At 37.9% G+C, this 288,358-nt stretch overlaps 33 protein-coding genes and 1 long non-coding RNA gene across 47 annotated transcripts; 14 read left to right on the top strand and 20 right to left on the bottom strand.

The window, feature by feature from the left end:
• The first annotated feature begins 65 nt into the window (after positions 1-65).
• On the top strand, positions 66-2,262 carry LOC141379462 (uncharacterized). Its single transcript, XR_012396118.1, has 3 exons — positions 66-930; positions 1,080-1,549; positions 1,781-2,262. It is a non-coding gene; the product is annotated as an uncharacterized lncRNA (long non-coding RNA).
• On the bottom strand, positions 122-37,812 carry flvcr2b (FLVCR choline and putative heme transporter 2b). 4 transcript variants are annotated; one of them, XM_021473380.3, is made up of 11 exons: positions 37,003-37,812; positions 32,684-32,825; positions 27,184-27,324; positions 24,479-24,546; positions 19,604-19,707; positions 18,205-18,315; positions 17,052-17,157; positions 12,010-12,121; positions 9,518-9,573; positions 3,993-4,103; positions 122-664 (listed from the first exon to the last, which is right to left on the bottom strand). In XM_021473380.3, the coding sequence occupies exons 1-10, from the start codon at positions 37,579-37,581 to the stop codon at positions 4,035-4,037; spliced, it is 1,488 nt and encodes a 495-aa protein (XP_021329055.2). In that variant the 5' UTR covers positions 37,582-37,812; the 3' UTR covers positions 122-664; positions 3,993-4,034. The 4 variants fall into 4 exon arrangements, 2 of the variants coding, with proteins under 2 accessions (XP_021329055.2, XP_021329056.2); XM_021473381.3 differs by lacking the exon at positions 3,993-4,103; XR_012396099.1 differs by lacking the exons at positions 122-664; positions 3,993-4,103 and adding an exon at positions 7,116-7,631 and having other exon boundaries at positions 7,709-9,573.
• Positions 37,813-44,193: 6,381 nt separating this feature from the next.
• taar14b (trace amine associated receptor 14b) lies at positions 44,194-45,180 on the bottom strand. The gene has a single exon (NM_001082884.1). The coding sequence runs from the start codon at positions 45,178-45,180 to the stop codon at positions 44,194-44,196; it is 987 nt and encodes a 328-aa protein (NP_001076353.1).
• Positions 45,181-57,091: 11,911 nt separating this feature from the next.
• Positions 57,092-58,078, bottom strand: taar14d (trace amine associated receptor 14d). The gene has a single exon (NM_001082912.1). The coding sequence runs from the start codon at positions 58,076-58,078 to the stop codon at positions 57,092-57,094; it is 987 nt and encodes a 328-aa protein (NP_001076381.1).
• Positions 58,079-62,057: 3,979 nt separating this feature from the next.
• Positions 62,058-63,044, bottom strand: taar14f (trace amine associated receptor 14f). The gene has a single exon (NM_001082913.1). It carries the CDS (start codon positions 63,042-63,044, stop codon positions 62,058-62,060), a length of 987 nt encoding a protein of 328 aa, NP_001076382.1.
• A 4,719-nt stretch (positions 63,045-67,763) lies between these two features.
• taar14g (trace amine associated receptor 14g) lies at positions 67,764-75,143 on the bottom strand. The gene is made up of 2 exons (NM_001083055.1): positions 74,385-75,143; positions 67,764-68,000 (listed from the first exon to the last, which is right to left on the bottom strand). The coding sequence occupies exons 1-2, from the start codon at positions 75,141-75,143 to the stop codon at positions 67,764-67,766; spliced, it is 996 nt and encodes a 331-aa protein (NP_001076524.1).
• A 4,075-nt stretch (positions 75,144-79,218) lies between these two features.
• Positions 79,219-80,205, bottom strand: taar14e (trace amine associated receptor 14e). Its single transcript, NM_001082914.1, has one exon. It carries the CDS (start codon positions 80,203-80,205, stop codon positions 79,219-79,221), a length of 987 nt encoding a protein of 328 aa, NP_001076383.1.
• Positions 80,206-84,378: 4,173 nt separating this feature from the next.
• On the top strand, positions 84,379-92,182 carry LOC141379490 (uncharacterized). Of its 2 annotated transcripts, none has more exons than XM_073933893.1 (2): positions 84,379-84,513; positions 85,249-92,182. In XM_073933893.1, the coding sequence occupies exon 2, from the start codon at positions 85,352-85,354 to the stop codon at positions 91,202-91,204; it is 5,853 nt and encodes a 1,950-aa protein (XP_073789994.1). In that variant the 5' UTR covers positions 84,379-84,513; positions 85,249-85,351; the 3' UTR covers positions 91,205-92,182. The 2 variants fall into 2 exon arrangements, with proteins under 2 accessions (XP_073789994.1, XP_073789995.1); XM_073933894.1 differs by having other exon boundaries at positions 84,844-92,182.
• Positions 92,183-94,567: 2,385 nt separating this feature from the next.
• Positions 94,568-95,532, bottom strand: taar14j (trace amine associated receptor 14j). Its single transcript, NM_001083076.1, has one exon. It carries the CDS (start codon positions 95,528-95,530, stop codon positions 94,568-94,570), a length of 963 nt encoding a protein of 320 aa, NP_001076545.1. The 5' UTR covers positions 95,531-95,532.
• A 4,672-nt stretch (positions 95,533-100,204) lies between these two features.
• Positions 100,205-101,165, bottom strand: taar14i (trace amine associated receptor 14i). Its single transcript, NM_001083037.1, has one exon. It carries the CDS (start codon positions 101,162-101,164, stop codon positions 100,205-100,207), a length of 960 nt encoding a protein of 319 aa, NP_001076506.1. The 5' UTR covers position 101,165.
• A 2,975-nt stretch (positions 101,166-104,140) lies between these two features.
• On the bottom strand, positions 104,141-105,105 carry taar14h (trace amine associated receptor 14h). Its single transcript, NM_001083093.1, has one exon. The coding sequence runs from the start codon at positions 105,101-105,103 to the stop codon at positions 104,141-104,143; it is 963 nt and encodes a 320-aa protein (NP_001076562.1). The 5' UTR covers positions 105,104-105,105.
• Positions 105,106-107,035: 1,930 nt separating this feature from the next.
• taar10a (trace amine-associated receptor 10a) lies at positions 107,036-199,716 on the top strand. 3 transcript variants are annotated; one of them, XM_073933244.1, is made up of 5 exons: positions 107,036-107,144; positions 128,085-128,244; positions 168,401-168,482; positions 197,355-197,477; positions 197,628-199,716. In XM_073933244.1, exon 5 carries the CDS (start codon positions 197,646-197,648, stop codon positions 198,654-198,656), a length of 1,011 nt encoding a protein of 336 aa, XP_073789345.1. In that variant the 5' UTR covers positions 107,036-107,144; positions 128,085-128,244; positions 168,401-168,482; positions 197,355-197,477; positions 197,628-197,645; the 3' UTR covers positions 198,657-199,716. The 3 variants fall into 3 exon arrangements, with proteins under 3 accessions (XP_073789345.1, XP_073789346.1, NP_001076367.1); XM_073933245.1 differs by lacking the exon at positions 168,401-168,482; NM_001082898.1 differs by lacking the exons at positions 107,036-107,144; positions 128,085-128,244; positions 168,401-168,482; positions 197,355-197,477 and having other exon boundaries at positions 197,645-198,656.
• Positions 109,814-110,771, bottom strand: taar14l (trace amine associated receptor 14l). Its single transcript, NM_001083103.1, has one exon. It carries the CDS (start codon positions 110,768-110,770, stop codon positions 109,814-109,816), a length of 957 nt encoding a protein of 318 aa, NP_001076572.1. The 5' UTR covers position 110,771.
• si:dkey-246e3.4 lies at positions 114,514-115,646 on the bottom strand. Its single transcript, XM_073933714.1, has one exon. It carries the CDS (start codon positions 115,574-115,576, stop codon positions 114,590-114,592), a length of 987 nt encoding a protein of 328 aa, XP_073789815.1. The 5' UTR covers positions 115,577-115,646; the 3' UTR covers positions 114,514-114,589.
• Positions 115,884-119,361, bottom strand: taar14a (trace amine associated receptor 14a). Of its 2 annotated transcripts, XM_073932030.1 has the most exons (2): positions 117,297-119,361; positions 115,884-117,129 (listed from the first exon to the last, which is right to left on the bottom strand). In XM_073932030.1, the coding sequence occupies exon 1, from the start codon at positions 119,248-119,250 to the stop codon at positions 118,258-118,260; it is 993 nt and encodes a 330-aa protein (XP_073788131.1). In that variant the 5' UTR covers positions 119,251-119,361; the 3' UTR covers positions 115,884-117,129; positions 117,297-118,257. The 2 variants fall into 2 exon arrangements, with proteins under 2 accessions (XP_073788131.1, NP_001076505.1); NM_001083036.1 differs by lacking the exon at positions 115,884-117,129 and having other exon boundaries at positions 118,258-119,221.
• On the bottom strand, positions 120,770-142,653 carry stx7l (syntaxin 7-like). Its single transcript, XM_073933715.1, has 10 exons — positions 142,605-142,653; positions 139,709-139,796; positions 139,268-139,337; positions 138,886-138,976; positions 137,660-137,797; positions 135,090-135,139; positions 134,775-134,871; positions 130,653-130,725; positions 128,140-128,222; positions 120,770-125,018 (listed from the first exon to the last, which is right to left on the bottom strand). Exons 2-10 carry the CDS (start codon positions 139,785-139,787, stop codon positions 124,923-124,925), a joined length of 777 nt encoding a protein of 258 aa, XP_073789816.1. The 5' UTR covers positions 139,788-139,796; positions 142,605-142,653; the 3' UTR covers positions 120,770-124,922.
• Positions 148,232-149,218, bottom strand: taar15 (trace amine associated receptor 15). The gene has a single exon (NM_001083039.1). The coding sequence runs from the start codon at positions 149,216-149,218 to the stop codon at positions 148,232-148,234; it is 987 nt and encodes a 328-aa protein (NP_001076508.1).
• taar13c (trace amine associated receptor 13c) lies at positions 153,255-154,282 on the bottom strand. Its single transcript, NM_001083040.1, has one exon. It carries the CDS (start codon positions 154,278-154,280, stop codon positions 153,255-153,257), a length of 1,026 nt encoding a protein of 341 aa, NP_001076509.1. The 5' UTR covers positions 154,281-154,282.
• taar13d (trace amine associated receptor 13d) lies at positions 163,810-168,969 on the bottom strand. Of its 2 annotated transcripts, XM_073932031.1 has the most exons (2): positions 167,455-168,969; positions 163,810-165,731 (listed from the first exon to the last, which is right to left on the bottom strand). In XM_073932031.1, exon 2 carries the CDS (start codon positions 164,838-164,840, stop codon positions 163,815-163,817), a length of 1,026 nt encoding a protein of 341 aa, XP_073788132.1. In that variant the 5' UTR covers positions 164,841-165,731; positions 167,455-168,969; the 3' UTR covers positions 163,810-163,814. The 2 variants fall into 2 exon arrangements, with proteins under 2 accessions (XP_073788132.1, NP_001076510.1); NM_001083041.1 differs by lacking the exon at positions 167,455-168,969 and having other exon boundaries at positions 163,815-164,840.
• On the bottom strand, positions 171,994-173,019 carry taar13b (trace amine associated receptor 13b). Its single transcript, NM_001083042.1, has one exon. It carries the CDS (start codon positions 173,017-173,019, stop codon positions 171,994-171,996), a length of 1,026 nt encoding a protein of 341 aa, NP_001076511.1.
• On the bottom strand, positions 178,932-179,959 carry taar13a (trace amine associated receptor 13a). Its single transcript, NM_001083102.1, has one exon. The coding sequence runs from the start codon at positions 179,955-179,957 to the stop codon at positions 178,932-178,934; it is 1,026 nt and encodes a 341-aa protein (NP_001076571.1). The 5' UTR covers positions 179,958-179,959.
• Positions 182,850-183,875, bottom strand: taar13e (trace amine associated receptor 13e). Its single transcript, NM_001083043.1, has one exon. The coding sequence runs from the start codon at positions 183,873-183,875 to the stop codon at positions 182,850-182,852; it is 1,026 nt and encodes a 341-aa protein (NP_001076512.1).
• Positions 190,364-192,186, top strand: taar10 (trace amine-associated receptor 10). The gene is made up of 2 exons (NM_001431135.1): positions 190,364-190,397; positions 191,086-192,186. The coding sequence occupies exon 2, from the start codon at positions 191,103-191,105 to the stop codon at positions 192,129-192,131; it is 1,029 nt and encodes a 342-aa protein (NP_001418064.1). The 5' UTR covers positions 190,364-190,397; positions 191,086-191,102; the 3' UTR covers positions 192,132-192,186.
• Positions 199,717-201,478: 1,762 nt separating the features above from the next.
• On the top strand, positions 201,479-202,490 carry taar10c (trace amine-associated receptor 10c). The gene has a single exon (NM_001082900.1). The coding sequence runs from the start codon at positions 201,480-201,482 to the stop codon at positions 202,488-202,490; it is 1,011 nt and encodes a 336-aa protein (NP_001076369.1). The 5' UTR covers position 201,479.
• A 6,899-nt stretch (positions 202,491-209,389) lies between these two features.
• On the top strand, positions 209,390-210,935 carry taar10d (trace amine-associated receptor 10d). 2 transcript variants are annotated; one of them, XM_073933246.1, is made up of 3 exons: positions 209,390-209,513; positions 209,622-209,747; positions 209,878-210,935. In XM_073933246.1, the coding sequence occupies exon 3, from the start codon at positions 209,904-209,906 to the stop codon at positions 210,912-210,914; it is 1,011 nt and encodes a 336-aa protein (XP_073789347.1). In that variant the 5' UTR covers positions 209,390-209,513; positions 209,622-209,747; positions 209,878-209,903; the 3' UTR covers positions 210,915-210,935. The 2 variants fall into 2 exon arrangements, with proteins under 2 accessions (XP_073789347.1, NP_001076371.1); NM_001082902.1 differs by lacking the exons at positions 209,390-209,513; positions 209,622-209,747 and having other exon boundaries at positions 209,903-210,914.
• Positions 210,936-217,573: 6,638 nt separating this feature from the next.
• Positions 217,574-219,690, top strand: taar10b (trace amine-associated receptor 10b). Of its 2 annotated transcripts, XM_073933248.1 has the most exons (3): positions 217,574-217,647; positions 218,185-218,310; positions 218,498-219,690. In XM_073933248.1, exon 3 carries the CDS (start codon positions 218,522-218,524, stop codon positions 219,530-219,532), a length of 1,011 nt encoding a protein of 336 aa, XP_073789349.1. In that variant the 5' UTR covers positions 217,574-217,647; positions 218,185-218,310; positions 218,498-218,521; the 3' UTR covers positions 219,533-219,690. The 2 variants fall into 2 exon arrangements, with proteins under 2 accessions (XP_073789349.1, NP_001076372.1); NM_001082903.1 differs by lacking the exons at positions 217,574-217,647; positions 218,185-218,310 and having other exon boundaries at positions 218,522-219,532.
• A 4,059-nt stretch (positions 219,691-223,749) lies between these two features.
• On the bottom strand, positions 223,750-224,734 carry taar11 (trace amine-associated receptor 11). The gene has a single exon (NM_001083077.1). It carries the CDS (start codon positions 224,731-224,733, stop codon positions 223,750-223,752), a length of 984 nt encoding a protein of 327 aa, NP_001076546.1. The 5' UTR covers position 224,734.
• A 195-nt stretch (positions 224,735-224,929) lies between these two features.
• Positions 224,930-229,201, top strand: taar1b (trace amine associated receptor 1b). Of its 2 annotated transcripts, XM_073933249.1 has the most exons (2): positions 224,930-225,045; positions 227,712-229,201. In XM_073933249.1, the coding sequence occupies exon 2, from the start codon at positions 228,031-228,033 to the stop codon at positions 229,039-229,041; it is 1,011 nt and encodes a 336-aa protein (XP_073789350.1). In that variant the 5' UTR covers positions 224,930-225,045; positions 227,712-228,030; the 3' UTR covers positions 229,042-229,201. The 2 variants fall into 2 exon arrangements, with proteins under 2 accessions (XP_073789350.1, NP_001076373.1); NM_001082904.1 differs by lacking the exon at positions 224,930-225,045 and having other exon boundaries at positions 228,042-229,041.
• Positions 229,202-229,561: 360 nt separating this feature from the next.
• taar12i (trace amine associated receptor 12i) lies at positions 229,562-243,188 on the top strand. Of its 2 annotated transcripts, XM_068215360.1 has the most exons (3): positions 229,562-229,637; positions 229,785-229,800; positions 242,084-243,188. In XM_068215360.1, exons 1-3 carry the CDS (start codon positions 229,562-229,564, stop codon positions 243,186-243,188), a joined length of 1,197 nt encoding a protein of 398 aa, XP_068071461.1. The 2 variants fall into 2 exon arrangements, with proteins under 2 accessions (XP_068071461.1, NP_001076554.1); NM_001083085.1 differs by lacking the exons at positions 229,562-229,637; positions 229,785-229,800 and having other exon boundaries at positions 242,166-243,188.
• An 8,407-nt stretch (positions 243,189-251,595) lies between these two features.
• Positions 251,596-252,613, top strand: taar12c (trace amine associated receptor 12c). Its single transcript, NM_001083095.1, has one exon. It carries the CDS (start codon positions 251,597-251,599, stop codon positions 252,611-252,613), a length of 1,017 nt encoding a protein of 338 aa, NP_001076564.1. The 5' UTR covers position 251,596.
• A 2,453-nt stretch (positions 252,614-255,066) lies between these two features.
• On the top strand, positions 255,067-256,081 carry taar12b (trace amine associated receptor 12b). Its single transcript, NM_001083104.1, has one exon. It carries the CDS (start codon positions 255,068-255,070, stop codon positions 256,079-256,081), a length of 1,014 nt encoding a protein of 337 aa, NP_001076573.1. The 5' UTR covers position 255,067.
• Positions 256,082-270,874: 14,793 nt separating this feature from the next.
• Positions 270,875-271,907, top strand: taar12a (trace amine associated receptor 12a). The gene has a single exon (NM_001083109.1). It carries the CDS (start codon positions 270,876-270,878, stop codon positions 271,905-271,907), a length of 1,032 nt encoding a protein of 343 aa, NP_001076578.1. The 5' UTR covers position 270,875.
• A 10,037-nt stretch (positions 271,908-281,944) lies between these two features.
• taar12f (trace amine associated receptor 12f) lies at positions 281,945-283,132 on the top strand. 2 transcript variants are annotated; one of them, NM_001130671.1, is given in 1 exon segment: positions 281,945-283,132. In NM_001130671.1, a coding segment is annotated over 1 exon segment (1,014 nt). In that variant the 5' UTR covers positions 281,945-282,020; the 3' UTR covers positions 283,035-283,132.
• A 3,972-nt stretch (positions 283,133-287,104) lies between these two features.
• Positions 287,105-288,116, top strand: taar12g (trace amine associated receptor 12g). Its single transcript, NM_001082908.1, has one exon. The coding sequence runs from the start codon at positions 287,106-287,108 to the stop codon at positions 288,114-288,116; it is 1,011 nt and encodes a 336-aa protein (NP_001076377.1). The 5' UTR covers position 287,105.
• Positions 288,117-288,358: the final 242 nt, after the last annotated feature.

Genomic DNA, 288,358 nt, shown 5'->3' with positions numbered 1-288,358 from the left:
TACTACGTACAAATAGTAACATTAAAAATAGCCTTAAAGTACTCAGTAATTTAATTTTCCACATAGACAGATTGTTTGAGAATATATTCATATATACACACAAAATATAAACAGAAAATGCTTTAAATAATAAATGTGGAGTTTTAGTTTTATTGATTGGAGTTGGTTTAGATGGACTAACATGACTTTAAATGAACTACAACACAGCTGTATCAAACAAAACAATGTTATCATATATCTACTGCATAATACTGATGAATCTCACATACTTAAGGGCTTCATCTTATTATTTTCTTATCTTTTATATAAACGTCTATACAAATTGTGAGAAGAAAAATGTTAAGATGAATAATTTAAATCACCAATTTATAAAAGTTAAAAATTAGAATATATCCTAAAATCTGAGATGATTATTGATCAAGTAAACACAAATGCTCACACAAACAAATACTCAATCAGTCCATGGCAGTTAAAAACGTACAAAACAAAACAAAAACAATCACATATATAGCACAAAGAAAATGTCCAAATCGATTGAAATTCAAGGCCGGTTACAAACTAAAAAAGAAAATGTCACAAGTAATGCTACATGATCCGTTCCATGATCACTGCTTTTTGTTTGGCTTCAAAATCTTGTTTGTGTTGGCGATGTGTCCAAATGGTCCTACAAACACAAAACACAGCATTAGTTGTAATAGATAAGACAGTTAAACAGCGCCCTCTGTTGGCCAACCCGTTTCATGCACACACCGCTGAGTTAGTGGGTTAAAATGAAGGTTAATGTTAATACAACCAAACTACAATGAACACACACACTCAACAAACACACACATGTTGGTATTGGTAGTTTACAGGGGCTCTCCATAGGGTCAAAGTTTTTTTTTTTTAATACAGTAAAAACAGCTTATTATATGGCCTTACCTTAAATATGTTCCTTTAATTACCTTTAGGCCCTCTTTAAGTATGATTTTGAAGTGTTTTGAATTTCCAGTACACAATTTTCTGTTAAATAGACATCTAAAGGCAGACAGCTTGGCTAAGGCAAGACTAAACTTGTTCTGTCAGTAAAAATCTAATAGACGTCTGTCTAATGGACATCTTAATGTTGACAGCTTGGCTAAAACAAGGCCAAACTTAGGCTGTCAGTGCAAATCTAACTTGCGTCTAATAGACATCTAAATGTAGACAGCTTGGTTAAAACAAGACTAAACTTGGTCCGACAGTGAAAATCTAATAGACATCTAATAGAAATCTAAATGTGGACAGCTTGGCTAAAACAAGACTAAACTTGGGCTGACAGTGAAAATCCAATAGACGTCTAATAGATATCTAAACGTAGACAGCTTGGCTAAAACAAGACTATACTTGGTCTGTCAGTGAAAATTTAATAGACGTCTAATAGATATCTAAATGTAGACAGCTTGGCTAAAGCAAAACTAATGTTGAGCTGTCAGTGAAAATCTAATAGACGTCTGTCTAATGGACATCTAAATGTAGACAGCTTGGCTAAAACAAGGCCAAACTTAGGCTGTCAGTTCAAATCTAACTTGCGTCTAATAGACATCTAAATGTGGACAGCTTGGTTAAAACAACACTAAACTTGGTCCGACAGTGAAAATCTAATAGACATCTAATAGAAATCTAAATGTGGACAGCTTGGCTAAAACAAGACTAAACTTGGGCTGACAGTGAAAATCCAATAGACGTCTAATAGATATCTAAACGTAGACAGCTTGGCTAAAACAAGACTATACTTGGTCTGTCAGTGAAAATCTAATAGACGTCTAATAGATATCTAAACGTAGACAGCTTGGCTAAAACAAGACTATACTTGGTCTGTCAGTGAAAATCTAATAGACGTCTAATAGATATCTAAATGTAGACAGCTTGGCTAAAACAAGACTATACTTGGTCTGTCAGTGAAAAGCTAATAGACGTCTAATAGATATCTAAATGTGGACAGCTTGGCTAAAACAAGACTATACTTGGTCTGTCAGTGAAAAGCTAATAGACGTCTAATAGATATCTAAATGTGGACAGCTTGGCTAAAACAAGACTATACTTGGTCTGTCAGTGAAAATCTAATAGACGTCTAATAGACATCTAAACGTGGACAGCTTGGCTAAAACAAGACTATACTTGGTCTGTCAGTGAAAATCTAATAGACGTCTAATAGACATCTAAACGTGGACAGCTTGGCTAAAACAAGACTATACTTGGTGCTTCAGTGAAAATCTAATAGACGTCTAATAGATATCTAAATGTAGACAGCTTGGCTAAAGCAAAACTAATGTTGAGCTGTCAGTGAAAATCTAATAGACGTCTGTCTAATGGACATCTAAATGTGGACAGCTTGGCTAAAACAAGGCCAAACTTAGGCTGTCAGTGCATATCTAACTTGCGTCTAATAGACATCTAAATGTGGACAGCTTGGCTAAAACAAGACTAAACTTGGTCTGACAGTGAAAATCTAATAGACATCTAATAGAAATCTAAATGTGGACAGCTTGGCTAAAACAAGACTAAACTTGGTCTGTCAGTGGAAATCTAATAGACGTTTATTATATATCTAAACATAGACAGCTTGGCTAAAACAAGGCTAAACTTGGTCTGTCAGTGAAAAGCTAATAGACGTCTAATAGAAATCTAAATGTGGACAGCTTGGCTAAAACAAGACTATACTTGGTGTGTCAGTGAAAATCTAATAGACGTCTAATAGATATCTAAATGTAGACAGCTTGGCTAAAGCAAAACTAATGTTGAGCTGTCAGTGAAAATCTAATAGACGTCTGTCTAATGGACATCTAAATGTAGACAGCTTGGCTAAAACAAGGCCAAACTTAGGCTGTCAGTGCATATCTAACTTGCGTCTAATAGACATCTAAATGTGGACAGCTTGGCTAAAACAAGACTAAACTTGGTCTGTCAGTGGAAATCTAATAGACGTTTATTATATATCTAAACATAGACAGCTTGGCTAAAACAAGGCTAAACTTGGGGTGTCAGTGAAAATCTAATAGACATCTAATAGAAATCTAAATGTGGACAGCTTGGCTAAAACAAGACTATACTTGGTCTGTCAGTGAAAAGCTAATAGACGTCTAATAGACATCTAAATGCAGACAGCTTGGCTAAAACAAGACTAAACTTCGGCTGACAGTGAAAATCAAATAGACATCTAATAGAAATCTAAACGTAGACAGCTTGGCTAAAACAAGACTATACTTGGTCTGTCAGTGAAAAGCTAATAGACGTCTAATAGACATCTAAATGCAGACAGCTTGGCTAAAGCAAAACTAATGTTGAGCTGTCAGTGAAAATCTAATAGACGTCTGTCTAATGGACATCTAAATGTGGACAGCTTGGCTAAAACAAGGCCAAACTTAGGCTGTCAGTGCAAATCTAACTTGCGTCTAATAGACATCTAAATGTGGACAGCTTGGCTAAAACAAGACTAAACTTGGTCTGACAGTGAAAATCTAATAGACATCTAATAGAAATCTAAATGTGGACAGCTTGGCTAAAACAAGACTAAACTTGGGGTGTCAGTGAAAATCTAATAGACGTCTAATAGACATCTAAATGCAGACAGCTTGGCTAAAACGAGACTAAACATGGGTTGTCAGTGAAAATCTAACTGTGTTTAGACATCTATTGGACATCTATTAGACATCTATTAAAACAAAAAAATGCTTGCCGGGTAATGAGGACACAAGGCATGTCCTCACAAACCATTGTAATAGAGTACAACTAGGTCATACTCATGTCAGTATACAAAAAAGTCCTTGAAAACAACCAAAACCTTTATGTGGGTGCACACACACACACACACACAGACACGAACACAAAGCTCAAAGGTGAAGCGTTCAGACAGAGCAGATGGAGATCATGAACATTAGACTCTGATGGGAGAGAAAGCGCATCTGAATCAGTGCATAAGCGATTGTGACGTGACGGTGAATCAGAAGGGCTGATCTGTGTGTCGCCAATACCTGAACCTCAGTGAGCAATAAAAGCAGGCAGTGATTGATTGATCACATGTGTGTGGAGGGAAGGAGAGTCGTCCCGCTGTGATCCTGAACGTATGACCTGCCCAGAGCAGCCTGTGGATACACACACATACAACATACGCACAAACATACATATGCACACATATGCACAAATACATACACACACACACACACACACACACACACACATGCACACAGAAAACGAACACATGCAGACATACAAACATGAAACACACACACACACGCGTGCACGCACACGCAAGCACGCACACACACACGCATGCAAACACACAAAGGGATATGTGCACACATGCACAGACACACACCAACAGAGAGACATGCACACAGAAACACGTGCACACACACCAACAGGAAACACAGAAACACATGCGCACAGACAAAGACACACAAACATACACAGTGACACACATACATGCACATAGACGCACATACACAGGCCCACAAAGACACACACATACACACAGAAAACCAAAACATACACATGCACACACACATAAACAGAAAACAGAGAAACACGTGCACGCAAAGACACACGCACACATGGACAGACACAAGCACACAGAGACAAACACACATACATGGACAAAGATGTACACAAAAACACAAACATTCACAGAGACACACAAACACACACAGACACATAAACGTGCACACACATGCACAGTGACACACACATACGTGCATACAAACACACAAACATGCACATACACAGACCCGCACACACAGACAAACACACACACACACACAAACACATGCACAGAGATGCACACGGAAACACACAAACAGAGACACACACACACACACACATAAGCACAAACACACACACACATGCATGCACAAAGAGACACACAGACACGTGCACGCACAAACGCACACATACAGGTTTGTGAACATGAATGGATTTGGATAGATAAGCCAAAACTGAGAATGACATGAGCAGAAACGTGGAAACAAAGAAAAACAGAGTGGGAAAAGTGGCAATATGGAAAGATAACTTTTACTACTGTTCGATGTTTTTGGGTCAGTTGGATTAAAGAAAACTGTATTCAGAAAGAGTGCGTTAAAATGATCGAAAGAGACAGAAAAGAATTAAAGACATTGTGCAATAGATGTGTCTTGTCTCTTTCATTCAGCTTAGTCCCTTTATTAACCTGGAGTCGCCACAGCGGAATGAACCGTCAACTTATCCAGCACATGTTTTTAGGCAGCGGATGCCCTTCCAGCTGCAACCCATCAGTGGGAAACACTCATACACACTCATACACACAACGGACATTTTAGCTTACCCAATTCACCTATAGTGCATGTCGTTGGACTTGTGGGGGAAACCGGAGCACCCGGAGGAAACCCACACGATCATGGGGAGAACATGCAAACTCCACTCAGAAATGCCAACTGACCCAGCCTGTGTCTTGTCTATTTACATGTATTAATTTTTGTATTATGGTGAAAATAAAATTACCTTTACTATGATTTACAGACACTTAAGATTTTGATTCTTTAATTTAAGTTATTCATTTATTAAATTATTATTTAATTTGAATTTTTCCATTATTTTTGATCAAATAAATGCTCCTTCTACACTGCCTGACAAAAGTCTTGTTGTCGATCCCAGTTGTAAGAGCAACAAATAATAACTTCACTTCGAGTTGATCATTTGGAAAAGTGGCAGAAGGTCGATTTTTCTGATAAATCATCTGTTGAACTGGATCTCAATCATCACAAATACTGCAGAAGACCAACTGGAACCAGCATGGACCCAAGATTCTCATAGAAATCAGTCAAGTTTGGTGAAGGAATAATCATGGTTTGGGGTTCTATTCAGTATGGGAGCATGCGAGAGATCTGCAGAATGGACGGCAACATCAACAGCCTGAGGTGTCAAGACATTTGTGCTGCCCATTACATTACAAACCACAGGAGAGGCCAAATTCTCCAGCAGGATAGCGCTTCTCCTCATACTTCAGCCTCCACCTCAAAATTCCTAAAAGCAAAGAAGGTCAAGGTGCTCCAGGATTGGCTAGCCCAGTCACCAGACATAAACATTATTGAGCATGTCTGGGGGAAGATGAAGGAGGAGGCATTGAAGATGAATCCAAAGAATCTTGATGAACTCGCAGCATGATCTTTATATTGTATACTGTAAAATATTTCTGTTGAGTGACAAGACTTTTGTCTAAGCAGAGTCAGTTTTTACTGTGCTAATTAAATCAATAAAAATCAAGGCATGATCATACTTTATTTTGGTAAAATAAGCGTAATCTAGAGGCCTTTCCCTTTCTTATAAGCCACTTCTGATGCCAAATGATCAACTAGAAGTCCAGTTATTATTTGTTGTTCCTAAAACTTGGATAGGCAATCAAGTTTGTCAGGTAGTGTATGAGCATTAGATTTTTGATTAACTACTAAGCACAAGATAGTGTGTGTGTACATGACAGGAAAGAGGGAAATTAGAACAGGATAATGAGACGACGGAAAAAAGGGTGTGGATAGGATGGGATGTATGGAATCAGAAACAAGATACAGCTTTAAATGTAAAGATGAGTGGGTCAGTGGGTGCAGAACAGGATGAAATGTGTTTCTAAAGCTGGAATTTCATCCAATCACAGCACCGGAGTGTCAACATAAAGCTTCAAAGCACCGCAGGGCCAAAACCCCCTGAAGATAATGCAAGATCATGGACACGATAATCCTGCTGCTGAAACAACAGCTCACAAACTAGAACAACATGCTCATGTACAGTATACATTAAACACTGCGCTGAACCACATGACCAGAGTTCAGGCTCAAACACCAAAGTACACTCATTTTTAGCCATTTACAGTATGTAGTGTCTGCAGTACATGTTAGAGGCAGTAAAAAAACTACAGCATCAAGCGAGCAGGGCTGCACAATATATTGTTTCAGCGTCAATATCATGAACGTAATTTGCGCATCAGCAATAGTCACACCGCAGGATCTGCAAAGTTGGGATTATAGTTTTATGCAATTTAGAGCACATTAGATTGGTGGACTCACTGAGATTTAAACCGAAATGGAGTGAAAGTTTATCATTTGCATGTGTTTTGTTTTTTAATTTTTTTTAAATAATAAGTTTTTTTCATGTTTTCTTCTGGTCAAGACAAAATAATACAAACAAATATTACAAACTATTACTGGCAGACTACTAAATGTAAAGCCAGGATGTTTACAGTTTAAATGTATACAGTGACAAAAATACAATAATATAAAGAAAACCTGGGGAGTAATTTTTATTTGCATACATTTTTAAGGCCTCTGACTGTGTATGCATGCAGGCACAAGAAATTGTAGCAATTGTATCTTTGAGAAATATTTATTTTATCATGTTATTTTTACAATAAAGACCCCATTTTGTGTCGTTTTTTACATTTAAATTTTTCAGTGTCTGTGTCAGAATACTGCTAGACTAAATTAACCAGATCAAGTGACAATTAAGGGATGAAAAGAGCAACAAAGCAATAAAAACAACCCAGGTTCATTCTGAAAATGTACCCTCATATACATTTCTGGTGAGCGCCAAATATGTCCAGGAGCTACGTTTTTTTTTTTGCAGCTTTGCTTTCGCGAATCCACCAGAGGCTGCCGTATACGCTTTTGAAGATCTCAAATTTCTTACGCGAGTGCCGTTCATGCCTGTTCTTCTTGCTTAAATCTACCAGAGGCAGCAGATGCCCTTCCAGCCACAACCTAGTACTGAGAAACACGTGTCCTTTTTATTTATAAATAATATTGTTTATTTATTTTTGTCCAGTTATCTCGTTGTGTACTTTGGCGGACTTGAGACACAGAGAGAAGTTGACGACGACGACGACGACGACGACGACGACGACTGGGTTCGATTTCGGGGAAGAGCGGTTCCAGAAATGAGGTAAGACAAAAACAAAATCCAAAAATAAAACGAACAAGTGAATAACAGTGTAAGAATGGGGTATAACATGGTATGAATCAGAGAAGGACTTTTCTTTTTCTGGATGGCTTTTGTAAACCGTCGGTTGGGTTTAGGGAAAAAAGCGGGCGGGCAGGTCAATCAGTAAAATTGGTTGGGTTTAGGGAAGGACGAGGGTATGCCAGTCAATTGGCCGGTCACTGAGTCAATCATTTAGTCATTCAGTCAGTCGACAGCGGCCTCTGGTGGGTTTACGCGAGAACAGCGGGGGTGCTAACGGCACTCGTGAGAGACATTTGAGATGCAAAAAAGTGCACAAGGCGGCCTCTTGCGGATTTGCGAAAACAAAAACTGTAAAAAAACATACCTCCCAGGACATATTTCGTGGTCTCCAGAAATGTCCATGGGACTACGTTTTCAGAATGAGCCTGGGTGGATGCAATCTCAGACTTCTAATGCTTGGAATTTTTTCTAATGGCACGATTAGGCCAATGAAAAAGATTTTTTCTTAGCTCATCAATTACTTCTTAGCCACATATTTTGAAGAATGACAATTGACTCTCCAGAAAACAATAAAGTACTGTTTATTCCACTTATCTTTGCTCTATTGTATTTATCTATGCTTTTATTTTGTTTATTTTATTGCACGTATAATTTACTTCCATACAGAATCATCCCAATTAATCTAACTTCTTTCCAAATCTGGTGAAATCGTATTAATATTGCGGTATGTTGCAGAAAAAATAAATATCGCAATGTCAGATTTTTCCAATATCGTGCAGCCCTACAAGTGAGTTTAATATTCTCAGGGTTTTTCCTGCATAGAAAATGATGAAAGTGGTCACCTACATCAAATATTGCACCACTTCCAACTTTTAACAATCATTATGAAGGCAGGAATCGCGATCGACAGATCTCAAGTGATGCTCAAGCACTGGTCATGTGTTAAATTACATTTTATAATAATTTTTAAAAATAAGATAATACTTACGATTAGAATAATGCCAAATGTGTTTGTTTATTGTTATAGTAGCAAAAATATCATGATCGCCTTATTTTAATCCAGGAAAACCCTTTTTATTTTGCACTTTTTTTTGTCACTGAAGTTATTTGAAATAATCAATTCAATCCCTCTCTGCCTTTTAACAAAAATGAGAAAGGCAGTAATGGCTATTGATAGATCCCAAACTCAAGCACTGGTCATGTATTTGATTAAATTTAATTAATAATACATTTTTTGAATTAGATAATATTTTACATAATAAGATTATGAGAAAAATGCTAAATGTTTTTGTCTCTAGTCGCAAAAATGTCTTGATCGCCTCATTTTGAGGCAGGAAAAAGCCTTTTTATTTGAAACATTCAAGTCAAAACTTGTTTATTTTCTATTCAAAACAAATAATTTTTGCCAATTTTATTTGATGCACAATCCAAAATGCTTTGTCTCATCATTGACCCGAACAATATCATTGACAAACAATATATAGTGCGTATATCAGGGCCTTTAATCTGCCATCACGCCTTTATCTGATAAGTATAAAGTCTTCATGACCTTCTGGTTGGATACTTTGATACTTACAGCAGTTTGTGCTTGCTGGTTTGCCAGCTGTCTGCGCAGATCTGACTTTATACAGCCTGAGATAAAGAAAAGAAACACAATGAGACACGTAAAAATATACTCTTGAAACTAAGAGGACTAATGTGACCTGCGGGCTGTGCTTCATCTGATTAATCATTAAATAACGAATATTAAACAAATGAATCCCTCAAAGAGCATGCTCAGGTCAGATAACATCCCAAAAGACTAAATAATATTAAATAAATATATTTTATATTATATATCTAAAATATGTATAGTCTATTTTATGCATTGTAAAATAACTTTTATTACATCACAGTTTGGTTGAGTTTTTTTTAATTATCAAATACAATTTCTGTATATTAAACAATTGTATTTTATTACATATTAAATTATATTATATACTATATATGCCCTATCATAAAATCAATGTTTTATGTTTAAATTAAATATTTACTTAGTTAAAAATGCATAATATAATATAATATAATATAATATAATATAATATAATATAATATAATATAATATAATATAATATAATATAATATAATATAATATAATAATTGATGACATTCAAGATCACCCATTAATGGGTTTGGTCAAAATAAAAAAATTAATAAATAAATAAAAAAAATAAATAAATAAATAAAAATAAAAATAATTATTGATGACATTCATGAAGACTCATTAGTGGGTCTGGCTATAATAATATAATTTAATAAAATATAATAATTTAATCATTGATGATACATTTATGATGATCCATTAATAGGTTTGGTCATAATAAAAAAAAAAAAAAAAACAACATTAAAATAAATGGCTGTATACTGGCACTGGTGGAAGGGGTGCGTTGGTGCCTAAAGCAGGTCGCACACCAGAAGCGCTGCTCGGTGCCACGACACGGCGCGCACATGACAGTTTAAAGTATCGCACACCAGACGCGCACATTCGAATGATATTTAACATGAAACTAATTAGATGGCGCTCTGTGGCGTGGCTGTAAAATGAACTGCGTCCTGAGCCGTGGACGGGCGCCGCCGACAGCCGCCGACTTGCGGCGCCGGTGTGTGTATCCTTATAGAAATCTATGTTTACAATTCTAAAATGCATGGCGCTGCGTGGCACGGCGCTTCTGGTGTGCGACCTGCTTTAGTGTCCCACCAGTTATGATATACAGCCATTTCGCACTGCTACAAGTATGGTATTGCATTCATACAACAGTTCAACGGCATAATCGTGTATATAAAGAATAAAATCAAACACAGAGAGTCTCAAAAATCCTTTTGTACGAGGAACTACTTCTAGTATCGCATGGCTGTCAGCCAATTAGAATAAAGAACAAGACGGCACTGCTTTTTTTAAATAACATAATAATAAAAATTTATAAATAAATAATATTAAAAATAAAATATAATAAACATTGATGACACATTTATGATGACCAAACAATGGGTTGCAATATAATATAATATAATATAATATAATATAATATAATATAATATAATGTAATATAATATAATATAATATAATATAATATAATATAAATATAATATAATGGTGAAATAATAACAATAAAATAACTAATAAAATAAAATAAAATATTGATGACACATTCATGTTGGCCTAACAATGCGTTTGGCTTTGATTTGATTAAATGAAATTAAATTTTAATAAAATGTAATTTAATTTAATCATTGATGACACATTCATTATGACCCATTAGTGGGTTTGGTCAAAATAAAATAATAAAATAATAATAATAATAATAATAAAATAAAATAATCATTGATGACATGGGTTTGAATATAATATAATATAATATAATATAATATAATATAATATAATATAATATAATATAATATAATATAATATAATATAATATAATATAATATAATACCACTGATGACGCATGGTTTGCCCAGTTTTACGTGGAGGATCAATCTCATTGGACTTATGACATTTAAATTAACTATGATTGGAAGTTTAAAAGTATGCAATTCATCTTTGCACCTCCACACATCAATGTTATATGAAAGACTATATCCTTTCTCCACATGAACTCTTACAGAATGGAAAATGAGTTGAACATTAACCAGGAAGCCTTTACATAATAAATGAAATAACTCAAGTCAACATTATCTCTGTGATTAACAAATTGCATAAGTTTATAACATTTAAAACGTGTGGCAAGAGAGATCTCATTTGGCTAATTAAACCCTGAAGGATTTTAACCATAACTATCCCAATGTAGTTTGTTCCCTATTTACACAATCAAATGGTGTGTTTAATGGCTCATGCATTAACTAAAACACCAAACACTGTCTTTCATAATGTAATTCATGCAGCATGAATTTTAATTCACAGCTTTCCAGGAATCATTATCATAGAGGAAAATGTTGAAAGCAACTATAGTTCACTTGACTAAAACGCAGAGGTTATAAAGTTTACCGGATTACAGTGAAACAAAAAGATGAGGGTTGAGTGTTTGGCACCTGTTATAATGGTTCCTATCAGCAAAAAGGCACACAGGAACAGATTTCCAGCCAGTGTACCGAAGGAGTCCATGATTTTCCCCTGACAGATTGTAAATATGATCCCAAACACCTGCGGTAAGAAGCACAATTCAACAGGATTATAGGAAACTCCACATACAGATTTTGAGAGTTTAAAACTATAATCCCAGCATTGCAGATCCTGCGGTGTGACTATTGCGGATGCGCACATTACGTTTAGAGTGTGCCTTTTTTAATGGTCCTGTGAAATTTAAATAAAACATTGTATATCTATTAGCGAGTGTGCTTCAAAACAGTGTCAAAAATTCACATTTAGAGAATATATAACTGCTATAAACATCCAAAGCTTGCAGTTTGTCACTTTCGCCTAAATGAATAAAGTTTTTCCACATCACCTCAAACTTCAATTTCTCGTCAAATCTTCTGACCAATCAAATGCTCTCGAGCATCTGAAATGCCCCGCCCCCTTCTTATTTGCCTCTCATTTGATTTGATTGAGCTCAATCACTCTCACTGGCAGAGCAGGAATAAAACAAAATGCTATTGACTGCTTTTTTTGAAAGGGGAGGAGCTACTCTATGTCCCGCCCTCTTCATTTTTCAGTTGAGATTACATTAAACATCGAATAGAAAATGCACATTACAAAGCACTTCACAGGACCTTTAAGGCTTCTGCTGAACCACAACTTTAAAGCAATATCTAATTTTCATCAGTGTGTTTCAGTTTATTATTATTGTATTATTGTATTTTTTTCAGTTTCAAGTCGTTTTAGTGTTGCTGTCAATTCATCTATAAAGCAGAAATACAGAAGACAACTAGATATTAAAGTTTGAGGACAAACTTTATGGTGGCTTGAAAAGCCGAATCTGAAAGTTTGAAGTGGTTTTAAAGTGTAAATAGAATGTTAGTATGATTTTAGCTTGAATTAACATATTACTAGCATGAATTAGCATGTTAGTAGCATGATTCTAGCATGAATTAGCATGTTACTAGCATGATTCTAGCATGAATTAGCATGTTGTTAGCGTGATTCTAGCATGAATTAGCATGTTACTAGCATGATTCTAGCATGAATTAGCATGCTACTAGGATAATTCTAGCATGAATTAGCATGTTACTAGCATGATTCTAGCATGAATTAGCATGTTGTTAGCATAATTCTAGCATAAATTAGCATGTTACTAGCATGATTCTAGCATGAATTAGCATGTTGTTAGCATGATTCTAGCATGAATTAGCATTTTACTAGGCGGTTGCTAGGGTGTTTTAAGTGGTTGCTAGGTGGTTGCTAAGGTGGTGCAAGGCAGTTGCTTAGGTGGTCTGACTAGTTGCTAGGTGGTTGCTAAGGTGTTGCTAGACGGTTGCTAGGGTGTTTTGAGTGGTTGCTAGGTGGTTGCTAAGGTGGTGCTAGGCAGTTGCTAAGGTGTTCTGACTAGTTGCTAAGTGGTTACTAAGGTGATGCAAGGTGGTTGCTAGGGTATTCTGAGTGGTTGCTAGGTGGTTGCTAAGGTGTTGCTAGGTGGTTGCTAGGGTGTTCTGAGTGGTTGCTAAGGTGCTGCTAGGTGGTTGCTAAGGTGTCCTAAGTGGTTGCTAGGTGGTTGCTAGGGTATTCTGAGTGGTTGTTAAGGTGTTGCTAGGTGGTTGCTAGGGTGTCCTGTATGGTTGCTAGGTGGTTGCTAAGGTGTTGCTAGGTGGTTGCTAGGGTGTCCTGAGTGGTTGCTAGGTGGTTGCTAAGGTGTTGCTAGGGTGTTCTGAGTGGTTGCTAGGTGGTTGCTAAGGTGTCCTAAGTGGTTGCTAGGTGGTTGCTAAGGTGTTGCTAGGTGGTTGCTAAGGTGTTGCTAGGCGGTTGCTAAGGTGTCCCAAGTGGTTGCTAGGTGGTTGCTAAGGTGTTGCTAGGTGGTTGCTAAGGTATTCTGAGTGGTTGCTAAGGCGTTGCTAGGCGGTTGCTAGGGTGTCCTGAGTGGTCGCTAGGCCCTTACTAAGGCATTAATAGGCCGTTGCTAGGTGGTTGCTAGGCAGTTGCTAGGGTAATTTGGGTGGTTGCTAGGCAGTTACTAGGGTACCCTGGTTGGTTACTAGGCAAGCCTCACATACATGCTTGATAAAACATTTATACTTAGTAAGCATTTCTAGCAGGTTACAGTACTTGGCTAGTCAATATTAGCATGTAGCTAGTCACTGCTAGCATGTGTAGCATATAGAAAGTTCCGTTTGCTAGCATGAGTCAAACGAGCCAATCTCCAAGTCTCTATGATGTTCTGATGCTGAGATATAGCTGTTGATGAATGGTTGCTAGGGTACTCTGTTTTGTTGCTATGGGCGAGGTTACAGAGTGAACTTGAATGTGGTTGGTTGTCTTAGTCAAATGAACCAACCCCCATGTCTCTATGACACTGCTATGCAAAGATATGCATCTTCGCCTATTTTAATGGAAGTCTATGGAATCAATTTGGGGGCGTGGCTTGTGAGCTTTATTATCATATTGAGAAGCTCATTGGTTGTCTGAGTCAGATGAGCCATCCCCCAAGTCAATAGGACACTGCTATGCAAAGATATGCATGTAGGCCAGTTATTAACATGAGTCTAGTATGAATTAGCATGTTACTAGCATGATTCTAGTACAAATTAGCATGTCATTAGCATGTTTCCAGTATGAGTTAGCATGTCATTAGCATGATTAGCATATGAGTAGCATGTTGCTAGCATGATTGGCATGTCATTAGCATGTTAGAATTATAAGCATTTGATAGCACAGCTAATTACATTCTATAGGACAGTTGCTAGGGTGCAGTATGTGGTAGTTAAGGGTGTGGCTAGAAAGTTAAAAGGCCATCAGTGATTGGCTGCTGGCTAGACTGAGTTAAATGAGCTCAGCCATTAGTCTCTATGACAGTCTGATGCAGAGTTATGAGCTCACAAAGTTTGATCCCATGTTAAGTCAATGAGAGTCTTTTGTAATGGAAGTCTACGGGACAGTTGCTAGGGTGCAGTATGTGGTAGTTAGGGGTGTGGCTAGAAAGTTAAAAGCTCATCAGTTATTGGCAGTTTGGTAGTCTGAGTTAAATGAGCTCAGCCATTAGTCTATGACAGTCTGATGCAGAGTTATGAGCTCACAAAGTTTGATCCCATGTTAAGTAAATGAGAGTCTTTTGAATGGAAGTCTACGGGACAGTTGCTAGGGTGCCATAAGTGGTTGATAGGGAGTGGCTAGTAAGTCTAAAGGTCATCAGTGATTGGCTGCTGGCTAGACTGAGTTGAATGAGGCCTGACTCTAGTCTGTAGGACAGTCTGATGCAGAGTTATGAGCTCACAAAGGTTGACTCAATCTTAAGTCAATGGCTGTATTTTACAATGGAAGTCTATGGGACAGTTGCTAGGGTGCCAAAAGTGGTTGCTAGGGAGTGGCTAGTAAGTTTAAAGGTCATCAGTTATTGGCTGCTGGCTAGACTGAGTTAAATGAGCCCAGTTAGAAGTCTGTAGGACAGTCTGATGCAGAGTTATGAGGTCACAAAGTTTGACCCAATGTTAAGTCAATGGGAATTTGGGGAATTTTCCGGGTCGTTTTTCGGAAAACCGAAAGTCGGATCAGTCGGAAAAGATATAGCAACCCGAGTCAGACCAGTTTGAAGGTTTGACGAAAGTTTGAGGTATGAAGCTTGAAAGGGTTAGGAGGAGATAGACTTTAAAATTAGTCTCAGAAGAAAGAAGAAGAAGAAGCAGAATAATAATAAGTTTAAGTGAGATAACAGTATGTTGGCTTTTCAAGCCACCATAATAATATCATCATTCAGTTCAAGTTTTGCATTTGTCAGTACTGTTTTGATACTTAAATATCTTCTTCATAAAGGCTCTGGTATAAGAAGTTCTATTTCTATTCTTCATTTGAGGGTAAAAAGAATTTAGAAAAGGCTGAGTGACGATACACTGTTTTACAAACCCCCAAAACCCCTTCTGGATTTTCTTTTCTTTCGTTTTTTTTCTTTTCTTTTTTTTCTGTTGAACCCAAAGGAAGATATTTTGAAGAATGCTGGAACAAAATCAGCCATTGACTTCCATAGTATTTTTTGTTCCTACTGCTAATGTCATTAGCTATGTTTCCATCCACCCGTTTATATGCATACTTTACACAACTGCATAAAAATGGCTAATGGAAATGCAAAGATTTGCATACTTTTAGAAAATATGCATAAAAAAATACAAGTGGGATTTTTTTTTATCCGATAAGAAAAAAAGCAACAATGGAAACACATTGGGGGGGAAGCAGTGGCGCAGTAGGTAGTGGTGTCGCCTCACAGCAAGAAGGTTGCTGGTTCGAGCCTCGGCTCATTTGGCGTTTTTGTGTGGAGTTTGCATGTTCTCCCTGCATTAGCGTCGGTTTCCTTCGGGTGCTCCGGTTTCCCCCACAGTCCAAAGACATGCGGTACAGGTGAATTGGGTAGGCTAAATTGTCTGTAGTGTATGAGTGTGTGTGAATGTGTGTGTGGATGTTTCCCAGAGATGGGTTGCAGCTGGAAGGGCATCCGCTGAGTAAAAACTTGCTGGATAAGTTGGTTTGAAAGAGATGAGAACAAAACTTGAACTGAATAGTCACATTATTGTCTTCTGTATATAAAGTCATGATGTGGCCAGGAATGGTGACCCATACTTAAAATTTGTGCTCTGCATTTAACCCATCCAAGTGCACATACACAGCAGTGAACACTCACTCGCCATGGTATTGAGGCTTATTAAGTGAACTTGAATGATATTTTTGCTGTAGATCTATAGAACAATCAAGACAACTGTTTTGAGATGAATATTGAAACTAATTGTCTTTTACTTGGTTCCTTTACATCAAAATCTAAATTTCTCGGTTTAATATAAAGAGCTGTTTAATTGGCTTGACTTGCATATAAAACTCTTGACAATATTTTACAAACTAGAAATAACGCAATCTACATGGATGATTATCTTTTTTTATTTTATTTATTTATTTTTTTCAACTGTGTCACTTTTATTAAACCTCACAGTCCCACACAAACCTGTGCTGAGCAGTTCAGTAGCCCTGAAGACGTGCCTTCAGACTCTGGGTACGTCAATTCAACAGCAAACTCAAAGCCGAGAGGAAGATAACCCGTCATGAAGAACCTGCAGAACACAATATTAAAACATTTATGTCATGACAATAAAAAACTAAATAAACACCCAGGCATTCACATCTATTCTTTCCATATTTTTATACAGAGTTTCTCTGGATTTGCTGGGTTAATTAGGTACAGTTTTCAGTACACCTTTTCAAATTAGTTTTTATTCAATAACCTTATGATTTCTTCCAAATTACTAATAAATATATATTCATTTAGAGAAAATGACACTTTGTTACGCCTGAAAATCTGGGTTATCCAACCAAATATTGATTTCTTAACTCTTCTGAAGTAAAAACAAAAGGTATTGTGCTGTCTAAAAACTAATATAAACATATCTGAAAACATGACAATTTTCCTTAATTTGGAGACACTTAAGCTCCAGTGAGGGGAAGCTTGAGCTCCAATTCCTCCTTCTATAAGCTGGTTTAATGCGTACACCAACCCCACCCCTAACCCCACCCCCCAGTGACATCACTTGTAGAAGAAGTGAAAGGAAGGAGGAGCTGGAGCTCAAGCTCCCCCTTGCTGGAGCTCAGCTCTGCCCAAGTGGCTCTGCAGTAAGCACCACTTGTTAACTGTAAAAAAAAAAATCTATATATGCGACTTTGTTTTTTAAAAATCTGGAATAAATGTCATAATTACTTTAGAGAACTTGCACTATATAATTGCACAACTATCTACATAAAACCTATTATCATAATATATTATCATTCAAGACGATTCCATATTTACCTACATAGCAAATTAATAGTAATTAGGATTTTGTATTTTGTACTTCATAAAACATGACAAAAATTTTATGAAAATAATGATTTGCATAAAAAAAATAATAATAATAATGATAAGATTAATAATAATAATAATAATTATACCAGCATTCTATTTACTGAGCTTTTTGTTATAAATTAGACAAAACAAAGTACAACCAACAAAAACTTCTACAATGGAAGAAAAATGAATGAATGAATGAATGAATGAATGAATGAATGAATGAATGAATGAATGAATGAATGAATGAATGAATGAATGAATGAATTCATTGTCATACCCGAGGGCTCCTGCTGTGATGAAAACCACCCACAGGTGATGCAAATCCAGAGTAAAAGCATAAATCACCAAACCCACGAGGGACATCAGATACACCGCTAGAGTGGTTTGTCTGTGGAGATATTACATAATCCAAAGATAAGAAGATCTTTTATCATGATCAAACCCGCAGATCTGGGTATGATGAACGAGTTTCATCACATTATACTAATGCAGATTCAGAAATACATTTCAGCTGCATTTATAAAATCTGAATCAAACATACAGTATTGGAGTATTTCTTTAATTACTGACACTTCTTTAAAAAATATTGTGTGAAAAATGTGTGGGTTGTGGTGAAAATGGCTGCACAGTTGTGGGAAAACTGCAAGTTTAGTGAGAAAATACATACATTTTCACATAATGAAAGTGAAGGAATTTATGATTGCTACATCTTTTAATTGTGAGGATTGGTTTTTAAATCCCAAGTTATTAATAATAAACATGCAATTATATAATTATATACTATTAACTTCTAATATAAATTAAATTACCAATATAAAAATTATAACAACCTACAAATAAATAAATGCATTTACAAAATGATACATTTTCTTGTTACTAAGTGTCACAATCACAAGCGATATAAAATCCTTGCAGATTGCTGGTAAAAACAACGACAAATCCGCTGTTACATGGACTACAGATCCAGTCATGCACCACACACACACCTGTTCCGGATCACGATTGATAGCATGCATCAGCATGAGCAGCTCCCAGCTGTTTGAGTGTAATCCATCAGGATCTGAAACAGGTGTGTTTGTGTGGTGCATGACTAGATATGTAGACCATGTAACAGTGGATTTGTAGTTCTTTAGCAAGACACACACACACACACACACACACACACACACACACACACACACACACACACACACACACACACACACACACACACACACACACATACACAAAGACATACATACATACACACATAAGTGCGCATAAGCATACACATAAACACACATAAATACAGACACACACACACACACACACGCACACACACGCACACACACGCACACACACACGCACACACACGCACACACACGCACACACGCACACACACACGCACACACACGCACACACACACACGCACACATTGTCACTCATTCAGCTAAAAAACAGAAACATCCAAATGTCCAGGAGGGGAAGACATGCAGTGACAGGCCAAACACACTTAAACAAAAGGTCACAGAGCTTGTTGGGTCAAAGAGGCAAACACCTGGGCAAACACACTAAACCAAAGCACATGAGCAGACCCACAGGGGGGAAAGTCTGATAGCACAGAGGAAATGAAGACAAGCGTTAATGGAGCGATGTTGATGACTGAAGGACAATATGTCGGGATTAAAGACTCTTACTTGTAGGTTTTCGATCGGTCTAGCCAGATGCCACAGATTAGGGAACCCACCATGCCAGCGATCACGATGGTGAGGCCTATCCTGCCGGCATTCACCTCCTCGCCCTGTTAAAACCAGAGAGACTTTTCAATGCTTTTTTATGTCCTGTAAAGTGCTTTGAACTGTGCTTTTTTTATTCGATGTTTGATATAATCTCAAATGAAAAATTAAGGGGGCGGGACAAAGTAGCTCCTCCCCTTTTAAAAAACAGCCAATAGTGTTTTGTTTTTATCACCGCTCTGCCAGTGAGAGTGGTTGAGCTCAAGCACATTAAATGAAAAGCAAATGATAAGGGGTGGAGCATGTCAGATACAAGAGAGCATTTAATTGGTCAGAATATTTGATGAGAAACTAAAGTAGGAGGTGATGTGAAAAAATGTCGTTTGATTTTGGCAGCAAGCTTTGAATGTTTATATCAGTTTTATATTTTCTAAACACAAATTTTATCACCGTTTTGGATTACGCTACCTATCAGATATGTTAAAGCTAACAAACTGAAACATTTAAATGTCAGCTATTTATTTTTGTTACTTTTAAACTAAATACATTCTATGTGTTCAGGGCTGCACAATATACCACTTCATTGTAGATTTGGCAACGTGCAAATCTGCATGGGTCACATCGCAAGATCTGCAATGTCAAGTTGGGATTATAAAAACCAGCCACCACGCTTCCTGACATGTGATTTTTGGTGTCTGCGCAAAGTTGAACCCTTTTTACAAGATTGTTATGACAAATTTAACGGTCATCATACTATTAAATTCTTGAAAGTTTTTAAATATTTCGATAAAAACAAAACGTATGAACATTTATATTCATCTATATATGTATTATATCATCTTTGCATTAAATTACAATAAACTATTTTCCGCTTCTGCGAGGTGTTTCTAATGCAGCATGTATAAGGCTAAGAGTGAATTTGACATTATTCTCTCCTCTGGCTGCCGTCATCAGTCTCTCAAATATTTTTTCCTTTTAGAAACGTCCTGATAACACCATCATGGAATGGAGTTTTTCTTTTATCATTTCAGCAAAATAGGATTGTTACAAATCATTTGTTGTATTCTCCCATTAACTGCACTCTAAGTTTACCCAACTATGATGACTTCTGCTGCTTAGAAACCTGGAACTGTGAAAAGTGTCTATTGAGTGTATATTGAGAGGTTTTCACTTGGAAGGGTTTCAAGCCAATTTAAACCAAATTGAAACTTTAACAAAGATTAATTGTATTTATTTATACAATGAAGTCTATACAGTGTTATTTTAAATATGATTGAATTTCTGTGCCTTAGATTACACAAAAAAAACATGAAATATGATCTAATTGATTTTTATCTTATTGTAATATGCTTTGAATTCGTTTAATATCTTTTATGCGGATCCTCTGCAAAATAAACTCAATCTAGTAAGTAAAGTTTAACCATAACGCACATTCTAAAACAGTAAAATAACAATAAAAGTAATAATAAGAATAATAGTATTACAGCAACAATGCACAATAAAGATTAAAAGCCAGGGAAGGCAATAAAATAAAAATGTGTTTTAAGTCTGGACTTGAAAAATAAAGAGAGAAGAAGTACTGGTAACGTCTAGTAGCAGCTGGTTCCACAAATGTGTCTAATCAAAAATTAAGATTTTTTTTCCAAAAAGTATTAGAAGTCATCTTTTGAAATTATATTTAAAATCGCAATATATAACCACAGACAAACAATATTGCAATGTCAGTTTTTTTAATACCGTGCAGCCCATATTTTTATCTAAAACTCTTTTTATTACTCTTTTTACTCGTTTATTCACCTGACAAAGCCTGAGAGAGAAAGAGTTTTGAATTCATTGCCATATCAGCTTCTCTGGCTATCAAGATCAAATGTAAAGCATTTTATAAACATCACTTTTCGAAACCAATAAAACAATTATAACAATGAAAAGATGTAAACAGTAATAAATAAAGCATAAGATAAAAATCTAAAAAAGTTTGTTAAGGTTAGTATTGATAAAGATTCTGCGCATTTTTAAAGGGTTCAGATTTAAAAATATTTCCTTTAAAGTCTCTTCAGATAGAAATCATTGTCTAATAACATTAAAAATAGGCCATTCCAACAGTGTTTAACACTTTTGCTTTTGTTGCAATATTGACATTCCGAGGAAACTTCTCCTTTTCAGTAAATGTCCATGAGTGAGTCTCGTGTGTCTAGATTTTCTTCCTCCTACTGGTTGGTTTTCGACAAAGCCTGAAAATGCTAAAAGTCTTGTGTAATCAAAACAGTCAAACCAGCACATATTACTATACTGTAAAAAATGTCTGTGATTTTACTATAAAAAAATTAAAAAAACTGCTACGGTAAAAATCTATAACCTGTTAAACAGCAAGATTCCATTATGTAAACAGTGAATAACTGTAAATCCACATTTTCCACATAATTTCCCGCATGAGGAACTGCAGTTTGTTGACATTACTTTAGTTCTTTTTCATTTTTTCTCATGAATTATGCACATAGGACTTTTCTGTTACATCTAATGTTGTTAAATAATGTTTATTGCATTTGTGCCATGTGTTACCATGATGGTGTTTAGTGGTTTGTGTAAATGACACTGAACATGTACACACACCGCCCACTTTATAAGTAACACCTTACTAGTATCAGATTGGACCCACTTTTGCCTTCAAAACTGCCCTAATCCTCCTTGGCATAGATTCAACAAGGTACTGGAAATATTCCTCAGAGATTTGTCGGCTGCACATCCATGATGCGGATCTCCTGTTCCATCACATCCCAAAGGTGCTCTATTGAATTGAGTGGAGACCATTTGAGTACAGTGAACTCATTGTAATGTTCAAGAAACCAGTCTGAGATGATTCACGCTTTATGACATGGTGTGTTATCCTGCTGGAAGTAGCTGTTGTAACTGTTGATGCACGGCAGGATGGATCCATGCTTTCATGTTGTTGACAACAAATTCTGACCCTACCATCCGAATATCGCAGCAGAAATCGAGACTCAGGCAACGTTTTTTCCAATCTTCTATTAACCAATTTTGGTGAGCCTGTGTGAATTGTAGCCTCAGTTTCCTGTTCTTAGCTGACAGGAGTGGCACCAAGTGTGATCTTCTGCTGCTGTAGCCCATCTGCCTCGAGGTTGGACGTGTTGTGCGTTCAGAGATGCTTTTCTGCAGACCTCGGCTGTAACAAGTGTTTATTTGAGTTACTGTTGATAATCAATCAGCCTGGACCAGTCGTCTGGCCATTCTCCTCTGACCTCTGGCATCAACAATGCATTTACACCAACAGAACTGCCGCTCACTGGATATTTTCTCTGTTTTGGACAATTTTCTGTAAACCCTAGAGATGGTTGTCCGTGAAAATCCAAGTAGATCAGCAGTTTCTAAAATATTCAGACCAGCCTGTCCTGCACCAACAATCATGCCAGGTTCAAAGTGACTTAAATCACCTTTCTTCCCCATTCTGATGCTCAGTTTGAACTGCAGCAGATCGTCTTGACCATGTCTACATGCCTAAATACACTGAGTTGCTGCCATGTGATTGGCTGAACAGAAATTTGCGTGAACAAGCAGTTGGACAGGTGTAGCTAATAAAGTGGCCGGTGAGAGTATATTAGTATGCTGCTTCTCTGCTTGTGGAAACAGTCGTTTGGGCTTTGGTGCTTTGGTTCATCATATGGCTTTCTCATTACCACCTGCTCATGCTTGTTTTAGTCTGTGTAATAAAGTTAAGTTGTGCAGATTTTAGTACTTCAAAGCATTCTTGTATGACAAAAAAAGATGAATTACAGCATTTTTTTTACCATAAATTGTATGTTTTTAATACAGTGTAGGTAATGATCAGCGTTGGTTAATATATTTCTGAAAGGTTATTGATTACATCATTATAATATTTAAATTAGTCTCCTAATTACTGTTTAAAAAGTACGAAATACTTCATACGTTTAATAATTTTCCTTCGGCTTAGTCTCTATTTCAGAGGTCGCCACAGCAGAATGAACCGCCAACTATTTCGGCATATGTTTTATGCAGCGGATGTCCTTCCAGCCACAACCCAGTAATGGGGAAACCCTCAAACACACTCACATTCAAACACACTCATTCACTACAACCAGTTTTAGTTTATTATTAGTGCATGTCTTTGGACTGTGGGGGAAACCGAAGCACCTGGAGGAAACCCACGCCAGCACAGGAAGAAATTACAAACTCCCCTAAATTCAGAGAAACCAGAGGAAAACCATGGGTTTACTGTAGTACCAGTAACTGCACCATGGTATAGTTGCAGGAATGGGAGACTGCACTTTCAGCTGTTTATTTTTGCAGACATATTAAGTCTTTTTCAAGAAGTAACGGAGTGTGATGACAACTGTTATTAAGCAATTTGCTGTGTATATTTAGGCTAGTGTTTTATTGTTTGTAAATATTTATTTTTGGCCTTAGTGCCTTTATTAGATAGATTAGACAGTAATTAGTAATTAGACAGAAATCGAAATGGGATAGAGAGGGGAGTGGGGTTGGGAAACGTCCTCGAGCCGAGATTCAAACTCGGGGAGCCCTGAAATGCTACCGCACCATATGTTAGTGTGCTAACCACTAGGCTATTGCGCTGACCAGGTTAGTGTTTTTATAGTTACATTTCAACATGCTTATGAGGTTGTAAACGCATGGCATTACCTAAGATTTTAATGATCTTTAGGTGTATTGTTTAAAAAACAAACACCATTATTCCTAATCACAGTCATAAATCACTGAAATCCCTTCAGTTATTGTGTAAATTCGGTGCAGGTCAAGAGCTCTCATAATTGGCCGGATAGCTGATGAGTGGGAGGGACTTACAGGATAGTGTTCAATGATCATCCGGTTGAGAAGTGTACTGACAGCATAGAAACAGCCAACATTCAGCCCTGAGGAAACACAGAAGAGTTCAGAACTATTGAAAGTGTTTAAAATAAAAGACTTGATCTGATGTACATCTGCTAAGCACTGAGCGTCGTGATATTTCTGAAGCAGCTGTAAATATATAAAGAGCTTTGAATTCCAGCAGCATTATTTCTGTCAATGTTCAGCCAGGTTATATGCAGCTACAGGCTTGCCATGCCAGTTTTACACAGGTGTCTGTGTGTGCAGAGATGGACCATAAAGTTAGGTAATATAGTTCATGCTGGCTGTGAAAAAAAGCAATCGAGCAGTTTTTCTGTTTAAAATAGACTTTAACTTTTTTTGGAGGTGATATATGGTAATTGTTTATTGACATTGGCGCCTGCATCTATAACTAAAATGCATGTCATATATATAGTACCATGCATATATATAGTACCATGCAAAACTTGAAATGTTCTTTTTAAAGTCTATTTTTGTCTATGAACAGAAAAGATATTTTATTAGAAACAAAAACAGATGGGTTGTTATCGTAGACTCTTATTGCACGGTTAAAAAAAAAAATGCCGTTAATCTATTTTCAAAGTTGGGTTGGGAGCTGGGTCTATTCTACGCAAGTTATGATGACTTTCACCTTGACATTTTAGCGCGGATGTATACCTGGCCGGTGAGCCGTCTGACAAAAAAGTGCCCATCTGAATCATATCAGCAGGATAACGTCACCTGAGTGTAACTGCAGTTTGGCAGTTTTACTTTAACACATGAACATTTCATTCATCGGCCGCGACAAACTGGGATATTAGTCAAATAAGGAGTAAGGATTGGTGAGAGTGTTATGGAATTTAATAACGCACGCCAACTGGAAAGAAAAAAAAACTTCTGCGTTTCGCGATGTGAGTGTGTGTGTGTGTATGTGTGTGTGTGTGTGTGCAGTCTTTTACTGACGGCCGCGTGTGTGGATCTTGTTGAAAAAACATGGCGAAAAGTCCTACATGACGGTGTTTACTAATCGCGGTGTTTACATCAATATTGGCACTAATATCCATACTCCACATGTCTTAATTCCATTTCTGTTTTGTTCAGTCATGACTTTAGTCGGATTAAGATAATCAAAAAATTGCTGTTTCGAGCTTATCAAGGCTTACAGTTCAAAATCATGTTGAACTGAATTAACAGTGAGTAGACACAAGTACATCTTATTGGACATCATTTATTTTCATCACCAATTATCATAGTAGAACAGTTTCTCAAGCAGTTTGTGATGCATTTTGGAAACAGGAGATCAGCCCCTGGTCTAATGCGCCACCTGGCTTGAGAAACCCGTTCTCAAAGATTTATTATTTGGGTAGCACACATATTCTGAATGCCTTCGGCAGAATTAAAATGAGCCATTTTAATCTGGATTAATCTAGATTGATTCCGAGATGAAAAAAATTTATGTATGCACACCTATTATATATATATATATATATATATATATATATATATATATATATATATATATATATATATATATATATATATATATATATATAATAGGTGTGCATACATAAATTTTTTTCATCTCGGAATCAGATATATATATTCACTTTTAATACAGTTAAAGCATGCTATTATAAATTCAAATGTCCTAATTGCAAATGTGTAGTATAGTATGTGTATGAAAAACCTAAACATATACACATATATTTAAATATTTAACAGATCAAATGCACAGCAATTTATTTAATTATATTGCCCAGTAAATATTGCACCTCATGACAATAACTGTAATAAACAGCTTATTTCAGTAGCAGGAAAATTGTGTTTAATAAGCTAGTTTTAGTAGCTTGTTCAAAACACAACATCCAAGTATGAGCAAGATTAAAACACTGATGCTTACATTAGCAAAAACCACTATTGAAATGTGCTGAGGTACAATAGTCAGCATTAGGAGCTGCTGTGGCTCTTCATGTAAAAATAAATATACAGTTGAAGTCAGAATAATTTGCCCTCCTGTGAATATTTTTTCCCAATTGATGTTTAACAGAGCAAGGATTTTTAAAAAGCATTTCCTATAATATTTTTCCTTCTGGAGAAAGTCTTATTTGTTTTATTTCGGCAAGAATGAAAGCAGTTTTTAGTATTTTTCAAACCATTTTAAGGTCAATAGTATTAGCCCATTTAAGCTATATATTTTTCCATTGTTCACAAAACAAACCATCATTATACAATAACTTGCCTAATTACCCTAACTTGCCTACTTAACCTAATGTCACTTTAATACTTTAACACTAGTATCTTAAAGAATATCTAGAAAAATATTATTTACTGTCATCATGGCAAAGATATAAGAAATTAGTTATCAGAAATGACTTATTAAAACTATTCTGATTAGAAATGTGTTGGAAAAAATCTACTTTCCGTTACACAGAAATTAGGGAAAAATACACAGGGGGCTAATAATCTACCACACAGGGCCGTTTCTAGACTTTTTGGTCACCGTAGGCGAGATTACCCAACCCAACTGAAGCTTACATTAGCAAAAACCCACTGACTACTGAACTATTCATGCTCATGTTCTCAGTAACAAACTAAGACTGTGTGTTTAAACGGGAGCAAGCATAATGAAGCCCAGTTTGTGGTGCTGAATGGCTCTGTTGTGTTGAGGGAGAGACGTTCACCGTAAGTGATGACGAGGAGGATAAAGGCTTTGTTGCGTAGCAGTCTGAGGATGGAGGCCGTGTACGAGTAGCTCTCTGGAGAAATGCGTCGAGCAGCAGCCTGAGCGAGAGTGGGAGGAATCTCCGGACGCTCCTGAAACACTGAAATAAATAGACAAACATAAGGAAGTCAAAAACCTCACATGGAAATCTTCATTTAAATACAGAAGATCAGCTTCATTTTGTAAATGGACACTTAACTATTATCAATTATTATCATTAAGCATTAATAACCTTTATAATTTCTAGATAAATTGTTGTATTTATATTCTACAAATAGTTAACTATGAATAATTATAAACTGCTGATATTAAAAAGTATGAAATATTATATGACATTTTTACATGTTAACTGTAAATAAAAAATATATATATTATATTTAAAACTACTCATATTTATATTTTATATGTACATTTGGCAAACAGTGAAAAACAAAGAAGCAAATAACAAAAATATTAAATCTTAAAGTTAAAATAAAGCCTAAAAATATAAGCAAATACATGATATGAAATAAAAACGAATATCTATATATGAGATATATGCACATACACACAACAGTTCTGTCTGATTGGCTGATAGCCATGGGATATTCTACAATAACAGCACTCATATAGCCTCTTCACCCTTGTGGATTACTACGCCCACATAGAGTGACAGCAGATCAAAAAACTCACAACAGTTTGACAAATATTGCAGCTGTTGGACAACAAAATGTATTATTTAGGCTTTTTTTAAGTCAAGAATGTAGTTGTTTAGATTGCAACTATGAGGTTTATTTGTAAGGGTAGTGCCTATTTTAAATATTTATCACTTCAGAGATTCAGCATTTCGGCGGCCATCAGCCTATCATTGAGCAGAGCAAAGAGGGTTGACGTTCCGCCACAAGATAGCGACAGACACTGTATGATAAGTGCTTAGGGGAGGAAAAACTCAGCGTAAATTTCTAACCACAGCTGAACAGATCATTATAAAACAGGTAAGTGACATTCTAAGTCGATCTCTCTCTTTTGTATGTTGTAGTGCTGTATTTATAACACAGTAATCTGGTAGTGTTTGCTTTGCTTTGGCTTTTTTGGGGTTAATTATTGTGATCTCCTGATTGCAACAAAGAAATACTGGGAAATCTCTGTAGACTGATGGCATTTTATGCAGTTCAGCTTTATAATCTTAAAATGTGAGCAAAATCACCTGTTTTGTCATCACTTTAGACATTATGCTAGAGAATCATTCAGATACTAGCTACGAGATATGAGACTCTTTGTTTATTTTATTCTTTATATACTCGATTATGTCGTCGAATTGTTGTAAAAACGCAATATCACACTCGTAGCAGTGTGACATGGCTGTATATTGTCACTAGTGGGAGCGCCTCCTGCCAGTGCCGATATACAGCCATATCACACAGCTACTCGAGCAATATTGCATTGCTCACACACACACACACACACACACACACACACACACATATATACACACACACACACATATATATATATATATATATATATACACACACACACACACACACACACACACATACATACACACACACACACATATATATATATATATATATATATATATAAATTAAATAATAAAAATAAATACATAAAAAATACATAAAGAACAGACAATATTATATGACAAGACTGATTAATAAAAAAAGACAAAAAGGTGCTACAAAAAATAGTTAGCAAAATTATGACAAAATGCATGATTGACTTACATGTACATTTACATCCCAGAATGCACAGGAGGAAAAGCATTAAAGATAATAAGGTTTCGACACATATATATTAGGTTTAATAATTTAAATATCTGAAATTCAAGAAAAACATTTGAAAAAAATTAACTCATTTATTCAATCATTTTACTTCAGCTTAGTTCTTTTATTCATCAGAGGTCACCACAGCGCAATGAACCACCAACTTATCCATCATATTTTACACAATGGATGCCCTTCCAGCTGCACCCCAGTACTAGGAAACATCCATACACACCTATTTACACATATACACTACAGTCAATTTAGTTTATTCAATTCACCTATAGCGCATGTCATTGGACTGTGGGGGAAACTGGAGCAAAATAAATTCAAGTGAACCTTTTTTTGGTTTTTAAAACAATTTCCAGTTTGTCAGTGTGTTGAAGTCCCAGTATTTGGTGCATATGGGTGGAAGTGTGCATGAATTCACCTTGTTATTACATCTGGAGATGTTTGTGTTTGAGTAAAAAATTAGCGGTTGTCCTCAAAACTGCAGGTTACTGAACTCTGTGTTATTTGCTTGATCAAACGTACACTAGATATTAAAAACTCCACAGCAGGATTGGAGCTTAAAAAACACCACAGTCTGCTGTTCTTGTCCTTTACTAAAAAAAAAAAAAAAGTGTACAACATACCAGCAAAACAAGTCATTTTTAAAGAAATTAAGAGAACCGTTCAATCAAAAATGCATTCATGAATCATAATTTAACTTATCATCCTATTTCTGGATGGAGTTATAACTTATAGGGAACACAAAAACCAATATTTAGCCAAAATAAATTGTGTTACACCTCACAAAATTATATACAGATAGGTTAAAATATTACAAAAAAGCATCACAAAAGTACAATTTATTACAATTTAAAAGACAAGGCATATAGCACAATTCATTAATTAAATTTCCTTCGGCTTACTCTCTAATTTATCAGGGCCAATTACTGCCAATTATTCCAGCATATGTTTTATGCAGCATATGCCCTTCCAGCCGCAACCCAGTACTGGGAAACACCCATATACATACATTCTCACACACACACACACACCAATTCACCTATAGCGAATGTCTTTGGACTGTGGGGGAAACTTGAGCACTTGTAGGAAACCCACACCAACACGGGGAGAACATGCAAACTCATACAGAAACTCAAACTCAATAGAAACTTCAACTGACTCAGCTGGGGCTCGAATTAGCGACCTTCTTGCTGTGAGGTGACTGGGCTTACCACTAAGCCATCATGCCGCTCCTTATAGCACAATTATTTGTTTATTTATTTATTTGTTTTAAAAAGGTAGTTTTTTGTACAAATTTTCTTTAGAGAAATTAAAATGGCTCACGATTGTCATCATTTCTCCTATCATCTATACATAGTTGTTCAACTTTAGACAGACATCTTTTATTGTAAGAAGTTGAGAACAGAACTGAATGCACGTGAGTGTTGCTCAAAATCTGGGTTTTGAGATCATATCAGACGTCGGTTGAAAGTGAAAGTAGAAAAAACATGTCATTTCCCCTTCTGTCATTTGTGCTAAAGGTCAGATAATCATCAGATGATCATCAGCACTTCCATGTCTACAAACTTAGTCTTATTTCTTGTTCATACTGGAAGAATAACTGATTAAGACACATTCAAAAAATCTTGTAGCAGAACAATAACATGTACTAATATGACAAAGATCACCTGGGGTGAGTTTGAGCTTCTGCTATAGTAGCATCACACACGTGTCTGGCATGAACTCAGTTACATACAGTGCCTCCAGAAAGTATTCATATCGGTTCACTTTTTCCACATTATTTTTGTGTTACAGCCTTATTAAAAATGGATTCAATTAATTTTTTTCCTCAAAATTCTACACACAACACCCCATAATGACAATGTGAAAAAAAAAAAAAATCTGATGTACAAAAGTATTCACAGTCGTTGCTCAATACTTTGTTGATGCACCTTTGCCAGCAATTACAGCCTCAAGTCTTTTTGAATATGATGCCACAAGCTTGGCACATCTGTTTTCAGGAATTTTTGCCCATTCCTCTTTGCAGGACCTCTCAAGCTCTATCAGGTGGGATGGGAAGAGACAATGTACAGTCATTTTCAGATCTCTCCAGAGATGTTCAATAGGATTTAGATCTGGGCTCCGACTGGGCCACTCACCAAGTTGCTGTGAAGCCACTCCATTGATATTTTGGCGGTGTGCTTTGGGTCATTGTCCTGCTGGAAGATAAACCATCGCCCCAGTCTGAGGTCAAGAGCACTCTAAAGCAGGTTTTCATTCAGGATTTCTCTGTACATTGCTGCATTCATCTTTCCCTCCATCCTAACTAGTCTTCCATATCCTGCTGCTGAAAAACATCCCCACAGCATGATGCTGTCACCACCATGCTTTACTATGAGGATGGTGTTAGCCTGGTGATGAGTGGTGCCTGGTTTTCTACAAACTTAACGCCTGGCATTCACTCTAAAGAGTTCAATTTTAGTCTCATCAGACCAGAAAATTTGGTTTCTTATGGTCTGAGAGTCCTTCAGATGCCTTTTGGTAAATTACAGGCGGGGAGTGGCTTCTTTCTGAACACTCTACCATACAGGCCTGATTGGTGAATTGCTGCACAGATGGTTGTACTTCTGTAAGGTTCTCCTCTCTTCACAGAAGAACGCTGGAACTTAGACAGAGTGACCATCCACTTATTAATCACCTCACTGACTAAGGCTCTTCTCCCCCCGATCACTCAGCTTAGATGGCCGGCCAGCTCTAGGAAGAGTCCTGGTAGTTCCAAACATCTTCCACTCACGGATGATGGAGGCCACTGTGCTCATTGGAACTTTCAGAGCAGCAGAAATGTTTCTGTAACCTTCCCCAGCCTTGTGCCTCGAGACAATCCTGTCTCGGAGGTCCACAGACAGCTCCTTTGTCTTCATGCTTGGTGGGCCTTTTCAAATCAGGTCCAATCAATTTAATTTACCACAGGTGAACTCCAACTAAGCTGCTGAAACATTTTCAGAATGATCAGTGGAAACAGAATGTAGCTGAGCTTAGTTTAGAGCTTCACAGCAAAGGCTGTCAATACTTCTGTACATGTGATTTTTCAGGTTTTTTCATTTTTAATAAATTTGCAACATTTTCAAAAACTCTTTTTTCACATTGTCATTATGTTGTATTGTGTGTAGAATTTTGAGGAAACAAATTAATTTAATCCATTTTGAAATAAGGCTGAAACAAAAAAAAATGTGGAAAAGGCGAAGAGCCATTAATACTTTCCAGATTTTAGTGTTATACTCAGAGCAAACAAGTATAATTGCTCACAATGGTGTTGGCTACTTGCAACGTATGTGCCATGGGGTATTGCAATCAGTTGATGCAGAACTTAAAATTGGACTTTAGACATAAGAATGTGGCTAGCAAAGTAAACATTGTAAATGTTGATTTTACACAGACTTTGTTTGATCAAAGCACGTTCATGCTTATTTACAATAAACATTTCTTGTGTCTTATTTGTCACATTTATTCTACACTGACATATTTTAAAATAATTTGGGATTGTCTTCTCTATAAAGAGCAAACATGATAGTTTAGCTTAAATTAAAACATCTTATAAGACAAAATAAGTAAGTTGTATGTGTTGGAGGAGCCTTCATTTCTGAAACATGGATCCATATGTTTTGGAATAGATCATTAACATGACATCATAAACAATGCACTTACCAATGACAACCAGCACGAACAGGAATGTGGCCACACCTGCGGTGATGTAGAACATGACTCTGATATGAGCCGCCAGCTCATCCAGATCGTCCACATTGGGAACAAGTATGGGTGGAACGAGGAAGCCAATGGCGATGCCCAACTGAAAGCAAAACAAACATCTATAATGAGAAAGTACAGTACAATACCTGACAAAAGTCTTGTCGCCTATCCAAGTTTTAGAAACAGCAAATAATGACTTGACTTCTAGTTGATCATTTGGTATCAGAAGTGGCCTATATGAAAGGCAAAGGCCTCTAGATTACGCTAATTTCACCAAAATAAAATATGATCATGCCTTGATTTTTAATTCTTTCATCAGGACAGTAAGGTCTGACTTTGCTTAGGCAAAAGTCTTGTAACGTAACAGAAATAATGTCCAGTATAGAATATAAAGTCATGCTGCAGTGGAAAAATAATAATATTGTGTGACTCCCATGAGCTTGGAGGACTACATCCATACATCTCTGCAATGACTCAAATCCCTTATTAATCAAGCCATCTGGAATGGCAAAGAAAGCGTTCTTGCAGGACTCCTAGAGTTCATTAGGATTCTTTGGATTCATCTTCAATGCCTCTTTCATCTTACCCCAGACATGCTCAATAATGTTCATATCTGGTGACTGGGCTGGCCAATTCTGAAGCACCTTGACCTTCTTTGCTTTCAGGAACTTTGATGTGGAGGCTGAAGTATGAGAAGGAGCGCTATCCTGCTGAAGAATTTGCCATCTTTTGTGGTTTGTAATGTAATGGGCAGCACAAATGTCTTAATACCTCAGGCTGTTGATGTTGCCGTCCACTCTGCAGATCACTCGCACACCCCCATACTGAATGCAACCCCAAACCATGATTATTCCTTCACTAACTTCACAGATTTCTGTGAAATTCTTGGGTCCGTGCGGGTTCTAGTAGGTCTTCTGCAGTATTTGTGATGATTGCCACTTCTGACACTTTTCCAAATGATCAACTAGAAGTCAAGTTATTATTTGTTGCTCTTACAACTGAGATCGATGACAAGATTTTGTCAGGTTGTGTATATGGCATTCAGTCAAAGCTAAAATGAATCAGACACCATCAACATTTCTCACATTATAACAGTTTATTCATAATAATTAACGAAATGTTAACATTATCTAGTTAATGTCAGACTTTCTGATTGAAACTATGCTGAATGAAACAAATTACAATAAACCAGGTTTGCATGAACCTGTTAACCAGGTTCATGCAAACCTGAACTATTTTCCCAGACTTGCTGCACCTGTTGGTTTTTAGCCGACTCGATGAATCATTTTTGGGTATAATATGTCACTGTTTACTTTTTATTGCTATCTTCACTTTTATAGTGTCCTACACCCACTAGTACAAATATAAACCATATATTTGAATAACTGAATTACCTTTTGTTTTTACTGTACACACTCAACACGCAAATAAAACACTCCTAACAACGCAGATTTTTTTTAAACACAGTTTAAGCACAGGTACCAGTGCTTTTAAAATTGCATTTGCTTTGTCTCAATCCACTACCTGCTTTGTCTGATATTATTTGGTTTGTGTGAATACAAATTGGGAAACAAGCATGGGTTGTGTTCCACTTAACAACGGGACAACTGCAAAGCATTTGGGTGGCTCCACATTAAAACATCCCTACTATTTAGTTATCAACAACACTGTTTTGGTTAAAAACAGGGGTTTATAAATGAACCCATAGAATAGATCTCGTTCTGTAAGAATCGATCTGTGAAATCTGTAAACAAACATTCTCAAAATTCACCAATAACTTCAAGATTTAAGACTTTTTTTTTTTGGCTTAGCCCTTTTATTAATCATGGGCCACCACAGCGGAATGAACCGCCAACTTACCCAGCATATGTTTTATGCAGGGAATGTTCTTCCAGCCGCAACCCAGCACTGAGAAACACACATACACTCTTGCATTCACACTCATACACTACGCCAATTTAGCTTGATCAATTCACCTACATCGCATGAACTGTGGGGGAAACCGGAGCACCCAGAGTTATTATTAATTCAAAATATTATTTAATAATAAATAGAAAAAAGCTGGGATATGAGTTGATATACCAATACAACGATAAGCGTATGTAGGGCTGGGCTGATAAACAATATTATATCAAATCGCAATAAAATTTATATCAATAACAATCATAAGCATTGGACTTTTTGGTCTATATTGAACTAAGAGCCAATCACACAGCAGAAATGTGCAACAATGGGGATCTAAACATGTGTTGATATTCGAGATGTACCAAATGTTGGCCACTGAAAATAGGTTATGCTCTCTTTAATGGACTCTATAATTTGTGGCTTCAGTTATTGTTGGGATACTCGTTTAAATCTGGAGGAATTAACAACAGATATTGAAATATATACTATTGTCCAATATTGACGAGACCACATTTTTGCCATATCATTCAGCCCTAAGTGTATGTATAAACAGGTAGATTTTTCCTCTGTGTGTACAAATATGAAATAATCTGTGCAATTATTAATTACATCTTGCTATGGTTCAATCATATTTCAAAATTGAGCATTTTTACGTTTATAAAAATATCCTAATCAGCAAAATACATAACTCTAAAGTGTTCTAAAGCTTTTTTTCGATATTTAAATGAAAGACAACTTTTACTTGAACTCTCAATTTAACGCAAACATGAGCTCATCCAATGAGGATAGAGTGGGGGTGGGGCTATCTGTTTGCTGACCAATAGCATTCTGTACAAGGTGTGTCAGCCTTCATATCTGTGTGATAAGTGTCATTTTGTTTCCCTAATTGCCATTAGTGTCGCATAAATTGTAGTATAATTGTTCAGTACAGTTAAATATTCCGTGAAGTGCTTTAAAATGTGCATTTTTATTCAATGTTTGGCATAACCTCATCTGAAAATTAGAGAAGGCCCTCCCCTTTAAAAAAAAACAGCCAATAGTGTTTGGTTTCATTACAGCTCTGTCAGTAGCTACATTTCCATCCACTACGCATTTTGGATACACGCATAAAAAAAAATTGTGTGATTTAATCCCAATATGCACATAAATGAAAATGCGCATTAAAAAACGATGTGATTAACTGAGTAGGATAAACTTTTTATTTGATAAGAAAAAATGCAATGAACTTTGATGGAAACACTTTTAACGAACAAATTCCAGTATGCGCATTAAAAAAGGTCATGTGGCTTCGTTACAATAGATTATTTGATGATAAAAATGTGTGTGAATAGACAAACCAGGGGGCTGACCACATTGTAAAACATCTGAAATGTTGTTTTGGTCTTTCTAAAACGTCATAACCATTTCAGTATTAGGCTGTGGTCACACTAAAGTTTGTGCGTGCGAAATTCTGTTGTACGGTGCTGCGAAAAGGGGCGAGATTAAATAAGATGATTAGACATTTTAAAAAGCGAGTGACTGCTCCATATTTTAAAATTCCTCCCAGAGAGGTCATGTTTTGATCCTCGATTGGACTCACGCAGTCAAGTGATGCGATTTTGCAGGTCAGCGTTCACCAAACTTTGCACCGCAGTGAACTGTTTCCGTTCTGGCGCATTCGCGTGCGTATGTATGGAAGCCTGTGGGGAGAAAAATGCAGTGTGACCGCAGCTTTAGTGTTATTATTTTATTAATTACCTCCAGAATGGTCAAGAGCATCTGTACTTCACGTCTCACGCGTTTACACATCACCAAGCATTTACTGCATGTCAGCATCATCTTCTGAGGTGCAAGTAATTTATTAAATAAGGAAAAGATTCACGCAACTTCTCCTAACACAGCAAATTTCATTTTTACTGTTGATATTTGCCTCCAGTTAGTCATGATGACAATGATTTCGTTTTATTTTGACTCGTTGAATGGAAATCTGCACATATTTTATACGATTCCTGTTTAGCGCATAAAGTTAATGCACATTTTTGTATGGAAACAGCTCATAATGAGGGTGGTTGAGCTCAAGCGCAACAAATGAAAATCAAATGAGGAGTTTGGAAGGGGGAGGGGCATGTCTAGAGAGCATTTGATTGGTCAAAAGATTTGATGAGAAACTGATGTATGAGGTGACGTCAAAAATCGTTAGACGATTTATGCAAATGACCAACTGCAATCTTTGGATGTTTAATAATTTTTGTATCTTCTAAACGAGAATTTTGTCACTGTTTTGGAGCACTCTTGCTAATAGATATCTTTGAAACTAACATAATTACACCTAAAATGTTTTATTTTACTTCCAGGGGAGCTTTAAATTGACAAAACTATTGCTATAATCTTACCTGATTTCCGAAGACTCCAATGGAGCACGCTGTGGACACCTCATCCGACCCGAACCACACCGATGCGATCCGCGAGGGCATCCCCAATATAAACACCTGAGCAACGGAGCACGTGAACTGACCGAGAAATGTCACCGGGAAAAGGTCCGGTCTGGCGCTGGCCACCTTGATCCACGTGCCCGCGCAATTCAGAGCCGCGGCCACGAGCGCGATGACCCTCAGACCCTTTTTATCCAGTAGCCACGAAACGGGGAAAATGAGCGGAATGTATGTCAACATGTAAATCATGGACATCCAGTCTATGGTGAAAGAGTCCACGCCGTAGAAGCGCATGAAGATGTTGTTGATGATTCCGTACTGAATCCATTGATAGGAGTTGCAGAGCGAATATGAGCTGAATAAACACACTATGACCCATCTCTTTTTATACAAACGCGTTTCTGGCGTTGTGTAGCGATGTTCAAAATTCACCTCAGCATCAGTTTTTGAGTAATATGTATTGTCATTCACCTCTCCGTCCACTGACTTCGACTCATCGCCCATTTTCACCCGGTTTATGTCGTTAAAACGAGTGTCCATTCATTCATAATGAATCCCAAATGTCATGTTGAGGAGCCTGTCAGTCAATCTAGAGGAACTCACTGAACAACATGTCAAACTATGTTATAAATAAATACTAACTTTTAAATAAATATCATATAAAAACGTTTGAGTTTAAACACCAGTTAATAAACTTGCCATTTTAATATGACAGATTTGCTGCTTAGTTTCAATAAAGCGTCCGGCTCCCGCAGCAGAGACTCCTCAAACACCCGTTAAAAGTTTCGCCACCGTGATGAAGCTCCAGTGGAGAAATAAACGACTAGAGGAGAAATCACACAAACTATCTGTACTCAGAAATGGGCGTACTTTAACTGTAAAACTGTTGTCAGTCATGTGACACTCTCGAGCTCGTGTGCAGCACATGTTGTGAAAAATTAAGCCACACAAACATTTTGCGCGCCCCCTGGTGGCTGAATCCTGAATCTCATTTGCACTATGCCTATTCTAGTGTTGCCAGATTGGGCGATTTTGCGGGTAAAAATTATATAGGCGGTCAGTGAAAATGTGGTTTTCAGCGGGATTTGTATTGTTTTTGGGCTGAAATTAGATAGTTACATCTGGCAACCAGTGTTGGGAGTAACGAAATACAACTACTCACGTTACTGTAATTAAGTACCTTTTTAGGGTAATTGTACTTTCATGAGTAGAATTTTAAGCCTGTAATTTTACTTGTACTTAAGTACAAATTAAGCTGAGTGATCTACTTCGTTACTTTTAAAATCACAATTAGTTACTGTAAATAAAATAATATTTCAACCACGCACTGACCAGCATTTCGGTAGCCAATAAAAAAGCTCATCTTACCAGACCTATGAAAAGACTGGTACATTATTTGAACCGAAAAACAAGTTCAGGCTGCAGCAGATTTACGTGAGCTGACTGTCATCATCAGTCCCAAAGTTATCAATTGACATATGGACATTTAAGACAGAAGAAATGAGGAAGAAATAGCAGAGGATGAGTGCCCAGGGCCACACCCGGAGGAGCTGTTCAACTACAGGTACATAGGGAAGAACTGACTATTGTTTTTTCTACTTATTTGAAATGCGGTCTTTATAGCACTTTATATTAGGTTAATACCCGTTTCTCCAAAGCAGTGCAGTAAGAAGGTTTAATGTGAAGTACACATATACAGGGGCGGACTGGGACAAAAATTCAGCCCTGGCACTGTAGCCACACCAGCCCACATTACCACACCGACACAGCCCCCCACCCACAGACACGCACATTCACTATTTAGTCTACATATGGTGAAATAATATGACATTCTTGCCAGATTTTGATTATGTATGGGTAACCTCAGATTGGGTCGGCCCATCTTAAAATCCAGGTGGCAGTTGCCGATTGGGCCAAATGCTTAACATTTATTATTATTATTTTTATTATTATTATTATTATCATCATAATATCACATCTAGCAAGAGATAAAAGCTGTCTGCACTTAAAAACAATACATATTTAAAAAAAAAAACTGACCAGCCCAGATTTAAAAATTGGTCCGGCCCTTCTGGCATTTGCCAGAATTGCCAGATGGCCAGTCCGCCCCTGCACATATAGTATGGGATGACCTGTGTAAGAACTGACCATTGTTTTTTTTTCTACTTATTAGAAATTGGGTTCTTATATGACTTTATATTATGTTAATACCCCGTTTCTCCAAAACAGAGCAGCAAAAAGGTTTCATGTGAAGTACACATATATTATGGGATGTCCTGTATAAGAACTGACCAATGTTTCTTTCTACTTATTGGAAATGGGGTACATGTTTACATTTCATTCTTAGCCTTCAGTGTCCGCAGTTTAATTCACCATATTTAACTGTTCTTGCTGAAATCATTGCTGCAATCAAAACCGAGTGATGTGTATGATTCAGCATAGCGGGAACTTACCACTGAGGTAAAGTTGTTTTTATATTCGTACATTCGTTCATTATAACACTCATATTGTTTACTATGCTACTTTGAATATTCAGTCTGAAATCGCATTAAAGCATGACTTGAAAACAGCATTAGCACTAAATGACAATGAACAGTATTGTATTTTGATAGTCATATGATTGCACCATTCAGAATTTGCACATAATGCCTTTCCGAAATTATAATATTAAGGAGAAAGTCAGAATATAAAACCCAATTTACCTCAATGAATTTACCTGATATGAAATGAGAACTGCAGAGTAGAGCATTTTTTATTAGGTTGTCACTCCATTCAGCTACTTTTTAGCCAAAGTTGTGTGCAGTTGGCTTTAAAAGCAGTGTGGTGTACGGTAAAAGTTAAGGCCAGAGTCATGGTGACAGGCCAGATTGACTGTCAGGTGGTCTCTATATGGCCAGTCCGCCACTAAGTGTATGTGTGTGAATGAGTGTGTATGATTGTTGGCGACCCCTGATTAATAAAGGGACTAAGCCGAAAAGAAACCCTGCTGAAAAATCCAGCTTAAACCAGCCTAGGCTGGTTGGCTGGTTTTAGCTGATTGACCAGCCTGGTTTTAGAGGGGTTTTGGCCATTTCCAGGCTGGTTTCCAGCCATTTCCAGCCTGGTCTTAGCTGGTCAGGCTGGAAAATGACCAGCCAAATCCAGCTAAAACCAGCTTGACCTGCCTGGTTTAAGCTGGATATAACTGGTTTTGGCTGAACTCCCAGCTTGGGTAGGCTGGTCAAGCTGGTTTTAGCTGGTCATCTCCCAGCCTGACCAGCTAAGACCAGGCTGGAATGGCTGGAAACCAGCCTGGAAGTGGCCAAAACCCCTCTAAAACCAGTCTGGGCGACCAGCTAAAACCAGCCAACCAGCCTAGGCTGGTTTAAGCTGGATTTTTCAGCAGGGAAATGAATAAATTAGTTAAATATTTCAATATGATATACACCCCATCTTCTTTTTAAACTTACTTTTTTGTCCTTGTGTTCGTTCTGTACCACTGACTAACATTTGAACGACTGTTACATATGGCATCATGTTATACGAGTGTCAGTTCTGTGGGATTGGAGTCTCTGGTCCGTCGAGCGCCGCCTGGAGGAGAACTGCGTTAAACACATTTCTATGAAGCTGTAGTTTCTCCAACGTCTCCGTCAAGGGTCTGTGGAGGTTAAGGCAGAGATGGCGCCCTCTGGAGGTTGGAGTTTTTTTTTTTGGTAAGGGCTATCTATATAAATATATATATATTAAAATCTTTTTTGACAGTTTCAATCACGATTTAATTGAATAGAATTAAAATAATTATTGGAGAATTACATAACTCACATTTGGGATAGATAAAATGTATTGCCTATTTGGATGGAATTTTACATAAATGTCTTAAATGGAGGGAGACGCAGTGGTGCAGTAGGTAGTGCCTCACAGCAAGAAGTTTCTGTGTGGAGTTTGCATGTTCTCCCTTATTCGTGTGGATTTCCTCCGGGTGCTCCGGTTTCCCCCACAGTCCAAAGACATGCGGTACAGGTGAATTGAGTAGGCTAAATTGTCCGTAGTGTATGAGTGTGTGTGGATGTTTCCCAGAGATGGGTTGCGGCTGGAAGGGCATTGTGGCTGGAAGCACCCTGCGTAAAAACGTGCTGTGGCGATCCCAGATTAATAAAGGGACTAAGCCGATAAGAAAATGAATGAATGTCTAAAATGGAGTGGCATGATTTTTTTATTAACAATGAACAATAATTCATTCATTCATTCATTTTCCTTCAGCTCAGTTCCTCTATTCATCAGGGGTCGCCACAGCGGAATAAACCACTAACTTATCCAGCATATATTTTACGCAGCGGATGCTCTTCCAGCTGCAACCCAGTACTGGGAAACACCCATACACACTCATTCACACACATACACTACGGCCATTTTAGTTTATTCAATTCACCTGTAGCGCATGTCTTTGGACTGTGGGGGAAACCGGAGCACCCGGAAGAAACCTATGCCAACACGAGGAGAACATGCAAACTCCACATGCCCTTAGTTTGATCAGATGTGTTTAATTAGGGTTGGAACTAAACTGTGCAGAGCTGTGGCCCTCCAGGAACTGAGTTTGACACCTGTGTTTTACAGCATTGATGTTGTAATTGAAATATAATCAGTAAAATAGACTTAAACATTCATTTAGCTGTTCAAGCGTAAAACACAGTAAAAGACCTTTTAAACCCAAGTGCTGACAGGAGTAGCAGGCTAGCGCAGAAACACTGGGATAAAATACATTTCCATATTTTAAAGACACCGCAGGGAACAATGGAATTTAATTCAGTGCTTCTTGTCAGGTCTGAGACTCACTTTATATCTTATAAATATAAGGCAGTGAAGATCACTCATTAAAAGATAATCAGATCTAAAATGCTGCAGTTTTTAATGGCACTACAATCCACTATAAGCGCTTGACCTGGCTGATTGGAAATGAAAAGTCTGATATACCCTGTTAAAGGACTGGTGAAAGACTTTTTTGTTGTGAATGCTTGAACTGACAATGCATTAAGAACAGAAGATAAAGCAATAATAAAATAAATAAATTATATAATAGATTAAAATTATATTACAATGACATTCAAATATATATATATATATATAATAATATACATTCAAATATATATAAGGAAAGCGTCTCTTTTAAAAAAAAAGATATCTCTGTATAAAATTTTAGGAATAGTTTTTATTTATTTATTTATCCGGGTGCTTTTGTTTCCCCCACAGTCCGTAGACATACGCCATAGGTGAATTAAATAAACTAAACTGGCCATAGTGTATGAGTGTGAATGAGAGTGTATGGGTGTTTCTTAGTGCTGGGTTGCAGCTGAAAGGGCATCCGCTGTGTAAAACATAAGTTGGCAGTTCATTCCGCTGTGGCACCCCCTGATAAACACAGGGGCTAAGCCGAATGAAAGTAAATGATAATAAAAAGAATCCTTTAGACTGAAGGAATTTACATCATTGGCAGAATGAACCATTATGGGAACCTTTGTCTTACCCAAATGTCTTGGCTGTTGACTGGTGTTGTATGCACTTAAAAAAAAAAAAACATATTACTGCCTTAAATTGCTCAGCTGAGTTAAACAAAGTTGTACAATCTCAACTTACATTAGTCAAACCGACTAAAAATATTATGTAAAACCATATATAACAAGAACAATGTAATGTAATGTAATGTATATGTATATGTAACGAAATAAGTATATACCATGTTAATAGTTCAGTATTAAATCCTGCTTTAATGGGAGTGCAGTTCCTGCTAGTTCGCCGGTGGCGCTATTGCGCACAGAGTCTGTGTATAGACTGCAGCAGAGTTAGGGAGAACTGCTGTGGGTGAGTCGGGTTTGTGTTAGCTCCACACTAAAATATAAAAATATAATTTAAATGATTGATTGGATGCAGCTTTAAAAGTCTATCACACTTTATATACATTTATTGATCGACAGAGTGGGTTTTCTTGCCATATTTGTTTGATTTTGATACTTTTAATATAATTTTGATATTTTCCCCCATGTGCTTATACAGCAAGTGCTAATAGAGTTTTATATGTGTTTTAGATGTGGATGCTAAATTAAACCGTGTTGATCTCACTGTTACTGCTCTGTGTGCAGGTAATTTTCTATTATATTTTGTGTTAAGGTATTAAATGTGTGATATTAGTTACGCATTTTCTGTATTTTTATATTTCTGTCTTTGTTTTATATAATAATAATATAAGCTTTCAGTATAGACTGCAGCAGAGTTAGGGAGAACTGCTGTGGATGTGGATGCTAAATTAAACCGTGTTGATCTCACTGTTACTGCTCTGTGTGCAGGGCAAAATAAAATCCTCCTCATCCGAGTCCAGTGTGTGTGTATTGCTGAAGGGTGAATGAAGTGGGTTCGGGAGTGAAGTATAAAGGTCACATATATATACTAAGTAAATAATAAGTAAAACATTGCACCTTCATTACAGCATATATTAATACATGCAACAGTCTATTTAGTTTGAAGGAACCTTTATATCTATGTAAAATTTATGTAGACAATGCAGCACTAATAATGTGAGAGCATGTGTTTGGCCATGGACAGAAAAGAAGTAAAGACAACTATACATAAAGTATACAGATATTTGTTAAACTAATTTCCATGACCTTTCCAAAACTTTATGGGTTTTTCAGATTCTCCAAAACTTTTCCAGGCCTGGAAAATGCCATGTCAAAATTCCATGACTTTTCCAGGTTTTTCATGACCGTATGAACCCTGTGATATCAAGTCATGTGTGGTGTCTACTTAATTTATTGTTTATTTAAGCAGACATACTGTTTTAAATCATAGGATGCTATACACATTTACAACAAATTTATTTATACAAATATAATTTATTAACTTGATTTATAATGTAAACAATGGATCAGCTGCAATGGTTGTCTTTCAAAACTCACTTCATATTTGACCTGTTTTGCTTTTTACCATTTAGTTTGTTATATAAACTAAGATTGCATTCATGTGACATGAAGGAATTGAAAATATAAACAGTACACTGGGATAAAATGAAAACAATATATATGTTTTCATGCTAATGTTTAGTACTATATTGCAAAACATAATAATGCATGTATTATGAAAACAGGAAAACTGAAGGGAGTCGTTTATTTTTAATTGTGTGACTTACATCACATTCATCAGCGAGGAGTCTTTATGAAAGACTTTAAATGTGAAAATTAACTTTATGCTTTTTTGAAACCAGGAATAGAATAAAGCGTAAATGATGGGGTTAATGGTGGAGTTGAGGAAGAAAAATATCACAGCAACATCTCTGATTTGAAGTGTGTTTTCACTATTGTATGGTATCGCTAAAGCTGTAATATAATACGGCAGCAAACAGAGGAGAAACACAAAGACCAGAATCCCCAGCAGCATCGCAGCTTTTCTCTCTGATTTGTCGCTGATTTTGTTCTTAGAGGATTCTGTGCTGTTGTGAACCTGAAGGGCTCTTATAGCAGTCGCATGTTTCTTAGCAATGACAAATACATGAGTGTATAATATTATAATGAGTATACATGGCATTACAAACACAATCAGGAGATCAATAATTGATGAAATCCCATCTGTGATGGCAAAACACACTGCTGGACACACAACATCAGTGAAGTTTCCATTAACATACAGAAGAGTGAAGTTATAAATGAATGAAAACAACCAGTTTAGCAGAGTTGCTGTACAGACCACAGTCAGTGAGATTTTCTCAGAGTAAAAAAAGGGAAAACTCAAAGCCAAGAAGCGATCGACAGCTATTAAAGACACAGTGTGAACAGAAACACTTGTTGCCTGAAAATTCACAACTTTAAAAACCAAGCACATGACTGATCTAGATGTCCAGCATGATTCAATGACCAAAGACAAATGAAGTGGTATCACAAACACTCCAGTGAGAAAATCAGACGCAGCCAAAGAGAGGATGAGGATGTTGGCAGGTGTGTGGAGCTGCTTGAAGTGACTAACAGATATGATGACCAGCAGGTTTCCACACACGGTCAGAAGAGCCACAGCTGCTGCGGCCACATACAGAATCACATAGACAGATAAAGAAACAGATCTCTCTGGACACGAGTAGTCCTCGCACATATCAGTTTGGTTCACTGCTGTAAGATTCATTGTGAAGCATTGGGTGAGTATGGTTTCCTGCGACTTTCCTCATATGAAGTTTAATAGATGCAAAACAACAGATAAAGATTACTTAAGACACTACTGTAATGTGTCTTCACCAGCTGTGAACGGCTCGTCACTGAAACACATTCACTGTTAAAGATGTGCCACAGCTCACACTGCCTTTTATACACTCGACATGTTGACTCTTTCAGCAGCATCAGGGGAGAAGAACATTCAGCTGAGAGATCAACTTGTTTAGAAAGGTTTGAGATAATCTTAAAGTCTAATAACAAGTGGATTCATTTACAATATATCAAATAAAGTTGTCAATACTGTAATTCTGAGCTTCACGTATATACATCTCCTTGTTTAGTAATGACATGCAGAAAGCATCTCCACTTCACCCTGTGAGGCCACAGGAAACCATTTGTAAATGTCAGGAAAGGCTGTTAATAATGTTGTCAGGCTATACAGGTGGATGAGTGCAGGACTGCGTTCACAGAAACATACTTTCCATACTAATGTACACTATAGCAGCCCTAACAGTATGTCATTATTTTCATTACAAGCAATCTGTTAAAGCAGGCGGTTCATTCCGCTGTGGTGACCCCTCATGAATAAATGGACTAAGCCAAAGGAAAATGAATTAATCAGTCTGTTAAAGTTACACATTACATATTATACATGTATTCATATTTTTGTCTTGATATAAAAATGAAAGTGTGACTGTTTCACTCAGTGTGTAATGCAGGCCTATAAAACAAGACTGGTTTTCAGTATGGCAAACGTTGCATTAAAAGGTTTTATGCTGAATGTCACATGAACAAACAGAAAACTAGTCTTTTATCACATCCTATTGTTAAAGAAAGTCTGAATGGTGCTGTTATCTGTGGATTTGTTATGGTGTGCAGCTCACTGAGCCAGTTCTTGGTCATATGTGTTCATTTTATTGGATTTTACACTCTTAAAGGTTCTGAATTGCCATTGATTGCTCCATTTAACACTCACTCACTATTCGGCTTAGTCCCTGATCAATCAGGGGTCGCCACAGCAGAATGAACCACCAATTACTCTGGCAAATGTTTTTATGTGGCGGATGCCCTTCCATTCACATCCCAGAATTAGGAAACATCCATGGTGGGAATTACAAGGGGGTTTGGGGAGGATTGACCCCCCTAATTAACGCTTGATCCCCCCTGAAGGACATCAAAACAAGATGTATGAGGGTGGTCAGCTCTTTAATAGATATTAAATAGCTTTCTTCAATATTAGTTTTCTTAAATATTAATATTAAAAAAAATATATAATGAATATACAATTGACCCCTCCCCCAATAGTTCATACCACTGTAATGCATTCAATCACACCAATCAATGCTAGGAAAAATATCATTCAGCAGTCTGACAATGGCAGTTCTACAGCACCGATAGACATCTCAAGCATTCACAAAACACGTTTCTTGTAAAATAGGTGTTTATATAGCCTACAAAAAAGCAAATTTAGACACATAATTTGTATAGTTTGGCCTACTGTAACCTCTAAATTGTCAATAAATGTCCCTCAAAACACTGAAAACATACATTTTATTAATAAATTTGATGTAATTTAAATACATTCATGAATTTGATTCAGTGGAGCATGTATACTACTAAAAATTTTAAATCGAATGGAATGTATGGAAATATCCATACACTCTTATTCACACACACTCACAGCCAGTACACTACAGATAGTTTTAGTTTAATTAATTCTATACTGCATGTCTTTTGGACGGTAGGGGAAACTTACGCAAACATGGGGAGAACAAGCAAATTTAGAATTACATTCTAAAAAAAAGTTCTTTACAGCAATTCAATAGAGCTTCAGTCTAAGAACCTACATGTGCTTCTTTTCAGAACTCTTCACTGAGTGGTTCTTCTATGCATGTTAATAAAGGATTCTGTTTACATTTTAATTTGAGTTCTACAATGCACTTAGTTGTCCTATATTGGACCGTTCTCACAGTAGAGCTGAAATAAGGAAATTTCCTGGGGAAAAAAATGGGACGTCTGATCACCCTTACAGAGGACTAAACAGGGAAATTCAAAACTCTAATTAAGCTACAGCCTCTCCGAGCCAAAGTTTAGCAGCATCACTGTTTTTGAACAGCAGAGAGCCGAAAGAACACCACATTATCAGCATTCGAAAGCATAATGCAAAGAGGCGTTTCCTGCATCATGGTAAAAATTAATTCATCAGCCAATCAGTAGCTCCCTCCTTACCCCGCCTTGGGGCTTCAGCCCCACCTAGCCCTTATGGTAATCTGGCCCTGGTTGTTAACTTTAGGGTTAGAGTCCAAAAAAACCAAGTTCTCCAAATATAAAAGATATTCAGGTAACAATTAACAATAATAGTACATAAATAAGGATGTGCTAATATGTAAACGAAACATTATTATGAATTAATGATGGTTAAGGCGCGTATTAATCATGAACTAACTTTATCTGCAAAATGAGTCACAAGAGTACATGTGTGAATAACGACTTTTAGGGCCGGAGTGGGACTCCTTTTCAGCCCTTTCAAGCCTTCAAGCCACCTCAGTTCACAACTGACTATATTAAAATAAGGTCATTTCCAATTCAATTTTCATGTCTTATCACGTCTTTTTCAAGAAAACAGCTGCTTTAGAACTTCAAATGTTCAACAACCTTACAGTTTTATATGTCTTAACAATAAAAATGAAAAAAAAAAAAAATAGAGTTATTCGGGTAAGGATCGAACTAAAGGTCTGCATTCCTGCAGACCTATAAATTTCCGAATAAATCATGGGAGCGGTCGGTAACGGGTTTAATTTGGGACGGTAGCGGGCTGTCTAGCAATATCGCTCCCGACTCCCGAGTGAGCATGCTTATGTATGTGTGTAAATGAAATAGCGCGATGCTGTGTTTAGCTTGTTTGTTGCTGTGTGTGTGTGTGTATGTATGCGCACGAGCAAATGAGAGATGTGTGTGTGCGCGCAAATGAGAGAGAGAGAGCTTTGCCTGTGTGTGTGCTTGGTGCTTATGAGTGTGTGTTACGCCCCATTCACACGGGGCTTCAGCGTCAACGCTTGACTGAAGGCGTGTCTGAAGTTGGAGCTGAAATCGTCATAGCAGCGTCAGCCAATAAAATTCAGTCAGCAATAGGCCACTGTCTGAGCTGGTGTATTTGCATACAGCGATCTGATTGGCTGACGCTTCCGTCGGCGCTTGAAAAGTTGAGCTAGTCCCAACTTCTGCAGCGAGGAACGCTTCTGAATTGTCGCCGACGGATCCACAATGCAGTTCGGCAACGCCTGACGTCACCCATTCAAAGTGAATAGGAAGCGTTGACGCTGACGCCCCGTGTGAATAGGGCGTTAGTGGGCGGGCGCGCGCGCGAATGAGAGAGAGAGAGCTTTGTCTGTGTGTGTGTGCTTGGTGCTGTGCGTGTGTGTTTATGCAGACAGCTTGTTATAGGCTGTCTGGACTGTATAACTGGGTAATTTTCGGTTTTGTTCTCCCCCCGCTCTTTAGCGGGATCGGGCACGGCGGGTAGAAAACGTGGCGGGTCGGGCAGCGGGACAACAAGTGCTTAATATAAGCGGGAGCGGTCGGGTTCGGGCTTAAACCTGGCGGGTGCAGGCGGGAGCGGGATTCAAAATTTAGTCCCGCGCAGATCTCTAGATCGAACTCAGATCGACGGCATCATAAAACATCATACTGACCACTGGACCACAATGGCACTGTTCCACTCATATGGCCAGAATAATAATTACATCATCACTACCCTGCAGGCTGCATTTTGCTCATGGGGCAAAATAATGAATAAAAAGAGTGAGGCTATGGTCAAATAAATGAAAAAAAGTGTGACTGCTGAGAGTGCAAGCAGCTAGAAACACCAGCCCTCGCGGCCAAAAATTCTCCCAGTCCTCCCGATTAGCCAATACGGGCCTGACGACTACCTTAATTACGTGTTAGTACATGTTGTTAATGTGTTCATTAATATTTAAGTTTAAGCAAAGTGTAACCAACATGAACTCATGAGCTGTTAATGTAAAACTATGTCATGACTTTACTTGGAGGGTCACATCACCATTAACTCCTCCCTGACAACTCATCACTCCTGTGTTTAAACTGCTCATGTTGATGTCCAAAGAACACATTTTTTATTGGCATTCAGTGTAAACTGAATAAGACGGAAGTGCATAAGGAGTCCATGAGTAGTTCTTTTTGACTTAGTCCCTTTATTAATCTGAGGTCACCACAGTGGAATGAACTGCCAACTTACCCAGCATATATTTTACGCAGTGAATGCCCTTCCAGCTGCAACCTATCACTAGGAAATATTCATAAACTCCTTCACACACATACACTAAGGACAATTAAGCTTACCAAATTCACCTACAGCGCATGTCTTTGAATATAGAAATGCCAATTGACCCAGCCGACGCTCGAACCAGCGACCTTCTTGCTGTATGGCGACAGCGCTACCCACTGTGCCACCCTGCTGCCCATGAGTAGTTAAGAATGGGTTAATGATGATGTGCCTCTCCAAGTAAAGTCATGACATAATTATACATGAACATGTCATGAGTTCATGATGGGTAAAATTAGCATGAACTAATGTAGTACAGGAGCTGCCACTGTGGCAGTACCTTTTTAAAAGGTACATATTTGTATCTAAAGGGTCCATAATGACACCTCAAAGGTACCTATTGGGTACATTGGGCACTAATATGCACTTTTGAGGTACCACTGTGGACTCTATGGGTACAAATATGTACTTTTTATAAAGATACTGCCCTAGTGTCAGCTCCTGTACCTTGACTCATATTTAAGTTAGTTCATGATTATCACATGCATTAAATCATCATTAGTCCATAATAAAGTAATGTTTAGTTCACATATTACCACATCATCATTCATGTATTGTTATTGTTATTGTAAAGTGTTACCGATATTCCTTGTGTTTTGTGAAGTTTTTTAAACTGTAACAACACTGTTAAAACAATTCCTGCTCACATCATGGTAGTTTACACAGAAAAAATAAAGGTATCACTTTCAAAAACTTGCACTTAGTAACCCACTTGTATAATATTGCATTATTAGTTCCCTCAAAATGCAGTTTTCTTTGAATGAATGGATGAAATGTATATAATCTTTCCTTTTTAAGCTGAGAACAGTACTATTTAAGCATTTACCACAGCATATCCTCACCTAGGAGACTTCCTATTCATTACATTTATAAAAACAAGGAATGTATTTGTATATATACTTATATATTCAGAAGAAAATTTAAGCGCAATTGGCAAATTTGATCTTTCCCCCCATCCCTTTTTAGCAGTGGTGGTTCTAGACCAAAGTAACTGGGGGGTCCGGCAGTGGCAGCTTGTACTTTAAGGGGGCACACATTAACAAACATCATAAACTACTTAAACAATTATTCAAAGTTATTTTTTTTTTACATGCATCACTCTGCAGACTTCATAAACAAGCTAATTAAATAACCTAAACTCAAAATAATCTTCCCCTTTTAGTTTATTTGACAAGTAACTTTGTATTGTACACTGTTAACCCTTACTGTAGATTATGCAGTAAATAACTGTAAAATAGCCAGTGTTTAGCTGTAATGAAAGGAAACAGTATTTTACTGTAAAAGAAGCAGGATTTGTATGAAATTCTGTAGTGCAAAGAATAAATCACAGTAATTTACTCTATGTACCCATTACAGATATTTACTGTCATAATAAATGGTAAATTACTGATCAACCATTACTGCCCCATCTACTCTGATGCTTTATGTTGCTATTTATTTTTATTATATAATTCTATATATTTATATGTTTTTACTGTTCAGTTTTGATATGTGAATGGTCAGTATTGAGGGGAGAGTGGGAAATTGCATTGATAATAAGCTGAATTTCACTGCAGTCATGTGTTTTCTTTGGTTTCTTTTATGTTTTAACATTGAGTATCAGGAGTCAACCAATGCCACAGAGATCATTAAAAGCTAAGCATAAGATATGGATGAAATGCATTTAAAGGCAAAAATATTCACACAGAGCAAAGAAATTGTCATAATAATTCTTATAACTTTGTTTACGTTTCTATAATTAGTCTAATTTGTCTAATTTAACCTATAGTTCAGCTTTTAATTTGCCATTTCAACTGAATATTAGTATTTTGCTACATAAATGACTAGTAGAAATGTGTTATTTAAAAAATATATATCTTAAACAGCACATACATACATGTTTGCAGAGACTCAATGAATTTGTTTAGAAAACTTCAATTAAAGTAAGTAAAAGTGGCATTAACAGTATAGTAAAAAGGCTTTCCTAAAAAAATGTATTAATCATGTCATTTTTGTGTTTTTTTATTATTACTACAGATTTGGAACGACATGAGGATCAGATTATTTATTATAATTTTTTTTTTCCTATGGATGAAGTTTTCATATTTTAATTGTTTTTATTAAACAATATGTGCATAATTGTGATAAATGTAGGCAGTTGCTTTGAAAATATGCTATGCTCCAGGGGTGTCAAACTACTAGAGGGTCGCAGCCCAGCAGAATTTAGTTCCAGCCCTGCTTCAACACACTACCTTTAGATTTAGTTTGATCAGGTGTGCTTAATTAGGGTTAAAGCTTAACTGCACGCTTACCCTGTAGATTATGCAGTAAATAACTGCAAAATAGTCAGTGTTTTGCTGTAATGAAAGGAAACAGTGTTTTACTGTAAAAGGAGTAGTTTGTATAGAATTGTGTAATGCAAAGGATAAATTACACTAATTTACTTTATGTACTGTGACAATAAATGGCAAATTACTGTTCAACCATTACTGTCCCATTTACTCTGAAGCTTTATGTTGCTGTTTATAGAGACGTGCATTTTAAAGGCAGAAGACAATGATTTAGGCCTCACCACACTCCCACAGACTGTCTTATTCTAAACACAAAGGTATTAGAAAAAGTTTTCAGAAAATGCTGGCTCTTTAAGGGAGTCAGGTGTTTGATTTGTTTACTGCTGAGTGTGCTCTATTCTCTGTCTATCAATTCAGATGTAGAGTCTGATGTTTTAGGCTTTAAATAAGAATTTACAATAAGTAAGTAAAATGTGTTAATGTTTTTGAGGGTTTCTAAAATAAGGCTGTGTTTTAAGTTATATTGTTGTTATCTTGAACTGTGTACTTGATAGCTACATTGTTAGCTAGTTAGCCTCTCCTCGCTTTAAGTATATTTATTTATTGGATATTGCATATTGCAATAATGTACAGATGCTAAAAGTTTATGCACATAAAAACCAATAAATTCCATCACCTCAGTAAGGTAACATGTGCACAGAAATCATTACAGGGAATCACAAAAAATATGATACAAATAACTATCCACACACAAAAGCTCCACTGTCAGGTCCCAGGTTGTGAGTTTGTTGCTAAGTATTTTTCAGAGCAGTGTTTCCACCTATGGATTTATATTAGAAACAATAGAAAAGTTTGTGGTCATGAGATTTTAAAGTAGATAATAATTATAACAATAAAAGATTGGATCCTTTGGATTTGATAGTATGTGTGTGTTTTCATATGCTTATTTTTTAATTATTTGAAACTTTAAAAAATAAAATAAATATTTTGTGTTTTTTGCTGTTTAGTTTTTTTTTTTTTTTGCATGGTCAGCATTGAGGAGAGAGAAACACATTTTACTGCAGCACTTTCTGTGTGTGTGTGTGTGTGTGTGTGTGTGTGTGTGTGTGTGTGTGTGTGTGTGTGTGTGCGCATGCGTGCATTTTTTTATTTGATATGTATTTGTGATAAATGTTGCCAATTGCTTTAAAAATATGCTATATACCATGGGGGTCAAACTCCAAGTTCCTGGAGGACTGCAGCGCAGCAGAGTTTAGTTCACACCCTGCTTCAACATTACCTGTAGATTTCTAACAAGCCTTAATTAGTTTGATCAGGTGTGTTTAATTAGAGTTACAGCTTAAAGTCCCAGTCACACTGCACTTTTCTCCCTTTAGACTTCCATTCATACGCATGTGAATGCTGCAGACCTGGAATGCTAGCTCATGCGAAAAATTTCACTGTTCGCAGCATTGGAAAGTTCAAGCTTGGAGTTCTCTGACCTGCAAAATCACATCATGTGATTGCTTGAGACCAATCAAAGATCAAATTATGACCTGTCTGAACAAAAATTTAAACTATGGACCAGTCGCTTGCTTTTTCAATCTCTAATTATTTTGTTTAATCCCACTACTTTTCGCAGTGCCGTATGACAGAATTTTGCATGCTTAATTGTTAGTGTGACCGCAGCCTTACTGTGCAGACCTGTAATATGTAAGATGATATTTATATCTGCTGATTTCTTAATTTTGTTATACATTTTCTGTTGTATATTTGTTTGCTGCAAAAACCATAAAATACATTTGTCTAAATTTGTACGCCTTCTATTTTTAATAACAGGTAAGAATACTAATTAATTTTAGTAAGGCTATAACATACTATTAATGTGTATGCAGTATAATGCTGTGAGTTGTAACCCTACAGTACAGTAATTAACTGTACGCAGTTTCCAGTTTGTTACCACTACTGCTCTATTGCAGTAATTAACTGGCAACACTGTTGCCAGCTACTCACTGTAATGGTTCGGTTACAGTAAATAACTGGCAACACTGTTGCCAGCTACTCACTGTATTGGTTCAGCTACAGTAATTAACTGGCAACACTGTTGCCAGCCACTCACTGTAATGGTTCAGTTACAGTAATTAAATGGCAACACTGTTGCCAGTTACTTACTGTAACCAAACTTTTACGGTGAGTAACTGGCAACAGTGTTGCCAGTATTCTACTGTAAAAACGCCCGGTAAGGTCTAACAGTGTAGTAGGAAAACACATGTCTAACATTCATGTACATCAAGGCTTTTCGACTTAGTCCCTTTATTAATCTGGGGTCGCCACAGCTGAAGGAACCGACAACTTATCCAGCACATGTTTTTACACAGCGGATGCCCTTCCAGCTGCAACCCATCACTGGGAAACATCCATACACTCATTCACAGACAAGCACTACGGACAGTTTTATCTATACCCAATTCACCTGTACCGCATGTCTTTGGACTTTAAGGGGAAACCGGAGCACCCAGAGGAAACCCACGCAAACATGGGGAGAACATGCAAACTCCACACAGAAATGCCAAATGACTCAGCCGAGGCTCGAACCAGTGACCTTCTTGTTGTGAGGCAACAGCACTACCTACTGCGCCACCGTGTTGCCCAGTTGCCCTCCCATTAACTTAAAATAATGTTTTTCAAGCCATCTATAACAAAAAAAGGAAATTTTCACAGTATTTCCTATAAAACCAAAATAATCATTCTGGGGTCATATTAAGTCTTATTTCTTATAGTTTATTTCTTGAATAAAAGCAGTTTTCAATATATATATATATATATATATATATATATATATATATATATATATATATATATATATATATATAATATATATATATATATATATATATAWAWATATATATATATATATATATATATATATATATATATATATATATATATATATATATATATATATATATATATATATATATATATATAAACTATTTAGGGTCAGTATTATTAGCCTCCTCAAGAAATAATTCCTGTATATTTTTTGATTGTCTACACAACTAACCAGTTATACAGTAACTTGACTAATAATTAGAGAGGGGGCTGCAGACTCGGTGCAGATGCAATCTGAGCTGCATGCAATGCTTTTGAATGGGCTCACACAAGCCCACTCCTAACCCGTCACAGTGACGTCACTAGCTCCATTGAGTGCACTGTGTCTGAGAGATGCAATTTCAGAGATGCAGTTTCAGCTTGCATCATAAAGGCTGCATCCAGATACTATTGAATAATTATTATAACTTTCCAAGTTAACATAACCTAGTTAAGTCTTTAAATTACACTTTAATCTGAATCAAATAATAGTCAAATATTATGCACTGACTGTGAAAGATGAAATATTATTAGAAATTAGTTCAACTATTATGTTTAAAAATGTGCTGTAAAAAACCATGTGTTTGAAATCAAAAACAAATGAAGGCAAAACTAAATAAATTGAATATTACTTTGACATGAGTGTGACTGAAAACTAAATTTGATCAACGTGTTACATCTGTTCTCCGGTACTTGCAGACTGTTTGTAAATTCAAGACTGCATTTCTTAACGTAAAACTATGTACACTCAATTTCTGAATAATAATAGCAGAGGACTTCCTATATTAACAGTGTTAAAATCGCTATTGAAAACAGAAGTCTAATATCATCAACAGTGGACATTTTGATTGTGTTTCACAACATGAACATGACTGAAGTTTAATCTTTTTATTACCTGTGTCAATTTGAGGGGTTAACTTCTGACGAATGTAGTGATACTGATGCACCAACGCCAAACTTTACAAACTGTTAACCTGCTGTAATGGGCCCTTGTCAGCAATCCAAAGCCTTGTGTAATGAGAATTAACATAATAATACAGAATGTAATAAATATCAGCCCTTATATCTGATTTCACAATGATATTAAAAACATTATTTTATTGAATAGGATTTTGATTAAATGCTGTCAATAATAACATCGTAGACTGCAAAAACAGTATTTACACTGATATAATTGTTTAGAAACATAGAAGTGTCACTTTTTACTGTACTTATTCAGCAATCAGGGTTTTTAGTATGACACCTTCTTTGCTTTCAGTAAAGCAGAATAATGATATTTCTCTGCTGACATCATTGCACTGTGCATTACATTTTGAGTAATTATACATTGAAGTGCATTAGACTTCATTAATCTCTAATTACTGGTGAGTTTTCACTACAAAACAAAATGGCACAAATACTGCATTTTATTTCCAGTAATGACAGAACATTAATTTTCATTCATTTTAAGCTGATATGAAAAAAAGGCCTATGGTACTTTTTATATGAGACTCATTTATCCTATTAACATGTGTATATGATAAATATATGATCATCTGAATGAAAATATTATTGAACAATTTTATCTATTAAACAAAATAAGTGAGTTAAAAAGTGTAACACAAATGCAAATATCCTTTTTTCTTATATTCTACAGCATAAAATAATGCAGAAAAAGCATAACCTGTAGGCAAATTCACCTTACAGCAATGAAAAGTTGGAAGAATTCTGTCTCACATTAAATGACCTACATCACATTCATCAGAGAGGAGTCTTTATGAAAGACTTTAAATGTGAAAATTTTTACACAAATAGGGCAACGCGGTGGCGCAGTGGGTAGCACGTTCACCTCACAGCAAGAAGTCGCTGGTTTGAGCCTCAGCTGGGTCAGTTGGCGTTTCTGTGTGGAGTTTGCATGTTCTCCCCTTGTTGGTATGGGTTTCTTCTGGGTGCTCCGGTTTCCAACACAAGTCCAAAGACATAGGTGAATTGGGTATGCTTAAATTGACCATAGTGTATGAGTGTGTGTGTGTGTGAGAATGAGTGTGTATGGGTGTTTCCCAGTGATGGGTTGCAGCTGGAAGGGCATCTGCTGCATAAAACATATACTGGATACCATGGCGGTTTATTCCGCTATGGCGACTCCAGATTATTAAAGGGACTAAGCCAGAAATGAATAAATGAATGATAATTATACAAATATAATTTATTAACTTGATTTATAATGTAAACAATGGATCAGCTGCAATGGCTGTTGTTCAAAACTCATTTCATATTTGACCTGTTTTGCTCTTTACATTTATTTTGTTATAAACAATACATTGGCATGAAATGAAAACAATATTTATGCCTTCATGGTAATGGTAATGTTTCTTGGAATGTACATAGCAAAACATAACAATGCATGCATTTTGAAAATGAGCATTTCTTTTAAATTCTGTGACCTACATCACATTCATCAGAGAGGAGTCTTTATGAAACACTTTAAATGTGAAAATTAATTTGATGCTTTTTTGAAACCAGGAGTAGAATAAAGCGTAAATGATGGGATTAATGGTGGAGTTGAGGAAGAAAAATATCCCAGCAACATCTCTGATTTGAAGTGTGTTTTCACTATTGTATGGTATCGCTAAAGCTGTAATATAATACGGCAGCAAACAGAGGAGAAACACAAAGACCAGAATCCCCAGCAGCATCGCAGCTTTTCTCTCTGATTTGTCGCTGATTTTGTTCTTAGAGGATTCTGTGCTGTTGTGAACCTGAAGGGCTCTTATAGCAGTCGCATGTTTCTTAGCAATGACAAAAACATGAGTGTATAATATTATAATGAGCGTACATGGCATTACAAACACAATCAGGAGATCAATGATTGATGAAATCTCATCTGTAATGGCAAAACACACTGCTGGACACACAACATCAGTGAAGTTTCCATTAACATACAGAAGAGTGAAGTTATAAATGAATGAAAACAACCAGTTTAGCAGAGTTGCTGTACAGACCACAGTCAGTGAGATTTTCTCAGAGTAAAAAAAGGGAAAACTCAAAGCCAAGAAGCGATCGACAGCTATTAAAGACACAGTGTGAACAGAAACACTTGTTGCCTGAAAATCGACAACTTTTAAAACCAAGCACATGACTGATCCAGAAGTCCAGCATGATTCAATGACCAAAGACAAATGAAGTGGTATCACAAACACTCCAGTGAGAAAATCAGACGCAGCCAAAGAGAGGATGAGGATGTTGGCAGGTGTGTGGAGCTGCTTGAAGTGACTAACAGAGATGATGACCAGCAGGTTTCCACACACGGTCAGAAGAGCCACAGCTGCTGCGGCCACATACAGAATCACATAGACAGATAAAGAAACAGATCTCTCTGGACACGAGTAGTCCTCGCACATATCAGTTTGGTTCACTGCTGTAAGATTCATTGTGAAGCATTGGGAGAGTATGGTTTCCTGCGACTTTCCTCATATGAAGTTTAATATGTGCAAATCCACAGATAAAGATTACTTAAGACACTACTGTATGTGTCTCTCCACCAGCTGTGAACGGCTCCTCACTGAAACACATTCACTGTTAAAGATGTGCTACAGCTCACACTGCCTTTTATACACTCGACATGTTGACTCTTTCAGCAGCATCAGGGGAGAAGAACATTCAGCTGAGAGATCAACTTGTTTAGAAAGGTTTGAGATAATCGTATAGTCTAATAACAAGTGGATTCATTTACAATATATCAAATAAAGTTGTCAATACTGTAATTCTTCACATACTGTTTACATCTCCATGTTTTAGTATGCTTACCATTTGACATGCAGAAAGCATCTCCACTTCACCCTGTGAGGCCACAGGAAACCATTTGTAAATGTCAGGAAAGGCTGTTAATAATGTTGTAAGGCTATACAGGTGGATGAGTACAGGACTGTGTTCACAGAAACATACTTTCCATACTAATGTACACTATAGCAGCCCTAAAAGTGTGTCATTATTTTCATTACAAGCAATCTGTTAAAGCAGGCGGTTCATTCCGCTGTGGCGACCCCTCATGAATACATGGACTAAGCTAAAGGAAAATGAATTAATCAATCTGTTAAAGTTACACATTATATATTATACATGTATTCATAATATTGTCTTGATATAAGATGAAAGTGTGACTGTTTCACTCAGTGTGTAATGCAGGCCTATAATACAAGACTGGTTTTCAGTATGGCAGACGTTGCATTCAAGGGTTTAATGCTGAATGTCACATGAACAAACAGAAAACTAGTCTTATATCACATCCTCCTGTTAAAGAAAGTCTGAATGGTGCTGTTATCTGTGGATTTGTTATGGTATGCAGCTCACTGAGCCAGTTCTTGGTAATATGTGTCTATTTTATTGGATTTTACTCTCTTAAAGGTTCTGAATTGCCATTGATTGCTCCATTTAATACTCATTCACTATCCTTCGGCTTAGTCCCTGATCATTCAGGGGTCGCAACAGCAGAATGAACCACCTATTACTCTGGCATATGTTTTTATGTGGCGGATGCCCTTCCATTCACATCCCAGAATTAGGAAACATTCATGGTGTGAATTACAAGAGGGTTTGGGGAGGATTGACCCCCCTAATTTATGCTTGATCCCCCCTGAAGGACATCAAAACATGATGTATAAGTGTGGTCAGCTCTTTAATAGTTTAATAATGGCTTTCTTTAATATCAGCTTTCTTAAATTCATTCATTCATTTTCTTGTCGGCTTAGTCCCTTTATTAATCCGGGGTCAATTACTCTGACAAATGTTTTTATGTGGCGGATGCCCTTCCAGTTGCAACCCAGAATTAGGAAACATCTATAGTGCGAATTACAAGGGGGTTTGGGGAGGATCCAATCATCATTCATGTATTGTTATTGTTATTGTAGTGTTACCGATATTCCTCGTGTTTTGTGAAGTTTTTTAAACTGTAACAACACTGTTAAAACAATTCCTGCTCACATCATGGTAGCTTACACAAAAAAAAAATAAATAAAGGTATCACTTTTAAAAACTTGCACTTAGTAACACTTGTATAATATTGCATTATTAGTTCCCTCAAAATGCAGTTTTCTTTGAATAAATGGATGAAATGTGTATCATCTTTCCTTTTTAAGCTGATAACAGTGTTATTTAAATACATTTACCACAGCATATCCTCATCTAGGAGACTTCCTATTCATTACATTTATAAGAATGAGGAATGTATTTGCCTTGTTATATATTCAGAGGAAACTCTGCATGTGAAGCTTTTTTTAACGTTTAATTATTTCATTATATTTAATAAAAGTTAAACTTTAAAAACACAGAAGTGTCAGTTTTTACTGTACTCCTTCAGTAATAAGGCATTTTTATATAACACAACCCTCACTTTCATTCATTCAATCATTCAGAGCGCATGTCTTTAGACTGTTGTGGAAACCGGAGCACCCGGAGGAAAGCCACTCCAACACGAGAGAACATGCAAACTCCACCCAGAAATGCCAACTGACTCAGGCGGGACTCCAACCAGTGACCTTCTCGCTGTGAGGCAACAGTGCTAACCACTGAGCCAACATGGCACCCTCTTCACATTCAGTAAAGCAGAATAATGGTTATTTCTCTGCTGATGTCATTGCCTTGTGCACGACAATTTTAGTAATTATACATTTACGTACACAAGCTGCGTCCCAAATGGCACACTATACACTATGCACTCATGCACTATGTACTTATGCACTTACACACTCAACAGCATAGTATGTATGTAGTGTCGTCCCAAATGGAGCACTAATGTTTTTTTACTTAGTGGAAATTTAAACCGTTTCCCTGATGATATTTGGCGGTTGCCAAATCAGTGAAATAAATGACTGAATTATCAAATAATACCTGCCGTGAGTATAACCGCATTCACCATCGGGAGGCGCTATAATCACTCTCATAGGAGAATTTTTCTTTCACCATCCAAAATAAATAAAGTTATCCAACAAGTGCACCCGATAGCTCCGCCCCTTCCGCCACGTAAGCAAACCTGCGGTCGTTGAGTGCGTGAAGTTTCCATCATAAATCTTTAGAAGGAAAATATGTTAAAGAGAACCTTTTTTAGGAGATATTACTAGTATTAAACAAAGTTATACTTATAAATATATTAGAAATATTATAACAGGCGATACAGTTATATATAATAATTTAAAATGGACCAATGTAATCATAAATATAAATTGGAAAAAAGATTGGCGTTTTTGTGAAATATATTGTATAAATAACAAAGTAAAAGAAGTTACATTTAAAATATAGAGTATATATCCAGCTAAAGAGGTCTTAGAGAGATTTAATTTGGATATTGATTAATCCTGTGATTTTTGTTGCATGGAAAAGGACTCTATTGTCCACATGTTGTGATTGTATGTACACAAGGATTTTCTGGGTGGATGTGGAGAATTTTTTAAGAAAGAAAGCAAATATTGTATTCAAGTTAAACAAATTCGATATTTGCTTTTATTATGTTAATACTTGTAAAAAAATTACCTTTCTAGTACAACTTTTTATTATTTTGGGAAAGTTTCATATACATAAAAAATGGACTAGATCAAAGCCAAGTTTTGTTCATTTCCTTCAAGAGACTAAGGACTACTGCACAAGTTTGGAAAACATTGTCAATAAAAAAGCAAAGAAGACTTTTTATTTTTATTTTTATATATATATATATATATATATATATATATATATATATATATATATATATATATATATATATATATATATATATATATATATACATACACTAAGACATGTATTTTTGTGTATAGTACTGTATAATTCTGTATTTGTTAATTTAAAAAAAGTGAAGTGTCCATCATTACCCACTTTATTTCTCCGGCTGAATGAGTGCATCATCCGGGTAATTAAAGTGCTCTTATTATTTTTAGTGTTACTTGCACTATTTATACTACAAAATGACGTAGAATAGTGCATAAGAATGCCATTTGGGATGCAGCTGTTTTTTATTGCTCTCTAAATACTGTAGTTTTCACTACAGAACAACAAAACAAAGTGGCACAAATACTGCATTTTATTTCCAGTAATGACACAGAACATTCATTTTCACATTTATCTTATGCAGAAATGTAAAAAAGGCATATGGTACTTTTTATATGAGGCTCATTCATCTTTTTTTACACATGTAATAATGTGTATATGATAAATATATGATCATTTTTTCTAATGAAAACACTGTTCAACAATTTTATCTATTAAACAAAACAAGTGAGTTTTTAAGTGTATAACACAAAAGCAAAAATCCTTTTTTCTTATATTCTGCAGCATAAAATAATGCAGAAAAAGCATAACCTGTAGGCAAATTCACCTTAAAGCAATGAAAAGTAGGAAGAATTCTGTCTCACATTAAATGACCTACATCACATTCATCAGAGAGGAGTCTTTATGAAAAACTTTAAATGTGAAAATTAATTTTAAGCTTTTCTTAAACCAGGAATAGAATAAAGCGTAAATGATGGGATTAATGGTGGAGTTGAGGAAGAAAAATATTACAGCAACATTTATGACATACATATATATAATACTGCCATATGGTATCACTAAAAAAGTAATATAATACGGCAGCAAACAGAGGAGAAACACAAAGACCAGAATCCCCAGCAGCATCGCAGCTTTTCTCTCTGATTTGTCGCTGATTTTGTTCTTAGAGGATTCTGTGCTGTTGTGAACCTGAAGGGCTCTTATAGCAGTCGCATGTTTCTTAGCAATGACAAAAACATGAGTGTATAATATTATAATGAGCGTACATGGCATTACAAACACAATCAGGAGATCAATGAGGGATGAAATCCCATCAAGATGATGAAAACACACTCCTGGACAAACAACAACAGTGAAGTTTTCATTAACATAAAAGAGAGTGAAGTTATAAATGAGTGAAAACAACCAGTTTAGTAAAGCTGCTGTACAGACCACAGTCAGTGAGATTTTCTCAGAGTAAAAAAAGGGAAAACTCAAAGCCAAAAAGCGATCGACAGCTATTAAAGCCACAGTGTGAACAGAAACACTTGTTGCTTGATAATTCACTAATTTAAAAACCAAGCACACAACCGGACCAGAGATCCAGCATGATTCAATGACCCAAGATAAATGAAGGGGTATTACAAAAACTCCCACCAGCAGATCAGACGCAGCCAAAGAGAGGATGAGGATGTTGGCAGGTGTGTGGAGCTGCTTGAAGTGACTAACAGAGATGATGACCAGCAGGTTTCCACACACGGTCAGAAGAGCCACAGCTGCTGCGGCCACATACAGAATCACATAGACAGATAAAGAAACAGATCTCTCTGGACACGAGTAGTCCTCGCACATATCAGTTTGGTTCACTGCTGTAAGATTCATTATGAAACATTTGGAAGAAAAATCCAAATAGAGTATGTTTTCCTGTGACTTTCTTCATGTGAAAACCGTATACTGTAAGTACAGATCTCTCAAGATGTTTTCGTCTCTCCAACAGCTGTGAAGATCTCCTCAGTGAATGTGCTCTTGTAGCTTTCACTGCAGCACTGAGCAACAAGCTACACTGCTTTTTATACACTTGACATGTTGACTCTTTCTGAGCATCAAGGGGGAAGAACATACAGCTGGGAGATCAACTGATTCTGTTCATCCAGAAAAACGGAATATGTGTCACACATTCATTAGGGTGACCTTTGACCCAGGAAGGCTGTAATTACCTTTTCTACGAGCAGGGAATCATTTACTCTCACCTGCTTAAAGAGATAGGCCAGAAATAAAAATCTGCTGTTACTTCCCTCACTTTCAGGTCTTTGAAGATGAAGAAGATTCTTTTTGGCTGAACAAACCCTTTAACAATCTTAGATTGCTTGCACAGTATAGGGATTGGACAATGAAATGGAAACACCTGGTTTTAGACCATGTTAATTCATTAGTATGATGTAGGGCCTCCTTTTGAAACCAATACAGCATCAATTCATCTTGGGAACGACATATACAAGCCAGGCACAGTGGCCAGATAAACTTTGAGCCATGCTTCTTGCAGAATAGTGAGCAGGTCACTACATGATACAGGTGGAGAAAAACGTTTCCTGACTCGCTCCTCCAAAGCACCCCAAAGTGACTCAATAATATTTAGATCTGGTCACTTTGCAGGCCAATGGAGATGTTGATGGACAGGGCCGGAGTGGGACTCATTTTCAGCCCTGGAGTTTCAAGCCAGACCGGCCACACTCAGTTCACGACTGATTCCAATTCAGTTTCTAATGGCACTATCACGTCTTTTTCAAGAAAACAGCTGCTTTAGAAATTCTGATGTTCAACAGCCCTAACAGTATTATATGTCTTAACAAAAAAAAAGAAAAAAAAAGAAGAAAATTGTCAGGTAAGGTTTGAACACAGGTCCGCGGCAATGATATGCAACATGTTTACCACTGGACCACAATAGCGCTATTACAGCCAGAGTAAAAAATAACTAATGACTTGCGACCCTTAAGACACACCACCACTTTCTTTTTATGGCTCAATGTTTTTCTCCCCTTTTTAGATTTCTGATCATGTCAGATTTAATAATGTAGTGAATCATTTGATTTTTATTGAGCAGGTGTATTATTCATTTTATTCGAATTCTTATATTCACTAAGGTGCCGCTGTTTGGGGTCGTTAGTTGCATTACATCATCATCATTAACGTTAGTTAACCTGCGGGCTGCATTTTTCTCACAGGGCTGCGAGAAAATTAATAAAACGAGCGGCACTGCGGCAAAATAATGAATAAAAAGAGTGAAGCTATGGTCAAATAAATAAATAGAAGAAAAAAGTGTGACTGCTGAGAGTGCAAGCAGCTAGGGACACCGGCCAAAAAACAGACCGGCCCACCGGGAATTCTCCCGGTCCTCCCGATTAGCCAATCCGGGCCTGTTGATGGAGATGGTTGGCATGCTTCTTTGGGATTTCTCCTCACCATAACTCTCCAATATGTGGGAAAGACAGTGAAGGTGGATTGTACTAAAGTTTGTTGGTTATTTTTTTGTTGGTTAGTTTGTTGGTTTGTGGGTTATTTTGTTTCGGCCTGTGAATCCCCTAAAACTTAAAGGGCTGTACATGCCTAAATACATTGAGTTGCTGCCATGTGATGCATATTAGAAATTTGCATTAACGAGCAGTTGAACAGGTGTACTTAATAAAGTGGCCGGAGAGTGCAGACCACATAGATCAACGAGTGATCCAGTATTTCTAATGCCTAGTTCAGACTGCGTGATTTTAGCCCCGATTTTGGCTCGCCGACAGGTTTTCAGAAATCGGCGACAAATGCCTGAAATCACAGGCAAATCGCTGCTCGTGCACGTAAGTGACAATCACACAGTATGAACTATCAAAGACGCGATCTGAGAGAATCGTCGATGAGTCACCGATGCCTGTGAGATATTTGGCGTGCTGAATATCTGGAGCTGTCGGCGATTCAAATCATGCCGTGTGAATTGAGTTTTGACTGAAAATAACATCAGCGATCGCCTACAGCCAATGAGAGAGCAGCATTCACTTGTGTGTGCGTGTGTGTATACCTGCTGCAGGCCAGCAGGAGGCTGGGGGAGAAGTTAAAAGCGCTCTTTTTCGGTTTATTTGGACCCACGAAATGGAGGAAAAACTAGTGGAGGTTTGACAGGACTCAGGAGCAACTGTGTCTGTTTGACGTTTCATACAGAAAGAAATTAGTTTATTATCAATGTTGAGGAGAAATGGCTAATTCCCTTTAAACCCAGGTGAGCAAACATGTACATGTTCAACCCCATTAAAGGCTTCTTTCTCATTATGTAGTTAATAACAAAAGATATACTACGTGTTTTTGGCTGTGAGACGTAGTTTGGACGAAGTTGTCGGCAATTCTTTCTATAGTAAAGTCATGCAATGTGAAAGTCCCTGTCGCCGATCCATCTTGCAGTGTAAACAAAGCAGCAACGAAACGCTAGCCCAGATAGTCAAGCAGTGTGAAAACATCTGTGACACGACTAGTTTGAAAATCATGTAGTCTGAACTCGACATTATATCACCAATATATCTAAGTGATCTCTCCAAAATGTGTAGAGATTCTTGTTTATTGGGACAAAATTAATGTGTCCAAGCACTTCATAAGACTATTGAGGTGTTAAACAATAATTCAGGCATCATGGTGGCGCAGTATCACTGCTACGCTGATGACACAGATTTACATCAGTGCTCTCCCTGATCTCACCTCTGCCACATCAGTTTTATCTGCCTGTTTACGGGAAGTTAAAGCCTGGATTAATCAAAATGTCCTTAAATTAAACAGTTCTAAAACAGAGGTTCTACTAATTGGGACTCCTACCAGTGTTAACCAGTGTAATGTTTTTAAACTCTCTGTTGATGATCTACAAGTATCTCCCTCTACCCAAGTGCGCAACCTTGGGGTGGTTTTTGATGCACAGCTTAGTTTTAACTCACACTTCAAACACTTGACTAAAATAGCCTTCTTTCACATACGTAACATTGCGCGGATTAGACCTTTTTTATCACGGCCTGATGCGGATAGGCTTATCCATGCCTTTATCACATCACGTCTTGATTTCTGTATAGCTCACTCTTCGGGGGCCTACCAGCAAGCTCTCTGAGACAATTACAGTACATTCAGAATTCTGCTGCACAGGATTTGACGCACACTTCCTCGCGCCACCATATCACTCCTGTACTTCAGCAACTTCGCTGGCTTCCTTTTAAGTCACATATTGATTTTAAGACTCTGATTTTAACATACAAAGCAGTGCATGGGCTAGCACCTGACTACATCTGTGACCTAGTCTGCATTCTTCATCCGGACTTTTGCTGTATCAGCCACACTGTGCACTGAAGACTATGGGTGGTCGTGCTTTTTCATACAGTGTGCCTAAGCTATGGAATGGCCTATCCATCAGCATCAGGAATGATGTTTCTCTGGACTGTTTCAAGAAACTTCTCACGATTCACATTTTTACCGTTGCTTTTAACTTTTTGTTAATTTCATCATCCAATTGTATTGAATCGTTCATATTTTATTGTTTTATTGTGCTCTTTTTTTCTACTTTTTTTATTGTTCTGCTTTGTTTGCCTTGTATGCCTTGTAGCGCTTTACGTCTGAGAAAAGCGCACTATAAATAAAATGTATTATTAGTGGTTAGCACATTCGCCTTACAGCGAGGTCGCTGGTTCGAGCCTAGGCTGGGTCAGTGGGCATTTCTGTGTGGAGTTTACATGTTCTTCCCTTGTTTGCGTGACCTTCCTCCGGGTGCTCCGGTTTCTATCACAAGCCCAAAAACATGGTGAATTGGGTAGGCTAAATTGTCTGTAATGTATGTGTGTGAATGAGTTTGTATGGCTGTTTCCCAGTTATGGGTTGCGGCTGGAAGGGCATCCGCTGCGTAAAACATATGCTGGATAAGTTGCCGGTTCATTCCGCTGTGGCGACCCCAGATTAACACAGAGACTAAGCCAAAAAGAAAATGAATGAATGAATAATAATTCACAATATAATGCATATTAACCCTTTAAATATCTGATTTCACAATAATATTTGATGTATTTTAATTAAACTGAACATTTTTTTTTTTGGATGGAAGGCAGGCACTGATCACATACAGAACAGTGTGGAACGCAAAAAACAATATTGCACTAATATACAATGATATAATTGTTAAAATGTAAGACATTAAGTGTAATATAATTACTTATTTCCAGAAATGCCACAGCAAATTAATTTTGACATTCATTTTATGTGGAAATTAAAAAAGTCCTGATGATACTTACTGTATCTAGACTTATGTAAAGCTCATTAACACTTTTGACTCATGCTGTATTTCAAATGATACTCATATGCCGTGTTATTTCATTCACAAACTTAAGACAATTTGTTCTAATAAATGCATTGTTCAACAATTCCATTTATTTAACAAAATAAGTGAGTTGACATTAAAGAAAAGTGTAACACAAAAGCAAAAAATCCTTCTTTCTCATTTTCTGCAGCACAACATAATGCAGAAAAAGCATAACCTGTAGGCAAATTCACCTTACAGCAATAAAAACGTAGGAAGAATTCTGTCTCACATTAAATTACCTACATCACATTCATCAGCGAGGAGTCTTTATGAAAGACTTTAAATGTGAAAATCAATTTTAAGCTTTTCTTAAACCAGGAATAGAATAAAGCGTAAATGATGGGATTAATGGTGGAGTTCAGGAAGAAAAATATTACAGCAACATCTCTGACAAAATTTATAACACTGCCATATGGTATCACTAAAAAAGTAATATAATACGGCAGCAAACAGAGGAGAAACACAGGTAACGCTTTCTTTTACAACCCGCAAAGTACCGCGTAAGTACAGTGAAATTACAGTGTACTTTTCTGTACGTACTGTGTAAGTATAATGAACGTATGTGTAGGTATGAGGGAACAAACCGTAATGCTTTGGTAAAAAGGGGGTAACAACCAGATGTTCATCACGAAAATTACCGCGTAAGTACAGTGAAATAACGGTGTACTTTTCTGTACCTATAGTGTAAGTATAAATAACGTTTACGTAAGTATAAGGGAACAAACTGTAATACTTGGGTAATAAGGGGGTAGCAACCAGATATTCAGCATGAAAGGTACCGCGTAAGTACAGTGAAATAACGTTGTACTTTTCTTTAAATTGCAAAAGAACAAACCATAATGTTTGCGTAAAAGGGGAGTAACAATAAGATATCCATCACGCAAAGAAATATATTAAGTTTACGATGTACATTTCTTCAAGTATTGTATACATATAAAGAATTATGCAAGGATGGTGACAACTTATTGCTATCTGCAAATGTACTGTACATGCACCTGCGTGAGTACATTAGTACTCTTATTCAGTGCTTGGGTTTTATATGGGGTGTTTAATGAATAAAAGGTTTACAACCTGTGAAATTATGAACCCTTATTGTATACTGTATGTATTTTAAATCTGCAATTCAATATAAAATATATTTCCATACACTACTTACCTTATGTTTACTCGTCGATCTCACCAAAGCCATCAATGTCTCCATAACTCACTATCAACAAATAACTTTGCATGACATAGGCCTACCGTCAGGGTTTAATGCAGATTAAAACAGGCTCGCATCTTTACTGCTGTTGCACAGGGGGGCTAACTGTTGCATTTCAGTAAATGTATAGCTGATGCTTTATAGAAAAATCTAGTAATTTGGTCTTCAATCAATAAAAACTGCTGCTGTAGTTTACTCTGTTCTTAGTGTTCAAGTATACACTAGTATGTTAAAGTTCAGCTTCTTCCCTCTTTGTTCCCTGTAGTTAAAGGGTAAATACAGTATTTGTTCCCTCCTTGTTACCTGTACTTACAGGGTAAATACCACATTTGAGGGTTGTAAATTAAAGTGAAGCTTTGTTCCTCCCTTGTTACCTGTACTTACAGGGTAAATACCACATTTGAGGGTTGTAAATTAAAGTGAAGCTTTGTTCCTCTCTTGTTACCTCCTTGTTCCCTGTACTTACAGGGTAAATACCACATTTGAGGGTTGTAAATTAAAGTGAAGCTTTGTTCCTCTCTTGTTACCTGTACTTACAGGGTAAATACCACATTTGAGGGTTGTAAATTAAAGTGAAGCTTTGTTCCTCTCTTGTTACCTGTAGTTAAAGGGTAAATACAACATTTGTTCCCCCCTTGTTCCCTTTAGTTTACAATGTAAAATCTTGAAGGCAGTGAAATAAATATACAAACACACAATATATTTATTCTTTACTTTGTAACCTTTATTTTAATAAATAAGCATTTTAAAAGACTTCATATTAATCAAACATTGTCTTGTCTATCATTGCCTATACTCATTCATTTTCTCTTTGGCTTTGTCCTTTTGTTAATCTGGGGTCGCCACAGTGGAATAAACCACCATCTTATCCAGCATATGTTTTACGCAGTGGATGCCCTTCCAGCTGCAACCCATCTCTGGGAAACATCCATACACACCCACTCACACGCATTCACTACGGACAATTTAGTCTACCCAATTCACCTGTACCGCATGTCTTTGGACTGTGAGGGAAACCGGAGCACCCGGAGGAAACCCACGCGAACGCAGGGAGAACTCCATGCAGAAACCTTTTTGATGTGAGGAAACAGCACTACCTACTGTGCCAACGTGTTGCCACCCAGCTGCAACCCATCACTGGGAAACATCCATACATACTCATTCACACACATACACTACGGACAATTTTACCTTACCCAATGTCACCACATATTTTTGGACTTGTGGGAGCACCCGGAGGAAACCCACGCTAACATGGGGAGAACATGCAAACTCCACACAGAAATGCCAACTGACCCAGCCGAGGCTCGAACCAGCGACCTTCTTGCTGTGAGGCGATTGTGCTACCCACTGCGCCTGCCTATACTCAAACAGCAAAATAACACATTATTTCCTTCCCCCTTTTTTTCTGGCATCTCTTGCTTGGCTTCCTCTTCTGCTCTTCTCAGCTTCCACTGAGGACTCTGATGGTGAGTGGCTGATGAAATCCCATGGGTCTTGCTGCTCTGCATTTATATAAAATATATGAACAGACAGAAAGGCTTTTAGTAAGCTATAGACATGTTTATTTTCCTGTTTAATGTGTGTGTAGTGGTTGTCCAACAATTTCACACACTAAACATTTACAGATACCATACCGACACTATACATTACTATCAAACAAAAGTACTATCATCAGATCATATGGGAGATTGTGATCATTTATAGTGATAATAATTAAAGCGCAGAGGGGAAAAGGCTTAAATAGTAGGCTACTGTGCTAAAGTCCTAGGCAAACGTTACTAGTAATTGGGTGGGGGGGGGGGGGGGCTATTGATATATCAAACTGGCATGCTACAGAAAATATCAATTTACATTTCCAAACATTAATTTTGTCATTAACTTTGCTGTAATTAACGTATAAAGGGAGAAAATCGTCTGCACAGTCAGTATGACAACAGCCACAGAGATCTGACCTGCTCATCATCCAGTCTTTCTGGAATGACATGAAGAAACTAAATCCATAGGAACTTTGGCAACATTTCTAAGATGTGCAAAGTAAACGACAGTAAACATTGGTAAATATTCGCTGCTGGCCGTTTAGATTCGGCCATGAACTAACGTTAATGTTACGCTAAAAACAAATGAAACAAAATAAATATAATCTGGTTAATGCACAATTTCTAATCGTAATCGTAACAATAGCCTTATTTACTGACAACGATTTACTCACATGTGTTACATGGTGACAAGACGGAGCAATTCCAAACGTCCCAAAAGTCTGAGCAAAACCTCGTGGCGTGCTGCTGCAGTTTGATTCGGATCTTTAGAGGCTTCTTGATTCACAACTCGTTTGAATCAACGAATCAGTAGGCGCGTACCTGAAGTGATACAATATCGCGAGATGGATTCAAATGCACACGGAGTTGTCTGTTGTTCTCGCGATGTTTTGATGTCACACTGATCGGTTTGTTGAAGACGAATCGATTCAACTCTCCGTCCTCCATTCCCAGAATTTCCTGTTCGCGGCAGTACAAGGACGGCAGCGCGAGGTAAATAAAACAAGTATTTTTATGACGTTATGTACATAGAAGTGTTTGTTTAGGTTTTTGTTTATATTTGATGTTTGTACCTATTTTTAACAATTACACCCTTTTCACAACACTGTTATGACGCGTTTAACGATCATCAGGATCTAAAATCCTTGAGTTTTTTTATATGATTTTTTTTATAAAATAACATTTATTTGTATTTACGTGTGCAGTATATAATATGATTACATGTGCGAGGTGTTTCAAACAGTGTCTATAGTCATGAGTAAATTAGAAGTTATTCTCTCTTCTTGCTGGCGTTATCAGTTTCACACTATATTTTTATTTTTCTAATTGTCGAGACAACACCATCGTAAAGTTTTCATTTTATTTGAGCAAAGAAGATTGTAAAAAAAATGTGTTGTACTTTCCCATTCAATGTGCTGAAATGTAAAAAGGGTCCATAACAGTACATCAACCATATTATGTTATCTTTCACTTTATTTAGGACTAATGATGGTTTAAGACATGTACTTTAATCAAAAACTAACCTTAGGGGTAGTTCACCCAAACGTTACATTTACTTACCATTTAATGAGTGACACAGAATTTAAATATGTACACTGAACTGCAAATAATCTTTACTTCAAAGTCTATACTGCCTGCACATATATTTAAGCCTTTTCCCCTCTGCGCTTTAATTATTATCACTATAAATGATCACAATCTCCCATATGATCTGATGATAGTACTTTTGTTTGATAGTAATGTATAGTGTCGGTATGGTATCTGTAAATGTTTAGTGTGTGAAATTGTTGGACAACCACTACACACACATTAAACAGGAAAATAAACATGTCTATAGCTTACTAAAAGCCTTTCTGTCTGTTCATATATTTTATATAAATGCAGAGCAGCAAGACCCATGGGATTTCATCAGCCACTCACCATCAGAGTCCTCAGTGGAAGCTGAGAAGAGCAGAAGAGGAAGCCAAGCAAGAGATGCCAGAAAAAAAGGGGGAAGGAAATAATGTGTTATTTTGCTGTTTGAGTATAGGCAGGCGCAGTGGGTAGCACAATCGCCTCACAGCAAGAAGGTCGCTGGTTCGAGCCTCGGCTGGGTCAGTTGGCATTTCTGTGTGGAGTTTGCATGTTCTCCCCATGTTAGCGTGGGTTTCCTCCGGGTGCTCCCACAAGTCCAAAAATATGTGGTGACATTGGGTAAGGTAAAATTGTCCGTAGTGTATGTGTGTGAATGAGTATGTATGGATGTTTCCCAGTGATGGGTTGCAGCTGGGTGGCAACACGTTGGCACAGTAGGTAGTGCTGTTTCCTCACATCAAAAAGGTTTCTGCATGGAGTTCTCCCTGCGTTCGCGTGGGTTTCCTCCGGGTGCTCCGGTTTCCCTCACAGTCCAAAGACATGCGGTACAGGTGAATTGGGTAGACTAAATTGTCCGTAGTGAATGCGTGTGAGTGGGTGTGTATGGATGTTTCCCAGAGATGGGTTGCAGCTGGAAGGGCATCCACTGCGTAAAACATATGCTGGATAAGATGGTGGTTTATTCCACTGTGGCGACCCCAGATTAACAAAAGGACAAAGCCAAAGAGAAAATGAATGAGTATAGGCAATGATAGACAAGACAATGTTTGATTAATATGAAGTCTTTTAAAATGCTTATTTATTAAAATAAAGGTTACAAAGTAAAGAATAAATATATTGTGTGTTTGTATATTTATTTCACTGCCTTCAAGATTTTACATTGTAAACTAAAGGGAACAAGGGGGGAACAAATGTTGTATTTACCCTTTAACTACAGGTAACAAGAGAGGAACAAAGCTTCACTTTAATTTACAACCCTCAAATGTGGTATTTACCCTGTAAGTACAGGTAACAAGAGAGGAACAAAGCTTCACTTTAATTTACAACCCTCAAATGTGGTATTTACCCTGTAAGTACAGGTAACAAGAGAGGAACAAAGCTTCACTTTAATTTACAACCCTCAAATGTGGTATTTACCCTGTAAGTACAGGTAACAAGGGAGGAACAAAGCTTCACTTTAATTTACAACCCTCAAATGTGGTATTTACCCTGTAAGTACAGGTAACAAGGAGGGAACAAATACTGTATTTACCCTTTAACTACAGGGAACAAAGAGGGAAGAAGCTGAACTTTAACATACTAGTGTATACTTGAACACTAAGAACAGAGTAAACTACAGCAGCAGTTTTTATTGATTGAAGACCAAATTACTAGATTTTTCTATAAAGCATCAGCTATACATTTACTGAAATGCAACAGTTAGCCCCCCTGTGCAACAGCAGTAAAGATGCGAGCCTGTTTTAATCTGCATTAAACCCTGACGGTAGGCCTATGTCATGCAAAGTTATTTGTTGATAGTGAGTTATGGAGACATTGATGGCTTTGGTGAGATCGACGAGTAAACATAAGGTAAGTAGTGTATGGAAATATATTTTATATTGAATTGCAGATTTAAAATACATACAGTATACAATAAGGGTTCATAATTTCACAGGTTGTAAACCTTTTATTCATTAAACACCCCATATAAAACCCAAGCACTGAATAAGAGTACTAATGTACTCACGCAGGTGCATGTACAGTACATTTGCAGATAGCAATAAGTTGTCACCATCCTTGCATAATTCTTTATATGTATACAATACTTGAAGAAATGTACATCGTAAACTTAATATATTTCTTTGCGTGATGGATATCTTATTGTTACTCCCCTTTTACGCAAACATTATGGTTTGTTCTTTTGCAATTTAAAGAAAAGTACAACGTTATTTCACTGTACTTACGCGGTACCTTTCATGCTGAATATCTGGTTGCTACCCCCTTATTACCCGAGCATTACAGTTTGTTCCCTTATACTTACGTAAACGTTATTTATACTTACACTATAGGTACAGAAAAGTACACCGTTATTTCACTGTACTTACGCGGTAATTTTCGTGATGAACATCTGGTTGTTACCCCCTTTTTACCCAAGCATTACGGTTTGTTCCCTCATACCTACACATACGTTCATTATACTTACACAGTACGTACAAAAAAGTACACTGTAATTTCACTGTACTTACGCGGTACTTTGCGGGTTGTAAAAGAAAGCGTTACCGAAACACAAAGACCAGAATCCCCAGCAGCATCGCAGCTTTTCTCTCTGATTTGTCGCTGATTTTGTTCTTAGAGGATTCTGTGCTGTTGTGAACCTGAAGGGCTCTTATAGCAGTCGCATGTTTCTTAGCAATGACAAAAACATGAGTGTATAATATTATAATGAGCGTACATGGCATTACAAACACAATCAGGAGATCAATAATTGATGAAGTCCCGTCGATATTATAAACACACTCTCCTGGACACACGCTGTCAGTGAAATTTCCATTAATATAAAAGAGAGTGAAGTTATAAATGAGTGAAAACAACCAGTTTAGCAAAGCTGCTGTACAGACGACATTGAGTGAGATTTTCTCAGAGTAAAAAAAGGGAAAACTCAAAGCCAAAAAGCGATCGACAGCTATTAAAGCCACAGTGTGAACAGAAACACTTGTTGGCTGAAAGTTCACAAATTTAAAAATCGAGCACATGACCGGACCAGAGATCCAGCATGATTCAATGAGCAAAGACAAATGAAGTGGTATCACAAAAACTCCCACCAGCAGATCAGACGCAGCCAAAGAGAGGATGAGGATGTTGGCAGGTGTGTGGAGCTGCTTGAAGTGACTAACAGAGATCATGACCAGCAGGTTTCCACACACGGTCAGAAGAGCCACAGCTGCTGCGGCCACATACAGAATCACATAGACAGATAAAGAAACAGATCTCTCTGGACACGAGTAGTCCTCACACATATCAGTTTGGTTCACTGCTGTAAGATTCATTGAATAAACATTTAAATGGAGTATGTTTTGCTGTGACTTTCTTCATGTGACAACTGTACACTGTAAGTACAGATCTCTCAAGATGTTTTTGTCTCTCCTGTGAAGATCTCCTCAGTGAATGTGCTCTTGTAGCTTCCACTACAGCAGATAAAGACGTGCTACACTGCCTTTTTATACACTTGACATGTTGACTCTTTCTGAGCATCAAGGGAAAAGAACATACAGCTGGGAGATCAACTGATTCTGTTCATCCAGAAAAACAGCCCAGGAAGGCTGTAATTACATCATCTACCAGCAGTAAATCATTTAGCATCATCTGCTTGAAGAGATATAGGCCAAAAATGAAAAATTTGCTCATAATTTTCTGACCTTGAGGCCTTTCAAGATGATTTTTGCTAAAATTTTAGAGCGGGACACAGTAAGCCAATGCCAAACAACTAGAGTCAATTAAACCCAATAGGGTTTTCGCCTCACGTTGACTCACATCTGTTTCCTTTGGACCAAAAATCCGCTTTCGAACACACCAAATGAATTTTTTTGTTTGATAGAACTTTAAAAGTCCATAAACACAGGCAAATCAAAATGAATACATTTTTCTCCTGATGAAATTGTGATTATTTTGGGCTAAACGAACCCTTTAACACAATCTTAGATTGCTTGCACAATATACAGGCGTTGGACAATGAAACTGATGCCTGGTTTTAGACCATGTTAATTCATTAGTATAGTGTTTCATCTCAATACAGCATCAATTCATCGTGGGAATGACAGATACAAGTCCTGCACAGTGGTCAGAGAATAGTCCACAGTGGTCCTGCAGAATAGTGGCCAAGTCTCTAAGTGACACTGGTGGAGGAAAATGTTTCCTGACTCGCTCCTCCAAAACACCCCAAAGTGACTCAATAATATTTAGCTCTGGTGACTGTGCAGGCCATGGGAGATGTTCAGCTTCACTTTCATGTTCATCAAACCACTCTGTTACCAGTCTTGCTGTGTGCGTTGGTGCATTATCATTCACATACACGGCATTCCCTTCAGGATACAATCCTAAAACCATTGGGTGCACATGGTCCTCTAGAATGGTTCAGTAGTTCTTGGCAGTGCCCATCTAGCACAAGCATTAGGTCTCGGAAATGTGATGTTATTGGAACCCAAAACCATCACTGATCCACAGCTGTGCTTTACTCTGGGCATGTAACAGTTTGGGTGCTATGCTTCTTTAGGGCCTCTCCTGTAACTCTCCCAGATGTGGAAAAGACAGTGAAGATGGACTCATCAGAGAACAATACATGTTTCGCATTGCCCACAGCCCAAGATGTTCACTGCTGGCACCATTGAAACTAACGTTTGGCATTGGTATAAGTGACCATGGTTTGGCTATAGCAGCCCAGCCATGTATGTATGAGATTTCGACAAACAGTTTTGGTGGAAACAGGACAGTTGAGGTGCACATTTAACTGGAGTGAGTTGGGCAGCTTATGGTTTTGGATACAAAAACCAGGCTGGTCAGATTTAACCATGAAACCTTTAACTCTAGATTGGCCAGTGTTTCAGTTTTATTGTCCAACCCCCATAGCATTTGAAGTGGTCGGGTATTGAACAGGTTGAATAGTCAGACATGTGCCATGAATACTGTTGCAGCAGCTTAATGTCGAAGGCTTGGCATCTCAATGCACGTTTTTACACACACAACCAATGTCCAGTCTTGCTTCCTCTTCAAGTTTAAATTCACTTTATTTAGCTTATTATAAATACATTGCAATTAATAATTTTGAACCCTTTAGCGACCTCAAAAGTGTGTGAGTTTGGTGTGGTAAAAACTGCATGCGTTCCCTTCCTCAAGTCTTCTTCTCTCATGCAAGAAACACCGACTTTAAAACCCTATGTGCACATATTGCCCCCAAGTGATGACAGCTCAAATTACATTCAAGTCAACATATTGGCTTCTACAAATACATTTAGGAAATCAATATCTAACTCACCCTTGCTTATAAGAGACAGTCTTGCACTGTTCTATTCTTTACAATTAAAACCCTTGTAGTCGCAGCGAAGTGCTTTAGATAGCAGACCCATTTCTCACAAGCCAGCTAAGGTCAGATTAAGTAATCTTTATTTCTGTACTGCTTTTACAATGTAAATTCTGTCAGTGCGACTTTATAAATGAACAGAACAAAAGAATAAAAACCAAAACAACATTCTGGATTATAAAACATGTTTAGCATATCTGGCAAGCAGCAGGGTAGAAGGTTTGTTTAGTTAGTCATCATATGTGGCCCAAGTTCTGGCAACCAGACCCAATCCACTCAAGTCTCATAATTCATTACTGTATTTGGGTCAAGTGAAAGTGTGTTGTATTTTGGTATGTGGGCATAGTACAGTATTGTGCACAATTATTCCTATTTCCTCAGTCAGAATCTGTTAATGGTATATGGAACCATACTGGGACCCATTTGCTTTAATAACTGAATCCCTTTATTAATCAATGAATCTCACATACACTACAGCCCTATATATTTTGGTTATTATTAAAAGAATGCAAAGATGACATGTAAAATGCTGAATGGGTTATTGTTAGTTGTCAACATAAAATGCAGGGAAAAGAGTTTACAAAGAAAAAGTTATGAAATAAATAAGAAAAATAAAAAAAATACAACAGAAGACAGAAAAAAACTACATGAGGGTTAAAAATGTTTGACAATCAAACTATTAAGTCATGTACAGTTAAAGTCAGAATTATTATTAGCCTCCCTGAATTATTAGCCCCATTTTGTCCCCCAACTTCTGTTTAACGGAGAGCAGATTTTTTTCAACACATGCTAATCATAATAGTTTTAATAACTCATTTCATCTCATTATGACAGTAAATAATATTTTACTATTTTAATAAAAAAATAATAAAATTTTAATAAAATTTGAACTATTATAATTAGGCAAGGTATTGTATAACGATGGTTTGTTCTGTAGACAGTCTGAAAAAAATAGCTTAAAGGGGCTAAAAATATTGACCTTAAAATGATTCATAAAAAAAAAAATGCTTTTATTTTAGCTAAAATAAACAATAAGACTGTCTCCAAAAGAAAAAAAATATCATCAGTCATACTGTGAAAATTTCATTGCTCTGTTAAACATAATTTGGGAAATACTTAAAAAAAAAGAAAAAAAAAATCAAAGGGGGGCTAATAATTCTGACTTCAACTGTAGCCTATCTGTTTTCTTAGTGGTAATAGTAGGCCTATGTACCAAAGTCACTTCAATATATAATTAATATTAACAGAAATTCACGTTGTGGATTTCATATTGCAGATACCACTTTATGAATCTTTAAATGTAGTTTTATTAAGACAAATATACATGGCGATATTTGAATGAGATCGAGTGAAGGACTGGAGTTTCCGCCGAGCGCCATCTCGAGGAGAGCTTCGATAAACAAATAAAATCATTTCTGTGGAGCTGTAGTTTCTCCAATGCATGCATTCAGGGGTCTGTGCGAATTTAATGCAGAGATGGCGCCCTCTGTCAGGCAGGATTTGGAAGACTTGTAAAGATATTTAACTGACAATAACAAAATAACAGAAGGGCATAGCCAAGAGATTATATAAAGAAACGTGAAATAAACTCAATAGTTGAGACCCAGTCATAAAAATTATATAAACACATACACATATAGTTAAAATATTACAAGGGGAAAACAAATATGTTAAAATGGCATTACAACAACATCCCACAAACAAACACGTGTAGCATCTAAATACATTTTTATTTTAATATATCGCTGTTTGTGAGTATCTTTTTGTATGAATCTTAGGTATTTATTTATTTTTAATTAGTTGAATAAATTTTAGAAGAGAGTTAATTGGAGATATGGTGCATAACGGTTGCAAATATTTGTTTGTGAGTTAAATTGCAGTGTGTTATGCATTTATTTTTGGTATTATCATAGTAAAAATCTTAGACTAAATAAACAATATTTATATGTTCATGGTGATGTTTTATAGCGTTATATTGCAAAACTTTGAGACATGCATTATAAAAACAGGAAAGGTGAAGGGAAGCATTTTGTTTTTAATTTTGTGACTTACATCACATTCATCAGCGAGGAGTCTTTATTAAACACTTTAAATGTGAAAATTAACTTTAAGCTTTTTTGAAACCATGGGTAGAATAAGGCGTAAATGATGGGGTTAATGGTGGAGTTCAGGAAGAACATCATTACAGTAACATCTCTGATGTGAAACAAGTTTTCACTAATGTATGGAATCACTAATGAAGTAATATAATACGGCAGCAAACAGAGGAGAAACACAAAGACCAGAATCCCCAGCAGCATCGCAGCTTTTCTCTCTGATTTGTCGCTGATTTTGTTTTTCGAGGATTCTGTGCTGTTGTGAACCTGAAGGGCTCTTATAGCAGTCGCATGTTTCTTAGCAATGACAAAAACATGAGTGTATAATATTATAATGAGTATACATGGCATAAGAAACACAATGAGAAGATCAACAATTGATGAAATCCCATCAATAATAGCAATACACACTCCTGGACACACAACATCAGTGAAGTTTCCATTTATATAAAGAAGAGTGAAGTTATAAAGGAGTGAAAACAACCAGTTTACCAGAGTTGCTATACAGTTCACAGTCAGTGAGATTTTCTCAGAGTAAAAAAAGGGAAAACCTAAAGCCAAAAAGCGATCGACAGCTATTAAAGCCACAGTGTGAACAGAAACACTTGTTGCTTGAAAATTCACAACTTTTAAAACTGCACACATGACCGATCCAGATGTCCAGCATGATTCAATGACCCAAGATAAATGAAGTGGTATCACAAACACTCCCACCAGCAGATCAGACGCAGCCAAAGAGAGGATGAGGATGTTGGCAGGTGTCTGGAGCTGCTTGAAGTGACTAACAGAGATGATGACCAGCAGGTTTCCACACACGGTCAGAAGAGCCACAGCTGCTGCAGCCACATACAGAATCACATAGACAGATAAAGAAACAGATCTCTCTGGACACGAGAAGTCCTCGCACATATCAGTTTGGTTCACTGCTGTAAGATTCATTGTGAAGCATTGGGTGAGTATGGTTTCCTGAGACTTTCCTCATATGAAGTTTAATACATGCAAAACAACAGATAAAGATTCCTGAAGACACTCCTGTATGTGTCTCTCCACCAGCTGTGAACGGCTCCTCACTGAAACACATTCACTGTTAAAGATGTGCCACAGCTCACACTGCCTTTTATACACTCGACATGTTGACTCTTTCAGCAGCATCAGGGGAGAAGAACATTCAGCTGAGAGATCAACTTGTTTAGAAAGGTTTGAGATAATCGTATAGTCTAATAACAAGTGGAATCATATGAAAAGTATAAAATAAAGTTGTCAATACTGTAATTCTTCACAAACTGTTTACATCTCCATGTTTAAGTATACTTACCATTTGACATGCAGAAAGCATCTCCACTTCACCCTGTGAGGCCACAGGAAACCATTTGTAAATGTTAAGAAAGGACTGTAATAATGTTATAAGGCAAGGACAGCTATAGGTGGATGATGTCTGGATTGTGTTCGCATAAACATAATTTGCATACTAATGTACATAATAGAATCATGGTCATCATAGTGGATCATGGTTGAACCCAGCTCAAGCAAAGCTCACCGACTATGTTATATAAAGTTTTCTAAATGACCTGTCAGCAAAATATATAGGAAATCTACAGGACATGTATGTAGACTTTGTTCTGAGATTGTTTCATTATTTTGGTGATGCATTTCTACATAATTATCAGGCGCAAATTTATCTTTGAAGCTCTTATGCAGTGAGTATTGCATACATTTAATAGTCCAATGTTTAAGTCAAATTTATAAAGGCTCATCGTCACAAAGTTGCCCTCACAATAACTGATGGTTGTGCAGGCAGTAAATTAAAGATTCATGAATGTCTCAGAAAGCTATATGGATATTAATAAGCACTACCATCGATATAAACATTGCAGGTATTTTGTTAGTGCTACATTTGTGCTGAAACTCGGGAGGAAGGAGGAACATGCTGTCAGAGAGCCCTCGTCACTGGGGGATGTTTGTGGTGCCATTGAGCTGGAAGAGCAAAGTCCGCCTGGTACACTTACCGCAGTCGAAGGAGCGGCTGTCATCCATGAGGGGACGGGAGAGTCACCACCGTTGGCAGAGAATAAAGACCTGCTGCTGTCCACCATGATGGGAAGGAGCAGCAGGCACCTCTGCAGTGCACATGCCCTTTTTAGTCTTGGATAGAAAGTGCCCTTCCAAAATGATCTGAAGTGACCCCCCCACCCCCTCGTCACTTCGCGACAACCACAATTCCCCTCCTTTAAATATTTTATCCTGCACATGCCCCTTGGACAGTCTCTGCACGGGGCTGAGGAGCAGGGAGAGAAAGGGAACAGGGGTCTCCCTGAACAGCAGGAGGCATCCCCTGCCATGCAGAGATGGGGGAGTTGAAAACTGCCCACCAAGGGCCAACCAGTGCTGCTATCAGGCATTGGGACTAAGGTTCTCTCGAGGATCAAAGAACAGGATGTTTTGGGAACTGGACCCATTTTTCCCCCCATATGCTTTTGCCTCCTTTCATTCTTGGCCTCTGTCATTCCCCATGTCTGTGAATCTGTCAAGGTGCTGGCCACTTGCCGGAGAAGGAGGCTGAGAGTAAGCACAGTCTTGGGGTGCCCCCTGGCCTGTAAGGCAGGATGGGGTCATGTCACAATGTGGGCAAGGCCAAGAGCTGTGGGAATGGAGCAAGTGATACCGAGCAGCAACTATTTGTGTACCAGTCTCGAGTCTCACGGGGAACTGTAAACCTAAAAGGAGGATTGACAACAGAAGATGATGAGAGAGGACCAGGCCTGGACACTGTTTGTTTTACGTTCAGGTTGGTTGTAGCCTCCGTAAGTAGTTGCTGCCTGTTTGCTTTATTTTTCATAATTAATTTTTTTGAAAGTTTGTTCTCCACCTCCTTCTTCTGGATGGCCCTGGCCCATAAAACTTTGCAACAATTAGCTCAGACTTTTTCAGGAGGTTTGTTTAAGAAGTGCTGCACACTTGACTCTTGAAAAGCCTGTTTACATTGTGTATACTGAAACCAATCAGAGGAAAACTGAGATTCTGCTGAAGTGTTTCCAGAAATGTGTGCCATATGCATCAGGCGTTTAGCCAAAGTTCCATGGGTTGAGTTTTGTGTCACATCTGAATCTGAAAGTACATAGAAGAAAGAACAGTATATGCTGTATGTCCTGGAGTATTGTTCAACAGCCATTCATATCTTGCATCTATAATGTATCACATGTCTGAAACATTAGCAGGCAAAATATATGATATAAGTAATAAACAAGTGGTGTTGAGGGAACTTCATAAGGGAAAAGGTCATTTATGGCCCAAAAATAAGAATCCCTAAAGAGCCGAACAACCAATAGTACATATATTGTCATTCCATCAATCAAATAACAACATTGTGCTACAGTCTCAACGAGAAACTTGAGTTCTTTTTCCCAGATACTGTCTTCAGCTCCTCAAGGGGATCTCGAGGCATTTCAAAGCAAGTCGAGAGGCATAGCCCCTCCAGCATGTCCCAGGTTTTCCCCTAGGCCTCCTACCGTTGAGACAAGCCCAGAACACATCTCCAGGTAGATATCCAGAAGGCAATCCCTAACAGATACCTAAGCCACCAACCGGCTTCTCTTGATGTGGAGGAACAGTGTCACTCCTCTGAGCTCCTGTGTGACAGCTTCTCATCCTATATCTGAGACCCGATGAAGCCAACAGGACAAGCAAACATGAAGTTATGTGGTCCACGATCCAGCATACACTCAAACTCATAGTCTTGAGTCTTTCTCGGAATGTGGTCAAAGCTTTGCTGGAGGAGAAAGTTAAAAATCACTGACACTTGAGTCAGACGTTTCCAGTCTCCATTCACAATATGGTTAGGCCTGCTGGGTCTGTCTAGTCGTCTAATTTGCTAGCAGATCTAACTCATCAACAGGTGGTGATCAATTGACAACTCTGCGGCTCTCTTTGCCCCGAGTGCCATCTGGTCAGAGGCCAGATGAAATGACCACAAAGTCCATGCTCAACCTCCAACCTAGGGTGTCATGGTGCCAAGTGCACTGTTGGATACCCTTATGCCTGAACACAGTGTTCATTATGAACAAACCATGACTAGCACAGAAATCCAACAACAGAACAACACTCAGATTCAGATCATTGAGACTGTACCTTCCAATCACACCTCGTTAGATGTCACTGGCCATTTGAGTGTTGAAGTCTCCAAGTGAAACAATGGAGTGTGGTCCGTGATGATTAATAAAATGCAATTTATTGGCTAAACTGGTACATTTTTCAGGATTGCACTCAACAACAGCTTGCCCCACTAGTTAATAGTTTATCAGACTTTATTTGGAGTGGGTTAGTTGAGGGCATTAGACTGATGGAACCAGGGGACCCCAAGTGGACATTAGTCCAGTTTATTGACTTTGTGCTGTGGTGTTGTGGATCCCCTTTAAAAGTAGGGAAAGCAGAGAAGTAATCTTCTAAATATGTTTTGTTTGGGGGCAGTAACTGGCTTTTACAGATGGCCACATGTCTTGCCAGTTGCCTCAACAACACCATGCCACCAATAACAATTGCCTAACCTGTTATCCTACCTTCTGCTCCCCAGTTCACTTCTGCATTAGTATATAAGATGTCCACCAGCCCAATGTCAGTACCCAACTGCAGCAAGCCAAGTGTTAGCTCACAATGTGGCTGCCGGTACCACTTCCCAAAAACACTGTCATGATCCTGAGCCTTACCCCATCATGGCCAGTGTTTCTGAATCCTCACTCTCAAGCCCCTTTGTGCCCTTGCTCTTAAGTGCTATAGAGCCCTTGCTCTTAAATGTCATGTATTTAGGAAGGTTCTTCATCTCAGCTACTTTGCCCACTATGGGGTTTGACCCCCAGCTTGCCCCACTATGACCTCCAGTCCTGCCCTGTCCACCTGATTGTCCTCCCTGCCCCTGATCTGTTTCCCATCATGGACCTGCCCTCAGCCCCTCTCCCCCCGGCACCACACCTCCATCCTTGAACTCTTGAACTCTACTTAGACTCTTTATTGTGGTTTATTTTGCAATGTCTGTGTGCAAAAGGCTGTTGAGCAATGTTGACTCTCAGAGACTTTTATTCTGAAATCGCGTCACAAACCGAAACCGGAATAGGCGCTACTGAATACAGAGTGAACTGTTGCTGCACGAGACTTTGCCGAGCGCGGCTCGTTAACTAAAGTGGCGCTGGAAACGTGTATTGCTGCTATAATGAGTGTCTGACTGGATGTAATTGTGCTTCTGTGCGTGTTATGAAAGTGAGTACAGTTCCGGTTATAACAATTATTTAGGAGTTATACTTATTAGTCCCAGTTATCACAGAGATACCTGATGTGTCATAGTGCTAATTAGCATGCGTTAGCATCGCGATCGCGATGCTATTCACTGTTTGTTCAGCTGAAGTGATTCAAATGTATAATGTTTGTTAGTAAATGTGGATGTTAGAGTGTGATTACATCCAATTATGTTCATTTTGTGAGGGAAGAGCCTATAATGTATATGTTAGTGCTGTCATGTGTAAGTTTGTTAAAGTAATGATGTATATTACTGATTGCTGATGCTGGAGTGTTGTTATTTGTCTGTTACAGAGAAACCACGACTTTCATAAGCACAACTCATCGGCTACACGCTCATTTAATCAGGAATTCACCAATAACCAGCTAAGCAAGTGCAATCTTCAGTATATTGTGAGGAAAGGGCAGTTATGCGTCAATGGCTAAGTGATAGACTCATAGCACTCTGAAGGCTCATTGGACCACGGTATTCATACACATACTTCGGACCAATCACAAGGCTGGGCCTAAACGTCACGTCTGTGTGCGACTAATAATTGTGCTTTATAAATCATCCTCTGAACCTGTGCACCGGAACCAATTGGACACTTCATTGTACATCTGCTAATATTCACAGTTGGCTCTTCTCTCTCATGTTAATACTTACTTGCCACAATAAATCAGTTTGATTTCATCCTTCCCTCTGTCGTGTTCTAACAGACACACCTGGTTCACTGCTATACACAACGAGTTAGCCTCTGCTATCAGGTAGCCTTCGCTACAATTTTGGTCCTTCGAGCCGGATAGCAGCTGTGCTGGGAGTATGGAACAGAGTGGTGAAGGATTCTGGGCCCCACATACTCGGCCCAAAAGGCAAATAAGACAGCCATCCTACTTGAGAGACTATGAAGTCGGTGCAGTGCGAACAAAGGTGCGTGAGCCCATACATAACAGCCCAGCACACCATACATATAGAGAGGAACATTGGAGCCCACAGCCTCATGTTAGGTGGAGTGGTGCACCAACTGAGCATGACGATTACACCTTTCACCAGGATGAGAGCCTTGGAGCTATGAGCTTAAGAGGGCCATGCACCCCAATGCCCTATACTGAAGAGGTTATTGAACAGATTGTGTCACATAGAGAGAGCATGCCAAGACAAAGGGCTGATGAGAGTTTACAGCATAGTTATACATCACTTCCTGATACTAGAAGGGTAGGACACCCAGAGAAATCCTCAGACAGGGGGCGCACAGTAGATCAACAGGAACTTATTACAGAACACTGGCCATTGCCGCCACCTCCATTATCTGATGATTTCGCTCTGCTAAGGGAAGAGGAATGTGATGATAGACTGCCACCACCACCATGGCCTTCCTCACAATATCCACCAGCATCCATAGTAGGGGAGGAGTTAAGAGTAGTCACTGTTATAGATAGGATGATGGGTGAGTTGCAGCTCATGCGGGACAATGCAACATCTAGCATTACAGCACATTCACGTTTGCACTCCACACCTCATGACTCAGGTCGCCCTATGCCTAGCCGACGTCATGAACAATACGGAGCACAGTCCTGGTTACAGCAGCCAGAATCTTTCCCACCCATCATTAATTCACAACGTCGAACTACTCATGTTGAGGAACCTGTTTCTCACTTCCAACCCAGGCCCCACCAACACCGTCCAAACTCTTACCAAGGTAGACAATTCACGCCAGTATTAACCACTTTAAGTGGAGGAGATTACAAAGGGCCAACACCTAAAATACCTCTCTTTGTTAATAAAGACCCGATGGAGTTCTCTAGGCTGAAATTAGCCTTAACAAACTTGTTGCCCGCTGATGCTACTGAGCTCTTTAAATATCAGGTTCTTGTGGATCATTTAAGACTTGAGGAAGCTTGTCTTATTGCCGACTCGTATATAAACTCCCCCCTGCCTTATTCAGACACTATGGCGGCCTTAAATGAAAAGTTTGGTCAACCGCATCATGTAGCTTTGAAACGGATTGCAGCAGTAATGGATTCACCTGAGGTCCGAAGGGGAGACACAGCTGGCTTTGAGCGATTCTCCCTGCACGTACAGTCACTTGTAGGCATGCTGCAGACCCTGGGCCCCGATGGGGAAGTGGAGCTGAGATGTGGCTCACATGTTGCCAGGCTCCTCACTAAGCTTCCCATAGAGATGAGAGCAAACTTTCGACGTCAGATGTTTAATCGCCATGGGCATACACACACACTACTGGATCTGGCAGAATGGCTGAGATATGAGTCATGGTGCCAGGGCTATGACAACCCCACAGAGGTTCGCTTCCAAAGGCCACCTAGCTACCGGGTTGAAAAACGCCACAGTAAGCCAGCAGCCACTGTGCTACATGGATCAGAGAGCTATATGCCAAATCAAGCAATCAGACCCGAAAGTCAGAACTCATGTGTGGAAAAGGGAAAAGTCAAGGCGAAACCCTACTGCCCATATTGCGACTGTACGGAGCACTTTTTAAATAAGTGTCCCAAGATTCAGAATCTCACTAGTGAGGAAGTGAGAGAGTGGATAAGAGCTAAGAAAAGATGTTGGAGATGTGGGAGATCACATCAGGCTGCTCAGTGTGACCTTAAGAGGCTCTGCAGTGTATGTCAAGGCAAGCATCTGAAAGTTCTGCATGATGTCAACACACTTTCCAAACATGAGCATGCAAAGGCAGAGAGCTGTCTTGTTAGCACTAGTACAGAGGTGCTTTATCTTGACAGGCCTACAACAACCTCTCGAGTTCTGCTAAAAGTCGTCAGAGTTTTCTTGCAAAATAAAGACAAGATACTCGACACGTACGCTATTCTAGATGATGGGTCGGAGCGTACAATGCTCCTCACAGAAGCTGCCGAGAAGCTTGGCCTACAGAAGAAGCCTGAAGACATCGCTCTTCGTACCATACGGCAAGAGGTCCAAACACTTAAGGGATCCTCTGTTTCATTCAGTATCTCATCTCCCATCAATCCCAGGAAAAATTTCCGGATAGTAAAAGCATTCACTTCTCCACGCCTTGATCTAGCTGACCACTCATACCCCATCATGAGTCTGAAGAGGAAATATAAGCACTTGGCAAACATCCCCCTCCATCCATTCAGCCGTGTCAAGCCACTTGTTCTAATCGGAGCTGATTACCCCCACCTACTTACTCCAATTGAACCAGTAAGACTGGGCCCTTCAGGAGGACCGGCAGCTATTCACACCAGACTTGGATGGACTCTCCAAGGACCCACACCCTTTGCTCATTGGGTGTCGGACACCAGTCTGTGTCTTCTCACAAGCGTTTCACCTGAGACAACAGAACTGATGCGGAATGTGGAGAAGCTCTGGAGGATGGACACTCTACCATGTCAGAGTGATAAACAGGCAATGCGATCAAGGCAGGATAAGGAAGCAGTTGAGCTCCTAGAGGCTGAGACAAGACGAGTCAACGTTGCAGGCGTTCTTAGGTATGCCACACCCCTACTTCGGAAACGAGACATACCTCCTCTCAAATCTAGCAAAGAAGCTGTTCTCCCAAGCCTTAGGAGTACAGAGAGAAGGTTGAGCCGGGACCCTCAACGAGCTGATGAATATGGAGCAGCTATCCGCAAGCTGGTAGAAACTGGAGCAGTGAAGAGGATTGACCCAAGTGAAGCCTCCAGCACTGAAGAATCATGGTATATACCCCACCACTTGGTGAGCCACAACGGAAAGAACCGTTTGGTCTTCAATTGTTCTTACCAACATCAAGGTCGGAATCTAAATGACACTCTCCTTCCTGGGCCAACACTGGGAGCTTCCCTTTTGGGTGTCTTACTGAGATTCAGGCAACATGCAGTGGCAGTCAGTGGAGACATCAAGAGCATGTTCCATCAGGTTCAGCTTTTGCCAAGGGATCGGCCCCTCCTCAGGTTCATTTGGCGAGACATGATGCGGATGGAACCACCGGATATCTATGAATGGCAGGTCTTACCATTTGGGACTGCATGCTCACCCTGCTGCGCCACCTTTGCCCTCCAACTGCATGCGAGGACTCACAGCAAGGAAGGAGATGGAGTCAGGCATTCAGTTGAACAATGCTTTTATGTGGATAACTGCCTCCAAAGTGTGGATACTGTAGATGAGGCCAGGAAACTAGTGGACCAAATCAGGGAAGTTCTCGCAACTGGAGGGTTTGAGATTCGACAGTGGGCCTGTAACTTACCTGACGTCATCAAGCACCTGCCTGCGGAAGCTAGGTCTGACAGTATGGAGCGATGGCTCTCCTACGATGAGCCTGATCTGCTGGAACCTGCCCTTGGACTCAGCTGGCATTGGGGGACAGATACTTTAAGATACCGAAGCCGACCTCTGGAGTATGGAGCTTTGACACTGAGGAATATCTACAAAGTGTTAGCACGACAATACGACCCCTTGGGATTTATCTTGCCCTACACGACTCGCGCAAAGCTGATAGTGCAGCGCATGTGGGACAAACCGAGGGACTGGGATGACCCACATATTCCCCAAGATCTGCAGGAGGCATGGAAAGAGTGGGAGTCAGAGCTACACTTGTTGCCTCACATTTCATTTCCTCGACCGTATGCTTCAACTCCTCATAGTCAGATGATTGTCTCCAGGCAGATTCACGTATTTAGTGATGCCTCCGAAAAGGCCTATGGAGCTGTCTCTTACCTTCGAACTGAGGACAGCCAGGGACAGGTGTCTTTGGCATTCCTGGCGGCCAGGTCCAGGGTGGCACCTCGTCGTCAGCATTCAATTCCCCGACTTGAGCTCTGCGGTGCTCTGACAGCTGCCCAACTAGCAAAGACAATTGCACGAGAATTAACAGTGGTCATAGATCAGACAATACTGTGGAGTGACTCTACAACAGTGCTAACTTGGTTGAAGTCAGAGTCATGTCGCTACAAAGTCTTTTTGGGCACTCGGGTCGCTGAAATCCAGGAGCTTACAGGAGGGAGTTCCTGGCGTTATATTGACTCGTTGCAAAACCCAGCGGATGATGTTACCCGCGGAAAGACCTTAGCAGAGTTAGCAGGACAGAACCGGTGGAGTCAAGGGCCACCCTTCCTCCTTAAAGGGCCTGAAGAATGGCCATCATCACCAGGAAAGCAACCTGATTTAGACACTACTGAGTTCAGGAAGCTTACTTCATGTGGAATGATAGCAAGAGCGGAGAGACAAGAAACATCACAAGAGCAGTCTTTTGCATCTTGGAAGGAAATGGTTGAGGCCACAGCCCAGGAGCTGCATGGGGCGGCAGATGGACCCCCAAATGCAGCAGACTACAGAAAGGCCGAGATGATGATCTTCCAAAAGATTCAGTCAGATTGCTTCCCAGAGGAATTGTGTCGCCTTCGCACTGGAAAGGAAGTGCTCCAAAGCAGTCGTTTATTGACCCTGTCCCCAGAGCTTGATTCGGATGAGGGAATTATACGAGTCGGAGGGAGGCTTAGACGGGCCGAAGGGTTGGATCCTGCCCTGAAGCATCCTATAGTCTTGGATCCAGCACATACTGCCACAAAGCTTCTTATTCAGGACTACGATGCTCGTCTTTGTCATCCAGGCCCTGAGCGAGTGTTCGCAGAGATGCGCCGCAATCTTTGGATCATTCGTGGAAGGGAGGCAATCCGAAAGGTGCAACAGCAGTGTCAAGAATGCCGCAGGTGGAAATCCAAGCCATTAGTGCCAAAGTTAGCAGACTTGCCTTTAGCCCGCCTACGTCTACACAAGCCAGCATTCTACTCCAATGGGGTCGATTGCTTCGGACCCTTCCAAATTAGAATCGGACGGCGTTCAGAAAAGAGATGGGGAATCATCTATAAATGCTTGACCACACGCGCAGTTCACCTGGATCTTCTGCACAATATGGATACAGACTCTTTCCTTATGAGTCTTAGACGATTCGTTGCTCGCAGAGGGACTCCAGCTGAACTTCTTTCTGATCAGGGTACGAACTTTAAAGGAGGAGAAAAAGAGCTTCGTGACTCCTTCAACAGCATGTCATTGGACCTCCAACAGCTCCTAGCTAAACAGAAGATTGACTTTCGCTTTAATCCCCCTGCAGCTCCTCACTTTGGAGGTACTTGGGAGAGGGAGATCAAGTCAGTCAAGTCTGCTTTACATACCGTGATGGGTGTCCAATCAGTCTCAGAAGAGGTACTGTACACTGTTTTACTCGAGGTTGAAGCCATTTTGAATACGAAGCCACTGGGTTACACTTCATCCAGTGTTGCTGACTTGGATGCTATAACCCCGAATGTTCTTCTGATGGGGCGGCTCGATGGAGCACTACCTCCTGTAGTATACAGTAAAGAAGAGGGCCTAAGCAAGCGGAGATGGCGGTACTGTCAAGTTTTGGCAGATCACTTTTGGTCCCGATTCATTAAGTATTACCTACCCTCCTTGCAGTGCCGACAGAAGTGGCATGGCACCCCAGCTGACCTCACAGTGGGTACAGTAGTCTTGATGATGGACCCCCAGTTCCCCAGAGCTTTCTGGCCAATTGGTAGAGTGATAAAAGTGCATCATAGCGCAGATGGTCACGTGAGATCGGCAGACATTAAGGTCAAAGACAAGATCTACACCCGTCCGGCAGTCCGACTAATTGTTCTCCCAGAAATCCCAGAGTCTGAGGAGGATGAGCAATGCCCTCCACCAACTTCAGATTAACAATTGAGCCTTTTACATGAGCAAATTGCACACAATTTGGGGGCGGCTGTGCAAAAGGCTGTTGAGCAATGTTGACTCTCAGAGACTTTTATTCTGAAATCGCGTCACAAACCGAAACCGGAATAGGCGCTACTGAATACAGAGTGAACTGTTGCTGCACGAGACTTTGCCGAGCGCGGCTCGTTAACTAAAGTGGCGCTGGAAACGTGTATTGCTGCTATAATGAGTGTCTGACTGGATGTAATTGTGCTTCTGTGCGTGTTATGAAAGTGAGTACAGTTCCGGTTATAACAATTATTTAGGAGTTATACTTATTAGTCCCAGTTATCACAGAGATACCTGATGTGTCATAGTGCTAATTAGCATGCGTTAGCATCGCGATCGCGATGCTATTCACTGTTTGTTCAGCTGAAGTGATTCAAATGTATAATGTTTGTTAGTAAATGTGGATGTTAGAGTGTGATTACATCCAATTATGTTCATTTTGTGAGGGAAGAGCCTATAATGTATATGTTAGTGCTGTCATGTGTAAGTTTGTTAAAGTAATGATGTATATTACTGATTGCTGATGCTGGAGTGTTGTTATTTGTCTGTTACAGAGAAACCACGACTTTCATAAGCACAACTCATCGGCTACACGCTCATTTAATCAGGAATTCACCAATAACCAGCTAAGCAAGTGCAATCTTCAGTATATTGTGAGGAAAGGGCAGTTATGCGTCAATGGCTAAGTGATAGACTCATAGCACTCTGAAGGCTCATTGGACCACGGTATTCATACACATACTTCGGACCAATCACAAGGCTGGGCCTAAACGTCACGTCTGTGTGCGACTAATAATTGTGCTTTATAAATCATCCTCTGAACCTGTGCACCGGAACCAATTGGACACTTCATTGTACATCTGCTAATATTCACAGTTGGCTCTTCTCTCTCATGTTAATACTTACTTGCCACAATAAATCAGTTTGATTTCATCCTTCCCTCTGTCGTGTTCTAACAGACACACCTGGTTCACTGCTATACACAACGAGTTAGCCTCTGCTATCAGGTAGCCTTCGCTACAGTCTGGAAGTCACTCTTCTGAGGGCAGGGTCCTGGTTTCCCTGTATGTTGTGTTTTGTGATTCCCCTTTGCTTCAGTTCACATCACTGTTCTCTCAGTAGTACACGCTCGTTTGTGTCCTTGTTTCCCTCTGCTGGCTGCCCCTGACAGCAATGGTGTCCACCCCCTTATTATCTTGTTTGCTTGTTAACCGTTTTGTTTTGTTTGCTGTTTTATATATATTTTCAGTTAGTGTTTGTTAGTCATTGAATGGAAGTTTCCATTCAAGACCTGTGAAGAAAGGATGCCAAGGTATCCATATATTGCCATAACCTAAGCTGACGCTGCGGCAGTCACGGAGGAGCGGAAAGCATGAGACTGATTCCTGAAAGACCACAGTGATAGCCGAGTGTTCGCATTGATCTCGTGGGCCAGCATGATCACCTGCCGGTGACCTAATCACAGCTGCAGTTCTCCACGATGGACATCCAGTGTTCTCCAGTTTCCTCTACCTAGACTGCAGCTCTGTACAGCTCTGGCCAGAGGAGAAATGGTCGTGCCCAACTGAGCCTGGTTTCTCTTGAGGATTTTTTCCCTTTCACTTTCGTCAATTGGTGAAGTTTATTCCTCACCGCTGGCTTGCTTGGTTAGAGACTTGTGGTGCAGCACATTTGGAGCTGGATTTGCTCTTCAGTGTTTGGACTTTCAGCAGTGCAAATTAAACCACACTGAACTGAACTAAACTGAACTTAAACTGTGAAAACTGGACTGACACTGTTTCAACTTACTGGAACTTCTTATGCTTTGACACAATTTACATTGTGAAAGCGCTATACTGTAGAAATAAAGATTAATTGAATTGAAAATATTTGAATGTGTTACAGGTTATTGTTTCCTGTCCTGGTTAATTGATTATTTTTGACCTGGTGTTTGCTTTGGCTTATTAAATAAAGGTTTTACTCTCATCTGATTTCCTTGCACCCTTCACATTGCACATAATCCTTGTGCAGTGCATCAGATAGCAGAACCATTTCTGCATTTAGCAACAGGTTGTACAATATAGCAGCAGAAATCATTATTGATTAATTTGATAAATTCTTAGAATCACAGATTTTCTGATTGCTCAGCATTACATCTTTGGTGAGAATTTATTTGTAAGTGATAAAAGTGCTGTGATTTAAAAAAATCTCAAAATCTTGGGTTCTGATAGTGCCACAAAATAGACTACAACAAACATTCATTCATTTTCTTTCAGCTTAGTCCCTTTATTCATCAGGGGTCGCCACATCGGAATGAACCATCAACTTATCCAGCATATGTTTTAAACAGCGGATTCCCTTCCAGCTGCAACCCATTGTTGGGAAACACCCATACACTCTCACATTTGCACACATACTTACGGCCAATTTAGTTTATTTAATTCACCAATAGCGCATGTGTTTGGACTGTAGGGGAAACCTGAGCACCTGGAGAAAAAAAACAACAACATGACAGACTACAGTGTTGTTTAGGAGCATTTATAGACATCAAATGGGATGTTTTACACTCAGTAAAGTGTATTTTCGGTCACTATATTGTTTATTTCTTTGTTAATTACAGAGAATTTGTTTTTTTTTAAATGGCACTTTATCTACAACAATGTGCATGTGAGTGAGCAAGAGAGACACGAGGTTGTGTAGCACAGAAACTGAACATCAGTTTTGTTCAAAGGACAAGTGCTACCTAATTTAGAATGGATTTTTCAGCATTGCTGAAGATATGTGAACACATTTATTTTAATACTTTGATTCTCAATGCCGAGAAAGATTTGCAAGAGAATGCCTTTTTCCCTTTGCACATACAGTACATGCATAACACATAACGTATTAGCCTACATGAGGCCCATTATATGAGCTATATGATTATGTTACTGACATATAAAGTGTTGTCTGTGTTATTTATTGCAATACAGCATAATTCAGAACTGGGGGTTCATATAACATCAGTTACAGTATACAACCTTGAATACCCTATTTACAAATCACAAATTATTTTTCATTGCTCATCAAGGGTTTGCCATTTTATCATATAGATAAAACTTATTCATTACAATCGGAAGGTGGAGTTATTTGTCACGTGAAACAAGGGCTACATTCTCACTTCATTTTAGTTTCCTGCCAAAAAAGGTCAGTGTGTGTTTGAAAAAATCTGAAGAAATAATCAAGCTGTTTCATAGAAAAAACCCATGTTAATAATGACAAAATAAGTACACAGACATTGGAATATAGCTATAGACAAAATGTATATGAAAACAAACAACAGGATATTTCATTTTACATTTAATAACATTGCACATTCATTAGGGAAGAGTCTCTTTCAAACACTTTGAGTGTAAAAATTAATTTTAAACATTTCTGAAACCAGGGGTAGAATAAAGCATAAATGATGGGATTAATGGTGGAGTTCACGAAGAAAAATATCACAGCAACATCTCTGACATGCAACAAGTCAACAGTAGTGTATGAAATCACTAATGAAGTAATATAATACGGCAGCAAACAGAGGAGAAACACAAAGACCAGAATTCCTAGCAGCATCGCAGCTTTTCTCTCTGATTTGTCGCTGATTTTGTTCTTAGAGGATTCTGTGCTGTTGTGAACCTGAAGGGCTCTTATAGCAGTCGCATGTTTCTTAGCAATGACAAAAACATGAGTGTATAATATTATAATGAGCGTACATGGCATTACAAACACAATCAGGAGATCAATGAGGGATGAAACCTCATCTATGACAAAAAAGCACACTCCTGGACACATAAAACCAGTGAAATGTCTATTAATGTAAAGAACAGTGAAGTTATAGAAGAGAGAAAACAGCCAATTGGACAAAGCCGCTATACAGATCACAGTCAGTGAGATTTTCTCAGAGTAAAAAAAGGGAAAACTCAAAGCCAAAAAGCGATCGACAGCTATTAAAGACACAGTGTGAACAGAAACACTTGTTGCCTGAAAATTGACAAATTTTAAAACTGCACACATGACCGGTCCAGCGATCCAGCATGATTCAATCAGCAAAGTGAACAGAAGTGGCATCACAAAAACTCCCACCAGCAGATCAGACGCAGCCAAAGAGAGGATGAGGATGTTGGCAGGTGTGTGGAGCTGCTTGAAGTGACTAACAGAGATGATGACCAGCAGGTTTCCACACACGGTCAGAAGAGCCACAGCTGCTGCGGCCACATACAGAATCACATAGACAGATAAAGAAACAGATCTCTCTGGACACGAGTAGTCCTCGCACATATCAGTTTGGTTCACTGCTGAAAGATTCATTGTGAAGTATTTTAAAGAAACATCCAAACAGAGCAGGGTTTCCCGTGGACAGATGAAGATCTCCTCAGTGAATGTACTCATAGTTTCCACTACAGCAGATAAAGGCAGGATACAGGCTACACTGCTTTTTATAAACTTGACATGTTGACTCTTTCCAAGCATCAAGGGAGACAAACATACAGCTGGGAGATCAACTGATTCTGTTCATCCAGAAAAAAAAACACACACAGAACTAAATTAATGTGTGATTAAATGAAGCACATGAATGCTCTTCTATAATTGGCTTGCAATTAAATGCCTTCTGCCAGCTCTAAATACACAAATAGACCTCATTAGAGGAGAAAGAGAAAGAAAGGCCTCGGCATGCTGTAATTACAACATCTGCCAGCAGGGACAGATTGAGTTAACAGGTTTTTTATGAAACTGCATTTGAACACAGATGAAAGAATGTACACTGATAGCATATTCGCAACATAGGCTCCTTCTGAAAACGCAGCCGTATATACATTTCTGGAGATCGTGAATTATGTAGCCAGGGATATGTATGGCTGCATTTTGTCTTTAAAATGAACGCTACGTTGGGGTATGACACCATTCCTTTTTGTGCTTACCAGCTGACCGCTTACCTCCGTATGTTCGGCTTTTCTGCTGTTACCAGTTTGTTCAGTAGCTCTTAATGTACGTGTGAGGATTTGAGACACAGATTGGATTTGGTCACAATGATGGGGTTCGAGTCCAGCAAAGAACGATTGTAGAAAGCAGTTTAAACAAAAACAAAAGCCAAAAATAAAATAAACATGTAAATAACAAGGTAAGAATGTGGTAAAGTCTGAGAAAAAGTGGGTGGGCACTGGTCAATTGGTGCTTTTGAAAACACTATTGGTTGGGTTTAGGGAGGTGGGTGGCCGCTGGTCAATCGGTTCTTTTGAAAACCCCACCGGTTGGGTTTAGGTAAGTGGGTGCTCACTGGTTAATCTGTGCTTTTGAAAACACTATCGGTTGGGTTTAGGAAAGGGGGAGGGCGCTGGTCAATTTGTGCTAACACTATCAAAGCACAATCTGTGAAAACACTATCGGTTGGGTTTAGGTAAGTGGGTTGGCACCGGTCAATTGGTGCTTTTAAAAACACTACCGGTTGGGTTTAGGTAAGTGGGTGCTCACTGGTCAATTGGTGCTTTTGAAAACACTATCGGTTGGGTTTAGGGAAGTGAGTGGGCGCTGGTCAATCGGTGCTTTTGAAAACACCATCTGTTGGGTTTAGGGAAGGGGGTGGATGGGTGTATCGGTCAGTCGATCGTTCAGTCAGTAAGTCGACAGCAGCCTCTGGTGGATTTACGCAAGAACAGCAGGTGCGAATGGCACTCATGAGAGATATTTGAGATCTGAAGAAAGTGTAGACATCAGATTCACGAAAACAAAAACGGCAAAAAAACGTAGCTCCTGGGATGTATTTGGCACTCTCCACTCTCCAGAAATGTACAGTATATAGGGGTACGTTTTCACAAGGAGCCAGAGCTTAAGCGAACGCTACAGGGTGGTATGACGTCGTTCCTTTTCATGCTTACCGGCTGAACGCTTACCTCCGTGTGGAGGGCTTTCCCGCTGCAATCAGTTTTTCCAGTTAGCTCGTCGTGTATGTCGGTGGACTTAAGACATGGAGAGGAGCTGACCAAGACGACAACAACCGAGTTCGAGTCCGGGGAAGAGCGCTTCCAGAAATCAGGTAAGACAAAATCAGAATCCAAAAAATTAAATAAACAAGTGAATAACAGGGTGAGAATGTGGTAAAATCAGAAAACGTGGTAAAAACCAGACGAGGGCTTTTCTTTTCTGGATGGCTTTTGTGAATTGTTGGTTTGATTTAGGGAAGTAAGTAGGTGGGTGGGCCAATTGGTAAAATTGGTTGGGTTTAGGGAAGGAGGAGGGTGAGTCAGTCGATTGGCCGGTCGCCCAGTCAATCATTCAGTCAGTCAGACAGACGGTCGTTCAAAAGCGGCCTCTGGTGGGTTCACGCGAGAACAGCACGTGTAACAGCGGCACTCGCAAGAGAAATTTAAGATACAAAAAAGCGCACACAGCGGCCTCTCATGGATTTGCGAAAACAAAGTGGCAAAAATATGTACCTCCCGGGACATGTTTCATGGTCCCCAGAAACGTCCCCGGGACTACGTTTTAGGAATGAGCCAGGGTTGTTATAATTAATCATTAGCTAAGTGTGAACTCTTGAATTCAAGTTGATGCATGGTATTTGGATGCATCTGTTCTCCACAGACATGAATGGGAAGGATTAGCATATCATATGCATGCAAAAAATGGATGTTGCCGTATGCATTGCATGCAAGGAAAGTGTAAAATTGTGTTATTTGAATATAGATTTATGAGATGGATTGGAGAAAATAAACAAAACACTGGAATGCAAGATGCTTGAATTTGCATATACAGTAGGCCTATATCTAAGTATCAGAATCTTGGATGGACTCGCCCCCATAGGTGTCCCCACAGTGTACAAAAAACTGATATACAACACAAACAAAAAAAAAAAATTATGAAATGCAATTAATTATTTATTCATTATTCAAATTATTTATATGTATCTTTGTAACAATTTAAATATGACATGATAAAACACAATCTGTGTCGAAGTGGTACAGATGCCAAATGAGAGGTTTGAGAAAATATGTATTGCTTATTTACCACTGCACGTGACAGAGATCAGGAGAGAGACATAAGTTTGTGAAGCAAAGTTAATATGTTTTGAATGAGTGTTCTTCAAAGCTCTATGCCACTTAAAATAAACCAGATTTAACAGCAATATTGAGAATACGTGATGACATTTATTCGAATACTTTACATTTAATGTGGGGGAAACTTTGTATGGGAATACTTTTTCCCTGCAAAAAAAATATTTGTTCATTAATAGGCCTGTCACAAAAATCAATATATAGACTTATCGAGCAACACATGAACATGACCTCAATGGTTTTTGTTAATGCAATATACATCATCCTTACATAAAAACCAATTATAGTAACACTTTAGCTGATTGCACAACCTCCCTATATCTACTGGAGGTGTCAGTGTCAGTATGGTTTAAAAACACTGTAATATTTACTATAAATGACCTCAGTATATTTTCAAGTGGGTGTCTGATGACTGAAAAAAGATCTGGTAGCAAATATCGCAGCCTCTTAGTTTTGTACCTTGCACTTTTTTGTTAACGTTTATTATTTAGGATATGTGTTTTCACATTCTGATTCCAGTGCCTGATTATTACATTATTAAAATGACTATAATTAAATGAAATATTCTTAAGGACAAAATATGATGTGTTCTTTGGAAGAGTGTACTTGCATTGTGATGATATGTTGTCATTCTGGCATTATATAATGAATGGCATAAAATTATATAATAATAATTGTAATATTGTTTATCGCATTGTATTTTGGAGCAATATATCGTATGACAAAAAAAAAAAAAACTTGTTGTGTAAGGCCTATTCTCTAACAGTTTCCGTATTTTGTGATTCACAAGTGTTTTCCATATATTTACGGCTGTGAATTGCACTATGAGAGCTAGATCTCTGCTCTATCGACTTTTGATGTTCTACAGTTTAACACAGTGACTTTTATTGACATTTTAGAAATAATCTAATGTATAAGAAATGATATATAGAGAAATAAGTCTGCAAATGTGCTGGCAGCTTATTGCGAAGTTTTTGTAGAGTGATATACAAGATCAAAACAGACAATATATCAGTTTAAACTATTAAAATGTTAATAAAAGTCACTTTTTTGAACTTTTCCATGTTAAAAGTTGTTGGAAGAAAGATCAATGACCTATAATGCAATTTAAAAGCATAAATAAACAGCGAAAAATAAAAAATGCGAATCACAAAATATAGAAAACTGTGTACACTCAGAAATGAAGGTATGCGAGCTGTCACTGGAGTGGTACCTTTCTAAAAGTTACTTGTTTGTACTTAAAGGATATTTATTGGTACCTTAAAAGTATATATTAGTACATACAAATTTGAAGAGGAACACTTTTGTTCTTTTTAGGTACTAATATGTACCCTTGAGGTATTAATATGGACCTTTTAGATACAAATTTGTACCTTTTGAAAAGGTACCACCCCAGTGACAGGCCGTGACCTTTATTTCTGAGAGTGTACATGCAAAAGTGTACAGTACATGCAAAACACATGGCTTCTATTAGACTAAATGTGGCCCATTATTTGACCTTCAGGACTTACATATAAAGTGTGGTTTGTGACATTTGGAATATAATTGCCTTATTCAGGACTGGGGGTTCATATAACATCATAATTACAGTACAAGCTTGAATTTCCTATTTACAAATCACAAGTAATTCCTCATACGTTAAGGGTCTCGCATTTTACCATCGTATTACTGTTATTAATCTCAAAAGGAAAATGCAAGTTAGGTGTCACATGGAAAAAAAGGGCTACATGCTCATTCTCAGCACATTTTAACAACCTGAAAAAGATCAGTGTGTGTTAAATCAACTGTATCTTGGTAATATCTGAGGAAATATTCAATAGCTGTTTTGTGGTGAGGAGTTGGGTATAAAATGGCAAACAAATTCACATGGACATTAGTATACAGATAAACAAGTGTCTTACATTTAATAACTTTGCACATTCATCAGGGAAGAGTCTCTCTGAAACACTTTAAATGTGAAAATTATTCTTAAGCTTTTCTTAAACCAGGGGTAGAATAAGGCATAAATTATTGGATTAATGGTGGAGTTCAGGAAGAAAATGATCACACCAACATCTCTGAAAAATATGAAATCAACAATACTGTATGAAATCACTAAAAAAGTATAATATGGCAGCAAACAGAGGAGAAACACAAAGACCAGAATCCCCAGCAGCATCGCAGCTTTTCTCTCTGATTTGTCGCTGATTTTGTTCTTAGAGGATTCTGTGCTGTTGTGAACCTGAACGGCTCTTATAGCAGTCGCATGTTTCTTAGCAATGACAAAAACATGAGTGTATAATATTATAATGAGCGTACATGGCATTACAAACACAATCAGGAGATCAACAAAGGATGAAATCTCATCTACGACATAAACACACACTCCTGGACACACAATATCAGTGAAGTTTCCATTAACATACAGAAGACGAAAGTTATAGAAGAGAGAAAACAGCCAGTTTAGCAAAGCTGCTATACAGATCACAGTGGGGGAGATTTTCTCAGAGTAAAAAAAGGGAAAACTCAAAGCTAAAAAGCGATCGACAGCTATTAAAGCCACAGTGTGAACAGAAACACTTGTTGCCTGAAAATTGACAAATTTTAAAACTGCACACATGACCGGTCCAGCGATCCAGCATGATTCAATCAGCAAAGTCAATTGAAATGGCATCACAAAAACTCCCACCAGCAGATCAGACGCAGCCAAAGAGAGGATGAGGATGTTGGCAGGTGTGTGGAGCTGCTTGAAGTGACTAACAGAGATGATGACCAGCAGGTTTCCACACACGGTCAGAAGAGCCACAGCTGCTGCGGCCACATACAGAATCACATAGACAGATAAAGAAACAGATCTCTCTGGACACGAGTAGTCCTCGCACATATCAGTTTGGTTCACTGCTGTAAGATTCATTGTGAAGTATTTTGAAGAAACATCCAAACAGAGCAGGGCTTCCCGTGGACAGCTGAAGATCTCCTCAGTGAATGTGCTCTTGTAGTTTCGACTACAGCAGATAAAGACGGGATACAAGCTACACTGCTTTTTATAAACTTGACATGTTGACTCTTCCCGAGCATCAAGGGAGACAAACATACAGCTGGGAGATCAACTGATTCTGTTCATCCAGAAAAACAGAATATGTGACACACAGATCTAAGTGAAAGCCTGCTGAACTATGCAAAACCTATTAATGCTCTTTTAAATTTGGTTTACAATTAAATTTATTCAGTCTGAAGGGCCTAAACTAGGGGAAAAAGGGATATTTGGCCCAAGAAAGCTGTATTTACAACTTATACCAGTCGGGACTGACTGAGTCACTCTAAATCAGGGGTGTCCAAAGTCGGTCCTGGAGGGCCGGAATCCTGCTGACTTTAGCTCCAACTTTCTTGAACACACCTGCCTCGAAGTTTACATCTAGTAAAAGCTTGATTAGCTTGTTCAGGTGTGTTTGATTAGGGTTGGAGCTAAACTCTCCAGGACACTGGCCTCCAGGGCCGAGTGTGGACATCCCTGCTCTAAACAGCCAAACCTTCACTTTAAGGCAGGGGTGCCCAAACCCGATTTTGGACTGCCAGTGTCCTGCAAACTTTAGTTCCAACCCAAATCAGACACACAGGTATACACTTACCAGCCACTTTAGGTACACCTGTCCAACTGCTCGTTAACTCAAATTTCTGATCAGCCAATCACATGGCAGCAACTCAATGCATTTAGGTATGTAGACATGGTCAAGACGATCTGCTGTAGTTCAAACCGAGCATCAGAACGGGGAACATGGGCTGGTTTGAGTATTTCATAAACTGATCTACTGGGATTTTAATGCACAATCATCTCTAGGGTTTAAAGAGAATGGTCCAAATATGAGAAAATATCTAGTGAGCAGCAGATCTGTGGGCGCAAATGCCTTGTTGATGCCAGAGGTCAGAGGAGAATGGCCAGACTGGTTCAAGCTGATAGAAAGGCGACAGTAACAAATGTTTTAATTTGAATTTTTTTTTTATTTTTTATAAATTGGTCTTGCACTTCATATTTTCAGATTTTTCATAGTAGATCTATTAATTTCAGTACTGTTACCATAAACTGACATATCAACCATTTGGTAGAGGTTGATATTTTAGAAATTTCATGTGTTGAAATAAATTGCAGTGGGAGTGTTAACTAGTGACATTGGGAGTTAAGAAATGCAATCCACACATTTTTTTCTAGGTGGGGTAGTTGTAGGGTTAAGTTACAAAAGCCTTTACTGGGCTGGCTGGTACTTTTTCAAAAGAATCTGTCAAACGCTTAATGCAAAAGGTCCTTTCTTTGTGCGTAAAGGGCAACATTAGTACATAAAAAGTACAAAACTGTAACTTTTGAAAAGGCACCACTCCACTGGCAGATTTTATTACCTTAATTTATGAGAGTACATTCAGTTCCAGACTAAAATGTTAGTCTAAGCTGGTTCCGCTGAAAAAACTTGGCACTGATGTGTCTAAAAATAGATAAGTGGCTTTGTTTTTTTTTTTTGTGTCATCTTCAGCGATTTTATTTATTTTCTTTTTTAAGGCACATTTATAAAAATGAATTACAATATATGTCCTGACTGAACTCTGGCCTAATCCTTAGTTTTAAACCCTGTCTGTTATAGCAAGCCTTACAATTAAGTGCGTTTAAAGTTATTTTGTGAAATCAAATTGCATTTAAATACTTACTTACACTGTATAGGCACATGTTTATCCTTATAACATAGGCTAAACCAGTGTCTCCCAACCTTGTTCCTGAAGGCACACCAACAGTACACATTTTCATCCTAATTAAACACTCCACAATCAAATCAGAGAACATTAGAAGAGATTCCAAAACCTGAAATGAATGGGTCAGATAAAGGAGACATCCAAAATATGTACTGTTGGTGTGCCTCCAAGAACAGGGTTGGGAAACACTGGCCTAAACTTAACACGCTCTGTAAAACAAGTGGAATATTTTTTAAGCAGACAGTTCACACAGAAATCAACATCAGCTGGTTATTTACTCTCAGGCCTATAAGATAATTTTCTTTCTAGATTAAAGATGATTTTTTACTGAAACTATGATCTGTGGTTATTCTTAAAATGCAAGATAACAAGTACTGATGGACATTATATAGGTCAAACGATCTAATGTGTTATACTATTGCTAAAGTGATAGTTCAACTAAAAAACAAACTTACAAAAAAACAAACAAGCAAGCAGTCATGAGTGTTAATTTTGTTTTGCTTGGGTAACATTTTACAATAAGGTTCATTAGTTAATGCATTTACTAACATGAACTAATCATGAACAACACTTGTACAGCATTTATTAATCATAATTAAACATTTACTAATGCATTATTAACATGCTTGTCAACATTAGTTAATGCACCGTGAATTAACATGAACTCACAATGAACAGCTGCATTTTCACTAACTAATGTTAACTAACATGAATAAATACTGTAGTAAATGTATTGTTCATTGTTTGTTCATGTTAGTAAATGCATTAAGTAACATTAACTAATGAACCTTATTGTAAAGTGTGACCTTTGCTTGTATATGACAACATATTCTTGTCTGAAATCCACATATAACATAAAGGTTTGCTGTTTTACATTATTAAAATTATTCATTTCAATATGAAGATTGAGTTTGCTGACACGTTCATTCTCAGTGCATTTTAGTTGTCTGACAAAAAGGTCAGTGTTTGATCATTGTCAAGATATAGTTTAAACGAACTGTATCTTGACAATATCTGAAAACAATATTCGAGCTGTTTTGTAGTGAAGACTTTTATATACACAGACATTAGTATACACACATATACAAAAATATATGAAAACTTAACAACAGGAAGCATTCATTTAATGACTTTGCACATTCATCAGAGAAGAGTCTCTTTGAAACACTTTGAATGTAAAGATTAATTTCAAGCTTTTCTGAAACCAGGGGTAGAACAAGGCATAAATGATGGGATTAGTGGTGGAGTTCAGGAGGAAAAATATTACAGCAACATCTCTGACATGAAACAAGTCAACAGTGCTGTATGAGACCACTATAGAAGTAATATAATACGGCAGCAAACAGAGGAGAAACACAAAGACCAGAATCCCCAGCAGCATCGCAGCTTTTCTCTCTGATTTGTCGCTGATTTTGTTCTTAGAGGATTCTGTGCTGTTGTGAACCTGAAGGGCTCTTATAGCAGTCGCATGTTTCTTAGCAATGACAAAAACATGAGTGTACAATATTATAATGAGTATACATGGCATTACAAACACAAGCAGAAGATCAACGATTGATGAAACAACACCTACAACAGAAACACACACTCCTGGACACACAACATCAGTGAAGTTTCCATTAACATACAGAAGAGTGACGTTATAAATGAGTGAAAACAACCAGTTTAGCAAAGCTGCTATGCAGTTCACATTGAGTGAGATTTTCTCAGAGTAAAAAAAGGGAAAACTCAAAGCCAAAAAGCGATCGACAGCTATTAAAGACACAGTGTGAACAGAAACACTTGTTGCCTGAAAGTTCACAAATTTAAAAATGGAGCACATAAGCAGTCCTGAAGTCCAGCATGATTCAATAATCCAAGACAAATAAAGTGGTATCACAAACACTCCCACCAGCAGATCAGACGCAGCCAAAGAGAGGATGAGGATGTTGGCAGGTGTGTGGAGCTGCTTGAAGTGACTAACAGAGATGATGACCAGCAGGTTTCCACACACGGTCAGAAGAGCCACAGCTGCTGCGGCCACATACAGAATCACATAGACAGATAAAGAAACAGATCTCTCTGGACACGAGTAGTCCTCGCACATATCAGTTTGGTTCACTGCTGTAAGATTCATTGTAAAGCATTTGTAAGAAACATCAAAACAGAGCAGGTCTTTTTCAGACCTTCTTCACACACAAAAAAACCAAAACTCATGCAAGCACAGATGAAGATGCATTTGTCTCTCCAGCAGCTCTGAATGGCTCCTCACTGAAACACAACGTGTAGTCAGTCACCGTTCACCAATTAAGACGTGCTACAACGCACACTGCCTTTTATACACTCGACATGTTGACTCCATTCAAGACGAGCAGCATCAGGGGAGAAAAGTATTCATTTGGGAAATCAACTAATTTAGAAAAGTGTCACAGAGATCTCACACAAAAACATAAGTGGTGGTAAATAAAAAGTATAAGCTTAAAGCAAAAACATTGGATCTTTTAAATCTTGATATATGCACACGTCAGTTTTGGATATGCTATTTAATGTGAATTCAGGCCCGTAGCCAGTCTAATAAAAGGCATGATTCTGTTTTTATTTTCGAAAAAAGTTGACCCTTTTTGCAGTTATACGCCTCATTTTTAGTTTAATTATGAGATTTAGTGACATTTTTAGCACTATTTGTAGCTGTATTAGTTTGTCGGATGGTCACTTTTTGATATATCAAAAATATTTCCTAAAGATCTATACTAAAGAAATGTGAAAAATTACTTATTTTTAAAATACATATTTATTACATCATATATCTTTAGAAAAAACAGAAATCTGTTAAAGTTTTAAATTAAAATCTGTAGTCTATTGTCATTTATTAAGCATATATTATAAACTGGTGAAATTCTCTCAGTGAGAATTTGACCATTTAAATGAAAAAAATAAATAAATAAATATATATATATATATATATATATATATATATATATATATATATAAAACATAATAATAATAATAATGTAGAACTTCACAATGGAAAATTCATAGATCACAACAATAGCCAAAATAGTATTCAAATCAGTTTCAATAGTATTCATATGGTCCGTTTTTGGTGCTTCACAACCTTTTAATTTCTCAGTTTTTGTTTCAGGAATTAGGTGCAAGATTTAGAATAAAGGTCACCTGTAAAATATTTTCTCTTATTAAAAACAATGCAGTAGCGAAAGATGACTTCTTTTACGTCAGATTGTAAAATGAATATTTTTTAGCAGTGGCCAAAACTGATTAGCTGAAGTCACATCGAAGCGACAGCCAACGAGGATTCAGCTTGGTGTTAAAGCCTTTTTTGATGGGTTATTTACACTAAAACAGTCAGAATAGGACAAATGAGCTCATGGTTGAAATTCTGTCCCTGTCAGTGAGGGGTGGGTCTTACCACCCGAACTCCCCCTGGCTATGGGCCTGGAGTGTAGGTAGGCAACAGTATGAAATATAGTAGGTTACTAAGTAATTTTTAGCAGAAGACCTATATGGCAACAACTAGTGTAGGTAGGCCTAATCATGGGGGAAATGTTAGCCTATATTTCAAAGTAACATTGAAAAATAAGATAAAAAAATCACATAAGTGGTATTAAATATGTTCAAGTCAACTGTATAAAACTGTTTAATTGAGATTGGGTGCCATTTGTTTTATGGGTTAAACGTTTGCGCATGCTCTAAAAAAGACAGAGCAGATTATTTATTTACTTATCTATTTATTAATTATATTCAATTTTTTTTAAACATTTTATTAGATTTTGGTTTAATAATATGAAATCGATCACAATGTTATTGTACCTTTTCGTCTATGCTTCAGTTGCAGCAGGAAAAAAAACTTATATAACAATGAATTGCTTTATAGCGTGCCTCTCATCCAATAAATCACAAAAACAAACAAACTACGCGTCATGTCTGATTTATGAAATACTTTCAGTTTTGTTACGATATTTCAGCAATACCGTTTGCCGGTCTTTTACGCTGAATGAATCTTTTACGCCGCGTGCGCCTCAGTTGAAGTGAAGCAGCAGCTTGACTACACGAGGGCCAGCATATTCGAGGAGGATTCATCTTTACGGCTTGTCTAACAGCGTGAAATTGACTTGAACGAACATCAAAAGGTATGTAGAAACATACAGTACAAGTTATTAAAATTTACGCCATTATATATCATGCTAAATCCGGGTTTCCACCGCCGAGACGTCGATAAACAGTTTGTAAACAATGACACACAATGTACGTTACGTTTACCCCAGGAAGGCTAACGTTACACCATTTAGTTAGCCTGCTATAATTACTTCTAGCAATGAGCTTTTTGCTAAATATATACACAAAATTTCACATTAAGTTTTTAACCTGTCGTTTAATAATTATTGCTTGAACAGATGTGTTTTATAGTAGTCTGATAGCCTAGCCACCTTTAAAAAGTTTATAATTTCAAACCAATAGCAAAAACGGTTTATTATTATTATTATTATTATTAATAAATAACGTTACTGCCTTGTGTGAAATTCAAATATTTACCTATCAATTTAATTTTAACCTTTAATATTAGCCCACAGTATGTAGGCCTACCAGATAGAGGTAAAGTTGGTTTTATATTTGCACAATCAGACTTTCCCTTTAATAATATAATTTCATAAAAGTATAATTTGCAAACTCTAAATAGTGAAATCATATTAGCAGTCAATGACTATTAAAGTACAACATTTCTCATGGTCACAAAAACAGTGTTAATGTTGATTACAAGTCATACTGGCAGGCTAATTCTGATCGAATATTCAAAGTAACATGGTAAACAATATAGAGACTTCTAAATGAACAAATGTGTGAATATAAAACCAACTTTACCTCTATGCCTACCAGTTCTAATGGTTCCCTGTTTGTAGTTTGCAGTAGGACTGCACGATATTGGTAAAATCAGAGGTCACACTGTATTTTGATGGTCTGTTTTAGATTAAATGATCCGTATAAGTAGTATGTTTGGTTGGGGTTGGTGTAAGTTTCTTATAGTCAGTTAAATATCTGTTGAAGGAGTAATATCAGCAGATATTATGCAGACAGTCTGAGTCTACTAATACTCAAATGGACCATCAGAATAAAGTGTTACCACATTGCGATATAGAACATTTTGAGGTATGTAAACAAAAACAACGGTCCCATCGTGTTTCCCGTTTTACATTTTTAATTTCTATAGCTTCCGAGAATCCAAAAAGAGCCACATATTGATAATGTTATGATAGCTGTTTTAACTTGATTGAATTGCCTCTTGTTACAGTTTGATAACAAGCTGGAAATGTTCATGGGCCATTGACATGACCACATTGAAATGCTTTTTATATTGCAATATGAATATAATTTCACCACATTATTTTAATGGCTCTATGTGGAAAGATCTTAATTATTTAGATAGATTTTGGGATGATCAAGTCTTTTTCTTTGCAGTGTGCTTGCATAAATTATGATAAATTATAAGTGAATATAAATACAACGGAGATAAAAGTGAAATAACAGTGCTTTATGGTTTTCTGCAGAGTCTAATGGTAAAACAAACATAAAATAACATGACCATCATTGTATAAACAATAAAAAAAATTATATGTAAAAAATATTTTTATGTTTCAATATTAAATAAATTATATAATCCTGTGATTTGACTATTGCGGATGCACACGTCGCGACATCGATGCTTGTGCAGTCGTAGTTTACAGCATTAGCTAATTTTTACGTTGAAAAAAAGTATATGTTCATAAATCTACATGAATGAATTCTAATTAGGATTAAAAGTGAAATCATATCATGAAAATTGTGTCAAAAACAAACCCATGTGGAAAACCTCACAAAGATATGGTTGCTGTTTTGTAAGGAGCTGTGATGTATTATTAACATTTAGAATAAGGAGTTATTGTCACTGACTGGTGTTTAAAGAACAACTTGTTGTTTTACAGCCTTTAAACATTATTAAAGCACTTAAACCTTTCTTGATAACCTGCTTTTTTGTTTTACATAGTTTTACAATAAATGCATTATAGAGGGGAGACTGGAGCTATCTTTACAAGTGTCAAAACAGAAAATATACTATATATATATATACAGTTGAAGTCAGAATTATTAGCCCCCCTTTGCATTTTTTTTTAATATTTCCCAAATGATGTTTAACAGAGTAAGGAAATTTTCACAGTATGTCTGATAATATTTTTTCTTCTGGAGAAAGTTTTATTTCGGCTTGATTAAAAGCAGTTTTAAATTTTTTAAATAAACATTTAACGTCACAATTATTAGCCCCTTTAAGCTATATTTTTTTCAATAGTCTACAAAACAAACCATCATTATACAATAACTTGCCTAATTACCCTAACCTGTCTAGTTAACTTAATTAACCTAGTTAAGCCTTTAAATTTCACTTTAAGCTGTATAGAAATGTCTTGAAAAATATATAGTCAAATATTGTTTACTGCCATCATGACAAAGATCAAATAAATCAGTTATTAGAAATGAGTTATTAAAACTATTATAGAAATGTGTTGAAAAAAATCTCTCCGTTAAACAGAAATTGGGGAAAAAAATTAACAGGGGGACTAATAATTTTGACTTCAAACCGTATATGAATCTCAGTCTTTAGTATTCTGCTGTGGAACAAAATATTAAACAGGATAGTTCAGTTTTAAATGAACATAGGAAACATTTAATAGATGTTTGTATTAAAGAGCAATGTTTAATGACAAAATAATGTATAAAAACACATTAATCTAGAAATAGGAGGGGAAACATTCTCTTATATTAAAATTACCTACATCACATTCATAAGCGAGGAGTCTTTATTAAACGCTTTCAATGTAAAAATTAATTTTAAGCTTTTCTGAAACCAAGGATAGAATAAGGCGTAAATGATGGGGTTAATGGTGGAGTTCAGGAAGAAAAATATTGTAGCAACACTTCTAACGTGATACAAGTTAGCAGTACTGTATGGAATCACTAATGAAGTAATATAATACGGCAGCAAACAGAGGAGAAACACAAAGACCAGAATCCCCAGCAGCATCGCAGCTTTTCTCTCTGATTTGTCGCTGATTTTGTTCTTAGAGGATTCTGTGCTGTTGTGAACCTGAAGGGCTCTTATAGCAGTCGCATGTTTCTTAGCAATGACAAAAACATGAGTGTATAATATTATAATGAGCGTACATGGCATTAGAAACACAATCAGGAGATCAATAATTGATGAAATCCCGTCAATATTATAAACACACACTCCTAAACACACACTATCAACAAAGTTTCCATTAATATAAAGAAGAGTGAAATTATAGAGAAACGAAAACAGCCAGTTAAACAAAGTTGTAATGCAGATCACAGTGGGTGAGATTTTGTCTGAGTAAAGAAAAGGAAAACTCAAAGCCAAAAAGCGATCGACAGCTATTAAAGCCACAGTGTGAACAGAAACACTTGTTGCCTGAAAAGACACAAAGTTGAAAACTGAGCACATGACTGGACCAGAGATCCAGCATGATTCAATGAGCCAGGATAAGTGAAACGGCATCACAAACACTCCAGTAAGAAAATCAGACGCAGCCAAAGAGAGGATGAGGATGTTGGCAGGTGTGTGGAGCTGCTTGAAGTGACTAACAGAGATGATGACCAGCAGGTTTCCACACACGGTCAGAAGAGCCACAGCTGCTGCGGCCACATACAGAATCACATAGACAGATAAAGAAACAGATCTCTCTGGACACGAGAAGTCCTCGCACATATCAGTTTGGTTCAGTGCTGTAAGATTCATTGTAAAGCATTTGTATAGCAAACATCCAAGCAGGATAGTTTTTCCTGTGCCTTTCCTCATATAAGTATAAGCACAGATGAAGATCTCTGTGGATGCATTTGTCTCTTCCGACAGCTCTGAAACACAATGTACAGTCAGTCACCGTTCACCAATGAAGACGTGATAACGCACACTGCCTTTTATACACTCGACATTTTGACTCCTTCCAAGACTGGCAGCCTCAGGGGAGAAGAACATTCAGCTGAGAGATCAACTTGTTTAGAAAATGTCACAGAGATCTCATATAAAAAACAGATAGGTAACCTATAAATCACTCATATCACCTCTATTGCTTAGGATTGTCTACGATTTTTGCAAAGTCTAGATTTTGGATCAGTTTTAAAACATTATGCTATTTTAATGGGACATTTGTGTATTTAGAACAGAATTAGTTAAATAGACTTAACTTGCTTGTAGGCATGGGACGATAAGCGTTTTACCTTAGTTTGAAAAAGTCAAGATTTTAAAACTGCCAAACTTTTCTGCAATACCGTTCCTATGGTATATGTAAGATATTTTTTTTACATGTAACATTTTATGCTTAGGCAACAGTATCTCCAGCAGAAAATATATCCAAAGATGTCATTTTTGTGTTTTTGAAACTAACGAAGTCCACAGATGTCAATCATTCATTTGAATTATTTAGCCTAACATGTTTAGTTTTACAAAGTAAGTTTCTCAAAATAAAATATATTGTGTTCAAAGGGGGAAAAAGGTTTTGTGTTTATTACCCAGACATTTTAAAGGAATATATTTTAGAGCAGTAACCACAATATCGTTAAACAGTGAAACAATAATAATTTCATCCAAGGTTATCATACCGTCAGAATTTTACACCGGCTCATGCCTACTTGTTTGTTTAGATAAGCTATTCATAAAACAAATAAAAGTCCTGCTAATTAATTAAACAACTCTTGTTAAACAAACACTTTGTGTTCATCAATATTTGATGATTTATTGCATTTATATAGTATAAATTAAAAAAAAAAGGTGCTATTTTAAAAAAAGTAGTTTTAATGAAGGTGGCGCAATGGTTAGCACTGTTGCCTCAAAGCAAGAAGGTTGCTGGTTCGAGTCCTTGCTGGGTCAGTTGGCATTTCTGGAGTTTGCATGTTCTCCCCGTGTTTGTGCGGGTTTCCTCCGGGTGCTCTGGTTTCCCCCACAGTCCAAAGACTGTGAATTGGATGAACTAAATAGGCCTTACGTTGGCGGTTCATTTCACTGTGGTGACCCCATTAATAAAGGGACTAAGCCGAAAATGATGAATCAATAAATAGGCCTTAGTGTATGTGAATGTGAGTGTGTATAGGTGCTTCCCAGCACTGGGTTGCAGCTGGAAGGGCGTCTGCTGGGTAAAACATTTGCTGGAACAGTTGGCGGTTCATTCAGCTGTGGTGACCCCTGATAATCAGGGACTAAGGCCAAGGAAAATGAATGAATGAGTTTTACACAGTCTTGACTAGCAGGTTTCACTAGTTTGTGCTGTTTTGAATGCTTTAAGATGGAATCTTTTTGGGGAGCAGTTAATTTAGAGCTAGGAAAATGTTTAAATTTCTTCCCATTGATCGGCTGTAGTGTGTCAACACTTAATATTACACAAGTGCAGACTTTAACACATTTGACTGTCACATACTCTAATAGTATGTAATTGTTTTGGTCTAATTTGAGCCACTATATAAGGGGATAGTTCACCGAAAAATAAAAACACACGATTTACTCTCCATCAAGTGGTTACAAACCTTAATCCACTTGGCTTCTGTTGAACACAAAAGAAGATACTTTGTAGAAAGCTAAAAATCTGTAACCATTGCATTTTTATAGTAGAAAAACCAATAATGAACGTCAGTGGTTACAGATTTTCAGGCTTTCTTTAAAATATATTCCTTTGTGTTCAACAGAGGCAAGAAACTCAACAAAGGTTTGGAGTAAATGATGACAAGTAAAAGTTTTTGGGGGGGAACCATCCCTTTAAATGGGCGACACGGTGGCTCAGTTGTTAGCACTGTCACCTCACTGCTAGAAGATTGCTGGGTCGAGTCCCTATTGGGCCAGTTGGCATTTCTGTTTGGAGTTTGCATGTTCTCCCAGTGTTGGCGTGTGTTTCCTCCAGGTGCTCCGGTTTCCCTATACTCTCCAAACACATGCGCTTTAGGTGAAGTGGATAAACTAAATTGGCCATAGTGTTTGTGTGTGTGAATGTGAGAGTGTATGGGTGTTTCCCAGTACTGGGTTGTGGCTGGAAGGGCATCCGCTGCATAAAACACATGCTGGAATAGTTGGCGGTTCATTCCGCTGTGGCGACCCCTGATAAGGGACAAAGCTGAAGGAATATGAATGAATGAATGTTTTGAATGTTGCCAAAATATTACGGGGGAACTTTGTTCTGAACAGATAAATAAGCATTTTATCCAAAAGTAGCCTTTGATGCACAAACAGAGCTTCTTTTAAATAATCTGATAATACAGTATAACACCATTTCTCAGATTAAATATTCAGTATTGTAAGACATTTTAAAAACACAAATGTAATTTACTGAAACTGAGTTTACGTGCAAGACCTACTTAAAGAGAGAGGTATTCAAATAACTTGCAGTTATTACAAACTTTATTCTGATGAATTATGGTTATATTACTGATGTATGTGCCATCAATCCGCTTGTCTTGTTTCTTTCTTTGTATAAGCGGGATTTGAACGCTAGTAGTAACATGAGACAGTCCAGTGACGTCATTTCGAAAATGTTTAATAACTTAACTAAACTTTATTACACAGTCTTGCTTCAATCTTCCTCACAACTTCTTCCTTCCTGGAAGTGACACCAGCAAATACTTTTATTAAAACTTAAATAACTTTTAGTAAAATATTTTCAAGTTTTGCTTTTCACATTATTATTAATTTAGCATAAAAAACGATGAACTTAAGGCTCTTTTGACTAAAATATTGAATTATAGAGGAAAGACAGGAATTATATTGCACAAGGTTATATTTCAGTGAACTGAATCTGGACATAAATGGTGAAAATGTTAATTTACATTATTATAAAGTGCATTGCCCCTTTTCCATGTCAATTGATTACTATTACTAATTACAATCAAACAAAATTGAGCAATTCCACACAAATGTCAACCTTGCCATAAAAATATAAAGTTTTCACCAAAATAGCGAAACCCTTTCTACGTTTTTTTGTGTAGGCTTGTACTTTACAGTACTGCAAAACATACTCAAATATGTCTGCCATTGTTTTCAAACCATTATATTTAATTTACTAAAGTCAAACAAGGGGCAATTTCACATCCATCACATCCATAACGGAGAGACGTCACATCCATAACCAAGCTTTTCCCTCATAAATGCGAAAATGTAAAATAAAATCAATCATGTTTGTTCTATAGTAAGCCGACGCTTATCCTTTTGATTAGCATCGTTTCTCTTGGGTCGTGCAGTTTAATTCACAGAATTTCTACAAAGTATGTTGTACACTGCACTTTTTTGGCCACATACATAACGCATACTTATTTTGCTCATTTAAAATATACAATATGTTTACAGATTGATATTTTTCAGATCCCTTAACTCTGTGGGTAGCAGTCAGTATAACGTTAACATACTTTCTCTGTGAATTTACATTTTAAGGTTTTACTGCAATTGTCACATCCATAACGCTGGAATTGCTCAATTACTGAAAACTAAAAAGCAGAAAAAAAGTGTTCTGTGTGAATTTGTGAAACATGCCTGTTTGATTTATTCAATAACTTACTGCACATTCATCAGAGAGGAGTCTTTAGTAAACAATTTAAATGTGAAAATTATTTTTAAACTTTTCTGAAACCAAGGATAGAATATGGCATAAATAATGGGGTTAATGGTGGAGTTCAGGAAGAAAAATATTACAGCAACATCTCTGATGTGAAATAAGTTAGCAGTACTGTATGAAATCACTAATGAAGTAATATAATACGGCAGCAAACAGAGGAGAAACACAAAGACCAGAATCCCCAGCAGCATCGCAGCTTTTCTCTCTGATTTGTCGCTGATTTTGTTCTTAGAGGATTCTGTGCTGTTGTGAACCTGAAGGGCTCTTATAGCAGTCGCATGTTTCTTAGCAATGGCAAAAATACGAATGTATAGTAATATAATGAGTGTACATGGCATTATAAACACAATCAGGAGATCAATAAGGGATGAAACCATATCAACGACGTAAAGACATTTACCTTGACAAATGACATTAGTGAAGTTTCCATTAATATAAAGAAGAGTGAAATTATAGAGAAACGAAAACAGCCAGTTAAACAAAGTTGTAATGCAGATCACAGTGGGTGAGATTTTCTCTGAGTAAAAAAAAGGAAAACCTAAAGCCAAAAAGCGATCGACAGCTATTAAAGCCACTGTGTGAACAGAAACGCATGTGGCCTGAAAAGTCACAAAGCTGAAAATCAAGCACATCGCTGGTCCAGAAATCCAACATGACTCAATGACCCAAGATAAGTGAAACGGCATCACAAAAACTCCCACCAGCAGATCAGACGCAGCCAAAGAGAGGATGAGGATGTTGGCAGGTGTGTGGAGCTGCTTGAAGTGACTAACAGAGATGATGACCAGCAGGTTTCCACACACGGTCAGAAGAGCCACAGCTGCTGCGGCCACATACAGAATCACATAGACAGATAAAGAAACAGATCTCTCTGGACACGAGTAGTCCTCGCACATATCAGTTTGGTTCACTGCTGTAAGATTCATTGTGATGTACTTCTATAATTTCAAACATGATTGCAACTTATGCTCCTTGGGATTGAAACTGTAAAAATATTGCTCATCCTTTGAAATTCAGTCCACGATGAATTCTGAAGGTTCAGTGATATCACCTCATGCCGCCTTTTATACACTTGACATGTTGACTCTTTCCGAGCATCAAGGGAGAAGAACATACAGCTGGGAGATTTCCAGATTCTGTTTGTCTGGAAAAAGAATAATTTGAGTAAGAAGGTTGCTGGTTTGAGTCATGGCTAGGCCAGTTGGCATTTCTGTGTGGAGTTTGCATGTTCACCTCATGTTTGTGTGGGTTTCCTCCGAATGCTCCGGTTTCCCCCACAGTCCAAAGACATCGCATGAATTGGATTAACTAAATTACCTGCAGTGTATGAGTGTGTATGTGAATGCAGGAGTGTATGGGTGTTTCCCAGTACTGGGTTGCGGCTGGAAGGTCATCTGCTGCATAAAACATATGCTGGAATAGTTGGTGGTTCATTCCGCTGTGGTGACCAATATTATGAGACTAAGCCGAAGGTAAATGAATAAATGAATGTATCTTGTAAAAAAAACAACAACAACTGTACAAGCTTTCGATGGAGTAAGACACCATAAGTGCGTCCAAAATTGCATATTGAATGAGCAGGTAAAACATGAATTTGACTACACAAATGCTCTGTTGAGAATGAATATGCAACACAATCTCACAGCAATTCGTAACTTTTTGATTTAGTGGCTAATTCGTATAAATTCGTACAATCTAATTCAATTTAGTACGATTTGCTCATCTCACAATTACGGTTGGGTTTAGGGGTGGGGTTAGGTGCCACGCCTCCTTTTAAAATCTTACAATTTCGTACAACTAAACTTGTACGAATTCGTACGAATTAGCCACTAAACTGACAAAATGTAAAATACTTACGTTTTCTCGTGAGATCAGGCTGGAAAATGTATATGAAATAAGTTCTGACATGATACATTTCTTGGTCCCAGTCCCATTTATGAGTTCTTCAAGTGTACACTGAATATTAATTTTAGGATCTCAGCAGATGTTGTAGTTTATGAAGGTATTTTTGCATCCATTGCATTTTCCAGTTTATTCATAGTAGTGATGGGCATACTATTTTTCAGATAGTTTTTGGGGAACTATTTATTAACATCTCATATTCACACATTTCTGATTAAGAAATGTGTCATACATCTATAACAATTATTTGTGGAATGCAGTTTATTAACGAACAAAAGCTAGCAAGAACAACTCTTCTTAACAGGTTTGGCAGGTTTTCGCAACAAAATTAGCCCAATAAATGGCCAGAAAACCTAGCCCAAAGTTCAATCACAACTAAAGTTAGCCCATGACATGAAAATTAAAACAGGCCGGCACCCATTTATAAAATAAACATTTTACATTACTGTAGCCTACGCATTGCACATGGTTTCTTATTTCTCTAACTATTTAAAATTCTGTTATCATAAAAATAATCTAGCCTCAGAAAAACTTTTTACGTTTTGTCAGATTAGAACTGGGGTGTCAAACTCAGTTCCTGGAGGGCCGCAGCCCCGCATATTTTAAGTCCAACCCTGCTTCCAAACATCCCCCTGTTGGTTTCAAACAAGCCTGAAGGACTCGATTAGTTTGATCAGGTGTGTTTAAATAGGGTTAAAGCTAAACTGTGCAGAGCTGCGGCCCTCCAGGAACTTAGTTTGACACCTGTGGTTTAGGCGGTAATTCGTACAAATTCATAGGCGTTCATACATAAAAAGGAGGCATGATGGCACCAAATCCTAAATTGTAAGAATGAGATTGTACAAATACACCCGAATTAGCCACTAAATCAAAATGTTACGAATTGCTGAGATAGCTTTGATTAGTCTTGTCACTGCTGTGTGCCGTCTGGTTAAAATCCAGAACAACTCCGTGACCTTCAAACAAACATTCAAGATATGAATTATACTTTTGCGGCTATTAGCAACAATCCTGAAGAGTCCTGCTAATCTTTTACTATGTAAACAAAAACAGTTACTCTCTAATACACAAGCAGTTGGTCATAAGCACGACACAAATATATATCTGGCTTTTAGCAGCATTTACCTGTTTATAGTTAGTGTCAAGATGCCAATTTTTCAATTTAAAATACAAGACATGATCAAGAACAATAGATGTTTGAGCATTTTGGCCTTGGGTGAAAACAGTCAGACTCCTGTAAAAATTTTAAACGTCCAATGATAATAACAAAGTAAAGACATGGCAGTCAAGCAGGTCAAAACTGTGAATCTAACATGAAATCTGAGCATGCTGAACATATTTTACAGAGGAAAGAAAACCAGTTACTCAACTTTTATCATTCACGTAATCGTTTTAAATTAATAACGCTGTAAATAAAACAAATAGAGTTAAATAGATGTTTGTAAAATAAACATTTTTGGAAAAATTATCTGTTCGCAAAGTTTGTACATATTCTCTAAATTTATCGTCAGTCAACAAATATTTTACTTATGACAATGCCATGATTTGACAATAATTTCATCCTTGAAAAACCCATCAGGTTTCATTTACCGAAATATAAGAATATCCATATTACAACTGCACAATAATATAAATAAATAAATTAGGAAAAACTAATCATACGAGGACAGACTTGATTTTTTTAAAATAGTTCCTTATTAAGAGTCTACTGAGAGATCACATTAATCAGAGAAGAGTCTTTGTTAAAAACTTTAAAAGACGTAATTATTTTTAAACTTCTCTTAAACCAAGGGTATAATAAAGCATACATGAGTGGATTAATAGAGGAATTAAGGTAAAACAGAATCAAAACACTGTTGATAACATTAGAAAATGAGTCGTCTCTTAAGAAATTTGTTAAAGAAAAAATGTAATACGGCAGCAAACACAGGAGAAACACAAAAACCAAAATCCCAAGCGCTAAAGCAGCTTTTCTCTCAGATTTGTCGCTGATTTTGTTCTTAGAGGATTCTGTGCTGTTGTGAACCTGAAGGGCTCTTATAGCAGTCGCATGTTTCTTAGCAATGACAAAAACATGAGTGTACAATATTATAATGAGCGTACATGGCATTACAAACACAATCAGGAGATCAATGAAGGATGAAACGCCATCCACAATATATAGACATTGTCCTGGACACATGCTGTCAGCGAAGTTTCCATTTATATAAAGAAGAGTGAAGTTATAAATGAGTGAAAACAACCAGTTTAGCAAAGCTGCTGTACAAATCACAGTCAGTGAGATTTTCTCAGAGTAAAAAAAGGGAAAACTCAAAGCCAAAAAGCGATCGACAGCTATTAAAGCCACAGTGTGAACAGACGCACTTGTTGCCTGAAAGGTCACAAAATTGAAAACGGAGCACATGACCGGACCAGAGATCCAGCATGATTCAATGAGCCAGGATAAGTGAAACGGCATCACAAAAACTCCCACCAGCAGATCAGACGCAGCCAAAGAGAGGATGAGGATGTTGGCAGGTGTGTGGAGCTGCTTGAAGTGACTAACAGAGATGATGACCAGCAGGTTTCCACACACGGTCAGAAGAGCCACAGCTGCTGCGGCCACATACAGAATCACATAGACAGATAAAGAAACAGATCTCTCTGGACACGAGTAGTCCTCGCACATATCAGTTTGGTTCAGTGCTGTAAGATTCATGATACCTGAAGTACTTCGTGGAAACAGCAAGTCTTCTGTCTTATATCGTGCAGGACAATATTCAAATCTAATATTTGTATTTCCAGCAGAGTAAGTCGAGTCTCACTTCATCCTCAGTGTAAAAGGTTTGCATTGTTCCTGGTCAGGAGGATCACACAAACTAAGCCAAACAATATATTTAGCTGATTTTTATACACGTTAATGTCCCCTCCTCTCAATTATAATGACTAATCAATTAGATGATTTCAATGCAGTTTTTTTTTCCATCTTACCACATAATTATAATTTTGTTTGTCATTAGTTGATGAGCTCTTAGGCAGCACATTTGCAGAACAATTATCAATATCATAATGTGTGGGATATCATTCATTCATTTTCCTTCGACATATTCATCAGGGGTCGCCACAGTGGAATGAACCGGCAACTTATCCAGCATATGTTTTACGCAGCGGATGCCCTTTCAGCTGCAACCCAGTACTGGGAAACACCCATACACACTCATTCACGTACATACACTACAGCCAATTTAGCTTATTCAATTCACCTATAGCACATCTTTGGATTGTGGGGTAAACCCACGCAAACACGTAAGGTCGGCCTCGGTGAAGGCTATGCGACCATACGAAGGCTGCTCCAGAGCATACGCGTGCGCTTGACGCAGAAGTATAAATCAGCTTTAAATAGTAAAGTACGTGAGCTTTCCTCCCTCCAGGACATTTACACCAGGCGGTGCATGAGGAAAGCCAAGAGAATTATCAGCGACTCCAGCCACCCTAGCCATAGACTTTTCTCTCTGCTACCCTCAGGCAGACGGTTCCGCAGCATCCGGTCACGCAACAGCCGGCTGAAAGAAAGCTTCTTCCCTCAGACTATTAGGCTGATGGACACTTAACACACCACACACAGACTCTTCCATACCCCTCACTGCACACCATCAAAATGTAGCATTTACTGCACTTTAACCAGTCCATACTTGAAACAATACTGCCTACAACTATGTGGACACCTATTCATTGTACATATCGCTGCCAATTTTATATTGTCCTGTTTTTTTTTTTTGCGTCGTCGTATTTGCAATATCTGTATTTGGCACTGTTTGGAGCCAGCACCTAAGCTTTTCACTCATCATAGCACACGTGCTGCTGATGATGTGACAATAAAAGTGATTTGATTTGATTCTTTTTGGGTGAACTGTCTGTTTAACAGATCTTATTTATACTTTCAAATATTGTGATAAAATATATTGTTTAAAATTACTGACATCTTGCAAGCAAAAAAATAATAATTAAAAATAAATTAAATTTATTAAAAATAAACAAATAAAAATACAGTTTTAGCTACTGAAATGTCCATATACTGTATTTTAATAATTTTATTTCTTGACATTATCACTATTAATGCTTGTTTTTTCTCAAATTTTAGTCACTAAATATATTTATATAATATGGCACTTTTATCCAAATAAACTAAATAATTTGAAAAGAGAAAAGTGAATAATAAAACCAGATCTGCAATAATATACATAAAATTATAGTTTATTGGACTAGTTATTAAAAAATCAATTACTTACAACAACTTTGGCAAACACTTTTTGCATATTATTGACAAAACGTCACCTCAGAATTATAAGGTTCTATCTGACATTTTTGTCAAAAATGAGTTATTGACATATTCTTACTAGTTGACAACTTATTTACATTATGGGATGTTTTTTTATAAGTTGTTTACATTTTAAGACTTTTTAAATGTTACACACAGACTGTTTGCTATGGAACGCAAAAAACTTTGAAGCTCAATATCTCTAAATCATTCAGAATGCAGATAGAACCTTATAATTCCAAGGTAACTAAATGTAAAGATTTCAATCATATCAACATAGTACACACTTCCATTTTCCCCACATAGTTTCTTATCACTTTTCACAATTTCATCATTACTATATGCTGTATTTCAATGCACAAATGTTTCCAGTTGCCACTATTTGGAGGACATTTTCATAGTTTTCTTGAATTTTTGGTTACTAAACCTATATTTACTTTCCATCCAAAGCAAAAATTCGACACAAAGAAATCATAAAAACATTATATATAGGATAAACACAGAAAAACTATACAGTTTTTGGTCTGACCGAGCAGAAAGGCTGGCTTTAATGTTAAATGTAATAGCCTGATTTACTTAGAAATTATATAATCCCAAATTAAATTTCACAATCACAAATAAATAAACAAATACCTCCATAACCACATGTAAAACTATCAGCCTTGATTGGCTAACAGCTGTCCAGTTAGTTTATTCATTTGAAATATAGAATAAATCATAAACTGATTTTCAAATATAATAGAAGACATAAAAACTCACAATGCATTAATCACTCAGGCAGCTCTTTATAAATTATTTGTATGTGAGCAGGTTAAAGGTGAACTGTGCTTAATATGAAACTCCATTTTTGGTAATGTCTCCATCTGGTGGTCATTTCCCTTCACAACTAGTGGTAAATAGAATAACCTTATTCAGTTTCCTTCAGTGAACTGATCAGCACATGATCCGTTTTTAAGCACAGCATAGAACATCTGTGTACAATATAACAGAGATGCAAAATAGAGCTGGTATGCTGAAATTATAAATGTTCACAGAATCGATTTCAGAATAATTTTACTAAGTGCTTTGGGCCACAATGATAACATAACATGATTAATGAGACTAATAATTCTTCAAATGAAGTGTTAAAGCAGGGGTGGCCAAACCCGGTCTTGGAGGGCGGGTGTCCTGCATGGTTTAGCTCCAACTTTCTTCAACACACTTGTCTGTAAGTATCTAGTATAGCTAGAAAGAGCCTGATTAGCTGGGTCAGGTGTGTTTAATTGGTGTTGAAACTAAAACATGCAGGACAACCAGCCTTACACGACTGAGTTTGGGCACCCTTGTGTTAGAGCATCTAGAGCAGCAGCTTCATATAGACAGTACAAAATAGACATTCATTTGTAGCATTTTCAACAAGTGAAATGTCACATTTAAGGGAATTTTACTCTCAGGAAAACATCAGCAAGGATTATAGTTTAAGGTGATGACTTTTAAATGATTTTCAAGTTTCAACACATGGTAAGCTCTATAAAAAATACCCTGGCTTGTTTTGGGGTAAAATATGAACCCGACTGCTGATTTTATTTATCATTTTTAACCAAAAATGGTTGGGTTTATTCATATTTCACCCAAAGTTGCATTGAAACAATTCAGCTTTTCGGAGAGTAGTCTTATTTGGATGATTGTAAATCAATGCATTTAATTGCTTTTTTTGAAACATCAAATAGCACATTTAAATGGCATCAGTAGAGCTTTATTTGTATTAAATATTATGTGTATGTATACAGTATATTAAAATCCCATTCACACCAAAAACAACAATGAAGGCAACAATATTAGTGTCATAGCAAAGCAAAGTAACGTTTACTAAAAAGCATGGATTGAAGTTTTGTCACCTGCCACTTTAAATGCTCAAACTCGCTATTTTATTTTAAACAAAGTTTTACATTTATTCATTCATTTTCCTTTGGCCTAGTCCCTTATTTATCAGGGGTCACCACAGCGGAACGAACCCTCAACTATTTTAGCATATGTTTTACGCAGCGGATGCCCTTCCATTCGCAACCCAGTACTGGGAAATACCCATACACTCACATTCACACACACTCATACACTACGGCCAGTTTAGTTAATCTAATTCACCTATAGCTCATGTCTTTGCACTGGGGGTGAAACCGGAGCACCCGGAGGAAACCCACGCCAACAAACTCCACACAGAAATGCCAACTGGACTCAAACCAGCGACCTTCTTGTTGTGAGGCGACAGTGCTAACCACTGAGCCACCAATTTCGTATTCAACATAAACTAATTTCCCAAAGAGTTCACTCTTTCTAAATTCATTCCTGGTAACATGCTCTTCTCTGATTGGTCAGATCTGTTGGTGTCTATGGTCAATTTGGAAAAGTGGCCGAAGGTCGATTTTTCTGACGAATCATCTGTTGAACTGGATCTCAATCATCACAAATACTGCAGAAGACCTACTGGAACCAGCATAGATCCAAGATTCTCATAGAAATCAGTCAAGTTTGGTGAAGGAATAATCATGGTTTGGGGTTACATTCAGTATGGGGGCATGAGAGAGATCTGCAGAGTGGACGGCAACATCAACAGCCTGAGGTATCAAGACATTTGTGCTGCCCATTACATTACAAACCACAGGAGCGGGCAATTTCTTTAGCAGGATAGCGCTCATTCTCATACTTCAGCCTCCACCTCAAAGTTCCAGAAAGCAAAGAAGGTAAGGGTGCTCCAGGATTGGCCAGCCCACTCACCAGACATGAACATTATTGAGCATGTTTGGGGTAAGATGGAGGAGGCATTAAAGATGAATTCAAAGTATCTTGATGAACTCTGGGAGTCCTGCAAGAACGCTTTCTTTGCCATTCCAGACTTCATTAATACGTGATTGGAGTCATTGCAGAGATGCATGGATGCAGTCCTCCAAGCTCATGGGAGTCAGACACAATATTCATTCTGTTTCCACTGCAGCATGACCTTATATTCTGTACTGGACATTACTTCTGTTAAGTAACTTTTGTCTAAGCAGAGTCAGACCTTACTGTACTAATTAAATAATACAAAATCAAGGCATGATCATCTTTTATTTTGGTCAAATAGGCGTAATCTAGAGGCCTTTACCTTTTATATAAGCCGCTTCTGATACCAAACTAAAAGTCAAGTTATTATTTGTTGTTCCTAAAACTTGGAAAGGCGACAAGACTTTTGTCAGGTAGTGTAGATGTATTAGTTTGCAGTTGCAATTATTGTATGAAAGCATTTCCAAAGTAATGGCTAGTGGTTTAAGTAGTACAGTATAGATGTATGCAGTTGTTTCATGTATGTCCAGATGAAGTCAAAAATCTTAACCCTGCGAATTTTTTCAGTTATTTCCAAAGTGACATTTGACTTACAGACATCATGTAAAATGGATGAAGGAAGGTACTAGTATTCAGCTTAATGTGCAATTTAAAGGCTTAACTTGGTTAATTAAATTAAAAGTGGTTTGTTCTGCATCCAATCGGTAAATAGGGGCTAATAATATTGACCTTAAACTACTTTTATTCCAGTCATAATAAGAACATATTATAGGAAATAATGTAAAAATGTCCTTGCTCTATTAAACATCACTTGGGAAATACCTGAAAGAGAATAAAACATTTTACAGCAGGGCTAATAGTTTTCAATTGTATATGCGAGTTAAGTCACATATTTAGTGAATTCTCTCATCATAAACAATTAAGTACAGAATCTGCAGATATGATGCATGCAGATGCATATGGCAGAGGTGAATTCCTAAACATTGCATGGGAGGTAGTATAATTATATTATTAATAATATTAATAGAGGCACTTTAAAAAAAGCATAGATTCTGATTGGCTGTCAATTCTGAAACCGATTCCAACAATTGTAGTTCTCAGTGCTGTTGTCATTATATTTGATGTGTTGTTTTATATTTGTGATGACTTTTCGAGCTATTTCTTTATCATTGACATTGTAGTGATCATTCTTGGTGTGAATGGCACTAAACTGCAGTTAGAAAGCAACTCATTACAAATATGGCAGAGCAAAATCTGAGAGATGTGATACAGACTCATTTGCTGACAGAAGCATAGATAATCAAACCAATAATGAGAGCCGCCACAGCCAGAACAGCCACCAGGATGAAAATCTTCTTGCGGAAAGACGTCTAGAGTGAACAGAGGAAACACGTCACTGGTATAATAATAGTAATGATAATTAGCTGTGAACATAATGTTAATTAACTAGTACAGGGGTCTCAAAACTTTTTAGGCCGCGACCCCCAAAATAACAATGCCAGTGACTCGCAACCCCCAGTATCTCCTCAGGTGGTTATAAATGTATAATCCTTGCACACAATAGCAAGAAAGTTTACCCTGGTTCCATAAGATCAAAGTGCTGTGTCTTTATTATACCGTAATCACTCTAGAGGTTGCAAAAAATTTAAAGGCTGATGGCTTTTTATTTGCATGTTGTTTTTTTTATGTATTTTTTATCTTTTATAGGTTATGGATAAAATATGGTAATTCTAATAGTTTAATAAAGTGAATTTGATTTACTTTGGGAACCACTGAACTAGTACATCAAATAAATTGCAGTACTTTAATTGATATGACTAAAAAGTTTATAAAATTTATTCCAGCTATATTTATAATGATAAAAGAAATTAGTTTCGTGACAAATTGTTAATGAGAGTTTTAAAACAATTATTAAAAATGGATTATCACAATTGTAATTTAATAAAAAAAAACCATTTACAAATATAAAAAGATACAACAATAATTAAATAAATAAATAAATAAAACAAATAAATACAAATTGTAAATAGATAAAACAAATTAGCTACTTACAATAATGTCAAGAAAATTATTTAACTTGCGTGTCCACGAAATCGTTTTTTTTTTGTGCTGCAGAAATGCCATCAATGTTTTTTTTTGTCAGTGTTAATGGAAGCGGCGTGTTTTTAAATGGCGCAATGTAGCAAGGCATATGCTGTGTCCAGCCTGATCTCACAAGAAAACGTAAGTATTTTACGTTTTGTCAGTTTAGTGGCTTATTCGTATGAATTCGTACGAGTTGAGGCGTATAAAATTGTACGATTTTAAAAAGGAGGCGTGGCACCTAACCCCACCCCTAAACCCAACCGTCATTGGGGGATGAGCAAATTGTACTAAACTGTACGAATTAGATTGTAACGAATTCATACAAATTGGCCACTAAATCAAAAACGTACAAATTGCCATGAGATTGTGTTGGTTGTGTCCCAATTTACATACTACTCCATTCATTTTCTTTTCGGCTTAGTCCCTTTATTAATCTGAGCTTGCCACAGCGGAATAAACCGCCAACTTATCCAGCATGTGTTTTACGCAGCGGATGCCCTTCCAGCTGCAACGGATCACTGGGAAACATCCATACACACTCATTCACAAACATACACTACAGACAATTTTAGCTTACCCAATTCACCTATAGCTCATGTTTTTGGACTTGTGGGGGAAACTGGAGCACCTGGAGGAAACCCATGCCAACAAGGGGAGAACATGCAAACTCCACACAAAAATGCAAATGGCCCAGCCAGGGCTCGAACCAGTGACCTTCTTGCTGTGAGGCGATTGTGCTACCCACTTTGCCACCATGCTGCCCCTCACATACTTCTTCTACGCCCTAAAAGTATGTACTTCTGAGCGTGTAACAGGAGAGTATGATACTTTGGGACAAACTACTTCCTCATTACCAGACTGTTATGTTGCCATTATGTTACACATCGTCCGCATTACTTTAATATTTAATTAACTACCCTATTGTTTAATCTAACATTCATGAGTCTTTCATGCAGGTGTTTGGACAATTATGCATTTAGAGGTTAATGTCCAAACGTGTCCTTATAAAAGTTCACATTTTGGTTGCAGATTAAACACAAGAAAACGTGATTTAAATATTTTCCAGTTGGCTAGATACTAATTAACAGTCATTCAAATAATTTTACCGAAGCCTCTCTAGTTGATGGTTGGTCTTGTGTCCGCCTTGTTTGTAGTTTGTTTACACTTGATACCAGAGTTTGTAGTTCTAATCGAATTCATGTCCAACGCGCAATGTATTGTGGCCAATATTAGCAGTAAGAGTATGGATGGTTCTACATTTGGTAGTTTTACCAGAAATAGTAGACCATCCGCGAACCTTTGGCATGGTATTTTCAACATGCTTTGGTTTGGGACGTGCAAATTCTATTTTTGAATACTATTTAGAATGGATTTGTGCATTGTTACGCTATGAATGCTTCGCATTTTGGAGAAGCTTCAGTTAGAGAAGTGCTCATAGCTGAACGTTTTAAAAATGTTCCTGCAGCACAAACAGTGCTTTGGTGCATAAAAAAAAAATCTTTAAAAGATATCATCATGCTAATTTACTCAAGTTGTAATATAACAGCAATACCAGGGTTTTTACAGGTTTCACCAATTTAAATTTAAGACTTTTAAAGACATTTTAAGACCATTGTGATTTTTTTTTAGACTTAAACAGGGCTAAATACTAGGCATTTTTTTAATATCCCAGTTAGTAAAGATTTTCACTTGCCCAATTAAAAAAGACTACAATTTAATACATTTAATAATACAACAATAATAATTTAGTTTGAAGTTTTTTTAAATTGATTTTCAAATATATCTATTTACAAACCCTTTAACCCTTACCAAAAATAGAACAAAACATAGCTGTCAATTATCTCCGTCTACAATAATAATTTAATAATAAAAATATAGGTCAGGTCAGTATCCTCAGCAGTAAATAAATAGAGAAATGTTATGCAAATGTTACTGTACGGAAAGTAATTAAATGCTATTTTTAAATAAAAAGTCACAAATCTTATTGAGATGGATTGTTGGCGATTGCTTGGGTGTTAATGGCCAGCAATACATGAACAAAAGAAAATTAAGAAAGACCTGTTAAAAAGATCTTTAAGATCAACAACATAACATTTCAGTAGAGCTTTTTAAGGCCTAAAATTTAGCTTTTGAGATTTTAGACTTTTAAGAGCCCACAGATACCCTGAATACCTAATAAACATAAAACACAAGCCAGTGCAAGTGATGGTTTCAAGCTAATTATAGCATCAGTTGACATTTGCATAGTTTTAAAGCTTCTTTTATTGTGGATTTGTAACACTTTTTGGAGTCTGAGAGTGTTCATCCATATCTACTTTCAATCAGCTACATTTCCTCTTTGTATTTCACAGAAGAAACTGAAATAATGTGAGGAAGAATAAATGCTGATCAGTGGTTTGTAAATACCTGGTGACCTGCTGCTCTTTGCAGCTGTTCTGTGGCTGACTGCACACTGATTTCTGCGTTTGATACGTTGGCCTCTATACTGTCTGTAGATGGAGAAAAACAGAGGTAAGACTTTATTATTCACACTTCTACACAGAAAACTGGACCAAATATTCTGAATGGATTATTTGCATAAAAAATGATTATTTGTGCATAACAGAAATGCTTTTGAATAATGCAATCGCCCACTTGGATCATGCATAATTCCCTCAAAACTTTTTTAAAATCCCTTTGTGAGCAATATTTCATCATTCATTTAAATTAGGTATGCATCTTCGGGTTATGCTGGACAGCACAAATAATGATGCAAACTGTTGTTATTCTGATGAAATCTCACATATGTAAACAACGCTTGTTATTAAAAGTTTAGTGCGTGAACAAACAGTCCCACTGAGCTGGTGTGTGTGAAGCCTCGCAGGTCTTCATTACCAGCAACTGCTTTTCCACTTTAACACCTTTAATTGGACTTTCCTGTCTAAGAGTTTCATCACTAAACATCCCCTTTGAGACAAGTCTGAAAAAACCGACATCATTCATTGTGAATTATATCAATCTTTTTATTTCATTCACATCATGTTTTATTTGAATTTCAGAAAATTGGCAAACCTGAATTTTAAGTTAGTTATGTTCTATAAGTGGTGTTAGCTGAAAAAATACAAGATGAAATAGTAAAATATTGGTATAAAACTATTATTCATTTATTCATTCATTTTTCAACACAGTGAAATGAACCGCTAACTATTCTAGCATATCTTTTACGCAGCAGATACCCTTCCGGTACTGGAAAACACCTGTATACTCTAACATTCACACACACACTGATACACTACGGTTAATTTAGTTTATCCAATTCACATATAGCGCATGTGTTTGGACTGTGGGGGAGCACCCGGAGGAAACCCACGCCAACAGGGGGAGAACATGCAAACTCCACACAGAAGTGCCAACCTTCTTAATGTGAGACCACAGTGCCAAACTATTATGATAGTGTAAAATTGCTACACACTTTCCTGTCTAATGGTTTCCTTTCTAAATATTTATTTTCACACAAATAAGTGCTGTAGAGAGCTGGGAAATACCACTAATTATGACAAAAGCAGTGGTATGTTTACCATTAATAGGATTTGAGTTTAATATTATGATAAAAGTGTCTACATTTGAACTAATTTATCTGGTTTGACATACAGTAAGTGTTTAATTTGTTTAGTGATTTAAATGCAGTTTTTAAGCTAACTTTGGTTGGATTGACCATTTTGATGAAAGCAGTACGGGCCTGGTGCTAGAGATTTGGCCATGGATTATTTTGCCATTTTACAGTGGATGCAACGATTAACCGGTTAATTAATCGTAAATGCTACTCAACACCGTGTTTCTGCATAGAACAAAACTGCTGCAAGTAAACAAAGTTATGCCAACTGTGTGCTAACATTCCAAGCTTGTACACCAAGGCTAATGCACAGTGGATAAAGGCTAATTTTAACAATGGCAGAGGATATTAACTAAGGGCGGTTCACGCGTCTTTTGTACGCGCAAGTTTGTTATTTCCAATGGAGGCGAACGGCTTGTGTATGCATATTAGCAGCAGTGTGTAATGTGATTTTACTAAACCAATAGTAATGTCCCGATCAGGCTTTTCTGCCCTGGAGTCCGAGTCATTTGATTTTAAGTATCTACCAATACTGAAACCAGATCCAATACTTCTATAATACACAAAGAATAAAGAAAAGCGAAGAGACCGATCCTGGATGTTCCTTATTTTTATCTTAATTCAACTTATTTTAACATTCAACAACTCTGTGAACAAACAGAGCACTTCTGTGAGGTAGCTTGAACAATCAAGTAATAAACAACATCAATTATTCACTTTAGGACTTTAGTGCAACAGTAAATATAAAAAGAGTCTAATATACAAACAAACAGCAGCTCAACTTAAAATACCTAGCAGGCAGTCCCAAGTTTACATTTCTCAGTTTGCTATAGCAATGTTGTTGTCATCAGTTTTATAAAACCTCCAGACAGCAGACATACCCAAGCTTCAGGCTGCTTCCGTGATCTACTTTTTCCGGCAAGTAATGTCATGCCGTACATGTTGCTGTTTCTGTGTGAAGTCAAAAAAGAGGTCTAACTCTGTGCCACCGCATAACTATAGATGTGTTCAAAAATAATGAGTATATATATACGAGTCCTGATCCGTCCGATTCTGATCAAGTCTAAAGCCCTGTGATCGGCCTGATTTCCAATCACATGATCTGATCTGGACATCCCTATAAACTAGTAGTGTTTTGAAATAAATGAATACGTAATAATCATGAAACTGTGATCATTCCTCAGACTATAATCGTACAACCAAAATCTATAATCGTTGCATCTCTAGTTAGCAACTATCAAGAAATGCCCTGGAAAACTATCAAAAACCATAGCATTGTGCCAGAGAGCGACAATTTATTAATAAAGTGTAAAAATATACACCTTACCAATCATGTCTCCCTGTTCATGCACCATCATGCCCAGATCTCTGAAGATTTCATTAATGTCTGTGATGTCCGACTGAAAAAAACAAGACAAACGTTTTATACATCTTTAAATTCTGCAGAACAAAAAAACAACCATGCAAAAATCACGACAGTAGCATAATGTTGAACCCTTGTTTACACCTGGTTTAAAGATCTGAAAACAAGAGGGTGATGCTAAATTTTACTCTGAACCAGAAAATCTTATATTGTACAAGTTTTTTTTTTTTTTTTGTGTGTGGGAATAGTCAAAAAATACACTGTATGGGTCAAGATTTTTATTTCATGTCAAGGCTCATTGAAATATTAAGTAAAGATCATGCTCAAGGAAGACATTTGATAAATTTCCTACTGTAAATGTATCCAAACTCAATTTTTGATTAGTATTGTACATTTCTAAACACTTTACTTAGACAATTTTAAAGGAGATTATCGTAGTAATTATATTTTTTTTAATCTGCAGACTCCAGACTTTCACCCAAATACTGTGCAATCCTAACAAACCATACATCAATAGAAATATTCTGCTTTTATTCAGATGAATCATACATTTCAATTTCCAAAAAATGTACAATTATTATGACTGGTTTTGTGGTCCATCACAAAAATGCCCACTTGAAACCACATTTTAATGGTTTACTTTTGTAGAGTAAATGCTAATGCAGTTGATTACATTGGAAAAGTCATAAAACTCTGCCTAAAAACCTAATTTGGCTGGACAAATACAGTACAGCAAGGCAAATGTAAAAAGCACAGTGTTTGAAAAAGAAACCCATAGTATTCGAAAGCTAGGAAAGCAGAACTGAAAGCTGCTACTTTGCATTTGGTCGAGTATTTTGTTGAGTCCTTTCACATTTCTTTGTAAAGTGCATAAGCTTACTTATTGAAGATATTAGATCAAAAGATCAGACAAGGCCCATTCATCCACTCATCTAAAGACCCTTCCCTCAAAGACATCAGGAAAGTGTAGGAAGAGATGGAAGTTGTAAACAAGAATGTGTTTCTCCATTCTACTTGTGATCCAGTTGACCCAAACTCATGCTTTGTTTACAACACATATTAAAAGATTTGTTCACAATCCCTTGAGATCTTCGAAACACAAATATTGATATTTTAGATGAAATCTGAGAGCTCTCTAAAGAGCTTTAATATAGTATGAGTTGAGTTGACTTTATTAGTATCTGTAGCTAGATTCTTTTGCAGCAAAGTTTGGCATTTGATACAATTAATGCCCAATCCCAATTCTACCCCTTAGCCCTTCCCCTTACCCCATCGTTTTGCATGTGAACGCCAAGGGGTAGGGGTGTCCCAGTTCTATTAAGCTTGAAGGCGTAGGGCTAAGGGAAAGGGGTGAATCACCCTTCGAACAAAGATTTTTTTAGGACCACACTTAAACCAAGAGGTAAGAAAATTTCCCAGAATACACCAGCCACAAAGGCAGTATTGCTTCAAAAGTGGTATCTATCAATTAAGGAACATTGCCAAATTTAAACTTTTTCTGTCTTTTAAAGAGTTGGAAACCATCATTAATGTTTTTATTATCTCCAGATTCGACTACTGCAACTCTTTGTTTCGCTGGCTTCAATTGCTAGGCTTCAGCTGCTAGGCTTTTTCACTGGGACAAAAAAAAAGTTCTAGTCTCACCAGTTTTATCATCCCTTCTCTGGCTCCCAGTCCAATTTAGGATTCAGTACAAGTTATTGCTACTTCTTTTTAAAGGTTTGACTTTTTATTTTCAATTTATATCAGTGTGCTTCATCCCTGGCACACTTTGTTGAGGCCAATCAGATCGGAAAAAAAGTTTCAGCTAGTTGTTCCCAAAACACGGTTGAAATCAAGAGGTGACAGGGATTTTTCTGTCAAAGCCCGTTTGTGGAATGGTCTGCCTTTACTTATTAGGTCATATTATGCTCTTCCCTTGGTGCTTTTAAGTCTCATTTAAAAAAATCTGTCTTTTGCTTTTTGATTGCAAATAATTAATTTTAATCTGTTTTATATATTTTTCTTAAATATATATATATATATATATATATATATATATATATATATATATATAAACATATATATATATATATATATATATATATATATATATATATATATATATATAAACATATATATATATATAAACATATATGTTTGCTTTATTTATAGAGCACATTTAAAAACAACAGATGTTGACTAATATATATATATATATATATATATATATATATATATATATATATATATATATATATTTTTTTTTTTTTTTTTTTTTTATTTATTTATTTTTTTTTCTTGTTTGCTGGTCTTTTTGGTCAACATCTGTTGTTTTTAAATGTGCTCTATAAATAAAGCAAACAAACTTCTGAGGTAAACCGGTGGAGAAGCACAAGCTTTCTGACAGGGAACTGTTTATTCGCACACTTTGTGTTCTATTGGTTAAAAAGTCTAAAATCCAACAAACAAGATTGATACTTAATTGAAAATGATTTAAAAGTCGCTGGATTAAAATGTGAGGATAAACTGTATTAAAAACTGAGGAAAAATCTATAAATAAAAGCCAAGCACGAGCCCCCTTACCCTCAAGATGCTCAAAGTAAATGCAGCAGAATGATTATGGCATCTTCGACACCTCTATTAAGCCTGTATGCAAACTGGATTGGGTCAAGAACTTGTTCTGTACTTTTAACAATTTCTGTCCTTATCATTTTTTCAAAAATATTCATAGGGATATACGTCAGAGCCACAGTCCTTAAATCATTTCAAGTTGTTGAGAGGCAACTGGACCTAGGACATGGTATGACAATAGCGTCCTTCCAAATTTTTAGTACATGCTGTTTTTTCAGAGACTGATTAAAAATATTGTAAAAATTGTGCTCAGCTCTTCTGCACGTGATTTAAGCAGTCGACCACAGACTTTATCTTGTTCAGAACTCTTATTAACTTTAAAAGATTTTAAAAAGTATTAAAAACTTTTTAAACTTGTTCCTGTTTCAGAATAAAGTGCTCTATGTCCAGGAGCTTAATACGAAGCTCCTGAATTTCATTATTAAACTCTTGAGGTATCAAAGCGATTATAAAAAAACATTAAGTGCATTAGCTAAGTCCATATCTGAATTAAAACCTTTTAAAATACAATTTCCGCAATTTTTAGTTCTCACAATACATGAATGACATATCGCCACTAGAGTCAGCAGCGCAACATGCAAGCGTCATATTCCCTCTAGTAAACGCGCACCCTGATCTGATACAGAAGATGTAGACAAACAAAACTGTTTTTACACTTTTGTTGGCGCACAAAAGTGTTCTTGGAGCTTCGTATGATTACAGTTGAACCACTGAAGTCACATGGAGTGTTTTGACGTTTTTGACCACATGTTTGATCATGCATTGCTGTCAAAGTGTAAATATTCCTGTTATCCAATGCGATTGAGCAGCCACAGAACACTATATACTCTTTCAATTTGAGTGTTAGGGGACATGTTGTAAGAACATTTATCAAAACAATTGGTGTATAAGACTTAATTTGGTGATTCAATTAGTTTCAATTGATTGGATTTCAGTATATTAGAACAAAAACACATATCTTTCACTTCCTTTTCCACTCATTATCACGTGGCGTCGGTTTATTCAATTCAATTCAGCTTTATTTGTATAGCGCTTTTACAATTTAGATTGTGTCAAAGCAGCTTCACATAAATGGTCATAGTAACTGGAACAGTGTGGTTCAGTAACTGGAACAGTGTGGTTCAGGTTTTAGTGTTTAAGTTCAGTTCAGTTCAGTTTAGCTCAGTTCAGTGTGATTTAATCATTACAGAGAGTTCAAACACTGAAGAGCCAACTCATGTAATAGTACTTGTGTTGCAAATGTGCTGCATTGAGCACACTTTCATAAAGCATAAAGAAATAAGGGATAAAAGTTTCCACAAAATCTGAAAATGAAAAGCATAAAGAAATGAGAGTGAAGGGTCTTCTCAAAATCTGAACAAAAGTGGCCACAAGAGATGCATTTCAATGTTAAAACCAGGTGGAAACTGCAATATGCACTTGTGATCAGATCAGTGACAATGCATTGTAATACCCAGTGGAAACAGGCCTCACCTCCAGCTGTCTGATCGAAGATTCTCTTTCCTGAATGAGCCGCAGATCTTCTTCTGTGATGTTCTCCTCATAGCTCTGAGCTTGAGCACTGAACTCACTAAAAACACATATGGAAGCAGAAAGTTTTAGACAGTTTTTCATATAATATTTACATATTCATTTATTTATGAAGTATTACTGTTTTTTATTTTAATTAATTTTTTACTCCTTCCTATTGTGTGCATTTATGTTTTTATGATTTTACGTATTTCCTATGGGATTCTATTTGATCACTGAATTTCCTTCAGGATCAATACAAGCATCTAACTAACTAACCTTTGGAATGCTGGAGCAGCTCTTCCAAACACATCATCTATATCTCCACCCTGTAGACAGAAAGAGAATTGTAAGACTTTTTAAAAAAATAAAAATCGCTTAAACCCATTATTCTTACTTTTTACACATACAATTACAAATTAAGTACCACAGTATCTATAGTATGGATCGATGATGCAACAAAATAGTTTTTTCAGTCATGCATCTGATAGCATTGTGTTATGCAAGTGTAAATGCATTCAAGTCTATGGAACATTTTTTTTTATTAAATGCAATAATTTGACACAAATAGTGATGCATACATGTAATAAAAAGTAATATAAAAAGTAAAGATTTGTTGGAAACAATAATAATAATAATTCATTATATTTAGATAGCGCTTTTCTTGACACTCAAAGTGCTTTACACATTGGGGGATCTCCTCATTCACCACCAGTGTGGAGCATCCACCTTGATCAGTGGTGTCCAAACTCGGTCCCGGTGTCCTGCTGAGTTTAGCTCCAAAACACCTACAAGAAAGTTTCTAGTATATCCAGTAAGAGCTTGATTAGCTGTTTCGGGTGTGTTTGATTAGGATTGGAGCTAAACTGTCCAGGACAACGGCCCTCAAGGACTGAATTTGGACTGATTGGTGGATAGGAGACAGAGTGATGAAGCGAATCCTGATATGGGGATGTTTAGGAGACCATGATGGAGAGAGGTCAGTGGGCAAATTTGGCCATGATACCAGGGTTAAACCCCTACTCTTTTCTGAAGGACATCCTGGGATTTTTAACAACCACAGAGAGTCAGGATCTCGGAATAACGTCTCACTGAGCAGTATAGAGTCCCCATCAATATACAGAGGCGTTAGGACCCACACAGACTGCAGGTTGAGCGCCCCCCTGCTGGTCTTACTAACACTATTTCTGGCAGTAACTCAGCTTTCCCATGTGGTCTCCCATCCAGGTACTCACCAGGTGCAGCCATGCTTAGCTTCAGTGGGCAACCATGCGAAAGTTGCAGAGTGCTAGCTGCCGGCAAATCAATCTAAGGCCCCGTTTACAGCTAATATTAGCTAATATTACCCTTCATGACAACTGTGAGGGGGGTGAATTTTTTTATTACTCATCCGTTTCCTTTATATTCAGTTATATTAAGTTTTGCTACGGTTACGCCATCCGTCCACACTACGCCGGAGTTCTCGAGCGCCGAAAACGGAGCTTTTTGAAAACGATGGAAAGGCCGTTTTCATTCTAAAACGCTGCTGCTCCGTCTCAGTGTGGATGGGGAAAGACGGAGATATCTGAAAACGGAGGCGGGGCTGCAAACGTTCGCCTATCTGATTAGGGCTTTTCCTCAATATTAAGTAGCCCACACACAGTTCAGTCTCGCATCCTCTTCTTGTTAAGACTTCGCAAGTTTGATCAAGGCTGCAGTCTCCCCCTTTTCAATTTGATATGGAAAACATACCGAGGACACGGGTAAATCTTCAAAGGGAACAGTGTACTTTATAAATTCATTCACATCACCTTGGCTACGTTGTTTCACTTTCTCAACAATAAAATGTAAACATGATTTAAGGAACTGCCTATTTTCTTTTTAATATTAGCAACTTAACAGACAGCAGAAATGTTGAGGCGCCGTGCTGCATAATGAGCATCATCTTCACTGTGTGGATATTTATAACAAAACAGAGCCTATAACAACTGCCTCCTTTCAATTTCAGTGAAAATACGAAACGCACCCTCTCTTTTGCTGAATATCAGTTTTAATAATCGATAATTATAAAAGTATAACATACAATAAGTTTATACATTGTAGGAAATAAAGGCAAGCGATCAGTCAATGTACCTGGATTAATCATTAACTTATCTTTGCGCTTAACCAAAACATGTTACCCGTGAAGTAACTTAATAGATTCCAACGACCAAAGTCAGGGAATTGGCCTATGTCGTTAGATAAAGACAACAACATGAATGAAATATCACGTTCAGCAAATATAGTGAGATTAGATCCAGCGGGAGATGCTTGATGAGCAGTCCGACAAGCAGAGCTCTCATCTGGGTAGAAATGCTGGAGCGCTTGCCCAAGAGTGTGTGTGTGGTCACGTGATGTGCGTTTTCAGCGTTTTGGTGTGGACGGAGAGCAGTTCAGAAACGCTGGGTAAAACGCGAGTGTGGACGCGGATCGTTTTCATTCTACAACGCCGTTTTAAAACTAAAACGCACTAGTGTAAACGGGGCCTAAGGGAGAAAATACTCCCTTCTAGTGGAAAATGTAATTTCTGTCACTTTTATTATGAACCACCACCACAACATTTGTGAAGAATGGGAAATGCTTTAGAAGTCAGCTACAGCACAAAAATATAGTAAGTATAATTTTGCCTACTTACCATAATATTTAAAAGCAATGAAAGATTATACAATACAAAAAAAAATCCCTTAACATGTGGCATTTAAGTAGTGTGTATATGACAAAAGACATTAGAAACTTGCACTTCAGTGTAAGATATTAGAGTCTGCATAAATGTAATGTCCTATTGGATGGAAAACATGGCATAATATCAAGAAATGATGGAAAAAACTCACTGAAACTCTGGAGCTTGCGCGAACACGAGCCACAAACTCCTTCTCTTTTTTTGCTACCTCTCGCTGAGCTTTCTGGAAGACGGCCAGTACGTTGGAGAATTCAGTGATGAGACGTTCTCGCTGGATCTTTCTTTGCCTCTGTATCAGAACAAAGACTGTTAGAGGAATAGTTCACCCAAAAATGAAAGTCTGGAGGCAGTGAAACATTCTTCAAAGTATCTTATTTTGTGTTCCACAGAAAAAAATAAAGCCATAAAGATTTAGAATAACATCAAGGTGACTATATGAAATGACTATAGGCATACATTTACCGGCCACTTTAATAGGTACACCTTACAAGTACTGGGCTGGACCCCCTTTTGCCTTCAGAACTGCTTTAATTATTCATGGCAAAGATTCAACAAGATACTAGAAATATTCCTCAAAGATTTTGGTTTATATTGTTGCAAATTTGTCGCTGCACTTCCATGATGCCAATCTCCCTTTCCACCACATTCCAAAGGTGCTGTATTGGATTGAGACCTGGTGACCGTGGAGGCCATTTGAGTACAGTGAACTCATCGTCATGTTCAAGAAATCAGTCTGAGATGCTTGACATGGCGTGTTATCCTGCTGGAAGATGGGTACACTAGTTATAAAGGGATGACACCACACCATTACACCACCACCACCAGGCTGAACCATTGATATAAGGCATTATGGATCCATGCTTTCATGTTGTTGATGCTAAATTCTGACCCTCCCATCTGAATATCACAGCAGAAATTGAGACTCATCAGACCAGGCAACATTATTCCATTCTTCTATTGTCAAATTTTGGTGAGCCTGTGCGAATTGCGAACTGCCGCTCACTGGAAATTTTCTCTTTTCAGACTACTCTCTGTAAACCCTAAAGATGGTAGGGATCTCAGTAGATCAGCAGTTTCTGAAATACTCCCACCAGCCCGTCTGGCACCAACAACCATGCCACGTTCAAGTCACTTAAATCACCTTTCTTTCCCATTCTGATGCTCAGTTTGAACTGCAGCAGATCGTCTTGACCATGCCTAAATGGATTGAGTTGCTGCCATGTGTTTGGCTGATCAGAAATCTGTGAGCAGTTGGGCAGGTGTACCTTATAAAGTGGCCGGTTAGTGTATATTTCAATATATTAAGCTACATTCTATTACTCAATTGTAAAGCATTTATAAATATGTGTATGTGATGAAGTATGAGTTTGATAGTACCTGTTCTGTGGTCGCAGGTAAAGAGCTGAAATCTTTCATGCATTTATCTGTCACTTTAGCAAGTTGATTGACACTCTGCTGCTTCTCCTGCCTATTTATTTTGACAAAGACAAAAGAATATATTTGAATTATATACATTTTAGGGATCCACAGAAAGGCCATTTGACTGATATTGATTTTAATAAACTGTTAGCCTATATTCCTAATCATTTGTCCTTAAAACAGATATATTTTATAGTCGGTTTAACGCTATAGCCAAAACACAGACCGTTTTAAATTCATTAATGATTAGCTGATAAAAAATAGGCTAAATAGATTCATCTCTATTTATTTTATGTGCTAAAGGACTGAGATCCAAACTAGATGTTTGTATTTGGCTCACAATGTCTGTCGCAGGTCACTTGTGTCTTGTGCCGTTCCAAGATGTCTCATCAACTGCTGGATTTCATTAGCTGGGAAACAGAAGCAAGATCTAAATCAGCTTTAAACACCTCCCATGTTATCAGGTTACAGAAAGGACTGTTTTGTCGTAAACAAATGTGTTCCGCTTGTACTTGACTTTTTATCTGTTGTGGTTTTGTGAATGTAGCACATTAAATTGCATAGCAGATAAATGGAGAACAACTGAACAAAGAAATTGAAGATGTGAAAACAGAAACATCACCACCATCCAGGCGTGGCTAAAAATACAAGTCAAGTCTAGACATAATCATTAAAAAAGTACGAGTTTACTAACAGTTATTGTTTGGTAAAAAAAACTGATGGTACATTTTTGTAAGCTATACAATTTTTATAGCACATAAATAAGAGTGAATGTACTCACTTAGAAGCGTTATCCTCTGGATGTTTGAACTAATAGTCTGTGCCAGCCCATTGGCATCGACTTCTCTTGATCCATACATGATGGAAGCCTTTAATGAAAGAGACAGAAAACACATTTGTAGAAATCACATTTATTTGCAGGCCTACAATCGCACAATTATCTCTTATACTGCGCTACATAATAACAAGCTTATACAATTTATTCATAAACATGTTTTCTTATATACATTGCTCCTAAAACATACTATTTGAACGTGTTTTTACATATGGCTTATCAATTTCTTCCTTCAATAACATTCAACTATCATTATATTTGATCCTACATGCTACAGAATAGTTTGTATATTAACATGTATGAACTGAAATGCTGGATTTGCGACGTTTTTAATAAATGTCAAGTAGTGACAGACTTTCACGAGTTGTAAACATGTTTTACACAAACTATACATACTTATTAATGTTTAATATTCCCACATTCATTTAGGGACAACTTGTGACATGTTTCCTATATTGTTTACTACTTTAAATATTCGGTCTGAATCATATGCCTCCAAAACAACATTAGCACTATTTAATTGACCATGAACAATGCTGTACTTTAATTGTCATTTGCTGGGAATATGATTTGACTATTTAGTATTAGTAAAGAATAGTTTTCTGAAATTATATTAAGGAGAAAGTCTGAATGTGTGAATATAAACCAACTTTAAGTTACCCTTAAAACGTACTGTACTATTTGGAGACCAAAACAATTGCTCACTATTTTGTATGCGTTTCTTAATTATATTAATGGGGACATTCAAAAATGCTTAACATGAAGAAAGCGGGGCTTAATGTAACTAAACATCAACCAGAAAACCCCAAATTTCTGTCAAACTGTACTTGTAATTAACCCTAATTACTGTAAAAAGAATGAGTCCCAATTAAGCAGATAAATTGAAAAACATCATGTTAGGCGTTTACTCCCCCATTGGAGTCTATTATAAGGATAAAGCTTAACGTGGCTTAATGTACCTTAACAGCAAGTGGGAGAAACCAAATTTCTATAAAAGTTACAAACACTTTCTGATGTCAAAAGAATGAGCTCTTATTTTAGTGGGTAAAAATTATCACGGTATGCAATTCTCCCCACTGAGTCCATTATAAAAGGAAAACGCTTAACATGGCTTAATGTATACCTCAACAAGTGGGGTACACCAAAAATCTATCGAATACTTGTGATTAACACTAACTACTATCAAAAGATCAAGCCCTTAGTCTGTAGATAAAGCGGACAATGTTGTTAAGCATTTTATCCCCATTTCAGTCCATTATAACAGCTTAATGTGGTTTAACTTAACATCTAGAGACAATCAAATTTCTATAGATATATATTCATGAAAAACACTTACTGCTGTAAAAGAACAAGCTTTTATTTTAGTGTATCAAGTGAGCAATATCACTTTCAGCATTCTCCTCACAGAAGCGCATTATAAGGAATCAGCTTAACGTGGCTTAACATATCTTAACCCAGACCAGGGAAACCCAAATTTCTTTACTTGTGATTAAGACAAACTATTTTTAAAAGAATGGGCCTTAATTCCACAGATAAAGTTAACAATATCACGTTAAGTGTTTTCTTCCCCGTTGAAGTCCTTAATAAGGAAAGCTTGACTTAAAAACAGAGGGAAACCAAATTATAAAAAAGCTGTTCAAAAAATCTAACTTAATTTATTATAGATTAACCCTTTGCTGTCAAAAGAATGCACTTGTGCATGTCATTGACATCCCCACAACAACATAGGGAAAAACGCTGTTCACTTAAGCTGTGGAAATGGGGCAAATTTTTAATTTTTTTGCTATATAGTTAGTGCTAACCACAAGTAAAATTTGATAGAAATTTGGTTCCCCCCACTTGTTGTTGAGGTACATTAAGCCACATTAAGCTTTTACTTATAATAGACTTCAATAGTGGAGAAAACGCTTAGCGTGATATTTTTCACTTATGGAATTGGGACTCTGTCTTAACAGTAGTTCGGGTTAATTACAAGTAAAGTTTGATCGAAATGTGGGCTTCTCTGGTTGATGTTTAGGTATATTAAGCTATTGAGGCAAAGTTGGTTTTATATTCGCACATTCTTTCAGTGACAACTTGTGATACACTCCCTATATTGTTTACCATGCTACTTTATATATGAAGTCTGAAATCACATGTAAGTATGACCTAAACATTAGCATTATTTAATTGACTGAGAGCAGCGTGTACTTTGAAAGTCATTAGATGCTAATATGATGTCCCTAATCAGAATGTGCAGTTCTTAGCCAAAATTATATTATTAAGGATAAAGTCTATAGTATAAAATCAACTTAACCTCAATTATTAAGCTTATTTCATGCGTTTTAGAATCTCCCTTAATGATATTACTGTTGTCATTTTGAATTAACGAGAAAACTTGCCCCATATAGTTGCTCACCTTGCTTTGAAATATGCCTTATTAGCTCAATAATTACTCGAAAATAGCTGGCGTAATGTTGTTTATTGGTTAGCAGGCTAGTACTAAACAGATGACTAGTAAAACCGATCTGCGCTGCACCTGCAAAACGAAAGAATGCGGAAATCACGGCTCACAAACTCACAAACACGCATTTTCATTTATAAAACTAGACAGCTATTGTTTTAACTTTGCTGACACACAACAAACATTAACATTCGGGAATCTTACAGTGTAGTTTCATGTCAAGTGAACACAAATCGCGCTGTCAACAAATATGCTTCAGTGAATGAACTTTGCGCTTGCTACTTTACTGACTTCTCTTTTAAACTACCCTCAACAACTATTTACGTAAAGTCTGCACACATGTACAGTTTATAAATACGCATCGTTTACTTTAATATGTACTTTGGTTGTTCGGTTTACCTGGATTTCCTGAGTGAAACTCCGAGCCCTCAGCTGATTTCTTTGACGCGCGGGTCACGTGACTTCTGTTCTATCTTCCGTGTGCGTTCAGAAACATGTAGTAGATTAGTAATGTACTTGACGCATATACTAAACTATTGAGTTTATGTACTATATGTTTAGATCGACAAATACTAGGCAGATGTCTATTATTATTAACTTACCCCAATTAAAAAAGTAAAAAAAAAAAAAAACTAGCCTACATAACAAAAATAAAGTAGACTTTAACTTGGTTTCCACATGGGTAATAAGTAGCCTAACCTTACTAAAAAGAAGTATACTTCACGTTCCTTTTTATTAAGTATAGTTAGTTAATATTGATATATCTTAAGCATACTTCACATAAACATTTATGTAGGCTACTAGTAGTATAGCTATGTGGTTCCCAAATTGGGGTTTGTGAGACAATGAGGGTGGGTTGCTTGGTGATTTCTCTTTAATATATGTTATTAAACTATTAGAATAGCCATATTTTATCCATAACTTACAGAAGATAAACATGGTATTTAATAGTTAAATAAAATAACAGCATGCAAATAAAAAGCCATCAGCCTTTCAATTCTTTTCCCATTGGATTCCAACCCCTGGGGTTATTACACTAGATTAATGGCACAATGTTAAACTCTGACACCTTTACGGCACGCGTGTACATAAAAAATAAAGGCCACGACTACACATAGAGGACGATCCCCAAAATTAAACCAAGAATAGTCTTGTGCTGCAAACAGTGTGCTCACCGTTGTCATTAAGTGAGATTAATAGTAAATTAAATATTGACAAAAAAAATTATTTATATATATATAAATATATATATATTATATATGTCGCTGCGAGTTACTGAAAGTTAGCGTCATAATCTAACGTGCTAACCACTGGACCACAACAGTTGTATATGAAGGACTGACTCATCTGACTAATATCGTCATTAACCTGCAGGCTGGTCATATATAAAAAGAGCAGAGCTGCGGTAAAATGATGAATAAGAAGACTGTAGTCAAGTAAGTAAATAAATTAATTTAAAAAGTGTGACTGCTGAGAGCAACAGATTCTAGAGCTAGGGACACCGGCCCTCGCGGCCAAAAAACGCACCGGCCCACCGGGAATTCTCCCGGTCCTCCCGATTAGCCAATCCGGGCCTGATACACACACACACACACACACACACACACACACACACACACACACACACACACACACACACACACACACACACACACACACACACACACACACACACACACATACATACATACATACATATATATACATACACACACACACACTCACACACACACACTTACACACACACACACACACACACACACACACACACACACATATATATATATATATATATATATATATATATATATATATATATATATATATATATATATTTAATTATTTATTTTTTGTGTGCACTGTTTGTATGTTGTACTGTTTGGATTGCGAGTCACTGGAATTGTTATTTTGGGGCTCACTAGCTGAATAGTTTGGGAACGCTTGTTATGAGCTACTTGTAATACTTGAATATATCATAGAACTAAATTGGCTAGCTTTTAGTGTAGTATAAGTGTGACAGTACACTTTAAGTGTACAACTAGTCATAATGCTTGTAGTAAATGGTTAGTTTGCCCCAAGCTCAGAATTTGGGCTTCGAATTAACTACAACTACACACACACACACACACACACACACACACACACACAAAAAATAATGCAATCGCTCTTAGCGTACTCTTTGTTAAATTTTAGTTTTAGTGTTGTAGGCTATGTGCAAGTTTACTTAAAGTATACAAAAAACACTCAATTCATATATGTTGAGAATTACTATAATTTAACTACAGTTAAAATATACCTTGCACAAAATTAGTTCTTTTAAAAGTAAAATTTGTTAGCAAAATTAACTAACCATCAACAAATTTGTAATGTACTGTAATGTAATGTGTGTATTTATAAAGCGTATTTATCTTGTATGGCCATACACCCAAAGTGCTTCACAATCATGAGGGGGGTCTCTCCACACCACCACCAGTGTGCAGCATCCACTTGGATGATGCGACAGCAGCCACAAGACAATGGGGCCAGTGCGCTCGCCACACACCAGCTGTTGGTGGAGTGGAGAGACAGTGATAGAGCCAATTCGGTGGATGGGGATGATTGGGAGGCCATGATTGTAAGGGCTGATTGAGGGACTTTAGCCAGGACACCAGGGTTATACCCTACTCTTGCCATGTGCCATTGGATTTTTAATGACCACATAGGGTCAGGACCTCGGTTTAACGTCTCATGCGAAAAACGGCACCCACTGACAGTATAGTGTCCCCTTCACTCATACTGGGGCATTAGGACTCAAACAGTCTGCAGGTTGAGCACCCCCTGCTGGCCTCACTAACACCACTTCCAACAGCAACCTAGTGTTCCCATGTGGTCTCCCATCCAGGTACTGGCCAGGCTCAGCCCTGCTTAGCTTCACAGAAAAAAAAAACAACAACAATAATATCTTCTAATATCTAGTAATATATAGTAATATATTTAAAAACAAAACATCTCACAAGCACTCAAAATAAAATTCTCTATCATGTATATACCTTTATAAACGCTCTTTGTGTGTCTGAGGCCGTACTCGCACCATGTACAGTTGCCTCGAACCGGGCCAAAGCACGCTTGTCCCCCCTCCCGTCTCCCCCGACGGCCCGCACTCACACTACAATCGGGCCTGGGCACACTTACGTCATCGCTGCTGCGCTGTTCAGTAAGTGCTCTCGCTCCAGTGGAGACTTCTCTAGCTATATCGTTTCCGTCGTTTGATATGCAGTGACATGCAGTCTAATATTTCGCCAAACAGTCCTTAGGGATGCTGTGACACGCAGTCAGATATTTCGCCGAACAGATTTTTGCCGAACTGCCACTTTTGGCGCTCATAAACAATCAAAAAGCCCTCGCACTGCAGGAATTATGAGGTTTGCTGAAGGTGCACAGCTGTCATGCTGTGGGGAGTTTGCGTATTTAATAAACTACGGCAGTTTGCGTTCACTGAACAGTAAGATTGATTAACAAATCCATATGAAAGTCCCCTAAAAGTCACGTCTCGCTTTCAGTTTCGGGCTTTGGCACGTTTTGCACTCACACTACAAGCGTTACGCACCAAAGCCCAAGTGAATCTGGCTCAAGCACACCTCTTCCAACCGGGCCAGGGTCGGCCAAGTCAACTGTGCCTGAGCCCGATTCAGTGCACTTACACTTCTCAAACGATCCGGGAAACGGGCCTGGGCACGGTTCGGATAGCATAGTGTGAGTACGCCCTGAGAAGCTGAAAATATGCATTCCATAACATTCTGTGTCCAGTGGTGAAGTGTAACTGGAGAAGCCGATCAGAGATACTGTACAGAGGGGGTGCATCCAAAGCGGATCAAATAAATCAATGAGTTTATCCATAACTAACTAAAAGGGCATCAGTGAGCAAGAAAACATCTCCATGTTTGATTTCCTTCATTAAATTTAGTACAAACACTTACAGTTTTTTTGCTGATGAGTGTGTATGTGATACAAATAATTAATAGATATCAATTGGAATCAGGCTCCCTTGTCCTAAACACCCAGAATGCATAGCGATGCTTATGACATGTTCCCTAAGCTCTATACTGACAATTAATCTATCTGCAAGAATACTTAGCATATTTGTTTTTCACTAAGGTAGGCCTGCGAAGCAGTGGCGCAGTAGGTAGTGCTGTTGCCTCACAGCAAGAAGGTCTCTGGGTCGCTGGTTTGAGCCTCGGCTCAGTTGGCGTTTCTGTGTGGAGTTTGCATGTTCTCATGTTCTCCCTGCGTTCGCGTGTGTTTCCTCCGGGTGCTCCGCTTTCCCCCACAGTCCAAAGACATGCAGTACAGGTGAATTGGGTTGGCTAAATTGTCCGTAGTGTGTGTGTGAATGTGTGTGTGTGTGGATGTTTCCCAGAGATGGGTTGTGGCTGGAAGGGCATCTGCTGTGTAAAAACTTGCTGGATAAGTTGGCGGTTCATTCCGCTGTGGCGACCCCGGATTAATAAAGGGACTAAGCCGACAAGAAAATGAATGAATGAATGAATAAGATAGGCCTTTGTTAAATTAGGGCATTTAAGCAGCTTTTAATAAAAATAAACAAATACAGAAACTCCAATGACATGGATGTACTTTAAGATCTGTCGCTGCGAGTTACTGAAAGTTAGCCCTGAGCTTTATCTCAGAAACTTGGGAAAAATACAATATTATGTGAGAGAAATATTTAATAGGCCACTCAATTAAAGGAGTAAAGTCAACTACAAATTGTCCTAAAACTGGCGACACGTTGGCTCAGTGGTTATCACTGTCGATTCGCTGCAAGACGGTCGCTGGTTTGAGTCCCGGCTGGGTCAGTTGACATATCTGTGTGGAGTTTGCATGTTCTCCCCGTCTTGCCATTTAAATTAACTGTAGTGTATGTGTGTAAATGAGTGTGTATGGATATTTCCCAGTACTGGGTTGCAGCTGGATGGGCATATGTTGAGTAAAACGTATCCTGGGTAAGTTGGCGGTTCATTCCACTGTGAAAATGAATGAATATGTAAATATATGAACTTGTCAGCTTTTTGTATATGAAATATATTTAAGTGTAGTATGACTGTGGCAGTAGTTCACTTTACGTGCACAACTAGTCGTAATACTTGTGGTAAATAATTAGTTCGTGAACTTTGTCCCATGCTCAGAATTTGGGCAACAAATTAACTTTTACAACTGCACTATACGCAGACACACACAAACACACACACACACACAATAATGCAATCATTCTTAGTGTAGTTAACTAGCAAAACATAAAATTTTGGGTCCAAACCAGTTTACTGATTGGCAGACAAATAATTCTTAGGAGCTGGAAATCAGAGGAGGCCCCTTCCTTCCAAGAATGGGCAGTAGAACTTGCTAGAGTGGCCGCATTTAAAAAAATGTCTCATAAGCAAATGGACAAGCTAAACCTATACTTTAAAAAATGGTTCAAGTACTTAAACTGTTTGGAAATGGAACAGTAATAAATGTATGAGAAATATACTGATGTCAACAGTGTAAATTTGATATGCTATTGACGAAACTTACCCATTCATTTGTTTCATTTAATTTTTATTGTAGTTTATTTTAATTTTTTCTTCATTATACAAGATAGAGGCCTTAATTATATTTACTATTAGCCAAGCCAGAACCTTAAAGTAGTAGTTGGGGATTAGTTTGGGGTGGGTCAATAATAGGGCAAAAACAAAAAAACAAAATGTTGATTCTTTTCAGAGTTGTATTCTGTATTCCATGCTGAAACCTGCCTGAGAATCAGTAAAACTGTTAATCACTAGTGTAGTTAACTAGCAGTTTTAGTGTTGTAGTACATAAAAAGACTGAAAGTATACTTCCTTTTTTTGTTTAAGTGTACGATTTTTCATAAGGGTCTACACATTCTAGTTCATTGATTCAGTTTCACGTCAATGTTTTTTGCATCATGCTAAACATGTAATTTAGGCAAGAGATTTATAGGCCAAAGAAGATAATCAAAACAGTTAACATTTAGTATTATTAAGTATTCCATATTAACAGTCTTCAGCAAATAAGTTCAACTGGTTAGTTGCTGTCTGCAGTATTCTTAGGCTAACCACAAGTTTCACTGACCTTTTGAACCAGGGATACGATATTGCATATATAAAGGGATTGATGCATGAATTAGTGTAAAATAGACATAAAAAAGCAGAAATGCTCACAGGCAACTTGTTAAATTGTTCCATGTTCAGCATAATGACATACCAGGGAATCCAGCAAATGAAATACACAAAGATAATAGTGCTCAAGGTTTTGGTTGCCTTTACCTCTGATTTCCTGGATGGCTGAGATCCATTTTTCTTTGTCATGTTAGAAATGGCTTTGGCTTGTTTTAAGGCCACTGTGAGAATTCTTGTGTACAGAATTAACATCATAATACATGGAGCAATAAAGCTCACTATTAAGTCAGCGGGACCCCATGAATTGCTGACAGCCACTGCACATTCCCTTAAACAGACCACAACAGCTCCTGTCGGGTCTGAATTTCCCAAATTCACTGGTACAAGATTATAACAGATGGACACAGTCCATCCTAAACATACACAGATCAGAGCTTTTCTGATTGTCATTTTGGACATATACAGAAGCGGATTACACACTGCAAAATAACGATCAATAGCCACTAACATGATGTTCATAAGGGAAGCAGAGCCAACAATGGACATAATGCTATGAAAGATATGACAGTGGGACTTTCCCATGTAAAAACAGGAGTTGATGCTTCTGATGCTTTCAACCGGCATCAGACAGATTCCCACCAGCAGGTCAGAAATGGCCAGCGAGAGGATGAGGAGGTTGGTCGGCGTGTGAAGCTGCTTGAAAACTGTTATAGAGACGATGACGAGTAGATTTCCACACACAGTCAGAACAGAGATCGCAGATATGTACAAGAACAAAAATACATTGACATAACTCAAATGAAAGTCCAGAGAGCAGCTTGTGTTCCAGTGGGAAAAGCAGTGATGCTCTTGAAATTCCATGAAAAAGGCTTGACTGCATTAAAGAGTAATGCCCATGTTCATGACGTGCCTGCAGATAAAAAAATCCTAAAGCTGGTTTCACTGGCAGCTTGTTTATATAAGGAAAATGATAGGCGTTGTTTATGGGAGAGGCCAATAATTAATGCGTCGACTGTTGAGTTTACTGACTTAACATGTAGATGATTTGCATATCTGCAAACAATTTCACAAGCAAAGCATTTTAAAATGTGACTTTTTGGCAATTTAGATTAATTTAGTGTAGTATACTATATTTAGTTTAATGTAGCAATTTAGTTTATGACAAACATTTACTTAAAGGGACAGTTCACCCAAAAACTGCAAATTGTCATCATTTACTCACACGTGTTCTAAACCTATTTTTCTTACTATCTTCTGTTGAGCACAATAGAAGATTGTGTTGCAGACCTTTTGTATTTAATATATTGCAATTTTTTGCACACAATATTTGTATAAATACAGTATACACATTAAACCCCATTATACACAGTATATATGACAATAAAGTATTCCATCCTTTAACTTATATATGTGTGTGTGTGTGTGTGTGTGTGTGTGTGTGTATATATATATATGTATATATATATATATATATATATATATATATATATATATATATATATATATATATATATATATATATATATATATATATGTTTATATATATATATATATGTATGTATGTATGTATGTATGTATGTATGTATGTATATATATATATATATATATATATATATATATGTATGTATGTGTATATATATATATGTATATATATATATATATATATATATATATATATGTATATGTATGTATGTATATATATATATGTATATGTATGTATGTATATATATATGTATATATATATATATATATATATATGTATATATATATATATATATATATATATATATATATATATATATATATATATATATATATATATATATGTATATATATATATATATATATATATATATATATATATATATATATATATATATATATATATATATATATATATTCTTTTTTTTTTGTGCAAATCCAAATGCAGACTTGAACAGAGAATGGTTAGACAAGCAACGCTCAACACAGGGGCATACAGAGGTAAACAGGGAATAACAGGTGAATGGTCAGTACAGGCAGGCAGAAGGCAACGTAGACAAACAAACAAGAGTCAAAAACACAGCACGACAAGGCAAGGAAACCATGTCGTAATGTTCACAATTCAGTATAAAAGGACTCAAAAGTATACAAGGCCCAGAGGTGTGCGTATGCACGTGCACACATAGTGCTCAACCTGTGCAGTACACATGGCCTTTTTAGTCTTGGATAGATTTAAAGTACCCTTCCAAAATGATCTAAAGTGCCACCGCTACGCCACCTCCCCCCTCTCCAGTTCGCAACAACCCCATACCCCCCTGGAACTGACTGGAACATGTAGTCCATGTAATGGCAGATTTGTAGTCCGTTAGCGATCGGCTAATCCGGGCAGATCGCTGGTGATTGTGACAAAAATGATACCTCCTTCTTTTAATTACTTCAAATATTTCTCAAGTGCTGCTTAACAGAGCACTGACATTTTTTTCACATCCAATTTAGTTTAGCTTGGCTGCAATAAAAAAAACAAAAAAACAAAAATATAAATATCAATGGTCATTAGCCTCTTTAAGCTGAAATGCTAGTGTCTTGCAAAATAACCATTCAAATTTTATCGTCAATGCAGAAAGCAGCACATTTGTTTACTGAAAGAGTTGATGAATGATGCGCAGAGCAGGATAGAAAATCGTAAAAAAGGAGTTGGAAAATCTTACGTCTTAACTGAGTGGTTGAAAAGTCTAAAATGATGTTATCTTAATGGTTTAAGAACAGACAACGCAGAACAATCCAGACAAGACAACAGCGATCAATTCAATTCAATTCAGCTTTATTTGTATAGCGCTTTTACAATGTAGATTGTGTCAAAGCAGCTTCACATAAATGGTCATAGTAACTGGAACAGGATAAAGCAGGAATGAGTGAGTTACGTTCGGGGTGTTTGAAGTAAACTGAATATTGTGTGTGTGTCTGTGTGTGTGTGTGTGTGTGTGTGTGTGTGTGTGTGTGTGTGTGTGTGTGTGTGTGTGTGTGTGTGTGTGTGTGTGTGTGTGTGTGTGTGTGTGTGCTCTTCATAGTGATGCTGAATGGAGAGTGAGCAGGCGATGGTCAAAGGCAAACGAAATGAGTTATTATTCAATTTAATTCAATTTATGTGTATTTCTATAGCGCGCTTACATTGTAGATTGTGTCAAAGAAGCTTAACATAGTTCTAGTAAAGTCCAGATTTCAGAGCTGAAGTTCAGTTTAGTTTAGTTTAGTGTGGTTTAAACTTCACAGCTAAAAGTTCAAACACTGAAGAGCAAATCCACAAGTCATGTTCCGAGCAAGCCAGTGGCTACAGTGGTGAAGAAAAAAAACTTTGACTAATTGAAGGGAAGAAAAAAAAAACCTTGAGAGAAACCAGGCCCTGTTGAGCACGATCATTATTCTTCTGCCCAAACTTCCTGGGTGGTGCTGCAGTTATTAATAGATTATTAAAAATGATTTATTTTAATTGTTTAAACTGAATTAAAAAAACAGCATTAGGGAAATGAATAAAAATTTCACATGAGCGCTAATAATTTTGCTCAATATTATTCAATAATATTCAAATATATAATTCGAATGTTCAATAATATTAAAATATATTAATATATTAGAGCAATGCTGGTTTACCTAAATTTGATAACAACAAGTAAAGTTTTGAATAAATCTGCAAAAATATTTAGCTCTATTAGATTTCGTTTGAACAATTAGACTATTACTGAAATGTTAAATTCACATTTATTTCTAATATATTTCACAAACCCACAAACTGACATGAATACGTGTCTATTGTATCACTTCATATTAGTATTACTGCCTACGTGGAATGCATGTCTGACAACATAAGACTTGCAATCTGCTTTCAATTCAACTTAGCCTTCAAATAACTTATACCTTCTTACTTACTCTCAAAGACATGCATATCGAAGTTGATATTTAGCCGCACCGTATTGGTGGTTGGTAACATCTAGTTTTTATGAGGTGAGTTTTCAGCCCAACGCTCAACCCCTGATCTGGAGGACCAGGACATACACACTTTCGGACAATTTAGCTTAACCAATTCACCAGGGAAAAACTGGAGCATCTGGAAGAAACCCACACCAACATGGAGAGAACATGCAAACTCCAAACACAGAAATGCCAACTGACCTAGCTGGGGCTTGAACCAGCGACCTACTTGCTGTGAGGCAACAGCGTTTTAACTTGTATATATAATTACTCTTTAATATTCAAGAGTTTGCTTTATTCATTTGTCATGCCACAATTATGCATCAATACAATGCTTTTAACAAAATGAAGTAAACGATATCAGTTACTTTAAGAAATTAAAAGAAAGCATAGAGTCAAAATATTTAGATATTTGAATTAATTTCCTAATGTCATTCTCAAAAACATCTAGGCTTTTGTTTGCAAAATGTGTTGTTTTGTTCATTTTTATGTAGAGCAAACTAAAATAGATGACCTGCCGAAAAATTAGCTCCCAAATTTTAACAAAAGAAAAGTGCTTTGGATGAATTTAACAGTTGTGTCCTTATTTGCAGACATGAATTCATGATAATGCATGTCATTTTACATTATATAAAGCTTTCTCATTAAAAATATTTGTTAAATGTATGACTTAACCTTACTGTAATTCACTTTTACATGACACAATCATAAAGCCCAAACAAAACAAAACTTATAACTTTGACTTATGATACAGGCCACTCACTGACTGCCTAGTTTGTGTTGTTACAGTATATAAATATGCAAATATATGGGCATTTTTTTCTCCCTCTGTGTAATAATTTACATATATTATAACCGTGTTTCAACATATTGACATTGTTCAGTATCTGTGCACACATATCATTGCCAAACATAGTGTGCTAGTGCAAAACAATTAACATTGATGAAATCAAACCGTAAATAAATTGATATCAGATGAGTTTGGTTCAAATATTCTCAAAGTTACAATGAGGGAAAGAGTTTTTCTAAACCATGGGTAGAAAAGACCATATATTATGGGGTTTAGAGTTGAATTTGTGTAGCCTAACCAACCAAATGCATCAAACAGAGCATATGGGGTGGAAAAGTTAATGTAGGGATCCACCAGAGAGTTAATAAAAAAAGGCAACCAGCAGAGAATAAAAGCACCCACAACTATACCAAGAGTTTTTGCTGCTTTTCTTTCAGACCGTCGAGGGTTTTTAAACACATTCTCATTTTCATTCTGGTTTGCCTCAGTGATTGACTTTATGTGCTTTTTTGCTACTACAAAAATTCTTGCATACAAGCCAACCATGACAGAACAAGGCAAGAAAAAAGTTAGTAATGTGTCTAAAACTGACCACAAGGCATTGAAATACAGGGTACATCCTCCCATACAGTACACTGATGCAATGTATTCCTCCAGTCCTTCCAAGTTAGCTTTTGAGTACACCACACCATAAGAATAAAAAGCAGCCATGCTCCAACTTATCATCACCATGACCCATGCAACAGGTATGGTTATTCTTGTTGGATACTGAAGCGGAAAACACACAGCCTGATGTCGATCAACAGCAATAAAAATAAGATGAAAAATAGACACAGATGTGAGAAACAGGTCAAAACCGGTGTGAAGCAAACAGAAGGTCTCTCCATAGTACCAGCAGCCGTCAACAGAACGGATCATACTGAAAGGCATGACCACCAGTCCAAGCAGCAGGTCCGCCAGAGCCAGAGACATCACCAGGATGTTTGTCGGTGTCTGGAGCTGTTTAAAGTGTGCTATGGAAATAATGACCACTGAATTTCCTAAAACGGTCACAGTCATTGCTGACGCCAATATGAGATACACCACAGTCTGAGTGGAGACATGATGTGTGCCTTTAAGACAAGAGTTGTTCACTGCAGGAAAACAAAACTGAGAGGGGTCGTATTCTTGTGATGATAAATCCATCCTGCCAAACTAGATCTTTTAAAATGCGGTTTTATTTACTGTTGTTGTGCTTTTAAATAGTCTTCTTGCTCTTTTATGATCCTCCCACAACATGCATGAGAGCAAATGACAATCAAGCACTCATTAAAATTAAGAGGGAAAATGCAATATTAAAATGTTCTGGTTTGTCCATTACTTAATTATTATCCACCTTGGTACTTAGAAAGTTATAGTTTCAGTAACACTATATAAATAAAAGCTATGCAACATATATAATGGCAAAGGTGAAAATGTTATTAATTACCTAAAAATTAATTAATAAAAATAACTATTTTGGTAGTGATCACTTAAAGTTAGCCATATTACTGCTAACAACAAATAACATTAGCACTGAAAAGACATGGACACAGTAATTTTTGTGACTGACCTTATTACTTACGCATTTATGGAGATTTCCTTTCAAATGAAGGATTCAATGCCTAAAAAGCATGCCTTTATACATTCATTTATTTTCCTTCAGCTTAGTCCCTAATTCTTCAGGGCTCGCCACAACTGAATGAACCACCAGCTACTTTGGCATATGTTTTACGCAGCTGATGCTTTTCCAGCTGCAACCCAGCAAAATGCTGGGAAATACACTCTCTTTCACACAGACATGCACTACGGCCAATTTAGTTCATCCATTTCACCTATACCGAATGTCTTTTGACGTTGGGGGAAACCAGAGCACCCGTAGAAAACCCATGTGAGTACAAGGGGAACATGTAAAGTCTATACAAAACCAGTGACCTTCTTGCTGTCAGGCAACAGTGCTAACCACTGAGCCACTGTTCCACACCATCTTTAAAAACCTCTGTTGTTAACAGATTACGAGCACCTGACATTTGTTCATGTGTGTTATTTTCTAGTTTAGACTTTTCTTCCTGTTCCTGTTTTTTATTGCCATGGGTTAGAAGGGATACAACTTCAGTCTTATAATTATTTATATTATTTATTAAATTATTCTTTAAAGTGTTTTATTATTATTATTATTATTATTATTATTATTCAATTGTTTTTATTAACATCTTCACTTACTAACCTAATGCCTCATTTACACTGACTGGTACAGTACGGTACGGTTCGGGTCGGTACGGGTCACCTTTATCAGGCTTGCGTTTCCACTAGCAAGGGTACCCTTTTGGTGGGCGTGGTATAGGACAAAGTTTCAGTCGACGTCATGCTCGCTTGAGAAAATGTCTACAATAAAGCTTAAATACACAAGTCACTCACATATCATATGAAAAGCACTTCTCACAAAACAGATGCTTTACACACATAAATACTTGTGTATAAATGTTTATTACTAACTTTTCTATGAACATGAGTTGATTATAACTGCAAATCAATGACAGTGCAAAACAGCCTACTGTAACGTCTGTAATTATTTTAAATAAATAAATAAATGAACATATATGAACACATACAGACCCTTACAGTCCCCGATATGTTACCAATTACAGAAAAAGTACACACAGCATACATTTCGTCCTCAATTAGGTTCAAAACAACACAACGTATAGCCTAAAGTCAGTGAAAACCTCTTATCTGGTCTCTAATCTTCAGCAGCACATGTAGCCTCTGTTAGAGAGTCATTCCATCGTTCCTAGTTAATATTAGTCCAAAAGGTGATTATAAAAATTAAAACAAGGCAGTTTGCTGAAGAAATAACGTGCTCCTTGGCTTCCCCTTTTTTCAGCGCTCCACTCTCGCATTTGTCCTTTTCTTTCTGAATGTTTCAACCTTGCGTTTGTCAGCTTCTCACAGGATCGGGTTTCCAAAGCACGTCAATAATCAAGCGCATGTTATCATCATCAGCTCAAGAAGTTAGTTATTTCAGATATAGACGCGCGGCGAGCGCAAGTAATCTCTCACTGTGTATTTCAAACATGGCGGGTCCTTTGTTTACGTTCTGGCTTGTTGCATTAGCGAATGACGTATCTCTGTAAACCAATAGCGTTCAGCTGCGTGTCTAGCTTTGCCTTTTGGTACCCTTTCTTGTGTTTGGGACCCCTTCTAAAGGGTGCCGAAAAAGTGGTACAGTACGGTTTGGTTCGGTACGCCTTTTGACAGTGGAAACGGCCATAAAAGCGAACCGTACCGAACCGTACCACTCAGTGGAAACGGGCCATAAATGTACCCCGTTACTAAACCTACCACTCACATTAACGTATTGATATGCTATATTGATATGCACAGTGGCGCAGTAGGTGCTGTCGCCTCACAGCAAGAAGGCCGCTGGTTCGAGCCTTGTCTGGGTCAGTTGGCATTTCTGTGTGGAGTTTGTATGTTCTTCCTGCGTTTGCATGGGTTTCCTTTGGGTGCTCCGGTTTCCCCCCTCAGTCCAAAGACATACGGTACAGGTGAATTGGGTAGGCTAAATTGTCTGCAGTGTATGAGTGTGAATGAGTGTGTATGGATGTCATTCCAGAGATAGGTTGCGGCTGGAACAGCATCCGCTGCGTAAAACATATGCTGGATAAGTTGGCGGTTCATTCCGCTGTGGCAACCCCAGATTAATAAAGGGACTAAGCTGAATAGAAAATTAACAAATGAATGCATGAAATGTACATGTATGTGTACCTGGAGCTCTATCCCTTGATTGTATTCCTGCCATTTGGTCCTTTGTTCATTGGTCACCTTCAATGGACCTCATTACAGAAAGCTAGACCATACTAAAAACCCAGCACCCATATCACCCTGCTGCCCAAGACCAGTTACTCACTGAAGCTAAGCAGGGCTGAGCCTGGTCAGTACCTGGATGGGGGACCACATGGGAAAACTAGGTTGCTGTTGGAAGTGGTGTTAGTGAGGCCAGCAGGGGGCGCTCAACCTGCGGTCTGTGTGAGTCCTAATGCCCCAGTAAAAAAGTGAAGGGGACACTATACTGTCAGTGGGGGCCGTCTTTCGGATGAGACGTTAAACCGAGGTCCTGACTCTCTGTAGTCATCAAAAATCTCATGTAACTTCTTGTAAAGAGTAGAGGTGTAACCCTGCTGTCCTGGTCAAATTCCCTCTCGGCCCTTAACAATCATGGCCTCCCAATCATCCCCATCCACTGAATTGGCTCTTTCACTGTCTCTCTACCCACCCCCCCCCCCCCCCCCTATAGCTGGTGTGTAATGAGTGCACTGGCCCCGTTGTGCTGTCGCATCATCCAAGTGGATGCTACACACTGGTGGTGGTGTGGAGAGACCCCCCTTATAATTGTGAAGCACTTTGGGTGGATGGCCATACACAATAAATGTGCTATATAAATACACACATTACATTACAGCAGTTGAATTTCCACCAGCTCACAGCCTTTTCCAGGATTGCCACCTGTCCAGAACCACCTCACAAGAGGAGTACCTACCCAGAGCCATACCCTGCAATATTTGACACAGAATAGTCTGCTCTCACCATGCCTGCTCATGCCAGTGTCTGGTTGTGCTACCCATACGATCCCTTTTTTTGGGCACAAGCTCCCACAGAAGCAAAGATTACTTTAATTCCTTGGTCTCAAACTCAATTCCTGGAGATCCACAGCTCTGCAGGGTCTAGCTCCAACCACCTCCAACTCACACCTGCTTTATAGTAGTCTTAAACACCGGTTGACTGAGATGTGTTTGATTATTGTGCAGAACTGCACAATGGTCCTCAATGCTCTCAAGTGGCAAAGACTAATCAGGCTACACATGTCTAAGCCGTACACTGCTCTACTACTTTCAAAGCTTCAGAGCTCGCTCCAGTCCATGTCTCAGCACTCTAGTCTATGTCTCAGCTCTAGAACCTGCTCCAGTCCATGTTTCAGCTCTAGGCCATGCTCCAGTCCATGTCTCGTTACTCCAGTCTATGTTTCAGCTCTAGAGGCCACTTCAGTCTCAGCACTTCAATCTATGTCTAAGCTCTGGAGGCCATTCCAGTCCATGTCTCAGCACTCCAGTCAATTTCTGAGCTCTAAAGGCCTCTCCAATCCATGTCTCAGCTCTAGAGGTCACTTTAGTCCATGTTTCAGCTCTACGGCCAGCTTCAGTTAATGCCTGAGCTCTAGAGACCACTCCAGTTCAAGCCTCAGCACTCCAATCCACGTCTTAGCTCTAGAGGTCACTCCAGTCTATATTTTAAGCACTCTAATTCATGCCTGCACACTGCTTCACTACTTGCAAAGCTCCAGAGCTCGCTCCAGTCCATGTCTCAGCATTGTAGTCTATGTCTCAGCTCTAGAACCTGCTCCAGTCCATGTTTCAGCTCTAGGGCATGCTCCAGTCCATGTCTCAGCTCTAGAGGCCACACTAGCCCATGTCTCGTTACTCCAGTCTATGTTTCAGCTCTAGAGGCCACTTCAGTCTCAGCACTACGATCCATATCTAAGCTCTAGAGGCCATTCCATTCCATGTCTCAGCACTCCAGTCAATTTCTGAGCTCTAGAGGCCTCTCCAATCCATGTCTCAGCTCTAGAGGCCACTTTAGTCCATGTCTCAGCTCTAGAGGCCACTTTAGTCCATGTCTCAGCTCTACGGCCAGCTTCAGTTAATGTTTGAGCTCTAGAGACCACTCCAGTACAAGCCTCAGCACTCCAATCCACATCTTAGCTCTAGAGGTCACTCCAGTATATGTTTCAAGCACTCTAATTCATGCCTGCACATTGCTCCACTACTTGCAAAGCTCCAGAGCTCGCTCCAGTCCATGTCTCAGCACTCTAGTCTATGTCTCAGCTCTAGAACCTGCTCCAGTCCATGTTTCAGCTCTTGGCCATGCTCCATTCCATGTCTTAGCTCTAGAGGCCACACCAGCCCATGTCTCGTTACTCCAGTCTATGTTTCAGCTTTAGAGGCAACTTCAGTCTCAGCACTTCAATCCATGTCTTAGCTTTAGAGGCCATTCCATTCCATGTCTCAGCACTCCAGTCAATTTCTGAGCTCTAGAGGCCTCTCCAATCCATGTCTCAGCTCTAGAGGCCACTTTAGTCCATGTCTCAGCTCTAGGGCCAGCTTCAGTTAATGTCTGAGCTCTAGAGACCACACCAGTACATGCCTCAGCACTCCAATCCACTTCTTAGCTCTAGAGGTCACTCTAGTCTATGTTTCAAGCACTCTAATCCATGCCTGCACACTGCTCCACTACTTGCAAAGCTCCAGAGCTTGCTCCAGTCCATGTCTCAGCACTCTAGTCTATGTCTCCGCTCTAGAGCCGTCTTTCGTTCTTGTGTCAGCATTCCAGTTCCTGTTTCAGCTTTAGAGGCGACTCCAGTCCATGTCTCCGCTCTAGAGGCTACTCCATTTTATGTCTGAGCTCTAGAGGTCACGCCAGTCAATGTCTCGGCACACCAATCCACGTCTCAGCACCAGTCCATGTCTCAGCTTTAGAGGCCACTCCAGTCCATGCCTCAGCTCTAGAAGCAAATCCAGTTCATGTCTCAGCTCTAGAGACCAGTCCAGTCCCTCTCTCAGCTCTAAAAGAAACTCCAGTCTATGTCTCAGCACTAGAGGCCACTCTAGTCCAAATCTCAGCACTTCAGGCCATGTCTCAGCTCTAGAACCTACTCCAGTCCATGTCTCTGCTTTACCATGGCTTCCTTGCCCTGGGTGTACTCCTGCTCCATGCCAGGGTCTTCTCCATCCATGCCTGCCATGCCTGGGCCTGCTCAATATGGCCACCAGCCTACAGGCTTTTGCCAGGATGGCAGCCTGCCAAGAGCTGCCTACCAAGATGGCTAGCTACCCAGATCCCCATCAAGCCACAGCCACCATGCAAGTTTTCCCTAAATTTTTTTGGGGACTATAGGACACAAGCTCCTCTGTAAGCAGAGCTTGGTTTAACCCTTACCTACCATTATCAACGCTCTCAAGTCGCAAAAAGACTAAACGGGTGTCTCTCTTTCAGTTACACTGCTCATTATAGGTTTTCCATTCTGTGTGTCTGGGGTGCTCACTGCTGCATTACTCGCAATGTTCCAGAGGCTGATCCAGTATATGTCAGTTCTAGAGTGAGCCTGCTCCATGCCAGGGCCTGTTCACATCATGCCTGCTCAGTCAAGGTCTGCTCATGGCATGCCTGCTACAAACCCAGCAGCTAGCATTTATCTTGTGGCTATTGAGGACTTACATTGACTGTCTGGTTGACTTTTAGGATGTTGCACTAAAAACATTTTTAGCTTAGAGTTAAACGAATCAATAAGATTTCGGCTGCGTGGTAGAAAAAAAGAGAGATTTTTTCTTATTGTAATATATGAATTATCCATATAATGTTGGTATTGCAGATGGAAGGCATAGCAAACCTGCAGCATATACCACATAAGAGTTTGCTCAATCCAGGGCCAGCTCACACCATGCCTCTTTCAGAGCCATCAGTTCCCAAGGTCTCCCCAGGATAGCCACCTACCCAGAGCTTCAGTAAAACCCAGCGCTTCCAAGGTTCCCCAAAAGATTTTTGGGGGACTATAGGACATGAATATATGACTTTGCATATAAAGAGCTTGGTTTATCTCTTACCTCATCCATACTCAAGTGGCAAAGACAAATCGGACATCTCTGTCAGCTTCTTTGCCTGTTATAGGTTGCCATCCTTGTTTGGCCTGCATGACTTCCTGATGTTGGGGGTTTCTTGCTCTTGCAGCGCCACCCATGCCAATTGTTCCTGCTTTGTTTCCTATCATGTGGTCCTCTGTTTGTGTCATTTTGTCAGTGGTTGTCTTGAGCATTGTTTCCATTGTAAACTTCTGTCATGTTATCCCCATTGTTTGATATATATATAGCTCCCATGTTGCCATTGTTCTTTGCCTATCTTTGGTTGTGTAATCCCTCTGTTGGTGAATTAATTTCATGTTCAACTTTATATCCCCATTAATTTAAAACTGCTCTGTATAGAATAATACAAAATTTGTGACACAACTAATTTGCCCTGTTTACTAAGGCCCAATCCCAATTCTACCCCTTAGCCCTTCCCCTAACCCCTATACCCCTCGTTTTGCGCGTGCCCATGAAGGGGTAGTGGTGTCCCAATTGTCTTTAGCTTGAATTTAAAGGGCTAAGGGCAAGAGATATACACCCCTTCAATCGAAGATTTTTCAGGACCACACTCGAAACCGAGGGGTAAGAAAAATTTCCCAGAATACATTAGCTCCAGCTGCACCCGGAAGTATGGAGATCCACTAATTAGTATTTTCTGTCATTATTACAAATTTTTACAACAAACAAACACATGTTTTCATATATTCGTAACCACGTTCGTGTTTTATCGTCATGTTTTAAACAAAAACGCTAAAATAAAAACCGCCCAATTTCGCAATCTATAATCCCTAATAATAACTCCTGTACAGCAGTCCCACAACATTATGACACTCAATGACACTGGCATACCCTGTCAGAAAAGTCTAGTGGCTGTCAACGGCCTTTTTACAGTGTCTGCTCTAATGTTAATGTTGTTTTTGGTGTGTTTACATTAATGTTAATGGCCGCTGTGTAAATGCACAGTACTGTTGTGATCTTATTGCTACATTAGATCGTTATGATAACATAATACATGGCTTCAGTGATTTCCTCAAGATAAATACCAAAAAATAGCACAACTGGAATCACTACAGTAGTCGCCATCATCTGAACTCATATGAAGCAAGAGATCGCGAGGACATACTGTATGATGACGTGTGCAGGTGCTGTAGTGCTGTCCCAGTTCTTAGGGATAAAATTTGAAGCCCTTCTCCTTAACCCTTGGTTGCAAGGGCTAAAGGGAAGGGGTAGGTGTACAAAAACAGAATTGGGATTGGGCCTAAATCTGGCCCTTCATTTCATCAACACACAATGGAACATGCATTTGTTCTTGCATGTATTTGTCATAAGGGTTCAAAAGAATAAGAAGGCTTCAATATCTGCTGAACTTGAATCATCTTTTCAATCTCATCAACTTTTCAATTGCATTCCTTTTGGAAATGAACCTGAAGTTAATCGAAATGAATTGAAATGAAATGAATTGTACCCTAGAACAGGGATTCCCAAACTTTTCAGCCCCAACCCCTAAAATAACAATGCTAGTTTCTCGCGATCCCCAATTCTCTGAGGTGTTTATAAATATATATACCTTGCACTCAAAGGTGCACACATACCAATTGGCCCATGTCAAGCTCTGTACAAGACTTTTGGCTAGCGGAGAAATTAAAATGGTTATGCCTAACTGAGTCTGGTTCTCTCAATGTTTTTTTTCTTCACTCCTATCTGGTGAAGTTTTTTTCCCTCTCCGCTGTCGCCACTGGCTCGCATGGTTCAGGATTGGTAGAGCTACGCATCGATGAATTTGCTCTTCAGTGTTTGAACTCTCAGTAATGATTTTAAATCACACAGAACTGAGCTAAACTGAACTGAGCTGAACTTAAACACTAAAAACTGAACTACACTGTTCCAGTTACTATGACCATTTATGTGAAGCTGCTTTGACACAATCTACATTGTAAAAGCGCTATACAAATAAAGCTGAATTGAATTGAATTGAATCGTTTAATTTTGAAGAATGCCATCCGGAGAGCATCCTTTATGTTCAGTTGTGGCCTGTATTTATTTTTAATGTACGTGAATGCCGCAAAAAGTGTCAAAGTTTAACCTGGTGCCATAAAATCAATGTGCTGCATCTGACAAAACTGCCTATCTTTAATAAAACGTCATCACCCCAGGGGTTGCAAAAGAATCGAAAGGCTGATGGCTTATTTTATGCATGTTGTTTTTTAATGTTCATTATTTACATGTTAACAATGCTACTAATAACTACTATTTTGTTCTTCAGTAGGGTGAAGATAAAATATGGAAATTCTATTGAATTTGATTTTTCAATATTGCCAAGTGACTCAACTCCCAACCCCCCACGTCATTGTCCTGTGAACCCCACTTTGGCAACCACTGCCCTAGCCCTTTATTGTTAGCTTGGACTTGAGTATCGTTTGGGTGCATTTAAGTATAAAAGAAAATAGTGATTACATTTATACAAATAAACCTCAGCATCAAATTAACAGTGCAGCAAAAAAAAGTATGTACAATCATACTAAATGAATAAATCCTGACTAAATTACTGTGCCCAAAACTTCACACACAATATTATTTTTATTTTAAAATTTCTTTACCATCATATCAGAATTAAGTCTTCATTAATCTGTATTTAATTTTGCAATAAATATGCCAGACTCCATTAAATTTTGGCCATGTTTCCCTCATATAGTGGGCAGATTATGGCCTAGCATACCTGGTAATGTATATTTTTGTTTCTTTATACATGTTGTCTCACATCCACCAAAGGATAATAGCCTCACAAAACAATACCATGACTGACATGACACAACACAACACATTCAGTAATACACATCCAGTAATAATAAAATTGATTAGTTTTTTTTTTTTTTACATAATCACTGTTTTTAACAGTTTTTATCTTTAACCAAAATATTAAAATGTTTGCACATATAAAATATCCAATTGTATATACATTAGTTCTATATTTAACTGTCGGAAAGTGTATAAGTATTAGCTGTGCAAATATTAGACTGAAATAAAATCACAAAGTGAAAATATTGATGTCAGATGAGTTTGGCTCAAATATCCTTCTTGTTATAATAAGATAAAGGGTTTTTCTAAACCATGGGTAGAAAAAGCCATATATGATGGGGTTCATGGTTGAGTTAATGTAGCCTAACCAGACAAATGCTTCAAATAGAGCAACCGGTGTGGAAAAGTTTATGTAGGGATCCATCAGAGAGTTAATAAAAAACGGCAACCAGCACATAATAAAAGCACCCACAACTATACCAAGAGTTTTTGCTGCTTTTTGCTCGGATCGTCGAGAGCTTTTAAATGTGCCATCAATTTCATTCTGGTTTGCCTCATTGATTATTCTAGCATGCTTTTTTGCAACTACAAAAATTCTTGCATACAAGCCAATCATGACAGAACAAGGCAAAAAAAAGGTTATTAATGTGTCTAAAACTGACCACAATGCATTGAAATACAGGGTACATCCGCCAACACAGTACATTGATTGAATATATTCATCCAGTCCTTCCATGTTAGCTTTTGAGTACACTAAACCATAAGAATATAATGCAGCCATACTCCAACTTATCATCACCATGACCCATGCAACAGGTATGGTTATCATTGTTGGATACTGAAGCGGAAAACACACAGCCTGATGTCGATCAACAGCAATAAATATAAGGTGAAAAATAGACACTGATGTAAGAAACAGGTCAAAACTTGAGTGAAGCATACAGAAGGTCTCTCCATAGTACCAGCAGCCGTCGACAGAACGGATCATACTGAAAGGCATGACCACCAGTCCAAGCAGTAAGTCCGCCAGCGCAAGAGACATCACCAGGATGTTTGTCGTTGTCTGGAGCTGTTTAAAGTGTGCTATAGAAATAATGACCACTGAATTTCCTAGAATGGTCACAGTCATTGCTGACGCCAATATGAGATACACCACAGTCTGAGTGGACACATGATGTGTGCCTTTAAGACAAGAGTTGTTCACTGCAGGAAAACAAAACTGAGAGGGATCGTATTCTTGTGACGATAAATCCATCCTGCCAAACCAGAACTTTATCTAGTCTACCTGGCCTTTTATATATTCTTCCTTCTCCTTTATGATCCTCCCACTTTATGCACGGGAGCAAATGGCAATCAAACATTATAATTAACTCATTAAAATTAATCCATTCATTTTCTGTCAGCTTAGCCCCTTATTCATCAGGGATCGCCACAGTGGAATGAATCACTAACTTATCCAGCATATGTTTTACACAGCGGATGCCCTTCCAGCTGCAACCTAGTACTGGGAAACACACTCATTCACAGTCATACACTACAGCCAATTAAGTTTGTTCATTTAAAATGAACTAAATTCGCTTATAGTGCATGTGTTTGGACTGTGGGGGAAACCAAAGCACCTACACAAATATGGGGTGAACATTCAAACTCTACACATAAATGCCAACCGACCCACCCGGGACTCAACCAGCGACCTGGACTTGAACACTGTTGCAGTGAGGCAACAGTGCTATCCACTGAGCCACCGTGTCGTCCACTCATTAAAATTAACCGAATTGTTTTTTTATTTAATGGTTTACCATTACTCAATTATTCAACTTGGAACATTTAAAAACAAGAAAATTGTGTAGATAATGATTGTATGCTATTATTGTCATGACTTATTTTCTCTGAGATGAAATGCACTTAGTGCAACATTTCATGAATGGTCTGAAAACCACTTGATGATTATTGTGAATGACCTTACTACCTATGCTTCCAAAGAGTTAATTTGCAAAATAAATGAAAATTTCCATTTTAGTTGGTCACTACAAATTGTAATGGCCAAGTTTCTATGACTATGGGCCCATGAAACTTTTATTTCCTTACTACCCTCGACATTGGGGTGGCCTGTAGGTTTGGGGCATTCCCCAGATGGAGCCTCCACCTGGTGGCATTGCTCCCTACTCCTCCAAGGTGTGTATGTTTTCTTTTTTCCCTGACACCCCAACCCTCTTCACTTTCGTCCACGACAACCCCCCGCTCGTAAAGGGCCAAGAAACCCCCTGTTTCAGCAGGGTGTTTTCACACCTCTAGTTTAGAAAAAGTCAGGAAAGTGGGTGTGTCTAGCTCTGTTTGGGTGGGATTGTCGGGGGAGGGAAAATGGGAAGGATTTGAATAAAAATGGGAGTTCCTATTTGGGCACGCGCTAATTTTCACCGAGGAAAAACAAACACACATGCAGGGGAGAAAGACAGTGTGTTTAATGACGGTGAAATGTTTGACACCGCACATTGTATAAGAGAAAAAAAACTCTGCATATGTCGGTAACTCAGATGCACTCGGTAGGTCAGAAAGCCGTGTGTGTAGACAATCCTGTCACAAAATGCGGCGAAAATTAAACACCACGGTCGGCAATAGTTTGCTTACAGTATTCACGTGTTTACACTCAGAGAGCAGCATTTACAGCGAATCTTTCAGTCCATAATATTGTAGTGATGTTAACGTAAACTAAGTAACTTAGAAATCATTTTGACCAAGGTCTGTCTTTAAACACTGAAAGAGTACAGCTGACCATACAAACTATACCTTTGCCATCTGAATGAACAAAGAAAGGGCACAGATCGCACACACACTCACCAAATCTGTAGACTGAACTATCAACACATACTGGAGCTGCATCTTTTTTTAAAGGAGACGAGCAGCAAATCCGGATTTCTCCATTTCCAGATGAGAAAAGCTCTCAAGTAAAAAAATGTTCTGTACAAATGTATTTCTGCCGCGTGTCGCGTGCACTGTAATCCACACGTGAGTTCAGCAGCGCTCTCATAGAGAGAAAATAAAAAACAAAACCTTTACTGCAGCACATTATAAAAGCAACACTGACGACCCGTATCTCCAAACATTTCTTATTCTTTTCCCACTTCTTTTGGAAACATGACGTGGCGTCTCTCTGCCTTCTGAACACTGTTTCAGGTACTAAGAAATGGCCTGTTTCCACTGAGTGGTACGTTACGGTTCGGTTTGGTACGCTTTTATGGTCATTTCCACTGTCAATAAGCGTACCGAACCAAGCCGTACTGTACAACTTTTTCAGCACCCTTTCGAAAGGGTACCAAAAACGAGAAACTGTGTACCAAAAGGTGGAGTTACACATGCAGCCAAGTGCTGATTGGTTACAGAGATACGTCACAAGCTCGCGGAGCTAGACAGAATGTAAACAAAGGATCCGCCATGTTCTAATACACAGCCGAGAGATTACATGGATATACTATATGCTTATAATAAAGAGCCATGGATGACCTGAGCTCAAACAAACCTTTTCGCCGTTTTGATGAACAGACACAAAGCCAAGAAGAACAAAATCTGCCGTGCGCAGTTGTTGCTTTACGAGCCCGTCTAAAAGTGCGAGCGGTATTCACTTTCTTCCGGGAGCGCGCAATCGCCTCTGTATTTGATATAATGAACTTCTTGAGCTGATGATAATAACGTGTGCGTGATTATTGAAGTGTCTCCGTCATCTGATCCATTCAGAAAGAAAAGGACAAGCGCGAGAGTAAAGCGTGAAAAAAAAAGAGAAGCCCAGCAAAACACAGGAGCAAAAGTGTTTTAGCAACCTGAATCATGAACAAACTGCCATGTTTATCTTCGCCCTTTGCACTATTATGAACTTGGAATGACAAAATTACTCTGTAACAGAGCTTACATGTGCTGCTGAAGACTACAGACACAGATGAGAGGTTTGCGCTGACTGTGGGCTATATTGCGTGTGTTTTTAAACTCAAATAAGTACTAAATGAATGATCTGTGTAGTTTATCTGTAATTAATAATATATATTGGGGACTGTAAGGGGCTATATGTGTTCATATATGTTGCATTTATATATTTATTTTATATAATTACAGACGTTACAGTAGCCTATTCTGCACTGTCATTGATCTGCAGTTATAATCAAATCATGTTCATAGAACAGTTATTAATAAACATTTATAAACAAGTATTTATGTGTATAAAGCATCTGTTTTTTGAGAAGTGCTGCTCATATGATATGTAAACGACCCGTACAGCTTTACTATAGACATTTATTCGAGCGAGCATGACGTCGACTTAAACTTTATGTCTTACACCACGCCCACCAAAAGGGTACCCTTTGTGGTGAATACGCAAGCCTGATAAAGGTGACCCGTACCGACCCGAACCGTACCGTACTGTATCGGTCTGTGGAAACGAGCCAAAAGCTAGCATGCATATTAATGAAGTTGCAGCGCATTCACAATAGAGCGCGCTGACTGGTGTAAACCAAGCCATACTCCTGAATCAATGCAACATACTCAGAGACGTAATACGGAACTCCTAGGTACAGACATCCAGTCTACACGCTGGAATACACGCTAAGATCTCATGGCCGTGACGCAGCTTCAAAAATTTGATTCAAAACGAAAGTACGAATTTGCTCAAAGTAATGCAAAAACAACCAATTTTCACTTTTTAGTGTAATATATGTGTCCTAACAGTGTTTTTAGCAATGTGGGACACATATACGACTGTCAACAGCTGTTTTGATGTTTTGTGAACCTTTTAACTTTTGTCCGCGACACCTTCTTTTTCATTCTTAGGTAAAATGCCGGATCCATTGTCGTTCATGAGATTTGTTGCTGCTGGTGATGGCCACGGGCGCCTGCAGGACTTCATTCCAAGGTATGCACAAATCCAGCACCGCCCCGCCCCCTTCCGATGGCTGTTATTTCAGTACTCAAACATTAAATAACGAATGCATCAAGTACAATAAAAACAATTTTTAAAAATAATTTAGCAAAATTCTGCTCGTTTTATCTTTGTATTTTTATTATTTTATTTTTGTTAGTTTTAATATTTTATTGTCTTCATAATTAAAGCTATGGACAAAATCCTGATTGACATTTTAGAAAATAGTTTGCGTAGCTACCCAGTATTAAAGATCACCGAGAAAAAAAATATTTTTATAAAACATTTTATTATTATTTTTCAGTAAAAACTATACCGATATTTAGGAATCTATATTTATTTTATTTATTCATTAATTTGACTTGTTTATTGGTGCATAGGCTATAATTTAACTGGTTATAATGTTTCATGGATATAGTATGTAGCTATAGGATTTTGAACATCAATAATGTTAAGCGTGTCTTTATTCGATGCACAGCAGAAAAAAAAAGTTTTGTTCCAGTGCATGTAGCTGTTGGTAAAGTTCTCTCCTGGAGTCCTCAGTGGAGAAACAACCGTAACCATACCCAAGTGTTCTCAGAACGGTTTGGCACGATAGTTGAAAAGCAGGCAGATGTAGTGTATACCGTTTAATAATCAATTAAAATTATGTCACAAATAAATAAATAAATAAAAAGCGACATTAATTCCCGCCCTCTCATTTTAGGTACGCATAGTGCGTACAGTCGTACGGCTGCAAGCAACACTGGTGACGGCATGCGTTACTTTTACACTATTTGTTATTGTTGGATTGTTTTAGTAAATTGTGCAGTGTTCAGTGTGCTGACTGTGGATTCATTTTGCACTATAATTAGTCAGTGCTAATGTTGTATTATTAGTGAAATGAACAGAGTTGATTTTGCAGAAGAATTAGTCAATGCTAATGTTGCATTATTATTTTATGAGCTATCTGACAACATTTGTATATATTACTGCAAATAAATAAAAAAAAATGTGCCATGTTGAAAAGCATTCATGGTGGCTCAGTGGTTAGCACTGTCGCCTCACAGCAAGAAGGTTGCTGGTTCGAGGCCTGTCAGTTCTCTTTCTGTGGGTGCATATGTATAATGCATTTGTATTTATACAGGTAGGTGCCGTTAGTCTACCTTTACACTATCATTAACACTTTCATGGGTTTGTAGTAATTATAGTAAATCTAGCCTCTTAGTTTAACTTTTAAAGCTGCAACAGAGAGTGGAACGTGTCCAATTGTCATGAATGTAATGCAAAGAACATGAAGATAGTCAGTTTCTGCTCAATATTACTGGAAAATGACCTCTGCTTGCTGTGTGTCAGTCAAGCTTATTTTTTTGCCTTGTCTTCAATAGTGGCTCTCTTCTGTGATTTTTGTATTATATACAGTTGAAATCAGAATTATTTTCCCCCTTTGAATTGTTTTTCTTTTTTTTATATTTCCCAAATGATGTTTAACAGAGCAAGGAAATTTTCACAGTATGTCTGATAATATTTTTTCTTCTGGATAAAGTGTCATTTATTTTATTTCAGCTAGAATAAAAGCGGTTATTAATTTTTTAAACATCATTTTAAGGACAAAATTATAAGCACCTTTAGGCTAATTTTTTTTCCGATAGTTTACAGAACAAACCATCATTATACAATAACTTGACTAATTACCCTAACCTGCCTAGTTAATGTAATTAGTTAAGCCTTTATATGACTTAACTGTCATCATAGCAAAGATAAAATAAATCAGTTATTAGAAACAAGTTATTAAAACTATTATGTTTAAAAATGTGTTGAAAAAAATCTGCTCTCTGTTAAACAGAAATTGGGAAAAAAATGAACAGGAGGTCTAATAATTCAGGGGGGCTAATAATTATGACTTCAACTGTATATTATTACATCTTTCTTTTTATTTTCGTTCTTTTATAACCTGTTTTAATACCTTTTAATCTGTTTTTTTAATCACTTTTATTATTTGTTTTTATTTTCTTATACTTGTCTCTTTTATTCCTGTTTATGTCAAGCATTTTAATTGTCATTGTGTATGAAATGTGCAATATAAATAAACCTTGCCTTGCATTCAAAATCAGAAAACAAAATGCTCAAATAATGACCACCCAGTTAATGTATACTTGGGTATGGTCCACAGTGTGCTTTAGTACAGAAATAGTGTTCACGACTAACCATGACAACAAATGAACCCAAGTGTGCAGAAAAAAGGTGCTAGAATGAAAGCCCCCTCATACAGACTGGGTAAATACACACTGAATGTATACAACCTGACAAAATTCTGACCTAAGCTTTTATTTTATGCCACTTTCAAATGTGGTATAGTGTCTAATTATTATTTATTGAATAAAAGTCTTGATTATTCTGAATTTAATGTTATACATAATGCTTACAATATCTTTAAAGTGTTACAAAATGATTTACTCATAGGGCAAGATTTGGACCTGTTACATCTATTAATGCTTAAAATGCAGTCATGTCTGTCTCTCCATGTACAGTTGAAGTCAGAATTATTAGTCTCCCTGAATTATTAGTCCCCCTGTTAATTTTCCCCCCAATTTCTGTTCAACAGAGAGAAGATTTTTTTAACACATTTTTAAACATAATAGTTTTAATAGCTCATTTCTATTAACGGATTTATTTTATCTTTGCCATGATGACAGTAAATAATATTTGACTTGATATTTTTCAAGCTTAACGTGACATTTAAAGGCTTAACTAGGTTAATTAGGTTAACTAGTCAGGTTAGGTTAATTAGGCAAGTTAATGTATAATGATGGTTTGTTCTGTAGACTATCGAAAAAAAAATTGCCTAAAGAAGCTAATAATTTTGACCTTAAAATGGTTTAAAAAAAACATAATGTGGCCAAAATAAAACAAATAAGACTTTCTCCTGAAGAAAACAATATTATCAGACATAAAAACTGTTGCTCTGTTAAACATCATTTGGGAAATATATATATATATATATATATATATTTTAAAAAAATATATATATATATATATTCAGAATTATTAGCTCCTTGATGCAAGTATTCAGAATTATTAGCTCCTCTCTGTTTTTGTTATATATATAAATATATATATATATAAATATATATAAATAAATATATATATATATATATATATATATATATATAAAATATATATATATATATATATATATATATATATATATATATATATATATATATATATATATATATATATATATATATATATATAACAAAAACAGAGAGGAGCTAATAATTCTGAATACTTGCATCACAATTCAATACCATTATTGACATGACACAACACATGTATATGTGCATGATACATTCAGTAATACTGAGGAAAGAAATATTATCTTTGCAATGAATCTGTTTCATCTGTGAATTTTATTCACAGCTAAAACATCTAATCTTACACAGTTCTTTATTTAACTGTCAAAAAGTGTAATTACATCAGACTGTTGTCTAATATGCAAACAGTGCAGTGACACTGAAAGAAATCACACAGTGAAAACATTGATGTCAGATGAGTTTGGCTCAAATATCTTCAATGATACAATGAGGGAAAGGGTTTTTCTAAACCATGGGTAGAAAAAGCCATATATGATGGGATTTATGGTTGAGTTAACGTAGCCTAACCAGACAAGTGCATCAAACAGAGCAACTGGGGTGGAAAAGTTGATGTACGCATCCAACGTTGAGTTAATAAAAAACGGCAACCAGCACATAATAAAAGCACCCACGACAATACCAAGTGTCTTTGCTGCTTTTCTTTCAGATCGCCGAGAGCTTTTAAACAGATTCTCATTTTCATTCGGGTTTGCCTCAGTGATTACTCTTGCATGCTTTTTTGCAACAACAAATATTCTGATGTATAGTCCGACCATGACAAAACTAGGGAAGAAAAAGGTTATAAATGTGTCTAAAACAGACCACAATTTATTCATAAGCAGACTGCAATGTCCCATACAGTATATCGATTCAATATATTCCTCCAGTCCTTCCATATTAGCCTTTGAATACATCAGGCTATATGAAAAAATTGCAATCACAGCCCAGCTTATCATCACCATGACCCATGCAACAGATATGGTTATTCTTGTTGGGTACTGAAGCGGATAACACACAGCCTGATGTCGATCAACAGCAATACAAACAAGATGCAAAATAGACACTGATGTGAGGAACAAGTCAAAAGTTGAGTGAAGCAAACAGAAGGTCTCTCCATAGTACCAGCAGCCGTCGACAGAACGGATCATACTGAAAGGCATGACCACCAGTCCAAGCAGCAGGTCCGCCAGAGCCAGAGACATCACCAGGATGTTTGTCGGTGTCTGGAGCTGTTTAAAGTGTGCTATAGAAATAATGACCACTGAATTTCCTAGAACGGTCACAGTCATTGCTGACGCCAATACGAGATACACCACAGTCTGAGTGGAGACATGATGTGTGCCTTTAAGACAAGAGTTGTTCACTGCAGGAAAACAAAACTGAGAGGGGTCGTATTCTTGTGATGATAAATCCATCATGAGTTATAGGGTCTTCTGTTTTAGTTAGTGTAGTTGGGGTTTTAAATACTCTGCATGTCTTTTATGATCCTCCCACATCATGTATGCGAGCGAATGACAATCAACCACTCATTAAAATTAAGAGAAAGAAATGTAATTATTAAAATGTTATGGTTTGTCCTTTATAGAACCGACGCAAGGCATAAGTGAACTAAGCATCTGCTTGGGGCGCCCATGGCCACCAGGGGGACTCCATGAGTACATGAAATGACTTTTTTTGTTTTGACTGAGTGACTAAAGTAATATAATAATAATCATAATTAATAAAATAACAAGAAAAATCTTGCGTTCAGCTGTTTTTTTTCCATCAAATTTTTGTTTAATCAAAGATTGAATTATTACACATAGGTTTTTGTCTCATACTTTTATAATTTTACGACAGTAGCCATGCAATAAGCAGGATAATGTACATCTAGGTGGTTGTTTTCAAGCCAATGGTCGGCCGTTGAGCTTTATCAGGCTGTTGGTCAGCATCGGTATGGCTAGTTGTTTTCATGTGTACCATACTTCGCCTCTCATTGGGTTAATGTTGAATCGAGTTGGCCAGTCACCGTCAGCTGAAGATAGCACTCGGATTGGTTGTTCAGCAACAAATTAGAGGGCGAGAACAATAGCTGAATTGGATGTATGGAGGTAAACAATTCAAGTCAAGAAGGAACACAAATGTTACGGTCCCTAATTTAACCCTCTACCGCCTGGTGTTGCCATATGGCAACATAGTATTTATGTTAATTTCCCTGCCACTGTTTCTTTAAGACCAACGTTCTAATTTTTTGTTGGAAAGAGAAGACCTTAGTTTAGCCAATGATGTGTTTTGGTTAAGTCACATGACATGCAGTGTTTTTCTTTGGAGTGATTTCTGACAGACTGGCGTTTATTGTGAGTAGTTGCTGAATGCATATGCAAACGTCAATAAAAACAAAGGGCCCTATCATACACCCGGCGCAGTGTGGCGCAAGGCGTGGCGCAATAGTCTTTTGCTAGTTTCAGCTTGGTGCAAGAGTCGTTTTGAGGCGTTGTGCGACGCTGTTTAAATAGCAAATGCATTAGCGCTCATTTGTGCACCCATAGGCGTTCTGGTCTAAAAAGGAAGGCGTTCTGAGGCGGACTGCTGGTGCGTTGCTGTTTTGAGAAACTATAATAGATTTTTCATTAGACCAAAACTAACCCGGTCTAAACTCCAGCGCAGAGTTGCGCCTCGCTTACGCACTGCTTAATACGCACAAGAGAGCAATAGGCAAATATCTTTAGATATGAAAAAATTTAAATATTAGGGATATATATAGTATATAATAAGAATAGATATAGGATATAAATATAAAGGATTAAAATATTACAAAACATTATTTTCTAGCCTACATAAATATGAAAAATCACTGCTTTTATGACTTCTTTAACTCGGGAGGCTTTTTTAGTTCATTCATAACAATTTGCTTTTGTATAATATTATTATCAGCAGTATTATTTATTATATCCATATTTACATTTGTTTTATTAAAAACAAGCTTAGATTTGTCCACCTGTCAGGTTTTAGACCATATGGGGCATGGCAGGTGTATTTGGAAATAACTCAGTATTTTGACCACACTTTGTTATTATTGTTCATTTATTCGTTTGCTGGAAATTAGAACTGAATTTAGAAATAGTTTTGAAACGAATATTTGCGTTTAACAAACAAAAGTATTTATTTATAGACTAATTGATGTCTGTGCGTAAAGGTTTCCCTATCCAAGAGCGAATGTGAAAGTAGTTTCATTATCTCTCATTCTCACGCAGTAGATGCTCTGTTTAACAGTTTTCTGTTAAAAAAAACTGTTAACTGTTTGCTTGTGAAATGGTAATTTTTTCCACTTAGACTTACTTTGCGTCCTGTAAATAGCGAATGCGCTCTTGGCGCGACGCAGCTGACTCTTAAAGGGAATGGGAGATGAGACTCTAATTGGTCTCAAAACAAACCTATAACTCATTAAGAAAATAAACTCAACCCTTTTAGATCATGCGCCATGGCGCAAGGCAGATTTCCCGTCCTTAAATGAGCAAAAACGCGTCCTGAGACGCCCTGAAAGCATTTGCGCCCTGCGTTTTGCACTCTGCGCATGGACCGTCAAAATAGAGCCCAAAGGATCAAATTATGTCAGATCCTTAAAAAAAATCTGAAACATCACCTCCAGTAAGTTATTATGACATACTCACAGTAAATTTTTTTAAAATAAAATTAGTTTTTTGCAAATCGATCAAATGTGTATGTTGCCAAATGGCAACACTGTCCAGTAATGGAATGTGCAATATTGCAATGGGTTAGCTAGCAAGGTCAGCTGTGAACTTTTAAGTTGTAACAATAACAACATGAATGCTAGTAATATAATGTTGATTAGTCATGAGTCAATGGCATTTGCATTATGGATAAAATATCATTTTAATGGCAATACTATGTTTGAATTTATATGAATACAGGGAACAGTGTATTAGCGAGCACCACCATGTTCTATGGTAAGTGAAAGAAGAAAAGGACAGAACTGGCTCTTCCTGCAGATGAAAGTGAGGGTGAGATGGGTTTTAGTGACCATAAGAATGATGCAGATTAGACATTTGATAAGAGCAGTGATAGAGACAGTTCAAGTATGTTGGCTCTGAGGCAGATAAGACAGGTGTAGTATAGTATATAGTATAATATATAAACATTGTTAACTAGTAGCTACAGTATTCTGATGTATCTGGATATACTAGACTTGCTATTGGAATAAATAAAAAGAAAGCTGTTGGAATATGAGTTGTTGGAAAGTATGTATAAGGTGTAATTTATTAGCAGGCAGCTAGCTCTCTGCAACTCTCACATGGTCGCCCACTGAAGCTAAGCAGGGCTGCGCCCAGTCAGTACCTGGATGGGAGACCACATGGGAAAGCTAAGTTGCTGCCGGAAGTGGTGTTAGTGAGGCCAGCAGGGGGTGCCCAACCAGCGGTCTGTGTGGGTCCTAATGCCCCCGTATAGTGACAGGTAGTGGTGGGCAAAGCGAGGCTTCATGAAACACTGAAACAATCGAAGCAAATGAGTCGAAACGTTTTGAAACCCCACTCTACGGTGACACCTAGTGGTCATTTTTTATGTATTGCACTGAAACAGCTTCAGCACGAACATTTTAGCAAATTGAGGTATTAAACCCCACTTTGTAAAAGATTATATTTATGAGGTTTAGTGGAGCGGTTAAGGTTTCTGACTTCCATGTGGGATAGTGGGTTCGAATCCAGGCTAATACAGCTATTTTGAAATGCTTTAATACCAGTTGATAATGCTTTGTTCTTGTTTCGTTTTGTTTCAACATTGGTCTGACATCCGAATAAACACTTTGTCTTGTTTTGGTATTAAAACAGGGTTGTTGCTAGATCAGACACAGTTGTGGCCAGAAGGTATCAAGAATTATTTATATTATTTATTAAACTTCCCATTTATTGTATTTCATTAACGTCTACCCAAACCCTAAACCCAACCATCACAGTACTGTAAAAATATTTATTATTGTTTTAGTGTTACAAAAATGATGCTATATTGATGGCGTATCCGCAGCTGTAATCTATTTAGGCTACACCATAAAACAGAAACATGATTAAAATACATAAAACCATGATTTGAGAGTATTTCTACAAGTCGGGATCCGAACCCAAAAGTCATGGGAAGCATAGTAACAGCATGCACACGCACAGTCCACTAGGCCATATGAGACAGGTAAGGGGTCTGACCCCGGCAGTTACATGTAGATTCGCCAGGTCTCGAAACGCTTTTTAACTGATCGATGCTTTGAATCACTTTAGTCACGTGACTTTGGTGTTTCGGATCATGCTTCGGTGCATTGTTTCGAAACACTTGCGCTTTGGGATCTTGAATCTGTGTCGAAACGTCAGTTTCACGTCAGCCATCCCCAGTGACAGGGACTCTATACTGCTCAGTGAGCACTGTCTTTCGGATGAGACGTTAAACCGAGGTCCTGACTCTCTGTGGTCGTAAAAAATCCCAGGATGTCTTTTGAAAAAGAGTAGGGGTTTCACCCTGGGATCCTGGCCAAATCTGCCCACTGCCTCTTTCCATCATGGCCTCCTAACCATCCCCATATCATAGTTGGCTTCATCACTCTGTCTCCTCTCCACCAATCAGCTGGTGTTTAGTTTGCGGTCTTGCACAAAATGGCTGCCGTCACGTCATCCAGGTGGATGATGCACACTGGTGGTGGATAAGGAAATTCCCCCATATGTGTAAAGGGCTTTGACTGGCCAGAAAAGCGCTACAGTATATAAATGTAAGGAATTATTCTTATTCTTATTGTTATGAGTTCTTTGTTAAAGCTCATAATACTGCAACACCAATTAAACCATTTCACACAACAAAATTATTAATTATAAGGAAAGTTCTACATTTGAAATTTCTAAGTTAGATCCACTGTCGGACGTCGTTGCTATATGGCAACATTTCATAAAGTACCTTAAAAATATTTTTTTTCCAATTTTTTTTTACAGCACTTCAAGTTAATACGACGAAAAGTCCTACATGACGTAATAGTTTAATTTCAGTGTTTACATCAATAATGCCACTGTTATATGCATACTCCACATGTCTTAATTCCATTTAGTTCAATTATGACTTTAGTTGCATTGAAGTAATCAAAAATTGCTGTTTACATGGTAGACTCTTAATCAGAGTATTGTCTTAATCATATTGGCGCCTATGTAAGCATACTCTATGTTTGACTCAACCACACTTGTCAGGGCTCTGCGAACTTGGCTTTGCGAAGCAAGATTTTCTGTACGTACATACATCAAAAGCAAGTAGACTATGGCTTACGCTTATTGACAGTGGAAGATGATTTACGATTAGCTGTGTCAGGAATCCAATCACAGATTTGCATGTTGTACTCAGAGAAACAGGCTTATGACACTGAATCAGGTAAGCTATGTTTTTCAAAGTAATTAATTGGACAAACTTGGGGGGACATGTGTCCTAAAAGCTGGAAAACCCCTGCTCTGGACCACCTAGTTAAAGGGTATGGTTCACAATGTGAAAACAGATAACCAGTGTTCACCTTTTCCAAACAAATCAAACTCTGACATCAAATGAACCTAGTGTGCATGATGAAAGCTCCTTTATACAGTCTTTGTTAAAATAGTTGTCAACTATGTGTCATTGATTTTTAAAAATTATTTTGACCATCAGAATTATAATCTGTCTTCAATTATGTACATAATGCTTACTATACCTATAATCATTTTGATTATAGTCATTTTGGCCATTTTTTCCTCATAGTGGGCAGATTTGGACCTAGTATGTATTAAATAGGTATTGAACACCATCAGACGACGCAGTGGCCCTGTAGGTAGTGCTGTCGCCTCACAGCAAGAATGTTGCTGGTTTCTGTGTGGAGTTTGCATGTTCTCCCTGTGTTCGCGTGGGTTTCCTCTGGTTACCCCCACAGTCAAAAGACATGCGGTACAGGTGAATTGGGTAAGCTAAATTTTCCGTAGTGTACGTGTGTGAATGAGATTGCAGCTGGAAGGGCATCTGCTGTGTAAAACATGTGCTGGATAAGTTAGTGGTTCATTCCGCTGTGGCCAGCCCGGATTAATAAAGGGACTAAGCCGAAAAGAAAATGAATGAATGAACAACATTATGTCTGTTTCTCCATATCTGTTGTTGACACAAAACTGACATGACACAACACAATACAAGTATGTGTGACACATTCAATAATACTGACCTAAGGATTTGCCAAAAAATCCTTTAATTTTGCACAGATAAAACATCCAATTTTGCAGCATTCCTCATTTAACTGTCCTTAAGTGTAAAGATATCAACTTTTGTCCAATGTGTGAACATTAAAATGAAATTACACAGTGAAAACATTGATATCAGATGAGTTTGGTTCAAATATTCTTCTTGTTATAATGAGATAAAGGGTTTTTCTAAACCATGGGTAGAAAAAGCCATATATGATTGGGTTTATGGTTGAGTTAATGTAGCCTAACCAGACAAATGCATCAAACAGAGCAACTGGGGTGGAAAAGTTAATGTAGGGATCCATTAGAGAGTTAATAAAAAACGGCAACCAGCAAATAATAAAAGCACCCACAACTATACCAAGAGTTTTTGCAGCTTTTCTTTCAGATCGCCGAGAGCTTTTAAACACATTCTCATTTTCATTCGGGTTTGCCTCAGTGATTACTCTTGCATGCTTATTAGCAACAACAAATATTCTGATGTATAGTCCGACCATGATGCAAGAAGGAAAGAAAAAGGTTATAAATGTGTCTAAAACTGACCACAATTTACTAAAAAGCAGACTGCAATGTCCCATACAGTATATCGATTCAATATATTCCTCCAGTCCTTCCACATTAGCTTTTGAGTACACCAGGCCATATGAATAGATTGCAATCAGAGTCCAACTGATCATCACCATGACCCATGCAACAGATATGGTTATTCTTGTTGGGTACTGAAGCGGATAACATACAGCCTGATGTCGATCAACAGCAATACAAACAAGATGCAAAATAGACACTGATGTGAGGAACAAGTCAAAAGTTGAGTGAAGCATACAGAAGGTCTCTCCATAGTACCAGCAGCCGTCGACAGAACGGATCATACTAAAAGGCATGACCACCAGTCCAAGCAGCAGGTCCGCCAGAGCCAGAGACATCACCAGGATGTTTGTCGGTGTCTGGAGCTGTTTAAAGTGTGCTATAGAAATAATGACCACTGAATTTCCTAGAATGGTCACGGTCATTGCTGACGCCAATATGAGATACACCACAGTCTGAGTGGACACATGATGTGTGCCTTTAAGACAAGAGTTGTTCACTGCAGGAAAACAAAACTGAGAGGGGTCGTATTCTTGTGATGATAAATCCATCCTGCTGATATGGATATTTTAAAAATGCTGTTTTATTTAGTGTAGATGGGCTTTAAATAGTCTTCTTGCTCTTTTTTTGATCCTCCCATATCATGCATGGGAGCAAATGGCAATGAACCACTCATTAAAATTAAGGGATTGTTTCAAATTGAAATTGCAAAGGTTCACACTGCACGATTTAGGCCCAGATATGTATTAGCCAACAGTATTTCGGCTTGGCTAGGAGGCATTTCTGTGTGGAGTTTGCATGTTCTTCCCAATTTATTTATGTTATAAACTGTCTTTGTGTTTCTTATTAAGCAAACTTACTGTTAACCAGGTCACAGATTTTTACTGTAGCATTGTTATGCTGCGTTCACACCAGATGAGGACGACGCGTCAAACGCGAGTGATTTACATGTAGTCAATGCAAACGCACGAATAGACAGCTTACGGTGCGATTAGCACGAATGATGCGATTCACTCGAGTTTGAAAATCGTAACTTCAGCGGACATTGCACCATGTTAACCAATCAGGAGCTTGCTCTTGTAGGGGCGTGATTATGACACAGTGCCTGTTGTAGGTGTCCCTGTGTAGAGGTCTGCAAATTTCCAAATAAAATGCTGTAGTGATTGTTAACTCTGGTGCTGGCAATATAACAATATATCACTCCTGAGAGATCGATAAAAAGCCAGATCAAGAGAGAGCACGCATGCGACGTGGTGCTGTGTGTCGCTTGTTATAGGCTGTCTGGACTCTGTAGTATCCATCTGGGTGTATTTTTTGGAGGCATATTTAATCACTATACATTCTTTTTACATTCATTTACATTTTACATTTTTCCTTGCCCAATATGTACCTGTTATGTGTATAGAAATAATGCTGATATGACATATGAAACACAATCAGTAGTTGGCAAATATATTGAGTGGATATGTTTGTAAATCTGACTTTGAAAGAGTCAGTGCCTCACCAGCCACAAACATGGCACGTCTCATTACAAAGGGCAAACAAAACTGACATTTAGCCTACAATCCTTGCACAAACTACACGTTTATATGTTAACTCTCTCTTTTGGTTGTACCCAATCTTGACGTCAGAATTTGGAAATCAGATCTAAATTAGTTGGAATGGTTGGGTCGGGTAGAAAACGGGATGGGTTGGGCTGCGGGTCAACAAAGGCAGAATATACAGCGTGATCGATGGGTGTGGAATGAAACCTGGCGGCAGCGAGACTAAAAATTCAGTCGCACGCAGATCTCTTCATCCTAAGGGGAATTCCTCATGCTGACACCTAAAAACAGTTGATTAAACTGGGCTGGGATTAGTCGAAAACACCGCTAAAAGGCTCCATCCTCCAGGTACAGTTTCTGGAGGAGCTGATGAACACGCAAAGCTGGATGCACCTCTGAAATCAGAATCTAGTGGACTCAAACACGGCGCCAAATGAATATAAGCCATTTTTCAGCCTTCCTAAAGCACATAAAGCACAGCTACTATCTCAATACAACCCATGTTAGCCATTTAGCGACAAAACTAGAGTCACTGGGCAGACAGAAGCCCTGCCCATGACGGGAATCTGTGTCTATCGTGAAGCGAATTTGATGTACGAATGAAGCGAGTAAACTCAAAAATGTTCACGTGTCTATTTACATATAAATATCACAATTTATTCACACGTGCCACATCTGGTGAGAACAGCATTACAGTTTTTTTTTCTGCTAAAATCCCAGACATTTTTTACAGTGTATAGCATCGACCCATGATAGATCTTAAATATAACAGAGCATCAGTTTACTATAACTTGTTTTATTGTACAATTATACAGTATAATTTAATCTCATTCATTCATTTATTCATTTTCTTTTCGGCTTAGTCCTTTTCTTAATCTGGGGTCGCCACAGTGGAATGAACCACCAACTTATCCAGCAAGTTTTTACACAGCGGATGCCCTTCCAGTCGCAACCCATTTCTGGGAAACATCCACACACACTCATACACTACGGACAATTTAGCCTACTCAATTCACCTGTACCGCATGTCTTTGGACTGTGGGGGAAACCGGAGCACCCGGAGGAAACCCACGCGAACGCAGGGAGAACATGCAAACTCCACACAGAAACGGCAACTGAGCCGAGGCTCGAACCAGCAACCTTCTTGCTGTGAGGCGACAGCACTACCTACGGCGCCACTGCTTCGCCCCTTAAAAAATGTTTATATTTGTATTTATTTATTTGATATATTCAATGAATATATGTTTCTTATTAATTTAAATATTTTTCCATTATATTTTTTACTATTTTTAAAATACATTTTTGTACTTTTTCCAACATATTTTACATTATTTTAAAGTTATTTATTTACTCAATTATGTATAATATTTAGTATTTTATATATTTTTTCATTTTGCTTTGCTAATATTAAACCTTTTTGGCTTTATTATGGTTTGCTATTTTATATCTTTATTATGATTTACATGTTTAAATATTCATTCATTCATTTTTCTTTACTACGGACAATTTTACCTCACCCAATTCACCTGTACCTACTGCGCCACTGCCTCGCCTATAATTTAATCTCATGATGACAAAGCTAAAAAAGATGACACGGTGGCTCTGTCACCTCACAGCAAGCAGGTTGCTGGTTTGAATTTTGGCTGGGTCAGTTGTCATTTCTGTGTGGAGTTTTTGAGTTCAGCCAACTGAAATGCTAACTGACCCAGCTGGGATTTTAAATAGCGACCTTCTTGCTGTGAGACGACTGTGCTAACTACCGAGCCACTATGTCCCCTTTTTGTTTTACAGTGATAGAAAGACAATATATAAACACTGCATTATTCTCCACCTTCAAGGGAACATTGTATATGTGTAAACTTCAATAAATATCTTGCAAAAAGAACACAATGCACGATGTCAAACTGTGAAAACATTGATGTCAGATGAGTTTGGTTCAAACATTCTCAGTGTTATAATGAGATAAAGGGTTTTTCTAAACCATGGGTAAAAAAGACCATAAATTATGGGGTTTATGGCTGAATTCATGTAGCCTAACCAGACAAAAGCTTCAAACAGAACACCTGGGGTGGAAAAGTTGATGTAGGGATCCATCATCGAGTTAATAAAAAATGGCAACCAGCAAATAACAAAAGCACCCACAACTATACCAAGAGTTTTTGCAGCTTTTCTTTCAGACCTCCGAGAGCTTTTGAACAAATTTTCATTGTCATGCTGGTTTGCTTCACCGAGTTTTCTTGCATGCTTTTTAGCGATCATGAAAATCCTTGCATACAACCCAATCATGACAAAACAAGGCAAGAAAAAAGCTACTAGTGTGTCTATAGCCCCCCATAACGCATTAAAAAGCAGAGTGCATCCTCCCATACAGTATATTGATTCAATATATTCCTCCAGGCCTTCTACGTTAGCTTTTGAGTACACTAAACCATAAGAATAAAAAGCAGCCATGCTCCAACTTATAATCACCATGACCCATGCAACAGGTATGGTTATCATTGTTGGATACTGAAGTGGAAAACACACAGCCTGATGTCGATCAACAGCAATAAAAATAAGGTGAAAAATAGACACAGATGTGAGAAACATATCAAAACTAGAGTGAAGCAAACAGAAGGTCTCTCCATAGTACCAGCAGCCGTCGACAGAACGGATCATACTGAAAGGCATGACCACCAGTCCAAGCAGCAGGTCAGCCAGAGCCAGAGACATCACCAGGATGTTTGTCGGTGTCTGGAGCTGTTTAAAGTGTGCTATAGAAATAATGACCACTGAATTTCCTAGAATGGTCACAGTCATTGCTGACGCCAATACGAGATACACCACAGTCTGAGTGGAGACATGATGTGTGCCTTTAAGACAAGAGTTGTTCACTGCAGGAAAACAAAACTGAGAGGCATCGTATTCTTGTGCTGATAAATCCATCCTGCCACATGTAGTGTATTGTTACTTAAAAGAAGCACCTTAAATACTCTTTGTCGTCTTCACTGACCCTCCTACATGACAATGCAGCAAATGACAGTCAAGTGCTTAAAATATACATAATTTCAGTTTCACCAATCTCTATTGTGGTGCATAGATAACAATTTAAATATCTAGGGTTGGTGAGATTTTTAAATGTTTGTAATTTATTCCTGTAATTCAAATAATTCTTTGGAAATTATTGGTAATCATAAATTGAAATCAATGCTGATCAATTATTCTGGAAATGACAGTCAATGGTAATCATCAACTGTAAGTGGGAGTTATATTTAACTATCAACTGGAAGTGGAAGTCAATGGTGGCCATCAACTGGAAGTGAAATCCAATGGGGACCATCAACTGAGCGTGGAAGTCATATGTGACCATCAGCTGGAAGTGGAAGTCAATTGTGGCCATTGAATAGAAGTGGAATCAAAGGTAATCAGACATGGAAGTCAATGGTGACCTTCAACTGGAAGTGGAAGTTGACGGTGAACATCAACTGGAAGTGGAAGTTTATGGTGGCAATCAACTAGAAGTGGAAGTCAATGATTAGCATCAACTGGAAGTAAAAGTCAATAGTGACCATCAACTGCACGTGGAAGTCAGTAGGGACCATCAACTGGCCGTGAGATTGATTTATGATCATCAGCTGTATGTTAGAGTCAATTGTGACCATCACCTGAAAGTGGGACTTAATGGTGAACATCAGCTGGACATGAAAGTCAGTTGTGGCATTTAAGTGGAGGTCAAAGGTTTTTCATTAATTATAAGGGGAAGTCAAAGGTTTCCATTAACTAGACCTGGAAGTCAGTGAGGACCATCAACTGGCAGTGAATTGTGACCATAAGCTGGGAATAGAAGTCAATTGTGGCCATTAAATGAAAGTGAAAGTCAAAGGTTTCCATTATTTAGTCTTGAAAGTCAATGGTGGCCATCAACTGGAAGTGGGAGTCAATTGTGACCATCAACTGGAAGTGGAATCAATGGTTTCTATTAACTAGATCTGGAAGTCTATGGTGGCCATCAACTGGGAGTCAATTGTGACCATCATCTGAAAGTGGGAGTCAATGCTGGGCGAACATCTGCTGGGTGTGAAAGTCAATTGTGGCCATTAAATAGAAGTGGAAGTCCAATTTTTCCATTAACTAGACCTAGAAGTTAATGGTAACCATCAACTAGAAGTGGTAGTCAATTGTGACCATCAATGGAAAGTGAGAGTTAATTAACTGGAAGTGGGAGTCAATGGTGACCATCAATTGGAAGTGGAATTCAATGATGACCATCAACTTAAAGTGAAGGTCATAAGTAGGGCCAGAAGGAATCTGCGGATATTTTTTTTGCTATTTCTGCGGAGAATTTTGGTAAAAATCTGCGGATTTCTGCGGAATGATTTTGGGAGTATCGTAAAACCTTAATATATGAAATAAAAAGTAATACCTTTTCAGCTTTTGTTTAATGTTTAAAATGCAAATCCAATTTGATTCACTTTATTTGGTAAACAAAACAAGTCTCTCATATAATATCTCTACTAAAAGACAAAAAATATGACTGTACACACTGCATTGTACATAAATCTGATGAACATTTTCATAATTGTCAATAATATTACTTTTATTAATTAAAAACTGAATAAATACAGATCTACACACATTTACTCAAGTGAATAAACAGAATTAATGATGGCTAAAAATCTGTGGAAAATCTGCAGAATTCTGCGCACGCAGATTCCGTGTAGGCCTGTAAGTTAGTATTAACTAGATGTGTAAGTCAATGGTGAGCATCAACTGGATGTGGAAGTCAATGGGGATCCTCAACTGGATGTGGGAGTCAATTGTGACCATCAGCTGCAAGTGGAAGTTAATTGTGGTAATTAAATAGAAGCGGAAGTCAAAAGTTTTTAATAAAGGTTTTTAATAACTAGATGTGTAAGTCAATGGTGAACATCAGCTGGAAAAGGAAGTCAATGGTGGCAATCAACTGGAAGTGGAACTCAAAGATTTTCATTCACTAGATCGGGAGGTCAATGTTGACCATACTCTTTAAGTGGGAGACAATTGTAACCATCAACTGGACCTGGAAGTCAATAGTGACCATGAACTGAATGTGAAATTTAATGGTGGACATCAGCTGAAAATGGAAGTCAATGGTGGCCATCAACTGGAGGTGATCAATTTGATGATCATCAATTGGAAGTGGAAAAGATCATCAACTGGAAGTGAAAGTTAATAGTAGCCAGTCATTCTGGAAGTGCAATTCAATGGTGACCAGTAGTTCTCGACATGGAAGTCAATGATGATTATCAGCTGGAGGTTAACTACTCTTTGATCCTAAAAAGTGTATTGTTTAAAATGCTTCGTTATTATGGTCCAAATTTGAGGAAAAGAAATCAAGGCCTATGATATATGTTTAAAGTCCTAGAATTTGAATGAAAATCGCTCGGTTCCATATTTTAGTGGGGAAACTTCTATATTTTATTAATATACTCTAAACATACTGGGTTATTTGAACATAGCTTGGATATAATATGGACAGACCTTGGGTTAAACTTAAATATTTAATTTGGTTAATATTTTTTAATCCACTAGTTCAAAGTGTCCAAATTATACACAGTGTATCAATACTATAACAATAGTTTTCTCACTAAGTTTTGTAACAGAGCTATTGTTCTACTTACTGTATGAATACATTTTTATACAAAAACATTAGACATGCTGTTACTTCTTTTCTCATTTTCTCATTAATTTATCTTTTCTTTATTTGATATATCACTCTAATTAGACGTCTGTAAGCTTCTCTAGACTGGTTGCTTGTTGACTGTTTTATCTAATTAGCATAATCACAATGATGTAACTCCAGATACTCAGAGCCGCAGGCAAATTTTTTCTCTCCTGTAGGGAGCAATCAGAATAATGTGTGGTTCTTCTGTAGTTTAATGAGGACAGGTGTGAATGTGCGAATAAACAGACTATTTGCAAACAAGTCTAACACTTTTAATAAGTCCCTGAGCTCGCAAATATTTTTAGATGAAGACATGACAATAACTACTAGATATTTCCACAACAGGACTTCTCTAGAGACACCTGTAGGTCACAGATTCACTGGAGGAATCAAAAAACATCTGTTAAGTGTAGCAGAGGCTGGCTAGTAAGTTCTGTGCAGGTAAACCTCACTCCACTGACCTCCAAAGGTGCTCTAGCGATGCTAGAGGTCATGGTCTTTAGCCTCCCTGTTAGAGCAACCAACTCTCATGCAGAAGGTCGCCGGTTCGATCCCAGCTCGGAGCGGGTTGGGTGGTGTAGGACCGGTGGGGTTAAATAAGGATTTTAAGAATATTGCTCTCAATCATCTCGACATTTTGTCCACATTTCTTTCGCATTTAGTTATCTACCTTATTGGAGAAGGAGCAGCAGGTCAATCTGTGATTCTTGAGTCTTTCATGCAGAGAAATCTCCTTAGGTCTTTGGATAATTCTGCATTCAGAAGTTAATGTCCAAACGGATCTAGGTATCAGTCACATTGTTGTTGCAGATGAAATATAGCACAGAAAGTGTGGTTTGAATATGTTCCATTTGGCTAGATATTGATTAGCGAATGCCCATCCAGCTGCAACCCACTACTGGGAAACATCCATACACACTCATTAACATGCATAGACTACTGCCAATTTAGTTTATTCAATGCACTTATAGTGCGTTTCTTTGGACTGTGACAGAAACCGGAGCACCCTGTGGAAACCCACACCAACACGGGAAGAACATGCAAACTCCAGACAGAAATGCCAACTGAATTCAACCGGGACTCGTACCAGCAATTTTTTTGCAATGAAGCAACAGTGCTAACCACTGAGCCACGTGTCGCCGGTCTCATAACATTCATTCATTCTATTTTCGGCTTAGTTCCTTTATTAATCTGGGGGCGCCACAGCGGAATGAACCACCAACTTATCCAGCATATGTTTTACACAGCGAATGACCATCCAGCTGCAACCCAGTACTGGAAAACATTCATAGACATTTATTCAAATTATGGCCTATTTAGTTTATTCAGTTCACCTATAGCACATGTCTTTGGACTGTGGGGGAAACCGGAGCACTCGGAGGAAATCTATGCCAAATAGGGAAGAACATACAAACTCTGTGTCGTTGGTCTGGTAACAGTAATACTAAATTTATCTAGTTTCGTCTTCGGTTCCAAACCAATATGGGTGATTTCATGGGCATGCCATAGAGTTTTATTGATAAGCATGCTTTGGAAGAGTTAGTGGTGTTTATGTTAAATTTTTACCCCATGTAACATGTAAGGCGATGCGGTGGCGCAGAAGGTAGTGCTGTCACCTCACAGCAAGAAGCTTGCTGGTTCAAGCCTTAGCTGGGTCAGTTGGCTGTTCAGTATGGAGTTTGCATGTTCTCCCCGCATTTGCGTGGGTTTCCTCCTGGTGCTCTGGTTTCCCTCACAAGTCCACAGACATGTGGGACAGGTGAATTGGGTTGGCTAAATTGTCCTTAGTGTATGTGTGTGAATAAGGAGTGTATGGGTGTTTCCCAGTGATGGGTTGCAGCTGGAAGGGCATCCACTGCGTAAAAACAAATGCTGGATAAGTTGGCGGTTCATTCCGCTGCGGCGACCCCAGATTAATGAAAGGACAGAGCTGAAAAGAAAATAAATAAATGAATGAATGAACATTTAATAAGTTTCAAGCCAAAAATAATGTTCGTTTCATGTTGTAGTTAACTATAATAATCCACTGAAAACTATTAATTAATTTATTTATTTACTTGCTTGTTTATTTTACAGGGACAATACACATTGTTATACAAAGATAACCGATGTTGCGTACATAGGGCATATAGCATAAAGCTAATTTGCAGCCCTCGTCCCTGGTTAGGCTTTACATAAAAAAATAAAAACAAGAATAAAACACAAAACAACAAACATGCACAATCTATACAGAGCCACAAACATAAAATGCAAATCAATCTGCATAAAGAGAAATGTAAACAGGACCAACCTGAAAGAATAATACTTAATGCTCACATTGCTGTAAAGATTTCAACCATTCTTTCAGCTTTACAGAAAAAACTGTCCTTAAAATCCTGAGTTCTGATTGTAACATTAATGAACAGGCATGGCATTCCATTAATGTGAACCTTTTACTGAAAAGGATGACTGACCCACAGCGGTTCTGCATCTGCGGATTCTACAATTCCCACTGCCCCTCTAGTCTTCGCCCCATCACTGTGGAATTTATGCATCAACTCACAGACTACTTTAGGGGCAAGACCATGTATACACTTAAACGTGGTTTTTAAAAACGAGAACTTTAAAAAACTATCAAAACTTAACAAATAATATTTTTAAGAATTTGACAATGATGCCATCTTATTGGTTTTTGATAAATTACTTTTAAAGTTTGTTTTTATGAATACAATTCATTTATCTTGCTCACAATGTGTTTGTAAATTGCAGGAAATGTTATTGTTTTCACATGAAACATACTTAAATGGATTATGACTATTAAAATAAGTCTTTCATTTTTCTTCAAATGTGATTTATTTTTCATAATAGGCTTTCTTATTTCAATTCAAAGCCTTGGTCTGGGCAAATGGGCAAAGTTCCATAAAATGTACAAATCAATTTGACAAAAGAATAGAAAAATAATGAATATGTGTTGCATTACTGATTTAGTATACTCCTGAAAGACAAAATGAACAAATAGGAAGTAAAATAAGAGCTTAACAGCCGGCATTCATTGATCCTTGCAATTCACTTGCAATTCTATCAAACCTCTTCAGCTGCTCCAGAACGCAGCAGCATGAGTGGTCTTTAATGAACCTAAAAGAGCACATGTCACTCCGCTACTCATCCATTTGCACTGGCTGCCAGTTGCTGCTCGCGTCAAATTCAAAGCTCTGATGTTTGCTTACAAAGCGATTTCTGGCTGCGCCCCTTCTTATCTGCTCTCACTTCTGCAGATCACAAATCACTTTCCTGAACTTTTGCATTCAATCTGCCCAGTTGGTGGAATGAACTCCCTAACTGCATCAGAACGGCAGAGTCACTCGCTGTCTTCAGGAAACAACTAAAAACTCAACTATTTAGTCTCCACTTTCCTTCCTAATCTGCAATTGCCTCTCTGGCTCCACCGCTAACTGTACTACAAAAAAAAAAATTACTAATGTTTCTCTTCTTACACTTTACATATCTGAAACTTGCCTACAGCACTTACTCATTTTTGTTCTTATAGTTGTGTAAATTGCTTCCTTGTCCTCAGTTGTAAGTTGCTTTGGATAAAAGCGTCTGCTAAATGTAAATGTAAATGCACTATCCGTATAGAGAAAAGATCTTCTGGGAAAAGCTGACAAATGATGGATGTGGTGACAGTAGTGATGCAATACAGGAGGGGGGAAAGAGATATAAATATAAGCTTTCTGGACATTCACTCTTATATGCAGTGGAAAGATCTATGCTACCAATGTCTAATGGTATGATTTACATTCATGCTGCAAAGCTGATAGTATTATTGTGTGGTTATGGCTATGAAATCTAATGTAATGGTACCTGTTTATTTTGTTGCTTCCCTTTAGATAATTTATTTTAAATAATTGTCATTAAAGGGATAGTTCACCCAAAAATGAAAACTCCATCATCATTTACTCATCCTCCACTTGTTTCAAACCTGTTTGAGTTTTTCTTTTCTTCTTCTGTTGAACACAAAGAAAGATATCCTAAAGGATTTTGGAAAAACAAAATCAGCCGTTGACATTTATAGTATGTTTTGTCCCCACTATGTTTTTTTTTTTTTTAAATGTTCTTCAGGATATCTTGTTTTGTGTTTAACAATTGAAAGAGATGTATGTTAATTCATCATAAATGAAGAGGAATGTTTTTATATTTGGGTGAATTATTCATATAAAGTATTAGTAGATTGTCTGGTTACACTTGATTTTGATGGTCAGCTTTAAACATTCTATAGACTATAAGTCAACTAGCTAACTAATTCGATTGACTAGTAATGAGTTAGTTTACAGTACATATAGATGCAAACTTCAACTTATATTAAACAAAACATTTATTATAATATATAATAAATAACCATTTGTTGATCTTATGTCAATGTTTTCAATGTATGTTGTATGACTTCAAGATCTACGTTTGTTGGTTTTCTAACAGACAATGTCCAGCCAGAGATGGACCTAAGCAATTCAACAGCGACTCAATTTGGGCTTGTTCTCTGCTTTGAGTCGATCAACAACTCCTGTGTGAGATATATCTACCCATCTGAGATCCAACTTATGCTCTACTTGTTCTTCAGTGCCATAGCGCTCACCACAGTATGCGGAAACCTGCTGGTCATCATAGCCATCCTTCATTTCAAGCAGCTTCACACACCGACTAACTACCTCATCTTGTCTCTGGCTGTGGCCGATCTGCTAATCGGAGGAGTTGTGATGCCTCCCAGCATGCTGCGCTCCATCCAGACCTGCTGGTATCTGGGTGATTTGTTCTGTAAGATACACAGCAGCGTTGATATTATGCTATGCATCGCATCTCTTTTGCACATATCCTTTATTTCTATCGATCGCTATTATGCTGTATGTCACCCTCTCCAATATCGAAGTAAAATCACACCGCCGGTTTCCTTCACGATGATTTCTCTAAGCTGGGGTCTGGCGGCCTTTGTTGGATTTGCGATGGTATTTCTACAACTCAATATTATGGGATCGGAAGACTTTTATTTTGATAATGTCGCTTGTAATGGAGCTTGCATTATATTTCAAACCCCTGCAGCAAGTATTACGTCTTCATTCCTTGCTTTCGGCCTTCCTGCAGTAATCGCTGTCAGCATATATCTAAAAATTCTACTTGTTGCACGAAGACAGTCCAAATCTATACAAAGTGTAAGCAAGAAAAACAGCTTATCTGTGAACAAAAGTGAGGGGAAGGCCACCAAAACGCTGGCTATCATCATGGGGGTGTTCTTTATCAGCATCTCACCTTTTTTCTTCTGCAATTTAGTGGATCCGTTCATCGATTACACAATATCACCGGCTGTTTTTGATGTGCTTTTGTGGATTGGGTATTTTAATTCTCTGTGCAACCCTTTTGTTTACGCATTCTTTTATAGGTGGTTTAGAAAAGCTCTAAGAATTATTCTTCTGGCCAAAATATTTGTTGTGAATTCTTCACAGCTTGACTTGATGGGTCGACATGAGTAGGGAGAACAGTTTCGTGTAAATAGTGATGCATGTAAATAAACAGAAATATAATGTTTTGCATTCACTTTATTTGTGTCCACTTTAGGCATTTTAAATGTGCAATTTAACACTGAAGCACTAATTAAATGCATTTTTTTATCCGCTTGTTAAGTCGTGACGTATGAAATACTGTTTCCGGGTCTAAGCTGCTACTCATTTGAGTTGAGAAAATATTCTACATATCACACATTAGTAGTAAATTTTATATAAGATCATGGTGTACAAAACAGTCTCAGGACTTGCTGCCTCCCAGACACTAATAATTTACCTATTTATTTAAAATCAATCACTTTCTGGCCATCAGATATTAGGCATGGATTTATATATATATATATATGTGTGTGTATATGTGTGTATATGTGTATGTATGTATGTATATATATATATGTATATATATATATATATATATATATATATATATATATATATATATATATATATATATATATATATATATATATATATTTACATTAAAGTCAGAATTATTAGCCTCCCTGTTTATTTGTTCCCCAATTTCTGTTTAATGGAGAGCAGATTTTGTCAACACATTTCTAAACATAATAGTTTTAATAACTCATCTCTAATAACTGATTTATTTTATCTTTGCTATGATGACAGTAAATAATATTTTACTAGATATTTTTTTCAAGACACTTGCATACAGCTTAAATTGACATTTAAAGGTTTAAATATGTTAATTAAGTTAACTAGGCAGGTTAGAGTAATTAGGCAAGTTATTGTATTATGATGGTTTGTTTTGTAGACTATTGGAAAAAAATGTAGCTTGAAAGGGCTAATAATTTTAATTTTAAAATGGTGTTTAAAAAATTAAATCTGGTTTTATTCTTGCCAAAATAAAACAAATAAGACTTTCTCCAGAACAAAAAATATTATTAGACATACTGTGAAAATTTCCTTGCTTTGTTAAGCATCATTTGGGAAATAAAATAAAAAAAAATTTAAAGGGGGGCAAATAATTCTGACTTCAACTGTATATATATATATATATATATATATATATATATATATATATATATATATATATATATATATATATATATATATATATAAATATATATATATATATATATATATATATATATATATATATATATATAGAGGTCTTGATTTTCGAAAGTATTACAGTGCTTTTTAAACATTTATTATTACCATTTGTTGATTCTGCCCACATACAATTTGATAGATAGATAAACAGGTTGTATATTCATAACAAATTGTAAGGATCTTCATAAAAAATTTGGTTTCCTGTATCAAAAGCAACGCTCTTTTCTCATAACTGATAAAAAGACTTCTATTCGCTTTCTTGTATAGCCACTACATAAAAATTGTGGAGGTTAAATACTAAACATGTGTTTTTTACAGTATTTATGATGAACATGAATGAATGTCTGTCAGAACACTTTATTAATTTTTGAGATCCATCCATTTCAATACATGCATAGATTAAGTTCCATACCTAATAAATCACATGTATATTCATAACATTGAACAAACATAATTTAAGTTTGGGCGGCATGGTGGCTCAGTGGTTAACACAATCGCCTCACAGCAGGAAGGTTGTTGGTTTGAGTACCTGCTGGATCAGTTGGCATTTCTGTGTGGAGATTGCATGTTTTCTATGTGTTCACGTGCATTTCCTCCGGGTGCTCCGGTTTCCTCCACAATCAAAGACATATGCTATAGTTGAATTGAATAAACTATATTGGCCGTAGTGTATGAATGTGTGTGTGAATGAGAAAGTATGGGTGTTTTCCAGTACTGGTTTGCGACCAGAAGGCCATCCGCTGTGTAAAACACATGCTGGAATAGTTGGCAGTTCATTCCATTGTGATGACCTCTGAAATAAAGACTAAGCCGAAGGAAAATGAATGAATGAAATACAAAATCTGAATTTTTTGTCAATATTTATGATGATGAATGTGAGTCAGTAGACTTTATTAAATTTTGACATCCATCCATATCAACAAATGCATATAGATTAAGGTCAATTTTATCAAGTGCTTCAAATTTTGCAATACCCAATAAATCACATGTACAATTATCGAATGAACATAATTTAGGTTTGTCCACAGTTGATTTCCCTCATAAAATAAATGTTTCAGTGCTACAACGCTATTCTCCTCATATAGGGATTAAATATACATTGACAAATCATTTTTCCCTATATTATAAATATAGGGCGGCACGGTGGCTCAGTGGTTAGTACTGTCACCTAACAGCAAGAAGGTCGCTGGTTGGTCCCGGCTGGACTAATTGGCATTTCTGTGTGGAGTTTGCATGTTCTCCCTGTGCTGGCGTGGGTTTCCTCCGGGTGCTTCGGTTTCACCTACAGTGCAAAGACATGTGCTATAGGTGAATTGAATAAACTAAACTGGCCATAGTGTATGTGTGTGAATTAGTGTGTATGAATGTTTCCCAGTTTTGGGTTGCAGCTGAAAGGGTATCTGATGCATAAAACATATGCTGGATAAGTTGGCGGTTCATTCCGCTGTGGCGATCCCTGATGAAAATAGGCTACAGCAGCAGAACACCACACAGGGTGCCACTCCTGTCAGCTAAGAACAGGAAACCGAGTCTACAATTGGCACAGGCTCACCAATCTGCACAATGGAAAATTGGGAAAACATTGCCTGGGCTGATGAGTCTTGATTTCTGCTGCAACATTCAGACGGTAGGGTAAGAATATGACATGGATCCATCCTGCCTTGTATCAATGGTTCAGGCTGCTGTCATGGTGTAATGATGTGGGGGACATTTTCTTTGCACACTTTGGGCCTATTAGTACCAATTGAGCATCGTGTCAACACCACAGCCTACTTGAGTATTGTTACTGACGATGTCCATCCCTTTATGACCACAGTCTACTCATCTTCTGATGGCTACTTCCAGCAGGATAACGCACCATTTTAAGGGTGCTTTCACATCTGTAGTTTGCTTAATTTGGTCCGGACCAAGCGCAATAAATGATTCGTTGTTGCATCTTCTGCCGTCTTTGGGTCGTTTTCACACCACTCTGCTAGCTTTGGTCCGAACCGGTTGAAACGAACCAAAATGCAGTCATCTGACAAAATCCACATCTCTCATTGGCCAGATGTTGTTGAACATATTTCCCAAACTGCTTATTGATTGGTCAGAATTCACGTGCGGGAAAATGCCAGTGAACTCCCGCAGGTAAACAAAACCTTTTACTCTGGAGGGACGACTGCGCTGGCTAATTGTATCTCTGCTTTAGACAAACTATACATTAAGAAAATGAAGCGCGGCCGCGGCTGAAAAAACAGTGTTTAATGCATCCCTCGTCACTTCAGGAGGAGCCGTGAATTCATTTAGCTAAACTGCAACATGGTCATCTTGCGGAAATATTACCAACGTAGTGTTTTCCCCTCTCTCTCTCTCTCTCTGTTGGTAAAGCGCTGTCAACAAATATTTTTCCTCCATATCCCATAATGCACAGCGCATCTGCCTACGGCAGCTGAATTAGTCCAAAACAAGCGGTACTTTTTGCGGTTGGACCTGTTTTAGTACGTCTTCAAGCAGGTCTCGGTACGCTTATTTGGTCCGCTTTTGGTGCGCACTTGAGTACGATTGCTGCATTTACACCTGCCCAAACGAACTGCACCAAAAGGGGAAACGAACTCTAATGCGATTCAATCGAACTACGTAAGGCAGGTGTGAAAGCACCCTAAGAGTTCACACTCAGCTGATAATTAATAAAGCGTAATTGGCATGCTGTCTCTGGAGAGAGCCTTGAGCTCATAATATCCTCGAGCTCGGGTCTCCCTCCCATTAGAAGGGCGAGAGGGGAGTTCGAGCTCAGGTCTGCTTGTCGCCATGTGAGAAGTGTAAACTAAGGTTGTCTTTGTTGATAATTTGGTTTAGTCGATTGGCTATGGTGTATGTTTTTGGACGGTGGTAGGAAACCAGGGAACCCGGGGGAAACCCATGCAAACACGGGGAGAACATGGAAACTCTGCACAGAAACGCCAACCGGCCTGATAGAAGGTTGGATCAGCGGTGTTCTTGCTGTGAAGCAACAGTGCTAGCCACTGGGCCACCGTGTTGCCCTATCGGAAAATAGGGTGAGAAGTAGGGGTGGAAACTTCAAGACGAAGATAACTGGAGTAAAAAACTCTGGTTATTTATAATGTTTCCGTAATCATCTAATAGGGCTGATTACGGAGCTAACGAGGTGTCAGCTGTGTTGATCATAAGCACGTGATCCTCTCGAAATTAGTTTATAACCCCACATCATAAAGCACGAATCATCTCAGACTGGTTTCTCGAACATGACAACGAATTCGCAGTACTCAAATGGCCTCCACAGTCGCCAGCCCTCAATCCAATAGAGCCCCTTTAGGATGTGGTGGAACGGGAGATTCGCATCATGGATGTGCAGCCGACAAATCTTCAGCGACGGCGTGATGCTATCATGTCAATATAGAGCAAAATATCTGAGGAATATTTCCAGTATCTTCACTGCAAAAAATGATTTTCTTACCTAAATTTTTCGTCTTGTTTCTAGTCCAAATATCTACAAATTCTTAAATCAAGAAGCATTTTCTAGACAAGCAAAACATATTGTCTTGTTTTAAGAAAGAATATGCCAAAATGAAGTGAGTTTTTCCTCAAATCAAGCTAAATAATCTGCCAATGGGGTAAGCAAAATAATCTTGATTTTCGATTTGTGATAAGATTATTTTGCTTACCCCATTGGCAGATTATTTGTTGTTGAATCTATGCCACAAATGATTAAGACATTTCTGAATGCAAAAGGGGGTCCAACACAGTAGTAGTAAGGTGTACCTAATAAAGTGGACGGTGAGTGTATGTCACACTTCGGGGAAAAAAGGACAATCCTACTTTTTTTTTTCATGGCAACTTTAAACAAACCTGTGTACAGTATTGCATTCACACTGTGGCCATCTGGTGGTAGAAGTAATGAATAGCACTTTTCAAAACATTTATAAAATTAAACATGAATTAAAATACCATAGGATACAATCAAATCATATGTTGCAGTGATAATAAATAACTTGAAAAATAATCAAGTTTACCAGTTCAACATGCTTTTTGTTAATTTCTAAGTAGTTGCAATTCTTTATTAAAAATTAGTTTTGAATGATTTTCAAGTTAGATGCCATGTATTTTGTTCACGTTGAACAGCTTACGTCCATCTTGGATAAACAGCCCCACAATTGGTGACAGGACTCAAAAGGGAGGTGCTGCTGGGAGTTGCTTTCCTATAAATCGGGGCTCTCTAATACACAGAGTGCTGTTGCCTGGAGGGTAAAGTCATGCTGATTATTATAAAATGGATTATATGTTCTCTGTTTATTTGTTTGGATTTTTGTTCACTTGTGTGAAATAATATCTATTAGGAAAATAATGTAGGAGCAGTTTGTAAGTGTTGACAGTTAACCTTTTTGTTCATTGCAGAAGGTGGAATCAAAATAAATGGATGACCATATCAACATCAGCCAAACTGAGTCCTGGGAAAAGCCTCTTCTCTGTTATGAGTTTAGTAACAGGTCTTGTCAGAAGTTTGTTTATCCTTTGGATACTCGTATATTGCTATATATGCTTTTCAGCATCTCTTCAATAATCACAATCATAGGAAACCTGCTGGTGATCATAACGGTCGTTCATTTCAGGCAGCTTCACACGCCGACTAACTACCTCATCTTGTCTCTGGCTGTGGCCGATCTGCTTGTCGGAGGAGTTGTGATGCCTCCCAGCATGCTGCGCTCCATCGAGACCTGCTGGTATCTGGGAGATTTGTTCTGTAAGATCCACAGCAGTCTTGATGTCACATTGTGCACCGCTTCAATTCTAAACCTCTGCATCATTTCTTTAGACAGATATTACGCCATATGTCACCCGTTCCAATATCACAGTAAAATGACGTCGCTTGCCACATTGATTATGATTATCATCTGCTGGACTGTTTCGGCTGTTCTGGGCTTTGGCATGATCTTCATGGAGCTGAATATTCTCGGTGTTGAAGATTTTTACTATGAGAACATCAGATGTGATGGTGGCTGCTTTGTGTTTCAGAGTAAAACCGGAGGTACTGTGTTCTCACTGATCTGTTTTTATATTCCTGCATTTGTCATGCTCGGTGTGTATCTTAAAATCTTACATGAAGCTCAGCGGCAGGTTCAGGCCATCCAGAGTGTGAATTCTGAACTGAAGAAGGAGGGAAAAGCCACTAAGACTTTAGCCATCATCATGGGAGTCTTTCTGACATTCTGGATTCCCTTTTTCCTCTGTAATCTCATTGATCCATTAATCGGCTACTCTGTTCCTTCACTAGTCTTTGACTTGTTCCTGTGGGTTGGATATTATAATTCCACCTGTAATCCAATAGTGTACGCCTTCTTTTACAGCTGGTTCAGACATGCTTTCAGAGTCATTCTGTCCAAAAGAGTATTTCAGACTAATTCTTCAAGAACAATATTGATGTAATAATAAAGATGGTCATGTTTAAATACAGTTTTGTACTTCTTAACAGACCCTTTTCACTAAAAGAAGTGCAAATCTGTTATTTTAAACGCTTGTAAGTCTGGCCTACGTGATCTTAGTGCATATGAGTGCTGTCATTCAGGGCACTTGTGAGTCCACAAGTGTTGATCTTTTCCCCTCTCAAGGACACTTATGAATCACTAATAAACAAAAATGCTGTTACACATATTTCCGAATGACTTTTTAAAATCTTTTTATGTCACACTAAAAATTTATTCTAATACAAAACTAATATTGACATTCAAAATACTGTATGGTACTACCGGGTGTATATTTTTCATCCTTGCTTGTATATGAAGTATACACTGTTCTTTCTTTTAAAAAAACATGTTATCTTAGTTATTATGAAGATTGTGTTTCCATAAATCATTTACCTTGTTTCTCATTTCGGCTTGGTAAACTCTGGCTGAAGTGAACCACAAAATTTTTAAATTAATTTAAAAAGAGATGATTTTGAAATAAAATCCAAGATAATCTTCATGAAACTGTCATCGATGAATTTTCTTCTGTAGATTTCTTATATTATGCATAGCAACCGTCCGGAAGTCTGTTACATATGTTACTAAATGAAAACCTGTACAGTCTGAAGGGTAACGTCTAGATACAGCTGCGGATACGCACATCACCCCGATCAGCAAATTTCCTTTGGCCCTGATCTGGCCCAAATCAACAGCCCAGATCAGTTAGTGTTTACTGGCCCACATTCTTTTTAGCCAGAACTGAACCAAAGTAGTGCCACAACTCCACCAAACTTGAGCCAAGTAATACATTTTTATGCGGCTCAGATATGGGCCTTGCATTCAAGATTATTAAGGCTGAGTTCTGTTACGCCCTTACATTGCCCACATGTGGCTGACCACAAATATTAACTGAGTAAATCACACAACAAAAATTACAATCAATAGTTTACTTTAATCAATGCAACTTACATTCAGATAAAACAATTCATTCATTCATTTTTCAGCTTAGTCCCTTTATTAATCTGGGGTTGCCAAAGTGGAATGAACCGCCAACTCATCTAGCACATGTTTTATGTAGCGGATGCCCTTCCTGCTGCAACCCATCTCTGGGAATCATCCACACACACTCATTCACACTCATACACTACGGACAATTTAAGCTTACCCAGTTCACCCTAGCCGCATGTCTTTGGACTGTGGGGGAAACTGGAGCACCCGGAGGAAACCCACGCGAATGCGAAGAGAACATGCAAACTCCACATAGAAACGCCAACTGAACCAGCCAAAGCTTGAACCAGTGACCTTCTTGCTGTGAGGCGACAGCACTACCTACTGCGCCACTGCGTCACCAGATAAAACAATTATTGAACTAAATTTTGACAAATAAGGAGTTAGAAGTGGGGCGCAGTAGGTAGTGCTGTTGCCTCACAGCAAAAGGTCGCTTGTTTGAGCCTCGGCTGGGCCAGTTGGCGTTTCTGTGTGGAGTTTGCATCTTTTCCCTGCGTTCGCGTAGGTTTCCTCCGGGTGCTCCGGTTTCCCCCACAAGATGGATCGCCCCGCATTGTCTATCGGCACAACCCTAGTTCCGATCAAATGTATCGAACCACAAATGTAAAACCCTAAGATACACCCTAAGATATTTAATGTGCACCCTAAGATACTGTATGTTTGCGTGACCGTGCTTGTGTTTCTTGCCTATGAAGGCCATTTTTGTCCATGCATAATGTTAATAAGGAAAACTGTAAATGAGATGTTTCATGTGCAGATGACTGATAAAATAATAAAATTGTTTTGCAGACTGCATGAAAGGGTGGTGGGTTTCTGTCATGACTGTGTTTGTCCACCAGATGCCACTGTAGTTCGCCAGCAACCCCCAGCGAACTACAGTGGCTTTTTGAACTACACTTCCATACATTCTTTCGCACACACACCCGGTCTGTCATCTACACTGATTTACAACCACAGCTGTCTCCGTTCTCCGTTGATTACCTGGACTATATATTCAATCATTCATCCTCTGTTTGTCAATTGGTCGTTGTCCTTGTTGGTATGTTGTTCCCGATCTTGATCTTGATCACCATAACGTGACAGAATTATCAGCTCACAAATGGATCCAGCAGATGACGTGATTGTGCACATTAAACAATGTAACCGCTCAATTGAGCGTTACGTTAAGGAGTTTTTGGAGCTAGCCCCAAAGAGCTCTCACAGTGACCTTCTACTGATGATGTTCTTTCGGGGAGGACTTTTGGAACCAGTCCGTTCTCAGATGCCACCTTATGAGGAGGACTGGAAATGTAGTTCAAACCTGCTGGGGGTTGCTGGCGAACTACAGTGGCATCTGGTGGACAAACACAGTCATGACAGGTTTGTTTAGACCTTTGGAGGCTGTGTTTGATAAACTGTTGATGAGGTTTTCTCAGATGTTATGGGATTTGACAAAAGGGAGGCTGTTTCGAACCTCTGGGGCTATAAATATACCCCCTGTGCTCTTTGCAGTAATCTTGATTTTGTGTTAGGAGAGGTGAGGTAAGAACATGGTATATATGATTATAGTTGTATGTGTAAAATGTATTGTTTGGATTATTAGCATATAGAGTTTGTGTCTTCTGTGCAGATTTATTGTACTATTTGGCCAATTTATATTGAATGGATAGTAGCTTACTGTTGTTTGTGTTGGATATGCTCTAAATTACATGTAATAATTAGAAATATCAGAACTTGGAGGATAGAAATGCATGAAATTAATGATACAGATTAACTTTGTGCTTTGTTTTAAACAGAAACGCTCTAGTAAAGGGTGTAAATGGACATCCGGATAAACTTCAACCAATCTGAAATATTGGAAAAGCCCTTCCTCTGTTATGAGTTCAGTAACAGGTCTTGCCAAAAGTTTGTTCATACATTGGAAACGCGAATATTGTTCTACATTCTTCTTAGTGCCTCTTCAATAATCACAATCATAGGAAACCTGCTGGTGATCATAACAGTCGTTCATTTCAGGCAGCTTCACACACCGACTAACTACCTCATCTTGTCTCTGGCTGTGGCCGATCTGCTTGTCGGAGGAGTTGTGATGCCTCCCAGCATGCTGCGCTCCATCGAGACCTGCTGGTATCTGGGAGATTTGTTCTGTAAGATCCACAGCAGTCTTGATGTCACATTGTGCACCGCTTCAATCCTAAACCTCTGCATCATTTCTTTAGACCGATATTACGCCATATGTCACCCGTTCCAATATCACAGTAAAATGACGTCGCTTGCCACATTGGTTATGATTATCATCTGCTGGACTGTTTCGGCTGTTCTGGGCTTTGGCATGATCTTCATGGAGCTGAATATTCTCGGTGTTGAAGATTTTTACTATGAGAACATTAAATGTGATGGAGGATGTACACTTTTTCAGAGTAAAACCATAGCAATTGTGTACTCACTGATCTGTTTTTATATTCCTGCTTTAGTCATTCTCTGTGTGTATCTTAAAATCTTACATGAAGCTCAGCGGCAGGTTCAGGCCATCCAGAGTGTGAATTCTGAACTGAAGAAAGAGGGAAAAGCCAATAAGACTTTAGCCATCATCATTGGAGTGTTTCTGACTTTGTGGGTTCCTTTTTTCCTCTGTAATCTTATTGATCCATTCATTGGTTACTCTGTTCCTCCACTGCTGTTTGACTTGTTCTATTGGATTGGATATTATAATTCCACCTGTAATCCAATAGTGTACGCCTTCTTTTACAGCTGGTTCAGACATGCTTTCAGAGTCATTCTGTCCAAAGCAATATTTCAGACAAATTCTTCAAGAACTGTGCTGTTGTAAAATTAAACATAATGTAGCAATGGTTACTGATGTGTAATTTTTTGATTAGTAAATATTGCAGTTGAATTATTTTAATTTTTGTACTGTATGTGTTTTCTAAAATAAATATTCTAAACTCAAAAAAGCACAAATTAAATGTAATTTTTAAAATATCATATGTGATATAAAGGTAACACTCTCTTTTTTGATAGTTCTTTTGATATATTACTAGACTGTCTGCTTAATATCTGTTGATCAGACTTTTAACTGACTATAAGAAACTTTGCAAGTACATGTCAACCTACACTAACCCCAACCTAACAGTCTACTTGTAATCTAATGAGAGTTAGTTGGCATGCAGATGCAACATAACTTATATTGAACAAACGGACCATCAAAATAAAGTGTGACCGAAATAAATGCCTGAAATTTGATGATATAGATGTAGAGCTCCATGCATGTGCATTCATTGACACTTCCCTAAGCTTTGTGCATTGTTCCCTAGTGTCTTCTCCTTCATTGCTCTCTACCTGAGCATGAGAACTCCCTTATTTTAGTTCAGAACGTTCATTCAAATATTTACACGGTCGTACTACCTGCAGCATCTTACTAGAGGAGTATGACATGTGACATAATATACTTCCATAAATAAATACAATATAAAGGAACATATCACATTTAAACACATTTTAATGAAGCATGTTCTCTTCAAACTGAAATCATTTTGCATTGGAATGTCTTTATTGTCATTGAGGGGCAATTTGGTTAACAGCAATAGCTGACACAGGTCAACACTCGAACAAACAGAAATAATAGTAAACGATAAAATCAATCATGACCAAGTACAGTTGAAGTGAGAATTATTACCCCCCTAGTTTACCCCCCCCCCCCCCAGTTTCTGTGTAACAGAGAGCAGATTTTTTTTCAACACATTTCTAAATATAATCGTTTTAATGAATTCTTATAACTGATTTATTTCATCTTTGTCATGATGACAGTAAATAATATTTGACTAGATATTTTTAAAGACACTTCTATACAGCTTAAAGTGACATTTAAAGGCTTAACTAGGTTAATTAGGATAATTAGGCAGGTTAGGGTAATTAGGCAAGTTATTGTATGATGATGTTTTGTTCTGTAGACTATCAAAAGAAATTTAGCTTAAAGGGGCTAATAATTTTGACCTTAAAATAGCTTTTAAAAAATTAAAAACTGCTTTTATTCTAGCCGAAATAAAACAAATAAGACTTTCTCAATAAAGAAAAAATATAATCGGAAATACTGTGAAAATTTCCTTGCTCTGTTAAACATCATTTGGGAAATATTTAAAAAAGAAAAAAAATTAAAAGGGGGTATAATAATTCTGACTTCAACTGTAAATAAAAAAGTGCAAATGCAACTTAAAGCTTGTTAAGTAACCCAACTGCAGTTGGAACAAGTGATTGTAAATATCTATTGGACCGTTTGAAATAAGCATATTTTCTTCATCATGTCACAAAATCCTGTAGTACTTTGCAGGGCACTTGCTCACTTTCACAAGCACACAAAATATCTCCCTCCTTCACAAACTCACTTTCAAAGTGAGAAAGATCAGGATCTAAAGAATTAAATCTATTATTAATGCACTGCAGTCTACAGGCTTTATATTTATTTAATTTGTAATGGTTCTACATTTATTACATCATTAATTCAATATGACTGATCTAGAATATAAACTTCTTTATTTTATCCAATCAGTTTTTAAAATGGGAAATATTAAAAATATGCATTGCAAATTCTTTTTACACCCACAGCTTCCAGTAGCTTCAACTAAGGTATAGGATTGTTGACCATTGTTCTAGAAGAGCATTTGTGAGGTCAGGCACTGGTGTTGGAAAGAATGCCTGGCCCACAGTCTTCTCTCTAATTCATCCCACATTTGTTCATTTATTTTATAGGTCAGAGCTAATAACTAATAACTAGTGAAGTTATTCCACACTACACTCACTCATCTACAGAAGTTGGACAATGAAACTGAAACACTGGCTAATTTACTGTTGGAGGGTTCATGGCTATATTTCTCCAGCCTGGTGACCTCAACTCTTCTGTTTCTACCAACACTGCTGCTACAGCCACACCTTTGGTCGCTCGTGCCAATACCAAACATCTGTTTCAATGGTGGCAGCAACAAACATTTTGAGCTTTGGACAATTTGAAACTTGTATTGTTCTCTGAGTCCAACTTCACTGTCTTTTACACATCCAGGAGAGTTACGGTGTGGAGAAGACTCTAAAGAAGTGCACAACCCAGATTGTTGTTGGCCCAAAGTGAAGCATGGGGAGGGATCAGTGATGGTTTGGGCTGCAATATCATTTATACTTGTGCTGGATGGGCGTATCACTGCCAAGGACTATCGAACCATTCTGGAGGACCTTGTGCATCCAATGGTTCGAACACTGTATCTTGAAGGCAGTGCTGTGTATCAGGATGATGATGCACCAATACACACAGCAATACTGGTGACCAGAGTGCTTTGATCAAGATAAAAACAAAGTTGAACATCACCCATGGCCTGCACAGTCACCAGATCCAAATATTATTGAGACACTTTGGGTTGTTTTAAAGAAGCGAGTCAGGAAATGTTTTTCTCCACCGGCATCACATAGTGACCTGTCCACTATTCTGCAAGGCCCCTAGATTTTTGAATGAGTTGTCCAAATTTTATCGTCTTGGTGCGCCACGTGTTTGACTGATCTGGCGCCTCATGTATCAACGCTGCGTACGCACAAAAAATTTGCGTACGCCAGGTTTCACGCTCAGAATCGCTCACGTTTGGATTTGCTAACAATGAACTGAACGTGGGAATGTGCGCAGCTTTATGGCAGGCGTACGCACATTTTTTGTGCGTGTCTGTTTTATTTCCATTGGCGACTCCTAGAGGCAGTTGTGTTAAATTCCTCTCTACAAAGTGTCTGAGCCTTGCAATGGCAGCTGTATGAGACGGGTTCAGCAGGTATATAAGGTTTCCATACCATACAGTTGACCAGCTAAACATTAAAGCACAATTTGCAGCGGTCGCCTGTTTTCCCAATGTAATCTGAGCTATCTACTGCACGCACATTGCTATAAAGACACTATCTGAAGATGAATTTGCATGCGTGACTCAGAAACATTTCTATTCAATAAATGTGCAAATAAAATGTGATGCACAAACTTTTTAATGATTCCTACTTGTCTTTCTCGTGATAAATAGTAGGCAAAATCTGATATGTAGCGGGGGGAAAAAGAAGAAAGAGTTCATCAGACGCTGGATTCGAACCGAGTTCATGCTCGAATGTGTCAAAACATGTTGATGTGCGTCTTACGAGCTGCGCCACTGAGACTGTTAAAAGTACTGCAACATTTTACACCTATAAACCACACTATTTCTTTTTTAATTCACTCGGTGCGATGTTCAGACCCAACTGTGTTAACCGCATCAGCTAAACTCTCCCACTCTATTTTTTTCTTTTGTTGTTTATTCCGGAGAACAAACTTGCAAACTTGCTTTTCTCCGGTCTACCTCCGAAAGCAGCACCTCCAAATCACATTCTGTTCAAAGTTTCTCTTCTTGCTTGCTTTTGCCATTGCTTTTTCGTTGGGTTTTGCCAAAGTAGAGTCATTAGCATGTTCATACGGGGGAGGAGGCAGGGAGGGGTTTTGCGCTTGTGCATGTTGCGCTCAGTTTCACGTTCATTCAGATGTACAAAAGAATATGCGTGAGATTCGGCGTACGCAGTGTTTCATACATCTTCTGCGTACGCACATTTACAGCTTTGTGCGTACGCAATGTTTTAGTATGATTTCCACGCAAGTCTTCGTACATGAGGCCCCTGAGCTTCCACTCTTTGGTATCTTCATAGGTGTCCTTGAACATGGTTTCCTGTTAAATGTGGTCGCTTCGGATCTTGTGTTCAAGTTTGAGGTTCAGGATTCTCTGCTCTATCACTGTTTGTTGTCTGCACCTTTTTCTTTTCTGTTCTCCGCATCATCCACATTTCACAGCCATAGTTAAGTGCAGGTACAGCAGTGAAGTTGAAGAGTTGGGTGAGGGCTTTGACATCTATAGCTTTTGTGAGGACTTCTTGTATGCTCTTGAAGATATTCCATGCTGTGCTGCATCGTTTCTGAATCTCGTTGTCGTTTTTTGGTGACTTGTTGGCCCAGGTAGATGTATTTGTCGACAAAGTCGATGGTTTGGCCTTCTAGCATGATTGGTTTAAGTAGCGCAGCAGCTGTTCTTCTTAATCTGGGACTTGTTCCTGTTTGCAGGCTGACTTTTACATTAACTTTGTTGAGTTCCTGTAGCATCAACTCAGCAATTAGTATGTTGTAGGCGAACAGGATGATGTCATCAGCCAATCGAAGAGGGTATAGCAGGTAAAGTCTAGATCGGATATGCGGCCGGCCGGAAGTGCGATATGCACATTAATAAAGCAGCATTTTTTTATGACACTGTATAACAATAATTAATATTTTTACAGTACTGTGATGGTTGGGTTTAGGGTTGGGTTGGGGGTAGGCGTTAAAAATACATTTTACTGGGTAATTTAATAGATAACATAACTAATACTCGGTACAACAACTGATTTTACATTACTGTGACGGTTGGGTTTAGGGTTGGGGTGGGGGTAGACGTTAATAAAATACAACAAATGAGAAATGTAATAAATAATAGAAATAATTCTCGTTAACTTCCGGCCGCAAACGTATCCACTCTAGCAACAACCGGTATAGCAGCTCTCCATCAATTTAGATGCTTCTGTTGTTCCAATTCAGTTTTTGGAAGATGTCTTCCGTATGGCATTGAACAGATTCGGCAAGATGGTGTCACCCTGTCGCCTCCTTGATTGATGTTGTGCAGCCAGTGTTGATATTTTGTAGTATTTGGATGTACTACTTTGGGATGTTCTGTCGGATCCACATGTCAGTAGCAGCATTGATTTACCGCCTTTTCATAGTCAATAAAGATCATGCAGACTGGTAATACTTTCCAGTACTTGATTGACAACCTATCTGTCGTTGAGAAGCACTTTGGATGCCATCTGTTCACATGCCTGTTCGTTGTTAAGGAGTTTTGTCATCCGATCGATGAGCACTTCAAGTGAAGTAAATGGTTGGTAGTAGAGTTTTTGGCCGGTAATTCTTCAGATCTTCAGTCGCTTTTTTTGGTGTGATGACAGTGGTCGACTTCCTCCTCTGGTCTGGCACCTCTTCTATTTGAAGACAGTCGTTGAAAAGTGAGGCAAGGGCTTTCCAGAGAGTGTTCTCACCAGTCTTCAGCATTTTGTTTATAATACCATTTGGTTTAGGGGCTTTGCCATTATTGAGACTTTTCACAGTATAGCAGACTTTAGGTGGGATGATGTTGAGGATATCTTTATCTTCTAATGCATAGGTGTCAAAGTCAATTTCTTGAGGGCCACAGCTCTGCACAGTTTGCGCCAACCCTAATCATCTTGATTACTTGCATCAGCTGTGTTTGATTTGGGTTTGAGTGGCAGCCCACAAGGAATTGACTTTGACACCAATGTTCTAATGCAGTGGTGCTCAACCCTGTTCCTGGAGATCGACCTTTCTGCAAAGTTCAGCTCCAACCCTGATCAAACACACCTGAACCAGATAATTAGGACCTGAACAGCACTTGATTATTACAGGCAGGTGTGTTTGATATGGGTTGCAACTAAGGGTGTCACGATCCTCCAAATCCTCGATTCGATTACATTTTCGATTCTAAAGGCACGATTCGATTCGATTTTCGATTATGAATAATTAATTAATTAATGACCAAATAATTATTTGTAGCCTACCGTTTAAACTACCTGACCTGCATGGTCTTTGTTTTACCCATAAACAAATCATACAGTAAATGAATAAAGGCAAGATACATGCATAATTACCATCTGTCAATCAGTTTTTTCTGCGGGACTCGTGAATAGGCAGAGATCTGTGTCGTTATAATGGCGTCGGTAAAAAAGAAGCACAACCAACAGGAACCAGCCAACAGTATCTGAGGTGTTCACTAAAATGACTAAGTACAAGTGAGTGAAAGATTGAAGCAGTCCTCTGACTGCCTGGACCTGCTGTCTGGAGCGCATGGCTGTGGGCGCGTGTGTGTCTGTGTAGTCACGTGATGTGCATTTTCAGAGGTAGAGAGGAAGGAGGGCTGCTCAGAAATGCTACACGCCACTGTGTGTGTCAAATCATTGTCGTTCTAAAATGCCATTTAAAAACAAAGACAGTGTAAACAGGGCCTGAGTGTGTACTTTTCGCGAGCGGATTTGCAACGGGGGCGGGCGGAGGATTGCGATGCCGGTGTTGTCTATCGGACGAACCGTACGTAATACGTACATAGCAGAGCTTGCAAAACTGTGTTTTTTTTGTCGACAACACGAACGTTGTCAACATAACTCACTGGAAATCCAAAATGCTTACACACCGGCGACTTCATTGAAAGAGGAGAAGGTTTAAGTTCTGTCGACGAGTCTCCTGCTTCTGCAGTTTAACAAGCACTTCAACAAGCCTGTTTTTTCCCGCTTGGCAAGCCAAGCTGACATGACATGGGGGCGTGGCAGCATCGACGATTCTATTTTTTAATTCGATAATCGAAATTGAGCATAAATTTCGATCGATTTCAATTAAAAATCAAAATCGTGACACCCCTAGTTGCAACTGAGAACTGCAGGCAGGTCGATCTCCAAGAACAGGGTTGGTCAAGCCCTGTTCTAATGTATTGATTAGCTGAAGCATTAAGAGTTACTTCAACTGGGACTAAGGACCAAGCCGTGTCTTTGCTATTCTTATTGCAAGTCTTATCCCTTGCCACATTCCACTGGACTGATTGCTGATAATGTATTATTCTATGAGATGAGTTGCTTTAACTTGCATTTGCCCCTTCTTAGGCCTTTTCATGCCTCTTTGTGGGTCTCCAGTTCCCCAGACTTGAATGCTGTGTTCTGTATTTTGAGCTGAGTATTTACCTTGCTGTTGAACAACAGATTTGGATTGATTTGAATTACTAACAATGTAAGTAACTTTTAAACATGGTTTAGGATTTTTTAAGGGGAATTTTGTTTCTAGATTTCCCCTTTATTATTATTCAGACAGCATTTTTTTTTTTTTTTGCTGATATAGACCTTCGGGAAAGTTTCAATGGAAATGCAAATGATTTGACAGGAGGGAGGTTGTTGTGAAACTCTTGCACTATAAATGTGCCCCCTGTGCTCTGTCTGGTAGCTTTGGTTCATTGTAGAGAGAAAGGTAAGAGCATGGATGAAAGTCCAAGATTTCCTTGATGCAGATTTATACTTTGATTTATTCTGTTTAAGTGTTTCATTTACAATCCATTAAGATTTTCACATGTAATTCATTCATGCATATTTATTTCCAGTTGCACTCTTCAGTGAATGGTTTTAAATGGACATCCGGATCAACATCAGCCACAATGGAATCTGGGACAAACCTTTCCTTTGTTATGAGTTTAGTAACAGATCTTGTCAGAAGTTTGTTTATTCTTTGGAGACTCGAATATTGTTCTACATTCTTCTTAGTGCCTCTTCAATAATCACAATCATAGGAAACCTGCTGGTGATCATAACGGTCGTTCATTTCAGGCAGCTTCACACACCGACTAACTACCTCATCTTGTCTCTGGCTGTGGCCGATCTGCTTGTCGGAGGAGTTGTGATGCCTCCCAGCATGCTGCGCTCCATCGAGACCTGCTGGTATCTGGGAGATTTGTTCTGTAAGATCCACAGCAGTCTTGATGTCACATTGTGCACCGCTTCAATCCTAAACCTCTGCATCATTTCTTTAGACAGATATTACGCCATATGTCACCCGTTCCAATATCACAGTAAAATGACGTCGCTTGCCACATTGGTTATGATTATCATCTGCTGGACTGTTTCGGCTGTTCTGGGCTTTGGCATGATCTTTATGGAGCTGAATATTCTCGGTGTTGAAGATTTTTACTATGAGAACATTAAATGTGATGGAGGATGTACACTGTTTCAGAGTAAAACCGGAGGTACTGTGTTCTCACTGATCTGTTTTTATATTCCTGCTTTAGTCATTCTCTTTGTGTATCTTAAAATCTTACATGAAGCTCAGCGGCAGGTTCAGGCCATCCAGAGTGTGAATTCTGAACTGAAGAAAGAGGGAAAAGCCAATAAGACTTTAGCCATCATCATTGGAGTGTTTCTGACTTTGTGGGTTCCTTTTTTCCTCTGTAATCTCATTGATCCATTCATTGGTTACTCTGTTCCTCCACTGCTGTTTGACTTGTTCTATTGGATCGGATATTATAATTCCACCTGTAATCCCATAGTGTACGCCTTCTTTTACAGCTGGTTCAGACATGCTTTCAGAGTCATTCTGTCCAAAGCAATATTTCAGACAAATTCTTCAAGAACTGTGCTGTTGTAAAATTAAACAGATAAAATTGTAGACATGGATTTTGATTATGCTTTATTTTTTGATTGGTACATATTACAGTTGAACTTATATATATATATATATATATATATATATATATATATGTATGTGTGTGTGTGTGTGTGTATAAGTAAGTAATACCATTAATGATTAAAGTGAAGAGGTGAGGGGAGGTTGGGAAATAGGGAGAGAACAATGAGAATAATAAATAAAATAAAAATAAAAACATTACTTTAACAATGATAATTACGAATTATACAAATGATTTCTAAATAAACATATGAAAATACAGTAAATATGTTTTCTAAATCCTGTATGTAATATAAATTTCTGCACTGAATGTCCCTCCGATGTTTAACTTTGCTCTCATCCATACATACTCTATGTATTAAAGTTGAACATTGTATCTATGAACAGGGTCTGCGCTCAGTTCCACAAACACACAAAAAATCCATCTCCTCCACAATCTGACTTTCAGTCTAGTCCTTTAAAGCACAAAATCAAAAAATTGGATTCATTCATTATAATTGTATACATACTAGAGGCCTAAAGGCCTAATAGTTGTTTATCATTAGTTCAGTATGACTTATCAAGAATGTAAACCTATTTATTTTATCCAATAACAATCCTATGAATGGGAAATTTCCAAAACATACATTGCAGATTTTTCAGGCCTTTCAATCTTTTGCCTGAACTTATGCCAGTCTCATACTAGTGTTACGTTTTTATTTCCAGTCTTATGTTTTAGCCTAATAAGTGTACTTTCAGAGTCGTTAAAGTAGGGCTGTCACGATATTATGTTTTTTTTTTAATCATTTATTATCGATAAGTATTGAATATTGAGGAATATTAGGATTTTTTGTTATTTAACCACTTTAGTTGCCTTAGTAATGTTGGAAAATTAAAATAGTTTTAAAAGTCAAAAACAAAAATATTTAAACAAAACATCTAATCTCTTTATAATAAAATAAGCATAAGTGTTCAAGTGACTCTTAAACTTATACAAAGTGTGTACAATGGTAAATGTAGATCAACATCTGTAAGGTGTGAATGATAATTATACAGTAAACTTCAAACTCTGTAAACAAAGCAAATTATGATAATCAAAGTAAAAAATCTAAGTAAAGGAATCAGCAATCATTAATACATATTGTAACATTACAAACTGTGACGTTGAATAACCACATTACCCCGTTTGGTAATGTTAAAAATTCAGATGGGGTGCTATTGGCTAGGATGCACAAGAAAAGCAACCAAAAAGTCACTCTGGCGACATCCCTAGATCCTTTTTTTTTATTTACAGTCACTTCACTGCTGATATACAGCACTCGTTTTCATGTGTGTTGTTCTGACCTGAAGAGGCAAGCGCGAGCGTGTGGTTTCCTTCACCATTTTCAATGCGCTTTGCCTGCCCTGGCATTTTTCATAACTAGGTGAACATCAACCGTTTTCTCAGAGGATTACAAACGGACAAATCATTGCTGCAGCTCTGATGCAAGTTTATAGAGAAAAGTAAAAAAGACTGCAGTATTTGGATGCTCTGTGTTTGTCTGAGGTAATTAGTCTGCTGTTGATACTGAAATGTGTATATTCTATACAAAGTGTGAAGCAGATTGGTTAGTTCTACTTGCATGAATCACAGTGCGCTCACGGCATTCAGAAAAGTTCTTCAACTAGGTGTACCTGAAAAATGTGTGCCACGATGCACACCATGTGCATGCCGTGTAAGTTACCTCCATTGGAAATGACAAACTTTCACCCCTAAGCTTATTGGCATTGCTTCCAAGGCGCTCTGTCATGACTGTCAGTGACCATCTGAGGGCGCTGGAGTTCAACGGACTCAGAGTATGAACTACAGCGCCCAAAAAGACTACAACTCCATACATACCACGCGCATAAACCGGAACACATAAGCTGCGTCCCAAATCGCATACTTATGCACTATTCTAAGCCATTTTGTAGTATAAATAGTGTAAGTAGTGTGTTCACACTGAAAACTCTAAAAATAATAAGTGCACTTTAATTACCCGGATGATGCACTCATTCAGCCGCTAAAATGAAGTGTGTAATGATGGACACTTCACGCACTCAACGACCGCAGGTTTGCTTATGTAGCCGAAGGGGCGGAGCTATCGGACGCACATGTTGAATAACTTTATTTATTTTTGATGGTGAAAGCAAAATTCTCCTACGAGAGTGATTATAGCGCCTACCGATGGTGAATGCAGCAATACCCACGGCAGGTATTATTTCATAATTCTGTTGTTTATTTCACTGATTTGGCGACCATCAAACGTCATCAGGGAAACGGTTTGAATTTCCGCTTAGTAAAAAAACATTAGTGTGCCATTTGGGACGACACTACATACATATACTATCCTGTTGAGTGTGTGAGTGCATAAGTACATAGTGCATGAGTGCATAGTGTATAGTGTGCCATTTGGGATGCAGCTATACACTGATCTGCCATCACAACTGTATCTGTTTTACCGTTGATTATCTGGACTATATATTCTATCATTCCACCACTGTTTGTCATCGCGTCATTTGTCTTCCTTGTCTTTCCTGCTGCCATGTTTTCAGTAAGTCTAGTATTCGAGTTTTGATTCCTGAGCCCTATCTCTGTTTTATGTTTCTTGTTTTGTTGTTTATTTGTACTTTGAACACCTTGTTTCTCTGTTGATGCGCACTGTAAATAAATTGCACTTGGATCCGTACCTTTTTGTTTCCGTTTCAATCACGCAAACGTGACCCGCTCGCTCAGCAGCCACATTTTAATAAAAACTACATCGCTTCATACCAAACTTTTTTTTTTTTTGAAACATTATTGACAATGGTGTTCGATCAATATCGATATCGATTTAAACGCCCAATCCTACGATAATGTAACAAATGTGTGAAAATATCTGGTTTTAAAAGGCACATGGATTCATTACATGCACTTTTAAGGTTTAATCACTTAACAGCAGGGGTGTAATGAATAAGAGTGCAAAAAATATTGTTGCATCATGATTCTTTCTCCAATGATTTTGAATCGATTCCTAAAAGTTATGAATCGATGCTGTATTTGACTTAGCTGGCGACAATGCGAGCCTGCATGAAAATAAGCATTAACCTGAAAAAATAATAAGCGTTAACAGGCACACATGCTTTTGCTTACATATTCGCTTAATGGATAATTACAGGCGGAGAGTGGCACTTCTGATGCATTGTGTGACCAGCTTTAGGACACGGTTCAAATTCCTTCCTCAACCGAAAGTGAAACCTCGGGTCGTCATATGGTAATAACGCAGTGCTGCACTGCGTGACTTTTCTGTTGTGCCAGCATTTTAAATCATAAAGGAGTCAGGTGACATGATGCATGGACACTGACTACAGAATTGGCACCATTACGGCACACTCCATTGTAGCACGTCATGATTTTGCCAAGCACTATGTGATCCTGGATTAACATCTATGTTGATCCTGGAGCATCATATTTTTCAAAAATATAATCCATACCTATTCCCTACCCCTAAACCCAACCATAGCTGTAAATTATTTCCGAAATTCAGAGGGGAATAATAGTTGCATTACAATCATGCAGAAGTGCATAAACATAACCATAAACCTAAACTTAACATAAACAAAAAATGAATCCCTTAATTGTGATTGGCTGATTGGAATCTTGTTCCTGGATCAACATAGATGTTAATCCAGGAACATGTCCTACCTGGTAAAATCAGGTTAGGGATTCATTACGCATGAAGGATGCTGGCTTATTCTGCAATGTGAATGATTGTTGGAATTGAAAGTGAACTGTAGGCCTACTGCACACAGTAGTGTTGCAAACACGAAACATTGCTTTATATTAAACAGCTTGTTTCATGCTTTAAGAATACTAATATCTTGCAAAACTACTAGTAAAATATTATTTACTGTTATCATGGTAAATCTACATATTAAATCTTGATAAGTGTTTTGTTGCACTCCTACTTTACAGGGTCGCAATGATTGACTTTGTCAGTGTCTCTCATGACAACTTTGAATGAAGCAACCTTGTGTTTACCACATTTGTTGTGTATTTGAACTGAAACTGTGCTTGATGTTCGTTCATCCACCCTTTGCGGCTACAACAGCTTCAATTCATCTGGAAAGACTTTTCCACAAGGTTTAGGAGTGTTTTATGAGAATTTTTTTTAAAACAAGGTCTTAAAGGTGTTCAAACGTGTTCATTCAGGTTGAGGTCAGGACTCTGTGTTGGCCAGTCAAGTTGCTTCATACCAAACTGGCTCATCCTTTTCTTTATGGACCTTGCTTTGTGAACAGGAAGCGACCTTTATCTAAATTGTTCCCACTAAGTTAGGAGGATGAAATTGAGCAAATTGTCTGATAGGGCTGCACAATTAATCAAAGGAGATTTTCATGTGCAGTTCTGTAATCAGCAGTAAGGAGGAAAATTAACTACACAGAGCCATAGTCCACTGACAAGCTTCACACAAAATCATGGATGATTTAATCGCTGCAATTCTGAAATCGAAGATAATCATCTTGTGATTTGAAAGCTGTTGTGTCACATCTCAGTGAACTATGGCTCTGTGTTGCTGCTGATTTAAAAGCACATAAGAATACCACATTTACAGTAATAGCATATTTACTTCAAACTCAATTCATAACTTCTGCCGAGTTTGAAATAAATTGTTAAATGAGATGATTCTACTGTTGTGTGCTTATTAGTCTTGCTTAATCAGTAAAATCAGTTAAATATTGTGCACTTTTTGATTTTGTTTCCACATATGAGTTATTATGAGAGTTACTACTGAATACAGAGCTATGTTTCTCTGGCAAGATGTGCATGAGAATTGCTGAATTGCGGTCTTTATTTAATTTCAATTTATCATTGACGATGGCATTGTCATTATGTGAAAAGTGTGGGAGGGGTGTTTGATAGAGTGCACGACGTGTCCGAAGAGCGAGGAGGGATCCGGGGGTGAGAAGGGTGCGCGACTTATTTGAGGACATGGAGGGAGACGTGCGATTTCCGGGAAATTGTCACTCGTTTGCAGGCATTATGAGTCCCGCAAATGCATAGAGACTCCCGGAAATTCTGGGTGACTTGGGATGTCTGAATATCACATTTAACAATTATAGTGAGACGCAATCCAGCGGTACATTCTTGATAAACTGTCCGCTGCTCTCTGGAGCTCAGAGGAGCGGATGACAGTGTGTGGCTGTGTGTGTGTGTGGCTGTGTGTGTGCATGGCTGTGTCTGTGTGTCTGTGGTCATGTGATGTGCGTTTCTAGCGGATGGAGGGTGTTCAGAAATGCTAGGTAAAACACGGTGTGGATGTGGATCGTTTTGGTTCTAAAATGCCATTTTAATACTAAGACGTACTAGTGCTAAGGGGGCCTGAATGTGTATTTTTCACGAGCGAGTTTGTGACGGGGACCGAGCGGAGGATCGGCGGTGCTGGCTCAGCCATCGTGTTGTCTATTGGCCATCGGCGATGGACGATTGCATCATCTATCGCCCCAACCCTAAATCATGCAACCATGATGTCTGCTTTGCTGTAGCATTAAGTGTGTACTCACACTAGGCTATCTTAACCGTGCCCAAGCACGTTTGACCCCCATTTCCCTGGTTCATTTGACAAGTGTGAGTGGTTCGAATCAGGCTCAGGCATGGTTCAGTTGGGCGGCATTTGCTCAGCAAACCTCCTAATACATGCAGCACGATGGCTTTGATGAACATTTAATGGGGCTCAACAATAAAGACTGCCCGATGGCCCGGGGCCAGTGTGAGAGATGTTCGGGACAGTAGAGAGAATCGTTACTGACCCGATCAGGCCAGTGCTGCCTTGCTTGTCACAAAATTTTAATTTGCCTGCAACTATTTGTCAATTGTGTGCAAATACAGTCTTCGAATCGAGAAACAATTTGTGCAATTGAAAGTCTTTGAATGCTACCTTTTTTTGTGAAGTAAGAAACACCATATTGCTTTTTGGTTCCTTTTATCTGATTGGATGTACTGGTAAAAACCAGTACAGTGAAGAGACGGCAACATCAAATTATGAGACTTAAAGAAAACGTCTGTTTCTAACATTGTGGACAAATATATTTACATCGGTACAAGATGGAAAAAAATTGAAGTGATGTTTTGCTTAGTTTTCCGTCACATTTAAGCCTTTTCTTTTGCAATAAAATACCTGCACATCTTTCATACTGCTGTATTTTACTGCAAAATATTTCAACATTTTTAAAATATTTAAATTCTAGATTTACAGACATTATTTTTGACATTATTTAAAATATGTGGCTAAGAAGTAGCTATTTTTATTTATTTATTGATTTATCTGGGTGGGGCCAGTGAACATTTTGGCAGGGCTAGTAAAAATTTGAACCGCTGATCCAGTCGGGCCAGTAGAAAATGTTCTCAGCGCGGAACCCTGATTCATGAGCGTCAAAAGTGGTGGATCTGTTCAGCAAAAGATTTGACTGTGTCGTCACTGCATATCAAACCACTAATAATCCTACGAAACAATATAACTAAAGCAATCTCCACTGTACAGAGCGAGAGCGCTTATCTTCTGTTAAACTGAACAGTCGCATTATTGATGACGTAAGCGTACTCTGGTTCGGAAGGCAAAAAGTGCTTTGTTAGTGTGGGCTGAGGCTGAGAAGCGAGGGGGGACAATTGCGCCTGTGGATGGTTCAAGACAACCTAGTGCCTAGTGTGAATACAAGAGTGTGTATATGAGTTACTTAAAGTGGAACCAAGGACCAAGCTCTGTCTTTGCTGTCCTTATAGAGTTATCCCTTGCTACACGTTACTAGAATGATCTCTTGTTATGTATTCTTCTATGAGCTGCTTTAACCTGCATTTGCCCTTTCTTAGGCCTGTTCAAACCTTTTTGTAGGCTTCCAGGTCCCCAGTCTTAAACACCATGTCCTGTATTCTGAGCAGAGTCCTAATCTTAAAGTTTTAGATTGGAGAACATAGACAGCAGATGTTTATCCTGCTTAGGCCTACATCATGGCCAGCTCCCAGGACAAGTTACAACTGTGATAGAAGATGCACAATGTTCTAGTGCAAAGCTTGAGCAACTGGATTCTTCTTGATCTCTTACTTAACATTCTAGCTTTTATCCTGATCTGCATGTACATCAATTATAAGACATATTTGTATTCTAAACAATGGTTTATCATTATTTTCAGATGCATTTTTTTTTATACTTGAGTGAAAGTAATTTTTTTATTATTGTTTTTTTTTTTGCTTACATAGACTTTCGGTGAAGCTTACACGGAAATGCAAATGATTTGACTGGAGGGAGGTTGTTATGAAACTTATGCGCTATAAATGTGCCCCCTGTGCTCTGTCTAATAGCTTTGGTTCATTGTACAGAGAAAGGTAAGAGCATTGGATGAAAGTCTAAGATTTCCTTGATGCAGATTTAGTCTTTGATTTATTCTGTTAAAGTGTTTCATTTACAATCCATTGAGATTTTCACATGTAATTCATTCATGCATATTCATTTCCAGTTGCACTCTTCAGTATTTAAAGGCTGGGACTGAAATCTCTCCCTTGTTTCAAACAGGAAAGCTTCAGTGAATGGTTTTAAATGGACATCCGGATCAACATCAGCCACAATGGAATCTGGGACAAACCTTTCCTTTGTTATGAGTTTAGTAACAGGTCTTGTCAGAAGTTTGTTTATCCTTTGGAAACACGAATTTTTCTCTACATTCTTTTTAGTGCCTCTTCAATAATCACAATCATAGGAAACCTGCTGGTGATCATAACAGTCGTTCATTTCAGGCAGCTTCACACGCCGACTAACTACCTCATCTTGTCTCTGGCTGTGGCCGATCTGCTTGTCGGAGGAGTTGTGATGCCTCCCAGCATGCTGCGCTCCATCGAGACCTGCTGGTATCTGGGAGATTTGTTCTGTAAGATCCACAGCAGTCTTGATGTCACATTGTGCACCGCTTCAATTCTAAACCTCTGCATCATTTCTTTAGACAGATATTACGCCATATGTCACCCGTTCCAATATCACAGTAAAATGACGTCGCTTGCCACATTGGTTATGATTATCATCTGCTGGACTGTTTCGGCTGTTCTGGGCTTTGGCATGATCTTCATGGAGCTGAATATTCTCGGTGTTGAAGATTTTTACTATGAAAATGTTGATTGTAATGGAAGATGCCTTGTGTTTCAGAGCAGAGAGGTAGCTGTCTTTATGTCATTGGCCTGTTTTTATATTCCTGCATTTGTCATGCTCTGTGTGTATCTTAAAATCTTACATGAAGCTCAGCGGCAGGTTCAGGCCATCCAGAGTGTGAATTCTGAACTGAAGAAAGAGGGAAAAGCCACTAAGACTTTAGCCATCATCGTGGGAGTCTTTCTGACATTCTGGATTCCCTTTTTCCTCTGTAATCTCATTGATCCCTTTATTGGCTACTCTGTTCCTCCACTTCTCTTTGACTTGTTCCTGTGGGTTGGATATTATAATTCCACCTGTAATCCAATAGTGTACGCCTTCTTTTACAGCTGGTTCAGACATGCTTTCAGAGTCATTCTTTCTGGAGGAATATTTCAAAGCAATTCCTCAAGAACAATACTGTTGTAAATGTAATCTCAAAGTCAGATGTCTTTGTTGAAACATTACACACATTGCTTTAATGTTATATTGCTTTTTTATGTTGCCTAATGTGGCCTCATTATTGTATTTTTTATTTATGCTGCAAAACTGACTCCACAAGATACAAATAAATTCCATCTACTGTGTATTTTAATCATCACTTGAATCAGATCTGGCCCACACCACAACCCCAACCATAATTAATCTGAGTTTATAACTATATATATTTTTTTCATTGAAAAATATCTCTAGAACTTTTTAGAAAAATATATCTAAAGCTTTCTGTTTTCAGAGAATGTTTAATAACTCTTTATCATTTTTTTTATTAACATTGTACAATTTCTATATTTTTAACATTATAAAAATTGAGCACTATTAAACTTTTGGTAAAGCACAAACCGTCTAGTCACAGTGTGAAAAATACTACACTGAAAAACATGGTACACATGATATGACTTGTTCCACAGTGTGTTGTTAAGGTGATAATAGTATTAAATTCACAAACTAGCACAATTCAAACCTATTTATAAATACTTTTTTTAATTATTTTCAGGCTGTTGTTGAAATGAACAGCAATTCTGCAAAAAAAGGTTATGTAAATGCCTCTGAATCTATAAACCAATGTCAACAAGTTACACTTACTGTAAATGTCAGTGCAGTAAGACAAAGTACAATTTATTTATTTATTTATTTTACTTACGGACCCTTTTCACAAGACTCTTTTCTGACGTGTTTAACAGTCATCAGCATATTAAATGCTTACATTTCAAAACGTATGAACATTTATATGTATTTATGCATGTATTATATCATCCTTGCATCAAATGACAACTAATTTCCGCTTGTGCAATTGCAATGGGCAGGACATTAAATGTGTCGTTATTCTCTCTTCTGGCTAAAGTTAACACTCTTTTCCTTTCCTTGAAAGTCTTGATAACACCATCAGGGAGTTTTTTCTTTTATTATTTCAGCAAATAGGATTGTAAAAAAAATATTTGTTGTACTCTCCCATTCACTGCACTCTAACTTTACCCATCTACTGTATGAGGATTTCCGCTACTGAGAAACCCAGAAATGTGAAAAGGTCTGTTCTGTAGTGTGTTGAAACAATTCTTAGAGCCAAATTTACTAAATGGCAAATTATGCAAGAATGCAACACAATGAAAGCTCAGTTTGGTTTTGAAGGTATTGTGAGAAAATGAGAAAATTAAAAGCATGCACATTTCCATTATGCCTAATGCAGTAACCTAACCAGCAAACATGCTTGTGCAGGGCCAATGCTGGCTTTTTGCAGGCACACACCAGATCTAATCGGAACCAGTGCAGGCTAGCCCAGGTGTGGCCCAAAATTGTGGATTCACTGTAGGCTCTGTGTGAGTAGTTTATGCAAGCAGACAGCCTACGGCACATGTGTCAAAGCCAGTTCTTGGAGGACCGCAGCTTTGCACAGTTTAGTTCCAACCATGCTTCAACACACTTATCTGTAGGTTTCAAACAAGCCTGAAGGACTCAATTAGTTTGATCGGGTGTGATTAATTAGGGTTGAACCTAATTGTGCAATGGTGCGGCCTTCCAGGAACTTTTACACTTTGAGTTTTACACCTGTGGCCTATAGTAGTTCCATAAAGGCCCGTTCTGGGCACAGAGAATACTGCGAACACAGAGCCAATGAGAGTTTGCTCAATGGTAAAACATCAACCTATTAGTGCAGGCTCGGCATATGCAGTACTCATCTACTGTAGCCCCCAGGAGGCCCACACTGGCTTAGGACAGGCAAGCCCACTTTAAATTTTGAGGATTGAAAATTGAAAGACTAGAAATTATCCCCTTCCCTGATTTGTGTGCATGACAGACTTGTATGACTAAATGTCCCCACAATTATAGCAATAGCAGTAAATGTTGACCTTTTTTTGGTCCCCTTGAGGAAAACGGCTCATAAATCACACAAAATAGGGTATTTTGAAAAGTTAACAATGCAGAATGTTTCTTGCGAGGGTAGAAGCTATGTATAAGCATGATCATTATGTCTGTGGCCAGTCCCCACACTCAAAAAATGACTTTTGTTGCTTATAACTACTTATAACTACTACTAAATAACTACTTATTTAAAATGAGGTAAAACGACACAATTCGGGACAACTTAATTGTTTATTCAACTTATTTTTTTTTAACTTAAGTTAACATAATCAAAATGAGTTGGGACAACATGAAGGAATTGTGCACTCTCAGAAATAAAGGTACACAAGCTGTCACTGTACCTTTTCAAAATGTACACATTTGTACTTAAAGGGTCCATACTGGTACCTCAAACGTATATATTTGTACCTAAAAGTTTTAAGAGGAACACTTTTGTACTTTTAAGCGCCAATATGGACCTTTTAGGTACAAATTTATATCTTTTGAAAAGGTACCACCCCTGTGACAGCTTACGTAGCTTTATTTCTGAGAGTGTGTAGAACCCAGCATATATATATATATATATATATATATATATATATATATATATATATATTTTTTTTTTTTACTGTGCATTAACATAACTGTGTGTGTGTGTGTGTGTATACAGTTGAAACATAATCTGTTTTAGGTAACAAGGGCTCATGCTTTTTTGTTTTATTTTTGTTTTATTTTTTGCCTTTTAGCCCCTACTGGTGGATGCTGTAACTGCACTGTAACTGTAATCTGGCAGCAAAATGCCTTTTTTTTCTCTGTTATCTTCTTTTCAGAGTGCTCTATAATTGTGCAGTCTCTTTTAAAGCTGCATTTGTACTTTAAAACAGACAATATAATTCTAAAATTTAAGAATGTGTGTGTATTTTTATTATGTATTGCAGGACTACAATTCATTCTTGTGCTTGCTCTATAGACTGTTTTAACTGGGTGGCCATTGTTACACTTTTAAATACAGTGGAAGAGGTATTATATATTTAAATAGATATAACAAATCAATTAGTGATTCAGGAGGATTTTGGAAGGTCGGTTTGTTGAAAAAGTAACACATGGATTTAATAAATAAAAGCAGAATGAAACACTGAATGCATTCTTCAATTAGAGCATGCTTTTATTTTACTGAATAATACTGTGATATTGTTTGTTTTATAGATTTAAGGATGGGAAATGTTTGGAAAATGCTGCATATGTATCAAAAATGGGTTTACAGCCAATGCAGTATGATAGTGCAGGCCTTCATTGATACTCAGTTGATATTCAACCAAACCCTACCATATTTTTTGCTTCTCACATATCATTGATTTAGAGACACACATGTTTGATCCTCAAGAAGCATTTAATTACCGACATAATTCAGAAAAGGCAATACAAATGAATATGATAAAAGCATAACGTAATTATGGACAACAAAGCAGAAAATAGGAATGTGGTTTATAAAAGAAATTGAATTAGTGCAAGCTTGTTCTACATGTTAAAAAACATATATGAATATTAAATATAATTATATGATAAGGATTACTGTGTTTTAACGTTACCTGTTGCTGCATCATATTTAAGATGTGTTTCAGTACATTATTCGCAAAACATAAATGACACACAAAATGTCTTAATTGATCTGAATTTGTTTATTAGCATTTGAGAATTTTTAACGTTGAGGGGTTTGTCTTATGCTTCAGTTGTTATGTATAAGCTGTATGACTTATTATTTTAATTAGTATTGATTGTGTTGAGCACTTTGGACAACGTTGCATTGTAAAAAAAATCTGCTATATCAATAAACTAACTTACTATCTGGATATAGTATACTATATACTATGCAAACATGTACTATGCAGTGCATATCACCTGAAGTTTTCAAGTGGGAATTTTAAATGTGGTGAGGTGTTAAAAGCATTTAATAAATCAAAGCTTGACATGGATTATCGATCATTTTGAAGAACGTAAACAATGACTGGTCCCAATGTATTTCCTGTTTTACATGTTTTCATTTTCATAGCTCCTGAGAATAAGGTCCACATGTTGATAAATAATGTTATGATAGCTGTTTTAATATCGAGCTATGATTGAATTCCCACTTTTTTTACTGTTATGAAATAGTTAGACAGCCAGCTGAAAATGTTCATGGGTCAGTGACATCACCACATTGAAATGGTCTGTAACGAATTATAGTTATTCCTATGTAAAATCTACTAAAACATTTCACATGTACAAACACAAGGGAAGGAATTAAGCAGAGAGCAGATTGGCCTACAGATTTAGCACAATTTATACAATTTCTCCAACAAAAGTTTGGATTTATCTCTGAACCAGCTGTAAAAAAAGGCATAAACCAAGGGGTTGAACACTGCGTTCAGATAAGCCACCCACATCAGAACCTCATACAGCAGAGCCGGTATTGTATGGTTGACAATAGGATCGATGATGTTGCACATGAAATAAGGCGTCCAACAAGACATGAAAACTCCAATGATGATAGCAAGCGTTTTAGTGGCTTTCAAATCCATTTTAGTAGCTGATAATGAGCTTGCGGCGCTATTTATAACACGGACATGTTTGAGTGCTATAATGAAAACCCTGCTGTACAGGCTGACAATTATAAACATGGGGAGGAAATAAAACACAAGCGAATACGTTACTCCGATTTCTCGGCCGTGCAATGCTAAACATCCTCCTTTACAAGCAACATGCAACTCCTCGGTTCTTTTTTTTTCGATTTTCAGCTCTGAGAATATAATACCGAAGCCGAAAAAGGCAGAGAAACTCCAGCTGATCAGGATCATGAATACGCTCACACGTGTGGTCATTCTGCTCTGATAGTGAAACGGTTGGCAAACTGCATAATATCGGTCGATCGAGATGAACACGAGGTGTAAAACAGATGCATTGCACAGTGTAAAGTCAGTAGCAGAGTGAAACTTGCAGAAAAAGTCACCAAAGTACCAGCACGTTTCCAAAGAGCGCAACATACTCGGGGGCATGACAAAACTGCCCAGAAGCAGATCCGATACGGCCATTGAGAGGATCAGGTAGTTGGTGGGTGTGTGGAGCTGCTGGAAAAAGGAGATGGTGCAGATGACCCACAGGTTACCAAACACTATCAGAATGATAGCAATAATAAAGAGGAGGTATAGAGGAGCACGGAACACCGGAGAATAGACTGTCTTAACGCAGGAGTCATTTATGGATTCAAAACAGAGGCTGAACGTCTCTGCAGACCACTGATGACTCTGATTCATCATACAGGCAGTTCAGTACCTAGAACGAGACAACAGATTGATTAGGCTTTACATGTAAACATTACATTCTGAGATTCGGAGATTAGGTCGAATTAAACATCACATATTTAAAATAATATTTGCAATTTCGTCGTATTTAAAACCAATCTTATGTTTCAATTAATGCTTGTTGTAAATATGTGTTTGTTTCTTACCACAGGAAGCCTCCCTGCATCCTAAAGAGATGATGGTGGATGTGTACTTTCTAGCCTTTTGAATACTTCAACTCCATGAGGAACTTTCTGTAAACCAATGAAAATGGCTTGGTGGTGTCTTGTGAGTACATGACGTTTCTGATTTGCTTTCAACTCTCAAGATGTTTAAGGGTGAACTTTGTGTGTTTACGGTATCTGATGGTCAGTTTGGCTGGTCAGCACTGTCCATTGCCTGCTGGTAGATGATTTCAGTATGTCTTATGATTTTCTGTTGATGTTTGCTTTGGGATTTTTTCCTTCTTCCAGATTTCATTGGACATATTGTATTACATTCTTTTATTATAGGCTGTTAAACGTATAAAAAGTGCTTTATACTGCATATCTGAAGAATTAATTTGTTAATATATCATGTTGTTTACAGTGCATCCGGAAAGTATTCATAGCACTTCACTTTTTCCACATTTGTTTATGTTACAGCCTTATTCCAAGATGGATTAAATTCATTTTATTTTCTCAAAATTCTACACACAATACTCCATAATGACAATGGGATAAAATAGTTTTTGAAATTGTTGCACATTTATTAAAAATAAAAAACTGAAAAATTACATGTACAGAAGTATTCAAAGCCTTTGCTCAATACTTTGTTGATTCACCTTTGCCAGCGATTACAGCCTCAAATCTTTTTGAATATGATGCCACAAGCTTGACACAACTGTCTTTGGGAATTTTTGCCCATTCCTCTTTGCAGTAACTCTTAAGCTCAATCAGGTTGGATGGGAAGTGACAGTGTACAGCCATTTTCAGATATCTCCAGAGATGTTCAATAGGATTTAGGTCTGGGCTCTAGCTGGGCCACTCAGACATTCACAGAGTTGTTGTGAAGCCACTCCATTGATATTTCCTACTTCCTGCAGGAAGATGAACCGTCGTCCTAGTCTGAGGTCAAAGGAACTCTGAAGCAGGTTTTCATTCAGGATGTCTCTGTACATTGCTGCTTTAATCTTTCCCTCTATCTTGACTAGTCTTCCAGTTCCTGCTGCTGAAAAACATCCCCACAACATGATGATGGGTGGTGTTAGCCTGGTGATGAGCGGTGCCTGGTTTTCTCTAAACGTAACGCCTTTACTCCAAAGAGTTCAATTTTAGTCTCATCAGAGTAGAGAATTTGGTTTCTTATGGTCTGAGAGTCCTTCAGATGCCTTTTGGCAAATTCCAGGCGGGGCGTGGCTTCTGTCTGGCCACTCTACCATACAGACCTGATTGGTGGATTGCTGCACAGATGGTTGTTCTTCTGTAAGGTTCTCCTCTCTCCACAGAAGAATGCTGGAGCTCAGACAGAGTGACCATTGGGTTATTGATCACCTCCTTGACTAAGGCCCTTCTCCCACAAACACTCAGCTTAGATGGCCGGCCAGCTCTAGGAAGAGTCATGGTGGTTCCAAACTTTTCTATTTACGTATGATGAAGGCCACTGTGCTCATTGGAACTTTCAGAGCAGCAAAAATGTTTCTGTAATCTTCCCCAGCCTTGTGCCTCGAGACAATCCTGTCTCAGCGGTCTACAGACAGCTCCTTTGTCTTCATGCTTGGTTTGTGCTTTGACATATACTGTCAACCTTGGGACCCTGTATAGACAGGTGTATGCCTTTTCAAATCATATCCAATCAACTGAATTGACCACAGGTGAACTCCAATGAAGATTCTGATCATCTCAAGAATGATCTGTGGAAACAGAATGTACCTGAGCTCAATTTAGAGCTTCATGGCAAAGACGGAATACTGATGTACATGTGATTTTTCAGGTTTTTTAATTTTTAATAAATTTTCAACAATTTCAAAAAACATTTTTTTTCACATTGTCATTATGGAGAATTGTGCGTAGAATTTTAAGGGAAAAAACTGATTTTTATTCATTTTGGAATTAGGCTATAACATAAAAAAGTTGAATAATTAAAGCGCTATCAATACTTTCCAGATGCACTATAAACTTTGCTCATCCACTTCATGAATTGGAATGCACTTTAAAATGACCACAGGTATTCACCTCTAGGGGAAGTGCTTGGGGAGGGCAGTTTAAAAGTGTGTGTGTGTGTGTGTGTGTGTGTGTGTGTGTGTGTGTTGTGTGTGTTGTGTGTGTGTGTGTGTGTGTGTGTGTGTGTGTGTGTGTGTGTGTGTGTGTGTGTGTGTGTGTCTAAAAGCAAAGTGGAACAAAGCCAAAGATTTTGACTTTAGGCCTTGTCTAATGAGACTGTCAAAGGAGAAATTGGATAAAGAAACTTTTTTTGTTTTTGTTATAAATGTCTGACTAGAATTTAATTTTTAAAGATTAGTTTTAAGAAAGTAATTCATTGGAGGAAACATTATTATTATTATTATTTTATATATATATTTTAGCTGCTCTATAAGGTGACATTTTTACTTTTCTGTTGCATAACACTATTTTATATAAATAGAAGGTTGCAAATTGATTGATTAAAACATTTTTTTTAATTTGTACATTTCATTTTAACACTTTTTACATTTTTATTGACCTTTTACAATGCAGCATCTTATACACATAAATGATGTGTTTTCTTGGAGACAGGAGTTTCTGCATTGCTTTATTTCTAACATGCAGCTGTTTGCTCTGGATGTCAACATTAGCTAGAAATGCAAACACAAGAGTTGGTTGCTATTATTACATGACTCATAGATAAATAAGTATAGACGGATTGGTTAGACTTTGTCCCTTTTGGTGTATTTAAAGCAGGTGAAATTAATTAATACCTGTTTTATTTCCTAACAGAAGTCGGACAGACCAGTTGAGCTTTTTCTGTAGGACGAGAGTGTATTTTATGGAAAAGGCTGCTACTTGGAGAGAGAGAAAAATATTTATAGTAGCTCTTTTCTTTGGAATTCCTTAAAAGGAATATGTAGGAAAATTCATTTCTCCCTTGGGAGACGGTCTGTTTTATGGGTTGCTGCTAATTTAAACCACAGCTTTGTTTACAGCTGTTTTACAATGTGGATATACAGTGGACAGCAGAAGTGAACAAACTAAATCCAGCCCATCTGCTAATTTCTTGTCATGAGATTTGCTCAGATTCATCTTCAGAACATATTAAATGGACTACCAAATGGATCTCTGTTATGAGGCGATGAATGGATCCTGTTGGAAATACGTACGACCGCATGCCATCCACGTTCCGATGCTCATCGCTATTATGTTGATCATCTCAATGACCTTCATTGGGAATCTACTGGTCATCATCTCCATTGGACATTTCAGGCAACTCCACACACCAACAAACCAGCTGATTCTGTCTCTCGCCCTGTGTGACTTTCTGATTGGGTTGTTTGTGATGCCTCTGAGTGCTGTTCGCTCCATGCAGGGCTGTTGGTACTTTGGCGAATTCCTTTGTAAGTTACACACATGCATTGACATCACTCTCAGCACCTCTTCCATTTTCCATCTTGTGAGTGTGTCTGCTGAGCGCTTTTGTGCTGTGTGTGGACCGTTAAGGTATCGTTCCTGTTTTGGATTGTCAACGGTGCTGTTGATGATCTCCATCAGCTGGTTGATCCCTGGAATATTCGCTTACGTGATGACTTTCCTGGAGATCAACATCCACGGAGGCAAAGACTTCTACGATGCTCATGTACGCTGTGTGGGAGGATGCCATGTGTTTTTTAGTCACGGTCCGGCAGTGTTCACCTCTGTGTTTTCCTTCTACATCCCTGGCTTCATCATTGTTGTCATCTATTCTCGAATCTACATGGTCGCCCGAAACCAGGAGAGATCTATTCGTCTTCAGTTAAACCAGTTGAGGCGGGTTTATCCATCAAGAGATGTGCAGCTTCAGACACGCAAGGCAACTGTCACCATTGCTATTGTGGTTGGAGCTTTCCTGGTTTGCTGGACTCCCTTTTTTCTGTGTAATATCCTCAATCCTTTTATTGGCTACGCGACACCGCCAATGCTGATTGATGTGCTTATGTGGTTTGGCTATGCTAATTCCACGTTAAATCCTTTTATTTACGCATTCATGCATTCCTGGTGTCGAAAAGCGGTAAGGATTATCGTAACTGGAGAAATATTTAAAAACAACAGCAGCAGAAAAGACTTGTACACTTAAATAAGGGTATATTTACACTATACATTTTTTTTTCTTTGTGTACGTCTGTGTTAAGTTTTGCGGACTATTTGTGGACCCAGGCAAATTATGTGCGACCGTTTTGTGGACACTGTCAAAGTGATCCCTTTTCTGAAGCGTCCATTAAAATGACTAAAGGTGCTATATCATGTCCGGCCAGTAGTTGGCGGTGTACTTTTGGATTAATAGAGGAGAATGCAATATGTACTAATGTTTAAATGTTCAATATGTGCATAGCTAGGGATGCTCATATTAAACATTTAACTATTAGCTGAAAGGATTCATCTTTGACTGATTAATAGTCCCTAAAAAAGATCCAACACAGGCTCATTCTGAAAACGTAGCCCTACAGATGTTTCTGGAGACCATGAATTATGTAGCCAGAGGTACGTATGGCTGCATTTAATTTTTTTTTAAATGAACGCTACGGCGCGGTGTGACGCCGTTCCTTTTCGCGCTTCCCAGCTGATCCAGCTGCAACAGTTTGTCCCATTAGCGCGTCATGTACGTCGGTGGACTTGAGATGCAGATCACGTTGAGGGGGTTCGAGTCTGGTGAAGAGTGGTTCCCGAAAGCAGGTAAGACTAAAACAGAATCCAGAAAATAAAATAAACAAGTAAACAGCGGGGTGAGAATGTGGTTAAATCTGAAAATGTGTTTAAAAAAAATTAGACAAGGGCTTTTATGATTTTGGATTGCTTTTGAAATGTGTTGTTTGGGTTTAGGGAAGTGGGTGGGCAGGTCAGTCGATAACATTGGATGAGTTTAGGGAGTGGGGGGGGATGGGGAGTTAGTTGATTGTTCACTCAGTCAGTCAAAAAGCCTGTCAACAAATCAGTCGACAGCGATATCTGGTGGGTTTACACGAGAACAGCAGGCGCGAATGGCACTCGTGAGGGGAATTTGAGATCTCAAAAAGTGTACACAGCGGCCTCTCGTGGATTCACGAAAACAAAAACTGCAGAAAAACGTGCCGCCGGGACATCTGTAGAGGAGAAGTCTGTAGAGGTATGTTTTCAGAATGAGCCTGGGTTGAAAAGATCCATATTATAAAATAGCCTACATAATATACAAATCAAACAAATCCAATGATGGACTCCAAGTTGTTTGCACATATTAAAAATGCAATATTTAAAGGTCCAGTAGGTGATCTACCAAAATTCTAAAACATGAACGCTCACCTTAAAGATGGCAGCAGACAACCCACTAGTTCCTGTGATTCGCCAGTTAGAGAACTTTACAGTACTTTATAATATTACAATTCCAAATGAAAATCTGCAGGAATTACCTACAGTTGAAGTCAGAATTATTAGCCCCCCTGAATTATTAGTCCGCTTGTTTATTTTTTCTCCGATTGTTTAATGGAGATCAGATTTTTTCAACACATTTCTAAACAATAATTTTATAACTCATTTCTAATCACTAATTTATTTTATCTTTGCCATGATGACAGAACATAATATTTTACTTGATATTTTTAAAAGACACTTCTATACAGCTTAAAGTGACATTTAAAGGCTTAATTAGGTCAATTAGATTAACTAGGCAGGTTAAGGTAATTAGGCAAGTTATTGTATAATGATGGTTTGTTCTGTAGACAGTCGAGAAAAAATATAGCTTAAAGGGGCTAATAATTTTTTCCCTACAATGGTGGTTAAAATTAAAAACTGCTTTTATTCTAGCTGAAATAAAACAAAATGGACTTTCTCCAGAAGAAAAAATATTATCAGACATACTGTGAAAAATTCCTTGCTCTTTTATACATCGTTTGGAAAATATTTAAAAAAAGAAGAAAAAAATTCAAAGGGGGCTAATAATTCTGACTTCAGCTTTATATTACTAAGTAGGGCTGGGTGATATGGGCAAAAAAAAAAAAAATCATATTTCTGTATTTTTAGGAGGAGAGACGTCATACGATTTATATCTAGTATCTTCCCATAAATTGTTACGCGAGAGTTAAAGCCTTTATTAAAACTTTTTAAAACATTTTTTTGAGCAAAATATAATTCAAACACAGGGGTTTTCCTCCCTATTTACAAATAAACAGCTGCATAAAAAAACGACAGCTGCACAAACTCTCTGATAAATAAAACTAAGTTGCACGACATTTATATTAAAAAACAAATCTTTGATAAATTAATACAGTACAGGTTTTTTTTTTCCTGCTTAATGCTATAGACAGCACTACTGTGCTGTTGTGCAAAAAAAGTAAACAGAAGCATAGAAAACAGCTACATTGTCAGATCAAAAAAGGAACACACTTAAATAGTAACACAACAAAAAGTATTGTAGGATAGAAAAGAAGCACATTGAATGTAAATATAAAAACACGCAGTATTTTATGTCACAATTACAGTGTTTTTATAAGTAATCCTGTGTACTGAGTTGTGTGATTTATAAACGACAATTAAATCAGCTGTGTTTGTTTTGTTTTAGTTACACATTTGCATGTATGTATTGTGACATAAGTCTTTCACTGCATGTAAAAAATCCTACACTTTGTCTTTTGTTTTGTTTTGACTAAACTTGTTTTACTAAATATTAAATAAAAAGATATGTGTGTGTGGATGTTTCCCAGAGATGGGTTGTGGCTGGAAGGGCATCCGCTGCGTAAAAACTTGTTGGATAAGTTGGAGGTTCATTCCGCTGTGGCGACCCCGGATTAATAAAGGGACTAAGCCGACAAGAAAATGAATGAATGAAGGAATGAATAACTAAGAAGATGAAAACAAATAGACTATAGATATAAAAAGTAATGAAATTGTTTCAGGGTACTGTGATGAAATGCTGGTTAAAGAAATACTGAATGGCTTCTATGTTTGTTCTTGCTGTCATTTGTGGAAGAAATGATCATTAAAAGCTTTCTGATAAACCGCTGTGATGGCTGCAGGCGCTGTGTGACGTTCGTACACACAAAGGGTGGTCAGATTTTTCCATGGAGTCAGATTTCGCTACAACACTGGCACTGCAAGTTTCTCCATGTTGCGTCAGTGATGGGTCGTTCTTGAACGATTTATTCATTTTGCACAAATCTCTTGTATGACTCATGGAGTAAATCATTCATTTTTGCAAGTTGAGCTTGCGTGCAACCTTGGAGTGGTCTGCATATTGATATGAAAGATGGATAATACCGCATCGCGTTGGGGAATCATATCGATATATTCCCAGAACTTGATATAGTTCTATTACTAAGCCATACTTGCATGCTATTTCAGACCGAATATTCAGAGTAACAGAGCAAACAATGTAGGGAGTGCGTCACAGGTTGTCAATGTTCAAAAATTAACCAATGTGAATATAAAACTAACTTCTCCTGAGTAAAGAAGGCTAGGCAGTATAGCGCTATTTACTTACTAAATCTACATTATCGATGCTGTAAGGTCGCGTATAAAACTGAAAATAGTCACATCAATCGTTTACCGGACTATTTTAGTGGCTAAACAACACCTTTGTGCATATAACCCATTCATAACAACACAATCTACATCATTCCCTGTCTAAAAAAATACTTAAGCCATGCTGTCATCCTTCCTCCATCATGCAAAAGTAACTTCAATATTGAGTCAGCATTTTAAAAAGTTTTGAGTCAGCATTTTATTTTACTGTTGCATCTTGTGTGCGCATAAACGCACGGCGCGCATGCACGTGCCAATGGCGGATCTGCATGAACAAAGATTACGTGAACGTTGTACAAATCTACATTTGCTGACAGACAGTTTGGGATACTATTGGAATGTGAAGGGACTTTCAACCAGCACAAAAAAAAAAAAAAAAAAAAAAAAGCTGATGACAATCAGAAAGGTGCCTACTGCACCTTTATTGTGTATAATATTTAAACACTCGTCAATTCATTTTTTTATTAAATGATAATTTAATCAGATCAGTTAGAGGTTAATATTCAGTTAACAGGTTGGGAAAATTTCACTGGTTCACCTTTGGTAGAGTTTTTGAAAACTTTGAAATTCATTTTCATGATTGTGTGTTTTTGGCCTTTAAAATGTTTTAAATACTAAATAATCTGCCGTTTTTGATTAAAAATGCTGTTGTGTAAACACTAAAGGCATGGTCACAAAGGACTTTTCGCCCCATTGACTTCTATTCATACACTTGTGAATACACTAGACCAGTAGGCGTTCTGAAGTTCGAGCTTGGTAAACTCTGACCTGCCAATTTGCATCCCGTTAATTCATGAGATCACAGAAGAGAGGTGACCTCTTTATACAGAAATGTCAGTTATGGAATAAACACTCATTTATCAGTGTTGCATCATCTTATTTTATTCTGCACCTTTTCACAGCACCGTATGACAGAGTTTTGCATGCTCAAACTCTAGAATGGGGGTGCCCAAACTTTTTCTTATAAAGGGGCAAAAACCAAACTTGATAGAGGGCTGTGGGATGAAGTTGTATATACCAAGCTGTGTTTCATTAAATATGCCATGGGTAATTTCCAAATTCATTAGCTAATATTTAAAAAAAGCTAGAAAATGTTGCTTTAAAGCATATTGATCACTGATGCAGTATCACTTATCATAGTAAAAACATAAACCGTTCCATTTATAACACAATGGAGGTCGAGCTGTTCCTGTCTTTGCCTGGATTTGCTTGCCGACGTCTTTTGCATTGTCCTCTATCTGTCAAGTGGCAGTATTTACATTGTAAAAGTCTGATTCATTTACAATTAATCTTAGTTGGCATTTTGTAGCTCCTCAATTAAACAAAGAAACTATGTTAAGTTTGAAACGACGATCTGTCAAAGGCATTTATCCCAATCAACTGCCTTTAATTCTCCTTTTTTTCAGATGGGATGGGGGGCCAAGCCAGAGGTTACCAAGGGCCAACTCTGGCCCGTGAGCATTATTTTGGGGACCTCTGCTCTAGTGTGATATAGTATACTATTAAGAGCCAGTTGGATCAGTTGCTTTGCATCTAATATCTGTATATTTGTGTTTTGTAGCAATTTTTAGGCCTACATTGTTTGTTTTGTCACTAGACCTTGAACAGGGGGTCCAAACTCGGTCCTGGAGGGCCGGCGTCCTGAAGAGTTTAGCTCCAACCTTAATCAAACACACCTGAAGTAGGTAATCAAGCTCTTACTAGATATACTAGAACAGGAGTGTCCAAACTCGGTCCTGGAGGGCCGGTGTCCTGGATAGTTAAGCTCCAACTTCCTCCAACACACAGTTTAATTAGCTGCATCAGGTGTGTTTAATTGGGGTTGGAACTAAAATATGCAGGACACCGGCCCTCCAGGATTGAGTTTGGACACCACTGTACTAGAAACTTCCTAGCAGGTATGTTGAGGCAAGTTGGAGCTAAACTCAGCAGGACGGCAGCCCTCCAGGACCGAGTTTGGACACCCCTGGCCTTAACTAATCAGGAAAAAAGAGGCTATTAACGGTCGCATTGTTTTTGTAATTGTTCAAATGTCACATTTAAACAAAGTGTTGCATATTTTGTTGATACTTAGTTACTGTATGTGTATTTTGTGACGTGTTTGCAACTGTTTATCACAATTAGAATCACCCCAATATAATTGTGACTACAGAACATACCGTTTGAAGTTTAAAGTATTACTAAATGTATAACACAAGTACATGCCCACTTGCACACTTATACCAAATACAGGAAATACATCATCAAGTGGGGAAGTAAAGAACAATTGTCATAATGTTAGGAGGTTGAGCCGACGTTCAACCGGGCTAAAGTTCTTAAAACTGACAAAAGTAAACTAAATGCCATAATAGGCCTTTAATGTTTTATTATTAATGTTTTATTACAGCCATGTACTTTGTCATCATGTCACCCTTTATTTATAATGCTACACATCAAGAATGCATGATTTAATTAAGATTATTAATGCACAGGATAATCATTTTATGCCATTTATGTGGGCCCGGGCCTGCTCATACATTGTAGTTTTTAATAATTGTTTTTTATGATAGTACATTCTTTCATCCTTCTCAGTTTACATTCTATTAAATTGGAGAGTTTTGATTAAAGTTGTGATGCTTGCCGAGTATCTCTTGACTTGGGCCAGACGTAATCTGCGGAAATATTTTGCTATTTCTGCACAGAATTGATTAAAAGATCTACAGATTAATGCGGAGTAGTTGTGGGAGTTTCATAACTAAAACCTTAATATATTAAATAAAAAGTAATACCTTTTTAAAGATTTATTCAATGTTTACAATGCAAATCCAATTAGATCAACTTTTTTTGGTAAACAAAGCAAGACTCTCATATAATAGATCTGCTAAAAAACAGAAAACATTACTTTACAAACTGTATTAAATGAAATAAATATATTTTCATTCACTCATTTTCTTTTTGGCTTAATCCCTTTATTAATCTGGGGTCGCCACAGTGAAATGAACCGCCAACTTATCCAGCGCATGTTTTACACAGCGGATGCCCTTCCAGCTGCAACCCATCACTGGAAAACATCCACACACACTCATTCACACTCATACACTGCAGACAATTTAGCTTAACCAATTCACCTATATCTCGTCTTTGGACTTATGGGGGAAACCGGAGCACCCGGAGAAAACCCACGCGAATTCAGGGAGAACATGCAAACCACACAGAAATCAGCTCTAATCAGTGACTTTCTTGCTGTGAGGTGATTGTGCTACCCACTGCGCCACCGTGCAGTTAGAATATTTTCATTTTAGTCAATAATATTACTATAATTTAAAAGCGACTCAGTGACGCAGTGGCGCAGTAGGTAGTGCTTTCCCCTCACAGTGACAGCAAGAAGGTCACTGTATGGATGTTTCCCATTGATGGGTTGCGGCTGGAAGGGCATCCGCTGTGTGAAGCATGTGCTGGAGAAGTTGGCGGTTCATTCCGCTGTTGCGACCCCGGATTAATAAAGGGACTAAGCCGACATAGAAATAAGAAAGATTTTAAAAACTGAATAAATATAAATTTACACACATTTACTAAATAAACAATCAATGATTGGCTAAAAATCTGCGCGCGCAGATTCCGTGTGGGCCTTCTCATGACTGGCATTTCATATCACACTGGTGATAAAGTAATTATAGGTAAACATGATAATGTCATATTGCACATGATGTTGTGGCAAAAAGAGGATGTTGTTGTACTCGTCCTAACGAGTGCCAGTGCTAATGATGGGACTTCACACATTTGGATTTGGAGGCATGTTTTGAGAGTCATTAAGATGGTGTGGCTGTAACAAGTCTCATGGGAACATTTGTTCACCAAAAGTGTCTATTTGGAGTTTAGGCCTTATGCATGTGTGTTTGTTTGACTATAGAGAGAAAACCAAGAGAAATATCATTTAATGTAAATCTATTCATGTCATTTATTGTTCACTTTCAGCCTCTGGACATAATGTTTTTGGGATGTGATGTTTTCTAAGACTTTGGGCCTTTTGCTATTAGAATGACTTTGCCTTATGATTTTTCATTCACTCTAACATAAATCTGTATAAGGGTGCTTTCAAACCTGTGGTACATTTCCTTTGGTCTGGACCAAGATTAAAAATGACAAATTGTCACATTTTTTTTTTTTTTTAGCTGTTTTGGTTCTGTTTCACACCCGATCGACTGCTCTGAAACCAAACCAGTTGAAACAAACCAAAAAGCAGTCACATGACAACGTCCTCATCAGTGATTGGCTTGACAAATTTTCTGAACTTCTTTTTGATTGGTCTGTATTAACTAGGGATGTCCAGATCCAATCATTCACAAACATATTTGTCAAAAAATCTGGTTATTGAAAAGCTGATGAAATAGAAATAATTTGTCACACCTGCTGCAGTGCCCTCTTGTGGACTCTTGAGGGCACTAGGTCTTGTTTTGGTTGTTTTCATTTCCTGTATGCCTGCTCACATGATCACTCCTTGTTTCCAGCTGTTCCTTGTTGTCTAATTGGTTCTGTCTTTTATAAGCCCTGTCATGTTGTGTTTAGTTTGCCTTTGGATTTTGCTTTGCTCTGTCCTGCTTTATTTTGTTCTCCAGTTCCTCATGTTAGGTTCGGTTTGTTTGTTCACTATTAGTATCGTCTCAATGTTTTTGAATCCCCGTTAAGATTTAGTTTGATTCACCTTAGTGCTTTTAGTTTTTGCACTTGCGTTTGTTTTGTCAGTTTTTGTACCTTGCCTGTTATTTGGATCTTCTTTGTTTACTTAATTTATTAAACTATATTTTGCTGCATTTGGATCTACTCCTTGTTTTTGTAATACCTCATCATGACATAAGCCAAAGGCAAACTAAACACAACATGACAGGGCTTATAAAATACAGAACCAATTAGACAACAAGGAACAGCTGGAAACAAGGAGTGACCATGTGAGCAGGCATACAGGAAATGAAAACAACCAAAACAAGACCTAGTGCCCTGAAGAGTTCACAAGAGGGCACTGCAGCAGATGTGACATAATGTGGTTATTAGAGGTAATAAATCTGTTAAATAATGAAAATGTGTTATATAAAATATTAGCCTATATAAACAGACTATATAAAATATATAAATACTATTTTATGTTAAACCTTTTAATTTAATTAAGTAATTACATACACAAATATAAATAGACAAATAGAACCCTTAAAAAACATTCAAGATGAAAAGCAACCAGAACTTTGAATATACTCATCTGTTTGCAAAGGCTATGTGCAAATAAAAAGTAAACATTATTTTTTTTTATTTAAAAAAGTTATATGAGCCTGGAGGTATTATAGACCTTGCAAATTCAGTTTGCAGACATTTATATGTACAAACATCCATTGTGTGCGTTCTTGTCAGTTTTTTCTTGTCTTTTTAATATTGTTCTTATCGATATCGGAATTATTTCGTATCGACTGAAATGAAGAAATATATTGTGATATCAATTTTTGCCATATCGTCCAGCCCTAGATTTATTAAACATTTTTAAGGTAAGGGCTGAATTTAAGCAAGTTAAGGTGAACATTACTTTACCATATAAATTGTTTGCAAACACCTACCTATTTTTATTTTTATTTTTTTGTAAATCCAATAAATAATTTTCAGCGTAGGAAACGTGGATTTGGCCCTATAAGTGCACATCTGCGCTATGTGCTTTAGACCATATGCTGAGGAAAGGTGAAAAAGGGCCCTGTGTTTTCCATCATACCTAATTAAACTCGCTTTCTTTCAAAACAAACTTCACACCAGTTCTCTGTCGACACAACATGCTCTTCAGCGAATGTTAGTCTGGCCTTTTAATCATTTTTTTCTGTTGGGAGATTGATCAGTGTGGGCTTTCAATGTATGGGGAGACACAGAGCCATATCTTGTTCAGTGCTGAAATAAAGAGCAAAATCACCTTCAGTGTTGAATCAATTGGACTCTCATCATTATCCTGTCTGCATTTTTTCAGACATTTTAGGAGGACTTGAATATGTCAGTGACATTGAAAAGATAAAAACAATAGACATTGCAGATTTAAAATGTCAAACATTTTTTGCCATGGCTAAAGCGGTCATGAAAAAAACCTAAAAACTGCTGATTTCCCCCTGATATTGGATAAATCTAAATAGGATTAAGTAGTGGCCTCTGAATTGTATTCTTGAAATGTACCATACATGCATACATATTTATTTAATACATTTATTAAAAATATTGTTAGTATTTTTTTAGGCCTGTCATCAAGTTATGTGATTTAGGTAGAAGTACAGATAGATTAAAAGTTGTTTGTCCTATCTCCCTAATGATAACCGTTCACTTCTCTGTAGGGCATTATGAGTAAACATGTTTGCTGTGATAATAATGTGACGGTTCAAGGGTGTCGTTTGAGCATAAGTGTTGAGAAGGTGAGCGCTGGTGTTAACACCTTTGATTGGTCAGACACCTAAGAGAGTCACTCTGAGAATGATAACAAGTCTCATGGGTCCAGGACTTTAATGAGGTGTGTGTGACTGACAGTTGTGGATTTGGAGGCCCAGATTTAGACATTTACCATCTCTGGGTTGATTTTTTTTTTATGTGAAATAAAGGGATATAATTGCGTATTAAAAAAAAAAAAAAAAAAGCCTTTTTTTTTTTTTTTTAAGAAATACTTTGGTCTCAGATATTAACTTACTATGAAACTTACAGTTGAAGTCGGAAATATTAAGACTTAATTTTTTTTCCAAATATTTTTCAAATGATGTTTAACAGAGGAAGGAATTTTTCACAGCCTTTTCTTTTTTTTTCTTATTTGTTTTATCCTTGAAAGTCTTGTTTTTTTTATTTTTTTTTATTTTTTACTTTTTAAGGTCAATATTATTAGCCCCCTTAAGCAGTATTTTTTCCCGATTGTCTGCAGAACAAACCATCATTATACAATGATTCTAACTGTATGTAATTTGATTATTTCAATCATTTAAGTCAGATTTGGATATTGAATTTATAACTGGAAGTTATTTTAGTCCTGTTACTCAAAACATGATTACTTAGTTTTTTTTGTAATCATTTCCAAAGTATTTTGACATAAAACCTACTAAAGATCTTCACTGGCCAGCATCTAGATCCGAAGCTTTTGGTCCAAAACTTTAATGTGTACCTCAGACATCAGTCTGGCTTTTCCAAGTGGACCCGCTCAGACTCTGTCCTTTTAATAAAGTGTCGTTTTACAATAAACAGTCAACTTTGTTGGCAGAAGATGATGCTTTGGGTCACTTTTGTTGTATAAATGCGATGAAATCATGTGATATTCGGCAGCTCTGTTAAGGGTTGGACGCTGAACGTGCTGTTATACTGTAAATTGGAGAGCAGATGTTGTCTAGAGAGCAGGCATTTGTTTGGCACTGGCAATACAGCATGTGGGCCAAACATGGCTCATGTTTGGCAGAGGTGGCACCGTCTTTAAGGCGGCACATAGGGCTTGGGCCAGATGTCAAATGTAGTATTTGGCCTACAGTAGATGTAAAAAATGTATAGGTGGGCCATGTAATTTTGGTGCAACTTGACTAAGGGTGTCACGATCCTCCAAATCCTCGATTTGATTACATTTTCGATTCTAAAGGCACGATTCGATTCGATTTTCGATTATGAATAATTAATTAATTAATGACCAATTAATTATTTGTAGCCTACCGTTTAAACTACCTGACCTGGATGGTATTTGTTTTACCAATAAACAAATCATACAGTAAATGAATAAAGGTAAGATACACGCATAATTACCACCTGTCAATCACTTTTTCTGCGGGACTCATGAATAGGCAGTGATCTGTGTCCTTATAATGGCGTCGGTAAAAAAGGTGTACAACCAACAGGAACCAGCCAACAGTATCTGAGGTGTTCGCTAAAATGACTAAGTACAAGCGAGTGAAAGATTGAAGCAGTCCTCTGACTGCCTGGACCTGCTGTCTTGAGCGCATGTCTGTGTCTGTGTGGTCACGTGATGTGCATTTTCAGAGGTAGAGAGGAAGGAGGGCTGCTCAGAAATGCTACACGCCACTGTGGATGTCAAATCGTTGTCGTTCTAAAATGCCATTTAAAAACAAAGACAGTGTAAACAGGGCCTGAGTGTGTACTTTTCGCGAGTGGATTTGCAACGGGGGCGGGCGGAGGATAGCGAACCGTACGTAATACCTACATAGCAGAGCTTTTTTGTCGACAACACGAACGTTGTCAACATAACTCACTGGAAATCCAAAATGCTTACACACCGGCGACTTCATTGAAAGAGGAGAGGGTTTAAGTTCTGTCGACGGGTCTCCTGCTTCTGCAGTTTAACAAGCACTCTAACAAGCCTGTTATTTTCCCGCTTGGCAAGCCAAGCTGACGTGACATGGGACGTGGCAGCATCGACGATTCTATTTTTTGATTCGATAATCGAAATTGAGCATAAATTTTGATCGATTTCGATTAAAAATCGAAATCGTGACACCCCTAATCTTGACCCACTTTTAAGTGAAGTTTTTAAACTAATTTCGAGAGGAGCACGTGATATAATTGACAGCAGCTGGCCACCTATCTACACTCATTAGTTAGCCAATCAGATCTATCCTAACCCACTATAAGTAGCCTAGCTAGATATTACTCCCTTATCTTCGTTTTCCGAAGAAACCCCCCATCCACCCCTTTCTCCTCCTTTTCTCCTTTCCAAAAAGGGGAGCTCTCGAGAACCACCTGATCTCGTACTCCCCTCACATGCTCTATGGACCTGGCGGGAGCCCTGGGCTCAACTATCTCCGAGCTCAGGGTTCTCTCCCGGGACAGCATGCCAAACCTGCTTACAGCTGTCAAGCAATATCTAAGTGTGAACTCTTGAAATGCATTTAAATTATTTTTGAGTAAAGAAAAAATTCTACCAGTCAGGTCGCTTTGAGAAAAAGCTCGGCCATAAAGTGCAATGCTTCATAGGTTTATTAAAACCATTGCAGTCGAGACACACCAACATATCTGGCCCAGTTATGGGTTATTGACTTGGCTGAGACTTGGCCCAGATATGGTACATGTTTGGCTCTTGTACGGAAGCCAGATTTAATCCAGTCATGTACAGTAATTTACTGCGGCATGTGGGCCAGGCAAAAGCTAAATGTGTAGGCCAGATCTGGGCCAAAAAAAAGTTTCTATGTGGGCTATGACAAAGATGACCTCAGGTACAGATTGTGCACTTTTATTCTGTGTTAAATGCGCCCAGTGTGAGTTTAAATACCATTGTACGTGACATTTATTGCCATACTAAAAGCATACAGAAGTCCGAAGATTTTATCTGGTCATGATCATACTGTAACTTTTTTTAATTTATAAAATTTATAAATTTATAAAATTTATTAAATTTTGCAGCTTTTTTTGTCAGTTTTATGCATCACATTTTATGAACGGATATTTTTTTTTCTTTTAATCTCCTGAGTTTTTTTTTTTTAACCATTGGCTGAACTTGCATTCAAAATAACCCTCCCACACCTGTTAAAGTATATATGGACAGAACGGAGCAACACTCAGACCATTCATGGAGTTAATCTGGATGGGCGTTTACTATATATACATTTATATTTCATTAAGTGTTGGTTTTTATCAAACTCTAATGAATGAACTCATAGTTTTTATATTTCTGTTTATAACCGTGATCCTTTTTGTGATTTACAAAAAAAAAAACCTATCTCCACATCTGGGGCAAATGTGATGACTTCAAATGAGACGGACGTTTACGCTGAAAATATGTTTCTCTGTTTTCCACACCTGCCAAACTCCTGTCCGAAATCACAACGTTTTGTTGTGGTCAAACTGGCAATGTATGTTTGCCTGTTGCTGATGATCCTCACCACTGTTTTCGGGAACCTGCTGATCATCATCTCCATCTCTCACTTCAAACATCTGCAGTCTCCAACTCATCTGATCGTTCGCTCTCTGGCTGCCAGTGATTGTCTGCTGGGCTCTTTGGTCATGCCGTACAGCATGGTGCGATCTGTTGAAGGCTGCTGGTATCTGGGAGATGTTGTGTGTAAAGTTCATTCTAGTTTGGACATGACTTTCTGTATCTCATCTTTACTGCATCTCGGTTTAGTATCTATTGACAGGTACTGGGCCATTTGTGACCCTCTAAGATACAGAATAAGGGTCACAAACACCACTGTCACTTTATATACTATCTTCATATGGCTGTTTTCATTTCTCTACAGCTTTGTTATTGTCTTTTCAGGTGTAAACAGAATTGGTTTGGAGACTTTTATCATGCAGGTTTACTGTGTGGGAAGTTGTGTTCTGTTTTTTAACAAAGAGTGGGGTCTTATATGTCCAGTCCTCACATTCTTCATTCCTGGGGCCATCATGAGCTCTCTGTATATGAAAATCTTCCATGTTGCACGAAAACATGCAAAGGTTATGTCAGAAAGAGTGACTGGAGGGTTGAAGAGCCAAAGCTCTGCTCAAAGAGAGAGAAAAGCAGCTAAAACTCTGGCCATTGTCATGGGGGTCTTCTTGCTATGTTGGACGCCTATTTTTATCGCTTCAATTATAGACTCTTTTCTTAATTTTGTAACCCCTGCCGGTGTTTTTGATGCCTTGATTTGGTTCGGATACTTTAATTCCACTTGCAACCCATTGATCTATGGATTTTTCTACTCTTGCTTTCAAAAGGCCTTCAAAATTCTACTTTCATCTCTTTTTCTTGGCTTTGGTAACTCAAGCACCTTGACATTCGAATAAATGTGTCAGTCTCTTTCTGCTTGTTAAGTCGGGACGTATTGGTGACATGGAAAACTGTTTCTAGGTTCAAGCGGTTACTCATTTGAAATGAGAAAATATTTGTTGATGACCACTTTTTATTCCTATCACACATAAAAGTGAATTTTTTTAAAATCACAGTGTACAAATCAGTCTCTGGACTTGCATCACAAATACCAACATTTTAACCATATCTAAAAAAATTAAATAAATATGTGTATGTATATATATATATATATATATATATATATATATATATATATATATATATATATATATATATATATATATATATATATATATATGTATATGTATGTGTGTATATATGTGTATATATGTATATATATATATGTATATATATGTGTGTGTGTGTGTATGTATATATATATATATATATATATATATATATATATATATATATATATATATATATATATATATATATATATATATATATATATATAGCTGTATTGGATACTGTATATATTGCGATCGTGATTTTCGAAAGTATTACATCGCCTTTGTACATGATTATTATTATTACCATTTGTTGAGTCTCCCCATACAGTTTGATATAGCGCTTGGGCCCGGAAGCCGCTTCACATGACGTCACACTTAACAAGCAGAGTCTATCATTTTGCTATCATTAAAATCCCCTTACTACAGGTATATGCATGATTTTATCTGCTAATTCATGCAGGCTGAAATAATTTGGACAGCACAAAAATGTATAACAAGATAAACTGCCTTATATACAGCTGAAGTCAAAATTATTAGCCTTTTTTATTTCCTAAACAATGGTTAGCAGATCAAGGTATTTTTCACAGTATTTCCTATAATATTTTATTTTATTCTTGAGTAAGTCTTATTTGTTTTATTTTGGCTACAGTAAAAGCAGTTTTAAATTCTTTTAAAACCATTTCAAGGTCATTATTGTTAGCCCCTTTAAGCTATATATCTTTTCGATTGTCTCCAGAACAAACCGTAACTACTGTTTATGACCTGCCTAATTACCCTATCTTGCTTAGTTAACCTAGTTAAGCTTTTAAAAGTCACTTTACACTGAGTACTTGAAAAATATCTAGTAAAATATTATTCACTGTCATCATGGCAAAGATAAAAGAAATCAGTTACTGTATTAGAAATTTGTTATTAAAACTATTAAGTTCAGAAATGTGTTGAAAAAATCTTTCCATTAAACAAAACTTGAGGGAAATATATATACAGGGGGGCTAATAATTCAGGAGAGGTAATAATTCTGACTTTAACTATGTACATCTTACTAGAACCTTTTACAATTACTGAATGATGAGCTCAGCTATTGTATATAACTTCTAATCAAATGTAGTTCGAGGTTGGGTATCAGGCTTAGTTCAATTTATCAACAGTGACATTTGATTTCAACTGAAGTGAATTAAGCTGAACTGGACGTCAAGAGTGACAATTATATTAAATTGAACTGAGTCGGTTTTTATTTAACCAGAACTGCATCAGAATACTAGATCTCTAATGCCTGCCTGATATGCTGGAGTGTTTCCATGATCTGAAATACTGTTATGGCTTTAATTCTCATTTCTTCATCAATGTTTGACAAACTCTACTCTGTAAAAGTGCTATAGAAATAAAGATGACTTGACATGACTTCATTTAGAAATGAACAAAGACACTAAATGATGTGTGAATATTTATCGTCAATGACTTTTTACATTTAAATTATTCATATTGAAGGACATGTGCTCTTGTGTGTGTGTCCTAGGTTTACTTTTGATTTTATTAAAGTTTATAGAAGTGTTTAAAACTTGTTCAAAAATCTAATATTTCAGACATAAAACACCTGGTTTAGCAATAATTGTGTCCTGAGATGTCTGTGCAGAGAGCATTTATTACTTTTGATCACCAGATGGCACTATGCTCTACTTAAACTTTTCATGAATGTCTTCCATTGAACCCAAATATTCTGAAGAATGACGAAAAATGCTATGGAGGTCAGTGGCTGCTTTTGCCAACATTTTTGTTGTATATCTTCATTTGTTTTTAGCAGTAGAGCAGGTTTGGAAAAAGTGAAGGGTGAATAAATGATGACAGATTTTCCAATTTTGTGTGAACTACCTTTTTAACTGCAGAATTTATAGAAGTGGTAAAGAAGCATCAATATAATTTGCAAATCTCATTTTTTACAGTGAACAATTGTGTGCATGCTTTCAGGTATTTCTGTATCAATTCTCCTGCATGTTTGCAGTTCTTACACATTACCAGCTGCTGCTGTTGTATCAACGTATGCAGAAGCTATGACAGTCACCTTATTCACAAGTATAAATTTGACTAATATTAAAATGTCTTGCTGTCAATCTTATATGTGAATTAACATTTCCGATTTATCCTGTTGCATATTTTCATGCTAAGTTATGTACCTTGTGATAAAGATAGCAGCATCTATATGTAAAATGTTGGTTTAAGGCATAGGTGCTTAAACTTTTTCTTATGAAGGGCCAAAAATCTAACTTGATTAAGGATAGTGGGGCGAATGTAAATATAGTTGCCATGGGCAATTTAAAAATGACTAGAAATTGTTGCTTTTATATTACCTAATACAATTTTATTTTTAAATCGTTTTGTTTTTAAGTTCATTAAACAATCTCATTTATAACAAAATTAAACTAGATTTTTGGCCTTGATTTGCTGTCTAGTCCTCTATCTGTCGAGTGAGAGTATTTACATTTTGTAAAATCGGAATATTTTACATTTAATTGAAGTATTTATTTCAGTTAGCTTTTTTGTAGCAGCAATAAAACAAAAGAGGTTACGTGAAAAAAAAAAAAAAGGTCACATCAAATTAGAAATGATGATCTCTGTGTTAAAGGCATTCACTTACTCACTGTCCTCTTAGATGGGATGGTCAGCCAAATCAAAGCTTACAATGGGCCAACTTTGGCTCACAGGCCTACTTTGGGCATCTCTGGTTTAATGTCAACCCACACATCGTCCCCCAATCTCCCCAGTTCATCCCCATATTGACAGTTTCAATTGTGTGTGTGTGTGTGTGTGTATGTTTGGCAGACCAAAGCATTATTGTTTTATAATGGCCCAGCCACAGTCCTGACTTTAACCCAATTGAGAATTTGTGAAGGGAGCTAAAAATCAGGGTGATGGCAGAGACCCTCTAGTAAACTTGGGAGATTTGGCCTAAAATCTAAATCTTAATTAATTAAACATTTTAACTCGATCACGAATAATGAACGATTATTTTCATTCATTCATTTTCTTGTCGGCTTAGTCCCTTTATTAATCCGGGGTCGCCACAGCGGAATAAACCGCCAACTTATCCAGCAAGTTTTTTCCCAGCGGATGCCCTTTCAGCCGCAACCCATCTCTGGGAAACATACACACATACACTCATACACTACAGACAATTTAGCCTACCCAATTCACCGGTACCGCATGTCTTTGGACTGTGGGGGAAACCGGAGCACCCGGAGGAAACCCACGCGAACGCAGGGAGAACATGCAAACTCCACACAGAAACGCCAACTGAGCCGAGGATCGAACCAGCAACCCAGCGACCTTCTTGCTGTGAAGCGAACTTGCTACCCACTACGCCACTGCGTCGCCCCAATTATTTTATTTATTTAAAATTTTTTTGCCCTTTGCGCGCGGCCCACCCCTGTCAACGCTACCTGCTGATCAATTACAGAGCTTGTGCTACACGTCATCGCGACGTGTAGTTACATTATTTGAGAGGTCGGTGTCTACGTCAGTCACGTGAGGGGTATACGGCAGAAGATCCGGATGAACGATAAATCATTTAAATGAGTTTAATCTTTTATTATAAAATCTATTTTCAAACACGGTGCACTTTCAGATATTACCCTCAAGTGGATATTTCACTTCACTTAGATCTGTGTTGCACACTGCATGGAAGGTCATAGTTTTTTTAGTAGTTTTCATTTGGCTTTACTCCCTTGTTACTAGCTGATGTCCTTAGTGTAGGCATGGGACGATAGCAGTTTTCAAGGTTTACTGTGGTTTGAAAAAGTCAAGGTTTTAAAACTGCCAACCTTTGCTGTTATGTTGTTCCTACGGTATATACAAGTTTGTTTTGTTTTGTTTTTTTACGTGTTTTTTAATGACTATTTTATTCAGTTTGTTAGGGCAACAGTATCTCTGGCAGAAAAGGAGCCTCCACATCAAAAGCTACTGTTGCAAATTATTTAAAAATTTTTATTTCATCTTCCTCAAAGACATTTTGTACATTTCAATAACTGAAAAATGTTTTGATTAGTAATATGAATTGCTAAGAGCGAACTCTAAAGGCAATTTTGAACCTTTAGATTCCAGATAATTTATATAGTCCATTTCACGCATACATTACAGATTTTTGAGATCCATGGTCTGAAATGGTTTCTTGTTTTGCCTAACTTAATTCTTTATTTTTTCCCCCTGATAAATAGTTTTTAAAAAGATGCATGCGAGTTAAAAAAAAACTGTAATATAGCATTTAACAGACTGTTTAATTGCAATCTTTATTTGATTAAACTTAACCCCTAACATGTAAACTTAAAGCGTTAAACATTAGCATACAAATAGAATACTATCAGTGCTTATTACAGGTTTGAATTATACTTGCGGTGGTAGCTGGATTGAAACACATCATTTACCCACATCAAATAAATAGTTACCTATGTGACAAACAAAATATATTCAATTTTTTACAATACTTTCATTTATTATGACAATGTTATACACTGTTTACTTTCAATGGGTTAAAGTAAAAAAAATAATAATAATTTAAAAGAGACATCCTTTTTCTCTTTCCTATTCAGGAGCAACGAGCACCGCTAACAGGCCAAATCTGCGTCTCTCTCTCTCTTTCAAGTTCAAAGCAAACTTGAATGTAAAAGCATTTTAGATATGTATATAAAGTAGCCTATATATTAGCCTAATGACATAATCAAATTAATAAAATATACAGCAAATGACAAATAAATGACAGAAAAAGAAATAATAAGAGAATATCTCAAAAAATATTTAAAAAATAATCACATTTACAAGATTTAAACGTGTTGATTATTTATAGGAGGCTAGTGCTTTGGTTACTAATGGTGTAGGTATATTTTGCATCCAGTTTAAATGAGTAAAGAGAGAGGATTTTCAACTACATCGATCGCGGATGTTTGGTTAAAATACGGATACAAAACAGTGTAGAAGAATGATAACTGTCCAAACGTGTCACCAAATAGACGGCCCGCTCAAGTGTGGCAAGGACTGAGTCAGACTAAATAGTATAAACTTTGATTAGCCGTCTTGTTTGTAATCTTTAAACCCATGAAATAGGCTACTTTGGCGGAGCGCCTTCCATTTTCATCACCGCATTATCTGATGGCCGAATAGCAAATGAATCGTTGAAATGAATCGTTCAAACGAATCATTTAAAGCGGTTCTTCTAAACCAAATGATCCAGTCCAGATCCAGTTAATATTGCGCATGCGTGTCTTAAAACTTTCGGGTTTGTTTTGTTTTTAAATTAATTTTAAACAAACGGTTGTGTATTTGAGTCATTTAACTCAAGTCCAAGTCAAGTCTTAAGTTAAGTCGAGTATTTTTTGGATATTTGTCAAGTAAGTCTCAAGTCCTAAATTTTGTGACTTAAGTCTGACTTGAGTCAAGTCGTGTGACTCGAATCCCCCATCTCTGCTTAATACCAAACTCTAAAACTCAATCAAAACAAAATAACATGCACAACAATATTAACAACGCTTAGTAGCAGTTTATAAAAAAAGTGTAGTTACAACATTTAAATAGAATTAAATGAACATAAACGTCCAGAACAATTTTCGTACACACAAATCAATTGTGTTTTACCATGTCCTTAAAGGACTTTTTTTCCACTTTGTAAAAAGAGACCTTTTCCTTCTCCAAGTATTTTGTGACTACATCAGTATACAGGTTTTCCAACTGACACTGTCCCTTTTGTACTTCCCTGAGGCCATCTTCCAGCCTAAACCACGGCGAATGAAGCTCTGCACAAGACTTTTGGCCAGCGGAGAAATTAAAATGGTCGTGCCCAACTGAGTCTGGTTCTCTCAAGGTTTTTTTTCTTCACTCCCATCAGGTGAAGTTTTTTTTCCCTCTCCGCTGTCGCCACTGCCTCGCATGGTTCAGGATTGGTAGAGCTACGCATCGATGAATTGGCTCTTCAGTGTTTGAACTCTCTGTAATGATTAAATCACACTGAACTGAGCTAAACTGAACTAAACTGAACTTAAACACTAAAACCTGAACCACACTGTTCCAGTTACTGAACCACACTGTTCCAGTTACTATGACCATTTATGTGAAGCTGCTTTGACACAATCTACATTGTAAAAGCGCTATACAAATAAAGCTGAATTGAATTGAATTGAATACTTTGTTGTTTTCCTAAAGGCCCCCATTACCATCGGCTGTTTACTGGCGGTGGACCTAGATGTTGTTGGTCCTGCATCGCGAGGCAATGAACTCGGGTCCATCCTCACAGCAGTTAGTGGATGGTAGTTTTGCATATGCAACTTTAGGTTTGAGGTTATTCCATCTCTCGTGGTCACCTTGTTGTTGCACAATTTGCAAATAGCCTCGTCCATATTTACAGCCTCTCCCTTATCGTTTGGTCGAAACCTGAAATAGTGCCAAACTGCAGTGCTGTGTTTTTTCGAGACAAGATCAATTGGTTCGCGCTCACCATCTTAACTCCAGCTCTCTCTTTGTCTTTCACGCTGTCCTGTAATGACGACCACATATACGCATCTTTAGCCATTAAATAAATTATGTTTAATATTTAATCCTTGTCTCCTATATAAGTGCATTGTTTTTTATGAAGGTATAATGGTATTGAAACTGATACAGTTGCTATTCTTAGATACCATGGTATACCAAATTACTGTCCAAGAACCAGATAAACTAAATTTGCCGTAGGGCAGCACGGTGGCGCAGTGGGTTGCTATTAATGGCCTCACAGCAAGAAGGTTGCTGGTCCGAGCCTCGGCTGGGTCAGTTGCCATTTCTGTGTGGAGTGTGCATGTTCTCCCCGTGTTGGTGTGGGTTTCCTCCGGGTGCTCTGGTTTCCCTCACCGTCCAAAGACATGCGCTGCAGGTGAATTGGGTAAGCTAAATGGGCCGTAGTGTATGTTAGTGTGTGGGTGTTTTCTAGTGTTAGGTTGCAGCTGGAAGGGCATACGCTGCGTAAAACTTTCTGGATGAGTTGGCGGTTCATTCCGCTGTGGCGACCCCAGATTAATAAGGGGACTACGCCGAAAAAAAAAAAAGAATGAATCAGAGAAGTTGTCCGTAAGGTATGAAAGCGTGTGTATATGAGTGTGTATGGGTGTTTTCCAACACCGGGAGTTCACGAATCAGTGTACTCTGTGCTGGGTTGTGGCTTGGAGGGCGTCCACTGCTTAAAACATATGCCAGAGTGCTTGGCAGTTCATTTTGCTGTAGTGACCTCTGAATAATAGGGAAATAAATTTCGATTAATAGACATTTAACGCTATATGCTATAACGATTGGTTTAATCTTATTTAGTTAAAGTTTGTTTTAGTAATTCCTTTTTACAAAATAGTGAATAATTGATAATAGCATGGGGGCGAGGCAGTGGCGCAGTAGGTAGTGCTGTCAGCAAGAAGGTTGCTGGTTCGAACCTCGGCTCAGTTGGCGTTTCTGTGTGGAGTTTGCATGTTCTGCCTGCCTTCGCGTGGGTTTCCTCCGGGTGCTCCGGTTTCCCCCACAGTCCAAAGAGATGTGGTACAGGTGAATTGGGTAGGCTAAATTGTCCGTAGTGTATGAGTGTGTGGGTAAATGTGTGTGTGGATGTTTCCCAGAGATGGGTTGCTGCTGGAAAGGCATCCACCGCGTAAAAACTTGCTGGATAAGTTGGCGGTTCATTCCGCTGTGGCGACCCCGGATTAATAAAGGGACTAAGCCGACAAGAAAATGAATGAATGATAATAGCAAGCATTTTTTTTTAGTTTTCATCCATGACAGATTCATAATTATTGGCTTTATTTGAATGTATGTGCATAGCTGCTGGGTTTAAATTATTGTAATAAGAAATTAATAATAGTTTTTTTGATTGCAATTATTTAAAGCCAGCAGTCTCCAGTTCTCCATTCGAAAGTAGGTTGATCCTTTTCCCATTGAAATCTCCTGGGTTCATGTTGTGCTTGTAACCATGGGTAGCGCTGACAGATAGGGAGGTTTACCTCAAATCTGAGAGTATATATGAACAGAAGTGAATAGATTGGAATGTACTGTTTCTGTTCGCTTTTCATTGTGTATCGGCATTTACTGATCCATATTTTACAAAATTATTTTGTTTTTAGTTTATTTAGTTTTTCCAGTTATCTGGAACAGATGTGATGACTTCAAATGAGACTCAAACTGATAATGTTCATCTTTGTTTTCCACTTCTGCCAAACTCCTGTTCGAAATTGCATCATTTTGTTGTGGTCAAAGTGGCAATGTATGTTTGCCTGTTGCTGATGATCCTCACCACAGTGTTTGGGAACCTGCTGATCATCATCTCCATCTCTCACTTCAAACATCTGCAGTCTCCAACTCATCTGATCGTTCGCTCTCTGGCTGCCAGTGATTGTCTGCTGGGCTCTTTGGTCATGCCGTACAGCATGGTGCGATCTGTTGAAGGCTGCTGGTATCTGGGAGATGTTGTGTGTAAAGTTCATTCTAGTTTGGACATGACTTTCTGTATCTCATCTTTACTGCATCTCGGTTTAATATCTGTGGACAGGTACTGGGCCATTTGTGACCCTCTAAGATACAGATTAAGGGTCACAAACACCACTGTCACTGTATTTACTGTCTTTATATGGTTGTTTGCATTTGTCTACAGCTTTTCTGTTGTGTTTTCAGGGATAGCTGCTGTTGGACTGGAGATGCTTATATTGCAGACTTACTGTGTGGGAAGTTGTGTTCTGTTTTTTAACAAAGAGTGGGGTCTTATATGTCCTATTCTCACATTCTTTCTTCCTGGGGCAATCATGAGCTTTCTATATATGAAAATCTTCCATGTTGCACGAAAACATGCAAAGGTTATGTCAGAAAGAGTGACTGGAGGGTTGAAGAGCCAAAGCTCTGCTCAGAGGGAGAGAAAAGCAGCTAAAACTCTGGCCATTGTCATGGGGGTCTTCATGTTCTGCTGGCTTCCATATTTTACTGTTACTATACTTGGTCCTTTTTTCAATTTCGCTACCCCCGCTGATGTTTTTGATGCTTTGGTTTGGTTTGCATATTTAAACTCCACTTGTAACCCTTTGATTTATGGATTTTTCTACCCTTGTTTTCAGAAAGCCTTTCATATTCTCATATCCACCTATATTTGCGGGGTCAGGAATTCAGACACTTTAATATATGAATAATATGGCACATTTATTTAAAGCATCACAATGAAGTTCTTATGTAATTACTTTATTTGCTAGTTCATAATGATGAATGCGTTTTGAAAAGGTCAAAAGTAAGTCACAGGCACTTGAGAAATGTGGGATAAATATTTGAAAAAAGCCTCTATTGACTTACGGAATTGGGAATATGGCAGCATATGAAAAGATGACAGATTACTAGATAAATTGGATGTTTATCACAGAATATCGGAAAATTATTTGCCATTTTTGGAGAATGATTAAAATTTATTTATATATGTATTATTATTATTATTGTATTGGTATTGCATTTATGTACTTTTTTACTATTATTATGTTCTGTATGTGTGTTTTTATTTAATGATTTTTTATTATTTATCTGTATTTACTGGATTTATGAGCAACATCTAATTACATCCATTGCCGCTGTTGGGGAGGGGAGGGAAAAGAGGCTGTTAAAATGAGGTAAAAATTTGTAAACTGATAGTACTGTTAAATTATTGAAGAAAATTAAAAAAATTAAATCATAAAAAAGACTTTTTAAATATTTTTTCCCACATTTTTCAACTGCCTTGGACTTACTTTTACTGTTTATTCTGATGAATTCCTTACTCAACGAGCACAGACACATTAATTAAGCTATCCCTGAGCACTTTTTGTTTGATTTTGCATTTTGAAAATGTATTTGAATGTTGTGATTTGAATGTTTTCAGTAATCTGGTGAATAAGTGGAGTAGGGACATGATACAAGGCAAAAAAATTGTATGGTAAAAAATACTATGCATGTATAATACCGTTTATACTATGTTTAGAAAAAAATCAATAAAGCAATAATAAAACTATTTAGAATTTTTAAATAATGTTAAAGCATTAACTTCATTTATATCCTGTATATTCCCTTCAACCTTACTAGTTTCTGTTTTGTCATGGGGAAATAGTCTTAATTTTATTTTTTGAGAAAGATGAAACAAAATGGTCTACATTATGCATTTGAATGCGTAATACCCCAATTGTGACGCATGTTAAACTAAAGAACACCATGCAAATTTATTATTAATCTATCAGGTGAGATCAGATTCATAACATCAAGCACATTACTGAAACTCGGTATCGGAAACCATTTAATTGTTATATTTGAGGTTTATATGGTTTTAATTAAATAATTAATTCATTTTTTTGGCTTAGTCCTTTTATTAATCAGGGGTTGCCACAGCGGAATGGATGGCCAACTTATCCAGCATACTGTATGTTTTACGCAGCAGATGCCCTTCCAGCTGCAGCATGGTTAGTGCAAACATTCACATGATCAGCTTTATTTCTGTTTATCTGTCTTTGTATCCTAAGAAGATTATGGTGGTATCAATAGTCCCAAATAAACATTATTACTTTTATAATAATATATATTGTACATTTTATCTTTGATATAAATATACTTGCAGTAGCTAGATTGAGGGCGAAGCAGTGGCGCAGTAGGTAGTGCTGTTGCCTCACAGCAAGAAGGCCGCTGGTTCGAGCCTCTGCTCAGTTGGCGTTTCTGTGTGGAATTTGCATGTTCTCCCTGCGTTCGCGTGGGTTTCCTCCACAGTCCAAAAACATGCGGTACTCGTGAATTGTGTAGGCTAAATTGCCCGAATGTGTATGAGTGTGTGTGTGGATGTTTCCCAGAGATGGGCTGCTGCTGGAAGGGCATCCGCTGCGTAAAACAAACTTGCTGGATAAGTTGGCGGTTCATTCCGCTGTGGTGACCCCGGATTAATAAAGGGACTAAGCTGACAAGAAAATGAATGAATGAATTAATTAATTATTCATAATAATTAATTCACCGCTGCCTATTACGACGATGCCATCATCTATCGCAATGTTTTTACATGAGACATACGATGCTAAATTGGTCGACATCACCCAACCCTAGTACGTTTCATATATGTTATAATTTTTTGTTGCCTAAATGTAACATTTAATTACTGACTTTAGTTTATAATATAACATTTTTTGATTAAAATACTGTAGAGTTTTAAAATTATTTATTTATTTGTTATCATCCAGCATATAAAGATTTACTGGATACTGATGAATGATTATGATTACTAATGACAATGTTAAAGATAAATTTCATAAAAATGAAAAATGAATACGGACATTTCAGGAAGATTTTCCATCTGTTTACATCTGACCTCATGAATTGTGTATGATCTCCTGAGGCTGGGTTGTTTTTGTATCCATGGGTTACACTGGTTACTTTGAACATTAGAGTATATATATGGATATAACTGAGCAGCATTTATGATCTTACAGTGGATGGACATGTATTATGTATTTGTTGTATTTTTCTTTGCATGTTGGTTTTTACAAAACTGTATTTCATGAAATTATTATTTTTATTTTTTATTTTTTATATAATTGACAGATTTTATGATTACAAAAAAAATTGTCCAAGCCTTTTGAGCAGACGTGATGACTTCAAATGAGACTCAAACTGACAACATCCTTCTCTGCTATCCGCTCTTGTCAAACTCCTGTCCCAAACTGCATCGTCTTGCTGTAGTTCAAGTGGGATTGTATGTTTGCCTGTTGCTGATGATCCTCACCACAGTGTTTGGGAACCTGCTGATCATCATCTCCATCTCTCACTTCAAACATCTGCAGTCTCCAACTCATCTGATCGTTCAGTCTCTTGCAGCCTGTGATTGTCTCATGGGCTCTTTGGTCATGCCGTACAGCATGGTGCGATCTGTTGAAGGCTGCTGGTATCTGGGAGATGTTGTGTGTAAAGTTCATTCTAGTTTGGACATGACTTTCTGTATGTCATCTTTACTACATCTCGGTTTAATATCTGTGGACAGGTACTGGGCCATTTGTGACCCTCTGAGATACAGATTAAGGGTCACAAACACCACAGTGACTGTATTTATCATCGTCATATGGCTGTTTTCATTTATCTACAACTTTTCAATTGTGTTTTCAGGAATAACTGCAGTTGGACTTGAGATGCTCATATTGCAGACTTACTGTGTGGGAAGTTGTATTGTGCTTTTTAACAAAGAGTGGGCTGTATATCCATTCCTTACATTCTTTATTACCGGGGCCATCATGAGCTCTCTGTATATGAAAATCTTCCATGTTGCACAAAAACATGCAAAGGTTATGTCAGAAAGAGTGACTGGAGGGTTGAAGAGCCAAAGCTCTGCTCAGAGAGAGAGAAAAGCTGCTAAAACTCTGGCCATTGTCATGGGGGTCTTCATGTTCTGCTGGCTGCCGTATTGTGCTTTTACTGCTCTCTACCCTTTTTTCACCTTTTTAAATTCTGCTGAAGTTTTTGATGTTTTATTTTGGTTTGCGTATTTTAACTCCAGTTGTAATCCTGTGATCTATGGATTTTTCTATCCTTGTTTTCAGAAAGCCTTCAAGATTCTTATATCTACTTATATATTTGGAATCAGAAATGCAAACACATCAACATATGAATGAATACAACTGCTCCGCTTATGGCTGGATCACCATAAATATTTATTTCTATGTATGTATTTGTGTTTCATATGATGTATTTTATTATGAGCTGTTTGCATTTGAATGAACTGTAAATATCCTACAATCATGGGATTTTGTTAGCATTTTTAAATTCCCTTAATACGTTAAACTTAAACTGGATCATACTTTAATAGGTTTGCATTTATATGTGCTTCTTTTAGAGAAACATTGACATTTTAGCAGTTTGTTTGAGATAATTTTTTTAATTTTAATTTTGAAAAATGTTTTTCTGATTTAGGATCTGGGTGATTAAGTGAAGTCTGACTACATTTACATGTACTCAAATATTACATTTATTTCCAATAATCAGAGTAAGAGCTTCTAACATAACCGTTACATGTCAGAAGCAAAGCCTTTAATCCATTTTACATGCCATTTGCATTTTCCATATTATTCAGATTAACATTTAATGTTATTCACATGCCCCAATTCACAGCTCAAATGATGGACTTGAGCGAAGGTGTTACTCACTGTTGTTTTAATTGTGACACCTGTTGGTTAATATTCAATTCATGTTTATATCTATAGCGCTTTTACAGTGTAGATTGTGTAGCTTATCATTGTCATAGTCTGAGCTATTGTTTGTTTTCTCCACATGATGTCGCAGTTTCCCTCAGTGTTTCTGTTTGGGGTTCATTTGTGTTAATTCTGTTCAGCTGTGTCTTGTTAGACTAGCCTATTTTTTTCTACGCTCTTGTCTTCACTTGTCACTTGTTTTTTGAGTTTGATGTGCTCTTGCTGTAAGTCCCTTAGTCATCTTCATTTGTGTTTTTGGCTAAAGTACCCTTTGCTCTACGGAGAGCTTTGTTTGTTACCTGCTTAGCTTGTAGTCTTCCTATGTTTTTGCCTGGCTGCTTTTTTTGATGATTTGGATTTCCTATGGTTAAACAGTTAAACACTGGTCTACCACACCAGAAAACCCGATTCGAGCCTCAGGCTCATCTCAGTTAAGCTGCGGTCACACTGGGCTTTTCCTCCCATAGACTCCCATTCATACGCACGCGAATGCGTCAGACCGGAAATGCAGGGTCATGCGTCAAGTTTCGCAGGTTGCTGCGGTGCAAAGTTCAAGCTTTGTGAACTCTGACCTGTGAAATCGCATCACTTGACTGCGTGAGACCAATCGAGGATCAAAACATGATCCCTATCGACAGAAATTTAAAACATGGAGCAATCACTCGCTTTTGTTAATATCTAATAATCTTGTTTAATCCCGCCCCTTTTCGCAGCACCGTACAACAGAATTTCGCACACACAAACTTTAGTCTAACCGTAGCGTTGTAGAAGTTCTAGTATATTTAAATTGCGTCAGTCCAGTTTACAGAGTTAAAGTTCAGTTCAGTGGGGTTTACAGGGTTCATATGATCATGGAAAACCTGCAAGTCATGAAATTTTGACATGGCATAATACATGACAGCTTCCTAAATTACAACCAACTTGCTGTATCAGAATTACGCATTGTCATTTATTAAAAAAATGTCTAATATTAAGATGAAGCTGTCTTTTTCTTTCAGTTTTTTTTATTCAATGCTTGAGAATAACTTTCTTAAAATGCTGTAAACGGTAGATTATAAGGCTATGTGTTTTATGCTAATGTATGGTATTTTTAAGTGTTACAGTCAGTTCTTATATTAGATATAAGGACTTATATCAGATATAATTAATATATAGATGTTTCTTTTAAAAAGCCTCCTAATGCATAAAGTCTCAAATGAATTTGAGAATCCAATGAAACCTTCTCTAATAAAAAAGTAAATAAATATAGTAAATAAAATAGTAAATAAAAACAGTACAATAAATCAGTGTTTATTGTTCACCTATTTGTATTTAGCCTACAAGAAATGAGGAATAAAAATAAACCATTTAACAACATAATACTAAAATAACTATCACTGATGCTTCCCCATGATTCACTCTGGGCGTGTGCCAGTCTGTAGGCTACACCTTATTGGGGTTTCTCTACACCATAACTTTCCCCGACGTGGGAAAGACAGTGAAGGTGGACTCATCAGAGAACAATACAAGTTTCACATTGTCCACAGTCCAAGATTTTCACTGCTGGCACCATTGAAATTGACGTTTGGCATTGGCACGAGTGATCAAATGTTTGACTATTGCAGCCATCTACATTGACTCTGTGGAGCTCCCGGTGAACAGTTTTGATGGAAACAGGGAGGTTGAGATGCACATTTAACTCTGCAGTGAATTGGGCAGCTGTGGTTTTATGTTTTTTGGATACAATCCGGGTTAGCACCCAGACATCCTTTTCAGAAAGCGTCCACAGTTACTCTTTTTAGATGTGGTTCTCCTCACCTGGTGGTAAGATGCTTGATCACAGATGCTCCAGAGAGACCCCCACCAACAATTCATCATCATTTAAATTCTGATATGTCACCCTTAATTTTGTCTAAATTGCAATATTTTAAGCAAAACTGTGTTATTACTTTGCTAATTAAACCTTTAAACTTTTTTTTTTTATTATCGTTAGAATGTGCAATCAATGAAGACTGGCCACCAGGCTGGTCAAATGTAGCCATGAAACCTCCAAGGCTAAATTGGCCAGTGTTTCAGTTTTATTTTCCAGCCCCTGTATAGCTGTCAACATCAAAAAAAATAATAATAATAATAAACTGTTTATTTTTAGGGTTTCGTGACCCTTTAAAGTTACAAGCTGGTGAAATGGCTTACCTAAATCTAGTGCTGCGTCCCATATCGCATACTTAAGCTGCGCCCTAAAAGTATGTACTTTTTTGTAAAACTAAAATATCTACTTTTGAGTGTGTAACAGAAGTGTATGCAAGCTTTGGGACATACTACTTCCTTGTTGTCGAGTTCAGACTGCATGATTTTCAAAGTAGTCATGTCACAAATGTTTTCACACTGCATGACTATTTGGGCTAGCGTTTTCTCGCTGCTTTGTTTACACTGCAAGATGGATTGGCGACGGGGGCTTTCACACTGTATGACTTTACAATAGGAAGAATCGCCGACAACTTCGTCCAAACTACGTCTCACAGCCAAAAACACGCAGTATACAGGGCCGGAGTGGCACTCTGTTTCAGCCCCTGAGTTTTAAGCCTTAGACCGGCCCACCTCAGTTCACAACTGACTATATTAAAATAAGGTCATTTTCAGTGACAGCTTGTAATGACACTTTCAAGTCTTTTACAAGGACACAGCTGCTTTAGAACTTCAAATGGTTTTCATAAATATGAGAACATTAAAGGGTAGCTACATCTCCAACACTTTTCTTTAAAACATCACAATGTCCTGCAATATCTGAATATATATTCTGTGCAAAATCCTTTAAAGATATTCAGTCCTTTGTAATGGTGGTCACACAAAAAATACAAATAAAATATGTACACCTACATAAGTAACCCAAACAGTGTTATATGTCTTAACACTAAAATTTAGAAAAAAATAAAAAATACTCGGTAGAGGTTCGAACTCGGGTCAGCATCGTAACGAAACGTGCTGACCACTGGACCACAACGGCGCTATTATGATGGTGCATTTGGGATATAGAATAAAATAAGTATTGCACTGTTATCAGCAAGATAACACAGTATTACTTTCTATCGATGGCTTAATCTTTTTCTCCCCTTTTTAGATTTCTGTTCAAGTTATGTCAATTTATTAATGTAGTGAATCATCTGATTTTCATTGAGCAGGTGTAATATTCATTAATATTAATTATTCAAATTCTTTTATTCACTCAATGACAATCCTACCTGCCCATTCTAGTGTGTTGGGCTCATGACTGGTGCTCGGTAACATTACAGGGCCTGGCTCATCACTGTTAGCAGCAAACTGGACAAGAGGCTGCTGCTGGGGAAGAGCTACAGAACAAATAAACGTTCAGTACGTAAACGGTGGTTTGCAGATGTTGTTTTGCACTGCTTACCAGCTGTTTCATCGTCTTCATGTGATGTTGTACTCTAGCTGCCGCTGGTTTTGACGAAAAATATACTCAGCTTTTTTTAAATTCTGGCCTTTTAGATCCACCCTTGAGCTTTTCGTTATTAATTTTTCATCGCTCGCGTATCTCTTAAATGATTTTACTGATGAGCAAGGTGCCGCTGTTTGGGGTTGAATGATAGTTACGTCATCAACCTGCAGGCTGCGCTTTGCTCATGGGGCTGAGAGAAAATTAATAAAAAGAGCGGAGCTACGGTAAAATAATGAATAAAAAGAGTGAGGCTATGGTCAAATAAATAAATAAATGGAAAAAAGTGCGTCTGCTGAGAGTGCAAGCAGCTAAGGACACTAGCCCTCGCAGCCAAAAAACAGACTGGCCCACTTGGAATTCTCCCGGTCCTCCTGATTAGCCAATCCGGGCCTGGTAGGATATCTTTTGTTATTAACTACATAATGAGAAAGAAGCCTTTAATGGGATAGAAAATGTATTTATTTTCTCACCTTGGTTTGAAGGACATTAGCAATGATTTGAATCGCCGACAGTTCCAGATTTTTTTTTAGATATTGTTTTTGCGGAGTGAATAAAGGTCTCGTGTAGTGAATCCATGTGTTTTTTATGAAAATGATCCACATTTAGCCACGTTTGTGTATCTTTTGTTGAGCAGTGGCTAATTATTTGGTGCATTTAGCACCCTCTGCTGGACAGGACGGTTTATTTAATATCTTGAGTGCGAAGAGAAAACAATAAACTGAAGTACTGTCAAGCTGATGGCATATTAATATTAAGCGTATGGGTTACCAGCAATTACAAATACATAGTTATTAGATTATTAATGGGGTTTGCCATAGGCAAAGTCCATTCTTACTATTGTGCCTGGTTTATTAATGGGGTTTGCCATAGGCAAAGTCCATTCTTACTATTGTGGTTTATTATTCTTCTTCCTTCTTCTTCTTCTTCTTCTTCTTCTTCCTTCTTCCGTCCTATTTTTCGGCGCGTAACTAGTCCCGCAGCTTTCGTCCCAGATCCTTGAAAGTGGGCTCAAATCGTGCGGCCTTATCGGGAATGGTGTGCTATGACTTTTATAAGGGGTGGGGGTTTTTTTGGCCCCGCAGGGGCCAAAAAACCCCCCCAAAAATCCCATAGACTTAACATTGAGCCAAACTTTGACGAATCACAGCGCCGAGTGTGAATTTCATAGAAATATGGGATTCACAGCATCTGTAGGGGGTTGCAGCCTAAGTGAGAACATACCCCGCAAGGGGGTATAAGTTGCACCCCTGGGGCTCTAGGACGTCCCAAAGTGGTCCCCATTGACTTACATTGGCCCATTGACTCCCATTCATTTTCTAGACACTCGTAGATACTATTCCCGGAAATCGCCGTAGCGCCAACAGTGAAATTGGTAGAGACATGGGATTCGCGACTTCTCGAGAGGGTTATAGGAGGCTTCAAACCACACCCCGAAAGGCGGTAAATGTTGTACCCCTGGGGAGCTAGGACGTCCCAAAGTCTCCATTGACTTTACATGGAGCCGAACTTTAACCAATCACTGTGTTTATTGTGAATTTCATAGAAATATGGGATTCACAACATCTGTAGGGGGTTGCAGCCTAAGTGAGAACATACCCCGAAAGGGGGTATAGGTTGTTCCCCTGGGGTGCTAGGACGTCCCAAAGTGGTCCCCATTGACTTTACATTGCCCATTGACTCCCATTCATTACATTGACTCCCATTATAAATGTCATATGTCAATCACAGTACATAACAGTGTCATACTGACTTGGGGGTGGGCTTATTTGTCTCAGGCAACCAATCAGCATCTCATTATGATATTTGAGCTAACAAGCCACGCCTCCCCACACCACTTAAAGACCCTTAATAACTGCCCCATTGACTTAACATGGGGTGGGACGTCCCATTGCAGATCCTATTGACTTCCATTATAAATGTCACACATCTATAACATTACATAGGAGTGTCATAGAGACATGGGGGTGGGCTCATTTGACTCAGGCAACCAATCAGCATCACATTATTATAATGAAGCTCATAAGCCACGCCCCCAAATTGGTCCCATAGACTTCTATTATAATAGGGCTAGATGCATATCTTTGCATAGCAGTGTCATACAGACTTGGGGGTCGACTCATTAGACTCAGACAACCAATCAGCTTTTCAATATGATAATGAAGCTCATAAGCCACGCCCCCAAATCCATTTAAATACCCTTGATAAGTCTTCCATTCACTGCCATTTTAACTGGTCTACATGCATAACTTTGCATAACAGTGTCCTATAGACTTAAGGGTTGGCTCATCTGACTCAGACAACCAATCAGCATCTCAATATGATAATGAACCTCACAAGCCACGCCCCCAAACTGATCCCATAGACTGCCATTATAACTGGCCTAGATGTATATCTTTAGATAGCAGTGTCATAGAGACATGGGGGTTGGTTAATTTGACTTAGACAGCCAACCACATTCAAGTTCACTCTGTAACCTCGCCCATAGCAACAAAACAGAGTACCCTAGCAACCGTTCATCAACAGCTATATCTCAGCATCGGAACATCGTAGAGACTTGGGGATTGACTCGTTTGACTCAAGCTAGCAAACGGAACTTCCTATATGCTACACATGCTAGCAGTGACTAGCTACATGCTAATATTGACTAGCCATGTACTGTAACTTGCTAGAAATGCTTACTAAGTATAAATATTTCATCAGGCAAGTATGTGAGGTTTGCCTAGTAACCACCCAGGGTACCCTAGCAACTGCATAGCAACCACCCAAATTACCCTAGCAACCGCCTAGCAACCACCTAGCAACCGCCTAGCAACGCCTTAGTAAGGGCCTAGCGACCACTCAGGACACCCTAGCAACCGCCTAGCAACGCCTTAGCAACCACTCAGACTACCCTAGCAACCGCCTAGCAACACCTTAGCAACCACCTAGCAACCACTCAGAACACCCTAGCAACCATCTAGCAACCACTCAGAACACCCTAGCAACCACCTAGCAACACCTAGCAACCACTCAGGACACCCTAGCAACCGCCTAGCAACACCTTAGCAACCACCTAGCAACCACTTAGGACACCCTAGCAACCGCCTAGCAACGCCTTAGCAACCACTTAGAATACCCTAGCAACCACCTAGCAACACCTTAGCAACCACCTAGCAACCACTTAGGACACCTTAGCAACCGCCTAGCAACACCTTAGCAACCACCTAACAACCACTTAGAACACCCTAGCAACCGCCTAGCAACACCTTAGCAACCGCCTAGCAACCACTTAGAACACCCTAGCAACCACCTAGCAACACCTCAGCAACCACCTAGCAACCACTCAAAACAGCCTAGCAACCGCCTAGCAACACCTTAGCAACCACTCAGGACACCCTAGCAATCGCCTAGCAAAACCTTAGCAACCACCTAGCAACCACCTAGCAACACCTTAGCAACCACCTAGCAACCACTCAGAGCACCCTAGCACTGTTGCTAGCATGATGTTAACACGATTAGCATCATGCTAGCTACATGCTAATCCTGTTAGCATGATGCTAGCAACTCCATTAGCATGTTGCTAGCATGATGCTAACACAATTAGCATCATGCTAGCTACATGTTAAGCATGTTAGCATGATGCTAGCAACTCAATTAGCATGTTGATAGCATGATGCTAACACGATTAGCATCATGCTAGCAACATGTTGATCATTAACAGGATTAGCATGTAGTCCACAGTGGTAAAGTGCTGCCTTTACAGGCAAAAATGCATCCCAAAATGGTTCCATAGACATAACATTGCCACAAAATGGCTGCCATTGGCACAAAATGGCTGACATCGAAAAATCCCCATTGACTTAACATGGACACAAAATGGCTGACATCAATATCTAGATTAGTAAGTCGTAGAAGCTTGATAGTGGGCTCATTTTACTCGGCCTATCAAGTCGGTATTCATTAGTGACATAACAAATTTGTAAACACCCCCTAGCAACCACTTTAAGCCCCCTAACAACCATAAAACAACATGAACAAGTCATATTTTAGCACTGGAATATCGTAGAAAGACAGGGTTTGGGTTCTTTTGATGCAGGTTGATCAAATCTCTGTTGTCTTCACCTACTACAAAGGCGTTGCCACACCCTAGCAACTATTTACATTACCCTAGCAACCACATAAACACATGAATTGAATCATTTCTCCGCATTTATTGCTATTTTGCCCAGTTTAGTACCATTTTGTACCCCATCGATTTGCCACGCAAACCCCATTCACATTTCCTTTAGGAAATGTACAATTAATGGGGTTTGCCATAGGCAAAGTCCATTCTTACTATTGTGGTTTATTATTCTTCTTCCTTCTTCTTCTTCTTCTTCTTCTTCTTCCTTCTTCCGTCCTATTTTTCGGCGCGTAACTAGTCCCGCAGCTTTCGTCCCAGATCCTTGAAAGTGGGCTCAAATCGTGCGGCCTTATCGGGAATGGTGTGCTATGACTTTTATAAGGGGTGGGGGTTTTTTTGGCCCCGCAGGGGCCAAAAAACCCCCCCAAAAATCCCATAGACTTAACATTGAGCCAAACTTTGACGAATCACAGCGCCGAGTGTGAATTTCATAGAAATATGGGATTCACAGCATCTGTAGGGGGTTGCAGCCTAAGTGAGAACATACCCCGCAAGGGGGTATAAGTTGCACCCCTGGGGCTCTAGGACGTCCCAAAGTGGTCCCCATTGACTTACATTGGCCCATTGACTCCCATTCATTTTCTAGACACTCGTAGATACTATTCCCGGAAATCGCCGTAGCGCCAACAGTGAAATTGGTAGAGACATGGGATTCGCGACTTCTCGAGAGGGTTATAGGAGGCTTCAAACCACACCCCGAAAGGCGGTAAATGTTGTACCCCTGGGGAGCTAGGACGTCCCAAAGTCTCCATTGACTTTACATGGAGCCGAACTTTAACCAATCACTGTGTTTATTGTGAATTTCATAGAAATATGGGATTCACAACATCTGTAGGGGGTTGCAGCCTAAGTGAGAACATACCCCGAAAGGGGGTATAGGTTGTTCCCCTGGGGTGCTAGGACGTCCCAAAGTGGTCCCCATTGACTTTACATTGCCCATTGACTCCCATTCATTACATTGACTCCCATTATAAATGTCATATGTCAATCACAGTACATAACAGTGTCATACTGACTTGGGGGTGGGCTTATTTGTCTCAGGCAACCAATCAGCATCTCATTATGATATTTGAGCTAACAAGCCACGCCTCCCCACACCACTTAAAGACCCTTAATAACTGCCCCATTGACTTAACATGGGGTGGGACGTCCCATTGCAGATCCTATTGACTTCCATTATAAATGTCACACATCTATAACATTACATAGGAGTGTCATAGAGACATGGGGGTGGGCTCATTTGACTCAGGCAACCAATCAGCATCACATTATTATAATGAAGCTCATAAGCCACGCCCCCAAATTGGTCCCATAGACTTCTATTATAATAGGGCTAGATGCATATCTTTGCATAGCAGTGTCATACAGACTTGGGGGTCGACTCATTAGACTCAGACAACCAATCAGCTTTTCAATATGATAATGAAGCTCATAAGCCACGCCCCCAAATCCATTTAAATACCCTTGATAAGTCTTCCATTCACTGCCATTTTAACTGGTCTACATGCATAACTTTGCATAACAGTGTCCTATAGACTTAAGGGTTGGCTCATCTGACTCAGACAACCAATCAGCATCTCAATATGATAATGAACCTCACAAGCCACGCCCCCAAACTGATCCCATAGACTGCCATTATAACTGGCCTAGATGTATATCTTTAGATAGCAGTGTCATAGAGACATGGGGGTTGGTTAATTTGACTTAGACAGCCAACCACATTCAAGTTCACTCTGTAACCTCGCCCATAGCAACAAAACAGAGTACCCTAGCAACCGTTCATCAACAGCTATATCTCAGCATCGGAACATCGTAGAGACTTGGGGATTGACTCGTTTGACTCAAGCTAGCAAACGGAACTTCCTATATGCTACACATGCTAGCAGTGACTAGCTACATGCTAATATTGACTAGCCATGTACTGTAACTTGCTAGAAATGCTTACTAAGTATAAATATTTCATCAGGCAAGTATGTGAGGTTTGCCTAGTAACCACCCAGGGTACCCTAGCAACTGCATAGCAACCACCCAAATTACCCTAGCAACCGCCTAGCAACCACCTAGCAACCGCCTAGCAACGCCTTAGTAAGGGCCTAGCGACCACTCAGGACACCCTAGCAACCGCCTAGCAACGCCTTAGCAACCACTCAGACTACCCTAGCAACCGCCTAGCAACACCTTAGCAACCACCTAGCAACCACTCAGAACACCCTAGCAACCATCTAGCAACCACTCAGAACACCCTAGCAACCACCTAGCAACACCTAGCAACCACTCAGGACACCCTAGCAACCGCCTAGCAACACCTTAGCAACCACCTAGCAACCACTTAGGACACCCTAGCAACCGCCTAGCAACGCCTTAGCAACCACTTAGAATACCCTAGCAACCACCTAGCAACACCTTAGCAACCACCTAGCAACCACTTAGGACACCTTAGCAACCGCCTAGCAACACCTTAGCAACCACCTAACAACCACTTAGAACACCCTAGCAACCGCCTAGCAACACCTTAGCAACCGCCTAGCAACCACTTAGAACACCCTAGCAACCACCTAGCAACACCTCAGCAACCACCTAGCAACCACTCAAAACAGCCTAGCAACCGCCTAGCAACACCTTAGCAACCACTCAGGACACCCTAGCAATCGCCTAGCAAAACCTTAGCAACCACCTAGCAACCACCTAGCAACACCTTAGCAACCACCTAGCAACCACTCAGAGCACCCTAGCACTGTTGCTAGCATGATGTTAACACGATTAGCATCATGCTAGCTACATGCTAATCCTGTTAGCATGATGCTAGCAACTCCATTAGCATGTTGCTAGCATGATGCTAACACAATTAGCATCATGCTAGCTACATGTTAAGCATGTTAGCATGATGCTAGCAACTCAATTAGCATGTTGATAGCATGATGCTAACACGATTAGCATCATGCTAGCAACATGTTGATCATTAACAGGATTAGCATGTAGTCCACAGTGGTAAAGTGCTGCCTTTACAGGCAAAAATGCATCCCAAAATGGTTCCATAGACATAACATTGCCACAAAATGGCTGCCATTGGCACAAAATGGCTGACATCGAAAAATCCCCATTGACTTAACATGGACACAAAATGGCTGACATCAATATCTAGATTAGTAAGTCGTAGAAGCTTGATAGTGGGCTCATTTTACTCGGCCTATCAAGTCGGTATTCATTAGTGACATAACAAATTTGTAAACACCCCCTAGCAACCACTTTAAGCCCCCTAACAACCATAAAACAACATGAACAAGTCATATTTTAGCACTGGAATATCGTAGAAAGACAGGGTTTGGGTTCTTTTGATGCAGGTTGATCAAATCTCTGTTGTCTTCACCTACTACAAAGGCGTTGCCACACCCTAGCAACTATTTACATTACCCTAGCAACCACATAAACACATGAATTGAATCATTTCTCCGCATTTATTGCTATTTTGCCCAGTTTAGTACCATTTTGTACCCCATCGATTTGCCACGCAAACCCCATTCACATTTCCTTTAGGAAATGTACAATTCTAGTTATTCTTCTTCCTTCTTCTTCTTCTTCTTCTTCCTTCTTCCGTCCTATTTTTCGGCGCGTAACTAGTCCCGCAGCTTTCGTCCCAGACCCTTGAAAGTGGGCTCAAATCGTGCGGTCTTATCGGGAATGGTGTGCTATGACTTTTATAAGGGGTGGGGGGTTTTTTGGCCCCGCAGGGGCCAAAAAACCCCCCCCAAAAATCCCATAGACTTAACATTGAGCCGAACTTTGAAGAATCACAGCGCCGAGTGTGAATTTCGTAGAAATATGGGATTCGCAACAGCTGTAGGGGGTTGCAGCCTAAGTGAGAACATACCCCGCAAGGGGGTATAAGTTGTACCCCTGGGGCTCTAGGACGTCCCAAAGTGGTCCCCATTGACTTACATGGGCCCCATTGACTCCCATTCATTTTCTAGACACTCGTAAGATACTATTCCCGGAAATCGCCGTAGCGCCAACAGCGAAATTTGTAGAGACATAGGATTCGCGACATCTCGAGAGGGTTATAGGAGGCTTCAAACCACACCCCGAAAGGCGGTAAATGTTGTACCCCTGGGGAGCTAGGACGTCCCAAAGTCTCCATTGACTTTACATGGAGCCGAACTTTAACCAATCACTGCGTCCATTGTGAATTTCATAGAAATATGGGATTCACAACATCTGTAGGGGGTTGCAGCCTAAGTGAGAACATACCCCGAAAGGGGGTATAGGCTGTTCCCCTGGGGTGCTAGGACGTCCCAAAGTGGTCCCCATTGACTTTATATTGGCCATTGACTTCCATTCATTGCATTGACTCCCATTATAAATGTCATATGTCAATCACAGTACATAACAGTGTCATACTGACTTGGGGGTGGGCTTATTTGACTCAGGCAACCAATCAGCATCTCATTATGATTTTGAAGCTCACAAGCCACGCCCCCCAGACCATTTAAAGACCCCTCTAACTGCCCCATTGACTTAACATGGGGTGGGATGTCCCATTGCAGATCCCATTGACTTCCATTATAAAGGTCACACATCTATAACATTACATAGGAGTGTCATAGAGACATGGGGGTGGGCTCATTTGACTCAGGCAACCAATCAGCATCACTATATGATAATGAAGCTCACAAGCCACGCCCCCAAATGGGTCCCATAGACTTCTATTATAACTGCCCTACACGCATATCTTTGCTTAGCAGTGTCCTATTGGCTTGGGGGTTGGCTCATCTGACTCAGACAACCAATGAGCTTTTCAATATGACAATGAAGCTCACAAGCCACGCCCCCAAACTGGTCCCATAGACTGCCATTGTAACTGGTCTACTTGCATATCTTTGCTTAGCAGTGTCCTATTGACTTGGGGGTTGGCTCATCTGACTAAGACAACAAATGAGCATCTCAATATGATAATGAAGCTCACAAGCCACGCCCCCAAATTGATCCCATAGACTGCCATTATAGCTGGCCTACATGCATATCTTTGCTTAGCAATGTCCTATTGACTTGGGGATGGCTCATCTGACTAAGACAACCAATGAGCATCTCAATATGATAATGAAGCTCACAAGCCACGCCCCCAAACTGATTCCATAGACTTCCATTAAAATAGGCCTAGATGCATATCTTTGCATAGCACTGTCATAGAGAGATGGGGGTTGGTTCTTTTGACTTAGACAGCCAACCACATTCAAGCTCACTCTGTAATCTCGCCCATAGCAACAAAACAGAGTACCCTAGCAACCATTCATCAACAGCTATATCTCAGCATCAGAACATCGTAGAGACTTGGGGATTGGCTCGTTTGACTCATGCTAGCAAACGGAACTTCCTATATGCTACACATGCTAGCAGTGACTAGCTACATGCTAATATTGACTAGCCATGTACTGTAACTTGCTAGAAATGCTTACTAAGTATAAATATTTCATCAGACAAGTATGTGAGGCTTGCCTAGTAACCACCCAGGGTACCCTAGCAACTGCCTAGCAACCACCCAAATTACCCTAGCAACCGCCTAGCAACCACCTAGCAACCGCCTAGTAACGTCTTAGTAAGGGCCTAGCGACCACTCAGGACACCCTAGCAACCGCCTAGCAACGCCTTAGCAATTACTCAGAATACCCTAGCAACCACCTAGCAACACCTTAGCAACCACCTAGCAACCACTTAGGACACCTTAGCAACCGCCTAGCAACCACTCAGAACACCCTAGCAACCGCCTAGCAACCACTCAGAACACCCTAGCAACCACCTAGCAACACCTTAGCAACCACCTAGCAACCACTCAGGACACCCTAGCAACCACCTAGCAACACCTTAGCAACCACTCAGGACACCCTAGCAACCGCCTAGCAACCACTTAGAATACCCTAGCAACCACCTAGCAACACCTTAGCAACCACCTAGCAACCACTTAGGACACCTTAGCAACCGCCTAGCAACGCCTTAGCAACCACTTAGAATACCCTAGCAACCACCTAGCAACACCTTAGCAACCACCTAGCAACCACTTAGGACACCTTAGCAACCGCCTAGCAACCACTCAGAACATCCTAGCAACCGCCTAGCAACACCTTAGCAACCACATAGCAATCACTTAGGACACCTTAGCAACCACCTAGCAACCACTCAGAACATCCTAGCAACGATTCAGAACACCCTAGCAACCAATAAAAATACATTGTACCCCATCGATTTGCCACGCAAACCCCATTCACATTTCCTTTAGGAAATGTACAATTCTAGTTATAATTATTATAATTATTATTATTATAAGTGCCTGATGTAACAGGTTATTTCTCTGTCACATAAAGGCCTAACAGATCTGGTCTTATGATTTTTTTGCTAATCACTTGAGGCTGGGTTGTTTTTGTATCCATGGGTTACACTGACTGGTTTCGAAGGGGTTATTTTGAACATTAGAGTATATATATGGACATAACGGAGCAACATTTATGATCTTACTGTAGATGGACTTGTACTATGTATTTGTTTATCTTTCTTTGTATGTCGGTCTTTATCAAAATATATTTAATGAATTTACTATTTTTATTCAACTTTTAGTAATTGTCAGCCTTTTTATGATTAAAAAGAAAATTATCCAAGACGTGATGACTTCAAATCAGACTCAAACTGAAAACATCCTTCTCTGCTATCCACTCTTGTCAAACTCCTGTCCGAAACTGCATCGTCTTGCTGTAGTTCAAGTGGGATTGTATGTTTTTCTGTTGCTGATGATCCTCACCACAGTTTTCGGGAACCTGATGATCATCATCTCCATCTCTCACTTCAAACATCTGCAGTCTCCAACTCATCTGATCGTTCAGTCTCTTGCAGCCTGTGATTGTCTCATGGGTTCTTTGGTCATGCCGTACAGCATGGTGCGATCTGTTGAAGGCTGCTGGTATCTGGGAGATGTTGTGTGTAAAGTTCATTTTAGTTTTGATGTGACCTTCTGTATATCATCTTTACTGCATCTCTGTTTAATATCTGTGGACAGATATCTGGCGATTTGTGACCCTCTGAGATACAAAATAAGGGTCACAAACACCACAATGACTGTATTTATCATCTTCATATGGCTGTTTTCAGTTGTGTACAGCTTTTCAATTGTGTTTTCAGGAATAACTGCAGTTGGACTTGAGATGCTTATATTGCAGACTTACTGTGTGGGAAGTTGTGTTCTGTTTTTTAACAAAGAGTGGGCTGTATATCCATTCCTCACATTCTTTATTACCGGGGCCATCATGAGCTCTCTGTATATGAAAATCTTCCATGTTGCACGAAAACATGCAAAGGTTATGTCAGAAAGAGTGAAGGGAGGGTTGAAGAGCCAAAGATCTGCTCAGAGGGAGAGAAAAGCCGCTAAAACTCTGGCCATTGTCATGGGGGTCTTCATGTTCTGCTGGCTGCCGTATTGTGCTTTTACTGCTCTCTACCCTTTTTTCACCTTTTTAAATTCTGCTGAAGTTTTTGATGTTTTATTTTGGTTTGCGTATTTTAACTCCAGTTGTAATCCCTTGATCTATGGATTTTTTTATCCTTGTTTTCAGAAAGCCTTCAAGATTCTCATATTCCTTTGGAGTCAAAAATGCAAACACTTTAGCTTTTGAATGAATACAGCTCTTATGCTCAACAAGACGTTACATTAAATATTTTTACATACTTCTTCAATTTCAAATATGCTGAAACCCTTTAACACATGTATGCATATCTACAATTACTAAAAGCTAATATAAAAAAAGCTAATATAATTTTATATTATATTATTATTTTTTTTATTAATAATTTAATATTATTGCATTATTATATTGGTGAGATGCTATATGACACATGCTAAGTTACTATGGTCAAAAACATTTCAGTTTGAATAAAACTAAATATCCTGCACGTAATACAAGCATATAAGCATTGTAAAACCATTTTAATACATAAAACTTAACTGGATACACTTAACTTCAACTGGATAACACTTGGGTTTGCATTGAAATGTGCCTCTTTTAGAGAAAAAAACAGACATTTTGATGTAATTTTTTAAACAGTTTTTCTGTTTAGGATCTCACTGATTAATAGAAGTCTCATTTACTGAACCAAATCATGTCTAAACATTGTTAAATTGCTAAAAGAGGTGAAAAGGCATGGTTTAAAATTAACAAATGAGCAGTTATAGTTTAAAAGTTAAATGGTATATAGTTCTAAATAGAAGAAATAGTACTATTAAAGAACTTTAAAGATGCCATTACATACCATGGTAAATAAACATGTAAAAACCTAAACCTACTGTGAGTCTTAAACACTTTTGTTTGCTCCTTATCTTGTTTGAACCACTGTTAAGGCTCGTACACACAGGGACACTTTTTGTTTGCGTTGATGGTCAGTGGTTTTCAAAACGTTTTTCCGGATTCAAACCCAAGCGATTTACATTGCCGTCCAGCAGAAGTGTACTCCTTGATGTTAGATGTCACTACACAACTTTAAGCTTTTGACACCTGCTTGTAACACAGAAGACTAAGAGAGAAAGTTGACACGGTTGTCATTAAAGTTACTGGGGATTCGAACAAGCATAGATAGTTTAAGTAGCAGCTCCAGCTCTAGGAATGATTCATATTAGGCTCGTTTGACTTGGCCGAAATCTGCGCAGAATCGATCACCGGTGATCACCGCAAGATGCATGCCGGTTAGAACTGTGTCCGCCTTGCCTTCGCCTCGCTCTGATGTCACGCTGACGTGCGCCAAAAAACTCTCGCGATCGCGAGCCGGGTACCTCGGATAAAGCAGTCGGCCGCAGTTGCTCTCAAAAGACTGCGTTACTAAAAGCATGATGGGAAACGATTGGCTGACGACACAGCTTAATGCTGATTGGATGAGACTGACACATTAAGCTTTATTATCTTGTTTAACTAAGGTTTATACCTGGATTTATTGAATACCTTTTGTATTTTCGTTGATAATTAAAAAAAAAAGTCATAAAGAGCATTACTTATGGTTATTTATTTAGATTTACACGCAAACAACAACAAAACACATCTTTGTAAAACATAACGTGACCTATGTAATATAACTAAATGTTATTAATAAATCATTAGGATGTGTGTGTGCTGTATTTTATTTCTCTCTCAGTCTTAAGTCCTGTTTGTTGTCATTTTCACTTTTTGTATGTTTGTGTGAATTTTGTATTGTAATTTTTATGCAGCATTATTCCATTAAAGTCAATCCAATATATACATATATTCAGAAATACAAAGGTAATCAGACTGTTTTGTCATTATGCCTCATCTTTGTGTGGTTTCATATGAGAAGTAAAAAGGGTGTAGTAAACAAGACACACACACACACACATATGTATATGTATATGTATGTGGAGTCAAAAGTCATGTTTAATAGACCAAGAACATTTCCACAGTTTTTCCTGCAGTCTAATAGTTTTTATTCTGGAGAAAGTCTTGGGCTATTTATTTTAGTCTGGCTGGAGTAAAAGCAGTTTATATAGACCTAATAAGCATGTCAATATAATTAACCCCCTAAGAATTTATTTGTCAAACAAACATTTGTCATGACTTGTCACTCAAAAGCATCTTGCTATGGCTACTTCATTTATAATGTAGCCAAATTAGGATTCTTGAAAGCTTTCTTGCTGTATAAGCTGTTTATTTTGTTATTCTTTTAACGTTTGTTGAATATACAGAATTATATTTTTAATACACCCTTTTAGTTAATGAGCTGTTCATCTTCTGTAATTCTGACCATCTCTGTAAAAACAGTGATATTTCTATTGCATCCACTCCCACATTAAAAAATACTATAGTAATGTATACTGTAGTGCTTTTGAACCATGTTATAAAATAGCCTATTTAAATTTTATAGTTCTGGTATCACAACAACTATAAACACAACCCAATACTGAATAAACATGTTCATAAATGCTATAATATTTTCTATAAATCACCATAGTATTTTTTCATGAGGTCATTCGTCTGCGATAAAAAACGCGAACGAGATCTCCGCCACTGGTGACGTTTCCAGGTGGCTAAACAGCGAGATTCGGCAGGTGTCCGACTTCTGATGTAATTTTTGAGCCCTCCTCTTACTGCGCACGCCTGCTCTCGTTTACGGCAGGCACTTTTTTCCAGGGGTTTCAGTACAGCGTAACCGCTACTGCGTCATCGGGTGGGCGTGGCCTATCTGTGAATTTGCATAGGTCACGGATCATGCGCAGATTGTGAAAACAGCCGTTTGATTCAGATACCTGTACGTATTCGCAGGGGTTTCGTGTCCAATGCCTTTTATATGCAGTACTTTAAAATAGCTGTCCTGATCGCAGGTGTTTCATGTGAAGTCAGTGTATGTTATATTAAACAAATTAACTTAAGATACCTCTCAGATTACATTAATACTGTTATAACTTAAGATACCTGTCCCGATCCCACGGCTTTTGTGCCAAATACTTTATATATCATATACATTAACATCAGATACCTGTCCTGATGCCAGGGGTTTCATGTATAATTACTTTTATATTAGTTAACATCAGATACCTGTCCTGATCCCAGGTGTTTCATGTATGATCACTTTTATATTATATACAGTAACATCAAATACCTGTCCTGATCTCAGGTGTTTCATGTATGATCACTTTTATATATATTAACATCAGATACCTGTCCTGATCTCAGGTGTTTCATGTATGATCACTTTTATATATATTAACATCAAATACCTGTCCTGATCCCAGGTGTTTCATGTATGATCACTTTTATATATATTAACATCAGATACCTGTCCTGATCTCAGGTGTTTCATGTATGATCACTTTTATATTATATACAGTAACATCAAATACCTGTCCTGATCCCAGGTGTTTCATGTATGATCACTTTTATATATATTAACATCAGATACCTGTCCTGATCCCAGGTGTTTCATGTATGATCACTTTTATATTATATACAGTAACATCAAATACCTGTCCTGATCCCAGGGGTTTCATGTATGATCACTTTTATATTATATACAGTAACATCAGATACCTGTCCTGATCCCAGGGGTTTCATGTATGATCACTTTTATATTAGTTAACATCAGATACCTGTCCTGATCCCAGTTGTTTTGTGTATGATGACTTTAAATGAAAAATAGAAAATAAATATGAGTTATGTTAATTAACTAAGATCGAGAAAGAAAAATTAACCACGATTTATTACAGAAAATGTGGTATTGATTTGTTTAAACATGACTGAATACCATATTTTAAACTACAAAAACACGGTTAATCTTACCACAACCATTATTATTTGGTTTAAAATGGAAGTACAAAAGCGCAGAGACAGTAAAATGGAGTAAAACGAGGTCAGCCGTTTTTGCTAATGAAATCTTTAAAATATAACATTATAAACACAAAAAATAACCTGTATGATTGTTTTTTTCCTTCGTTATCCACCGCGGTGGGTTCTTTATCCATAATCATCCTGTTTGAAATGACCGCGCTAAAAAAGAACCTGTACTGCGCATGATCGGTGACCTCTCAGTATTGTTTTTTTTTTAAGGGGGCGTTTCCCAAACACCGACCGAGCCACGCCCATTTTACGTCGTGGTAATGAAACCCCTGGAATTTAGTGCATGCCCTCGTTTACAATGCAGTCAAGGCGAGGCGCACCTCAAACGAGCCTATTGTCTCTGGGCATCTTCTTCAGTGTGCGTTCTCATTGACATTTTTGCATTTGAGCGCCTCCAAGTGCTGTTTACTGTAACTTCAGCAGCTCTGTGCTGTGAACAAAAGTGCCAATCTGATTGGTGGAGAAGTTTTTAATGTAGCAGGTCAAAACAGAAAAAACGAGCTTTAGACTTTTCTTAAAAAATTGACATTTTAAAGCCTGGCATTTTGCATGATCACATTGGCGCCCTTTACTTGGTCCCGAGGCGTTAAACGTCTTTGGAAGCATCTCGTTGTGCACGGGCCTTTAGGCTACGTATGATATGGCAAAATCTCTGTAAGCGCGTTCCACTGTATAGTCAATGGCTCTGCTCCCAACAGCGTTTAATTCAGGAGATAGGGAGGATTTCTATTACTGACCTTATTCTGCAGTGCAAGAATAAGGAATGATATTCTACAATTGTTCAGATCTTTTCTGCAATTGTTAGGTCCTTCAATTCATTTGCTTATGGGGAAGTCACTAGGAATAATATCTGCAAAAAAAAAAAAAATGGCAAAAAAAATCTAACAAAAAACAGTCAAACTACTTGTTGTACACGTGTATTTATGACTATACATAAGAATAAAATAAGATAATAAGAAAGTACCTGTTTGAACATCAAGCAGCATAACTGACTAATCTTTGTGGTTAAAATCAATAGAAGTAAATAAGAATTGAATGAGACTTGAGAAGTGATGTACTCGGGGCTACAGCATGATCCAGCCATATTATGGAGGACTGGTAAGATCATTCAGTGGAGCGAGCTATGTATTCAGGAATGTCTAACAACCATATCACCTATTTAACTCAATGCAGTGACTGTTTCAGAGAACAACCCTGTCCAGCTTGAACTCCCCCCTGAATTCGTTGATCTAACCAAAGCAATCACCATGCAGAAATCTGCTGAACTGACCCCTTATTATGCATGTTGAATGTCTTTGGATGGTGGGAGGAAACCGGAGAACCCGGGGAAAACCCACGCGGACACAGGGAGGACATACAAACTCCTCACAGAAACACCCACCGGTCCTGTGGAACCAGGGCCGCCAGTGTTCTTGCTGTGTGGCTCACAGTGCTAACCACTGGGCCGCCGTGCCGCCCAATCACAGGTAAAGGAGGAGAATAGGGGAGGAGGGGGGTTTCTTCCAAACGAAGATAAAGTGAACTGAAAACTGAGGCTATTTATAGTAGCTTAGGGCTCATATGATTGGAAGATAGTGATTAGCAAATGCGAGACTGGCCGTGATAAATCATAAGCACGTGATCCTCTCAAAATTGGTTTATGAATAAACTTCACTTAATCAGGTAAAAAGTTATAGCTTTTTTTTTTTTTTTTTTTTTTTTTACAATTGTAAAGATTAAGGAAACTGCTTTCACGTTGTCATCTTTGGGTTTTTTTTGAGGAAAATAATGAACTTTGTGAAGTTTGTTTATAAACTAATTTCGAGAGGATCACATGCTTATGATTGCTTGCGGCTGGTCTTGCACTATCCAATTCATGATTCACCAATCATACGATTCCTAAGCCCCTATAATTCAATTCAGTTCACCTTTATTTGTATAGTGTTTTTACAATGTAGATTGTGTCAAAGCAGCTTCTAAAGCACAGGTGTCAAACTCAGTTCCAAAAGGGCCGCAGCTCTGCACAGTTTAGTTCCAACCCTAATTAAACACACCCGATCAAACTAATTGAGTCCTTCAGGCTTGTTTGAAACCTACAGGTAAGTGTGTTGGAGCAGGGTTGGAACTAAACTGTGCAGGGCTACGGCCCTCCAGGAATTGAGTTTGACACCCCTGTTCTAAAGGGTGCACCCTGCCACACTGCGAAGGAAACTTTTGGCTCAGCTCCTTCTTTACCACAACGGACTGGGATATCGACCGCATTCATGCTGCCGCTGCACCAATCCGCCTGTCAATCTCACGTTCCATCCTTCCCTCATTCGTGAACAAAACCCCAAGAGCCAGTTTCTGTGCCTGACGATTAGGTTGTCGTGGTCCTAACGTTCGACCACCACTTATTCCACAATGCACCGGCCCCTTACAGTTCCCCTTGCAGGTGGTGGGCCTGCGGTAGGATGGTCCCACGTCACTCCTTCGAACTAAGCTTGGCTGGGTTCTGTGGGAAAAACCCAGCCACCTGGCACTCGCATACGAGCCCCAACCCCAGTCCTGGCTCCAGGGTGGGGCCCTGGCTGCATCATGGTTTTTAAGGGGTTTTTGACCCGTACTTATGCCGAGTTCAGATTTTCAAAGTAGTCGTGTCACAGATGTTTTCACACTGCATGACTATGTGGGCAAGCGTTTCATCGCTGCTTTGTTTACACTGCAAGATGGTTCGGCGACATGGACATTCACATTGCATGACTTTACTATAGGGAGAATCGCCGACACCTTCGTCCAAACTACGTCTCACAGCCAAAAACAAGTATTATATCTTTTGTTAAAAACTACATAATGAGAAAGAAGCCTTTAATGGGGTTGAACATGTACATGTTTGCTCACCTGGGTTTAAAGGGAATTAGCCATTTCTCCTCAACATTGATAATAAACTAATTTCTTTCTGTATGAAATGTCAAACAGACACGGTTGCTGCTGAGTCCTGTCAAACCTCCACTAGTTTTCCCTCCATTTCGTGAGTCCAAATAAACCGAAAAAGAGCACTTTTAACTTCTCCCCCAGCCTCCCGCTGGCCTGCAGCAGGTATACACACACACGCACACACAAGTGAATGCTGCTCTCTCATTGGCTGTAGGCGATCGCTGATGTTATTTTCAGTCATAACTCAATTCACACGGCATGATTTGAATCGCCGACAGCTCCAGATATTTAGCACGCCAAATATCTCACAGGCATCGGTGACTCATCGACGATTCTCTCAGATCGCGTCTTTGATAGTTCATACTGTGTGATTGTCACTTACGTGCACGAGCAGCGATTTGCCTGTGATTTCAGGCATTTGTCGGCGATTTCTCAAAACCTGTCGGCGAGCCAAAATCGGGGCTAAAATCACGCAGTCTGAACTAGGCATTAGTCTGACCTGTCACCTAAGACCTTTACGCCTTGGGAGACCCTACCAGGGGCATTAGCCCCCGACAACACAGCTCTCAGGATCACTCAGGCACTCAAACCCCTCCACCAGGATAAGGTGGTGTTTCTAGGTGGAGTGTGTTGTCTTACCCATGATAAAATGAGTTCAGCAGGAAACTATACTTTCTGACCTACAGGATCTGATGGATCACTGTTTTTTTAGGTAAAGTGAGGGTTTTATGAGGCTTTATTTATAGTTTGCTGATACACACCTAGCCATGACAGGGAAAATACGGGGGATTCGCTATCTAGCTGTTATTCTTTTTATATTCTGAAATATTAATTAGGAAGACAAAGCCTAACATTAGTTATCTCCACATCGATCTCCTGTAACGTTATTTGAACTTGATTTAAAGGACGTCTCTAACATTTTGAGTTTCGACATGTTATTGAGTTAATCTACTGAATTTGAAAATATTAATGTTCTAGAAACCCAATCTTATATAACAAATAGAGCTGTAAATGTTATATATTATCTACACCATTTACCGTTGGGTTTTTATTTTAAAACACCTACTAAACATTAAAATGAAAGTAAGTTCTTATTTGCCAGATATTAAGGCATGGAATAAGCCATAAACCAAAGGAAAAGGCGCTGTTGCGTCATCCATATTTTCTAGTCATCTCCAGTGAAAAAGTTTTACATCGGCAAGGGACTTTAGCCCCTTTCACACATACAGAAATAATACCTCTGGATATGGGGGTCCAAAATAACTAACAAAACGACAAATAGCTATTTTAAAGACAAACTAAACATCCCCAACAAAATAAACATTCCGAAAAGAAAGAAAAATACAACTTCCCTTTCCCCCTGCTGTAGGGATAGTATACAGTTTAATCCATAGAATGACCAGTCTGGTAGATGAAGAGCCGGAGTCAGAGATTTAACTGAAGATAGTTTGCAGTTTCATCCGCAGAAGCCAGCTTCAACACTCGCAATGAGTTCCTAGGCCGCTCTGACTTGCACTACAACAATTCAGCAATTAAACTCTTTACACAAGTCCAGAAAAGGTGGGATCCAGCAGTTCTTACTGGTTACAACAGAAATAGACAATTCTAATTGCGTGCGTCAATGAAGTATTTTATCTAACTCCAGATATGGATGGCGACATGGTTCCTGGCGGTGAGGTCACCCTAAGTTATTATGAGCTGATCTCTGACCTGTGAAAAGCCAAACCAGGGACACAATAGACGCAAGAGACCATCTGTGTTAAAAACTCAAGGACGTTTCTTGTACGTTCAGCTGCGTTATCAAACTGGTTCAAGACTGTATCCATCAACAGTCTGCTACAATATCCTTACTACACACAGTGTCTATCTCCACACAAAAGGAATTACATTAAAATCAATTATAATCAAAAACAGATCAATCAAACAGCTATAATATTGTAGACAATATCAGCACAACTAGAACAGGTGTTTTTCTTCTCTGCATTGGAACGCCGTTCAGAGGGACAGATGGAGAAAGAGAGAGATCTTCAAGACCTATGACCTGGTTTGTGTGTGTCTCCTGGAAACAATGTTAAAATAGAGACAGAAAAATGCACTGAACATTCTCATATTAAGCAATGTGTTAACTTATTCATTAATTAAAATCAATTTAAAGTTGAATACTCATTCAAATGATTATATTTAATAAAAAATTATGAGAAACAAGATGAGAAAAGGATAAACATTGGGCCATGATAAGACGGATTGGAAAGCACAAATCCAAATCCTTTACTGCCTACCCACCAAAACAGGAGAAAAAAAAGTTTTAAAATAAAAAAAAGACATGCCACACCTTACGCTTAGCATCAAATTAATTTGCATTATAAAAGTAAAAAACAAAGTAGTGCACGAGTCACAAGCGCCTTGAGCTGTATCTGGGACTGCTCAAGTGAGACATGTCATGTCCCCTCTCTCTTGCCTTCTGGTGGGCTGCAGCCAGTCTTTCTAGCTCAGGAAATTAGCTGCAAAGATTGGAATCAGGTCGCAACAATCTGCAAACAAAAGAAATCAGGAAACATAGAAGAAAAACTGCAGTATAGAAACAAAAATAAAACGGTCACGGGACGTAACAGCTGATATTTCTCATTTAAAATGTAAAATCCCAGCAGTCACAGTTTTAATTTGTTTATATTGATATAGAGTCTTTAGTTTGTATCATTCATCTTCTTTGGAATTAGTTTTTAAAATAGCAATTTAGTTATTGCAGAAAATATATTATATTTTGCAAAAAAATGTGCAACATTTAAGAAAAAATGAAAGGCCTTTTCACCTTAAATTTGTCTCAAACTATTTTGTTAAAAATAAATCGTGATTAAATTGTGAATGGTGAGATTAGTTTCGTGAATTGTATCAAATCGTGAGTCAGGTGAATTAATACATCCCTAATCACTCTGCATTTCTTGCCTCAATCTGTCAATTTTGGGATCTACTGGTAGAGTGATAAAGATCTATAAGTTGATCGCCATGGATGGGTTGGTGACCACAGATCTAGATTGTATTATTATAATTGCTTTTTTGTTTACACTATTCTGTTTGTATGCAGCAAGTGCTTTGGGAGTACTATTGGGAGTATATTTAAATCATCCCAATAAAGCAACTTAAAACTTAAAGTCAAGGATCAGACAAATGTTTGTATGTGCGTGTGTCCGGAGTAAAACAATTTTAGAAAAGTGCTGTGGTGAGCTTTTGCTCCATCTAGTGGTGAGAAAAGGTAAGAATAAAATTTAATGAGCCATTTAACTTGGTGTACCTTAGCATTAATCAGTCTCCAATTCAGTGAAGTGAACATGTAAATCTCCTGAGTTCATATTGTTTGTAACTATGGGTAACACCGACAAGTATAGAGAGGTTTACATCAGACTTGAAAGTATAAATGGAGAAATCTGAGCTGCTTTGTGCATGTACTGAGCATCTGCATGCTCTTCTTTCATTGGATAATGATCTTTAAATCATCTCATCATGAAGCCTTCAAATGAGACTCAAACTGAAAACATCCTTCTCTGCTATCCGCTCTTGTCAAACTCCTGTCCGAAACTGCATCGTCTTGCTGTAGTTCAAGTGGGATTGTATGTTTTCCTGTTGCTGATGATCCTCACCACAGTTTTCGGGAACCTGCTGATCATCATCTCCATCTCTCACTTCAAACATCTGCAGTCTCCAACTCATCTGATCGTTCGCTCTCTGGCTGCCTGTGATTGTCTGCTGGGCTCTTTGGTCATGCCGTACAGCATGGTGCGATCTGTTGAAGGCTGCTGGTATCTGGGAGATGTTGTGTGTAAAGTTCATTCTAGTTTGGACATGACTTTCTGTATCTCATCTTTACTGCATCTCGGTTTAATATCTGTGGACAGGTACTGGGCCATTTGTGACCCTCTAAGATACAGATTAAGGGTCACAAACACCACAGTGACTGTATTTATTGTCTTCATATGGCTGTTTTCATTTGTGTACAGCTTTTATGTTGTTTTTTCAGGTGTAAACACAGTTGGTTTGGAGACTTTTATCATGCAGGTTTACTGTGTGGGAAATTGTGTTCTGTATTTTAACAAACAATGGGGTCTTATATGTCCAATTCTCACATTCTTTCTTCCCGGGACAATCATGAGCTCTCTGTATATGAAAATCTTCCATGTTGCACGAAAACATGCAAAGGTTATGTCAGAAAGAGTGACTGGAGGGTTGAAGAGCCAAAGCTCTGCTCAGAGGGAGAGAAAAGCAGCTAAAATTCTGGCCATTGTTATGGGGGTCTTCTTGTTCTGCTGGCTGCCATTTTTTACAGTTAACGCTCTCGATCCTTTTTTCAATTTTTTTACACCAGCTGATATTTTTGATGCTGTGATTTGGTTTGCATATTTGAACTCCACTTGTAACCCTTTGATTTATGGACTTTTCTATCCTTGTTTTCAGAAAGCCTTCAAGATTCTCATATCCACTTATCTTTGTGGGGTGAGGAATTTAGACACATTTGCATGAGTATAACATGCACACAATTGCTTATTTCATTCTTTCATTCAGTACATTCTGAAACTATTTAAAAAGTCAGCATTTACTGGGTTGTTCTCATGAAATGATTAAAACAACAAAAACAATGACACTTATTTTAAAAATTAAAATAATTAAGAATTTTGTATTGTAAAAATTATAAGGCAATTCTGTTCTCTGCTGAGTATACGAGTAATTGCAACATGAGAATTAATTATTTGTTTTACTGAAGTTTTCATTACCTCAATGTGTGTCTAAAGGTTTGTTGTGTTGTAATTTAAACATTAATATGGATTTTATTCATTTTAGAATAAAAACAAATAATTGTTCTAATAGATTTTTTCACATGGCGGAACAAATAATGTCCTAAATATTCATGCATAATTATTATACTAATAATAATAATGAACAAAAGCAGGAAAATTATGTTCATGACTGATGTTCTCATCCTCCACAGAAAATTTAAAGCACTGCTTAAACACACATAAAAAGTTACAATAAAAAGCACATGGGCCTGTTATTCAAGTGGCTGTAATATGACAGGTTAATTTTCTCTTGTCAGAGGGTTTACACTGCTTTTGGATTATCATTACCGAAACAAGTACACTGAAAAAAATTATTCAAAGATGATTTCTTGGATTTACTCAATTTTTATTTATTTATTTTTTTTACGTTAAGTGGTTGTAAATAATTTATTCGGGCTAAATTTAAACAAACAAATTCAATTGAACTTTGTTAAATTTAATTTGTTTAAATTAAACACAAATAAATTGTTTGCAACAGTTCTGCATTCAACACTTTTTCATTTAGAAAATTGTTAGATTTTTTTTTTTTAATTAATGTAAGTTTTTAAAATTCTAATCATATTCACAGAGTAAAAATGAGCTCATCCATCATAGGTAATGTATTAATAGCAAAACATACTGAGGAACCACATCCTTTGCAACTCCATTCTCTCATACCGCAATCATTTAAGCTTTTCTATTTTGAGAATTTAAGCATATTGCATACTACTATTAAATAACTCTTAGGAATTGAATGCTAATTTGTACTAGCCCACTCATAAATGCTCCATTTCCATTTAGGAACCTCATCGTTTCAATAATTCTGCTAGCAAATGACCTGCTGCTACTTGCTACCCTGTGCTATTGCTTTTGGGCCCAACTGATTAGTCAATTTGATTCAGTTTACATTGTAGAACTTTTTTCTCAAGGCCATGTATTCTAATTTCAATCTAAGAGTTTTACTTTAGTCTTTTGTTGTTGATTAATGGTATTGATGGCAGCGTGTATAGGATAATTTCTGATGCATATAGAGGAACTTTTATTATGTAATCACTATATAATCTGCCACTAATAAAATATAGGTTATTATTAAAATACACTGTTAAAACTTATAGAAATACATATATTCAAGTGATGCAAAAGAGACATGCAGACAGAGCGTATGCATTATTTAGACAAATGTATGTACGTATTGACCAAAACAAAAACAACCCCTTACTAAAATAGCATGCATAAAGAGAATCATTTAGAAAGTATGGAAACAACATGATCATATGCAAACACATGACTGTAAGCACATGCTATATGATTCATAAGATATGTAAAAACAGAAAAACATACAGCCATTAATTAAAAAGCTAGGATCCTATTGGAGCCGGGAATAGGGTGATGCTACATCACATCTCATGATGACTAAGGATAAAAAACTGTATATAACTGTGGGTTTTTGGACATTGAGGAGGGAGAGAGCTCGATCGATCATCTCTGCTATAACAATAAACTGCTTCAACTTGAGAACTTCGAAGACCTCAGCTTTGTTTTGAAACTTAGAAGATGTTTGTTGAGATCCAGTGCGACTTTCCACTACACGTGTTGATTTTGGCTGCTTCAATAAAAATATTGTGTAACACTTTAGTTTAGGTCTCAAGTCATTTATTATTAACTGGTAACCACTGGCTTATTAACTGCCTTTTATTCAGATGTTCATTATTCATTAGGGGATGTCACATTCTAGGGAATGAATAACATCATGTAAATATATAAATAAATATAGAAGAAAACAAAGAGAAACATTGATCTTAGTTCAACCAAAGCCACAGATATAAGGAAGGTCCTGGTTACTTTCGCAACCCAAATTCTCCAAAGGAGGGAACGGAGATGTTGTGTCTAAATTGCTAGATGACCAATCACCCTGAAGAATAAAAAAACAGGCCAGTGAATACGCTTATTTCACGCGGCCGCCATTTTAAAGAACCAAAGCGAGGCTGCGGTGGGAAGAAACCCGGAAGTATAGAACCAGCACTGTAAACATTGCAGTAACATGCTGTGCACTACAAACATCCAGCTGTTGTAGAGATTTCAAAATGCAGAAGTGGTGTAAACATCACTTTAATATGATTCAGTTAGTTTAATTGAAACAATTAAAAGCAATTTAGCATCAAACAACATCCGTAAGAGTAATACACTTAAGTGTTCTCCTAGGCTTCAGCTCATGGCACCAGTCAAACACTTTGGGTACGCTTTCCTGCTTCAGCCTATGTAACCCGGTGAGTGATAAAACACTGCAGTCCGCTCTAGCACACCCTCGTGTTGTCTGTTATAGTGTTGTCCCGGTACTGAAGTTTTAAAAACGTCTTTTTCCTGCTAACATTCAAGTGCCGCTGAGCACGGATGACTCGACTGATCTTCACGGCTGTTTCGCACTCCAGTCTCCTTGTATCTGTGTTTGCACTCAGTTTATCGCTCTTCACCCAGTGCAAACGCAGATACACAGAGACTGGAGCACGAAGCAGCGGTGAAGATCAGTCGAGTCATCAAGCAGATCGCTCGTCTGGGTTTGTACTTGTAAACAGCAGAAGGTGAAGTGATGAACTTCTCGGCCAATCACAAGCATTTCTGTTGAGCTCGTGAACACAATGGCAAATCAGCGCTGTTTAAGAAAGCCATCAACAGTGCCTTAAATGTTAGCGGGAAATTGACGGTTTTTCGTTGAATTCAGTATCATGACAAGTCTAATGTAGTGAAAGAATCAGTTCATTAACTTAAGTTTGATAAATGGCAGCTAAAACGTGTGTTTGGAAAAGAAACAGTTAACTAATTAGTGCCATTTCCCTTAAATTAGCTGAAAATAAGCTGATATCCCTTTTATTTTCACCATTTAGAACAGACCTTAGGGTCACTCAGAAGGCGGTAAATTATAAATTTGTGTTATTTTCTCTTCACTGATAAGACATGCAACCAAGTACACAACGTTCCTATGTGACTCCCAACGATACTTCCGGGTTCCCACCGTAGCCTCAATTTCGCTTTTAAAAATGGCGGCTGCGTGAAATCAGTCTACATGCTACTACAGCCACGTTGTGCGCTCTGGCCATGAGAAACACAGACAACTCAATCAAATCCAGTCAAATGTTTGTTTGAAATTTTAAATTTGGCATTTGCAGCTCTAAAAAGGCAAATGGGTAGTTGTCTAGTATTTTATCAAGTCTAAAAACATCCGATAAAGCATATCTATTTATATTAAAAATGCCTCTTATAGCTTTGTGGGATGAATAGAGGTGTCATGTAGGGAATCCATGTGTTTTTTGAAGGAAAAATAAATATTTATCCATATTTTTGAGCAACTTCTGGTGAATGGCAGCTATTGTCATAGTCTTATTTTTTGATGATGATGATGATTATTATTATTATTATTAATTTTTATTATTATCACGAGGGCCTGATATATTCAAAAACACTCCATAAAGATTAAGTATATGAACATCAAAGATCTGGCCCCTTTTTTTTTTTGAGGCTGTGTTGTGTTTGTATCCATGGGTTACACTGACAGGTGTAGAAGGGGTTACTTTGAATATTAAAGTATATATAAGGACATAATTGAGCAACATTTATAGTCTTACAGTAGATGGCCATGTACTATGCATTTGTTTATCTTTGTTTGCATGTTGGTCTTTATCAAACTGTATTTCATGAAATTATTATTTTTATCCTAGTTTTTATCATTTTCAGCCTTTTTAGGTTTACAAAGAAAATTATCCAAGCATTTTGAGCAGACGTGATGACTTCAAATGAGAGTGAAAACATTCAGCTCTGCTATCCGCTCTTGTCAAACTCCTGTCCGAAACTGCATCGTCTTGCTGTAGTTCAAGTGGGATTGTATATTTGCCTGTTGCTGATGATCCTCACCACAGTTTTCGGGAACCTGCTGATCATCATCTCCATCTCTCACTTCAAACATCTGCAGTCTCCAACTCATCTGATCGTTCGCTCTCTGGCTGCCTGTGATTGTTTGTTGGGTTCTTTAGTCATGCCGAACAGCATGGTGCGATCTGTTGAAGGCTGCTGGTATCTGGGAGATGTTGTGTGTAAAGTTCATTCTAGTTTGGACATGACCTTATGTATCTCATCTTTACTGCATCTTGGTTTAATATCTGTGGACAGGTATCTGGCCATTTGTGACCCTCTAAGATACAGAATAAGGGTCACAAACACCACTGTGACTGTATTTACTGTCTTCATATGGCTGTTTTCAGTTGTATACAGCTTTTATGTTAAATTTTCAGGAATAACTGCAGTTGGACTTGAGATGCTTATATTGCAGACTTACTGCGTGGGACGTTGTGTTGTATTTTTTAACAAACAATGGGGTCTTATATGTCCTGTTCTCGCATTTTTTCTTCCTGGGGCCATCATGAGCTCTCTGTATATGAAAATCTTCCATGTTGCACGAAAACAAGCAAAGGTTATCTCAGAAAGAGTGACTGGAGGGTTGAAGAGCCAAAGCTCTGCTCAGAGAGAGAGAAAAGCAGCTAAAACTCTGGCCATTGTCATGGGGGTCTTCTTGTTCTGCTGGATGCCTTTTTTCACTCTTACTGCTCTCGACCCTTTTTTTAACTTTTTAAGTTCTGCTGATGTATTTGATGCTTTATTCTGGTTTGCATATTTAAACTCCGCTTGTAACCCTTTGATTTATGGATTTTTCTATCCTTGTTTTCAGAAAGCCTTCAAGATTCTCATATTCACTTATATCTGTGGGGTCAAGAAGGCAAACACTTTAACATTTGAATGAATACAGTTTACCCAAATAAATCAGGAATCAATAAATATTTATTTTTTTGTACGTTTTATAAATTTATTTGATTACATATGCTGAAACAATTTTACACATTTATTTTACTATTTTATTTTGAATATTCTGCATCTAATTATTTACATGCAGTGGTTCAGTCTATAGGATTGTTGAAAGACTCAAAAGCATGATGGTGTAAAAATGTATTTATTTGATTATTTATTGTTTTTTTAATTATTCAT

This window comes from Danio rerio, chromosome 20, assembly GCF_049306965.1.
Source record: "Danio rerio strain Tuebingen ecotype United States chromosome 20, GRCz12tu, whole genome shotgun sequence".
Classification (NCBI taxonomy): domain Eukaryota; kingdom Metazoa; phylum Chordata; class Actinopteri; order Cypriniformes; family Danionidae; genus Danio; species Danio rerio.
This window is presented reverse-complemented; position numbering and strand designations above follow the sequence as displayed.

Bases quoted from the DNA above. Each gene is read 5' to 3' on its own strand.
- taar10 (NM_001431135.1), top strand. From the start codon at position 191,103: ATGGACCTAAGCAATTCAACAGCGACTCAATTTGGGCTTGTTCTCTGC.
- si:dkey-246e3.4 (XM_073933714.1), bottom strand. From the start codon at position 115,576: ATGAATCTTACAGCAGTGAACCAAACTGATATGTGCGAGGACTACTCG.
- taar14f (NM_001082913.1), bottom strand. From the start codon at position 63,044: ATGAATCTTACAGCAGTGAACCAAACTGATATGTGCGAGGACTACTCG.
- taar11 (NM_001083077.1), bottom strand. From the start codon at position 224,733: ATGATGAATCAGAGTCATCAGTGGTCTGCAGAGACGTTCAGCCTCTGT.
- LOC141379490 (XM_073933893.1), top strand. From the start codon at position 85,352: ATGGAACAGAGTGGTGAAGGATTCTGGGCCCCACATACTCGGCCCAAA.
- taar14e (NM_001082914.1), bottom strand. From the start codon at position 80,205: ATGAATCTTACAGCAGTGAACCAAACTGATATGTGCGAGGACTTCTCG.
- taar1b (XM_073933249.1), top strand. From the start codon at position 228,031: ATGGACTACCAAATGGATCTCTGTTATGAGGCGATGAATGGATCCTGT.
- taar14g (NM_001083055.1), bottom strand. From the start codon at position 75,143: ATGAATCTTACAGCAGTGAACCAAACTGATATGTGTGAGGACTACTCG. The intron at 68,001-74,384 runs GTGTTTCGGTAA...GGGTTGTAAAAG, and splicing joins TGCTGGGGATTCTGGTCTTT to AAAGCGTTACCTGTGTTTCT.
- taar13a (NM_001083102.1), bottom strand. From the start codon at position 179,957: ATGGATTTATCATCACAAGAATACGACCCCTCTCAGTTTTGTTTTCCT.
- taar10c (NM_001082900.1), top strand. From the start codon at position 201,480: ATGGACATCCGGATAAACTTCAACCAATCTGAAATATTGGAAAAGCCC.
- taar12a (NM_001083109.1), top strand. From the start codon at position 270,876: ATGATTAAAAAGAAAATTATCCAAGACGTGATGACTTCAAATCAGACT.
- taar13d (XM_073932031.1), bottom strand. From the start codon at position 164,840: ATGGATTTATCGTCACAAGAATACGATCCCTCTCAGTTTTGTTTTCCT.
- taar10a (XM_073933245.1), top strand. From the start codon at position 197,646: ATGGATGACCATATCAACATCAGCCAAACTGAGTCCTGGGAAAAGCCT.
- taar14a (XM_073932030.1), bottom strand. From the start codon at position 119,250: ATGAATCTTACAGCACTGAACCAAACTGATATGTGCGAGGACTACTCG.
- taar12f (NM_001082907.1), top strand. From the start codon at position 282,021: ATGAAGCCTTCAAATGAGACTCAAACTGAAAACATCCTTCTCTGCTAT.
- taar15 (NM_001083039.1), bottom strand. From the start codon at position 149,218: ATGGAATTTCAAGAGCATCACTGCTTTTCCCACTGGAACACAAGCTGC.
- taar14h (NM_001083093.1), bottom strand. From the start codon at position 105,103: ATGTGCGAGGACTACTCGTGTCCAGAGAGATCTGTTTCTTTATCTGTC.
- flvcr2b (XM_021473380.3), bottom strand. From the start codon at position 37,581: ATGGACACTCGTTTTAACGACATAAACCGGGTGAAAATGGGCGATGAG. The intron at 18,316-19,603 runs GTAAGAGTCTTT...ATATCTCCACAG, and splicing joins GACCGATCGAAAACCTACAA to ACAAACCACTCTAGCGGTGT. The intron at 9,574-12,009 runs GTGCCAAACACT...TCTTTATCTCAG, and splicing joins GATAGGAACCATTATAACAG to GCTGTATAAAGTCAGATCTG.
- taar13b (NM_001083042.1), bottom strand. From the start codon at position 173,019: ATGGATTTATCATCACAAGAATACGACCCCTCTCAGTTTTGTTTTCCT.
- taar13e (NM_001083043.1), bottom strand. From the start codon at position 183,875: ATGGATTTATCAGCACAAGAATACGATGCCTCTCAGTTTTGTTTTCCT.
- taar13c (NM_001083040.1), bottom strand. From the start codon at position 154,280: ATGGATTTATCATCACAAGAATACGACCCCTCTCAGTTTTGTTTTCCT.
- taar10b (XM_073933248.1), top strand. From the start codon at position 218,522: ATGGACATCCGGATCAACATCAGCCACAATGGAATCTGGGACAAACCT.
- stx7l (XM_073933715.1), bottom strand. From the start codon at position 139,787: ATGTATGGATCAAGAGAAGTCGATGCCAATGGGCTGGCACAGACTATT. The intron at 139,338-139,708 runs GTGAGTACATTC...TCTGTTTCCCAG, and splicing joins CCAGAGGATAACGCTTCTAA to CTAATGAAATCCAGCAGTTG. The intron at 138,977-139,267 runs GTGAGCCAAATA...CAAAATAAATAG, and splicing joins AGTGACCTGCGACAGACATT to GCAGGAGAAGCAGCAGAGTG.
- taar14l (NM_001083103.1), bottom strand. From the start codon at position 110,770: ATGTGCGAGGACTTCTCGTGTCCAGAGAGATCTGTTTCTTTATCTGTC.
- taar12c (NM_001083095.1), top strand. From the start codon at position 251,597: ATGACTTCAAATGAGACTCAAACTGATAATGTTCATCTTTGTTTTCCA.
- taar12b (NM_001083104.1), top strand. From the start codon at position 255,068: ATGACTTCAAATGAGACTCAAACTGACAACATCCTTCTCTGCTATCCG.
- taar12i (XM_068215360.1), top strand. From the start codon at position 229,562: ATGTACGTCGGTGGACTTGAGATGCAGATCACGTTGAGGGGGTTCGAG.
- taar14j (NM_001083076.1), bottom strand. From the start codon at position 95,530: ATGTGCGAGGACTACTCGTGTCCAGAGAGATCTGTTTCTTTATCTGTC.
- taar12g (NM_001082908.1), top strand. From the start codon at position 287,106: ATGACTTCAAATGAGAGTGAAAACATTCAGCTCTGCTATCCGCTCTTG.
- taar14d (NM_001082912.1), bottom strand. From the start codon at position 58,078: ATGAATCTTACAGCAGTGAACCAAACTGATATGTGCGAGGACTACTCG.
- taar14b (NM_001082884.1), bottom strand. From the start codon at position 45,180: ATGAATCTTACAGCAGTGAACCAAACTGATATGTGCGAGGACTACTCG.
- taar10d (XM_073933246.1), top strand. From the start codon at position 209,904: ATGGACATCCGGATCAACATCAGCCACAATGGAATCTGGGACAAACCT.
- taar14i (NM_001083037.1), bottom strand. From the start codon at position 101,164: ATGTGCGAGGACTACTCGTGTCCAGAGAGATCTGTTTCTTTATCTGTC.